The following is a 288,358-nucleotide window of genomic DNA, read 5'->3' as shown; positions in this document are numbered from 1 at the left end:
CTTTCTATTGAGATGGAAAATCCTTGACCTAGCAGCCTTAACGTTGTCTGCCATTGCCCCAGGCTATAGGTCCGCCTTTGTTATCTAGGATACAGGCAACCTGCTGAAGCGGCAACCTGCTGAAGCAGCTCCCCAGCTATGGTGCACTTTCTGAGCTAACCCAAAGGTAGCAACTGCCTGCCAGAAAACTGTAGGCTCGTGGCCTCTGTCAGCTTAAAGGCATTTGTGTCTGGCTCGGCCTTAGTCGCGGGCGTGTGTAACCTTTGCTCTGTTGGTGCCGCTCCGAGCTTTACATAACGTTACATACAGCCTCCAACGTAAACCTGCCCTTAGCCCATCCATTTGTGGCAGGCACCTTTTGGCATCGCCCCGCCTTGGCTGCCAGTTTCCTGGGACTCCTAGAGTTGCCAGCCGCAGTTGCGCAGCGTGCCAGAGTCCCGTGTATGGACCCTGTACGGTCTATCGGCCTCCGCGAAGGTGGATCACATTCTGCCTAGCATGTAGCTCATTAGCTGCGAGTAATACCCAGCTCCATCTACAGCTTGGGGCTCAAGGCTGCTGCGCTCTCTTATTTTGTCAAAACTCTCTCTTTTTTTGGCTCTTTTGCCTTTAGTTACTTAGAAACTTTTAATAGAATTGTTAGACACACCTTTGAATATTTTCTCAGCCCGAGGCCCGCAGTTACATGGCCATTGGCTATTGCTAGCATGCTTGCTTACGTTGGGTCCTGCAACTTTGGGAACGGATTCCAGCCGGGAGCTAGCTGAGCCCAGCCTGTACTCTATGGCAAAAATTAAAGTTCCCTGTATGTGAGAGTCAGGGACTGAGTTTTAAAATAGTCTAAACCGTCTCTTGTGCTGTGTCATCTTAATCCTGGCACCTAGTCTCTTTACGAAATTCTAGCAGCTGATTTGCCCACTGGCCTTCAGCTCTGGATCAGACCTTTCGGCACCCATACTTCTAAAAATCAAGCTATTTCCCCCCTTATCACACGTGCACAATTGCACATTACAACACTGGCCAGATTCCGGATCGTGGAGGGACCCCTACCTCTTTGGGGTTCTCGTGTGGATCCACAGACGGCAGAACGCGGTTCTTCAGACCTTATTCAAAGCCGACCGAGGGACGCCATCTGTAAGCTTCCGCACTTTTCTGTGGACACCCGAACCTCGAAACAGGCGCGCGCTTTTCCTGACTCGAGCCCACGAGAACGGACGACTGTCCTAGGGGTTTGAACACATGACACACACACACAAAGAGACAGGGCTCATCTGCCAAGGAGCAAGTGGCAAATGGCAGCTTTATTAAGCATAAGTCGGGTATATATACTGTGGGGCAGAAAGAAGCCAGGTGGGCGTGCTCAGGCTCAGAGAAAAGCTGACCCGGGAACCTTGCCTGCAGGCGAGAACCTTGCTTGCTGGTGGAATTACCATGACAGTAAAGGGAGAGTTCTCTCTAAGCTACACCCTTGGGCCGTAGGTGAAATTAACATAACAGGAGAGGGCAGTTCTATGCTACACCCTCAAGCTGATGCAGTGGAACCAGGAAGCAGAACAGCCCTGCATAGCGCCTCGGAAAAATGGGGAACCTGTGTACCTACATAGTGTAGCTCTCATTCTTCATCAAATGAAAGTGTCTCTTTGCTGCTGACAGATCCTATTACAGAGAGCCACAGCTGATCAAAATGCAGAGAGAATCTGCTCATAGTATTCCCAATCCCAACTGAAAGATCTATACTAGCCCCACGCCTAAAGCTCAGGGAATAAGGCAGAAGAATGGTGAAAAGATTATAGTCCGATGACCAAAAAGCTTGCTGTAAAATTGTGACTCCTGGAAATTACAAGGAATCGACACACAAGATACATCCACGATGTAGCTGCCTAAATAAGGCTTAAGCAACGATGACACCAATGGATGAGTTAGTGTGAGAAGAAGAAGTCTCAGAGCTGCACCCCTGGACACCGAACTATGAGCATTGAAGTCATATCTTCAAAGAAGACATGGTGACCCCAATCCCTTTCTCCCCCTTTACTCTGCATATGAGGTGAGTGACTTTGTTTCATAATCTGTTCCTACTGTAGTGTTGTCTTGCCTTGCCATAGACCCAAAATGGGGTTAATTGATTGTGGATTGAAACTTTTGAAACCATGAGATAAAATAAATCTCTTATCCTTATGAGATAATTTATATTGGGTATTTATGACAGTTAAGTTAGTTTATACTGAATATTTGTGACAATAAAGGGAAGTTAATGACATAGTTTGAAATGATGGCTACTGAACTGCAAGGCAGAAAGTTTTACAAGCAATCTTGCATCAGTGAGTACCATAGAGCCTTAAGTTCAAACCATGAGTTACCCTAGCAAGACTAGAGATGCTTCCCAGGCTGTGGGAAAGTGTTGTCTCACCCATAACTCATTATCAGCTAGACCAGCTGTTCCTCACCTGGTTGTCACTCTATTGAATTTTATTGTTCTGCCCTTCATGAAGTTATTCAAAAATGCTGATCAAATCTTTCCATAGGAACAGATGAGCTTCAATCCTTGTTAATTAAACTCTGAGTTCTTGTGATGACAGCTTCTGTTAGTCTACTCAGTCCCCAGGTGTAAACCTTGGTAATTCTTTGTGAAACAAAGTGTCCCCATCCCCTGGACTGTACTCATATGTGGTTAAACACTGAGTGGACCCTGTATTCATCTATCATAACCCTTTTACAGGAGGGAGTTTTCTTCCTCAGGGATGAATGAATCAGGCGGCCATTGGTTATTTCATTTCTAAATAGAGAATTATTAATGAATGTGTTATATGGCCAAAAACTGTGTCTTTAATGACTATTTCTGAGCCCATTTGAGAAGAGTATAAATTCTGAAGTGGTTCAATGGCATAGTCTATAAATGCTAAGTAGGTTTAGCTGATTGATGGATTGCATCAATTCAGCATGTATCTTCTCGGCCCTTTTTAATCTTTATGTAGTTTCATACCCATACATGGTTGTAGAAAGTCTTACAGTCAGTGGTTATTCGCCCTCTGGGGCATGGCCTCTTATACTATATAAGCCGATGTAGAGCATGCATCTACTCTCTTTCCAATTGCTGGATTCGGTTTCTTATTCTCCATTCTAGCAGAGGATTCCAATTTGTGAGTTTACCTCTAAATAAATAACCATCTATTTCTCAATTATGAACTAGTATCCTTCCACAATGATCCTTTTCCTTATTATGAAATATGCCTATTAAAATTATTTTTACATGGCCCAGAATGGTGTTAAACTTTCTAGGTAGCCAAAGATGTGGCCCCCAGTGTTCTTCCTGCCTCAACCTCTCAAGTGCTAGGATTGTGGGGGTTACCACCCACTGTATCCACCTTGCTTTGCAGTAAAATAACAGCCCAGGGAGTATTGGGAAGTATATAGGTTCTATAAATTGGATATCAAATGCTTCTCACATAGCCGAAAAGTAGCACTGTAAGGGAATATTGGAACCTTCAGAAAGTGGAACATGGATGGAGATCTTTATATTATTAATCGTGGTACCATAGCAGAAAATAGGTTTCTAGCCCTTTCCTTCTCTCTCTTTGACTTCCTAGGTATGAGGCATGTTTTGTTTTATCATACACTCCTATCATATTTTGCTACTTTGCCACAGGCCCAACATGATAACATCAATTGATCATAAACCAAAACCTCTAAAAGTATGACCTAAAACACATCTTTTCTCTTTATAAATTGATCACTACGCTATAGTGTAATTCACTATAGTGTCAGAAAAAATGCATAACACAGTGGGACAAGCCAATGGGAAGAAAGCTAGGGGTCATGAAACTTTAAGTTTTAAAGGGTCTTCTTTGACAATAGATTCAGTCTTTTAGCCCTCAGTAGAAGTGGCCTCTTGAGCTCATCTCAGGTGATTCTTGAGACAGGAGTCATGGAAGAAATCTTTGATTTTCCTCAGAATCCTCTCCCACTATCCTTCTCGCAGATGTTTAACTTTGACCAAGTCCCACGAGTTCCTAAAAGATGAAGGGATTCAAAAAAGTCAGGGTTTCTAACTATTCAAAGATCTAGGTAATGTGCTAAAGAATTGTTATTGAGGCTGACTTCTAGCAGAGGGCCAACGGAGGGGTGAGTTAGCTACGGGCCCGTGGCAGGGTCCCGGTGAGGAGGAGCTCGGGCTTTACCCGACCCCATAGACTCCCAGGTCACCCTGCAGTGCTGGCTCCCCCCTCCCGCCTGCCATCCCAGCTCCCATCCAGGTACAAATTCCTATATTTCTCCCTTCCCCCTGGGGCCATAAAATTTCCCCAGCTCAGCTGCCTTGCGAGCTGGGCCTGCATTGTAAGCGCATTCCGGAAAGAGGGAGTGCCTGTGCTTCAGTAGCCTGCCTGAGGAAAGGTGGGCATTCTGTCAGTGAAGTCCCTGCCCAAGAAGGGAACCTGACCCGGTACCAGAAGTTCCAATAGAGAGCATTTGAAGTAAGAGATGGGCAGACGCCAAGGCAAGACCTCATCCAACAATCTGAAAAACAACACGAAAACACCAGATCCCAAGGACCCTACAATAGAAGGATTTGAACACCTTAACCCAGAAGAAGTGGAAAAAAGTGCCATTATGAAAGCAATAGAGTCCCTTAAACAGGATATGAATAACTCCCTTAAAGAATTGGATGAGAAATATAACAAAAAGTTTGAAGAAATGAGTATAGAAATGGATGAGAAATATAACAAAAAGTTTGAAGAAATAAGTAAATCCGTGAATGATACCCTGAGAAACCAAGAAAAAGCAATCAAACAGGTAAAGGAAACAGTTCCAGAATTGAAAACTGAAATGGAGGCAATGAAGAAAACACAAACTGAGAACCGGCTGGATATGGAAAACCTAGGTAAACGAACGGAGACTACAAAATCAAGCATAACCAATAGAATACAAGAGATAGAAGAACGAATCTCAGATTCTGAAGATACCATAGAGAAAATGAATGCTCTGGTCAAAGAAAATGGAAAATCCAACAAATTCTCTTCACAAAACATTCAGGAAATCTGGGACACAATAAAAAAAACCAAATCTAAGAATAATAGGGATTGAAGAAGGAGAAGAACTGCAGATCAAAGGCCCAGAAAATATATTCAACAAAATTATAGAAGAAAACTTTCCCAATCTAAAGAACGATATTCCTATGAAGGTTCAAGAAGCATACAGAACACCGAATAGATTGGATCAAAAAAAAAAACATCCCCTCGCCATATAATAATCAAAACACAAAACATACAGATTAAAGAAAGAATATTAAGAGCTGCAAAGGAAAAAGGTCAAGTAACTTATAAAGGTAAACCTATCAGGCTTACACCGGACTTCTCTATGGAAACCATGAAAGCCAGAAGATCCTGGATAGAGGTACTGCAGAAACTAAGAGACCATGGATGCAAACCCAGACTACTATACCCAGCCAAGCTATCGTTCACTATCAACGGAGAAAACAAAATATTCCAGGATAAAAATAAATTTAAACAATTCGTAGCCACAAATCCAGTCTTACAGAAAGTATTAGAAGGAAAATCGCAACCCAAGGAATCCAACATTGCCATCACTGCCTACAATAACCCAGACATTTAGCGACCCTTCACAACCACAACTCAAAGAAGAGAAACACACAAACACTACTACACACACACACACACAAAATAACCGGAATCAACAACCACTGGTCATTAATATCACTTAATATTAATGGACTCAATTCACCTATAAAAAGGCACAGACTAAGAGATTGGATACGAAAACAGGATCCAACATTCTGCTGTTTACAAGAAACACACCTCAACCACAAAGATAGACATCTACTCAGAGTAAAGGGTTGGGAAAAGGTTTTCCAAGCAAACGGACCTAAGAAACAAGCGGGCATGGCCATTGTAATATCTAACAAAACTGACTTCAAACTAAAATCAATCAGAAGAGATGAAGACGGACATTTTATACTCATAACAGGAACAATTCATCAGGAGGAAGTCTCAATCCTGAATATCTATGCCCCTAATATAAAAGCACCCACTTATGTAAAAGAAAAACTTTTAGAACTCAAGGCAGTCATCAAACCACACACACTAATAGTAGGAGACTTCAACACACCTCTCTCACCAATGGACACGTCAATCAAACAGAAACTCAACAGAGAAATAAGAGAATTACTAGAGGTAATGAATCAAATGGACTTAACAGATATCTATAGAACATTCCACCCAAAAAGGAAAGACTATACCTTCTTCTCTGCAGCTCATGGAACCTTCTCGAAAATTGACCACATACTCGGTAACAAAGCAAACTTCCATAGATACAAAAAAATATTAGTAACCACCTGTGTCTTGTCGGATTACCACGGAATAAAGTTAGAATTCAATAACAATTCTAACACCAGAAAGCCTACAAACGTGTGGAAGTTGAACAGTCAACTACTGAATCATCCCTGGGTCAAGGAAGAAATAAAGAAAGAAGTTTAAGTCTTCCTTGAATTTAATGAAAATAAAGACACAACATACTCAAATCTATGGGACACAATGAAAGCAGTGCTAAGAGGAAAGTTCATAGCACTAAGTGCCCAATTAAAGAAAATGGAGAAAGCACATATTGGAGACTTAACAGCACACCTGAAAGCTCTGGAAAAGAAAGAAGCAGACTCTCCCAGGAGGAGTAGAAGATTGGAAATAATCAAACTGAGGGCTGAAATCAACAAAATAGAAACACAGAAAACAATCCAAAAAATCAACGAAACAAAAAGTTGGTTCTTGGAGAAAATCAACAAGATTGACAAACCCCTAGCCAAATTAATCAAACGGCAGAGAGAGAACACCCAAATTAATAAGATCAGAAATGGAAAGGGGGACATAACAACAGAAATAGAGGAAATTCAGAGAATCATTAGATCTTACTACGAAAGTTTATATGCCACAAAGTTGGAAAATGTACGAGAAATGGATTGGTTTTTAGATAAATACCATTTACCAAAGTTAAATCAAGGCCAGGTGAACAATCTAAATAGACCTGTTAGTCGCGAAGAATTAGAAGCGGTTGTCAAAAACCTCCCGACCAAAAAAAGCCCAGGGCCAGATGGTTTCAATGCAGAATTCTACCAGAACTTTCAAGAAGAGCTGATACCTATACTCCTTAAGGTATTTCACAATATAGAAACAGAAGAGTCATTGCCAAACTCTTTTTATGAAGCTACAGTTACCCTGATACCAAAACCACATAAAGACACAACCAAGAAAGAGAATTACAGGCCAATCTCACTCATGAACATTGACGCAAAAATTCTCAACAAAATCCTGGCAAACCGATTCCAAGAACACATTAGAAAAATTATCCATTATGATCAAGTAGGCTTCTTTCCAGAGATGCAGGGCTGGTTCAACATACGCAAATCCATCAATGTAATCCATCATATAAGTAAACTGAAAGAAAAAAACCATATGATCATCTCATTAGATGCTGAAAAAGCATTTGACAAAATCCAGTATCCCTTTATGATAAAGGTGTTGGAGAGATTGAGGATACAAGGATCATACCTAAATATAATAAAAACTATTTACAGCAAGCTGACAGCTAACATCAAACTGAACGGAGAGAAACTCAAAGCCATTCCATTGAAATCAGGAACAAGACAAGGCTGTCCACTCTCCCCATACCTCTTCAATATAGTGCTAGAAGTTCTAGCAATAGCAATACGACAACATAAGGGGATCAAGGGCATTCGAATTGGAAAGGAAGAAGTTAAACTCTCGTTATTAGCAGACGATATGATAGTATACATGAGCGACCCCAAAAACTCTACCAAAGAACTCCTACAGCTGATAAACACCTTTAGTAATGTGGCAGGATACAAGATCAACTCCAAAAAATCAGTTGCCCTCCTATACACAAAGGATAAAGAAGCAGGGAGGGAAATCAGAGAAACTTCACCTTTCATGATAGCCACAAATAGCATAAAATATCTTGGGATAACTCTGACCAAGGAAGTGAAAGACCTATTTGACAAGAACTTTAAGTCTTTGAAGAAAGAAATTGAGGAGGATACCAAAAAATGAAAAGATCTCTCTTGCTCTTGGATTGGGAGGATCAACATAGTAAGAATGGCAATTCTACCAAGAGCAATCTATAGATTCAATGCAATCCCCATCAAAATCCCATCAAACTTCTTCACAGACCTTGAGAGAATAATAATTAATTTTATATGGAAAAACAAAAAGCCCAGGATAGCCAAAACAATCTTATATAATAACAGAACGTCTGGAGGTATAACCATCCCTGACTTCAAACTCTATTACACAGCTACAGTATTGAAAACAGCTTGGTACTGGCATAAGAACAGAGAAGTCGACCTATGGAATCGAATAGAAGACCCAGATATTAACCCACAAACCTATGAACACTTGATTTTCGACAAGGGGGCTAAAGGTATGCAATGGAAGAAGGAAAGCATCTTGAACAAATGGTGCTGGCATAACTGGATGTCAACCTGTAGAAGAATGAAAGTAGATCCATATCTATCGCCGTGCACAAAAATCAAGTTCAAATAGATTAAAGACCTCAACATTACTCTGACCACTTTGAACCAGATAGAAGAGAAAGTGGGAAGTAGTCTACAAGACATAGGCACAGGAGACCACTTCCTAGGTAGAACCCCAGTAGCACAGACAATAAGAGAATCAATGAATAAATGGGACCTCCTGAAACTGAGAAGCTTCTGTAAAGCAAAGGACACCGTCAGTAAGACAAAAAGGCTACCTTCTGACTGGGAGAAGATCTTCACCAACCCCTCATCAGATAAAGGCCTGATCTCCAAAATATACAAAGAACTCAAGAAACTAGACACTAAAACTCCAATTAACCCAATTAAAAAATGGGGTGCTGATCTGAACAGAGAATTCTCAACAGAAGAACTTCGAATGGTCAAAAGACTCAACATCCTTAGCGATCAGGGAAATGCAAATCAAAACAACTATGAGATACCATTTTACACCGGTCAGATTAGCTAAAGTAAAAAACACCAATGATAGCCTATGCTGGAGAGGATGTGGAGAGAGGGGAACTCTCATCCATTGTTGGTGGGAATGCAAACTTGTGCAACCACTGTGGAAATCAGTGTGGCGGTTTCTCAGGAAACTGGGAGTCAACCTCCCTCAAGACCCAGCAATACCACTCTTGGGAATATACCCAAGAGATGCCCTATCATACCACAAAAGCATTTGTTCAACTATGTTCATAGTAGCGCTATTTGTAATAGCCAGAACCTGGAAACAACCTAGGTGCCCCTCAATAGAAGAATGGTTAAAGAAGGTGTGGAACATATATATACACTAGAGTTTTACTCAGCGGTAAAAAACAATGACATCTTTAATTTTGCATGCAAATGAACCCAAAAAGAGGAATATGGTATGTATTCACTCATAAGTGGATTCTAGCCATAATTAAAGGTCTTTGAGCCTATTATTCGAGATCCTAGAGAAGCTAAATAAGAAGGTGAACCTGAAGAAAATCATGTACTTATCCTCCTGGAGATTGGAAATAGACAAGAGTCCCAGGTAACCTCGGGTGCATGGGGGGGTGGGTGGGTGGGAGGGTTGTTGGAAGGGGAGAGGGTTAGAGAGAAGGGAGTAGGGGAGGAATGGGGAAAACACGCGGGACTGAGATGGGGGGAGGGAGGAAGGATGGATATGGGTTCAGGGAAGAATATATCTCAACTAAGGGTGTCATTTTAGGGTTTACAAGAGACTTGATTATAAATGGGATCCCAGGTCCAAGGAGAGATCCCCAGATTGTTCTCTGGACAGAGGAGAGGGTGCCTGAACCGGCTTTGGCCTATAACCATACTGATGAAGATTTTGCTTATCACCATAGATCCTTCATCCGACGATGGATGGCGATACAGACGGAGACCCACATTGGAGCACCGGACTGAGCCCCCCATGGTCCAAATGAGGAGCAGAAGGAGGAAGAACATGAAAAAAAACTCAGGACTGCGAGGGGTGCGATCACCCACTGATGTAAGGGGACTGATCTAATGAGAGTTCATCAAGGCCAGTTGGACTGGGACTGAACGAGCATGTGATCCAACCAGATTTTCTGAATGTGGCCGGATTCTCTGAATGTGGCTGGCCCGGAGCCTTTCTGAAAAGCCATTGACAATGACTCTGGGACTTGTTTCCTCTGCATATACTGGATTTTTGGGATCCAGTCTGTTTGGATACTCACCTTCCTGGACCTGGAGGGAGGGGGGAGGAACTTGAACTTCCCACAGGCCTGGAAGCCCTGACTGCTCTTAGGGATGGAGAGGGAGGAGAAGGGGGTGGGGGGAGTGGGAGGGTGTTGGGAGGAGGGGCGGAAATGGAAACTTTCATAATTTAATAAACTTTGAAAAAAAAAAGAATGTTATTGGGTGTAAACCAATGGGTAAAGTCATATAACATTCCATTATAGGCTAAAATATTAGCCTATCATGATTTAAATAAGCCAACTAACCAGACATTTTTATGTCTAATGTGATGGTGGGGTTAGAGAGAGCTCTAAAAGCCTGCTGGATTAGATGTAACAAAATGCAAAACCTGTGCTTTGGTTTAACATTGGTATCTGAAGGCTTAAGAAGACCAGGATTTTAATATAATTACATGTCTCCCTTTCTTCCCTCCAAAACCTCCAATATAAACCTTCCTATTCACCTTCAAATTCATGACCTCTTTTTTCACTAATTTATACAGCACGCATATGTATATATATGTATATATATGTTTACATACATTCCTAATAACAACCTGTCCAGTCCAGATATTATTACTTGGATGTATGTGGCCAGGGCTGATCATTTTACAGAAGAGGAGATGGAAAAATTGTAAAAGCCAGAGGATCAGAGAATTTGCTGTGGGTTTGTGCCTCCTAATAAAATCCGAAGCCACACACATACAGTCTCACTTACACAACTGCCCAAAGAGCTGAACCAGGATAATATCAGTGAACATTCCAAAGTGAATGGCGAATACCCCACAGGCCTCAACAGTACCCAAAGAATTATAGGCAACTGAGGAAAAGTGGGAATTGGAGGCATGGTCTTCCCAGGGAAGAGAACATGAATTGGTTGTTAAGAGATGGGAACAGTGGAATGAGTTAATTACATGCCCTCTGCTCACCCAGAAGACACTCCTTTCATTATGATTGCAAAACATTAACTTGCAAGGGGAGCTCCAGTCCCTTAGAAATGCTCTGCATTTGCACATTTTTAATTTTCAATGTGGTCTTAATTTAAATATAATTACACCACATTCCCTCTTCCCTTTCCTCTCTTCAATATCTCCCGTGTCCTCCACTCACTTTCAAGTTGGCAGCCTCGTTTTTCTTTGATTATTTGAGTGTGTGTGCGTGCGTGCATGTGCACGCACGCACACACACACAAAATCATACTTGTGTGTGCATGAGCACCCGCATGCATGTATGCGAATGCACACAAATACAACCTACTGAGTCCATTTTTGTTGGTGGTATGTGTACGGTTTCATGACTGACCACTTTTCATGGATCAAAACCATTAAGGTTATTCATCATGGGGGAGGCTAATTTTCCCTCTCCCAGAAGTCATTAGGTGCCTGCGGTTCCTTGTCTAGGAGTAAGATCCTGTGAAATTCTTACCCTTTCATATTAGCATGTCCGTTGATATTGTCATTGCTCTGGCCTTATTGATGCTTCCACTTCCAGGAGAGATTGCTTCACAGAAGTCTGCCTGGTATTCTGGCACTAACGATATTCCCAGATACTCTTTCACAATACTCCCTGGGTTATAGTATAGATGCAGAAGCTGAGATGTAGTTTTATCCACTGAAGATATACTCACCACAACCTGTGTATTGCTGCATGTGTTCCATATGATAAAGTCTCAAGGAATCACGATATTTTATACTTACCGAAAAGTATACCGAAAAGCATATACACCATATGCACACTTACTTACTATATATATAAAACATATATATAACTCTCTCTCTCTCTCTCTCTCTCTCTATATATATATATATATATATATATATAGTTATGCCATCTGACTTGACAATGCTTCTTACATGAACCAGAGACTAATAAAAACCCTATTATCAGTCACAGAAAGCCTTACTTACAATGGTTAATTAGGGCAGTCCAAGTGATTTCCCTAAACAATATGCATTATTAATATAATCCTGCATTGACTTTCAGGGGTTAAGGGTGGGCCTCTCTTATGAAGACAGTGCATACTTGGGCACAAAACTCAGAAGACTTGAGCTAGGCCTGCCTTGAAAGCCTCTTTCCTCTAGCTGAGTCCCCATTGTTCCAGAAACCACGGTGAAAGATGCTAAGTGGCCGTGCTGCCTCATTCTGCGCCAGCTTGACACAGCCTACAATTATCGGAATGGACTTCCTTCAGTGATGGATGATGATGTGGGAGTAACTGTGACAGCAGGGGAGGCAATTGAACAGTCCTACCCAGCTGCAAGACCTGTGATCTGAACCATCACCAGCATAGTAAAAACTGTATAAAGGCATAATAAGTGAGACGATTTGGTGAAATTCAATACTTGTCTAATTGGCCCACTCAACTAAAGAGAAATAGTACTGAAGCCCTAGCAAGTTTCCCAGGGTTAGAGAGGTCATGGGTCATAGGAAAGAATTTACTGCTGTCATTGCTCTAGGCTGGTGTGATTCCTTATTGCCTTCTAAACCTTATCTTCAGATCAAACGATAAGTGTAACTATCGCCCATCATTAAGGTTTCTCTTTACAGTGTTCCACTTTTCTATGAGCCAAGTTTGATGGAAATTGTAGTCACTGAATGCAATGCTAAGTGTGTCGGGAGCGGTGACATCCCATGCTGCAGGAGTCAAGTGGCACCCCTGAGCCCCTCAAAATAAGGTAAGCGTATAAGTATCATACTGGACGTTAGTAACAATAACAATAATAAGGCCAGTCGAACTCGAAGATCTGCACCAGTGGACCACAGGTGCTCAGTACCTTAGGTCAGGAAGCCTTCCAAAGTCTTACTTTGTCTGTACAAACAAAGGAATTCTAGATCTAGTGAATAAAATCTAACCTGCCTCAAAAAAACCCAACTCTTTGGTCACTCTAAGATTTAAGCAAGTGAATAATGAATCCCTTATAGGTGAAGCGAGGTCTCCTTTGTGAAAGACCTGAAGACAAGTCTAAAATTTTCCAGTTAATCTTTCTCCCATCCTTCACCAAACATGCCTATGGACTTTTACCAAGGTGAGTGTGCGTTGAAAAGGAAAGAAATGAGCATTTTAAGGGCTAACGGGCACTGGCTTTTAACACCATGACATAATAATTGTCCTGGAGTTCTGGGGGTCAGATGATGCATGGAAATTTTAGCTCAACTCCCAGTGGGTCATGGCAAACTGATAAGCCATCCTATGACTGTGTTCTGGACTAGAATGCATCGGTGTTGATGCTTGATCCTGTGGTCTGCGGAGGGAGGGCTCCTATTGTGAAAAGGACCAAGAAGATGTTGACATAATTGTGGTGGTTCCCCTGATGGCTTCACAGCAGGCAGGGAAAAACAATCAGGGTGAGGTAAGAACAACACTCAGGTCAGCCTGGTTTTATTGTAACCGATGCTGGACCAGGACTTTTAGAGTCTGGCCTAGATCGTTTCCTTGAGCCATATTTAACCATAGCACAATTTGGGGGGATGGATACTTAGGTAAAAATTAACTGAGGCCCAAGAGTACAGCAAAACTTAAGACATGTTTACATTGCAGTTCTTCAGCGGGGCGGTGGTGGCGCACGCCTTTAATCCCAGCACTTGGGAGGCAGAGGCAGGCGGGTCGCTGTGAGTTCGAAGCCAGCCTGGTCTACAAGAGCTAGTTCCAGGACAGGCCCCAAAGTTACAGAGAAACCCTGTCTCGGAAAAACAAAAACAAAAACAAAAAAAAAACAAAGCAAAAAACAAAATAAAACTTTGCAGTTCTTCAGAAAGTACATACAGTTTCAACTATAAGATAGTTTCACGTAGACTTTTAAACAGTGTTCAAGGTAAGGGTCTAGGGAGAAGGACTGAGTAAACATCATGGCTGTGGGAGTCAGGACTGACCTGGCCCTAAGATAACATAGAAGCCACTTAGACTGCTGTCAAGCACATGTGACATCACTTTTAAGAATGGGTTTTATGGCCTAAACGCAACACTCGAGATTTAGGAGAAAAGGGTCTGAGATAAGCAGATGCACAAATTCTGTAAGATATGGGCAGAACCTGTCTCATTAGACAGCACAGGACCACCAAGCTGTAATCTACATCACCGCGGCCATTCCAGGCAGAGCAGCTGAGCTTCTCATTCCACTGAAGAGGTGAGATGTGCGTTTAAATTTTCTGCCTTCTTCAGTGCTTATCTTTGTGCGCAAGGCCTTTTTGCCTTCTATACATAATTTTTTGTGGGCCCTAAACATAAAACTAAAGAAATAACTCATCTCTGGAGAGGCCACAGAGGTCTATGCCAACAAAGAACTTAAAAGTGCGAAAGTGGAGAAGACGAATACCCTCATTTAATTATGCTGTTCGGCCTGTGTAGAAGACTGAGCGATTTGGAGGGTAGAAGCCGATTATCATAAGCTTAATCAAGTGTTAATTGCAATTTTAGTTGCCTTGCCAGATGTGGTTTCATTGCTTAATCAAATTAATACAGTCCCTGTACTTGAAATGGAGCTAATAGCCTGGCAAATGATTTTCCCCTCTCCTCTGTTAGAAACACCCAAAGGAAGTTATTTTCTTACACTAATACAACAAGAATACCTACCTTCAGGGCGTGTTGACTCTCTGTCTCTGTCATAATTCAGTTCCAAAGAAAATGTCATGTTTCCTTCCACAAGCTATCACATTGGGCATTCATCGCTGACACTCTGCTGTTTACCTAAAGATTGAGTAAATGGCCAATACTCTAGATTCATTCTTAACATAATTAAGTGCTAGAGTGAAATCTAACTCTGATCAAAGTTTACGGTCTTCTACCTCAGTTAATATCTTGGAAGCAAGAGAGTCAGCACATTGAAATATTTCTTCTGAGACAAAGGAAACCTGCTTGCATCTGGGCTCTGTATAACCAGTTTCTGTTGGGCCTCATTGGAGTTTGGAAGCAAAACGTTCTTTATTTAGGTGTAAAACTCTGTCCTAGCTCCTGATGGACTGGTTTAATGGGACCCCAAGAGGAGAATATGTTGGGTCCAAGCTGTTCTGCAGGTTGTTCTGCTAGTGGGACTTCGGAGCCAGCAATTCAGTGATATTTGGGATGCTGGAGTCAGACAGGATGCAGTTTAGAGCCCTTGATGTCCACTACAGGTGAGCCTCGGGTGCTCCTTTAGCATTTTGAGCAAAATCCTCCAATCATCTCTAGATAAATATTTCCCTTTTGAGAACTACCTTTTAGAAAACCAGTGGACTCTTGCAAAAACTGAATATTTAACCGTGTGCACCAATGATCTACACAGCCGGAGCTAGACACCATGAGTGTCATGTTCTCCCATATTCTAAGGAGGGTTACATGCACACGGCAATACTCCATTCCTCAATGGAGATGGGAAATACAAGAGCAGACTCTGAAGGCACGGCTGAGGTCCACTAAGAAGTGGAGAAAGAACTCATTGTTCCTCTCCTACTGTGCTCTCTTCTTCCAACCCCCACCCCAGATAACGCTTCAGACACAAAGAGAGTTCTTACAATTGATCCAAGAAGAAGGGAAATCTCACACCTGGTTCAGAGTTGGTTCTGGGTAATGTGTTGACAGCACCCCTAAGGTGCAGAACTATAAGCCACTCTCTCAGAAAACCCAAGCTCAGTCATAAAGGGAAATCTTCACAGTTTGCAGAATTGCCAGCAGGACACTGACTTATGTGCTTAACCACATGTGGTTATATAAAAAAAGAATTGTGTGTTTTAGCCAACGACTGGGCTGAATGGAAAGGAAGAAGAAGAATTGAGGCTGCAATATCTGTAGCAAGGAGAAGGTGTGGTGACTAGACCTCTCTAAAGGGGAAAATGATGATGAGGGTGTTTGTGCCCCATGCCAGTATCCACCAAAACGTGACCTTGACAGAGGAACTCTTTAATAGTCTAGTAGATAGGATATTTATTTGGGGGATGCAATCAGTGTCCTGTGATTCCCAGAAGAGTTTGTTCTATGACAGAGATGGATACTACATAGGGACTCAGTAACAAGTATTTCTGGTCACCAACCTACCTGATTATGGTCTCCACTGAGTGCCAGTGGCTGAGACTGACCCTGAAGTCTCAAGACAACATCATTACTTGGAAAAATTGGTCTGCTGCCGGATGCAGGATAGCTACTTTATACCATTTCCCTCATGAGAGTGGCAGTGATCTGCTCTCACCGGTTGCCAGAGGTACTTACTCTGCATATGAATTTGCCTTTGCTGCCTGCAATGCTTCCGCCAAAATGCCAGTCCACGAACGTCCAGACACCACGGCTTATTTACTGCCACAGTGTCTCACACAACATTGTTTCTGAACAAGGAACCCATTTAATAGCAAGCTAAGTGCATTCACAGGCTTAGGCTGATAGAATTCACGGATCTTACCATGTTTCCTGCCATCACAAAGTTGCTGGTAGATAGAACAATGGAATGGATTTCTGAATAGTTACAATACGAATGATGCCAATGCCTAGCAGGGCAAGGACAAAGTTGTAAGCAGGGGTTACATACTCTCTGAGTCAGCTCTAGCACATAGCACTGTTTCTCCCATAACCAGGATTCACAGGCCCAGTAAAGGAGTAGAAATGGGAGTGGCACGGTTCACTTATAACACTAAGTGGCCCTTCTGTTCTCTTGGCCTGTGTTCTGTTTGCCTACTACCTTCATCCAGAAGGCTCTCCAGTCATACTTCAAAAACTACCACCTAGCCATCGGGAGCTCCTCATGTCTCTGACCCAACTAGCATGATAGTCACCATATTGCCTGATTCTGGATTCTAAGGAATATTAGATTTCTCCTCTGTAATGGAGATAGGACGGAGTGTGTCTGGAACAAATGAGATTCTTATCTTAGTTTCTTTTCCTGTTGCTGTTATGAAATACTCCAACAAAAGGAACTTAAAGCGTTGCTCTTGGTTACTTCATTTAATTCCTTTTCCTTGGGGCTGTCCGGGGATCTCTGTCCTGAAATAGGTGGAGCCTTTTCAGAAGCCACCCTTACTTGGATTTTACTTTGTGACAATTAGCTTCATTAAAAGCATGGGTATGTGAAAGGGCAATAATGCTTTGCATATGTTTGGGTGTTCAGGGAGCCAACCTGCTGGCACTGGCTTTGCCTCTCAGAGCTGCTGTGTGTCTCCTTACAGGTTGGCTTGACTAACTCCTACCTCACTGTTGCAAGCCCTCGTATTTACCTTGTTCTGGGTTCCCACCTTTGTTCCTTTGACCCTAAGCTTCCTTTTTGTCCCAGCGTCTGTTTTCATTGTAACATTTATGACTAAGATGTAGCTTCTACCATGTTTGCTTTTCTCCTATTATCCGTGGTAAACTGGCTATGGCCTCACTCATAAGGTACTCTGGATATTTATGAGCAGATGCTTGGGGGAAAGACAAAGATTTTAATTAATAAAGTAAAACACATCACCCTCCAGAATGTAGGCAGGCCTCATCAGTTGATATGAGTGTTTAAATTAAAGAAAAGGTTCAGCATTCTCTACAAGACTGTGTTTGGCTTTCTATCATCACCACCTCTTACTTCTCTTGGGTTTGTTTAGTGATCCATATTGAAGATAATAATTCAGAAGTCTTCATAACTACATGGACCAATTTTTTTTTAACACAAACACATATATGCATACATATATATGTATATATGATCATGTGATGTCAATATTGTCAAACTCGAGAGAATCTAGAGTCACCTAGGTGACAAACAAATCTCTGGGCATGCCTGTGAGGGATTATCTCGATGACAGTAACTGAGGTGAGATGATTCACCTTTACCACAGGCAGAACTATTCCATAGGCTGGGGTCCTGGACTGAATAAAAGGAGAAAGAACACACTTTCATCGCTCTCTGCTTCCTGACAGAAGGTGTCGTATGACAGCTGCTTCCTGCTGCTACCACCATGCCTTCCCCACCGTGATGGACTGTAACATCAACACTGTGATCCAAAAACAAACCCTTTCTTCCTTAGGTTGACTTTGTCAAGATATTTTAGCACAGTAACAAGAAAAGAATACAGGTAGACAGATAGATAGAAGATGATGGATAGATAAAAGAAGATAGATAGATGGGCTGGGGAGATGGCTCAGAGGTTAAGAGCACTGGCTGCTCTTCTGGAGGTCCTGAGTTCAAATCCCAGCAACCACATGGTGGCTCACAACCATCTGTAATGAGATCTTGTGCCCTCCTTTGCCCTGCAGGCATATATAGAGGCTGCACACTGCGGACATAATAAATAAATAAATAAATAAATCTTTAAAAAAAAGAAGATAGATAGATAGATAGATAGATAGATAGATAGATAGATAGGAGAGACAGACAGACAGACAGATAGATATAAATCAATGAAATGTAGACAGGCAGACAGATCTGTTCTAAGGAGAACCTCAATTTTCTCAATACAATGTTAATATCACAATACAATACTAAATTCAAAAAAGCAGTTCCCCTAGACTTCTGGTTATCATTCCTAGAAATTGAGTCCAAGTGTGTTCAAACATTAGGCACTTTAATGCTTGGTGCACAGTCTTTCTCTCCTTAAATTAGTTAGTTGTGATTAACTTATCAATAAACAAGCCTGCACTGACATGAAAAAGGGTTATTAAGAAGCTGAGATGGGTTCCTATTCTCCAGTATACAATAAGTGACACAAATAAAGGGATTATAAGGCATTTCACATGTAATAATAAAAAATGTAAGAAAATAAAACTAAAACCACATGCTGTGTGAATATGTATGTTGTGTGCACAAGATAAGTGTATGCATGCACACATGTTTCTAATTGTTCATTCTTTCCTTGTACTGTTTTATACATTATAATTATATATATATATTTAAATAGCTTTCATTGTTACTATTTTTTCTTCAAGAAGTCATATTCTAGAGAAATTACAAATGAGTGAGTCAATGATTTTAAGTTTCCTCTAGTCATTCCTGGTGTTCTTCATTTAAGAAGAATAAGAGTATGGTAATTTGATATGTCTAACAAAATGTATCAAGATTAGTCATTACACAGAGGCAGACACTGATCTGAGAAACAGTTGCAGAGTAAAATTTTATTTAAATGCACATTATAATCAAACACTAACAAAGTACATCAAGATTAGTCATTTTGCAGAGGCAGACACTGGTCTAGGAAACACTCATAGAGTAAAACTTTATTTAAGTGCATATTGTAATCAAACACATAAATGAGAATATTAAATAAGTAAAGATGCATTTCAATGAGAAAAAAATGAGATTCTATATGTGCAGTCAATAATCTTCTCCTCTTTAGCTCTTTAAGGGACCTAAGGACACATGCCTCCATGGTATAGCTTGCTAAAGGTACTCAAGTAGCCATGTAAAAAATATGGACTTTATTTTAAAAAAAATTCTGTTTGTAGATTTTTAGTTGTCTGGAAACTTCCTGAGAGACAGATGCCATAGAAACTAGCAACTGCCTTTTTCCTCTGCTTTAGTTACATTGATGTAACTAGAGAGAAGGAGGCAAGCCAAAGGCCAGAGGAGAAGATGGGTAAGGAAGAATACTCTTGAAGAAATAAGGCCTTTGAGAGGCTCCCAAATATGGAGTAGAAACAAGGATAATTCCAACCCAGGGATGAACCTATTCATAAAAAGGACTGAGAGGACTCCGCATGTACATCTCTGGCATTCTTTAGATATAGAGCTCGTTCCATGCAAGCGAAGGCTGAACTTTAAGGTAGGTTCTCCAGGAAATGATTGGTAATCCCTTTTAGTGATGACTTGAGAAGCAGCTTGAGAAAATGAATGAACAAAGACGTAAAAGATAAACAGAAATTAAATAGATAGATGGTTGGAGTGCTCTCAGCAGTAATCACTTTAAAGATAAATAGATTGAATGCATAAATTAACTGATAGAGACTGGCAGAATTGTTTGTTTTTTTTTTATAGCCCAGTGAGGCTCTGTTTATAAAACTCTCATGTTTGATACAGTGATCACTTTTGATATAAAATAGCAGAAACTGTTTACTCAATGCAGAGAGCTCTTTCAAAGAGTAACCAGGGAAGCCAGGGTGACACTGTGATCATCAGCAAAATAGCTTTTCAGTGAATATTTGTTATAGGAGCCAAAGTTTATGTCAAATACTGATAAGTGGGTCAAGAAAGCTAGGAGATATGATGATTACAAACACATATATAGCAGATGAGAGGATCTTAAAATACTAAAAAATTACAGAATTAAAGAAAGAAATCACTCTATAAAAGCAGGGTTTGACCTTGTTTTCTAGGACAGCAGAAACATCTTATCATGGTTCTGAACACTAGAAACCAAAAATCAAGATGACAACAGGACAGGCCCTACCCAGAGCTCTAGAGAACGTCTTCCATTGATTCTTTGCTGTAGTTAAACGGCCCAGCTCTGGTGGCGCTATTAGGGAGTGGTGAAGCATTCAAGAGGTACAGTCAAGCACGTGGTCTTTGGGGCTATTCCCTTCAAGAGGAAGACCGCAATGACAGTGATCTAAGTCCTGACTCTGATCCAGGCAGTTTTGCTCAGTCATACTTTCCTGATATGGTGCACTGTCTCAGAACAGGCTTCAAAGCAACAAGGTCAGGCAATCATGGGTTATAACATCCGAAATGTGAGTCAAAAAAAAAAAATAAGATTTTTTTCTATTTATAAGCTGAGAATCTCAGTATTTTTATGGTGATGAAAAGCTAAGCCACTATTCCAGCTTTTGAAGTTTTCCCAACAATTCTTCCCTTGCTTGGTTTGTGGCATCATGACTGCAACGCTACTCCCATTTTTGCATCCTTTTCTTTCTTGTGACATTGTGATCATCTTCAGTCCCTGGAGCACAGGCTTGTAGAGGGCACATCACTTTCTTTGTCTCCAGATACATAGACTGTGCTTAGTTATCAAAGCACACTGATGATCATATAAAAATTGTTTCAGGGAACATTCTCAGTGGATGCAGGTTTCTCAGATAGCCCAGTACCATATTAATAAAATGTTAAATCCCCAAATCGTCCACAGTCAATAAATAATGCAGGCCGACATCACTAAATATTAAGCCTCCGAGGGCTGTTTCGTTGAAATTCAACGATTCAACACTATCCCAAGGAAGTTCTGCCACATTCAGTATTCTCTCTGCAGAATTTGCCAGCCTGAATACCAAAGTCCTTAAAGGCCCTGGTGACTGTCACCTTTTTTTTCAGTTCACAAATGATGGGGATACAAGGCCGGTTCTTAGGGAACTGAAGTTGTGCACTGTCTCCACGCGCTGACTAATTTCCACTCTGCTTCCATGTCCCAGGAAGGAATTAGATAAACCCTTCACCTGAAGATCACTTTTGCCCTTATTCACCCCCACCACAAAGTTCAAAGGCAGCACCTGGAAAGCTTTGAACAGGCTGAGCCAAGCTGGTTTCTGCTGCTGACAGTCTCTGCAGAGTATTGTTGGGAAGACGCATTTTCAAAATTGAATCTGAAAGACCTGGATAAATCCAGACCCCCCCTAGCAGGAAAAAAATAGAGCCAAAAATTTAAGCAGGGAGAGAAGAATCAGAAATCTAGGATTAGCAGGTTCAGTGATTCAGTTTCAGGAACTAGCTGAAGATAAAGTTAGATTGTAATCTTGAGAATAATCCTGAGAAACAGGGAGTTTCCCCTTTGTGATTATCATTGATATTTTTGGAATACTCTGTTTCAGGAACTAGCTGATTATAATCTTGAGAATAATCTTAAGAAACAGGGAGTTGCCCCCTTGTGATCGTCACTGAATTTTCAGAATTTTCTATGATGCCCTTCCTACCCCTTTTGGATTATTGGCCTGTGGTTTCTTCCCTTAAAAATTCCTTCTCCCAGCTACTCGGGGTTGAACTCTTCCCCTGAGTGGGTTATGAGTCTCGGCCCCAGTGCACTGGTTCCCGTCTTGTCGATTAAACCTCGTGTGATTGCAGCAAGGATGGTCTCTCGTGAGTTACTGGGGGGGTCGTGTTATCCCGAGACTTGAGTGAGAGTCTCCACACACCAGGGGTCTTTCAAATCCAGTTCCCATTCTGGGATTCTGAAGGAGGAAGAGGAGGAGGAGGAGGAGGAGGAGGAGGAGGAGGAGGAGGAGGAGGAGGAGGAAGAGAAGAGGAAGAAGAAGAAGAAGAAGAAGAAGAAGAAGAAGAAGAAGAAGAAGAAGAAGAAGAAGAAGAAGAAGAAGAAGAAGAAGAAGAAGAGCAGCCCAAAGGATGTTTTAAGAAAAGCAGCCTGGACATGGAGAGGTCCCTTTGGCATCTTGACAACTTTCTACATCTTGGGAGTGAGGGAGGAGGGGTTCCATCATGGTTCATGAATTGCAGGCAGGTTTGGGTCTCTAAAAATTTGTATGATGATCGGTGTGCTAGCTTCTTGGCAGGCAGTCAACAGCAATTTATCAGAATTCTACTACATGCACTTGGGGGATGGGCTAAAGACTGGTAGCACTGGGTTTTACAAACAATTCTAAGTTAGAGCCTATGCTTTCCTGTTCAGAACTTTAGAATACTTTGGCTTCTAACTGGTTACTTGCCTAGCTGTAAAAGGAGGCCAGGGTACCCTCTGCACATGGCTATTGTTAAAGGAGGCAAACAAGAGACTGAGTGTTTGCACATAATTGTAAACATTAGGGAAAATCTATCTGTATCAGTGCTACTTTCTATGCCTTTATTATAGTAGGTACCCCATAATTCTGGTTATTCATGCTACTAGGGACATTGTCCCAGAGAAGCCAATTCAAAGACTCACTGTGGGTAGAAACATTATAGAAAATGATGATTAAAGGTGAATTAAAAAAAGAAAAATGAAAAGAAATATGACTAGTCCTAGGTATGGTAGAGAAGGATTATTGTAGATAAAACGGAGAAATAGTCAGAGGCTGGAACATCTGGGAGGAGTTCAATGTGCTACACACAGGACCCATTCCATGCTGGTGAGGAGGGCTTCCAGGACCTGCCCTGGGGGTTGCTTGCCTCAACTTCTGTCCATGGTTTGGTTCCATGGTTGCTAAGCTACAGCAGCCATGTTGTAATGCTGTAGGTTAATTCTGGTTAGAAAGTTTTGTTTGTCTTGTTAAAACGTTTTGTCTATGTCTTGAGAAAGTTGTGTACACTTGTTTTCTTGGAAAGTTTTGTCTGTGTTTTCTGTCTGGTGTGTTCATGAGTTTTGTTGTAAGCATGGAGCTGAAACAGAAATGGTTTGGATATTTTTGCTGTCTGCCACCCATCCCTGCTTTGATCACATATATGGGCATGACTCAGAATTTATCTCTGAGCTCTGGTCACTGGATTTGGGTTAGAAGTACTATTCCCTTAAACACCTGGGCAAACAGGACTCATGATTAGATTCTCTCATGGGTACTTGTGAAGGGGGGAATGTAGGGCCCAGTCATGACAAGTTCAGTAGAGGGCCAAGTCCCAGGAGTTTACCCTAAGGCAATACCAAGAAAGACCACAAATTGATACCACCCAGGAACAGATCATCCAAAGGAAATTCCACATTCCAACCATTGTAGACAGAATCATCTGCCAGCACATACCCATCCCTTCTCACCAGGACACCCCTAGACAAATGTCAGTCAATCAGGGGTCCTAAACCTTAGAAATCCCTCACCCCATCTTTGTTATTATAAAAATTTCACCCCTACTGAGCTTGGGGCTCTCCAATCACACCAATATGTTGAACACACAGAGAGTCCAAATTTGAACTTGAATAGGAATAAAGACTCTTTGCTTTTGTATACAGGACTCGGGTCTCCTAGTTGGTTTTGGGGGGGAATGCTGTGAATTGAGCATAACAGTAACCTAGATAGTTACGGAAAAGTAGAAGCTTTGTTTAGTACTGGGAACTCCTTGAGACTGTCAGGAGGGAGCAAAGTCAGTGTGATGTTTAAAAGAATTATTGGTCTATTTACTATTTCAGTAAATAAAATAGTATTTTTCCTAAAATAGAGGTTGAGCATTCATCACATAAAAAGTTCTTTTCAGTTATGGAGAAGAAAAAAAATTCCGTTAGAAGTGTTTGTGAAGTGACTGAGATTCTAATAATCTGCTCGAAAGAAAAGAAAAAAAATTAAGTTTCTTTGTTTCCTGAGGCTGGAAGAAGTCACACCTGCCCACCTGCTGTTCTTCACAGCAGGAAGAACTGGTTATAGCCAGTTGATGGTACCACCTGACAGGCTACAATCAAGGGAGGACCCCTGTGGTGTCAGGACCTCAGTGTGCTGATTTGTAAAATCACAAACAGGCTCCCAAGGCCCTAGACTGAGAGATGGTCAGCAGACTCAAAAGTCTTATCTACTTCCAGCTGCCACAAAAGGTTCCCTTGCCTTTCATAGGAGTGGTTCATGTTCTTTGAGGTTTGCATATTGTATCTTTTCTTCTGTTCTCTTAGAAATGTATTTTGAGAAATACATTTCAGTGATAGAAAAATAAATCTGAACATTCAATGATGTCTGTGTCTCCCCATTAACCGGGCTTTGCATTTGTCATTGTGGTGCATGCTTTATGCTATAATCCTAATTAGGCATCTAAAGGCTGTAATAGGTGATAGGGTGGGACCTAAGGGCCATATACACTATCCTGGAAGGGAACTCTATGCGAACTTACTAAAAGATCTTTGGACAGGGTGATGGGCAATAGGGAAGTCTCAGAAAAAAAAAATGCGGCTCACAATTTCCCATTTTCCCATCTGTGTCTAACACTAAGTGTTAGGGTTTTATTCAAACCACAGGTAAGGCCTACCTCACTCTAGGTTGCCTGGCAATTCTGAGAGTCCAACTTAACACTGGAATCATGAGCTACTTAGGTAAATTGCAGGTCTGGCTTACAGCAGCCCAATCTACATTGCTGCTGCGTGAAAACAGTTGTGTTTAGTGGCGCTGCGGAGTCTGCCGGAGTCTCTCTGGTCATAATGTGAGCTGAGTGTTAGGAATATTTTCTAACGCAAGCTCTCTGCCAATGCAAAATAATCCCAAACAAGCCAAATCAAAGTCGATTAAAAGATACCCAGGTTTAATTAGACACCTGTGTTCCCAGGTGGCCCCCAGGGGAACAGGAAGTCGTCAATGCAACCATGGAAGAGGAAAAGGGAAAAAACCACTTGTTTGTTTTCTGGGAAGCAGTTTAAACAGCCTGTGGGAGTGGTCTTGACTTCTCCTCCGGAGGGGACAAGGTTTGAGGGGTACAGGGAAGGGGCCTCCAAAGATAGAGGTTGAGGCTGGGATTTACATTCTGGACTGTTTGTATAAGGGGTGACGGGAAGCTGAGGTGATATTTATGACCAACATTTTAGGCTGGCTTAGGAAAAGGGGCGTCAACTCAAGTCTGGCTACTTCCTGTGGGCATGGTCAATGTGGGGGAGGGGAGAGCTGGGTATTGGGTGGGCTCATCTCAGCGAGAGGTGTAGCTAGAAAGGCATCTAGTTCACTGTCATCCTGGAGATGCCAGACATCTGTTTTTTGAGGAATGTAACAAGGCAGATGTCTAGGAGAAAAATATTGTTATTACCTGTCTTGCTTGTGTCACCAGAGATCAGTGTGCCAGGCTGTGGAGCAGGTAGGCCCTTTATTGTGGCATCTTGGAAAACCAGAGGGTGGAAGGTCCTAACTGCTGGACAGACCAAGTGTCCTGAGTAGGTGCCCGCTTGAGCCTGGAAAGATGGTACCAGCACGGGTGTCCCAGGAGCTTGGCAGCCAAGGGGGTGGTGAGGATTAAAGTGTGAGGTTCTGTCCATCGAGGTTTAAGAGATCTAGGAGTTAGCTGTTTGAGGAGCACTCTGTCCCCTGAGGGGAGTGGGGGCAGGTTCATGGGCATTAGGGTCCATTGGTGTGGCAGCAGGTAGACAACTGTCAGTGAGAGAAGGGACCTCAGAAGTGAGAGGTAGGGTAGGTACCCTGCCAGTGGAGGAGTTTGGACTGGGAGGTGATGGTTAAGGAGAAAAATCCTGCCATAAAGCAGCTCAAAAGGGCTCAGACCCATAAGGAAACGTGGGGCGGTCCTAAGGTGAGTAAGGGCAATGGGGAGAAGGCAGGGCCAAGATAACCTGAGTTCAATGGAGATCTTGGTTAGTTGTTGTTTGATGAGGCCATTGGCCCTCTCCACCTTTCCCAAGGATTGTGGATGGTAAGGAGTGTGGAATTTCCAGGAGATGTTAAGAGCTTCTGATACAAGCTCCATGACCCTGGAAGTGTAGGCTGGCCCATTGTCTGTCTGGATGGTTCGTGGGACACCAAACTGAGGAATGATGTGATCCAGGAATACCTGAGCCACCACATCTGCTGTTTCCCTGGAGGCTGGAAACGCTTCTATCCACCCTGTAAAAGTGTCCACAAGTGTTAAGAGATAATGGAGAGTTTTTTTTTTTTTAATGAGTAGGCATATGAGTGAAATCAACCTGCCAATCATTGCCCGGTTGGTGTCCACGAAGCTAGTATAGAGACTGACGTATGTGGTGAGCCCCCCTGTGGGTTGGCCTGGGCACACACCTGACAGGAGGAGTGAACCTGTGAAATACAATCTCAGAGGTGGGTGGGGTCAAGGAGGGGCTCCAAGAAGCTGAACAAAGCTTTGGGGCCTATGTGTAAGGTCTGGTTGATGTCTGAAATGATTGACAATACCTGGTCTTCAGGAAGGATGAGACAGTTATTTAAATAGAACCATACATCCTTTGTTTTTGTGGTCCCCCTTTTCAGAAGCTCATCCCTCTTATTTGGTTGGTAACAGGGGTGATAGGAGGGAGCTAACAACAAAATATGTTCTATGGTATCCGAGGAGCTGGAGGTCATTCCCCGGGCCACCGAGTCAGCCTTGGCATTACCTAATGGCTACTTCTGCAGGGAGCTGGAGGGCCTCCGAAAGATTGGTTATAATGGGTCCGTTACTATGGGCGTGCCGTTGGTAGTAAGGAAACCCTTTTCCTTCCAGAGTGCAGAATGAGTATAGGCTATTAAGAAGGCATGGTTAGAGTCAGTGTAGATGCTAGCACATTGACCCTTGGCTATTTGGAGTGCCCTAGTCAAGGCAATTAATTTGGCCTGTTGTGAAGAGGTTCCCATTGGCAGGTGGGTCGCTTCAACCATGTCAGTGGAAGTGACCATGGCATAGCCTGCCTGGTGGTTTCCTGACTTATCTATAGGGGAACTTCTATCAACAAACAGGGTGAGTTGGGGATCTGTAAGTGGCTGGTCCAGAAGACCCAGCTGGGGTGAAGTTAAAGCCTCTCGGCCAGAGTGAGAGGAGGTACCAGAAGGGGAGGGAACAGGAAGGAGAGTTGTGAGGTTTAGGCCAGGACTGGAAGCCAAACTAATTTGAGGATTTTCTAGAAACAATAAGTGAAAAGCCTGGACTCATGAAGGCTCAAGGAAGGAGAGAGAAGAGTGTCTCAGAAGGTCTGAGAGGCAGTGGGTGGAATATACTGTGATTGGCCTGGACAAGGTGATCTGGAGAGCCTCCCAAGTGAGTTCAGCTGTTGCTGCCAGGGCTCTCAGGCATGATTCCCATCCACAGACAGTGAGTCCAGCTGTTTGGATAAAAAGGCAACAGCTAGATTCGAAGGCCCAGCCTGTTGGGTTAGAACTCCCGTGGCCACTCCTGACCTCTCATCTGTATGGAGATGGTAAGGCTTTGTGGGGTCTGGAAGAGCAAGAGCAGGGACTGTTAGAAGGCATCGTGCGGTAGGGAGAAGTGGTGATGGATGATGGTCATGTGGGTGAGAGGTCCTGTGGGGGTCTCTCTGGCTGCCTGGTACAGAGGCTTGGCTGTAATGGAAAAGTTAGGGATCCAATGGTGAAAGAACCCTAGCAGACCCAAAAATGAGAGGGTCTGAACCCCTGTGGTTGGAGGCTGTAAATCTGGCAGTGCCTGGACCCTGTCAGAGGTAAGGGTTTTAGAACGCGGGCAAAGTTGGAAACCCAAATATACCACTGTAGGAGAGCATAGCTGAGCCTTAGTTGGTAAGACTAAGGGATCTGAGGAAGTTCAGTGCCACGGACCGGCTCAGGGGAGCCACTCAGACTGTGGGAGAACAAGGGTGAAGGCTGCAGGAGAAATCAGGAATCGGCGCAGGAGTGACAGTCAGACACACTCTGAGTGAATATGCTGCTGCGATTTTACTTCAGCCAGGCAAAAGCTTTTATACCATTACAATTCAGAAACTTGGCAAAGGCATACATCAACAAATAAAACAAAAGGAATCAACATTTCTATGTAACAAGAACAGCAAATTTATGTGTCCATAGTCTATTCTAAATGTCAGTTGCAGTTATTGCTCAAGGACATGTTGAAACTCGTCCCACACCACTGACCTCAACTCTCCTCCCTACCTGACTCTCCATGGTTTCTCCTGATAAGAGCAACTCCTTAATCACCAAGGAGTTGTCCTAACGATGACCCCCTATTCCCAGAACTGGCTACTTCCTTAAAGGCTATAATAAATGGTAGAGCTCAAAAATGTCCTCAGCAGTCTTGTTCATATCAGCAACTTTTTTTTGGAATAGTCTGATCTGTTGGCAAGATGCAAGAATCACACAGAACAGAAAGACAAAGAAAAGACAGCCATATCAGTGCCAAGGGCAGCGAGTTCGAGTCAGTGCAAATGGCGACTCAGGTGGCATCATGAGCACAACTGATTGCCAAGGGACAGCCTGGGGCGATGGCTCCGTGGAGCATAAACCCCAATCCTACGGCAACAGTCCGTCCGGTCAGCATTTCTGCTACACCGGCGTGACAGCCGTGGATGTAGCAGTTCAGGAGTGCAGAGGTGGCCTGTTGGGACAGAAACAATGTAGACCTGCAGAGAAGTAGGTCATCCACGTACTGGAGGAGTGTGCTAGAACCTGTGTCAAAGTTCGAGACATCTTGAGCCAGAGCTTGGCCAAAGAAATGAGGGCTATCCCAGAAACCCTGAGGGAGAACAGTCCATGTAAGCTGTCTGCAGGATTGGGTGAAATTACCTGACATGAGTGAGAAGAAAGAACGAGACACAAACAAACCCGCTTAGGAGTTTATTAGAGGGGGGGTGCATACAGGCCTGGGGATCAGTGTGCAGAGAGAGAGAGAGAGAGAGAGAGAGAGAGAGAGAGAGAGAGAGAGAGAGAGAGAGGAGACAGTCCAGCTTTTAAAAGCTGCCTAGCACATGCACAGGGGGTTGGCAGGAATACGTTATACATTGATGACGCAGATGGGTGACTCACACATGCATGCAAGGATTTTATTTTATTTTATTTTATTTTATTTTAATATTTTTATGGTTTATTTAACTTTATTTTATGTGCATTGGTGTGAAGGTGTCAGATCCCCTGGAACTGGGTTTTCAGACAGTTGTGAGCTGCCATGTGGGTGCTGGGAATTGAACCCGGGTCCTCTGGAAGAGCAGTCAGTGCTCTTAACCGCTGAGCCATCTCTCCAGCCCCACATGCAAGGATTTTAGTTGAGTCACATGGGGAGGTAACCACGCAAGCACACACATGGGCCACGCGGGGCCCTTTGTTCCCAAGGGATTGTCTGCACGTGCCTGCCTTTAGAACCTGGAAGTGCAGCCTTATCTGTGACTGAATAATTACATTCCACCCTTTTGTTGGGGGGTTGGGGGATCTTAATGGGTAGGAATGGGGCGTCGTAAGGTCTCTTGTGAGTGCTTCATGCTGACTTTGTGGGCGCTGAGGAGTTGAGATGTTTGATCACATCCTAGGATGGCTGATTATTGTTGTATTTTCCAGGTTCTGAGGAACTGGCCGGCTGGCAGCTTGGACCTCGCAAGATGCTGGAAAGGCAAAAAATTATGTCTGGAAAAAAATTTAGATCCTGGTGATTAATAGAGGAGAGTCCCAGGATGGAAGATAGAGGGGGGTTTTGGGGGAGGGGTGGAGGAGGGAATTTCCCAGGAGTTCCCGAGGCCAGGAATGATAAGGGAAGAATTAAACGATACTTATTCTGGGCGAGTCTGGTCCATTTAGGTAGGTCCAATTGACTCCCTGGAGTTTACAAAAAATGTTTGAAAAGAAATAAATTTTAAACATATTAAAAGTTTATGATTACAACGATAGAATGGAAGATGTGGGGGGGGGGAAGGAGGGAATTATTGAAAAGGATAATTATTAGACCCTTTAATGTTTTACCTGAAGTAAATCCTTGTGCATCATGGTATTACCTGAACATCCAGGAGACACTGCTGCAGGCAGTGATAAATCTGTTATGTTAAAGTCTGTTTTATGAGTTTTTGGAGTTTGGGGCTACAAACTCATTATTGTTTCTTACTGCCTGGGATTTTGACAGTCCTTGTACCTCTGGCTCTGTGTTTAATGACGGTCCCTGTAATAACAGCTGAGTGGTTAACTGGAAATTTAAGCATGGCATTGGAGATATATGGAGAAGTTGGTAAAGCAGACAGGAGAAAAAGGAAAAGGGAGAGTATGTGGAGTTTTTGGCACAGGAAAGTTGAGTGAGGGTGAGACTTTTATTTTTCTGGGACTGGAGAAAGAGTGGCTGATCTTAGTGCCCTCTGGAGCTTAAGGGAACAGGGCACTGTCTGAGTTACTGTATATGAGGGGGGTATCTTGAGCTGGAAGAATAGAAGATTTTAAGATGCAACAGGTGAATCCAATGAGGAAGTCCTTTGAGTTTGGCAGCTGTGGGAGTTACAAGAATTACTCTAAGGGGGCACAGCCATTTAGGGGAAAGGCGTGAGGGGTGTTGGTCTGGGGGAGAAAATAGTACTCTATTTTAATCAGTAGTGGGCATGAATTGGCACATGGTTGAGGTAATGAGTAGTCGGTAAAATCCCATAATAGGGAATGTAGATGGGATAACAGTGGAGTAAGCAGGTGATCAGGAAGGGGAGAGGTTTTAGGTGAGAGGCTGGGGGTTAAAAGTGGCCGCCCATACATGAGTTCAAAGGGTGAGATGAAAAGGGGGCTTTTGGGGAGAGCCCTAAGCCTTAGTAGGGCCAGAGGCAAAAGTTTTCCCCAGTCGAGGTGAAGCTCCTGTGACATTTTAACAAGAACATTTTTTAAGGGATGGTTAGTTCGTTCTACCTTCCCTGAAGACTGAGGGTGGTATGGCATATGAAAATGCCAAGCGATGTTAAGAGCCTTGAACAAATTTTGGGAAATCTGTGACGTGAACTCTGGGCCATTATCTGACTGAAGAGAGATTGGGATTCCAAACCGGGGATGATTTCTTGGAGAAGAACATCAGAAACTGTCTGGACCCTGTTATTAGTGATGGAAAATGCTTCTACCCACCCAGACATTGTATCCACCAAGACCAGGAGATATTTAACTCTTCTGACTGTGGGCATATGACTAAAATCCAGCTGCCAGTCAGTTCCTGGAAGGGAACCCCTGGCCTGGTGGGTGGGAAAACGGAAGCTACAGTATTTGGTCTTGGGGTCTGACTTTTGACAGATTTGACGAAAGGCAGTGATAGCTTTTAAGAACTTTAGGTCCTTAGGGGTGGGTTGGAGGTGAGCCTTGACAAAATAAAACAGAGCTTTGCTATTAGGATGAAAGAGCTGATGTAGGTAGGACAGGATTGCTGGGTGTCGGGGTGTGTGTGTGTGAGAATGTGGGCTGTACTGTATGGACCCCCTGAGGTGATTGAGGTAGGTTTGGGCTCTGGAAAGGTGCTGTTTTAGCTGCTTGGTCAGCCCGATTATTTCCCTTGGAAATAATGGAACTGTCAGTCTGATGAGACCGACAGTGAATAATTTCTATAGCTTTGGGAAGATGGGAGGTTTTCACAGATCCATCATGTAACCTGAGTTAGTTATGGATCCTCCTTTTGTTGTAAGAAGCCCATGCTCCTTCCAGATAGCTGTGTGGGACAGGAGGATATGAAAGGCATATTGGGAGTCTGTGTAAACATTTAAAGAGTGTCCCTTTTGCTAACTGGAAGGCACGGATAAGAACTATCAACTCAGCCTGTTGATTAGTGGTGTGGGCAGGGAGTGCCTGTGCCTCCACTACCCCAATATCTGATACTATGGCATGGCCTGCTCTACTGGTCCCATCACTTAAAAAGGGGCCGCCATTTGTGTACCAGGTATAAGTGGCCTGGGACAGTTTGCCCTCCTGCATATGTGAGGGGCGGGGCAGTAGATTCTCTAAGGTTTCTATGCAAGAGTGAGATGGGGAGTCATTAATGTTAGGTTGAGGTAGGAGATTTGAGATATTCAGGGGTGGGGAGCATTGGAAAGTGAGTGTGGTATCTTCTACTAGTGCCACATGGAGGGAAAGGACTCGGGAAGGGGGTAAGGTTTGTAAGCCTTTGTAAGTTAAGAGAAGGGACAGATTGTGTGGTGGGAGAAGACAGTGGTGGGCAACCCTGTAACATGAGCAGGCCTGCTTGTTTGTGTTTCTGTCCTGCCCGGCCCCCCAGTTGTTTAGCCCCAAAGAAAATAACACAGAGGACTCTGTAAGTTATAAAGCTGATTGGCCCATTAGGTCAGGCTACTTATTAGCTAACTCTTACATTTTGATTTAACCCATTTTTCTGATCTATTTTAGCCATTTGGCTCTGTACCTTTTCCAGCTGGTAGATCACATCCTGCTGCTTCTGTGATCTGGGCAGGAATCAGCTGCCCCCTCCCCAGAATTCTCCTGTTCTCCTTGCATCATTTCCACTTCCTGTCTGGTTTTCCCACCTACACCTCCTGCCTGGCCAATCAGCGTTTATTTAAAACATGATTGACAGAATACAGAAAATTCTCCTGCACCACAACCCAAAAGTTAGTTTTTTTGACTCACAAATAAGAAGCTCAGTGGCCACTAAAGCATGTCTGCAGGGTGCCCAGCCCTGAGTGGTGAGGTCCGTCTGTGAAGCTATTAAAGTGAGAAGAAAGTGTGACTCAGGAGAGTGTGTGTATGTGGGGGGCAAAGTGAGTGTGGCCCCGAAGCGGCTAGAAAATATCTTGACCCAGTGGAGGTGCAAGGCAAGCATGTTTGACTAGGAAAGACTGAGAGAAAAATTGTCCTGCAAGAATGCAGGGCAGACACTGATGAATATCTTGCATATCACCATAGAAACTTCATCTGTGGATGGATGGAGATAGAGACAGAGACCCACATTGGAGCCCTGGACTGAACTCCCAAGGTCCTAAGGAGGAACAGAAGGAGGGAGAACATGAGCAAGGAAGTCAGGATCGCAAGGGGTGCGTTCACCCACTGTGATGGTGGGACTGATCTAATGGGAGCTCACCAAGGCCAGCTGGACTGGGAGTGATGGAGCATGTGATCAAACCGAACACTCTGAATGTGGCTGGCAATGAAGGCTGACTGAGAAGCCAAGGACAATGGAACTGGGTTTTGATTCTACTGCATGGACTCGCTTGTGGGAGTCTGGTTTGTTTGGATGCTCACCTTAATAGACCTGGATGGAGGGGGGAGGACATAGGACTTCCCACAGGGCAGGGAACCCTGACTTCTCTTAGGACTGGAGAGGGAGGGGGAGAAGGGGAGGGAGGAGGGGAGGAGGTGGAAATTTTTAATAAATAAATAAATTAAAAAAAAAGAATGCAGGGCAGTGTCAAAGTTTTAAGTGGGGAGGAACGGGTCCCGTCTACCCCCATAACTGAAATTGGTGAGGGGAACGTAAGGCCCGAGTGAGATGTTAGAACAGAATAGGTAGTTCCCGTGTCCAAAAGAAAAGTAATGGACTTACCCGCTACCTGTAGCTTTACCCTAGGCTCAGACAGGGTTATGGGATATACCAAGTCCGGGCAGTGTCAATCCTCTGCAAGACTGAGAAGTTCAAAGGCTGACACAGTCTCACTTGCCGATGTTGGTGAGGCCAGACCTCCATGGTGTGGCATAGAGGACAAGCCCACATGGGGGCACTGTGATTTCCAGTGTCCAGGTTGCTGGCAGATAGGGCATGGCCTTGTAGGAGGCTCAGGGCAGTATCGTGCCAAATGGCCATTTAGACCACACTTGAAGCCTGCCGGTGAGGGTGACTTAGGCTGGGCTCCACCGGGATGGAGCCTCGTGGTTGACTTTCCTTGTCCCTCTTCCAGTGACCTTAGGGCAGCTGCTAAGGCTTGGGCCTGCAGCGCAAGCTTGAACCTTGTCTGTTGGGAAGACTCAGCTGCTGCTTCTCGGGCATTAAAAACCTTAAAGGCCATTTTCACCAATTCCTGTATAGGAGTTTGGGAACTTCCTCAGTCTTTCTTAACTTTTTTTCTTATATCTGGTGCTGACTGAGAAATAAAATGGATAGCCAGGACAGTGGCTCCCACTGTGGAGGCTAGATCTAGCCTGGTATATTGAACCATAGTCTCTTGTAACTGATTTTAAAAAATGGCTGGGTTTTCGTCAGCTAGCTGTGTGATCGCTTGAAATTTGTCAAAATTAACTACTTTTTCTGAGACCATTTCCATACCCTGAAGGAGACAACGACCCATGATGCCCCGCCTCTGTCAGCTGCTTTGGCCAGGCTGGTAGTCCCAGTGTGGTTCTGTGGCTGGCACAGACACTTCCCCCACGGGGACCGTACTGCCTACCAAGTGAGTCTGGTCTGTATATTGTCTAGCTGCTGACTGAATTCTACTTCACTCCTCAGGAGTGAGAGTAGAAGCTTGGATGATGTAATAGTCATGCCAGGTTAGATCATAGGTCTGGGACAGATAACAAAAACTCTTTAATAAGGCCGGGCGGTGGTGGCGCACGCCTTTAATCCCAGCACTCGGGAGGCAGAGGCGGGTGGATCTTTGTGAGTTCGAGGCCAGCCTGGTCTACAAGAGCTAGTTCCAGGACAGGCTCCAAAGCTACAGAGAAACCCTGTCTCGAAAAACCAAAAAAAAAAAAAAAAACAAATCAACAACAACAACAAAAAAAAACTCTTTAATATAAGCAGAAGGATTAGCAGAAAAGGAACCCAGCTGCTTTTCTATCTGAGAGATATCTGGAAGAGAAAAGGGAATATGGACTTCCGTTATACCACCGACTCCCCTCCTACTGCTTTCTGGAGAGGGCAGAGAAGGGCAGAGTTATGGTGGGACCTGGTATGGGAGGAGACAGGGGTGGGGAGGATTGGGAGGGGCTAGCCCAGTGCGCAGAGGGGGGTCCAAGGGTAGGAAGATACTGTAGGAGGGAGAGTGGGGAAGAGGGGGAGGAAGGTGGGTAAGGGGAAAGTTGACCTTGAATTTTCGTTTTGACTAGGGAGGGGGTTGGTGAGGGTGGGTAGGGAGAGGAATGTGGAGTATATCGCTCCACAGGAGGGAGTTGGATAGAGAGGGTTCAAGGGAGTTTGAGAGGGGCCAGTGCCTCTGGCTGCATGGTCAAGGCTGAACTATCTGGATCCCAATTCCCAGACGGCTGGGAATCTGGAGGCACCATGATCCTAGCAACGAAGACCAGTGCTGCAAGACACTGGCTACTGAGGGAGGGGTGAGAGTGCAGAGCTCAGAAACCATGGACATATGAGAGTTCTGTCCATTTGTAACCATGGCAACAAAAATTTTCTCGGTCTCAGAGGACAGCAAGCTCAAGGCTTCCCTCTGGTGGCCATTATGTCCCATTGTCAAGATCATACTGAGGCTAAATTTTAGTGCATAGACCGGAGAGTCCCATTTTATAAAGATTTTGTAAGAGGCATCCCAGAGGTGATAGCAGATCTGGCTTTGAATTTCAAGTGCTCATTTTAAAAGTCTATGCCCAATTGTATGGCTAAAGTCTATTACAGCATGTCCGCCAAAATAGCTCTTGGGCCAGAATGGGGCTGTGGAAATAGACCGTTAGGCATCCTTAAACAAACAAAGTCCACTTCAGTGAAAGTCTCAACTTTTCGCCGCTTGTGTCAGGCTTTTGACGTGGACTGCGTCTTCCACAAAAGCCTGATAATCAACAAGAGTAAACAAGAGTAAACGTGAGTGGGTCCCCTAAAACCCTAGTTGCATGGACAAGAAAAAGGGACTCACCAAGACACGGCCATTCTAGCCCGGGAGCCAGTTTTTAGTCTGGCATGGAGAGCTGGGGGTCAGGGATAAGGGTGCTTCCAACATGTGACTGTGGTCTCATGGGAAAGGCTGCCTCCCCACCCCATCCCCGGGAACTCCAAAATGTTAGGAATATTTTCTAACGCAAGCTCTCTGCCAATACAAAATAATCCCAATCAAGCCAAATAAGACCAGATTGAAAGATATCCAGGTTTAATTAGATACCTGCGCTCCCGGGTGTCCCTGAGGGGAACGAGAAGTCGCCAACGCGACCACCTGAGAGGAAAAGGAAAACCACATATTTATTTTCTGGGGAGCAGTTTCAATAGCCCGTGGGAGTGGTCTTGACCTTTCCAGGGGAGAGGTCAAGGTTTGGCGGGCCACCTTGACCATCCTCAGGGAGGGGTCAAGGTTCAAGGGGCACAGGGGAGGGGCCTCCAAAGATGGAGGCCGAGAGTGGGATTTACACTGGGTGTCCTGAGAGCATGTCATGTCCTGTGGCTGCTCTTCTAGAGAGCACACATGGCTACCACATCCCTCATCCCTTCAGCCTTGTGGTTACTCCACCAAGAATGTCAGAACGACACGAGAGGCCTATTCCCGTCAACGTTGGCATTTCTTCCCCAGAACCACAGCTGATAATTGAATAATGCCACTCCTGTGGGTCCTTGAAATCCCATCTTTCACTCAGCATTACATTCAGAGTTAAAGGCTTGCCAAATCACATCAGATGTAAGAACTGTCACATGGTCTGCCTTTTATGCGTCGTTTTCACTCTTAGGAGAGGAATGAAGGCACAGTTCTGAGGAATGAGTGCAAATGCTATTACAATTCATGTTCATTTGTCAACTTTAAAGGGACAGATGTGTAAACACTACTTTCTGGGTAAAAATAAGGCTCCTCTTTAGTTGTCGTAGATTTCGTGACAGTTACTAGTAACTACAAAGACATGCATACCTATCATGCATTCACCCGTGCCTTTTGACTTGAGTCTCACCTAGGTATATTTGAATTAGCAAAGGTTGTTTGGTAGAACAGGACACATCTGTCCTGGAACTGTCCCAGAGCGACTGAAGTTTCGTCAGCTGCTGACTTGTGGCTGTGTTGGGAGCCTGTCTGCAGTTGAAACTCCGGTGAGTTGATGGAAAGGCACTGGCTAAATATGCAGGGGTCTTGGTGAATACTGAAGGGCAAAGCTGGGGAATTTACTCGTCCACTCTGAAGTACCACACAATGTTTTCAGGAAGGCTTGAAGCATCCCGGGTATTAAAGTGCAGTGATTTAATAGTTTTTTTTTTCCACCTCCAGCATCAATAGTAATTATAGGAATTAGCTGAAATGCACTACTGCTTAACTTCAGAGCAGAACTACTTTGTCTTCTCGGAGGTCACCTCTCTCCCCACCTCACTCTACTCCTGTGATAATCAAAACCAAAGAAAAACAAAGCCAGGAGTGGTGGTACATACCTGCAATCCCAGCAATCAGGGACCCAGACAAAAGGGTTCCTAAGTTAATGCAAATCAGAGCTACATAGGGCTACTTTCCTAGGTGAAAAGGTGATTAAAAATGTGCTGTATCTAAGCCATCTTAAGTGGAAATACGTGAACACATATATACATAGATATTATGGATAGTTGTCTCAGATGTCTTTAACTGTCCATAGGTATTAGTGAATTCCAAATCTGTATAATACCAACTTCAGATTAAAACTATTAAAAAAGAAGTGAAAAGTCTCTTGGGTCTCTTCTAAAAGCATTAATAAGGACTCCCCCTCCCACCCCAACATTCTAGTCTGTTCTCTAAATTCCCATGTCCTCACACGATCACATTAGAGACTTAGATTCAATATAGGAAACCTAGTCCTTGGGTCCATACAGGAAATGACCACTCAGTAAGGCCCCAGAACTTTATTTGGCTAGGCTCAACATGACAGCTTTGGGCTGAACAGATTTACCAAATTAAAAACGTAGATCACTTAGATTTAAGTTTCAGTTGAACAGTGAATACATTGGAATATGGCTTATGACATGTGGAATTGATTTTGGTTTTGTTTGTTTGTTTTTGGTTTTGGTTTTGTTTTTTTTTTTGAGACAGGGTTTCTCTGTAGCTTTGAAGCCTGTCCTGGAACTAGCTCCTATAGACCAGGCTGGCCTCGAACTCACAGAGATTCGACTTCCCCTGCCTCCCAAATGCTGGTGCCACCACCGCCCAGATATGGAATTGATTTTTAAACAATGTATTCGAATCATACAAGGTTTGGGAGGAAATTATATTAATAAAGAAATCTTACACGTAAGAAAACCTGAAACTGTGCAATAAAACCCAAATTGGTTCCACTTGGATAATTGTTATAAAAACTGTAGGCAAATCAGGTTTTTCCCAGTGGAGTAACACTAGGTATTTCAGGGTTCATGCTCAGGAGTCGTTGACCAATGCAAAATGGACTCCATGTTTGTATGGGTTTATGTAAGCTTTCTGGTTTGGTGGGGTTTGTCTTTTGGTTTTGTTTCGTTTGACTTTGGGTTTTTGTTTGTTTGAGAGAGAGGGGAGTCGGGTTGGTATGGAGGTAGGGAGAATTTAGGAGGATTTGAGGGAAGTGATCAAAATACATTGTATAAAGTAGGTAAAAAATAATTTAAAAAAGTAATAAATATTCTGTAAATTTACCACCCCCAAATGATAGCACAGTTTGTAATGCCCTCTTCAAATATAGCCATGGAAGGAAACGGAAAGCAGATTAGAGGGAGTGGCCAGACAGTTCTGGCCACTTTTCAGACCACCTTGTAGGAAAGACTGGAACAGGGGCAATGACGTGACAGTGATGAACAGGACTACACTTGGACCAAGACTGCATAGTTAGGGTTACCTCTTACCATGTAATTTAAGCCCAAATCTTCAACTGGGGTGATGATTCAGCTGTGCAAACATGAAGACCAGAGCTGGGATTTCCAGCAGTGGATATCGAAGCCTGCCTCTAATTCGGAGTCTTGGAAGCAGAGACAGGGAATCCTCAGAGCAAATTGACTAATTAGATTAGCCATACTTGTGAGTTCTGAACTCAGCAAGAGATCATGCCTCAATGGACAGGATTGAGATCAATAGAGGAAGACTCCCAGTGTCAACCTTGGGCCCACAAACACATATACATGTGAACACATACATACACATACACATGTACTCTATAGACATAAAGATGCAAGACATTCTTGTTAAATTTCCTGGTAAAACCTTGAAGGTAGACATAGGGATCACCCAACAGCTACCTTGAGCAAGCCTTCTTTCTCTACTTTCCTCTCTCTTGTTTGACTCTTTAATTGGCCTATTGAGGATGAGTGACCTATCCTATCTTGTTTGTAAAGTCAAGGCATGAGCCTAACAATGTGGGTATCAAAAGAAGAGCCAAGGTCCACTAAAAAAAAAGTGAGTATAAAGGAAATTCTCCAGAGCTCAGCTCTGATAGATATACAATGTCCTGTCCAATTGAAGCAGCCAAACACTGTAAACGGAGGGCTTGCTGGGCTTTCTGGCCTAGCCTGCTGTTCAGCTCCTTCTCACTGGGCTCATTCTGCCATGGCATGGAGTTTAAGCTTGGGATTCAAGTTCAGCCAATGGGGAAGAAAGGATACCTTGTTATAATTTGAAATAGTGTACTAATGATGATAGGGCATTTGGAAATTAGCAGAAAGACCTGGGACTCTTACCCCTCCCCCTCAGTCTCATGCCTGGCCCTTTGGTATCACATAAATCACTGGTGACAGGAACATTCCTAAGAAATCATCATCTTTGTTTTGAGATTTGCAGAAAATCCCATCATGACTAGATGATAAGGAATAAATGCAACATCATCCAGTCTACCAGCTGTGGGAAGATGTGAGCCAGTCTAGGGAAAGCATCAGCTATCACATTAAGACACATATAAATAAAACCTAAATCAGAGGCTGGGGAAATGGATCAGCAGTAAAATGCTTGTCATGCAAGCATGATCCCCCCACATACACAAAAGCAGGCATAGCACCTCATACCTCTAATCCCAGCATTTAGGAGGCAGAGGCAGGAGGATGGATCACTGAGGTTTGCTGGCCAGCCAAACTAGCAGAATTGGTGAGTTCAAGGTTCGGTAAGGGACCCAGCATCGAAAAATGAGGTGGAAAGTGATTGAGGGAGACAAGTGGCATCTGCCTTTGGCTTCTACTTGTGCATGTACACATATGTGTATACCTATACAAACATATACACATATGCATGCATGCATGCGTATGAACACACACATGCACATATTTACACACTATACACACGTGCACACTCACAGACCCTTTGCTTATAAGTCATATGGGCTTTGCAATAAGAGTACTACTTATTTCCAGAAAATTACTGGAGTATTTTCTACTCCAGTGGGATTTTTTAAAGTCAAGTTCCTTGCCTTAATGCCTGTTCCTTAGTTGGAAATGGGGTAAGCAGCAGGACCTTGTTCCAGAACAATTTGGGCTTATCCTTTAAAAAACAGCTTGAATGAATGCCACATGCAAAGGAAATGCTACAGACGGGTTTTCATGTCCAGAAAGGCCAATTACGGCAACATTCCTGTTTAAAAACCATAGCTCCTTCAGAAAAAGGAGCTCCAGGCTACTCTATATTTGGTTCTTCCCACTGTGCTTTCTGAATGGTTGTTTGGGGTAAGCGTTTCTTAAATGTTCATGGTACACAAGATTACCATATGGTCAACTATTTCTCTGGAACTTGAAGGAAGAGGACACTGCATCAGTTTGTAAAGTAACAGTTTTGTCTCTTTCCAATATTTATACTTTTATTCTTTTATTGTTAACAAGATTTCCAGTGCTAGCAATCCATCCCAACCCAAGGAAATGTACCATCCATAAAATCTATCCCCACAAAAACCCAGATTCTGGACTTCATAGACAACTATAAATCAGTTAGGTTCATAAAACTGAAAGAAATAAGAAGGAGCTGTGAGAAGCCTGTCAAAACAAATCGATACTATTATTTTAAAATAACGAAATATTCTATGAAATAAAAATGGGATGGAAAATTCAATAAACGACAACAAATATCATGGGGCAGGAGACAGAATCCATTAACTGAAGAGAGGTAACCTGAATTATTCAGTCTGAGGTACAGAAAGATGAAACTTCAATAAAGATAAAACAGCCAGACAAAAAAGTACCAAGGAAACAGACGATGTGCAAAATCTACCACCCAAGCTGACCTCCCACTCACTTGCAGAATACTTCCAAGTGCACAGGAAGATGTGGGAACTTACGTGGACAGAAATATGGAGTGGCCACAAAATATGCCATAAAACAAGCCTAAATAAATTTTAAAGTGTTTACATTATAGGAAACATGTAAATATATCCTAGTATTACAAGAAAATGAAGCAGAAATTCGGTAACAGTAAAACTTGGAGGGACTCACAGCTACATACTATAAGTCAACATAGTCCCAAATAATGGCTGAAATACTTGGTTACAAGAAAATTAAGACACACTTTAAGGTTCTGAAGCACTCTCAGTGAAGCCTAAGTTTGAATCTGAAGAATGCATATGAAATCCGGACATGCAGCATGAATGTCAGGAATAGCAGTGGTCCTATGGAGATGAATGCTGGGGACAGCAGAATCACTGAAGCATGTGCTAGCTATGCTGGCTGGTGTACACAGAGGAGCATCAAAGAGAAACCCATCACAAACAAGGTAGGAACAAAGAAATGACACCCGAATTTGTTCTCTGACTTCATAAGCATGTTATGACAGGCATGAGCCTGCATCCACACATATAAATACAAACGATTTTTGAAGAAATATTTTGAAATTAGTGGTCACAGAGAAAAAGAAACATATTTTCTTCAGTGGTATGACTGTTGGTAAGGGACCTCTATGCTCCTTCAAATACCCCTACATCCAAGATACTAAAAGAAACACTGAAAAATACATGGGATCACTTATAAATAAATAAAGAAGAATCATAAAAATAGTAAGGAGATTGATCTAGGAAGAAGGGAGTAATGGGAGTAGGAAGGGAACAAAAGAGGGTCAATGGCAAGGATATGATTAAAAAACACATTGCACAGAAAATATCATAATGAAACGGTTATATAATTAACATATGCTAATAATGGAAGAGATAATTGAAAAATAAAAAATAGCAAAACAAAATTTAAGTGCCACAGCTGAAGAAGTGCTTATGAAGAAGCCTAGAATATAAATGAATATATTTTTTAAAAATTGACAGCAATCAATAATAAACTCGTAAGACATCTTTTCTTATTAACCCAAGAATTGGCTGTCCAGACACTGGTGTTTTCAAGTGTTCCAAAAAAAACATGTCACTTCAAATCAACATTGAATAAAAAAAAATTAGCATCATCACACTGTTATAAAAATATATATTTCCCGTTGCAATAAAATACTACTTTGCAAAGCTAGAAAATTAAAGATAAAGGGTATTGCTGACAAGCCCACCTTCACAAGGGTTGCGGAGACAATGAATGACTCCATCTTTGGGAATCTGTCACACAGGTGTATACCAGTGTAGCTACATATTCTGGGTTGTCTACTTTAGTGATTCACAAGTTGCTAGTATTTGTAGGGCTCAAGGCACTCCGAATTTTTCAAACCTAAAGTTAGTTGTAACATGAGGGCCGACTTGTTGGGGTATCTGTTTCTGCCCGGTACCCCACAGCTGGCAAGCCACAGAGAAAATCAATCACACAGAGATCTCTACAAGTTATAAAGTTGATTGGGCCATTAGGTCAGGCAACTTATTAGCTCTTATAACTTATGTTACCCCATTATCCTTATCTACGTTAGTACATGGCTCAGTACCTTTTCCAGCTGGGCAGGTTACATCTTTCCTCTCCGGTGGTCTGGGCAGAACTGACTGCCCTAGCCTTCTCCTATTCTCATTGCCCCGCCTCTACTTCCTGTCTGGTTGACCCACCTATACTTCCTGCCTGGCCAATCAGCGTTTTATTAAAATACATGATTGACAGAATACAGACAATTCTCTCACACCAGTTAGTGATTAGAAAAAAATCTATGATCGTCACCTATACGGAATATACCACTATGGTAGAACATTTGTCTAACAATGTACAAGGCCTTGTGTTAGTTTCTGGGCACTGAAAAAGAAAGAAAACTTAATATATGGTGTAGCCTCAGTTCCTTCTCCCTAGAAGCAGTTAATTAGCATACAGAAGGCCTCTTTCACAGGGAACAGAGGAAGACAGGAAAATTCCACTTTCCCTCACAGGTCTTGAGAAGACTCAGCTTTTCTCACAGAAGGCAAGGTGCTAGAGAAGAGTTTTGCACTGTTTGATGGCTTGGGTCAACATGTCATCCATAGCAAAGCTCGTAAGACCAGCACTGCCTCGCTGTGCAACAAGTGACATTCAGTGGTTTCTTTGGGTTTACTTAGTAATGGAAGGTGTTCTTTTCCTCTGAATGATTTTAGGATGGACAAATCTGACATTTCATCATGCTTTTGTTTTTCAGAATTCTATTGCCAAGTTCAGAAAGTTCAACTTCTAACTTTTAGTATTTTGGTTGTGCCTTTTTAAAAGTCATTGAATTTTTTATTTTTTTGTTTAATTTTCATTTATATTAAATAGAGACGTCATCCCTATGTTCTAGTCTCATTAATACTGAAGGGTACTCCACAGCCTATCAAAAGAAAAATGTAATACTAATCTAGCCACAAATCCTTTGGTCTACAATGATGTCCTGCCTGCAAAATATGCTAGGGCAATGGTGGTACAAAGCTGTGGGGGTCACTCCACGCCATGGGGTCAGCATCACCACCCACCTCCCACGAGTTCTATATTGTCCTAGGGGTTGAAACACAGATGCACACACACAGACAGAGTTTTCGAGTCATCCTCAAGAAGAGAATGTCCAATTTATTCAACTTAATCCAGGGTTAAATACTTTTGTCCCAGGAGTGACGAGCCCCCTTTCAGCCAGGTGTGAGATCAAAGTGTTGAGGGCCTGGCGCCAGTGGCAGGAGCTGCTGGGTAAGGGGTATTGAGCTGGGAACCCTGACAGACAGATAGGAGGAGATTCAGGGCACCTGTGAGGACCCTCCTTAGCAGGTGAAATTACTATATCAAGATGGAAACATGGTTCTGAACTAATCCCCTCCGGCTGGCAGAGCAGGGGAAGCTAAGCTGGTTAGCATAAACAATTCTTGCATCCTGTGCTTTGGCCTCGAGGAACAGGGAAGACAGGGCCTTACACAAAGCCTGTGGGAATAACCAACAAATGTCTGATTTGACTTAAGACCCTCTCCATGAGATAGAACCCATACCCTACACTGCATGGGTGACTAAGAACATGAGACTAGGCTAGCTCAGGGACCCAGGGACCTAGGATAAAGTCAAATACTATATGTATGCATGTATGTACGTATACATATATTGACTTCTAATGACATTCTGTTATATTACATAGATCAGATATGCTTCTTCCTGCAGCAGTTGGGAACAAACATAAAGACCCACAGACAGACTATATACATAAAGAACACTCAGCCCTAAATGGTATGCTTACAACAAATCCTTCCTCTCAGAGATCAGGGAACCCTGAAGAAGAGGAGGCAATATAGTGCAAGATCCAGGCGATATGAAGACACAGAGGAAACCATGCCCCCTAAATCAACAGGATCACAGCTCATAAGAACTAATAAAGACTGAAATAGCATGCACGGAGCCTGCACCATCTGCATCAGTTCCTCTGAATAGTTATTATGGTTCCCAGTTTAGAGTTTTTGAAATGGGACTCCTGAGTGTGTGAATGAGTGGGGCTTTGACTCTTGGGCCTTCTCTTGGGATCTTTCCCTTCCATTTCTTTGTCTTGTCCAACTTCAATGTGATAGCTTTGTTTGATCTTATTATTTTATATTTTATTTTTATCATTATCCCTTAGAAATCTGTTGGATTCCTAATGAGAGGCAGAAAGGCATGGACCTGGACAGGAGGGCAGGAAGCAATTGGGAGGAGAAATAATAATAAAAATAATATATTATGTCATTAAAAATCCATTTTTTATTAATTTATAAAAGTTTCCACTTCCGCCCCTTCTCCCAATACCTTCCCACTCCCCCCACTCCCTCTCCTCCTCCCTCTCCATCCCTAAGAGCAGTCAGGGTTTCCTGCCCTGTGGGAAGTTCAAGTTCCTCTCCCCTCCCTCCAGGTCTAGGAAGGTGAGCATCCAAACAGACTGGATCCCAAAGATTCAGTACATGCAGAGGAAACAAATCCCAGTGCCATTGTCAATGGCTTCTCAGTCAGTCCCCATGTCAGCCACATTCAGGGAATTCGACCACAATCAGAGAATCCGGTTTGATCACGTGCTCGTTCAGTCCCAGTCCAGCTGGCCTTGGTGAACTCTCATTAGATCAGTCCCCTTGTATCAGTGGGTGAACGCACTCCTCACGGTTCTGACGTTCTTGTTCATGTTCTCCCTCCTTCTGCTCTTCATTTAGACCTTGGGGGCTCAGTCCAGTGCTCCATTGTGGGTCTCTGTCTCAATCTCCATCCATCGTCGGATGAAGGTTCCCTCTGCTCCTGACTTCCTTGCTCATGTTCTCCCTCCTTCTGCTTCTCATTTGGACCTAGGGAGTTAAGTCCAGTGTTCCAATATGTGTCTCTGTCTCTATCTCCATCCATCGCCAGATGAAGGTTCTATGGTGATATGCAAAATATTCATCAGTATGGTTATGGGCCAAGGCCAGTTCAGGCACCCTCTTCTCTGCTGTCCAGGGAACAATCTGGGGATCTCTCCTTGGACCTGGGAACCCCTCTGGAATCAAGTCTCTTGTAAACCCTAAAATGGCTCCCTTAGTTGAGATATATACTTCCCTGCTCCCATAGGGGGAGGGAGGAAGGATGGATAAAAAAAAATCCATTTTTAATAAAAATGTTTTTAAAAAGACAAGGCTTTGCAGTACACATAAAGGCTAAGATCCATAGTTATAAAAAATTTTCTAGGGACAGAGATATGGTATTTAATTTTTGAGTCTCTACATATCAGAGAGATTGATCAGTGTCATTAGCTTCTTGTCAATCTTGCCAAGTTTGAGAGTTAGTTTTACTCTGATGGGACAAAGCAAGCTGTTTCCCAGCCACTTATACAAGGTATTATACAAGGGCAATCCTGTCTTCAAGGCCACCAAAATGGATTCAAGTAACTCTCGATCTGTTGTCATTCTTATGGACTTTTTTCTCCTTTTAATATCTTTTCAATTTTGAAAAACTCATAATTCAATGATTTGGACTCTATCTCATGTTGAAACTGTTAACATATTTTCCTTAATTTTTTTTTCTATTTTATCTATACTTCAAATATGTTGGTCTACTTTTAAATCACTTGTTATATTTTAAATATGCTCCAAAACAATTATACCAACCTTCTTTTTGAAACTATATTCATATTTATGCTATATAATAAAACTTTTATTTCATATATGCTTCTTTTAGTAGATAAACAGAAAATGAGCTCGCTAATCACTTTCTGTTAAAAATTTTATCTCATTTTTTTTCCTCCTTAGTCTCCTTTAATTTCTTTTAGTAAGTTTTTTAGTAAGGCAAAATTTTCAGTTGTTTATTCTTCTCCCTCATCTTTCTCTCCAGACTCCTATATGGTTGTTTTCTACCACCGTGTTAGTGTTATCATTCTTTATCCCCTCTTCCTATACCCTCTGCAACCTGTGTGACTTTCTCACTGCTTCTGTCTAATCTCTGTCACGGTCCCTGTAAGCTACTATAGCTGCCACCCCGGAAGTTCGCCAATCCCTTTCTTCCTTAGTTCGCTTTTCATATTACGGCGCTATACTTGCCTTTGACCGTCTCTCTCTGTTTGCGTCTGGGCTTTAGAGGTTCTGAATGTTCTTTCCCTTCTTTGTAAGCTATTCTTTGGTTTTCCTCCAACCCAATCTTGTTTGTTCTCCCTTTGCCTCACATCTTTTTACTCTGAGGCATTGTGCTTGTTTCCTGTGACGTCTAGGTTAATGTCAGCTTGACACACACTATAGTCATCATCCCTTGAGAGGCCGAAATCTTGATTGAGAAAATACGTCTATGAGATCAGATGGAGGCAAACCTGTAGCACGTTTTCTTGACTAGCGGTTGATGGGAAGAGGTCCAGCCCATTGTGGGTGGTGCCATCCCTGGTCCTGGGTCCTATAGGAAAGCAGGCCGAGCAAGTCATGGAGTAGCAGTTCTCCAGGGCCTTTGCACCGGCTCATGACTCCTGGTTTCTGCCCTGCTTGAGTTCCTGCCCTGATTTCTTTCAATGATAGACTATGAAGCATAAGTATGAGCCAAATAAATCCTTCCCTTCTCAAGTTGCTTTTGGCCGTGGTATTTCATCACAGCAATGATAACCCTAACTTAGGCATTTACTAATATGTTTGAAAAAAAAAAAAGTGTACTGATTCCGGCCCTCTGGAGAAATACCCAGCCTTAGTTTTTTTTTAAATATTTATTTATTTATTTATTATGTATACAACATTCTGTGTGTATGCCTGCAGGCCAGAAGAAGGCACCAGACCCCATTACAGATGGTTGTGAGCCATCATGTGGTTGCTGGGAATTGAACTCAAGACCTTTGGAAGAACAGGCAATGCTCTTAACCTCTGAGCCATCTCTCCAGCCCCCAGCCTTAGTTTTGACACATAGGTTAAAGTACATAAACTAAAATGTGTGATGGTTCAATCTAGAATATCAGCATTCGATGTGGAAACCAACCTCACTTACATCAGTGCCGACTCATTTCACCCACGATAATTTTTGGAAAGCTTTTTTTGCTTTTTACTGTGCATGTAATTGACAAACCTGCTGTCCATATTTTGTTATCCTTTTGAATGTATTTCTTGAAGACAATAGACCTTCTCTCTCTGATATCTTGGTCTTATTCCATGGGTTGGTTATTAATGAATGCTCTTATGTGAGTATGTTTCTGAATCACTTCGAAATTTAGTTGTGATTTCCTCTTTAGCTTAATAATTATTGCAAAGGCTGCACTTGTTAAAAGGATTAAAGCATTTTCCTTTTTGCCACTCTTTATTATGAATTGCTAATGCAATCATTTTATCAAAGTAAATACAGATAACATTGTATATGCCTTTTGGGATATATAAGAATTTTCTCTCTGCCAGACACGGAACTAATTTTGGGGAATATCTGGGTAAAAATAGTTTCAGAAACACATGAAATCAGGAAAATAAACAAAGGTTTTAAATGCTTTAAAAACAGGTTTATTCTGGATCCCTAGAGGCTCTGCTCCCTAGATCTAGAGAGTGATGTCTGTCCTAACCCAACGGACTTAAGTATCAGGACTTCCTTACAGGGACATCCTGGGCTGCCCCATTGGAACACAGGCCACTGTGAGACCTAGTGGAAGCTTGCCTCTTCCTCTCCTCTGTACATTCATTTCAAGGCTGTCTTGAAGTCTATTGCAGTGACACTGGTGGCCGAGCTCGTACCTGTTGGGCTGGATCACTGATGAGTCTGACTTTTATCAGGGTGGGGGGACCAAATGTGGGGCAGGAACAAGGAGGAAGTTGTGCTTTCAGGAAAGCAAGTCTAGGGAAAGAAAGTTTGTGTTTCTGGTAGAGCGAAGCAGTGATTCCACACCCAAGAGGTTCAGGGAGTACAAAGATGAGTAACTCAAGACTCCTGTTTCAAAATGAGTTATTTTTTATCACCTAAAGGATGGTGGACCTAGTCAGCTTCGGATCACCACATGAGATAATCCGTTTATGAAGAGGTCAGATTAGGGGGAGTCTCATACTTTTGAAGGGGTCTTTATAAGTCCTTAGTCTATTGCTTGCTTTCATGCCTGTGGCAGGACAATGTTTGATGGTCAGTTTTGTGGTAGAGCAAAACTGCTCACTTGAAGGCAAAATCATGGAACATAAGGAGCCAGGATACTGCTATCTTCTTCAAGAACATACCCTAGAAAGTGCAAATCTCCCCACTAGTCCTCATCTCTTAAGGGACATGCCACTCTTCAGTGGCGCCACTCTGGGCATGAAGTCTTTAGGGCTTGAGCCTTTGAGGGCACTTAAGCTCTGATAACATGAATGTGACACAATCCTAGGGCTGAGCAACCTCACATCCTTATGCCAAAGGAAATCTAATTTCTTCAGAGTCTCTAAATCTGTCCATAGCCCATCTGGTTTCTTAAACATCAAGACATGATTCACTATGCATTTTTGTGTATGCTTCTCCATACAACTTTTCTATTTCCTGTAATTAGCCAGAGGTGATCACTTCACCACAAAAGCAATGGGTCCCTGGCCTATCAGCCAGCACAGTGTGGCACTGTATGCTGGGAACACTCAAATACCAATTTACTCATTCTTGAGAGGGAATTGAGAATGAGGACCTACAGTGAGCAGGTAAGGCGGTGTCAGTCTGGGCACAAAACACATTTAGAGTTGTCCTGGATGATGCTTCCCAAGTTCTTTAAAATATATTTTTTAATTTTATTTATATTTTTAAATAATGTGTATATTTGAAATTAAAATATAATTATACCCTCAGCCCTTTCCTATTCTTCCCTCCAAACTCTCCCATTGCTTTCTTTCATTGCTCTCACCCTTGCTTTCTTTCAAATTCATGAAGGAAAAAATATAACCTTCCTGTTTAGTCCACATCGTGTTACTTGCATGACTTCAGGCCTGACCACTTGGGACTGGAAAGCCAGTTGACAGGCTCTACCCTACGGAAGACTATTTCTCCCACTCAACAACATGGCTGATGGGGAACCTCCTTCAGCCAATGACCTTTGAGGGGATGGGTCAGGTTGGGTATGGCCTTGGATACCTAAAAGTACATGGGTCCTCCCTCTCCCTCCCTCCCTCTTTCCCTCCTTTCCTCCTTTTCTTTCTCTCTCTCTCTCTCTCTCTCTCTCTCTCTCTCTCTCTCTCTCTCTCTCTCTTTCTCTGTCCCTTTTCACCACACCTGGATGTTGGATTCTGTTCCTGCTCCCCACTGTGATCTGTGAATTCCCCTTTAATAAAGAATCCCTTATTATATCATATTCAAAGTTAGTATGGAATTGCTTTATTCATGTTTTCTCCCCCCAAAGGCCATTCCCCTTCATCTGGCACCCAACATGAAAACATGTCCATGCTTACCAGGAACCCTGCCATACTCCCAGCTCCCCAGCCCAGGCATACTTCCTACTGCTGCCTCTCCATCTGAGACCCAGACCACCCCACACACAGTATACTGCTGCAACTCTCTCTGTGTACAGAATCACTTTAATTGTCCTTAATAATTGCTCTAAAATTGCCTAGCAAAGAATATTTGCCAGTATCTAAGAAGACAACAACGCACGAAAACAAAGTGGGACTGTTTGCAGCTGCTTGCAACTCTTCGTCACGCGGCTTCAACTGCAACCCCTGCTGACCAATAAAGATTATTACACATACAACAATTCATTGACATTTCCTAAGGAAGGTAAGAAAATTAGTAAGTTTAAAAGTTATATGATTATGGACAATATTACCATTCAAAAATTTAATAACCCTTTTGCTTACATTATGGGTGGTATTTTGCAGAGCTTATGTGGTTTTCCTTATACATCCATTTATTAGATTTTGGAAATTTGCTTTGTTTTTCATATTATATTCTTAAGAAAATGGTATGATAGCAGAACCAAGAGTGAGGCACTTTTGGAAGTGATACAGACTTTATAGACTAATAATAAACAGCTAGCTAAAAAATTTAATACCATTAAAAATGATAACATTAATTTGACAGACAAAATTCAATCCATGTCAAAGGGATCGAAGAAATATCTAAAAAAGTTAATATTGTTAAATTTAATAATAAAAATCTGTTTAAAAGTTACGATAGGTTAATGGATAGGGTATCTTTCTAGGAAGACAATATGCACACCATCCAAATATTGCCCAAGGATGAGGCCTTATCTTTACTGGACAAATTTCATACCTTAAAATACATGTGCAAAATTAAAAAAAAGCTAAATAAATCAATGAGGGCACTAAAACAGTATGCTGGACAGGAGATTAAGACTTTACAAAAGATAGTGGTAAAAAGATTTAAAAATATTTAAAAATTATTAAAACTGATGAGAAGGGAGAGAAGGTACAAAGACAGGATTTAGTCTTACCAGTATGTGACAGAGTCCAAGATGACTTACCCAGAATTTTAGCTGCTTATCTGGTAATCTCCTCTGAGAAGCTATCTGGTACTAAATACCCTAAAGTATTCAAAAAATGTAAATGACAACTTGTAGGTATAAGCAGTCTAAAAAAAATTAGCAAGCAATAGTATCTCATGGCTTGCATTCACCATTTGTTAGGGAAATATGGAAAACTTGGGCTTCAAGCAATTAGACTACTCCACACAATTGGCTTCAATTAGTCTCAATGCTCCTCAAAGATGGACCCCAGCTACTATAAAGTGCTATTGGCAAAAAGAGACAAAAATTTTAAAACAAAAGAAAAAAGCAAAAAGATTTGAGGCTTCTCAAGATCAAATTCTTGGTGAGGGCTATTACTCAGACTCACAGGATCAATCTCTATATGGTGCACACACCTTGTCCCTATGCCACATAGCAACCTTAAATGGTTGGGACAGGATTCAAAAACCAGGAAAAAGAATTAAATCATATACCAGGGTTAAAAAGGGCTAGAGAGAATCCTTTAGTAACTTTTTACAAAGATTACTAAGACTGTACATATAGGAGTAACAGACCCAGATGCTAGATGAGTACTTATTGAAAATGCCAACTTACAATGCAAAAAGACACTTGGATCTTTAATGGTCAGATACAAGAAAAAAGACTGCCAAACCTTGCCAAGACAGGGAAAGATAGTTTCGAAAATTTTCCTACCTCTAAAAATGGTCTGTCAGTTACTCTAGGCCTTAACCAAAGTTGGTTGCTGTAACATTGCCAATGAGACTTTGAGTGACTGCCCAGGTAGCCAGTTGTCTCTGTCATCTACTGCACATTTTGGAAGCTGCCTGATTGTACTTCCTGCCTATTCAAGAAAAATTAATCCCTTTAATCAGTGGGATTAAAGACTAGTCATAGTTACTTTTCTCTTATGACTTAGCCAAGCCATTTCTAATACAAGACTTAGACTAGAATAGAATAATTATTAAAACATTTAACATATGTTTTTGCTTAATATTGTTTATGCTGGTTGTAATTCTAATTTTTATACTTGATATCTGTTCTTATTGTATATAGTTTTATATTGGGTTTGAAACTCTCATTTAACAAAAGGGGGAGGTGATGGAGAACCTCCTTCAGCCAATGGCCTTTGAGGGGCTGGACCAGATTGGGTGAGACGTTGGGTACCAAAAAGCATGTGGGTCCCCCCTCTCTCTCTTTCTCTTTCTTAGTCTCTGCTCGCCACACATAAATGTTGGATTCCGTTCCTGTTCACTGTTGTGATCTGTGAGTTCCCCTTTAATAAAGAACCTCTTATTATACCATATTTGTAGCTAGTGTGGAGTTACTTTATTCGCATCCCTCCCAAAAAAGGCATGTTCCCTTTCATATGGCTGCTTCACAACTTTTAATTATACATTTTCTGTAAAAAAAAAAAAGACTCTTAATGTTCATTTTCAACTTTAAGTTGTGATTTGTCTTAGATCATTTTCTAAAATTGGGTAACCCACAGATTAATTTATTTTTGTCACTATGCCATTAGAAGGTTCAATTCATTTCTGTTTTCATTACCAACACACAGTGGCTTGTCCAAAATTACCTTCACCTAAATTCCACATGGACGAACTTACAGCATTTTAAATAAGATGATTATTTGCTTTAGGAAGAATTTATAATAGATGGAATAAATCTCCTTGCTTTTGAAGTAATACTCTACTATACAAGCAGGCATGTGCACACAGCCATGATGATAGTGAAGCCAGTTTAAAAGTGAAATGCCAGCATGTCCTTTTTGCATGGTCACAAAAAATCCACAATTCCTTCTCTAAAAGTTTAGTGCTAAAGTTATAATGTAGCATTTTATGAGAAGATAAAGTGTTCCCTTTCTTCATTTATCCCCCATAAACTGCTGAGTTATCAAAGTGCATCATAAATAATGCAAGTCACTTTCCCATCATTAATAAACACTACTGCTAAGTGAACAGAAAATTCAATGAACCCCTTTTACGGAGATCACAAGGCACACACTTAGCACAACTTGCTGACCCTGTCATCAAAAATTACTGTCTCTTGAAACCCTGGTTAGGTCCTTTAACTTTTGAAAATGAAGAGTTGGGTTTTTTAATGGGAAGCACTGAACACTTGGATAAAACCCTGACTTTACTTGAGAACTGATCTCTAGAGAAACATTGATTTCTTCCAATTAGAGCACAGTCTTCTAATAATGACACCCTGGGCAAGGATTCTGAGCTCTTTTATGAAATTTTCTTGTAATAATGTGAAATTAAACGCTAGGCCAGATCCAATAATGGTCATACTGTCAGTCATGATATGTTATGAATCATTGCTCACGCATCCTGTTTCTCCAGTGAGGAAGAGGACACTCAGGCATCTTACATTCATGTCACAGAGTTGGATTAGGGAATGCAGCCTAGGGTATGAAGCACCTTGGTGACTTTATAAATCTAATCAAGGCAGCTGCCTACAGAACAGGTATGGTGAAGCCCACCAGATGTTCAGGTATTGTGTCTGATGTTTCCTTCTGTGGCACAAACTAAGGTCAAATCTTTCATTCCTAATTTTCTAAGCAATAACAACCACATGTCTACACTAATATCTGTAGTGGATGATTGACTTTGAGTAATGCCCATGAATCCCCTTTTTAGGAAACTCTTCAGCAGTCAGGGAGTGCTATTTTCTGGAATGTGGGGTCCCTTGCATTAAGTTCTTCTGAATACCCAATTGTTCTTTCCAAATGGTGCACAAGTTGGACTTTGGCAACTCTAAATGTTCCACTCTTTCCACAATGATGTGTGATCTAACTTTGACTTGTTCTTTCATTCAGTCATAACTCAAACTGCTAAAATGTTCTGCATGACCAGTTTTCCAGAAGATGACAAAGCAATATGTGCCATTTTCTAATGATATGACCCACCATGATTAGCCTCCATAGGACTTAAATGTGCTCCTCTGAGAGAAAACTTAATGTACTTTCTAGGGAAATTTTATTATCACGTTCCTGATGCTCTTCTTTTCTGACCAACTATATCAGAATAAACTTTGGGGCCTGTTAAAAAGCTGACTGTTGAACCTCATTCCAAGATCTACCCAATTACAATTTTGGAGAATGAAACTTAGGGAGTTTTACTTTTGTAAGTCTCCAGATGCCCCTGTGCACAATCTAGTTGGAGAATTACTCAGAGTAGATTTTACCTAATGTTCCTTTCTGCCCAGATGTTCTGAGATGCCGGAAGCATCCAAAGACTATCACCAGTGCACTTCACAACAGAGTATCAGGAAGGCCACTTGCAGCTCCTGCCATCTCAGACCATGGCAAAATTGTGCTCAGAGAATCCTGGACACGATGGAAGTCCTGAGCGCTGGAAATAATAAATATGGATTCAAATTCAATATTAGTTCCACGTCTGCAGTCTTATATCAACCAGCTAATCACTAGAGTGTCTGTTTTATTTTCATCTTCAAGGTCTGAATAAAACAGTGACTTCCAAGATTGCAGAGAGATCAAGCAAATGAATGAGTCTGTAGGAGTTTGTGCCTAGTGACATCCCCCTAACATTTAAATAATTTAATCAAGGCCAACTGCTTTCCAATTTTTTTATTTGTAAAATGACGTGAAGGCTATTTTTGGATTGTGAGTTGTTGTGAGGATCATGCTGGATGTGGGAGAGAGACAGTGCAAAAGACACACTGTGAGGAGCATGGGCTCCATATCCCTGTGCCTGCCTTGGAAGAGGCACAGGCAAGGCCATTGATTCAATCTGAAAATAAGGTCTTAAGGCTTTTTGTAAATACTATTAAACTATTCACTTTAAGGCAAGAGAATTATCCTGGATTATGTTGAAGGACCCTTGTGTGACTGTATTGTTTCTTGAAAAAGTGTGAATAAATGTTTATGCACCTCATGTAGGACATTGACAATAGACCACTCAATGATTCCATTACAGGAGCATGAGTGAGGGGCTATATGAAATGTGAGTGACCCAAAGACAGCTACCGAAGAGCCTACTCTAACATGAGTGACAACTCATGAAATGTACCCCTGTAGCTTCTTGCCTGCCCAATGTGCATACAGCTTTACCAAACAGTCTCTGTTCTCCAGTAATTGTTTAACGCTTTAAGGGAAGAGGCCTTATAATTTTTTTGGTAACTTTTGAGCTTCCTGAGTCTTACAAGGGGCTCTCCCTTCTTGGAGGGAATGTGTTGTTTCAGAGGAAATAGTTACCTATCACTCTACCTCTTCCTCCAGCATTTAGCACCCCCTTCCCACTTCTGTGTTCTCTATACTTTGTAAGGGCTCATCTAGATGTCTGTCAACTTTCTTCTATTTATGGCTTAGCTTTGCAATAGCATGCAAAATAACAGTCTATTATCAGTAGATTGACCACTTATGAATGTCTATAATAATCACCACTCACTGCTGTTGTGATAGGCCGCTTGCTGGTTTCTGACTGCTCAGCCCCAAAATAATCACACAGATTAATTAAATCACTGCTTGGCCCATTAGCTCTATTGGCTAATTCCAATTAGCCCATTCTCATTGGCTAACTCTTACATATAAATTTAACTCATCTCCATTAATCTGTGTATCACCACATGGCAGTGGCTTACCGGTTAAAGTTCTGGCATCTGTCTCCAGTGGAGCTACATGGCTTCTCCTTGATGTCACCTTTTTTTTTAATTCCCAGTATTCAGTTTAGTTTTCTCCACCTACCTAAGTTCTGCCTTATCAACAGGCAAAGGCAGTTTTTCTATTCACCAATGGTATTCACAGCATACAAAGGGGAATCCCACATCACACTGCAAAAAAGAGATGTTTCTGTTCACAATCAAGGCTTACTGCCATAATAATGTATGTACACACATTGCATTCATTCAACAAAGCAACAGGAGTGCCCTCCCCATTTGAGTTCTATGATTTCCCCAGTCATGGCTTTTGCCATAATTTACATTACCAGTCATAAGTTCCCCCCTAAGGAGTGGCCTTAAATCTAATAGGAACGCAGTTGGTTGCACCTATAGCAGTCATGCCATTATGGTACAAGAAGACACATCTTAGTCAGCATGCTAGTAGTATAGTATACAAGATCCATAACAAACAGAACTGACAACCACAATTCTAACTCTAGTCTAGTACCCCTAGCATAGATGTTCTCAACTTGCAGGTCATGACCGGTTTGGGGTCACATATCAGATAGCCTGCATATCAGATATGTATGTTACAATTCATAACAGTAGCAAGATTACAGTTACGAAGTAGCAACAAATTAATTTTTATGGTTGGGGTCGTCACAACTTGAGGAACTTTATTAAAGGCACTAAGAAGGTTGAGAACCACTGTCCTCCCACTTTAAAAGCCAGACAGCAGGGAGAGGAGCTCCCAAGTCAGTCCCACCCTAATTTTTCATGTCCGTTAGCCAAAGTGTGCAGTGTCTTCAACAATGTATCTTCAACTGCTAGCAAACAGGCACTAGTGTTGGCAGCCTGCCAAAGGTTTGTAGGACCCATGGGCTTCTCTAGTCAAAACTCCACAAGGAAGTAACTCATCCCTCAGCACTGGGATTTTGATTCAATAACCTTATTGCTTCTCGGAATGCCCTTTTCTATCTAAGATATCTTTAAAACAAAACAACAAAACAAAATAAAAACTCTTCAGCGCTGCTCTCACTGTTCTTCCAGCTACTTTTCAAAACTAGCCAGATACCCAAGGGATGACATTATAAAATAAAACATATAATACATAGTAAATATATACATTGCATAACAAAACCATTTTTTCCAAAGTCAGGACCTCTGAATGCCTACTACCATTTTTTCCCAAGTAAGTGAAAATTTTGGGAGTTAGCAGCTATATCCATTTTTTTAAATAATAGGATACAATATAACATGAAAATAGTCTCTTCTATCAACGTTTTCTTCAAAATAACAAGGCTAGTGGAATGGTGGGGGTGAAAGGTATCACTGTTCTGGTGGGGGCTCCATCCAAAGCCCCTCCCCCACTTGCCTCATATTCCTTCTAATCTTCTTGCCTCTACTAACATTGGTAAACTCTAACTGACTGGGTAAACTATATGTCCAAATTTAAATTATGTCTAATTTAGATATACCTGACGGTAATAGTACCCTGATTCTTAAGTACCTTTACAGATTTGAGAGTATGGCATTTAATTTAAAAAAATTATAATGAGACAAGCCAGCTCCTGCAACATCCTATAGCCCCTCCAAGAAGATGCAAGCTGGCATGTCTCATTGGACATATAGTTTACCCAGTCAGTTGAGTTGTCTCAATTCAGACTCTGCCCCTGAGAAAGTCTGCCTTCTGTAGCTTTACCCCTGAGGGCATTAAAAGCCCCCACCTAGTGGGTTCCCCTCATGGTCTCCTCAACTTACTCTGGGGCCACCCAGGAATATTTTACTCAGAATAAACCTGGATTTGTTAATTCGGTTTGACTGACTTATTTTATCAGCCGTGGCTGATTCCCATTAGCCAGGAATTAAACTAAACAACCACTCTATTTAGCTCCTCCTACTCTAGAATAGTGTGCATGAAGCATCCTATATCTTTCCACTGGGATTCTGCAGTTGAACCACCATACAGCTCTTTGACTCCAAATGGCTTTGGGGTGTGCATTAAGGATGATAAGGGTGCGGTGTCATGCTCTTGCCTGCCATGCCTGCAGCTAGAACTCACTTCTGGGTCCTGCTGGACTCCAGGGCCATGTTACAATTTCCACCTCTCTGTTGGCCATGCGTAGCGGCTGAAGGATCTTGAGCTAAGTGCACAGTCTCCGACCACAGTATATTTTCATACAAGGTTTCTACACATAATCTGAGCAGAAGATCTGCCCAATCCTAGGACATGTTTTATGTCTTTTATAAATGGTTACTTGGTCTTTAAAGCCTTCTAAAAGCTCACTAGCACAGGATTTGACTTTCTGTCGATTTCGCCTTAGGAACTTCAGTGCCACACAAATCTTTTCATTTATTTTGGAGTGACCTGGATATAACTCTTTGACCAGGTTCCCCTTTCTTCTAATCCTTTCTTGAGTGCTTTAGCGGCTTACAGAACTGATTTATGTGTAAGTCTAAATTATCCAGACCTGCGGAAGCCTCGTCTATCCTCGTCTATGGGAATCAAACGCCATCTCTCATATGTCTGAATCATCTCACTAATGCCTTCCCTTTCTCTGTTGTCTTCCAGGCCCTGATAACCAAGAGAAACTCAATTAGCAATAACCACATATCCACACTGGATTATGTGAGTCAGCCAGTCATGGGCTGGTTTACCCCATGTTGATTTATATTATACAACCTTTGTCTCCAATAGGGATGAGTAGTTAGATTAGTCAGATTTTCTTTTCCATGGCTCTCACGTAGATCACATCTTCTCCCACAATCCCACAAGTTCACGGACCAGGTTGTCAAAAGCTTTCCTACTACATGTTTCTAAAAATATTTCCCAAGTCAAGCAATGATTTCCTTATTAAGGCTTGCATTCTGTATGGTGAAACATGAGTTTTCTCCCTCCCTCTATGTTAGAGGTGAGATCTATCATGTCTATTTTGCTGTATCCTTCTTAACTGTCCAATTCTTCCCATAAATTCCAACTTTTGTATGTAATTTGTATTTTCCCCTCTTTCACACTGCCATTTGTAAATAAAATGCAAGCCAACATCTCTACCTCTTCTTTTTATACATTCCTTTACAAATCAAAGACTGATGACGAGGGTAATTTTCTTCTTGGTCTAATTCCTCTCTTACAAGGGTAAGTTATTTGGGGACATAAAGCTCTCCCTAATTAACACATCTTTTCATCGACAGCTAAGGCCACACAACTGCCTGCAATCCTGTCTTGTATGCACTATTTTCAGAGATTGTAATATAGTCTCTAGTCCATTAGTCATTTTGAGGGATTGCCTATATACACAAGACAGATTTTATTCATCTGTGAGATGTACCACTTCATACCATATAAAGGAAAATGGCCACTCTAGAAATCTTCCCCAAATACCCTCCACCTTCAGACAGCTCAAACTTCATTGCATATCTATCAGTCATACTAGGGATTATGGAGCACAGTAAAGAGGCACACGACCCCTATCACATGGTGGCGGTGAGGAACTGCCCCACTGTTGCTCCACTCTGAGCCATATTAGCTTTGGTCACATTTCTCCTCAGTCATCACAATGGTTGCGCAACGGCTCCTCTTCAGAATATCTTTTGTTCCATTGGTCTCTGTCCCGGCACCAACTGGCACACATTTTCATTGGGAGATGTAAAGAAACATCTCTTCACTCCAGATAGAGCACCAAATGATAGCCCAAAGGAAAATTTCCACCCAAGTGTAGTTTGTCAAATGGTACTACTTAGAGAAGCAGAAGTGAAGGGTTACTCACAACAGCGGGGGTGGCTCGAAGGCAGGTACATCACCGCAAATCTTATCCCACAGGTGATTCATGAAAGTTGCATCTGTGGGATTTCCTCCCCAGTTTACAGAGAGCTTCACCAAACTGTTTCCTTTCCTTGATCCAATTATTTATGTCATTATACAAAGGGGACTCCTGAGTCTTGTAAGTTTCACAAACTTCGTGGGACTTTTAAATTTAATGAATTTTCTCAGGCTTAGGTTTCTCTTCCCCCTAGAGAGAGAATGTTTTAATTTGGAGGAAATAACTAGACAACACTGTACACAAAAGCATGATTGGATTTCTATGAGATGGAGAGAAACTATACACCAGTCTCCCCCATCCCCACTGACCTCAGATTTGCTTTCCAAGATTTTAGTTAACTGCAGTCAACTACCATCTGTAAGCGTTAAGTGGAAAGTTCCCTTACTCATATGTTTAAAATCATACAGCAGCTGGGTATCATGATGCAATCTAATGCCACCCTGCTCCATCACGCCTGGGTCTATGTGATTCCTCATCCAGCACATCTATGCTGTGTATGCTGTCTACTGGATAGTCCTTTATCAGATGTCATGCCATTATAGCATGTCTATGTAGGGTTACACACTACCTGCATTCACTGGCTATCTTGGAACATACCCCTGGCATTTAAGGTAGGAGCTACATCAGGAAAGAAAACAAGTTGGGGAGGATAAGGCAATGGTATGTCAGAACAGACCATGAACCAAGTAACAAAGATGATTTTTAAAAGATGAAAAGGGATCCAAAACAGATTCTCCCTTAGAGGTTCCAGAAGGAACCAGAACTTTCAACATAGTTTTTCTTCCGGTAAGGCTTGTTTCATATACCGACCACCATACTATCAGGGAACACATTTTTTTAAAAAAATATTTTTTATTGTTTTTATTGAGCTATATATTGCTTTGAGTTTTTCTCCATTTAGTCTGATATTGGCTGTTGGCTTGCTGTATATTGCCTTTATATGTTTAGGTATGTTCCTTGTATCCCTACTCTTTCCAAGACCTTTATCATGAAGAAATGTATTTTGTCTAAGGCTTCTTCAGCATCTAATGAGATAATCTTTTTTTTTCAGTTTTTTTATATGGTGGATTGCATTGATAAATCTTCATATATTGAACCATCCCTGCATCTCTGGAATGAAGCTGACTTGATTATGGTGGGTGATTTTTCTGATGTGTTCTTGGATTTGGTTTTCCAAATCCGAGTATCAGAGTATCAAAAAATTGAGTATTTTTGCATCAATGTTCATGAGTGAGATTGGTCTGTAATTCTCTTTCTTAGTAATTTCTTTGTGTGGTTTGGGTATCAGGGTAACTGTAGCCTCATAAAAAGAGTTTAGCAATGTTCCTTCTGTTTCTATTGTGTGGAACAATTTGAGGAGCATTGGTATTAGTTCTTTGAAACTTTTGTAGAATTCTATGCTGAAATCATCTGGTCCTGGTGGTTTTTTTGTTTGTTTGTTTGTTTTTTTGTTTTTGGTGGGGAGACTTTTGATGAGTATTTCTTTTTCTTTAGCAGTTATAGGTTTATTTAATTTGTTTATCTGGTCTTGATTTAATTTTGGTGATATTTTCCAGAAAGTTGTCCATTTCCTTTAAGTTTTCCAATTTTGTGGAGTACAGGTTTTCGAAATATGACCTGATGATTCTCTGGTTTTCCTCCATGTCTGTTCTTATGTCCCCCTTTTCATTTCTGATTTTGTTAATTTGGATATTCTCTCTCTGCCTTTTGGTTAGTTTGAATAAAGGTTTATCTATTTTGTTGATTTTCTCTAAGAACCAACTCTTTGTCTCATTGACTCTTTGTATTGTTTTCTTTGTTTCTATTTTGTTGATTTCTGCTCTCAATTTGATTATTTCCTGCTGTCTAGTCCTCCTGGGTGAGTTTGCTTCTTTTTGCTCTAGAGCTTTCAAATGTTCTGTTAATTCACTAGTGTGGGATTTTTCCAGCTTCTTTATGTAGACGTTTAGTGCTATGAACTTTCCTCTTAACACTGCTTTCATTGTATCCCATAAATTTGGGTGTGTTGTGTGGTCATTTTCATTGAACTTTAGGGAAGTCTTTAATTTCTTCCTTTATTTCTTCCTTGATCCATTGATGACTCAGGTGAGCACTGTTTAATTTCCATGTGTTTGCGGGCTTTCTGGGATTAGTGTTGCTGTTGAATTCTAATATTAAGCCATGGTAATGTGATAAGATACATAGGGTTGCTCCAATTTCTTTTTTGTATCTGTTGAGGTTTGCTTTTTTCCCTAGTATGTGGTCAATTTTTGAGAAGGTTCCATGAGGTGCTGAGAAGAAAGTACACTCTCTCATGTTTAGTTGGAATGTTCTTTAGATGTCTGTTAAGTTCATTTGAGTCATAACATCTGTTAGTTCCCGTATTTCTCTGTTAGTTTGTCTGACAGTCCTGTCCAGTGGTGATAGTAGGGTGTTGAAGTTTCCTATTAGTGTGTGGTGTTAATGTGTGATTTAAACTTGAGAAGTATTTCTTTTATATATGAGGGTGCCTTTGCATTTGGGGCACAGATGTTCAGAATTAAGATTTCTTCTTTATGGACTTTTCCTGTGACTACTATGAAATGTTCTTCTTTGTCTCTTTTGATTGATTTTAGTTTGAAGTGTATTTTGTTACATATTAGTATAGCTATACCAGTTTGTTTCTTAGATCCATTTGATTGAAAAAATTTTTCCCAACCTTTTACTCTGAGGCGATGTCTGTCTTTGAGATTGAGGTGTGTTTCTTGTATGCATCAGAAGAATGAATTCTGTTTTTGCATCCAATCTGTTAGTCTGTGTCTTTTTATAGGTGAGTTGAGTCCATTTATACTAAGGGATACTAATGACCAGTGATTGTTATGTCTTGTTATTTTAGTTTTAGTTGTTGATGATGTTATTGTGTGTGTTTTTCCCTTCTTTGGGATTTGCTGTTGTGAGATCATCTATTGTCTATGGTTTTGTGGATGTAGTCAACTTCCTCGGGTTGGAGTTTTCCTTCTAGTATTTTGTTTGTAGCTAAGTATTGGTTAAATCTGGCTCTGTCATGGAATATCTTGTTTTGTCCGTCTATGGTGATTGAAAGTTTTGCTGGGAATAGTAGCCTGGGGCTGGCATTCATGGTCTCTTAATTTTTGGGTAACACTTGACCAGGATATTCTGTCTTTCATTGTTTCCATTGAGATGTTAGGTGTAATTCTGATAGGTCTGCCTTTATATGTTACTTGGCCTTTGTGCTTTGCAGCTCTCAATAGTTTTTCTTTATTCTGTATGTTTAGTGTTTTGATTATTATGTGGTGAGGAAACTTTTTTTTTTGCCCAGTCTTTTTGGCGTTCTGTAAACTTCTTGTATTTTCATATGCATATCTTTCTTTAGGTTGGGAAATTTTTCTTCTATAATATTGTTAAATATATTTTCTGTGCTTTTGAGTTGGGCCTCTTCTCCATCTTCTATCTCTATTATTCTTAGCTTTGGTCTTTTCATGGTGTTCCATATTGGCCAGCCTCAATACCAGACTATACACCTGCAGTTGTAGGTAGAAGCAACTTGGTTCAAGCCTACAGTCATACAATTCCAGGCAATTGCCTGGAACTGCACTTAAGAAATTAGTAAGTTCTTTCTGGGTCTTGGTTACCTCACTCAATATGATCCATCCACTTGTCAGCAAATATGTACTCACTTGGAAGTGACTTTTAGATATAAAGCAAAGAAAAACAGCCTACAATTCATGATCCCAGAAAACCTAGACAATAATGAGGACCCTGAGAGAGACATACATGGATCTAATCTACAAGGGAAGTAGAAAAAGACAAGATCTCCTGAGTTAATTGGGAGCATGGAGCCCATGGTAGAGGGCAGAAGGGGAGGGGAGAGAAAGGGTGGGGAGCAGAGAAAAATGTATAGCTCAATAAAATCAATTTAAAAAGAAATTAGTAGTAAGTTCTTGTACTCTACCATATGGGAATTCTTGTCATATATGGTGTTCTTAGGTTCTCTTTTAGCTATCCCTAAAATTTCTATTTCACAAGCAGGATGCCTAACTTCTCCTACTTTCAGCCAATTTTATAGCAACCAGGAATGGCATGCAGAAAGGAAACTAAGCCTTCTTAAGTTTAGAACATCACTTCTACCTGCTTAGTTTTTAATTGTCCCCCCCCCCCGAGAATCATCCCACTATGAGTAAATGACACAAGGAACCGAAAGAATTGCAAATTTCACAAGCACAACCCTTTATGTTCTTCCTAGCACTAATATGCCATACTCAATATTTGTTCTATTTTATAGTCCAGGGCCCTATGGTTCCCTTCTACCGATACAGCAAAGCTAGAAAAAAACTGTATTCAGATGCATAAAGCCAGGAGAAGCGGTGACTGCTTTAGAGGATGAGCTCAGTTGTGAAATCCTGGAGCACAAGAGTGTCTGTGATACTGGACACGATCCCTTGGAAAGGACCACAGACTCAATCTAGTTATAAATAAAATATTCACTGATTACTGCTACCAGGACAATAATCTCTGAGCCACACTTGAGATTGCCATGAGAAGGCCAGGTGAGAAAAGGACTTTTAAAGGCAAAAACCACAAGAAGACCTTGGGTCTCTGCACAAGCAAGGCAGGAGCTGATTTGCTCTGCCAAGATTAGGTAGTCAAGGCTACTGAATGTCTGAACAAAGAGGCTACAGAAGTCAGAAAAAAAGAAGTTGTCATAACGTAACAAGTAGATCATGCTATGCATTTCTGGGTTGGGGTAACTGAGTCAGGGTTACTTGGAACCTATTCCCAGGGACTGAAGTCAAAGACAAATGGCTAATGAGTATCAAGATGAATGCCTAGCATAAAATGGAGTTTTGCTAGCTATCACCACACAAAGAACAAATGTTCCATGTTTGGCTGTGTCTCCTTTATGCTCACACTCAGGAAAGCAGATGAAGGTTATGCAGACCTGAGTATGTCTTCAGGAGCTTTCTTAACTCCATCATCATTGTAGATACAGTAGCACATAGACTATAGCTCACGGGCCCCAACAGATATCAAAAGGTCCCCTGATTTTGAATTCTTTCTTAGCATAATTTTAGTGCTTCAGTAACCAGAGACTTCAGTTTTATTTACTACTGTTTGTTCTTTATGTCAATATGTGCGTTGGCAAATTTTTTGAAATTCTATGAATAAATTGGTAGTAAACATTATATTTCTTTTGCTATCGCAAAAATGTCCTTTGAATGCAAGTAAGAATAATGGAAAGTCAGAGAGTACCTATCTGAGGAGTTAAGATAACTGGGTAGTTCTCACTTATCAGTGGTAGGATCGTCTGATGAATGAATAAAAGAAAGTGTATTAATTCTCATAAGGTTATTCCTTTGGCAACTGCTAGATGGACTCTGCAGAAAGATGCAAGGATTGTCTTAGTTTAGAAGTTAAAACCCCGAGTGCCCATGAATCCTAGGGTTCAAATACCAAGGTTCTGTCTTCAGGTTACGCAATCCGGAGAGTTGGTGGGTAGATGAAGATGGGCTATGCAGGCAATCTTACACAGTACTCAAGATCTCATGGATATTAGTCTATCTTAGCATGTGAACACACTGAGGATGCCCTCCAGCTAGACAAGCATGAAGATTCCTACAGTGAAACAAATTGGGACACAAAGAGACTTTATTCAATGTACACAGGGGAACCATGCACGTGATGTTTCAGTCAATATGGTAAAGTTCATAATGGTCTTTGGATGGTGCCTGGTGATCTGGGGAAGGTCGAATGGGGACAACATATTAAACACTGCTTCCTGAGAAGTAGAAGTAACCTGTCACACCTGGAATGCTCAAGCCAATGTCCAGAGCTACGAGTCTAGACACATATTTCCAGACTAATACATCAGGCTTCCTTCCTGACTGCAATTTCATGTAAATGGCTCATTCAGGTCTTTGATCATGAACATAAAGTGACCTATTAGGCTGTTCACATACCAGCATAATTTATCGGTATATCTTTAACCCCACCCCAACTATTCATTCATGCCTCAAGTGACCCAAGGACTGAGGACCACTCTCCTGGAACATGGTGCCTTCCCTGCCTAGGATCTGTTGTGATTGGGTGGATTTTCTCAGAACTCCAAGCAGGTAGGCCTCCCAATGCCAGAATAATGGTCAGGCAAAATTCCATAAAGGCTACCAAGTGCCTGGCAGGAAGAGGACCCCAGTGAGTCAGGCACTTAGGCATCGGAGTGTCCATTAGATAGATAAATCCCCATGAAAGATGGCTCCCTTGTGGCCTGTTACAGGGGTGTTTCTGCTCTGGTAGAGAAGCTCCAGTTCGGTTGTGAGCGCTCAGCACTGGAAGGCTCAGGGAAGCAAAGCTTTGCCCTAGGTTAGATACCTTCAGAAACAGAGAATCTGTGCTGAACGACTTCCAGGCCTCTCTTCCAGAAGGAAGGCAAAGCAGATAGAGACATCAGGATCTCAGTAATAAAGAAAGCAACACTCACATATGCGAGCAAGATGAGAAGAGGTGGGTCAGTTTGTGACTTGGATAATGTTCTCATCTGTCTGACTTTAGTTAAGCTGATGACACAGTTCTTGTTTTGATCCATCTTATGCATCCAATGGCCTTTCTGATGTTCATGTTCTGTGAAATTGTTTATGTCCATCAAGAAAGAAATGAATGAAGCCCAGCTGGGAGTAGGCACTGACTTCTGCATGTCAAAGCATGCTTTTTTTCTTCTCTTAACAAAGTTCAAGGCTCTGGTTATTATTTAACAAGGACACTGTTGGATCATGCTTTACCACAGTCTTTTCTTTAGAAGCACAGGGAAATAATTAATTTGGAAGACAATGTTTCAAATCGCAGACTACATTTAAAAAATATAATAAGCAGGGTCTGTACTAAAGGCATCCAATCTTGCGATACTCAAATGTGCACTGGAAGTGTTGACTCCATGATGCCAACTTCCAAGAGGCCAGAGGGATAATGCCTGCTAAACACCATCATTTGCATCTCTATGTTTCCTGGATACTAGGTGAGCAACCAGCTCACATTCCAATCAGCATCCTTTCACTAGCATGGTGAACTCTACCCCCTGTGGACTCAAGTAAGCGATTCATTCCTTAAGTGGATCAGAGTAAGGGGAACAGAAACTAATATAGCAACCCCACAATGATACCAGAGCCACCTAAAAATGGGTCTATCTAAAGCTCCACACATTCCTTCTTCAAGGGGAAGGACATTTCTGCTCACACCAAGAGCTCACACCACACTGACTAGGGTTCCTACATCTCTTATACAATCAGGGAAACCTCTTCGACAGGGTACCTGAACCCCCGAGCCCCAAGAAGAGACTTTCAGAGCCAGGCTAGGCTAGGAACACAATGGAAGAGACTATAGGATCAATCCTCTGGGACATAGGATAAATTGAACAGGAGAAAATGACCCAGCAGAGACTGGGATTCACACTGTTATTGGAACAGGATTATGAGTAGCATACCAAACCAAAGCTAAGCCATTGGCTGCTGCTAAAGTAAAAGACCTAACTGGGGCCCAGAGTCTCCCGACATGACAGATACAATGTCTAAACCATAACTGAAATTCCCTCATTGTGCCCGAAAACAGGAAAATGGCAACTTGAATGAGCTGTTGCCAACACAGAAGAATCAGATGTTGGAATGATCCTGAGAAGACTTTAAAGTAGCTTTCAACAACAACAAAAAGCTTCTCTGGTTAATTGCATTCTAGAGACTCAGGCTTTTGGGCTTTACTTTGCCTTACAAGGCCAGCAGCCCTCTCATACCTCTCTGTGCATGGCTGCCTTCTGCCTGTTCAAATGTTCCTTGTAGGAAAGTCTCAATGTTCACAATACTGGAGTATTCCTTATACCTGTCCACACACACTAAGGGTGGGTCAGGGTTCACATCTCTTTTGGAAGATGAAGGAAAGTTTATAATTGTTACCTGTAAAAATCACCTTGAGATTTTTCTTCAAGTGCCCTCCTGTCTGGAGCTTTGAATGGAAGCTGTTTATTTATCGCCCAAGTCTTCTTGGTTGCACTTCTCCGTCCCAAATCTGACCTCCAAACCTCATGCCCTATGTGACCTCAAAGCTTAAGGAGAACTGGGGCTGGACAGATGGTTCAGTGGGCAAGAATATTTGTTGTGCAAGCTTGAGGTCCTTAGTTCAAATCCCCAGCACCCATATAAAAGCTGGTAATATCTGTGTATACCTGTGAGCCCAAAATTTGGGGGATCCAAGACAGGCAGATCTCGGGAGATGGCTTGCCAGCCAGCCTAGCCCAAACAGTGAGTTTGTAGTGCAGTGAGACTCTGTTTCAAGAGAGTAAGATATAAAGAATAGAGGAAGATTCTAATGGATGGCATCCTTTGCCCTCTTCATTGCAGAGACAGGCACAGATACCTCTACGTTTAAGTGCATGCAACACACACACACACACACACACACACACACACACACACACACACACACAGAGAGAGAGAGAGAGAGAGAGAGAGAGAGAGAGAGAGAGAAATTAAGGAGGAGCTTTTCTGATCCCAATCATACTTGTTCAGCTTCACAGTATGGTGCTTAGCAAAATCCTTCTATGAAAAGAGTGAAAATAACTGAATTCTATTTTTTTTTTTGGTCAATACTCTAAAGATAAATTTAGTTACACTTCTGCCCAGCTTAGAACATCCAGAGGCTCCCTGCTGCTTTTAAGGAGGCAGCAGGGAAATTGCAATGACATTCCAGCTCTTCCCCCACAAGGTAGTCCCAGTCCTTCCCTCTGGGAAACTGTGTGGCAGCTTGTGGCCGCCTCCAGGGGACTTGTCTGACAGCACCACCTCTGCTCCTCCGTTCCAGGCCACCTACCGCCTTGTCACAGTCTCCTCACTTGTCGGCATGTCCTGCTGCTAGTTCGCTGAACTTTCCACCCAATTTCTAGCTACACCTGGTACTGCTCTCCCTCTTCTTATCTCTTCCCACAGGTATCCAAACATATTTCACTCTGTGAACTGTGTCCGCTGCTATGCATGTGTGATAGCGAATGACCCTGCCAGCTTCCCTGAAGTCATCGCCAAAACTCCTGTACTTTTCATGTATGCTTTCCAGTACTTGCATTCTGAAAAATATCACCAAGAAAAGGGCAACTGACAACATCTATCTAAACTTTCCCCTTTTCACTCAAGAATGTGTTGCTAGATGTCATGGTGATAGCAAGAGTTTGTTATACTGGATAAAGGAAGCCTGGGTTCTGTGAAGGCTTTAAAAACAAGACATTCATGTCTGCCTGTAGGAGTGCTAGGGTTGGATCATGTCCCAAACTAACCGCTTACCTATCTTGTGCACTTTGTTCTGTTCTAGGCTATCCTCTGGAACCTCACAGTTGCTTTCTAAAGGTGGGGAAACTGAGGTTCGGATAAGGTGATCAATTGCTGGTGGTCAGTTAGTGGGAACAGAATGGAGTGGGATGAAAGCAACTCCCCAGGTGGTCATTTGTACCCCTGCAATATAGATGTGCAAGGAACAAAGATTCAAGGCAGCGAAGTGTCTTCAATAAACACAGCCCTAACACATTCTCCAGGAGTTCTAACTGAGCCTTCATGCCATCCTTCCTCAGAAGATCCCTTTGTCTGTGCCTCCAATGAAAAGTTGTTTTAGAGACCAACAGTGGCCCCAAAACTATGGCATCACAAGAGCTACTAAGAGCAAAATGATTTCAATCATTTTTTAATTTCAGCTCCTCCAGATTATACCAATTAGTGACTACAGTGACAGAAAGAGCAAAGCTAAGCCAGACTGTCTCTACAGTTCCTTCCATTCCACAGAGCCAACGTTGAGATCCCTCTCGCTGTTCCCTGCTATTTCCCAAGAAACAAAGCAGACATTTGTGGAGTAAACAGAAGCAACACCAGGCCTCTTGTGGTCCAGCTCAAACACAACTGTTGTGTGAAACTCCAGTGGCACCAAGTACTGGTCTCAAAACTTGTCTGGTTTTGGAGGAGTCACTGATTAAAAAAGAAATTGTGATTGCCCAGTATTGTGTGGTTTCTGCCCAGAAAGAGCTCGGTCTAGCTGGTCTAGCTAAGGCACACTTTCTCATGACGGTGACTGATGGAGGGGGCAGCAGACGCTTGGGTTCCAGCTTCGTACGAATTTTATAAGGAAGTATACAAAGACTGGGGTGCTTCCAACTAGTGACTTAGCTTTCCACAGTTCTGACGACAGTCTAAGATCAACCTGCTAGCAGAGATGGCCTCTTCTGAGACCTTACTTCTTGCTGGACTGTGACCTCACATGCTCTTTGTTCTCTGAGGGTTTATGTCCTCCTTCCTTCTCTTAACGAGACCAGTCAGATGGGATTAGACCTACTGCTATGGCCCAATTTTAACTTGATTAAGTTCTTATCTTCAAATAAGGTTACCCGGAGCGGTAGGGAGTGGAATCTCAGCATATGGATTTGTGGGGAAATGATTCAGCGGATCACAGGGTCCAGCAGGCTTTAAGTGGGCGTTTGGAAGCTCAGTCTGTATTTTCACTAAGGTAGAACTGAATGGCCTCTACATCTGAGCTCTGGGTTGATCACAGTCCATGGTTTATGGCTCTCCCTGTTCAAGTTTCTAGACACAGAGAAAGCTTGAAGGAGTTCAGGAAGCATTCATTTTCCTGCTCCCACATCAGCAGTACCCCTAATGGTAACATATCCACGGGTTTCCCCCAAACAGATGAGGGAGAAAACCTCTGCCTCCACCCTCAAGGTCCATAGCCTCATGGGTACAAATATTTGTGGTAGATGCGTGAATATTTACAATTTTTTGAAGTGGTATCTTCACTAATTCTCTTTAAGGCCAAACCCTAAAAATCCAGGTCCCAGCTCTGTGGTAGATAATTTGAGTTTTTCTGTTCAGTAAAACTTAACTTTTCTTCTCTTCTCTTCTCTTCTCTTCTCTTCTCTTCTCTTCTCTTCTCTTCTCTTCTCTTCTCTTCTCTTCTCTTCTCCTCTCCTCTCCTCTCCTCTCCTCTCCTCTCCTCTCCTCTCCTCTCCTCTCCTCTCCTCTCCTCTCCTCTCCTCTCCTCTCTTCTCCTCTCCTTTCCTCCTCTCCCTCCTCCTTCTTCTTCTTTTGGATTTTTGAGACAGGGTTTCTCTGTAGTTTTTGATGCCTGTCCTGGAATGAGCTCTTGTAGACCAGGCTGGCCTCAAACTCACAGAGATCTGCCTGCCTCTGCCTCCCAAGTCCTGGGATTAAAGGCATGAGCCACCGCTGCCCGGAGTGAAGCTTTTCTTAAAGTCTGGAAACAGACACCATCAATGAGCTCTAATGGCTTCTGTACACTTTGCAAACTCAGAAACTACTTCAAAAGATTGAACTGCCTCTTTCTATGGAAGGGTAAGAAAAGAAGACAAAAAGAAAGAAAGAAAGAAAGAAAGAAAGAAAGAAAGAAAGAAAGAAAGGGAGAAAGTAGAGGTGCAAATCAGAAACTGCTTACTAGTGCTCTGTATTTTATTGAATACACAATCAAGGGCGTTATGAAGGTGTGAGTGGAGGAGAGGGTCATGGCAGTAATGTGTGAAGGGCACAATCAAAATGCTACAGCCAAGAAAGATAGGTGAATGATGTGGGCTGAATCTCAGTCTCTTTCTCAGTGTGACCATACCCCACCCGGCATATGCCTTCAAACCATATGCAGAAGAACCCAATTCCTAAAAAGTTTCTGATAGTACATGAGTAATTAATTACACATTTAGATAAAAACAAAAACAAAAAACCCACCACCACTAACAAAACAAACAAAGAATAAACAAACCTACTTTGAATTTATACTTTCGTTTGTAGTCCAGGCTGGTGAGTCACTCTGCAATGCATTCCCTTGGTGCTGGGTAGTAATGGGGCAAATTTTAGCCAGTCAGTGCTCTTCAGTGTACTGTGTTGCTTAACTGCTGTGTTGCTAGGTTAAGTATAGTAAACACTTTAGACACTTATGATAGTTTCAACTTACAGTTGGCAGATGGAGATGTCATGTCAAATCCTATACTCAAATCCTATTCCCTGATCTACACTGTCAGTTTGAAGTCAGGCTGATCAAAAAGTTGTGATTGGGGCAAAGATTCAAGAAAGCCAATGAGTTAGAAAGCATTAATGACTCCGGAGAACCCATCAGACAGCAGAAGGCTCCCAGAGGTCTTTCTCTCTTGGGCGTCACTTCTGAGCACAACCAACACACATATGAGTGACTTACCGCCACCAACTGCCAGTCCTAACAGTCAAATGAAATGGATATAGTATCCTTTGTGCCTTGACCAGGGATGAATTTAAGGATAAGGGTTGGAAAACACTTTGGGAAAGAAAGCATAACATGAGAGTGCTGAGACACCAACCAGATGAAAGACAGTGAGTGGAGTTCCATGCTGACATGGAGGAATGACCAGCAATACAGATCTCTTCACAGGGTGAAGTTGCTGATCCACAGACTGCTACAGCCGCTACACTGCTACAGCCTTGGGCAGGAAATCCCAGGACCTATGAACTGCAGGCTGACCTTCCCCTCCAAAGCTCACAAAGAGGCAAAAATAAGAGAGTGTGATCACAATCAAGAATAATTAAGAGAATTCAGAAGAATGACCAGAGATGCCTTTCCAAAAGAAATAGATAGACCTTGTAGAGCTGTTCAGGTCAAACAAAAGCAAGAAGAGATTAAGGAACAAGGCAGCCACGCCAAGGAACACTAGGAGACCTGAGGAAAAACAAGGAGCACCCCATGAGGAAAGAAGAGACTCCATCTGCAAATATGGCTGAGCAGACAAAAGGAAAATCTCCAACTTGGTACATGAGAGTCTAATGAGAAACTGATTTGAACAAAGATAAAATAAAAAACAGGGGTACAATGGAAGGGGAACTACAGAACTGGGAAAACAAATGAGGAGCCACAGCAACCACCATTTCAGAACAGACTTGATAAATAAAAGTATGAAAAACTGAAATGGGGAGGAATGGAGATGACAAAGCCAAGAATAAACATTAGCAGCAGGGAGGGAAAGGTTCAGATTTCCAAGGTGATAGACATGAATAAGACATAATTATACACAGGACCCAAAATGAGGAAGAAGACAGAAATACATTTGGCATATATTGACATAGTTTATGCAGTGAAAGGAAACGAACTTGCAGAAGGTAAATACAACTTGTGGGATTGTAGAAGCAGTGAAGATAATTACATTATCACAATTGGTAGAAAGAGAATACATGCAAAATGAATTAATTTCCACTTTCTCATCAACATCTCTCAACTTACCCCAAATGGCAGTCATGAGATTCTGTTGTAAATTGAGAATATCGAAGTATATAATGTAAAGTTATGCAAGAAAACCATAGAAGGATGAAAAGCAACGAAACAGCTAATAATATGCTTCGGTTTGAGATGAAAAGTAAAAAGTACCAGAGACTATAATCATGATACATTATGGATAGATTCAATTCTATGTAAAACTTTCAAGGCAACCTGTGACATAAAAAACAAACATTCTATTTCTACTGAAGGATGATACATGTGCCAAAAGAACAAAAACAGAGAAATCCCAAGACAGGATCCAAAAGATAATTATTTCAGAAACTTAAAAAGACATTAAAGACATATGTGTCATTTATATTAAAATAAAATAATTATTAAATCAAATATATATTAAAATATATTTGATATAGTCCAGATAAACATAAAAATAATGCCTTAGAGAAATAAAAGTAAAATTTGATGTGAAGGAGTTAGTTAACAGATACAATAGATACGTTCCCAGATCCTGGCACAGGGGCAACTGATGGAAAGGTCTTGGTTTTGTCATTACCTGGCAAACGAGTGAGGAGCAACATTTGTTCTACTTTGGTCATTAGTCAAGGTCTTGGCAGAGATCTTAATCCTGGGAGGCTCTAGGGGAGAGCTGAGAGCTAAGTGGTTCTTGACGGGCTCCTGGGGAAGGCCAGGTTGCCAGAGCGACCAAGCCTGATCTGATGCTGCAGACCTTTCAGCCCATCTGCCTGGGAAGAATAGGAGCCTGTGGCAGGGCCATCCCCGGGGGGCAGATCCTCAGAGTTCTGGGCTGCTGAGCACAGAGAAGTGGTAGGGAGACAGTGCTCTGAGCTGCCTGGGGAAATCCCCATCACTGTATCCCAGCAGGACACATCTTACCTGTGCATCTCTTCCATCTCGCTCTTCTGGACGTGGATGCCTTTAAATAACAGACAAAAGCCGCTAAAATATGTTCCCGAGTTCTCCTCGATAACGCTCAGACCTTAGAAAGGGCCTTTCAGAACCTCTATTTTGGAGTCAAATCTAACAAAGTTGTGAGTAGGTTGGGGCTACCACTTTTTTTTTTTTTAAGGGGTCAGATAGATCTGTGAGTCTGCCCTACATTGGGCAATTAGTGTCAGGAATAAGTTAAATTCGTAGGACACCCAGCAGATGTTGGAAAATCAGTATTTGTGGATAAAGCCCTGAGAAATATCATCAGACTACACAGAAGAAACAGTTTGTAAGGACTTGCCAGGCACCCACCAAGAAAAGGCAGCTATGGGCTTGGTTTTAAAAATAATCTCAGGTGAGTTTAAGATGGAGATTTTAAATAGACCCAAAATAAAAATACTACATATCAAAACATACAGCCAGTTGTTACAATTTTGATTATGATAAAGTTCAGGTCTTCATACAATAAACAAGAACATAGAGAGCCAAGAAACCTGGTAGTGTAAACCTGTGACACCAGCATTCAGGGGGCTGAAATGGGAGAATCCTGAATTCAAGGTCAGCATAGATCATGTAGCAAAGCTTACAAAACAATACAACATGTTGCAAGGTCTCAAAATAATAATTAAGAAAGGAAAACAAAAAGGAAACACCCACAGGCATCTGCTGACTGACTTAAAAACCCACCACACGGTGGCAAAGACGCTCTGACAGGAATGGGTCCCAAAGATACCATACAAATAAAAGCAGCTGCTCTCCAGGAGATGAACTCCAACTACAGTCCCACGAAGTTCATGAAATGGCCAGGATCATGTAGACAGAAGGCAGACTAGTGGGTCTCAGGAAATGAGGCAGATGAGACAGGACCTAGTATGGAGAGTGAGAAGTTCCAGCCTCGGGAGACGAAAAGTGATGGAAATAAAAAGTCACGATGGCTTCACATGGCGTGAATGAGCAAACACCACTGAACTGTGCATGTAGAATTGATGATGATGGCCATTTTTAAGTTATATGTCATTTTACCACAATGCAAATCTGCCTAAAGGTTTTTTTTTGAAAGAAAAGGAAGTCAAAATATTAAAAAACAAGAACAGCAGACAAAGCAGCCACGAACCTATGAGGAGCAATAAACTTAAATTTAGGAGGGTGAGGAAGATGGGTTGGTCAGTCAAAAGCTCGTCACACAAGCATGGCAACCTAACCTTAGGCTCCAGAGCTGGGTGGACCTGAAGTTCCTGAGCTAGGAGGTGGATGCAAGTCCCTGGGGGCTTGTCAGTAGGACAGTCTAGGCTAATTGGAAAACCTCAGCTTCAAAGACAGAATGATATCTCAAAAAATAAAGTTGAGAGTGATTGAGGAAGTTACCTATCATCAACCTTGGACTCCACATACTTGGTCATACACACAGACTCACACACACCAAAATAAATCTAAGAAAGATATATGATATTTTTTTTTGAGACAGGGTTTCTCTGTAGCTTTGGAGCCTATCCTGGAACTAGCACTTGTAGACCATGCTGGCCTCAAACTCACAGAGATCTGCCTGTCTCTGCCTCCTGAGTGCTGGGATTAAAGGCATGTACCATCACTACCCGGCTAAGATACATAAACTTAAATGATAAAGAGAGAGGCAAGACATGATTAAGACCCGTGCAGAGCTATAGATGGTTTCACAGTCTTGTGACTCCCATAGAGAACTATGCTGTCAATGTGGGATGGGCACAAAGTCTCAGAGACTGAACCTAAAGATAGCCACGACTTTGGGGCTTCTTTTCCAACTCATGAGGTACTCCCAGTGGGCTATGTGGGATACAGAAAGAGCTCCTGTATAAAAAGCATACACACAGAAAACACACACACACACACACACACACACACACACACACACACACACAAATACACACCACATACAGCTAAGATTGACATCGAATGTTCTATAAGAGCTAATCTGTTCAGTGGAGAAATTCAGAAACATGGACAGCTCTCAGGCAGTTCTTGCAAACTTGAGTAGAGTAGAAAACGACTCTAAAACCAAATAGACTCTCCCTCAGTGTCCTTAGGCTTTAGGACCTCACATGCACACAAAAGCATGAGAATGCTCAAGCCCTTCTATGAAGTGGTGTAGTATTTGGATATGATTCCCACACACCTCTCATTTATATTACACCATCTGTAGGCTATTTATAATGCAAATGATATGTACTTGTTATATTACATTAACAAAGGAATGACAAGAAGGCTACATATGTTCAGTAAAGAGGTGACTTTTAAACATTTTTCATCCACAGTTGATGGAATCCAACTGTACACAAAACCAAGCTATAAATTAATTTTAATTATGAACATCGACAGTCAAAATCATAAGACAATGTAGCCACCACCTCAGGAATATATTATAATATCACCTCAATTATTCTGTTAATGAAACCTTCTGCTGGGTAAATTGAAATTTCTGATCCTTTCTATCAATCCTGGGAAGGCTTTGACAGAAAGATACTAACCTGATTTTTCCCAGAGAGCAGTAATAGTTGAGAGGATACACAGATAACTTTTATTGTGATGAAGAAAATACATGTCTTCATACAAGAAAAACTGTGAGTCATTAAACTATCCATCAACGTTAAGAACAAGGCAAGTATGCAAACAAGCCAATTACTGGTCTCAAGTGCAGTTGGATAGAAAGGCAAACAAAGATACTGGGAAGGATGAGTTAAAAGAAAATCTTAGAAACAAAATGATCACAATTATGGTGGCTAATTAACATTAACAGACAGAATTCAACTACTTTCCTATACATTCGGCTAGAAAACAGAATCGATGCCATCCAACCGAAAATGGTAACCACCCGGTAAGACACCCAGAAATGAACAGCAAGAAATTTGTTCTTGCTTCTCGACTTTCCTGAACAGTCCTATTTACTACATAAAATCAGATTTGAATACAAGTTGAAATCGTGGAGTTCCCAGACAAGAAGTATGTCTAGTGTACTAGTGACCACCCTTGGAGAAAAACAACTAAATCCTTATCTATATTTCTTATGATGAATCTTAAAGAATCAAAAGTTATAAAGGTAAACAAATGAAAACACTGGTTTAGAAAGAAAATGGAGTAAATTTATTTGTAAACTCAACACAGCGAAGACCTTCTAGAGGGCAATCTTACATTCTACAATGGAAAACACGAATGAACTAGCAGCATAGAGTTTTAAACTTTCTATATGTCAATATATATGCACTCAATAAATAGTATCAAAAACCAATGCCAAACAAAGATTAAGAGAATAAACAACTAAAATTTGTATAAAAGATAGAATATAAAATTGAAATTATCAAAATATATATGAAAAATTCAACCTTGCTCATGGTTAAATGAACTAAAATCAGAATGTTGTTGCCTTATCATTTTTTACCAGTCAGATTGGGAATGGAAAAATTAAATATGAAAATATTTAACACCAGAGAGCTGAGCATCTGACCCTTTAATTGTACTCTGGGTGGGGGTACCCACTGACCACAGAGGACCATCTGGAAATATTTATCAGAAATCTAAATGCACATAGTCCTACCTGCATCCATTTCTAAACTGGAATTTATACCAAGATACACTCAGAAAAGAATATGGCAAAGAATGCACTAAAAAGCTAACTACAGACTTGTGTATAAAAATAAAACCTGGAAATACTGTAGCTACGTGCTCACCACTAAACCTGGAAATACTGTAGCTACGTGCTTACCCTAAACCTAGAAATACTGTAGCTACGTGCTCACCACTAAACCTGGAAATACTGTAGCTACGTGCTCACCACTAAACCTGGAAATACTGTAGCTACATGCTCACCACTAAACCTGGAAATACTGTAGCTATGTGCTCACCACTAAACCTGGAAATACTGTAGCTACATGCTCACCACTAAACCTGGGAATACTGTAGCTATGTGCTCACCACTAAACCTGGGAATACTGTAGCTATGTGCTCACCACTAAAAGGCTAATCCAACAAATTGTAAGCCACCAATGGAGTGGAACAGTAAGCAGCTCTCAAGAGGAATGAGGTAGACCTTAGATGTCCTTACAGAAAGCTCTCTAGGACAAAACACTAAATGCAAAGCACCTTTCAAGCAAGAGTTCTAGGAAAACAACAGCCAAGTCTCTCCACACTCTCCTCCCTCTCTGTCCCCACCTTTCCTTTCTTCCTCTAAAACTGTTCCTAGGAGGAAATGGGAGCAAGGGGGAGACAATTTTGAACCATACACGTCTTCTAACTTTGAGCACAGCTAATCTTTATCATTTTTAAAATGGCAATAATTACTCAGGTAGTCAAAGCAAAGGCTAGGGTTCAATTTTTAACTAACGAGAAGACACAAAGTCTGGTCTTTAGGTTACCAAAACACACCTATTTGTTTCCAGTTACTTTAATAAAAAAAAAAAAAAGCATGACACCAGCAAAAAAAAAAAAAAAGAAAAAAGAAAATTTGTGTATCATTTGTTGATAGTGGATGTAACAGATACATGCCGGGAAAGATCTTACTCCAGATGGTGAGTGAGTGCTGAAATCAACAAAGTCTCCAGATTTGCCACATCACTCTATCCTATCTCCTCTCTTTAGTCACTCACACACACACACACGCACACACACACACACACACAGTGCAGACACACACATGCCCACATACACACAGGGTACCACCAAGCCTTCATCTTCCTGCAGCAAAATTAACGGCTGAGAAAAAGTGCTATTGATTTATTTGTATTTATTTACTTATTTTGTCTTGAAAAATGCAATCTTCCCTCATGATTCCATCTCTGGAGTCAGAAGATTAAATTTTGGGGGGAGTTCGGGAGCTCTTGGTATAGTTTTTAAGCTTTGAGAAAATCGACAACATAATGGAACAGGAAAAAATTTTCTCGGTGAAAAATCCTGAGATCCTGCCAACATATAAGACGTGAAGTGCAAGCAGACCGGTATGAGCTACACAGTGAGACCCTAACTCAGAAGAGAAAAAAAAAACACAAACAACAACACCCCCTCATCTGTCTCCAGTGGATTCACGCACTGACCCTGAGGCAGTTTTGCACCTGGAGCTCTGGAAGGCAGCTCCGGAAAGCAAGATCCCGATACCATTAGCTTGGCATCTATATGAGTCATCAGCTACATCTCCTCTCCTCAGCTCCTGTCACACAGTAGCCCAGAAAGGTCTCGACTTCTCTCTGGCCCCAGCATGAGGGAAAAACACAGGATACATTCACCTGGTGGGGCGCAGTTGTACAGACGCACAGACTTCTACGACTAGCGAAGTCTGACATGCAGAGCCGCACTCTCATTAAAAACACACACCAAAAGGTTTATCTGAGAGTCAGTTACTCTCTCGTTAACACTCCAAACTCTATTTCCCCTTCGGCTTTTGCACAATAAAACAAACGCAATCCCTTGGGACACTGGCGCAGCATGAAGCCTGGAATATACAGGGCCACGGCTTTCAAACGCTTTTACCTGGGCTAGTCCTAATTTAGAAATGATACAGCCTGTGGGCTCACTTCATTGACCATGCAGATCTACAGGAACCAGCTTGCTCAAAACATCGTCTAGAAGGCCAACTTTCTCTCTGATGCAAAGTCGATCATTAGTAAAGACAAAAAGACAAAAGAAAAAAAAAAGTGAAGTTAAATCACAGAAAAGCCGGCGGAGAACCAAATCGGCGTTTGCCTTCCTTTTGCAAGGAAGTTGTGGAAATGGACCCAGTGAATGCTGCTCAGCCTTGGCTTCAGCCTGGGTCTGTGCATGACACAAGCAGACAGCAAATTCTGGTGTGTGAGCCCATGACAAGGGGCATGCAGGCACGGAACACCGACTGGACCGGCCTCTACTGGCCGACTAGAACCACTGAGAGCTACCCTGTAGGGCTGTGCAGAGGGGGCAAATGACCATGAATGCCCCTGCTGAGGACAAGGATATGACTATGGTAAGGATGAGAAGAAAAGACAGAAGGGCGTTGGAATCTCTTTCATTAAAGTAACCAGGAAACTAAGACTAAAGACTGAAAGCCACACAGATACTTTAGAGTTGTTCCATTTGGCATGACATGGGGTTAGGGATCCAAGTCTCGCCTCCCAGATACCTTTCCTATCTGTGCATGTCCTACGTGGTGATATTAAGCAAAGTCTTTGGAGACAGCCTCCACGAAGTTTGGGGCCGACATGAGGATGCCAATGGTGCAGATGATGGTGAAGACCGAAAAGGCCATGAGGCACAAGCGGTCCACCACGCAGGCTGCAAACTTCCACTCACTGCAGACCACCTCACTCTCATCCTGGCAGCGGAAGCGGTTGGCAATGTAGCGGACCTCCTCCAGGATCTTGGCCAGGTCAGAGTCCCCATCGGAGGGGTGGGCACCATGCAGGAGATGTTCATTGTGTGTCGGGGAGCAGGCCAGACGACCACACACAACCCCAGAGTCTGGAGTCGGGGCACAGTGCATGCCCTCCAGGCCTCGGAAGCCGATGTAGAGTAGGTTGCCATTGCTGGTGGGTGGCCCAGCACCTGCGCTCAGCTCCACGCTGGCCAGGCTGCAGCGGCGAGCCTTGTGCTGACAGGCTGGCCGCACCTTGTCCTCCCCGGGCCTCTTCATCCGCAGGAACCACGCACACCAGTTCAGAAGAATGATCCTGGTCTGCAAAGACAACGGGATGTCAGGAGCCGCCCAGAGTTCTCTCAGCTGAGCCCCCCAGCAACATGACCCACGAAAGAAGCCTGCTCTACAGATACTGGGGAGAACAGGCTCCCCTGTCTTCTCAGTGGATTTACACAGCAAATCAGTGAGGACACCAGGCGAAATTGGAGTCAAATGTGAGGTGAGACTATGACCTATGCCTGTTTATCAATGTGGGAGCAAACTGAAGTTCCCCTGGGGTGGACATATTACACTCTATATGAGAGAGAGAGAGAGAGAAAAACTATTAAGCTCAGTAAGAATGCCCGAGATGTGTATAACAGGGTGAGCAATTTTCTTTTCTGAACCTTCCTTTTGTATTCCCAAGGCTCCTCAAGTCTCAGGCTTTCATACCAACTGTGAGGTGTCCTTCAAGATCACTACAAGCTAAGTGAGGCTCTGTAACATGTCAGACACAGAGTGAATCCCCAGTTTGGAGCACCTTCAGGTTTCTGACATCGGACAACCACACCTTCTGTCAGAAAGTCCGTATCTTTGCCAAGCTGGTTTTAAGAATTGTGCCAGAATTACCAAGAGAATCAACGAGAAACAGAAAATGAGGGTGGTTATCTCTCATCTGTTCTTAGGAGTTCAGAGGATGTGTCTGGGCTCCATGGATGCCAGACTGTGAAGGCAAAGGTGCGTGATGATTTGCTTTAACCTATGGAAATGGACCACAGGGCCTCCGAGGCCTATGGAAAAAGAACAGCTAAGATATTAGTATGGAAGAAAGTTTAGGTGCTTCTAACCCAACTCATTAGGCTCTGATGATGAGCAAGTAAGACCGGGTTTGGGGCAGTATATGGAAAAGGCAGAAACGGGTATTAGTATACTTCCTATGAACAGTCCAGGTCATGGGGGCCCTCCGACAACAATGCCTCCTGCTGGTGTGCACGTAATGAGTGCATGAGTGGGTGGGTGTGAGTGATGCCTAAAAAAACCCCTTTTTATAAACTATTTTTAAAAGACTGAGGGCTTTTGGGTATTGGAGTTTATCAGCCTGACCCTTAAAAGTGTTATACACGGGTAGTGCCTGATGCAGAGGAACTAGGGAAAGGTTACCCTGAGAGGTTACAGGTTTCGTGTTTTGTGACAGCTGAAATCTCAATCTGGACAAAGAAGAAGATTTTTGAAGACAGTCACAGTGTGTGAACAGTGTGCCTTTTCCTAAAACACCTAGATTCTCACTTCAAATTCCTCTTGACTTAGGACCAGACTTCCGCCTGCAGGGGAAGATGCACGCTATGAAGCCCACCCACATCTGCCGTGCTTCTTTCGCGGCAGTCATTTTTATGACATCTTAATAAAAAAAATGCAAAAATCAGGTCTGTAGCTAGAGAGCGAGAAGCACAAGAAATGTCAAGTGGAGGTTCCCCACAACTGGGAAGCCTTTCACAGCCTTATACTTCCAGGGTGGGAGACTGCACTGGGGAAAGCCCATGGCTGCAAGAGCTTTTCCAAATTAGAAAACAGCTGAGGTCCACAGCTCCCTTCTCATGAGACTGAACATCCAGCGCAGTCATCTGGAGCCATGAAATGAGAATAGCTTCCCCATTTTACAGATCGACTAAAACTCAGAGGAGGACTACCTCAAGGTCAGTCTTTACTGTGTTTAGACCACAGCAAGCCTCATCTACCAAAGGTGCCCCAGGGTTCTCCTCAGAACTCCTACAACTTAGCCCAAGCCCTCTTTCAGAAGACACCAAGAAGGTCTGTGCTAGATCTTAAAGGAGGCTGTCAAACTACAAGAGAATCTGAATCCCAAGGCAGCTGTGCACACGAGAGCCGAGCAGGGTTGGTTACCTTTCCTGCCACACAGGGGTCCATGTGTTCTCTGGGAGGCATTTGCAACTAGTAGGATCCATTTCACCAAGTCTATTTTGAATTCCATGGCTTTCAAGGATAGCACATCTCCAAAGATGGAATTATTCTTCTGGTACTTATCAAACCGTGTCTATGACCTCTTCTGTCAGCCTACGGTTTTGTTGTTACTTGTGCAAATGTCACATAATACCACTGCGCCTAGCAGTCTCTTCTTCATGATAGCAACAGACCATAAGAGAACCTGGGAAACTATTTATGTTTCCAAGACACATGGATGAATAAAAAGTGCTGTATGCTTTATAAAATGAGAGAAATACACACTTAGGTTTTACTTGTAGCCAACTGGTTTTAATAACCTTTTATTCCAAGAGAGCTATAACAGACAAATGCTCTTAATTAAGATTCTGGGACAGTAAAGTGGTACCAGTTCATTAAAAATGGTTTTGTGTCTCTGTGTGTCAGTTCCTTTATCTTCATACCAGCCAAAATACTCAAAGAAGTAAGAATGACTGCATTTTATATTAGCATAAACACTAGAGAAAAATAGAGAATTCATTAAAATGATTGTTGCTAAAATGGTCGTTGTGAATAGTATTTTGACTGGGCAAAGATATATTAATTTGTTTATGCTGCAGAATATTTAACTATATAAAGGGGTGTTATATTTGTTTATGACACATTTGTTTAACAATGTAAGGATGGGTTACATTTGTATATCTTGCATTTGTTTCATTACCTAAAGATAAGTTGCATTTGTTTCACCTTGCCTGCCTAAGTTATCTGATTGGTTTAATAAAAAGCTTAACATCCAATAGTTAGGCAGGAGAGAGATAGGCCGGTCTGGCAGGCAGAGAGAATAAGTAGGAGAAATCTAGGCTCAAAAGGAAAAAGAGAAGAGAGGAGAGAACAAGGAAGAAAGAAGATGCCCGGGGTCTGCTGGCCAGGCAGCTGACAGACAGAGAAACATGCATTCTGGACTTGACTGGATTCCAGTGGTCTCTCAACTTGGGCACAACATTTGGTGCATTGGCCAGGAACCCTGGGGACCCCTGCCAGGTCTATAGGTTTGTTCTGATCTGATATCGGTAAGATTTATGTATGTGTGCTGTCAACCTGAAAACAACTGTGCTTTTAGTCTGATCTGTATATATATATTTTTTTTCTTTCTAAGGCCGGTCAGTAGCTCTCATGGAGATAGTGAGAATGGGTGGTCCAGGCTCTCACTAAGGACAGACGTGTCCGGGCGGTGATCCTGGAAGGAGAGAGAGACATCTCTCTCAGGAGGCAGCAGTTGTAGGGCTTCTAAGCAGACCACAGATGTGGAATCCTCTTGGTCTCAGCAGCCCCAACATTCTGAGCAGACAGCAGACATGGAACCCTGTTGGTCTCAATAGCTGCCCGCTTTTCTGGGATTCTCAAGAGGAAGAACCAAGTTCTGAGCAGATCACAAACATGGAATCCTGTTGGTCTCAGTGGCCTCCAGCTTTTCTGGGTTTCTCAAGAGGAGAAACCAGGTCGGGACATCCAGGTTTATCTTTATTTTTATTGGCGCCTATGTCTTTGTAAATGTCAAAGATGTATCATGTTTGGGAAAAGTTTATGCTTTTGTTTCCACAGGAAAAGAAAAATATATGAATTTTAATCATTATATACAATAGGTTACAAATACTTATCACCTTTGATTAAGATGTATACATTTCTGCTTTTGTTTAAATATTAAACAAATATGCAATGTTCTGCTGGACAAAAATCACAGAAAAAGACTTTGATGAAAAATTGTATATTGTCAGGAAAATGAGAGGAGAGACAAAAAAGTTTTTGATAAAAGTTTTTATGTAGTCTAAAAAGCAAAAAAAAAAATTCAGAAGGTATATGAAAAGTTGTAAAAGGCCAGAGGATGTGAACTATGTTTGCTATGGTTTCTCATAGTTTCTCGTATCTGTAAATACTAAATTTTAAAAGGAATATATAAACATAAGCTAAATGTTTGACATACTAGGTTAATTCTGGTTTTTAAAAAAAATCTTGTTTGTCTTGTTAAAGGGTCATGTCTCTTTTTTGAAAAAAAAATATGTATGTTTGTTTTGTTGAAAAGTTAGCCTATGGTAACTGAAAATTTTGTACTTGTTCCCTGAGTTCCTATCACTAGATTCAGGTTATCAGGAATTTGGATGTCTTTTTGATGTAGATAATGTTAAAACTGTTTATGCTGTTCTTTATTGGAAAGCTGCATCTCAATGTCTTTATACACAAGAATGTACCTTGTTCTGTCAATTAAACCTTGTAATTCAAGAGTCACCCAGATAAAAGACTAAAAGGGATCACAGAGAACAGCTGAGACTAGAGTGCCCAAAAAAGAATAGTTGCAAGGATGGACCTTAGCAATTTTAGAAACACCAATGCCAGGTGATAGTCACCAGAAGCGTCAGCTAAGTTAAATCTGATAACATATGTTATAAGTCATATAACATATGATATAAAGTCCTGGTCTTATTAAAGATGCAAACTTACTGTAGACCGTTAGAAATACAAGTTAATAATCAGTCATCCTTGAAGTACTGCTATAATTACATGGATAAGTCTTATTTAGTCCTCTGTATAGATTTTTAAAGTCAATTAACACCAGTAATTAATAATAAAGTTTGTCTAATCAGATATATCTGGGCAGTTCTAAATACTTGAGATCTGCAGAATATGGCATTTAAAATAATAATTAAAAAGTTTATATCAGACAGAGACTCCAGATCCTAGCAATGACCCAAGGGCTCCAAAGATTATGGGACACCACCATGTCTCCACCTGGATAATGATTGACACTGACCGCTGGGCAAGATGCCCCAAAGCACCAACTGCTGCCAGGACCCAGCCCAGACTGTGGACACTGGAGAACTGATTGTACCACTTTTGCCTAGACAACATAGGGTCAGTCTTTTCCATGTCCCTCTTCCAGAGGAACCTCCCACCTTATGGGCCTGGTAAAGCCCGCTTCTGATACTTCTGCCTCCAATGCTATGGAGACCTAGGTATGACTGTACAGGGGCTGGTCTCTGTTACTTCATAATAGTTTGGAAAGCTGTTTGGTCTGTACTTTAATATAATTTATTTATCCTTCTGAGATCTCTGACAGTGTTGATGGCTGGGCTAGCTATAGCCTTGCTAATTTGACAGCATCAAAATTTCAGACATAACTACTCACTGCTTGGGTCCCAAGCTCAGGATTTTAAATTTTTTTTAGTTGTCTACACACTTTTAACCCAAATCTGTTTTTGCTAGGATTCAAAGTATGAGTCTAGCTTTGCTGTTTTATATCTGTTATTTGTTTTTTTCTATATTATGGATTTTAATATGGGCCTAAAAGTTTCAAATGTGTTAAACTTCTGTTCCTAGTTTGAATTTGTCTCAACAGGTTCCCTCTTGGCTGGCAGATACAACCAAGCATTAGTTGCTGACTACAATCCGCTCCAAATGACCGTGGAACCTGGACTTGCTCAAAACTGATATGAACCAGTCTAGCCGATGTGAATGCTCCCTGGCTCTTCAACAGAGTTCACAAACCAGATGCTCCTGACAAATTCCCCATTGCTTAAATTTTCTCTTTGTTTCTGACTAGCATTTGACCTTTGTTAACTCTTGACAATGATGCCCCAAGTCAGCTGTAAGCAGTTAAAAGAATACATCATCCTGGAATCCCTGGTTGAGATGCTAAGTCAAAAGGGAACTCCCTTACATAGGAAGACTTTGTGCAGGTTTAGGAGAGAAATTCTGTTTTTTAAGGAACTATGTCCCCCTCGGTATACTAGAGGAAACATATGTTGCTCCCCTTGGCTTTAAGGGAACCAGGATTGGTTCCCCGAGGTACTTGAGAAGGGGGAAATGTTAGGACATGGAAACCTTTAAGAAACTTTGCTTGATCAGGAGCTGGTTAAGGCACTGGGTTCAAGAAACTTTGCAGCACCAAGAGTTAACTGGAAACAGGAACCTTTGTTAAAGTGCAGACCAACTGTCCCTAGCAGCTAGCCCCTTGTCGACACCCAGCTTTGTGGTCTAGACAGAAGCAGGAATAACTGCTCGGGGGAGGGCGGAGGGCATGCACAGAAGCAGAAGTAGCCGCTTAAAGGAGGAAGGGGGTATGCAGAAGTAGTCCATACCCTGTACTCAGCCAAACTAGCCCCCTTGACCCCGAGTAAACCTGACTTGCGGTTTTTGCCTTTATATGTCAACCCCTAGTGAAGAGTAGGAGCTCTCCCTACTGCACTGTGTCACATGGGGGACCTCTCCCAGGTAGCTGGGATAAGAAATAAACCCTGTTTTTGCATTCTGGACATGTCTGGATTCTGGGGGTCTCTCTGGGGGTCTCTAAATTGGGCAAAACAGTAGGACAAACAGAAAGAAAAGGCTCAAAGCTCCTAGGCAAAAGGTAGGTTAAGGAAAAACAGTTAATTTAAGAGAGCTAGCCAGAAATGAGCTTACAGTAGGCCAAACATTCAAAACTCATAATAAGTCTCCACATCATGTTTTGGGAGCTTGTTGGTGGCCTAAAAGAAAAAGTCTGGTACAAAAGGTGATCAGTATTGGTGGTTACAAAGGAATGGAGTAAAATGGAAGGCAAACTTTCTTATGTGTGATGCTGCTTTTACTCTTTTTTTCCCATGTACTTCATCTTTATTTTTATTTCTTTTTTCAGGTATTATTATTATTAAAAATTTTCACCTTCTCCCCTCCTCCTATTTCCCTCTCCCTCTCTCCATTCCCCCTCCCCCTCCCTCTCCAGTCCAAAGAGCAGTCAGGGTTCCCTACCTTGTGGGAAGTCCAAGGTTCCCCCCACCCCATCCAGTTCTAGGAAGGTGAGCATCCAAACAGACTAGGTTCTCCCAAAGCCACTACATGCAGTAGAATCAAAACCCAGTGCCATTGTCCTTGGCTTCTCAGTCAGCCCTCCTTGTCAGCCATGTTCAGAGAGTCTGGTTTGATCACATGCTCCATCAGTCCCAGTCCAGCTGGCCTTGTTGAGTTCCCATTAGATGAAAGTGGATATGGGAGCACGGAAGTACAGATCTTAATTAAGGGGGCCATTTTAGGGTTGGAAAGAGACTGGACTCTAGAGGGGTTCCCAGGTGTCCAAGGAGATGTCCCCAGCTTGTTCCTTGGGCAGCTGAGGAGAGGGCACCTGAACTGGCCCTATCCTATTGCCACACTGATCAATATCTTGCATATCACCATAGAACCCTCATCTGGTGATGGATGGAGATAGAGACAGAGACCCACATTGGAGCACTGGACTTAGCTCCCAAGGTCCAAATGAGGAGCAGAAGGAGGGAGAACATGAGCAAGGAAGTCAGGACTGCGAGGGGTGCGCCCACCCACTGTGATGGTGGGGCTTATTTTAATGCTTTTACTCTTGCTTTTGAAGCATATTTTGTTTGAAAATATGTTTCAAATGGATGGATAGACAGAAGGACATGTAAGTCAAACCTGGCTTAGTTTGCCCTATAGTGTACCATGATGCTAAGAAAGAAGGAAATAAAGGTGAGTGTGTCTCAGCTTTGTAACAGAACCGATGACTTCTAAAACACACTTCATGGTCTACAACAGTGACACCTGAGACATAACTACTGAGGCTGAGTCCATGCCACATCTGCGACTATGAACTTTATGAGAGGTTTTATTATGAGAGGTTTTATTATGTGTATGAGGCAAGTAGTTGAGAGGAACTAGTACTCTTACAAGGCCACTGGAAAATAAATAGCATCTTTTCCTAAGCTAGGGCACTGTAGGGTACTGCATCACGACTGTCTTCAGAAGGCTGGAAACCCTTTGTTCTGCTGGGAATCCACATGCATCTTTTGCCTTATGCTGCATTTCAGCATGTGGGTGCTTCCTAGATTTCCTTCTGGACACAAGCAGTACTGAATGGGTCTTCAGACAGGCTCCTTTTGAGATATAAAGGGCTGCTTTTAGTGTCCTCAGACAACAAGATCAGGAATATCTGCAAGGCTCACTAGTGGTGGTAGGTCAGGGTGGCTTTTCTCCACCTTGGGTTTTATTCTGGAAAGGCGTGGGAAAGTCTGGGGTCAGCCCAAGCCCTCATCAAGGTCTCTGTGCATCAGCGAAGAACAGACCTTCAGGGATTGGGTCCTGAAATGCTGTGGAAGGTCAGAATCAGCAGATAACAGTGCCTGCCTGATGCAGGCGTAGGGACGTGATAACACGACCTGGGATGAACCCTAATCCATTTCCTTCCACTCTCTGTTCATTATCCACTAGGAACTCATCATCTTATGCCATGGGTTTGGGGTTAGATTGTAAACCTCTATGTATTGATTGGATAGAAACTTGGCCCTCTGCAATGTTGGTTCTGCCCCTATTCAATCTAGTAAGCACAGACTGAGAAAGCTGGAGGAAAACAAAACCTGGATGTGTATTGAACATACACAGATATTTCTCTTGTATCATTCCCTAGCCAGCCCTACATAAGAACTACTGGTAGGACATTTACACGTCATTAAGTCTCTACGTCATCTGGAGACGGTCTGTAGTACACTGGCAGATGTGTAAAGGTTCTGGGCAAGTGCTACACCATTTCTACAAGGAGCTTGGGCACTTTCAGTCTTCTCTATTATCAAGGACATTGGAACCAATGCCCTGTAGATACCGAGAAAGACTCATGCTGCTTCTTATGCTTCTCACCCCCAGTCTGCTGGGAAGCTCCAGCCACATTGCTTCATGGCCACTCTCCCAGTTCTCCCAATGCTACACAGTCCTCCTCAGTGGATGTGTGGAAGGACGGCTTTTAAAGCACAATACTAGCAGGACACACGAGCAGACAATCTGGAGCCCTGCTGGGATGTCAGTCTAAGATACTGTCACCCCCAGGGCCCTGTCCTCAAAGCCATACAGAAGGGTGGAATCTCTTTAGGGCCACTAGACAATAGAAAACTGCAAGAGGAGCTTTCAGGGAGAGCTGGCACTCTCCGAGGACACAGGACGTACCCACTTGGGCATTTTGCCACCATCAGGGTCATGGTGATGATACCGCAGCACAATCACTGTCACCACCACAGACAGGCCCACGATGATCATGGTACTGGCGAAGTACTGTGCTGTGGAGAGACCAGAGGCAGTGTGAAACCCGGGGCCTCAGCAGCACCTACTGGGATAATGTTCTATCAGGGCCTCCTGTGTGGCCATACTAAAAAGCAGGCTGTAGCCTAATACTCTGGTGGAAAGGGACACCCTAGATCTTTTCAAAGACTTCACTTCCCACCATGAAACAGAGGCAATAACTCTCCCACTGAAGCCCAATGGTCTCTGAGGGCTACTGTTCCTATCCCCATGACACACTGGACCGCAAGTAAAACCCCGGCTGCAGCAGTGAGTCCTGAAAACTACCCTGGTCACAGCATCCTTCACATGATCTCATTTGCTTCCATCGAGGAAACTATAAATATGGAGTCTTCCTCTTTCTGTCAGTTATCCCTGGGCAGAAACACCTAACCCAGACAAAACATTTGCTCCACTTCCGTTTCTCTAAATGCATATTTAATAAGTGGATACTGAGTGATCTCAGGAGATAGGGACCAAGAATTAAAATATATGCTTTAGTCAAAACAAAAAACAAAAAACACCAATATCCAGGTAAAATAATGAATCTCAAATTGTGAAGTCTTTGACTCTAGAGCAGATAATATGAATGGGAGGAATACAGGAGGAAGGGACATTCTATCACACACATTCATGTGTACCACCCCCCTGGAAATGGCTCAAGCTATGTTCTTCTGGCTAGTCTTGAACTCTTGAATCCTGTAATCCTCCTGCCTCAGCATCACAAAGACTGAGACTACAGGAACATCATCACCCATGGCCTTTCTTCAGTTTAAAAGCAAGCCACAAATTTGGACATCTTTTCCTTCCTGCTTGGGCCTAGGTATGGGCCATGGTATCTTGTAATAGCTATGGCAAGTCACGTCTCCACAGCAGGGGACAGAGGGGCAGAATAAATCTCTAGGACCTTGAAGGACATGTTTCTCCTCCGTGCACCTGCAGGGAAATCCTGGGCACACTGGAGTCCTTGTCTTACCTATCAAGGGCACGGAATCCGATGTGGCGGGCATGATCTCAGCCACAAGCAGCATGAAGACCGTCAGAGAGAGCAAGACAGTTATTCCTGAAACAAAAATGTGAGGAATTCTTTAGTCATAACTGACAGCAAGGCTGAAATTACACCTCACAGAAGCTCACGACAGTTGCTTCAAAAGCATTATGTAGGTTGCTGGGGCTACACCATGAGTCCCATAGTTTCTGTACATATGGGTGTATGCATTTTTCGGGGTACACTTTCGGTCACCTGCCAGAACCCAAAGGACCCTTGAATGGAGACAAGTTTAGTAGCCACAACTTTGAGAGGATCAACCAGCATGGTTGACTCTCAAGGTCCTGACTGCATTAATACTAAGAGGCAGTTTTATACAGCAGGATCAGGAAACCATGTGGCCAGAAGACTCGTTTTCATTCAAGTCTTGACTTTACAACTTAATTGGCTGTGCGACCTTGAATAAGATGTTTAACATTCTAAGCCTTATGCTAAGAAAACAAAAGCCTCGAGAAAGCTTTCTTCAACACACTAACTATGTATTTATTTAGCAATTTTTTGATATAAGCAGCTCATTTTACCATTCAAACCCTCACTTTTTTTATATTCCCACAGGAGAAGCAATTCCAGAAATTGCATTCCTATTGTAATGTGTGTAATAATTTACCAATGCAAGCTGATATTAAGTTAATGTGTCTCCCATCCATAGAGGAGACTGGCCAGCTACCACTGAGAAACAAAGTGGGTGACAGAGAGGGAGAAACAGCCCATTAAGGTAGAACTCATCTGGTCCCTCACTATATCCTGGTTTTTTTTCCACAAAATTATGGAATCCCTAGACCCTGACAATTCTCAAGAAGACACTCTGCCTCTTGAGAAGGCAGAACCAGGAGTTTCTGGTGTCTGATCCTGGCACAGGGGCTGATGTACGGTAGTTGACAGTGTCCTGCAGAGCTTGCCTCCGAGAGGGACTTGGATACCTACCAAGGGAGATTTTCTCCCCGGAGTCTGCAGGGAGCAAGAACACCAGCAGAGCCAGGGCCGAGATGAGCACACAGGGGATGAGCAGGTTGAGACCGTAGTAGAGCGTCCTGCGGCGCATGGTCACTGTATAGGTAACATCAGGGTATGGCTCTTTGCAACATTCATAGAACTTCTCATTCCTCTTGCCGGGGATGCCTGAGTGGGGTGCCAGAGAAAGGAGGAAGATCATCAGAAGACACAGCTGCTTTTTGTTTCTCGCTAAGTGTGCACTATCCAGGAGCACAGTCCTAAAAGTGAGTGATGGGTGTTGGAACAAACCTTCACGGGTCTGCCACAGCTGTTTAAAGGTATTTCAGCGATAGTCAACCATACCGGTAGATATTCTTTCGATGCCTTAGAAGTACGTACACAGTGTCAATTTTATAGCGTTACACATCCAATTATCAACAGATGCCACATAATGGTGTGTCTGTCACAGGTGGAAGAAATGTACAATGGAGTTGATAACATTGTATCGCTTACGGATTCTGTAGCTGGCTTACTTTGTACAGTGTAAATGCAATCTATGCATTCTATGATCTTCACACAATAAAACTGCACGGCCCTTTTCCAAACATATACCTGATGGCAAGTGACTCCTAGTAATATTGTATTGAATTTAAAATGATGCAATATAGGTATAAAATAAAAGCCAAAATGTCTACAGAGAGAAAAAAATTCAAATTATTTTTCTAAGTCTTATTTGCTGACAGAGCGTACGTCGCTATGTAGGCATCATGTCAAGGAGTGTGTGTACGGAAAGGGACAGTTTCTCAGACTCTCACATTACCTTCCGAGGATTAGGAATGCTGGAGTGACCAGTTTGATCCCTGGCCTATACAGGCCAATGGTCTTAGGAAATGTACAACCACCCTGATCTAGACCGTTTTCAAATTGCCTGACCCATACACCGTGTATCCCCCTCACCTCATGCTAAACTGTCAGATGCACCTTTTGCTTAACAATCTAACGCCCATCCCCTCTCAGCAGAAGACTGACTTTGTGTCTGGTTGAACTGTGTCTCCCAAAGTGAAATGTTGCTCTCTGCCCTAATCCTGCTGTTTGTACTTCTGATTGAGCCCCCACGTGTGATGGTCTTCATCGGCACCATCAACGTCAAGGCGCAGCTCAACCATGCCAGAGGGCTAGAATGGACCCCCGCAAAGTCTGCTCCAGCACTGTAGGTTAACAGGCTCTGCCATGGCTGCTTGCTGCACTCGCTAACTGACTTCCGCTGCTCGTTCTGGAGCTCTCAGGACGTGATGGAGCAGCCTGTCAGGTGGAGCCAGTGAAAGGAAAAGTAGAAAAATCGCCAAGTCTTTCTGTTCACACAGGCGGAAGGCGTCTCTCTTCTGGGATATAAGGTCTTCGTTTTGTGCTAGCCTTACCCATGAGATCCCATTCTCCATTGGGGATATAGCTGCTGATGTCTGCCTCCTGCATCTGCAGGTCCAGGGACCACCCTCCATAGGACCAGGACCCAAACTTCAGTTTGCACTGCTGCACATCGAAAGGGAACCAGCGCACATCAATATAGCAGGAGCTCTTGAATATGCCTAGGTGAGCACGGGAAATGATCAGAAGATTGAAATGGAGGTGAGAGAAACAGGCTCAGAACACACCACCGTTCCTGCAGCCTGCCTCCCCCACTCCCGACACACACTGAACTCTTGCTAGAACCTATTCAGAGCAAGTCAAGGTGCTTTCTCCCCATTTTCCTTTTGGAAAAGCCCTAAGAGAAGCTCAGCCAAAATGTCACTGTTTTTTTTTTTTAAATTAAAACATAACAATAGCCTTTGTTATGGAAGGCTTTTCTCAGGAAACTTTGTGCAAATAATTAATTATAGACTTCATTTGCTAGGAGCACACTCCGAGTCTAAGCAATATGAGAAAAAGAAAGGGTGCAAGAAATCTCAGAGAAGCTGATAAAAAATGATGGAGGAGTTAGAAAGAGAAGTGGAAAGAGACAGGGAGTGTGTGTGTGTGTATTTTTTTTTTGTGTGTGTAATAAACAGTTATCTGAAAACATATGTAGAGTGTAACTCTAACCTGTTCAGTTTCCACAGCAATGGGATAAGGATCAAAATTAAAGAGAGAGAGTTTGGATGCACAAAAACATACTTCACATTTCTTTGCTTAACTAAAGACTGAACGAAGGAAGGAACTGAAGGGTTTTACACTTGTACACTCTACTGCACACCCATGCTGAGAATACATAACTGTCTCTTAGAGGTCCTTTAAATGTGCCTTACATTCCCAGATACTTGGGGAGACAAGACAGGGGGTGACAAGTTCAAGACTATCCCAGGCCACTTAGTGTTATCTCAAAATAAAGAGATAGAAAGGCAGCTAGGGACTCCCTTTCTCAGCGGTGGAGTGCCTACTTAGTATGTATGAGGCTCAAAATTCAACAGCAATACTGTAGTGCATATGGGTGGGTATGTATGTGTGTGTGTGTATGTATGATGTATGTGTATATATACATATACATATATACACACACATATAGCACATGCATATGACTTACAGAATTACTTCAGATGCCCATAGGATCCTGAAAGTCACCACTGACATTCCCTTATCATTTGTGGACTGAATTTCTCCTAATCCAAATACAGTTAGAAAACTGTATTTGATTCCATTTCTATGACAAGACCCAAGAAGGAGACAGAAAAGATTCAATGGTTGCCTGAGGCTGGCAGCAAGATCAGTTAACTGTCAACAGGTAAGGGATAATGGGGACATTCTAAAATTCAATTGTAGTGACCCTCTGAAAATTTACTAAAACTCATGGAGTTAAGATTCTTTAAATGTATAATATGCAAATTCTACCTCCATCTGCCTCTTAAAAATAAACACAGAAAGTGGGTGGAGAGAGCGGTTAAGAACACAGGCTGCTTTTCCAGAGATCCCAGGTTTAATTCCCAGCACTCACATGGTGGCTCACAACCACCCATTTCTTCACTGACAGTGTGCTGGAAGGCATCACATAGCCCTCTCTATAAGGTACCTGCAGCGTGGAGGAAGGGCTGGAGCAAGCAAGCGGATGACTTAAGACAGAAAGCCTGAAAAGAACACTTCTCTAATCAATATAAACATCAGTGAGAGGGATATGTCTCTGCTGGATTCAACCACTTATTCATTCATTTATTGACACAGCCACCTGCAGTTGAGAAGTGATGGATTGTAAGGTGAGCAAACAAAGATTCTGTCTACAGAATTCTTATCATCTGCTAAGCGGAGGAGCATTGTAAACAGTAGGCAAAGCCAGCTTCACCATGTGCTTGGAGATGGGGGGCTAGAGAAGTGTGCGTGCGTGTGTGTGTTTTATAAGAAGCTACATACTCAAGGGGCACATATGTTAGGAGTGTGTTAGTGTGTTCTGAGTGTAGTCACAACAGTGTAGGCAGTGGGTTTCAGATATGTTATAAGTAGTTTCAGTGAGGAATATTTAATTCTTGAAAATATGTTAATGAAGCTTCTAACTAATTAAATAAAAAGAATTGATATTCATATACTAGAACACACCTTGAATGTGCCTCAAAGGGCAGGGAAATAGATCAACCCCATGAAGCTATTTACCACCAGAAGGTTAAGAAGAAGAAAAGAAATGAGTTGAGGAACAAGTCACCAGAGGGTGCTCCCTGGAAGGCCCTGGGTCTTGCACCTAACTTGTGAGCAATCTTAACTTCATGAGCACAGAATGCCCACCATCTTCCCAGCACTGAAGGACCTGTCAACTTCCTGTGCCAACTGGGGAGAGATGAAGGAGAAAAGGCCTGCCTATCATGTTTATGGCCCGAAAGAAGAATGGGAAATTACTCAACAAAGGAGAGTAGACTGTGAATTACCATGAGTAGGAACAGAAGATAGACCTTGGCAAAGACCTTTGAAATGTGATCTTACCTTCAGAGATGATACCCAGAGTGAGGTAAGAGAAATGTAAGACCTCCGATGGGAAGGGATAGGTGGTTAACCAACATGGAGTCAGTCCTCCCCTCAGGAGGACAGTCTTCAGCACACCAGTCCTCCCCTCAGGAGGACAGTCCTCGGGACACCAATCCCCTCCTCAGGAGGACAGTCCTCGGGACACCAATTCTCCCCTCAGGAGGGAAGTCCCTGGGACACCAGTCTCCTCAGGAGGACAGTCCTCAGGACACCAGTTCTCTCCTCAGGAGGGCAGTTCTCGGCACACCAGTCTTCCCCTCAGGAGGGACGTCCTTGGGACTGATGCGCATACTTGCTTAAATTTTCTCACTGGATGGAGGCCAGGGGAGTAGATCTTACCTGGAGGAAGATATTGGCAATGCCCAGACGCATTCACCAAGACATTGGTGTGGAATGTGGCATCAAACCGCTCATCAGCACTAGAAATAGGAAAGGGATTCATGAGCCAGAATCTCTAGGCAGTGGGTTTCTTACTGTCATTAGATTGTCATGCTTATGGGTCAGAAAGCTTTTTGAAGGTTTCCTGTTTGTAGCTGGACAATGCCATACCTGCCTGGGAGAGTCAATGCGGCTTACCTGCAAGGTCCTCTCAGTGAGGTGCCAATGGCCACTCCCATTTCATATGACATGTGATGTCCTGATTTTCTTTCTGTTGCTATGATTAAAGCAACTTAAGAAATAAAGGTCTCTTTGGCTCACAACTCTAGGTTCCAGAAAAGTCAAGGTACCATGCTGCGAGAGCTCCTTCTGCTCCTTCAGCCAATAGCCGCTGAGATACCAGCCCATTGGGGCGTGGTCTCTCTTTCTTTAAAAAAGCAGCGGCTGTCCTCCATTCCCTCTCTGGCTTCCGGCTCCACTTCCGGCTGCTAGACTCCTTTCCTGATCATGCAGAGGGGCTGTTGTCTGGGACGGTGATCTGTAAGTTTTTCTCCTTTAAATAAATAACCATTCTATTAACCATAATTCCAAACTGGTGTGGGATTGTTTGTGACTTACGCCTTCAGCAGTAACAATGTATCCCATGCACAGTCCAGATCTGAGAGAATAAACACAAGGACCCCCACTTGCTTTCTCTCAGCCAGCCTTTTCCTTTCTCCCCCAATCAGGCCTCCCTGCCACGGTGACATTATCCCAGAGGAAACATAAATAAACATCTACTCATCCCTGATAAGGGACCAAGGACAGACTTAAGTAAGGATACCTCCAAAGTCCAACTTGATGAACCAGTTAAGTTTCTATGGGTGGCTAATCACAGCAATATTGGTTAGGGGTTGCTTATAGGGGCAGAAATGACTCCAAATATTTGCACCATCAAAGTCTACCCCAGAATGGGCGAGAGCTCAGAAAAGCTGGAAACACTGCCTAATCTACAGTTAGCTGAACAGTTTAAAGGGTGTCCAACAGCAACGTAGGCAGGAAAGGGTTGGTTTGTAGGTTACAGACTACCAACAATGGAAGCCAAAGCAGGAACCTAGAGGCAGGGACTGCAGTAGAGACCACAAAGTAATGCTGCTTCCTGGCTTACTCCAAATGGTTTGCTCAGCTTGCTTTCTTATACAAACACTTGCCTAAGGGTCGTGTCTTAAGGTTACTTTTGCTGTGATGAAACACCATAACAAAAAGCAACTTGGGGAAGGAAGTGTTTGTTTCACTCACAGTTCCATTTGACAGCTCTTCAACAAAGGTAGTGAGGGCAGGAACGCATTCACAGCAGGGACCTGGAGGGCGGAACTGATTTGGATGCCATAGAGGAGTGCTGCTTACTGGCTTGCTCTACTCGACTTGCTCAGACTGCTTTCAAATAAAACCTTTAACCGCCAGCCCACAGTGGGCTGGGCTCTCTCCCTCATCAGTCACTAACTAAGAAAATGCCTACAGCCTGATCTTAGGGAGGCATTTTCTCAGTTGAGGCTTCCTCCTCTCTGAAAGCCAGCTCCTTTTCAGTTGGCATAAAACTAGCCAATCCAGGTAGTAGAGTCCAGCGGGCTGGGCCCTCACATACCAATCAACAATCAGGAAAATGTCACATAGATAAAAAATGCCACATAGATAGGTTCATAGGCCGACCTGATGGGAGAAATTTCTCAGTGGAGGTTCCTTCTTCTTCCAGGTGGTTCTAGTTTGTGTCAACTTGACAAAAACTAGCCAGCACACCAAGATTCAAGAGTGTCCTTTAAATCTACGGGAACCAAACTGAAGCCACACTCCTACCCCCTACTCTACCTGCCTCTCACACTCAGGGCCCTCTCACCCCAGTGCTGGCAAGTGGAGACTGTCTATTACCACCAGCGCTGCGACATTACTTATGCTAGTCAATGCTAAAACCATTTGCTCTTCAGGATGATCAACTCAAGACAACCAAAGTAAACGCCACTGCTTACTGCTTTCTCTCTGTTCTGTACTTTCTACCTCACATCCGACCCAGAGATTTGTCATGGGCCCCTCCTAGGGTGCATTATATCTTGCTTTGGGAACTACTTGGAAAAACACAAAACAAAACAAATCTTGCTTAAGGATAGTTATGTTCTTATTCCTGCATCAGACCATTGCAGATTAAAGTCAATTCTATGTAGCCTTAAGACGCCAAACTTTATGTCAATAAACTGCCCCAAGAAAGCACCAGCAAGGATGAAGAGATAGCTCACTGGGGTCATGTGAACTGCCCTCCCTACCCCGACACTCCCACAAAAAAATCAGGCATGGCTGTTTATACCTGTAACTACAGCACTGGTGGACAGAGACAGATGGCTACACAAAGTTCTGGCAGCCAGCCTTTGTAAAACATAGAGTTTTCAGTTCAGTGAGAGACCCTGTCCCAGCCAATAAGGTGAAGGATAATAGGATAATAGAGGAAGATGCTGGGTGTCATATGTGGCCTTTGTGCACACACACACACACACACACACACACACACACACACACACACCTCTAAATAGAAAACCCAGGCATCCAGTAAACTAACTGGTCACACAAAGTAATGTTCCTCTCCCTTTGACAGCCAAGAGCCCCAGCTGGGGCTGCCCATGTGGACATCACCTCGAGCAGCCTGCTCTGTGTCCAGGGTACCTCAGATGAACACTCAAGAGTCACAAGGCACGAATGATCCATCTTCCCTGGGAACCACAGAATCATGGGGTCAAAATTTTAAAACATTTAAAAACAAAGGTAAAACTGTGGCTGATGAAATAATTTTCAACAAACAGTGGGAGGTTCCACTGGTAAGCGTTGGGGAGAATAAGAAGAACAAAGCTGACGTTTGCCACCAAGGACAAGGGCAGTAGAGCCCACATCACTGGCAGGAGCCCCACTGGGAGACAACAGACAGAGTGGGAGGGAGCAAGCTGCCAAAGAAAAAAGGACACAAAGGAATTCTCTAAGCAGAAGGAAACCATTCAGTTGTGAAAGAAGAGAGACGTATTTACAGGAACATGAAGGCCAGAGAGAGTTAGAGTCCCACACACCTGTCATTGGGCAACTTTAGAAAAATTAGGGTAAAAACCGAGATGGATGGATGGACGGACAGACAGACAGATGAGAGAAGAGTTTTATACTCAACTGGGATGGGAGAACCCTGAGATTCTGGGGAGGTTCTTCGCGACCTCAGAAAACATTTTCTTTTTTGTGGTTTATGGAAATGGATATAAAAATCATCCCACACTCAAATGACAGGATCTGAAGTTTTTGCACTTCAAAGACAACCAGTGTATTCGTGTGGCTCATTTTCCTTCTTTCTGAGTGAAAAATGTAGCAGGTTTTCCTTTTTTTCTTCCCCTGAATGCACACATGTTTGAATCTCTTATACAAGTCACCACGTAAGACTTCAGCCTGACATTGCCCTTTTAAGAAGTACATATATGCACTTACAATTTCTTACAGTGAATCTGTGTTCCTACCAAGGTTGGTGATCCATACCATCCACAGAAAGTGTGAGGTGCTCACTGAAGCAGAGTGTTTTCATATGACATTTGATTTTTATATTTATAATAAATACCACCATGAACATCTATAAGACCAATGATTCAATTATGAAAACACAAAAAGCAGTTCCTAAAAGCTTTCCTTTCAAGTATTTAGATAAATTTAATTGAAGAGTTCTCAAGACCACAAGAGAAATGAGCTACACACAAGATAAAACGCTGTTGCCATTAGCAACGGCAAACCTGGGTGATTCCATGACTTGTGACTATTGTTCATCCAAACAGAACATTGAAATGGACTGGGCTGTAACATTGCAGCTGCCATCCAAACAGACCCTTGCGTTCAGGGTGGCAGTTTCACACTTCTGTTTCTGGCAAAATAATTTCATCAATAAATAACACGAAAGTAAACTTGTGCAATGGATTTGTGCTGCTACCACTTACCTGTTCTGCACATTACGTCTAGATAAAAGGCAGGTTTGAAAAGAGAAGGGGCCTGTTGCAAAGCACTAAGCTTAAAATTAGCCGTCCTCAGAAACTCAGGTGTGCCAGGCCAGTCATGGACCTCAGTGTCTCTGAATCAGTACAGGTGACCACATGGCCCAGCCCTGTGCCAGTAGAGCTGCCCTACAGGTACCAGAGCACAGCAACCACTGTGCGGTAATCTCCAGGCTCAAAGCTATGAATGCTGAAAATACTGGAGGACAGTCTACAGGACGCCACTTCCTCTTTCCTTTGCTTCTGGGGGTATCTTAAGTTTTTCTGTCAGTGACTGGAAGATGCATAGTTCTTGGGGACATCAGATCTGTGGTTACAGTCCCATCAAGAGCTGCCTTTCCAGGCTGCCTCAACTCTCCACCAGGCAAGAAAGACAAGAACCTGTACGCGGTAGAAGGGGAGCTCTGAGCTCCATTCCCATCTCTACCCAACAAAGGACAATGGGGGAAATTAAATCAAATATTCAGATTAGGGTTCTCTATCTTTGAGATGGTCAGGTGGGTTGGGCAGAGCTCTGCAGGTAAAACTGAGGAATCCATGTCGCTGGGAGAGGACATAATTGCGTTACATTCCTGGGGTAAACTGGGACATGGAGGCTTTGGGAAACTCAACCATACAGTGTGTAAGTCTATCCCCCAAGAAGTTATTCAGGAAAAGGGTCTTGGGTGCAAACTGAGGGAGACAATACAATACCACATTCTGCTTTCAGAAATGTAAAAGCATAAGAAAGGAGAATCTGCAGAACTCAGACAACAGAGGACAGGACTTAAGGATGTCTCCCTGAGCTCTGACAGAGGACATGGTTCTGCACCCAGAGAAAAGCTTGTCTCAGTCACTTCAGCTCTCTCAATAGTGCTGACATCTACTATAGAGCATGAGGGACCAATCCTATGCCGAAAAGGTGAGAAGTGACCGTGCCACCCACAGAGGAGAAACCACTCACCTGAGACAAACAACGAAGGAGCTAATCTCTAGGAGGCTCAGTAAGACCATCACCAAGGAGGCAAGTGTGGAGGAACAAACGAAGAGTTTTAAAAGGCATCCAGGTGTACTGCCCTCTGTGTACAGGGTGTACAGATATATATGTGCAAAATCCACCATGTGAGTTAAGGATAACTCCTCATAAATGAGGTCTCAGCCCATTCTCTCTGAGTTCTGAGTACCAAAAAAGGAGATGAAAGTATGATTTATCTAAAAAAACAACAACCGCAACAAACACACCGCAAAAGAAGGCATTCAGAACACAGTGGATTTAAGGCACCATTTATTTCAAATGTCTTAAGAAAGACAAAAAATAGCTGCCATTAACAAGGTAAAGTATAAAGCTGAGCTTTCATGATGTAAAACAGGTCTAGAGGAAAACCAGATGATGTGTATTCAATGATTTTTACATAGCTGTGTCTATACCTAAATATCTTGCATAGATTTTTGCTTTAGTTCTACTTTTTTTTCATAAGTGTGAAGAGTCTTCAATCAGCTATCCATGAAGTCTATCACATCCCATGACCAAAATTATTTGAAAATTATATAAGGTGGTAACCTTATTTCATGGTCATTTCTACCTAAGGGAGTATGACTGAAACACAGATAGGGAATTTCCAGAATAGAGCACTCAAGAAAGAGAATAAAATAAAACCGTGGCTGCAAAGGGCAGGGGGGTTTCAGAGGAGAAGGAAATGGGAGGGTGATATAGGTCAGAGGCTACAAAGTAACAGCTAGGCAGGGAGAATAACTTGATATACAACATAAAGTTTAAAAACAATAAAAGTTGTACTGTTTGGGAATTCTGATTACATGAGTGGAGTTGGCTGCTCCCCCACCCCTACATACAACGTTAGAATGACGTAGCTATGGCAGATAATAGACACATCATTTATTTCATTCCAGTGATATTTTTACATTTATATCTCCCCTAATATTCTGTTTCATGCCTTAAGTAGAAAGAATGAAACTTATTTTTGGAGTATTCTGCTTTTCCAATTATATATTACATTCAATATGACACCATGCATGTTTCTGTAATAATTACAGTTGAATTTAACATTGAAGGTTCCAAAAATGCTCTAAGTAACACAGGATGATGCATGCTATCCAGAGACCACAACACTTCCACATTTCTAAATCCAGTTGAACACCATTAGCACAAGGAAAGTGTTGACACATAGCAGGACAAGCCCCTTAAATTGGTTCTTTCTCTTACCTATTTGAGCTTTGCTCCACATTACAAATTGCAGGATCTATCTGTCCAATCACATAAAGATCCTATTGGGACTTTAGTTGTAAAAACATTAAATTTTGTTTGAGAAAATTTGCTGGCATTGTGTTTTCCAGGCACACACTGACGGAATTAGACATTTAGGAGGGTCTTTTTCGGTGTACACTGATGCTGTTTAACACCTGCAGATGCTGGCAACGAAAACTGTCATGTTACATTTTCTAATTGTCTGTTGTAAGAGAATGTAAATATATTCTATATTTTCATTGCCCCCCTCCTTGTTGTGGAACATTAGTTTAAGATATGTTACATTCATTTATACTGTGGAATATTTGTTTAATGATGAAAAGATGTGTTGCATTCTTTTATGCTGCATTTTTTTTAACTCTGTAAAGCTATGTTACTTTGCCTGTCTAAACACATGACTGGCCCAATAACAAACTGAATGGCCAATAGCTAGCCAGGAGAGAAAAACAGACAGGGTTGGTGGGCAGAGAGAATAAACAGAACACAAAGAAAAAGAGCAAGAAAAGAAGGAGAGGAGGATTCCAGGGGCCAGATACCCAGTCTGTCACAGAATAGGAAGGAAACAAATACAGAATGAAGAAAGATAAAAACCCCGGAAGCAAACCATAAAGAGAAATGGGAAACTTTAAGTTAGAAAAGCTGGCCAGAAACAAGTCAAGTTAAGGTCAGTCATTCATAAGTAAGAATAAGTCTCTATGAATTTATTTGGGAGCTGGCTGGTGAGCCCCCAACGAGTAAAAACAAAACAAAACAAAACAAAACAACAACAACAACAACAACAAAACTATATCCCCTATCTAATATGTTTTGTGTAGACAGACTTCCTAGGAAAATACAGTCAATGAACCATGTACTTTTTTCTTTTCCAGCCTTCTATGCATTCTCATTTAAAATTATGTGGTTTCTAGGAATTTATTTACATGATGGCAAGTAACAGTTTAATTTTGTTTCAGATACCATGGGTACTGACTACTTAAGGAGTATTTTCATGGCTCTCCTGTGGATACCAGAAACAGCCAATGGCACCAGCTACGATGTGTGTTTTTTTATGTATATCCCTACCTTTATTGAAGTTTGATTTGTAAATTAGGCATAGTGAGATTACCAATAGCTAAGAGATTTAGGCATGGTACAAGCCTGTAATCCCAGGATTTGGACTTGAAGACGTATCATGAATTTGAAGAAAAGCTTGGACCGTTAGCAAGATCTTACCTCTAACAGATTTAGTAGGGAAACATTTTAATTAAAATGGAAGCGTTTATGTTTGTAAGTCTTATTTTATACTAGGGGGAACTTTCCTGTATTAGTTTTTAAGAAGCAGACTGATGAAAAGACAAGTCAGTCTGAAAGACAGTATCTGTGAAAGAGCCAACTGGATAGAACAAATTACCAAGCCTTACAGAGAACACTTAAATTCAACAATGTGGAAAGAAACCCACTGAAAAGATGGGCCAGACAGTTTAACAGACATGTCACCAGAGAGAAATATAACAAGGAGCATATGAAAAAATGTTCTTTACAGTAGAATCTGGGAAATACAAATTAAACCAGACACCATTTCATACCTATAATGGCCAAAATCCAGGATGACACCAGCAAATGTTGGTAAGGATGTGGACTAGAAAAGACACCCCCACCCGCTCCCCATTGCTGCTGGGAACACAGAATAGTAAGTTGTTTCAGAAGAGTTTGGCAGTTTCTTATCCAGCTAAACATACTTTTATCAACAAATCTAACAATTGACTTCTTGAGTTTCCCCAAAGGAGTGGAAAACTCGCACCTATAAAACTCTGCAACTGTTCAGATCAGCAACAAACTCGGACACTAGTAACCACACGCAACCACCTTCTTTACTTTCGAAATTATTCCCCAGGGCGTGTCTATCAGATCTTTTCAAAAATCAATATTGTAGATATGTATTCTATTCTTCTTAGTTAATGAACTTCTAGTCTTTATTATTCTTTTTCTCTTAAAACTATCGGTACTTTCTCGAGAATGGTATTTAAGTCATGAATTTTCGCTGTAAGTTATTTCTAATGTGAGTATTGGAAGATACATACTTCTACATAGTTGCATGGGAAGCGAACTTATTAACAATTTTTACAGTGTCTACTGGGGTATATACTTCTTTGGACACTTGCATTTTGTAGTTTCTGCTTTTGACTTCACCCTTACATGTATGTGGTTTAGTTCTTACTATTAATGGATTTTTCTTCTTTAGTCTTTGCTGAGAGATTGTTTTGTTTTGTTTTTGTTTGTAACCAGCTGACTAATCCATGTAGTTTTAACTGATTAGCTGTGATGGGCTGTTTCTACTATCCAATGTTCTGACAGCTTCCTACTCGCTCACTGTATTTCCTCCTTTTCCTAGCCTCCTTCATTTTCCTTGTCCCTTCCCCTTTTACTACCTGTATGGTGGATAAATATACAACTCTCACATCTCTGCTGGTAGTATTCCATCATTTCTAAATTGTATCTGTTACTAAAGTTGGCATCTCTACGGTCTTCCCGGGCACAGGATGAGCCCTTCACACCATACACTGTATAAACCCTGGCCCTCACGCTCCTCTTTCCCAATATTTTGATTCCACCTCTGTCTTTTCACTGGTCTTGAACCCACAGCCTTGTACATACTAAGCGAACATTCTATCTCTGATCTACTCTTCCACCCTTTGTTTTTAATATGAATTTACCTTTATTATCTCACAAATTCAATGCTGTTTATATTATGCTAATCCCTCACCCATTTACCTGAATTTTTAAACGACTGACTTTGTTCACTCTTCTCCCTCCTCACCCCTACACCCCTAGATCTCTCTTCTGGTCACTTCTTTCATGACACTGTGCATCCTGCATAGTAAATTTCTTTAGTCTTTATTTCCTTAGATTTTACCCTCAGTACAAAGCATGGACAGAATTCTAGGCTGGCAATGTTTAAAAGTATCATGATAGTGTTGGCGCATTTAAAAAGCTCTGGGTCTGCCTCATTGCCACCCTCCCTCCCCCACTTATCTTTTTCTCTGTCTCCTCCCAGAGCCTCCTTTGGCTTCCCCATTTGATTTGCTCAGCATCTCTTTGGCTCCTTTCTTATTACACATCTCTCCCCAGACTCCCATCTCCTGAACCCGAGGATTTCTGTTTTAGACTGCTATTATTAAATTCCCAGCAATTCTTGTGAGTCATGTCCTCTGCGCAGAAAGCGCGGTGTCAGTGGAGCGCCCCCTCCCCCACCGCACACGCTGGCATTGGCTGCTTCCACCCAGGCGCTGCCTGAGCTATTCTGCAGCTGTTTGTGAATGGCAGGCAGTTGGCATACATAGAAACTGGGCTTTCCGGCAATGGTCTGATTACAAGGGCTTGACTCCCTACCTGCCCATTATAGATAAACAGTTTCAGTGTTCATTTCCACATCTTTTTATGTCAGGTAAGTCTGGACTTGCTTGGCTTTTCCATTGAACTGTCCAAAGCATCTGCCTTGCCCCCATGTGACTTAATACATTAGGAAACAGGCTCCCTTTTCTGTCTGTACGAAAGCTGGACCCTCCCCAGTTTTCTACAGACACAGTGCTCGCCAGGCTACGTGGAAATACCTGCTGATTTGGCTAAGTCTAGGAACCCAGTGTCTTCTAATAATAGCTCAGCCTTCCAGAGACGATCCACAGTTTACCTAATCTACAATTAGCGGTGCCGTCTCTCAAGGGCTACCATGGGCAGCATCTGTGAGGACCTGGTGCAGAGATGCCAGGAGAGCTGATGTCACCTCAGTTCCATTGCTGCCTCCCATTCCTCCCACTTCCCTCTGACTCAGACAGGAAATTGCTTCTGCTCCATCAGTGGCCTCTCACCTGGCATCCCAGGCCAACAATGAGTTCTCCAATTTGATGACTACTTCTCATTTCAACTAATGTTACTTGATTCTTGCTTTCTAAAGGCGACATAGCTCTTTTCTGGTGCTTCCAGCTCTTAATTGTGTTTAATTATGTCCCTTTCAGTGTGTTTGTAAATGCTTACCCAAAGTGATCTGATTCTTTATTTTGTAATTATAACTTAAAGAGTTCATTTCCAGCAGTTTTTTAAAGTTGTCTTAATCCCCAGTGCCTTTCTGTGTAACTTTTTTTTTTTTGTAACATACACAGAAGGTATGGAGTCATCCAAGCTGGCTCAAAGGGTAAAGTTAACTTTTTACCAAATGTGAAAACCCGAGTTTGCTCTTGGACACCTACATGGCAGAAGGAGGGAACATCTAGTTGTCCTCAGATCTCCACATGTGTGCTGCGATGTATGTTTGCACACGAGTGTACACATGTGCACCCCCCTCCCCCACACTAAAAATGTCATAAGACTAAGGAGGTTACGTTACGAGACACAGACACAGTCCTGGTGGGGTAAGAAAGGAGGAGAGAAATGAGTGCAGCCTGTGACTCCCTCACAGCCTCTCAGAACAGGCACCCGAGGAGCACTGCACTCAGTATCCCAGCAGCCTGAGCCATTTGTTAGTCGGAAGAGCCCACAACGCCAATGCTGGCTCACTGCCCCCATGTTGGAGCAGGGCACATGCAGATTACTGGTAGCACACTGGGATAAATGCTGTATTTCTGTAATTCCAGCCCTTCTATGGGGCACCTCATCCCAGGTGATGAACCCAAAGGACTGCTCTCCAAGTTCCTCTGAGCCCGTCCGCTCCCACCACTTGTCAATGCTGATGTAAGTGGACTGAGGCCGGTCTGCGTGATGTCAATATCAATAGCATGCACCTCATTTCCTTTCCAGACTCATGGAAGACAACCCATTTCCAGCACAGCCTAAAACAACCAAGCTTTCTTCCCATCTTCCTTTGCTGTAGATTGGGATTCCCCCCTCCCCATTTCCTAGTGAGCAGGCTTTGTTTGATCTCAGCCCCTTAGGTTCCATCCGTTTCAGCAGGTGTGGGAGAGGACGCACAGGCTGTCCTCCTGCCTTGGTGGGTACTTAGCTTTGTGGCTGGCAACTGTTGATTGAATTAACCAGGATGGAGTATGGGAGGAAGAGCCGGGCTTAACCTCACCAGCCTGTTCATAGCTGTCACCTTCCTTGTAACACAGCAGTCTACTTATCCCACAGCCTTCGATGTGAGGGAGTTCATGAGATAAAAATAAATTTCAAATCCTCAGTCACATGATCCAGGGTGCTCTACCAGCTTTAAGCCCAAGGGGAAAGAGGAGAAAAGAAAATTTGGCGAGTTAGAAAGACAATACTATGATAAATATTATTATGCATGTTAAGACTCATTGCTGTAATTGCTGTAAAATTTGCCTGCATGCATTGCTGTTGCCTTAGGCCAGCCTGCCCCCCACCAATACATGCAAACTAAGATCTTCCTGAACCATTTGAAGCACAAAGTTCATGCTGAGGTTTGCCAGTGACTAACTGGAAAGTAACTGGTCTATGGTGTTGTTGTTTTGAGACATGGTCTTTTTAAATAGCCTACACATAGCCTACATTGGCCTATCACTGATCTACGTTCAGGTGTATGGATCAGAGCTGTGAGACACCGTACCTGGCCAAATATATAACAATACATATATATGCAATATATATTTAAGTATTCTTTTTAGTAAAGAAACTGACCAATGTTAATCTGAATAAATTCCAAATAAACTAAGTGGATGCTTTTAGAAAAACAGCAGCACTATGACAAGATAAAAGAAAAAAAAATCTAAGGGAGCTGTAAGATTAAAATGGTAATGAACTCTTCAGGTTAGATGAAACCATCTCATTGGCAGGAATGGCAGTCAAAAATAAAAACAGGGAGAGAACAAAGCTGGCTCCAACCCAAGTCTCTACCTGCCCTTTTGTGGATGCACGGGCATGTGCAAGCATTCCCACCTCTCCTTTCCTCTCTCCACTCCTCTTTGGTGGATACAGCGAGGAAGGGGCTGCCTGTATAGCAGGGAACACACTCGCTGTTGTTGAAAGACGCAAAGGCTCTGGTGTCTCCCTGTGGCAGCCCGGATGGCCTACGCAGCATTGGTCCTTCTAAGCTGGACAGATAACTGCACATAACACACAAAAGTGAGACGACTGTGGAAGGTGCAGAGAATCCAGAAGAGCGACAGACAGCGTTCTGTTCCAGGAAGAATCACACCAGGCTGGCGTCCCAGACTTTCCTCTTTGTCTCACATATTCTCAGGTAGGATCTGAAGAGGGCAGTACCACAGTGACAGAAGCCAAAGCAACTCTAAGAATTCTCATTCTCACTAGGAAAATGATATATAGACAGTAGCCTGCCCTCTCTCCCCAGTGCAGAAACCAAGTCGTCCCTTCGCCACAGGGAAGGTCTTCTGCTCTTTGATTTTATCAGATGAGAAGGAAACAGACTTCCTATATATGGTTAAAACGATGCTAGAGAAGGCCAAGTCAGGGTACGGGGCTTTCCAATCTGTAGCATCAGCGGAGGACACTCAAGGAACTGAGACTTCCTTCTTGCTCCTGCTGCAGTAACAAGAGCCCTTGTCTTTCTGGTATTGGGGGAGCTGCCTATGAAGCCTGGGCATAATCTCTACCAGATGGGATGAGCTGATACCTCCTTCCTCCGCTTTTGATCTCATTAAGTAATGCCCAAAGTGTCCACGATATAACACCCTTTTGTCTATTGGATAAAGCCTTTGGAACAAATTAAATTCTACAAATGCCCACCACTTCAAAATTTAAGAATGTCATCACACAGGATCTGGAACCTTCATCATGGAATTCCCTACCTCACTGTAACCCTGATGTCACTACTAATGTGTAAACGCCTTGACTTACGACTTTCATTTTTCTGACTATAAAAAGCTCATGTAGCTACTTCTACAGTGGAGCATGTCATTCAGGGAAACACCTATCCAAGATTCTCCGGAGCCATAGTAGCTCATGTTTGAATAAACTTTCTCTTATTCCATTAAAAAAATCATCAGCCATACCAAAAATCTAAGAAATTCTTAACTCTAAGAAGAAAAGAAAAGTGGTATATGCTGAGACTAGATGGTACATCCTCGAATTCTGGAATTCTCTGACTTGACTTTTAAAAATCACCCCCATAATAATGTGACAGACAGGAATGAGGTGTGTTCCTGAAATAAAGCAGAAAGGACAAGTTCTCAGCAAGAAAGAGCAGATAAAAGAGAAGCTAAGCGGGAAATTGGAATTAAAAAATAGAATAACTGGGGTTAGAAACACACAGGCAGGGCTCAGTGGCAGAGCAGAGAGAGCCATGGAACAAATGGTGTCTTGAAGGTGGATGGACATTTTCCAATGCAGACCATTGGTCACAAAGAAAAGTATCTTAGAAGACGAGAACCAAGTTCTGGGTGCATGAAAGATCTAGGAGCATTTGTGTCCAGGGAGTCTGTCTCAGAAACAAAAAGACATGAAAGAAAATGAGAGCAAAATTATTTGAAGAAGCAATGGCTAAAAACTTTCTCAAAGTAAGCAAAAGACATAAATCTATAGAGTTAAGAGGCTAAGACTCAAGTTGAACCCAAAGAAAACCAGGCCAAGGCTCATCAGGATCAAACACCTGAAACCCGAGAGGAAGAGGGAACCTTAGAGCAGCAGCAGGTAAAGCATAGGGGAACCCAAAACAAAATGCCAGGTTTGATCAGAGACCAAAGGAGGTGCATAAATGTGCCCGAGTGTTGAGAGCCTGCGGCTGACAGCACAGGACACTGGCCATGGAGACACTGCCCAGGAAAAATGAAAAGATGCCGAGACCAAGCGAGCTGATAACCAGGGAAATCACTTTGGGGGAAAGTGCCCCAAGGAAAACAGAAAAGAAAGAAGATGATAAAGTTTTTATGTTTGAACCAGTAAAAGAGTATAAATACTATTATACCACAAAACTTGATCTATATGTAACAAATAACACCCAAAACCACCCTAGGACAGGTAATCAGATACTTTCAAAACGTTATATAAACACATTCTCATTTTTTCTAAAAAAAAAAAAATAGGCTAACCCATAGGAAGGCAGGGAAGATGAAACAGTGGGAAAAAATACATACAAAATACATATAAAGCAAAGATGACTACAGGCCACCGGACAAAATAGACCTTAGAGCAAAGGAAAGTGTGAGAGGCAGGTATAAATCTATCCAGTGATCAAAGCTCAATCCATCAAGAAGACACAGCAATCAAAACTGTGTTTCCAAATAAGGAAGCTGTAAAATCTACACTATGTTTGCAGGCGTCAACACTTCTCTTAGTAAGAGATGTCAGAACAACTAAGCAGTGGGGATGCACAGGGACACTGACAACTACTCACCCACGGGATTTAATTTGAATTTACAAAACTGGCTACCAAAAACAAGGAAAGTGGTTTTTTTTTTGTTTTTTGTTTTTTTTGTCAGCACCTTTAAGCACTGAACAAGACCGACATATCCTGAGCCACAAGAAGACAGACCTCAGTAAATTTAAAAGAAGTGTAATATCAAAGGGTGGTATCTGTTCACAATGGACTCGAGCAAAATGTGAGTTATAGGAAGATAACTGAAAAGTTTTCACACCTGTGGAAATGAAATTTGTAATCCATAACCCAAAGAGATATCAGCTGAAAAACTCAAAAAAAAACTACAAAAAATTGAACAAAACTAAAATACCATCACAACAGGAACTAGGGAGAGAGTTCAGTTGAAGACTCAATTTTGATAAACAGGACTTGTGCTGAAAAAGAAAGTTAGACACGGTGTCATAGAGTTCTAGTACTGGGAATCTAGCCAGCAAGAATCCTGGAATGTGTTGGTCAGGAACACCTCAATAATGACACCTACCTTTGTTCTCTAGCTTCCGCATGCATGAACACACACACACACACACACACACACGCACACGCACACGCACACACACAATCAATGTATGTAATTTTCTAGGAAAGTGGTGAGAAGAATGTTATTAAAGTCAGTGTTCCCATTAGGAAGAGATAGTCTGAAAGCCACACTCTCTGCTCCCACATCAAAACTCCACTAGAAAAGAAAGAAGCCAGGTAGCAAGAAGGAGGAAGAGACGAGCACCAATCCATACAGCTGGGGAGAGTAGGAATAACAGCGAGAACCGACCAGACAGAAATCAGCTTCCTGGAAAGATCTGTGAAGCTGACAATCCAGGAAACGATTCTGTGTGAACCTATAAACCTACAGACTAGATATCAAAAAGATGGCACTGGGGAGGGAGACGCAAACCTCCCCACACATTAACAACAGACACGGAGCACATTTGCTTATTCCTTCAAATCCACAGCTCTCCCAAACTCAGCCAATGGATATGAGTAAACTGAACAGTTCTAAGGCAATCAAAGAAAACCTTAGTAGGTTTTTTAAAAAAAATTTACAAAACCAAATATCTAGATTCTGGTGGTTGCCCAGGAGAATTCTTTCAACTATTTAAAGAAAAGCGAGTAGAAATTCTACTCTCATCCAGAAAACCAAAGAGGAAGGAACAATTACCAACTCAATGCATTTCAAGAGGCCAGCATTATTCTGGCATCCAAACTACATAAAGACTGTACAGAAATAAAAAAATGAAGCAAAACCCCAAACTAAAGCATCTATCTGAGCCTTCCCTCAGATAGAAATCCTAGCAGATCAGCACACACAGATCAGTGGCAGCCATAAGGAAGCACACAGGACAGGTATAGTTTGTTCAATGAGTTAAAAAAAAAAGTGGCTCAATGATTGTAATTTTATCAACAAAATCTGCTATACTAACAGGCTAACAATGGGAAAGAATATGATCACAATAACTCATACAAAAATATACAAATGACAGTTTTCAATATCCACTTGTAATAAAAATGTTTGGCAAACTAGCGAGAGTTGTCAGCTTAATGAAGAACAAAATGCTCCAGTTAGCATTTTTTTTAAAAAAAATGTAGAGACACTTTTTAAAGCTTTATTATATTATTGCTTTCAGAGTACTGTTTGAAACATTAGCTTTTATTTTTTCCGTTTTTTTAAATTTTTTTTTTTTTTTTACATTTTACGTACCAACCCCAGTTCCCCCTCCCTTCCCTTTTCTCACCCTCACCTCTCCCCCTTTCTATCCCATACCCACTACTCAGAGGGAGTAAGACCATTCTTGGAGAGTCAACAAGCTCTGGCATACCAACTTGAGGTAGGACCAATACCCCCTCACACACAAATACAGCATCAAGGCCGAGCAAGGTACCCCACCAGAGGGAATGGACTCAAAAGTCAGTTCATGTACATGGAATAGGTGGGTCCTGGTACCACTGCCAGCGCTCCCCCAGGCCCCCAGTCAACAGATCAAGTCACATGACTGTCACCCACATTCAGAGGGTCTAGTTTGGCCCCATGCATGCTCCCCAGTACAGCTAGCATTCTACTCAAGGGTAAAAAACTGAACATATGCTTCTATGATCTGGAACAAGAGGATGTTGATGCCTTTTGGACATTATATTCCAAGTACCAGCCAGGGAAGTAAAGAAAATAAAAGGCATGGTTATGAGAAAGAAATAAAACTGTTCCTATTACTGGAATCCCCATTCAAAAGTAAAAACAAAACCCTCGTAGAACTGGTGAAAGCAATAAGAGCAGAAGATATGGCGCACGCATACGAAAATGTGTGCCCCTGTGCCCATGTGCCCATGTGCAAGCAATAAACATATGAAACAGAAGACACAGAGCCTGTGTGGCTGTACCCAGAGATGATTTAATAAACAAACCTATCACAATGGAGGAAGCCTGGGCACAAGGTACTGGTGAAAGAAATCATGTGAGACTTAAATAACTACACTGATCACAGATGGGGAGACAACACATTGAAAATGTGACTGTCCCTCAAAATGATATGTAAATTATTTTTACAGGTTTTCTATCAAAGTCCCAGCAGGATTTGTTTCTAGACATTTTGGCAAATTATATAGAGAGATTAGGGAGTTAAAATGCCAGAAAAAAATTCCAGAATGAAATGAGAAATTCTGCTGGTATGTATTAATAAGGGCTCTCAAGGAACAGAACAAAAGACTGTCTCTCTGTTTATATACATACATACATACACACACACATATGTGTGTGTATATGTATATACACACAGATACATAATAGTTTATTAGAATGACTTACTGGTTGTGGTCCAGCTGGTCCAACAATGACTGCCTATAAATGGAAGGTCCAAGAGTCTAGTAGTTGTTTAGTCCATGAGGCTGGTCTTCTGTATATGCTGGAACACCTAAGAAGTAGGTTCTAATGCCAATGAAGGAATGGACTTAAGAGCAGGAGTGAAGGCAAGCAAGAGAAGAGAGACAACTTCCTTCTTCCATGTCTTTTTATACAGGCTGCCAGCAGAAGGTTTTTTTTTTTTTCCAGATTAAAGGTTTATCTTCCCTCCTCAAAGATCCAGATTAGAAGTGGGTTTTCTCACTGCAAATGATTTTATTAAAAACATATCCCTCACAGATGTGCCCAGTCATTTGCGTTTTAGTCATTCCAGACACAGTCAAGTTGACAACCAAGACTAACTATCACATGGTACTAAGTTTTATTGAGGAACTAAAGCAAACACAAAACTGTAGTCTTAGTGGAAGGAAAGACACAGGCATTGCCAGGAAGAGCTGAACTGAAAACCCAAGAACAGAGCCAATAGCCATGCTTAGTTGGTTTCTGCAAAAGTGTGAAGCACATTAGAGAAGGGCAGATTTTCGTCTTATGGAGCTAGTGTAAACCCACCGGTAAAAAGATAAACACTGCTCGAAACTGCGCTCATTCTGTAACAACATTATGGACAACAGACTTAAATGTCAAACCACTAACAATAAAGGGTTTCTTTTTTGGCGGGGGATAAACTTAGGTGTGAATCTTTGGGGCTTAAAGTTAGGTGAAGATTTTTAAAGCATGATACCAAAACCACAGTCCAGCAAAGCTTAATATATTAGACTTCACTAACATCAAACAAAACACAACACTTTTATTCCATGAAAGAGCCTGCTAAGAATGAAAATATGAACCACCAGAGGATAACATCTCACACACACAACAAAAGACTTACACCTGGAATATGCAAAAATTAACTTTAAAACAAAGTTCCCAGTAATTCAATTAGAAAATAAACCATAGACAAGACAGAGATCAGGCTAATCTATGAACAACACAAACACCATCATTAGCCACTAGAGGAAAGCAAAACGAAACACAGTGAGACATACAATTCCTCCACACCCTTCACAATGGCTAATATGGAAAACGGAGAGAACAAGTCCCAGTCGGGAGGCAGAGAACCCTCACCCCCACCCTCACTCATGTTCTCCATGGAAAGGCACATGGGACAGCGGCTTTAGAGAGAAAGGGGGCATCTAGCTACTACATAGCCTACCAAGTGCTTATGTGTCCAGAGACATGGAACTTTATGTACACACACACGTACACACACACACACACACACACACACACACACACACACACAGAGTCTGTGGAAGAGTCTTCCTAACAGCTACACCTGTAATAGATACTGTAAATCCCCCCCCCAAAGAATGTTTATACAAATTGTAATCCACCAACACTATGGACCTCTACTCAGTCTATCTCAGAAGATGTTGAACTGCCTGAGTCCCAGTGTACAAGATCCCTGAAATGTCACAGTCACAGGGGGAGAGCCGATTGGTGCCTAACAGGGTTAGGGCAGGGTCTTGTGGCTGTAATGATAAGAAAAGAATGACAGGTCTTTGCAGGGTTGGGAGAAGTCTTAATTGCAATGACAGTGACATGGACCCACATATGCGATGGCAATGCCTAGAATTATACACAGACAAATGTATGTATGCCAGACAAGGTGGCACACACATACAATTCCAGAACAGAGGCAGGAGGATTGATGCACGTTTGGGGACAGATGAGTACATGCAGTAAGTTCCAAGTTCATTGGGATTATATATCAAGACCCTGTCTCAAACCAACAAAAAGAAAATGAAAGAAATCCCTGAATATAAATCCAGGAAATCTGAATAGCCCTGTGAGTTGTAACAGTATCCATTTCTTGGGTTTGATATAGTATTTAGGTTAAATAAATGTTATTGAGGGGCTAGAAAGATGGCTCTGAGATTGAGTGCATACTGTCCTTGCAGGGGATCCACATTTGATTACCAGCATCATTTCTGGGTGACTCACAACCACCTATAACTCCAGTTCCAGGGTATCCAACAACCTCTTCTGGCCTCCAAGAGCATATGCATAAACCCACATAAACACATACATACACACAATTAAAAAGAAAACAAATAGAAATCTTTAAAATCACATTATTATTGAGAAAAATTAATAGATGTGATTCTTTGTACCTTTCCCCCAATTTCTTATGATCTATAATTACTTCAAGATTTTTGAAGTTTTAAGACGGAGACCCACATTGGAGCACTGGACTGAGCCCCCAAGGTCCAAATAAGGAACAGAAGGAGGGAGGACATGAAAAAGGAAATCAGGACCGCGAGGGGTGCGTTCACCCTCTGATATGAGGGGACTGATCTAATGAGAGCTCACCAAGGCCAGCTGGACTGGGACTGAACGAGCATGTGATCAAACCGGAGTCTCTGAATGTGGCTGACATGGGGGCTGACTGAGAAGCCATTGACAATGGCACTGAGTCTTGTTTTGTCTGCATGTACTGGCTTTTGGGGATCCTCGTCTGTTTGGATGCTCACCTTCCTAGATCTGGAGGGAGAGGGGAGGAACTTGAACTTCCCACAGGGCAGGAAACCCCGACTGCTCTTAGGACTGGAGAGGGAGGAGGAGAGGGAGTGGGGGGGGGAGGAGAGGGAGTGGGTAGAATGGGAGGATATGGGGAGGAGGGGAGGAAGTAGGAATTTTTATAAACAAATAAATAAATAAATTTTAAAAAAAGAAAGCAAAAAATATATATATATAAAAAGATTTTTAAAGTTTTATACTTACCAAGCACCCAACAATGGTGACTCAGTATACAACTCAATGGAATATTGATGTTTATGTTTAATGATACCATCAAAACGATAGTGTATGAAAATTTGAAAAGAATTTTTGAGGACTGAGGAATGCTTTTTATCATAACCACATAGAATGGACTAAGTAGATGGACTGAAGGAAGATATGTAAAATGAAATTTTGCTTCTGATAGAAAAAGGCTCGGGAATTAAACAATTCATATTTCCCATGACCCTACTTATGTTCTGAAATCTGACATTCTCTTGGTTTTACCCTAAATCAGAAGATCACTGACAACTGAGGCTAACAAAGTCACCACACAACACCTAATGACAGGACAGGAAGCACCATCGTCAAAGCCAGATGGCACAGGTGTACAGTAGGCCAAAAGGCAGTGGGTAGAAAGCACAGGATTGGTTAACAGTGTAAGAAGTGTCAGCCGCAAGTAGAGTCCACAGCTTGTTCTGCTTCCTAAGAACATTAAAAGAACTGTCAGAGGCACAACACACCTCTCCTGTTAACTGAAGGTGTGCATGGAATTCTGCGATGACTCATTAGAGTCGAGTATCGCTGAATCCATGGGAGAAATGAGCGGCACAGTCAGTGCAAGACAGAAGCATTAAGACGGCTACATTCAAGGTCCTGCTCCTTCCCCACAAGCCCCGTGGGGAGAGCACTATTCATCACGCATTTGGTTTTCTGGGGACAGCCAGAGGGAGACAAGACTGTAATTGAGGTTAGTGCATGGGCTGAAACTCACAGCTTTCAGCCACCCAATTCTTCCTGGCTTCCATCTAATTAAAGGGATGCAAGCTGATATTCATGCTCAGCGGGGCAGAGTCTCGCAGTTGGATCCAGGGAAACCACTCTCGGGTGGGAGACGACCAAACTTCACATTCCATACCTGCCATATTAGGCCCGGTAAGACACAGACCAAACTCCAGTTGTTAAACATTCAGGAGCTTCTCAGCGATAAGAGAAAAAGAGGCAGAAGTCACAAAGAGTTGTAGGCTCCTTAAAACAGGATGAGATGAAGTACAAAGGACCAGACAAAACTGAGAAGTTTCTGTATGGCAAAGGACACGGTGAGCAAGACAAAGCGGCAATGGACAGAACGGGAGAAGATCTTCACCAGCCCCACATCAAACAGAGGATTGATCTGCAAATATACAAAGAACTCAAGAAACTAGACATCAAAATGCCAAATAATCCAATAAAAATGGGGTACAGACCTAAACAGAGAACTCTCAACAGATGAATCGTAAGTGGCTGAAAGACATTCAAGGAAATGTCCAACATCCTTAACCATCAAAGAAATGCAAATCAAAACAACTCTGAGATTCCTTACACTTGTCAGAATGGCCATGAGCAAAAATACTGATGACAACTTATGCTGGAGAGGATGTGGGGTAAGGGGAACAGTCCTGCATTGATGGTGGGAGTGCAAACTTGTACAACATCTTTGGAAATCGTATGGCGATTTCTCAGAAAATTAGGAAACAATCTACCTTAAGACCCAGCAATATCACTTTTGGGTATATACCCAAAGGATTCTCAATCGTACCACAAGGACATGTGTTCATTTATGTTCATAGCAGCATTATTCATAATAACCAGAATCTGGAAACAAGCTAGATGCCCTTCAAATTGAAAAATGGATAAAGAAAATGTGCTACATTTACACAATGGAGTATTTACTATTCAGTGGTAAGTGGTAAAAAAAATAATAGCATCTGACATTTGCAGGCAAATGGATGAATCTAGAGAAAAACCATATTGAGTGAGGTAACTCAGACCCAGAAAGACAAATCTAATATGCACTCACTCATAAGTGGGTTTTGGGCATAAAACAAATAAAAACCAACCTACAGTCCACAACCCAAGAGAACCTAGACAACAAAGAGGACCCTAAGAGAGACATATATGGATCTACATAGGAAGGAGAAAAGACAAGATCTCCTAAATTTGGAGCATGGGAGTCACAGGAGAGGGTAGATGGGGTGAGGGGAGGAAGGGAGGGGAGTGAAGAAAAATGTATAGCTCAATAAAACAATTTAAAAAAAAGAATTCTGGAGCACACCAAGATTGAGAAAGCCAATCTGGGCTCTCCTCTTAACTGACTTGGTATACAATGACTGCGGATGGGCCTTGGTGAGTATGTTCTACCTGGTACCACAATAATATAGTAGCTCTAGAACCTTGATCCTCAGATCCCCATGCAGCAATCCTGCTGCAGCATCTAGCTGTTTCCCAGCACGTGCTGGAGGCAGGAGTGGGGTCTGGAGAAGGGTACAATCTGCTCCGGAGCTGTTTCCCTCTGTTGAGTCACCAGTTTGTAGCCTCCCAAAATAATTTGCATAAAGTACACCAGATTCTCCCCCTCCACATTTTACGGTTATCAGCCCTAATGTAAGCAAGGCATATTCCATCTCAATTCACTGAGCATTCTTCAACAGCTAACTCAGCTGTTAACTCATCCATGCTTGAATCTCATATCAGTCCAAGTTCACCAGTTGAGTAATCACCTAGAAGTAATAACATCATTGGGTCATACCCATAATATTGAAATCTCTTCTTTTTAACTCTCTTGGTGCTCTGGTTTGGGACTCCATCACAGAGGTAAACATGGAAATGTAGCTATTACCTATGCTATTCGGAGACCTCCAGCAGACACAACCAAAAGAATATATCATGAATACGGGACTTAAAAAGTCGGTAAACCCTGACTGCTCTTAGAATTGGAGAGGGAAGAGGAGAGGGAGTGGGGGGGAGGAGGAGAGGGAGTGGGGGGAATGGGAGGTATGGGGAGGAGGGGAGGAAGTGGGAATTTTGATAAACAAATAAATAAATAAAGTTGAAAAAAAAAGAATAAAAAAAAGTCGGTTTACATGATCAGAGGGCAGATAGTTCTGTGAGTTGGGGGAAACCAACAGATACTCAATCAAAACTGAGGCGTCAGAACAGCAGGTACTAATGATGCTTCTTCAGTCTGAAGCTGAGGCCTGGAAGCTCTTTTGAGGGTCTCTGGTGAGTCAACATTCAAAGGCTGGTGGATCTGCAGTCCAACTGATGCTCCAGAGAATGGCAGTGACATCACTCCTCCTAGGCAACTGTGGAGTTTCTGTTCTTCTATTCTTCATTCCATCCAGCCACAGCCTATCAAGTGCCATTCACATGCCGAGCAATCCTTCCCCCTTCAACCCCCATCTGCTTCCCCACCATCTCTGGAAACAAGCAGACCTAGGCATCTCTCAGCCCAGTCAAATACACAGGTAAAACTGACCATTACGTGACTGAAGTTGCTTTGGAGCAGCTATGCAGAAAACCAAACTCTAGATGGCTCAGATCACAGCCTCCAAAACATTTTCCACTTGTGACTCTTTTCCAACAGTTTGACACAACTTGGGTAAAGAAGCATATAAAATATGTGTATAAATAAAACATTTACTGACTCAAAAATCATAAAAAATTTTATTGTATGCTCATATAGCCCAAGCCATCTTTGAACTCACTATCTACCTGAGTGTGGCCTTGAACTCCTGAAACCCCTACTTCCCCAGCCCAGGGGCTGGGATTACAGGTATGTCCACCACTAAAAATGTATTGCAAAATAGTTATTTTACAATAACTATTAATAATTAATTATATTAATATATAATTATATATTAATATATAATTATAAATAATTATATTATTTATAATAATTATAAAATAATTAATAAAATATTAATTATTAAACCTTGGCAGAACATTCAGTACTACATGTCAAAGAAAATTTTCAGTTGATTGATATTTTGATTTTACAATCATATATGTTGAGAATGCCACCTCACAAAAATGGTACAACACTAGCAGAAGAATGTTTAGAGTCACCTCAGAAATTCTTGGAAATTCCATCCTCATTCTTGGCCAAAATTCACCTAATATTTTATTTTCTGAGCCCAGGTCAGCAACTCAAACAGTAATTTAAAAAAAAAAATCACCCATCCTAACACAATATAATTTAAAAAAATACTATTTTGATACATACTAAGAAAAGACAATAGGACAATACTAAGTCTGTTAAAGGTGCTATTTCTATAAGAGTAGAAAACTTGAGTGGTTTTAAAAATCCACAGGTGACAAACACAATGGTCTTGAATCTAAGCTGAGATGTTTTAGGCATGACCCCATCAACACCAGCTGACATGACAGTATATGCAGTGTCTGTGTGCTGCTCTATTCTGAGCCAGGTTGCAGTGAAGCTGTACAGCGTGAGCTGTGTTTTGAGACAGGTTGCAGTGAAGCTGTATGGTTTGTGCTGAGTTCTGAACCTGGCTGCACTGAAATTGTACAGTGTATGATGTGTTCCTAGCCAGGCTACAGTGAAGAAGTGACGGACAACACAGGCCGGCACTGAGACATATCATAGATTCGCGGTGCATTTGAAGTTTCAATTAATTTTTAGTTGTTCAGAAACCCTTAACTGCTGCCAAGTTTTCATAACGTCTATCTGCATTCAGCTAGGTAACTGGATCAGGCTCATGGCATCCGTTTTAAAGAGCTGAAACTTACAAACAAAGGTTTACCGCCGGCAGGTCTGAAAGCTGAGAATAAAACATGAAGGACTAGCGGGCCCAGTACTAGAAGTACCCACTCTCTGGTTTGCAGAGACATATCTCCTTACTACATCTGCCAGAGAGCCGAGGAAGCACACTCCCACATATCTCTTCTCAGAGAGGTCCTGCTGTCGTTTATGAGGGCCCCGCCCAATGACCTCATTGCCTCCCAAACTTCGCACCCTGATACCAGTCACTTGGGGGTTGAGATTTCAATATATGACTGAGTCAGGAATACAAAGATATATTTAAGACATGTCATCCCTGTCTAAGATGTGGCTCCATCTGTTATTTCAAGTGTAGGCTGTGTTTGCCATGCATGCTCCTGTGTTCAGCACTTAGCTAATGGTGAGTGCTGTCATCTCATCTTAGTGTGATTTGAAAGTAAATACTGCTTTTTGCTTTTAAGTGTTTCAAGCCTGCTTAAAATAACTTTTATCCTTTGGGTGCAGATCCCTCTTTATATATTTTAATTGTCTTATCTAACAACTCACCTTTCCTGAGACTGGTTTTCACCAGTTTCACCTTGGTGATGAATTAGTATTGACTGCTTGGCCTTCGAAGCCACATGACTGTGTTACTGGGTTTTCTCAACGGAATTTACTTTAAGCAGCGTGAAATATCTTCCGTGCACTTCTCATGCACTTTGTCTTTAATCCATAAGTGTCAAGTAAGAATATTAAATCCAGTTTTCTTTTATAACATTTTACAGACAAGGCTTTCAAATGCCTCTATTTTCAATCATAGGATAACCTTGATGAAAATCTACGTTTGGTTTATTTCTATCTGGTAGTTTGACTTTGATTGGCTTTATGGCCAGTTCTGTCTAAGGGAAAATTATTTAAGTTTCTTTATGGTTAGTGACTTTTAACTAATTGCTGCTTTCCTATTATTTGTCCTTTTGACATATTCCCTTTAAAGTTGGGAGAAAGAAAACTTTTCCCGTTGCCCCTTGAGGTTCAGGTTTGGAGGCCTGTGGGCTGAAGTAACAAAGACAGATTAGCAGTAGCAAAGGGATTTTTAGTCATGAATGCATGAGCACACAGGAAAATGTCTTTCCAAATAACCCAAGATGTGGGGTGGTTCAGCAAGTTGCAAGGAGAAGAAAAGGCCCCCATGGAAGAACAAGGGAGTTTACAGATGGGAGAAGGAAACTGAGTTGGAATGTTTGTTTATGCAGCTCCAAGGGACCTACCTTGGCTTCTTTGCAGGCACTAAAATTTCACTGGAAAGGGATCTGGTGGATCTGCTCCCAAAGGCTTGTGCCTTCAGCCACAGAGGAGATTGGAAAAGCTTTCTGTACCAGTTGACTGTCAGATGGTCTTAGTTTAAAATCACCCTCAGAGCCAGGGCAAAGCTCAGGGGTGGAGCAGGTGCCCAGACTGAGGAAGGCCCTGGATCCATCACCAGCACCACCCGAAACAAAAACAACAGTAACAACAAAATCAATCGCCTTTGCTTACTGCTGTGGTCGCCCCACTTTCTTCTTCCTGCATTGTTGCTGCTCTTTAACATCTGACAGTCTGGAGGGCACAGCACTGCCTCTGCTCCTCTCATAGCAACGCCAGCCTCAACTCACCTCGTAAGCTGCACATTTCTCACTTGCACATCTGACTAGGATCTGCCTATCATACACGAACCAGAAAAGCTCGTCTGTAAACTTCCACTCTGACTTCTGTTATTCCTAATCTCTTGCTGACCTGAAGCTCTAAGTTAATATTTGCACTTAAAAACATGTCAGGCATTCAGATTTAACTATGACTCAGTGGTCTCTTTGCTAACATCTGCTGATAGTCTATGTGCTATGCTTTTGTGAATGGAAGTTACTCAAAAGACCACCACCTTTCATTGACTCTTTAGCAATGCTAGTTAAACACTTAGAATTTCCAGGACTCTACAGAGTTTGGAATGCCCCAAATTCAGAGCCAAATTCTACTGGGCTACCTTTAGTCCTTTTAATGGCCATTTATGGCCCTCCTCTATAACTGGGCTAACATCTTTTATCTAACATTTAAACTAACATTATTTATCTAACATTAAATTAATTGGAATGTAGGAACAGACTCTTAGCTTCCAGTCAACCAAGAGGCGAAGAATGCTGTCAGATAAAGTCAGAGGCCTATGACAGAGTCTCCCTGTTCTATGTTAACCCACCCATCTAATATTCCCATTAACGTATTTTAAAAATGCCTTGATTTATAACTTTGCTTTGTTCTATGACTATAAAAACCTTGTCAAATTGTTTCTACACTGGAACATAAACTTTGGGGTAATCTAAACCTGTGTTCCCAGGCTATGGTCACTCATATTTGGCTCAAATGGTCTTATGATCTTTGAAGTGATGTTTAGATATTTGTCTTTTTCAAAACTCACATTGAAATTTAGTTTAGTTGACATTGTAAAAATGTGATAATAATATTAGCAATAGGAAAAGGAGGGACTTTTGCATGCTCATGTGTGCGTGTGTTTGTGTATGTGTGTGTATGTGTGTGTGTGTGTGCATGTATGTCCATATACATGTAGAGACCAGAGAACAACTCAAGTGTTGTTCCTTTGGTACCACCCACCATTTTTGAAAGTCTCTCATTGACATAAAACTTGGCAAGTAAATGAGGCTGACTTGCTAGAGCAGTCAGGGATCTGCCTGTCTCTGCTCTCTGATGCTGAGATTACAAGTACATGCTACTACACACAGACTGTCTCACATAGGTCCTCATGTTTGTAAAGCAACAACTATATCTACTGAGTTATTCCCTTACCCTCCAGACTGGACTTTTAAGAGTCTATGCTAGGAGAACTCAGTCCCCATTAGGTACAAGTGCCATCTTGCAGAAGAGTGGGCTCAGCGCTGCAGTGGTTTCACTGCCCCTCGAAAGCTTACTCTCCTTTTCCTCTTCCTCCTTTTCCTCTTCCTCCTCCCTCCCCTTTTTCTCCTCATCCTCATTCCCTCTTCTTTATGACCCCCCCAGCCTCATATTCAGGAGTATAGCTCTGTGTCCTCTTTAAGTTCTTTGAGGTGTCTGTTCACGTAGTCTTTAAATTCCTTGAATTACTTGATCATTTTTATGATTATTCTTTTAAATCCTATGACCTGAGAGTCCTCCAAGTCATTCTCACTGGAGCACATTTCTATGGGACTGGTAGGTTTGGGAGCCCATATTGTCTTGGCCTGTCACAATGTGTGTGTCTTTTGCAATGGAATGTAGGCATGTGGCCTTATTTTTTTTTACTTAAGTGTTTGATGGCAGATTCTATTCCGCCTCTGTTGAGTGAAAGTTTGGTCTTATTTGTGTTGCTGCTCAAATTTGGTTGATTTTAGAAAGAGCAGGCATAAAGAGTTGGTAGAACAGTATTTCAACTACTCAAGGTTGATTTGTGACTGGAGGGATGAAGTAACATGACTCCAATTCAATGGTAACCAGGACAGCTATGTCTGAGAACGTGAGGCTAGTGAGAGATGGCAGCATCTATGACACTCATAAGGCTGCGCAACTATCAAACTGTTAACTAGAGCTAGGTCCAGAGATTGAGGAGAGCACAGAAGTCCAGGACCCAGGAATTCCAGAAGGTTGGACCAGTAAACAGGAAGGGCAACTCAGCTCGGACTACTAAGTAACTTATGGAAATTTCTCCGAAGCAGACCACATCCTTCCACACAAAACAAACCTCAACAAAGTCAAAAGGAAAAGAAGTAACCTTGTGCACCCTGTCTCACAACAGTGCAGAAGGCTGTTAAAGCCAGCAGCAGGAGACTCTCCAGGAACAGCATGAACTCATGAAGATCAATACACTACTAAATGATGACTTAGTCAAAAAAAATCAGAAAGAAATAAAAAAAAAAAACTTGCCGCTAAATGAAAAAGAAAACACAACAAAACCTTTGGGAATAGGAGAGCCCCATTAGCAGGTGATAGATTTAAGCTCCCACATTAAGAACCAGAGAGAGAGAACACATACTAACTTAATGATATGACACAAGAATGTGGAGAAACAAAACCAAAACAATCCCAACCCAGGTAGACAGGAAGAAGTAAAAATAGTAGCAGAAATTAATGAAGGAAAAACAAAGAAAACAATACAAAGAATCAACAAATCGAAGAGCCGCCTTCTTGAGAAGATAAACAAGATCAATAGACCTTTAGCACAGTTAACAAAAACAAAATTATTCAAACTAACAGAATCATGGCTCAAATGAACAGAAATAGAAACTCCATGAAAAAAGATACAGCCTCTCCCATTCCAAGTACCGAGTGGGACCCTGACCCATATTCACCCACCAGACAGAATCCACCGCCTTTCCCATGGGCTACACGCATGTGCTTTGCTAACAGTGTCCCTCATTCCATCCCTAATTCTCTCTGCAGTTGCTGATTTTATCTTACCACCCAATTCTTCTGACCACATAGGTCCTTCTATTTTTAGAATGGATTCAGGGACATATTCTTGTCTCAGGGCCATAAAAATAGATAAAAAATGCAAATGATGGTACTTGTACAGATATAAATGGGACATTTATCAAAGATAACATTTAAGTCATTCATTGACAAGGGAACATCAGGGCATTAAAAGCAACTCTGAAGTGTACCCCGAAAGGAGACACATGCACAGCCACTCAGAGAGGTTCATTGGACCTCTGAAGAGAAGAATTTGCCACGAGACAGAGTCTATCCATCCGCTTGTCCAGGGACTAGACTGACTTTGTTATTAGTTTTCCACAACTTCCAGAGTTAAAGTATTCAGAGAGCGACAGGTATAGTTTCCTACAGATCAGACAGTAACCTGGTGCAGGGGACACACCAAGTCGAGCTGAGTGGACCCGGGGTGTCCCAGCCTCCTTAGTGTGCCTCATCTCTCACAAGCACTCTGCACAGGCCTTTGTCCTACTGCTCTGCCTCCCCCCTCCCTGACACCACAGAACCCACTACTCCATGAAACTCTCTGCCTTGCCTCAGACTTCAGCCCCACTGTCTCCTGGGGCTGCCATTTTTCTGGGCGCACCTACAATCTGTCCACCATTCTCCGTGGGACAGGGACTTGATCTGGTCTGATAAGGCTGCATCTCGGTTCATCACACAATGTATAGTGGTAGTCTGTGGGGGTCTTTATTCAGTTTTGAGGAAATGCATCAACAAATGCAAAAACAAAACACTCTCAGCAGCCAGGGGAAGCTAGGATGGGACTTCTGGATGATGCTATCATAGACTGGCTAGCTCCCCTCCCTTCTGTAAAACAGGCCACTGCTTCCCACCCACAGTTTAGAAAAACACATGCCCTATTAGATGGGAATATTTGAAAATATTGAAAATGCTAACTCCCCCTTCTCAAAAGTCACAGTGGCAAAACTATTTTTCCAGAGATTTCAGCTGCATCCTAGAACTGTCCGGTTAACTTCTGAGACACACCCTAAAGCCTACCAGAGGCCACCCCTGACTATAGGGCTTTGTACACTAACTGGTCAACCTCAGTTCTATTTTTAAATACCATGATTTGAGAAGTGCTAATTCTCATAACATTAAGTGGACACTCCTTGAAATCACATTTCACTTACAAACCTGTGTGGGACCTCTGTGAACACACTCCAGTCCATGGTGGAACAAAAACCACCTTCTAAGATACAGACCTAGGCTTTCGGTTCTCTCTGTGACCATCCTTCTACTTTGCATAGCTGAGAACACCCAATCTATTGCACACCCTAAGAAGCCTCCTTACCATATACAACACTTCACTCTGCTGCTGTGATCTGTACTAGGAACCGAATTTGGGTCTATAGCCATAGTGGGGGATGAGGGGCTGGACCTTGAGGGCAGAGTCTGGAAAACAACATTGACAAGGTCCTGACAGTGGCCTCTGCAGAGGCCTTCTACTCCATGCACAGAGCAAGCTAGCCAGAGGTCCCAGGGAGCATGCACAGAGCAAGATAGCCAGAGCTCTCAGCTTTGTAGAAACCTCAGCCCCAGCTTCCCCAGAACAATGTGAGATGGCCACACAGCTCTTCCTAGTGGGCATGGCCCAGTTGCCACAGTGCTGTTTGCTTTTCCTCATCCTTTTCCATTAGCCCACCCCCTCCTACCCAGCACCTCTTGGTATCACTCCCCAAAGAAACTACATGCACTGACATTCTAATCTTGAGCTCATTTAAGAAGAACCTCAGACTCTCTACAGGGGAGACCTTCTGTTTCAACAGTGTGCCAACTGTTAGCTCCATCAGGAACCCTGACAGGCAGGAGCACACAGTCATCTCCATAGGTTTGCCATCAACCAAGGGGTCACAGGAACACGGAAAGAAAGATGCTTGCCTACGGACGAGCAAACATAGCTATGCACAGTCTATGAAAGAGATTCCTGACCACCAGCGCTGCTCCCCAAATCAGAGCTGGACAAACACATCTTTAAATACATTCATTAAATGTTTCCACTCTCACTGAAATGCTCTCTTACCGGGCAATTAAAAAAATAAAGAAGGATTCTCAGAGAGGCTGGGCAGTTGTTTGCAGCTGCACGGGGCAGGTGCCACCTCTACGCCACAATACAGATTTCCCCTTTGTAAGATGACTTACTGACACCAGAAAGGCATTTAAGTCTATCCAAAAAGGGAAAACTGTGATGAGCCATCTATAATCGCTACTCATTTTGTGCTAGGTTGTGTTCAGAAAAATCCTTGAACTGACGGCTCCAAACAATGCAGCACAAAGTGATGGAGAAACGAATCAGCATCAGGCAGAACTCTTATCAATGCCCATCCTCTCCTCAAAACCGTCCAGTTGGCTGGCAGCACATCACTGGTTCCCTTCCATCAAGAAAATGCATCAGTCCATCCTAGAAATGGCGCAGAGGGAGAGTTAGCTGCTCCGCAGGGCCCAGTCTCCTAAAGCATGGAAACACGATCTCAAAACCATAGTGTTACACACATGGACTCCAACGCCAAACAAGAATCAAACTTAGCCATGGCTGTGAGGCATCTTCAGATGCTACAACATAAGCTCTAAGAATGATGGCATTTAACCTGTTTCTTTGGGAACAGCCCCTACAACTTCAGTCTATGGGAATACCATAATACCCCTAGTGCCGGGAACAGACAGGAAGTATTAAACTTACCTCTCTCAAAAAAGTCCCCCATTATAAAACACCAAAAGGTCAATGTTTTACTGAAGACAAGCCTGTGTTTGCTATCTCTGGTGTTGATTTTTCGGCTCTGTCATGATTTTTTGGGGGGAGGAGGTTACTCATGTGGTTTCTTTCCTTTATTTCTCTTTCTCTTCTTCTTCTTCTTCTTCTTCTTCTTCTTCTTCTTCTTCTTCTTCTTCTTCTTCTTCTTCTTCTTCTTCTTCTTCTTCTTCTTCTTTTTTTATAGTGTCTGTATCTATGTATGTATCGAGAGTGGCACACATGCCACACTACACTTGTGAAGTTAGAGGGACAATTTGTGGAGAACAACTAAGGAAGATAAAATTAGTCCACCTCTCCCGACCATGCAGGGAGAGAAGGCCAAAGGTGAACCTGGAGAATAGTTATCACACACCAAGAAAAGGAAAAGGGCAAAGCTGCAAGTTTGACTGAAGATCTGGTGGCAAAAGGGCAAGAGGCTGAGCCTGCTTGCTGTGAGCAGTGGGATGGGATGAGTGACTCATCGGGAACTTCTCTGTTCAGCCTTAGATGCATGGCGGTCCCCACTTATCCCGAGAGTACTCCCAGCCATCAAGGCAGGCCACCTCGATCCATGAGAAAGGACAAGGAATAGCGCCAAAGTGGCATGGTCTTCAGCCCAGGCATGGTCCGGAGCCATGGCTGCCATCCTTGCTGGCTATCCAAGCTATGCCCCTCAGCCGCAGTTGCCAATGTTACATGGGACAGACATTTAAGCAAATGGGACTAGTCAGGTCAAAGCATCACAAAGACTAATAGACGAAGATTCTGCGTTTTTCAAGATGCTCACTTTGAGTAGTTTGTTTTGTAGCAATAAATGGCACAAGTCTACAGCTGGTTTAAACAGAATTCTTTGTAATCTCTGCCTTTGACATTCTGCTTGTGTGGGGGAAAAAAAAATCAGAGAGCTAGCAGCTGATTCATCACGGAACTTGTATGTCCCACTATGTGAGTTATTTTTGTGTTGGAGTGACCAAAAGACCTGACAGAAACAACTTAAGAAGAGAGCTGTTTGTTGTTGTTGTTGCTGTTTTGGCTCATCGTCTCAGAAGGTTCAGTTCGTTGCTGTTTAGGCCCATGAGACTGAACAGAACATTATGGCTTTGGGAGTTTCTGGTAGATGGCAGTTGTTCATGTTACAGAGGACCAGTAAGCAAAGGCAGTAGACAGGAAGTGACAAAAGACACTATACCCTGAAGGAGTCCCTCCCAGTGACATACTTCTTCCAGCTAGGTTCACTTCTCAAAGTTTCCAGAATTTCCCACAACAGCACCACCAACTGTAGAGCAAGTTTTCAAAATAAGAGCCTGTGCTAGATATTTCAGATTCAAACAAGAATATTAACTGCTTAGAAAAACTAAAGAAATCGAGGTGGCCCCTGAGTTCCACGAGGGACACTGAAGCTATGACCAATAGGCACATGGAGAAAAGAACAGCGAGCTGCTAAAGTGTGTTATACAAACAGAACGCTAGACGATGGTTTGTGTTCCGTGGGGACTTACTCCTAGAGCCTGGCGCCCTATGTCAGGTAGAAGCCGCTCTCTCTGTGCTCCTTGAAATTAATTCCGCAGGCTAATTAGTAACTCTCCATTAGCCAGAAGATTGGGGTCACCAAACACCTCATGTTTTAGAATTCACAGTCTTACGCACAGCCATAAAACCATCTCTCATTGCCTCATTATTGAAATTCTACTACATTGAAAAAAATTCTCCTAGTTTCAGAAAGAACTCATCAGGAACCATGAAACAGTTTTGATTGACAGATAACATCATCATTCTCCCCCCTATAAACACACATCTGTCATTGAATGTTGGCATTGATATCCTCCTTTTACAGAGGGCCCCACTAGGCATGCTGCATGCATTATAGAATTTTTGCTTTTACAAAGCCTAAATTGTTTTTCCACACATTTTTACTTTGAAATTCTAAACCCTAGCACCTGGGAATGTGACTTATTTAGAGACAGGCCCAGAAAAGAGTCAACTAAAGGGTTAGATGTGGTGTTGCATGCTTGTAAGCCCAGCATTTAAAAAGTGAAAGCAGGAAGTCACAGGTTCTAGGCTAGCTTTCACTATATAGCAAGAGCCCTACCCCCACCCCCATACACACACAGTCCTAATAGGAAGATCCAGAAGGAGCCTGGTTACACCTCTAGGTCGGTCACCTGTTCTCTAGAAGGTAAGCACACAAATGTCTGCTGATTAAGCAAGGCCTTAAAAGATGGTGGTGCTCCACAACAGGCCTGGAGTCTGAGTGTAGTCTCCAGGAAATGGATGACCCAAACCTCAGCTGCTTCACCCACTCAGAGAGGGACCACTCATTCTGACATTGGACATCCCACAAACTCAGTTATCTGAACTTCCTTTGAGAAGCAGACAGTGGCAGCAAATGAGGAGGTGGTTTTCTTCCGGCAGCACATTACAGTCATCCAAGGGAAGGGCAGGAAGCAATGAACTTTAGGAATACAAGAAACTGAACTGTCCAGGCTCCTGGAAGTAGCACATACAAGCGGAACAACACACCAGCTGCCCAGGCAATTCTCTGAGGGACCACTGGGCAGTGGCGGATGGTCAGTGTCTTGAGTTAGGGATGCCTGGATTCCTCTCTTTACCATGGCAGAAGCAAAGGAGCAAGGATCTTTAGTATCCCTCTTTAGTATATATTGCACGATATCACACTGCCATTCTGTTTAGAATAGAGCTGTTCAAAGTTCCCTATTGAGCCACACAGCTCGGACAAGGAACTTTACTGCTTCTAGAACTTAGACCTGCCTAGAAACTTGCTTTTTGGTCATCTGGTTTGCAAACCACATTGCCTTAAATTACAAATGAATCCTTTATTTTTTCGCCCTCGAGATAAAAACATGACTGCCATCCATATTACCCAACCCTTAGAGATCTTCCTCAGCCTATGCACATGTTTCTGTGAGAAGCACACTCTGCAGGAACTCAGTCAAAATGCAACACACATCTATCACACAATGGGGAACAAGTCAGATGAGAACCTAGGTCTAAACAGTTGTCTCCAGTGCACATGCTGTCTGGCACCTTCTGCTGTGGATTGTAATGGCTCCCATTCAGATAGCAAAGGTACTGTTTTAAGACAGTTTTACATTCCTGTAAATGGAGGACAATCTTATGCAGCCGTAGTACAGTCCTTTGGATGAGGCACCTCTGGCAGCAGGTAGGACAACCTGAATTTACATGCAAATGCAGCAAATGCAGTGGAGAGACAGAGCAGCCTCCCAGAGAACTTGGAAAGCCTCACAATGAACAAAGGCTCCAAATTAACGATAAGACAGCCAGCTTTTCTGTAAAATACTCAGATATGCTTTATGGCTCCATGTTTGTATGGGGAGATCATTTTCCACCTGTAAGATGTGCTTACCTGTTATAGAGGAGAATGTCTGGTTTCCAAATCTGGCCATCTGGGAAGCGAACATTCTTCACTCCAGGGTACTCGGACATGTTCCACTGCAAATAGTGATCTGTCCAAGACTGACAAAGATGGAGCATTAGCAGTATGTTGTCCCCTGGCTTACTTCTATTTCTCATAAGAAGTTGCTAGGGAAGCTCAAAGCCCAAAAGAGTTCAGACATTATTCTATAAGTGAGCTGGCATCTATAAAGTGTAAGGAAACTGAGAATTAAATAATCCCTTCTAAAATTATCTAGAATGGCATAAAAATCACATTTGGGAACCTGCTGTCACCGTGATCACATTCAGATGGAGGCATTAAAGCTAATTCCAACTCACTGCATACCCCTTGGCTTAGGTTTTGCCTTCCTCGATAGACAGGTTACTTCTAACCAAATTAATAATGGTTCTGCTTTCAAAGTTTTCCCTAAAATGGCATTTTGAAAAACAAAATAAATTCACTTATTGAAACTGGAAATAAAACCAAACTATAGAGATGTCAGCCATTTGTTTCCATAAAGCAGAACCTCTTAGGACTTCTGAGGGCACACTTAAATATGAGTGATTTTTGTCTTATGGACAATGCTTTATTTTATTAATTTATATTTATTTTACATCCCAACCACAGCCTCCCCTCCCTTTCTCTCCTCCCACACCTTCCCTATTTCTCCCTGCTCCAATCTACCCCTTCTCTGTAACCACTCAGAAAGGGGCCAGCCTCCCATCTGCCTCAGCAAAGCTTGGCATATCAATCTGTCGTAAGACTAAGCACCTCCCCCTGTATTCAAGCTGGGATAGGCAATCCAGCATGAGGAATAGGTTTCCAAGAGCTAGTCAGAGCACCAGGGATACCTCCTGCTCCCATTGCCAGGAGTCTCACATATAAAGCAAGCTACACAACTGTCATATATATGCAGAGGGCCTAGCTCGGTCCCATGCAGGCTCCCTGGTGTTGGTTCAGACTCAGTGAGCTCCCATGAGCCAGGCTACTTGTTCTGTGGGTTTTCCTGCAATGTTCCTGACTCCTCTTCCATTTCCCACAATCCCTCTTCCCTCTCCTCAGCAGGACTGCCAGAGTGCAGCCCAGTGTTTGACTGTGGGTCTTGAATCTGCCTCAGGCACTGGATGAAGGTTTTCTGATAACAACTTGAATAGCCATCAATCCACTCACAAGGGACGGTCAGTTCAGGCTGCCAGGAATCTTAGCTGCAGCCATCCTTGTGGACGTGTGGAAGTTTCCCTCGCATCGGGCTTCTGCCCAACTCTATAAAGTCTCCCTTTACAGTCATCTCTCTTAGCATGGACAGTGCTTTTGACAGTACGAGCTGATACCTCAAACTGGGCCTCAGCAGCGGAACACAGACGCAGGGATGAGGACTCAGGAGCATCCACAAGTAAAGTAACTCAGCATCAGGCCCTCCAGAATCATCTCTACCTCTGGAACACTTAGAGTCTTTGCTCCAATAACCAGGTAACTCCAGCCACTCCCAGGGCCAAGCCTGAAGAGCTATCACAGGTCGAGTCTCCTACTACTGGCAGGCAACCATCCTTGCTCCATTAGGTCTCAGGGCTGGCAGCAAAGGACCCATCAACAAGATCCAGACTTTCCAGGACTCATGCGTGTGCTTTACCTCCATCTAAACCCAGAGTGCCCCCCATAATCAGACACATTCTCATTTGTTTCCTGAAATATATCCAAATTATTTATGCTAAGATACATATAAATGCTTCAGTTGTATAGCAATCTCCATTTGATTTCTGACCACATGTTTGGTGTGATGTTATAAAACAATATTTAATCCCGAGGAACCAAGTTGTCAGAGCTATTAGATTTGGAATACACAGATGAGTGTTGTGGATCTACAGTTAAGTATTCTGGCAATGAAAATCCAAGGATAGGTCTCAAAGGTCTAGGCTTCCTTTGGAAGACAGATAGTGTTCTATAGTCTATTATAGAACTGGAATAATTTGAAGTCAGAGAATAAGGGCTATTCACAACCATGAACCTCAGCAAACAAGGATGCGACATTTAACTCAGCATGCAGCAGCATCACTGGGCCATCATCACCTGTTCTGCTGGGGTCCACAATTAATGAGATTTATAGGACTTAGAACACCGAGGAAGTTCTGGCCTCATTCAAGTGGTCTGCTGGGAGAGCCTGGATACCAGCCAAACCATGTTTGTAACCACCTGCTCCATATGGATGTGCTTGGTTCTATGTTCCCCTTCATTTTTCTCCCCTGCTTTGGTTTCAGTGCACTTCTGTCTTACACTTCACCCTGAGATGCTGCTCTGAGTTAATCATGGTGACCATTTTTGTGACCATGGGAGCTACGGTTCCAAGAACTACCCTTGAGGGCATGCTGGCACGACAGACAAGATCCCAGCCCCTAAGCCTGATGACATGATTACCAGAGGAGTTGGGACGTGAAGGAAGGAAACCACCTAGTTGTTCAAACTTAGGAGTACTTAGTGGGGCCAGGTCAAAGCTGACTCACACCTCCCATCTTTCCCATCTTGCCCTGTATTCCCTGGTTTCTGAGTACACTCAGCCGTGGGTATGCCACAGCTTTGTTGTGACATCACTGTTATGTTGCTTGTTCAGCACTGTTTGTGTGCCTCTTTGCTCACCCCAATCCAAACTTGTCAATAGGATGAAAGAAAAAAAGCTATGACAGCTCCGTATTTAAGTTAACCACTAAATCAAGACTCAATTGTATCATCAGACCTCAAGGAAAGAACCTTCAGGCTATCTCCGGTCTGGTTCTGCCAAAGTTTTCTCTGTACTCCAAGTGTTCCTCCATAGCAACGCAGGCCAGATGCAGTCTCTGAAAGGGATCTGTACATTCTAATCTCCCTGATATCAAAGCCAATGTGACTTATGGGGCGGTGAGGAGGAATGGCTGCAAGCACAGATCTGGGCTGAGAGAAATTTGCTTGGAGAATGTGTGAGCTGAATTACCTTCCAGAGTAAAATATGCCACCCCTGCAAGCAGCAGGGTAAAATCATGGGATCTTTACAGGAAAACAAAAAAAATGATGGATTTAGAAAATGATGCTTTCATTTTACAGAATACTACAGGGTACAGCGCTACAGTATCCCCAATATCTGAGATGTAAGCAATGGTGTAAAAAGCATGGGCAATGTGTTTGGGGGGTGCGAACACACCATGGGGGTTGAATATGAACTGTAAGCTGCTTTTTGGGGGGCTTTCTAGCAAAAAAATGTAGAATGAGGTCGTTGCAGTCTGGTCGAATGTGTGAACGAATGTGTGTACTCAAAGCATTTTCTGCCACTTAGATCTTGGATCTGTGGGGATAGGAATCCAAGATATACTCTTCCATGGATAGCACCTGACAACCTTTCAACATGGCAGCTCCTGAGAATCCACAAGAATGAAGCAAAGACACCAAGCCCCATAATGAAAAGAGTGTGTGGGTTATAAGGTAACAGAGGGAAGGGGAGGTGATAATGTAGAATTCACCTCTATGCCAAGAACTCCTTACACAACTCTGACACCTTGGTGTAGATGGATATTTCTCATCCTGACTACCAGTCCCCAGATACCTGGCACCCATTTCCCAAATTACCACATAGAAACTTATTTTAATAATATATGCTTAGCCAATAGCTCAGGCTTATTACTAGGTAACTCTTAGACTTAAATTAACCCATAATTCTTATCTATGTTTAGCCATGTGGCTTGGTACCTTTTCTTAGCACAGCATTCTCATCTTGCTTCTTTGCATTTGCCCTTCTCCTTCCCATTATCCTTAGTACAGTCGTCCTGCCTATACTCCCTGCCTGGCTACTGGCCAATCAGCATTTCATTAAACCAATTTTAGTGACAAATCTTTACAGTGTACAAGAGGATTATTCCATAGCACCTTGGCCTTCTATGAACTTGTCTTGAATTTGCACAGAACTATCTATACATGGCATGAAAACAGGGCTAGACAGAGCCAGGCAGGTAAAATACTCTCTCTTTCAGTTCTTGGTCAAGGGAGCCCAAGAAATGCCCAAACCAATATATGGGCATCATTGATGATGCTCGTGATTGCCTCCTAGAACTTGAAGGTAAAATGTAATTCTGAAGATACTATACACTTTGGTTGGATATAGGACTTAGAGCAATCACATTAGAGCAAACCTAGAAGCCTCTTCTTTGAAGACTAGCTCTCACAGTATATGAAGTATAAGTAGTCACGGAAAAAAAGCAAGCAGTAGTCCTACCCAGCTGTAAAACCTGGGAACCACAATAATAACCAGCAAGGCAAGATAGCTCCAATGGTAAAATAGTGGCGCTTATCTCTTAGGAATAACCAAGAGCTCTGTAATTAGACTAAAGGCCTATTCAATAGGAAGAAAGAAATTCATGTCTGGTATTACAAACCCAGTCAGCAATCCATGGCCAGTGAGGTCATGGTCCCTAGAGAAGAACCTATTATTACCACTTGTCTAAACTGATATACTTTCTAATTGCATTCTAAATACTTAGGTTCATACTTACAGGTAAGTGTAGATCTCATCTCTTAACAAAGAAGCCTCTGTATGAAGCACACCGAGACCATCACAGAAGCCAACAATTAGCCAAGATGCAGAAAACAGGTATTGGTGGTTTTCTAACCCCAACTGATAGTACCCCAGTGCTCAGGGAACACCACAGAAGATGGGGCAGAAATAACTACACCAGTTACTGACACACCAACACAGACAGGGGAAATCCCACTGAAGCATTTATCTAATTATCCTTTATCAATGAAACCTTGGGAGTCGGATACCAGTGTAAGAACCTGAATGTTCAGGGAAGTGGCAGCCCATCCTGCTGATAAAGAGACAGTCTTCTCCAGGAACCAGTCCCAACAAGTCCTCTACTCGCCAATGGTCAGTACTAAACACACACAGACACATGCGCCACAATAAATAGACCCAGTAAGTTTCACTCCCCCTCCCTCTCTCAACCTTGCTCTGTGTGTGTGTGTTTGCAATAATTAAAGTATAAAAGGTCAATCATTTTAAGAGCAGTGGAAAAGGACACAGAAGATGTTAGAGGAGGATGGGTTGGAAATGATATAAATAGACAATATACTAATGCATTACATTCTCAAAAAATACAATTAAAAAATAGTTTTGTTTCCTTTAAAAACACTTTGCATTGTAATGAGAAATACATTTGGTTTTCTATGCATAGAGCTCCCCAAACTCTTATCTGAGTCTGAGTGAGAGGAATATCTTTGGCTAAAGTGGTCCATTGGAGTTTATGCTACTGTAGCAGCTTTGAGGTCAGGACTCCTCACAGTTTCAGGAAGAAGACTGGATTCCATGAAGGCAAACTGCCTGATGAGAGCGGAAATGCTCAACCCCATCTCATCCTCCAGTCTGGAATCAGGAGGTGGGAGTGGGGATCAAGGGAGAGAAACCCCTGCACAAAGAGGAGGAGGGTCTTAAAAAGCAAGTTCACGAATCTGGAACGTTCCAGTGTTTCTATAGAAGCTGAAATGCCCTATGTCATATCTTTCCACGCTTTAGATCAAAGGTGTCTGGCAGCCTCCCTAGCGATAAACCTCTGCAAAAGGCTCTACCAAGCAGCTTTCTCCCGGGCTAGGAAGAGTAACTGGGACCTATGCTGGGAATCAACAACTCTGTATTCTTCAGGCTGCTGGGATAATCTCAATCATGCGAAATGAAAGACACCTGGGGAAAGGGCTGACGAAATCTGCAAGAGATAGGTCAAGGAGAATTCAATTTTTCAAAAACTTTTGTGACTGTGGCATTTTTGACTGCATTGAAAAATCTATAATTTGCAGAAAATTGACTTCAGAGTGGAAACACCCTGGAGAAAAGATTATGTGGATCAGATTTCAGAACAGAACTTAGTGAAATGAAGCTGCAGGAACTAAAGGCCAATGCTGAAAACCATTCCCTGAATATTCATCTAACTCCTGCCTCACTCAGGCAACCCTCACTCCTGCCCTCCCAGCTCCCCCGGGAACTCTGGCCCTCCTTCCTTCAGTATTGAGCTTCATTCTTGAACATGTCCAAGACCAAGGCTGGGTCAGGCCAGGCAGGGGAGTGGCCAGGGAACACGGAAATTAGAATCAAGGAGTGGTTGTTTATCAATTGTCCCAAGGAAGCTCCCATGCCTGCTCTTGGTGTAGGCAAGGCCTCAGTGTCTGTCCTGCAACCAGGACTTAATCAAAGCAACACCAGGTTGAGGCAAGGGTACAGAGACATAGATTTTGATTTCTTAACGATTTATATTTGTTTTTAACCCAAGATTCTGAAGGAGCCTTGAAAATGCTGTAGAGAGTCACTTTCCAGATCAGTGCCATCACCCAATCTCCTAAGGGCACTAGTTGCCTAGGAAAAAGCTTACCCTTCACTGATGCAGGGACAAACAATAGGGAAAGCATTGTCCATCTTCCCTTTAGAAGAGCTGGGTCTCTGCTTTTCATTTTGAAAAAGCAGGATTGTTCCCATCTGTGACCTACAGTATACCTACCCATTCTTACAGTATTCTGGTGAAACATCTGCACACAACTGTACATATGTATGAGCACAGTGTGTCAACACAGAACAGTATATAATGTATATTGATCCAATCGGGGTAATTAGCATCCCATCTCCTCAAACATTTATCAAGTCTCAGTGCCTGACCTTTCTTTAAATGAGTTAATTACACAGCCTGGTTGTAAAGGGCTGAAAGAGGAAATGTGGCTAAGACATTTCTAAGTGCTCTCCCATGGCTGTGGTCAATGCCTTCCACAGAGTAGGCTCTCCCAGTGATGAGTTCAATAGGCAAATGGAATTTTAAAAGTGAAGCTAGACATTTCTGCAAATGCAACTATTAATTTGAACTAAGCTCGGCTTCAAAGAAATCTGAAGGTCTCTAGTGATACCCTTCAGAGCACAGGTGTTTATTAGTGGAATATCTGAACTCAGTATGGTAATGGTTCCATTATAATTTTCCTAGAAACCAGTTATGTTTAAAATTACTTGCCACATCTGCGACATTACTGGAGAGCAATGAAGTTCTGAGGGCCAGGAAAGTGGGCTTAGGGATATATAGCTGTCCATCTGTCCATGGTATATGTGATTCTGTAGACTGGAATGGTGAGGTCTAATTCCAGCACCTGGGGGCCTAAAACAGGAGAATCACTTCAAGTTCAGTGTCACCCTTAGTGATCCAACAAGCACCTAGCCAACCAGGGTGACAAAGATAGATGTGCTTAAAAAGAGAGGAGGGAAGGTAGGGAGGGAGAGAACGAGGGAGGGAAGGGAAGAGAAGGATAAAGGGGAGGAGGGAGGGAAGGACGGAGGGAAGGACGGAGGGAAGGAGGGAGGGAAGGGAAAGGAAGGAAAGGGAAGTGAAGGGAAGGGAAGAAGGGAAGAAGGGAAGGGAAGGGAAGGGAAAGGAAAAGAAGAGAAGGAAAGGGAAGTCAATAGCTGCTTTGTTCCTCACAGGTCCCAGGGAAACAGCCATCATCTCTGCCAGAGTTCCCAGAACTTAACTAACACACAGCATCCCATTGTGATGTGATGACTTTAGTTTGGATCAACTTAGTCCCCACGCCCTGGGTTAATGAAGAGTTTTGGGTTTGTTCATTCCTTCCACAAAGGATATTTGCCTACTGCAATTGAGGCATTGAGCTAGGATCTGGAGGTACAGTGGGGCTCAACCCCAGCACATGAGAGTTGCTAATCGGGCGCGGGGAAAGACCTGAAGGCAAGGAGCATGTGGACAAGTGGGCACTAAGGATGTCAGAAGGAGAGAAGTTTATTGGAGGAAGAGAGCAGCAAAGAGAATAAAATGGGGACTGGAACATAGCTCAGTGTACTGGCTACCATGCTCTTCTCTTCCCAACAGTGAAAAGAGTTGGGGGAAGGGCAATAAACATCACAGACTGAACATAGCATGGGAAGGTTTGGGAAGAAGCAAGTCAAGAGGTGGTGTTTGGGAAGACAACAGAAGAAAGCAAGGGAACCCATCAAGTGATTCTCTGAGTAGAGAGAACAGTGCATGCAAAATCCCAGAAGATCATTTGTAAGCAACAGGGATGGATAGCATCAAGGCAGTGGGGAGGAGATCAAGGAAGAAAGGTACAGAGGGAATGTAAGAGAGGAGATAAAAAGCAGGGCAGGTAACCTCGTTGGCTTCAGCTCTCAGCTTACCCAGAGAGACTAGAGCCACAGAAGGGGAGGGATCTGAGCCCGGAGGCATTCGTCTTCACTTAGGTCACTCTGGCTGCTGTGCCGAGAACAGATACAACTGGGAGAGAAGAGGAGGTGAATAGGGTTGGCTGGCTGGAAGACTATAGTGATGAACGTGAGAGAGCCAAGCGTAAAACAGGGGAAGCCATGGGCTAGTGAACCACGGTTAGATGTAGGATCTGTTTTGAAAGTCGAGCTACCAGAATCTTTGAAAAGTTCTACATGAAAGGCAGGAGTTCAGGGGGATACTGGGCTCTCTGGTCTGAAAAGATGTGCTGGCAGTTAGCCAGATTAAGGTGACCGTGGAAGAGGCAAGAATAGGAGGTGAGGGATGAGTGCCCTGGAGGATGCAGCTGCCATTCCCAGACATCACATCCTGGCATAAGCAAAAGAGGGGCACCCATGAGTAGGCAGACTGTGGTGGTTCTAACTCCTGCAGGAAACAGTCTCCAAAGCTCCACACTATTATTAGAGAGTGAGAACCCTCGGTGGGAGGGCTCTTCTGTAGCTAAGTGCACCTCCCGCACCTGCTTTAATTTCTCAACTACACATGGATTCTGTAGAAACCTCATCTGCCAAGGGCCACCTCTGCCTCCACTATTACTTCTCTTGCCACGACACTGCAAGAAATACAGGTTCCCCTCAACTTACCCAACTCCTACTTTTATACAACTGACTCAAGAACCAAGCATGGGGCCAAGCCACAGCATTGGTGTGTGTTAACTATCAGTCTAATATTTTCAAAATTCAGATGGGTTTAATTTCTTTAACTTGACCTTCTTAACAAAATAGTGAAGTAAAAACTGATCAAGCTGTCAGTGGACATACATTTAAAGAAAACATTATTCTTGGCAGATAACCTGGAAATTTCAAGGAACCGAGTATTATGGCTGCACAAATATTGCTCATTACCAGTTCTACAGGTTCCTACATCTGCAATAAGGCAGTGATAGAACCAAGGGCCACAGTTGCATTGGTTGCTCAGTTCTAGAAATAAAAAGCTACCTGTGGATGCATAGGTCAACTTAAAACAAAGTGTCATATTTGACAGACAAGAATTTCCAACTAGACCTTTGTGATCCATATCACTTCTGTGAGTTATATACCAATAGTAGCATCCTTAAATCAGTTCAGAAGACTTTTTTTAAAAATATACTATGGCCTAAAGAAATTATGTTACTTAAATACTTACATTTGAAAGAAATCTAAGTAGAGCAATTAATGAAGGAGTTTCAAAACTAAAGTTTTGCAATATGACAAAATCCTAATGAAAATGCACTAGAAATGCAAGTGTAAAAATATGCATGATGATGCTTGGCAGTATTCAGAGAGCCTGGGAATGGTGAAGCAGGAGGACTGGGAGTTCAAAGTCAGTCTGAACCACATAGCAGAGCCCTGTCTTAGAAAGGAAAGGTAGAGCTGAAGAGATGGCTCAGAGGTTAAGAGCACTGGCTTTTCTTCCAGAGTTCCTATTCCCAGCCACCACATGGTGGCTCACAACCATCTATAATAGGATATGGTAGCCTCTTCTTCTGGCCTACAGGCATACATGTGGGCAAAATACTATCTACACAATTTATAAATAAATCTTTTAAAAAGAAGTAAAAGGAAAGAAGCTCAAAGAAGAGGAGGAAGACAGGAAAAGAAAGAGGGAGGAAGAGGAAAGGAAACCAAGTAAAATAAACAAGAGACAAGGGAGCTGTGTTTATAAGAATTATTTGTGCCCAGAATTACAGTGGTATAAAGATTCCACCTAAAATAGAGGCTGACAGTTTTAAGCCCAGATTCTAATATTTCAAATTTGATAGAACCTATATATTTACAGTTAAATAACTTAGATTAGAAATATATGTGTCAAATTAAAAATTCAAGCATAAAATACATATTAAATATTCTTCTCCCAAATTGCTAACAGTCAAAGTGTTTGGGGGCTTGGGGACTTGGTGATTTTGGAATAGTTTGCATAGAGTTTGCTACATGAGCATCCCCGGTCTGAAAATTCCAAAGACCTCCAAATGGGAAGCATTCTGAGTGTCACTTTGGCAATCAGAATGCTTTGTGCTTCAGAGTAGTTTCTGGTGGAGGACTTTCCAATCACTGTATTTGATTCTCTGTATCCTTTCAAGACTCTCTTGGGACGCTAGAGCATGGATCGTGAACACCCTGGCTAAGGATCCCTCGGTCTCCTTCAAACGTGCTGCTCTGGAGAATTCAGACAATGGGAGTACTTATGAGCTAGGGAGCAGCTACCACACAGGTCCTCGACCTCTAGATGCAGCCCTGTATCTGATTATTTCTCTGGCAGGGAATATTTTGGAATGGCCTGAAACCATCCAGCAGTAAAAGACAAGCAAGCGCAGAGTCCTGCTGTTGACAGTCTTACATCCTTGGTTCCAACCCATCAGACATGATGGTCTGCATGCAGCCCTCCAGCATTCTCAGCTGGCTGGGGCTGGGGCTGGGGCTGGGGCTGGGGCTGGGGCTGGGGCTGGGGCTGGGGCTGGGGCTGGGGTGGGGTCAGGGCACCAGCCTTAGGTCTCTCAGAAACTTCTTCCCATGCAATTGCAGTTTGAGCACATGCACATGGGGGCAAAACTAGGCAGGCCCACAGCAAGGGCTGCCTCTGCCTGAACTTACCATTTGCAGCCAAATGTTAGTGGTTAAAACTTGGTTCTTCTCATCCTTAAAAAGAACAAAAAGAGAAGGGTGACATAAACATGGCTTAAGAGCTTCACAAAAGGAGCTATGATACAATGATTTATGCACAAATCTGACTTCGGGGATCAGTGTTACACGTGGATATTAGAATGCGCCATGCACTTCCAAATCTATGCCAGCAGCATTTTCCCAGAGTCAAGCTTTTCTCTTCATCTGAAGAGATCCACATTTATTACAGAGCACTTACAAAGGACAGCCAAATATAAAGAAGAAAATTAAAATCGGGCTAGCCCGCCATCAAAAATGATGCCAGCTAAAGTCCTCGGCCATTTATCTTTACACTCCCCCGGAAGAAGCGTGGTCACCGGGAGCTCTTGGCCCATACTTAGGGTCTAAATGGGCCATGCACCTGCTTTATCTCTGCCCTGGGCTGGGTTCTTTCCTCTTTCTCTGCCCAGCAGGCCACATGTCAGACCCCTGACACCTGAATAAATACCAGCAAGCGAGTAAACACAGGACCAGGAAGGTAGGAACCTTACAAATACTTGCTCAACACACTTCTGTCTTTCTGAATTCAGAATCCATTTCTCGATTTCCAAAAATAGGATCCAGCTGCGGATCAAGTCCACAGACCATCCAGGTGTTTGGGAGAGTACAACTACCATGGTTTGGCTCAGACACTGAACACATCATAGGTTTGGGACTTGGGTGTTAAGTCTCCCCTGGATTGCTAAAGGCGCCATCTTCACCTTGGCATTACTGGGAGGTGGTAGAGACTTTACAAGATGGGTCAAATGGGTGAAGTAGAACATGCACTTTCCATATGCATCAAAATGCCAGCCCTTCTTCCTCTTAGCTTTCCCTTTCTGGCCAGGAGTGAGTAGGTTCCTTCTGCCACAGGCTTCCACCATGATGTGCTTCCTCACTATAAGCCAAAAGCAAGGGAACCAACTTCATAATGACTGGGACCTCAAAAACTGTGAGCCACGCCTTTCCTGTTTCTAAGTTCCTTCTTTCAGGTGTTTACTCTAGCACCAGAAAGCCAAGCAGCACACCATCTAAAGTCTAAAAGAGTCTCATCAAATGAGGTCCTTCCAATTGGCTTGGCACCAGCTCTTTTTCACATAGCTGGCTACACCCAATTGTGTCAGCAAAATACAAGTGCAAAGGGATCCTGGAAAGATCACTCATTGGTTAAGATAACTGGCAGCTCTCCCAAATGACTTAGGTTCCATTGCCAGCAGTCACAAGGCAGCTTACAACCACCTGTAACTCCAGTTCCATAGGGTCCAATGCCCTCTTCCGCCCTCCCTGGCCACCTAGCACACAACTGATGCATATACACACATGCAAACAAAACACCCTCAACACATAAGGAAAAATTTCAATTAAATATGTGCAAGGTGATAGTTATACTGAAAATGCTGAAGGTCAGTTTGGGATCCTCAATTCTAACTAAAGGACTAAGAACATTAGCAACCAATGCCCTCCGGGAAAAGTATTAACGAAGTCCTGCCAAGAAGTGGCCCCTTTAGTTGTTGTATCAGGAACTGCCTGGCTTGGTTCACTGACAAAGGCACACCAAAAACTGACCCCTGGCAAAAAAAGTACAGGGCATCTACCAAGGAGGGGTGCAGTCAGTGGCGAGAAATGCACATGAGAATTGAATGCTGCAACTTGTGGAAATTAAAATGTAGCCCACATATAAAAAATGATCAGCAAGACTGACACATGATGTCCCTGTGCTTGGGTGTTCATCTACTGGGTACTCATGAAGGTGTGATGAGCAACTATAAGAGAAAAAGACCAAGCTGTCTGTGGGAGGGGCCTGGGACAAAGCACGGTCCCAAGCCAGGATGAGTCCCAAAGAAACTGCAGTTTGATCAAAGCAAGAAACAAATCTACTTTACTAAAAACTAAAATGTGCCACAGTGCTTAGGAGTAAACATTTGCAGGTTAACATGTCCCATGCTCTATGATGAGCAAATGTTCCCCGATAGTTATATACAGTTTTATATATATATATATATATATATATATATATATATATATATATATATATATATAGTGTGTGTGTGTGTGTATACATATAGAGTTATATTTCAGGATGTATATCTATCTGTTGCCTCAAGTTATTAGGCAGCCGTTGTTACTAATGGAGTTAGAGTTAGCAAGAGTCCCATTCAGGTGCCTTTTCTTCTTTTAATTGCATTTGTGCCTGCCTCTCCGGAGAGAGGCTTCTGCGGTTTGGGAGCTCAATTACTACCAATCTAATTAAAAGCCTTTCTTCTTTCCAAAGTCTGGACAGAAACCTCATTAGAGTGACACTGAATTTCCTTGCTGTGTAGCAGCATGGGACCGAAGCACAGAGCTCCACACTGTAATCAACAAGCAGCAGCCAGCCACCACCTGGCTGCACAGCAATGCCAGGCAGAGAGGTCCGCACCAGGCTGCGGAGGAAGTCCGGCACCAGGCAGGATGCTCCCACTCTCCTTCTGCATCTCCTCTCCTCCTGTTACCCTTGGTCAGGTGGCAAGGTCTCCCTTTCCTTCCCACCACAGTATGAAGCCTCCTGCCCAATCAGGCCCATGTGTGCCCACTCCCACATATACAACCCACCAGTTTGCTGCCACAGGGGGATGCTGACTACACCTCACTCCACAGAGGGTCAAAACACAAGTCCATTGGGCATCACCCAAGGTTTTTCTACAAGTTAGGGTTCAGCCAAGTTTGTATTCTTTCGGCAATTATTGCTGGTACTCCCACCACAGCCATCACACTGAAGTGGGGTACAGCAGTCAGTTATATGGTTAGTGCTGGTATTCCCACGACAGTCATCACACAGAGCGGGGGGCACAGCAGTCAGTGATACGGTTAGTGCTGGTATTCCCACGACAGCCATCACACAGAGCGGGGGACACAGCAGTCAGTTACAATTGCTCCTGACTTCCTGGGACATACAATGAGGAGGGATCGGGGTCTCATGTGTAAAAACAACACAACTGTGCAAATGGTTAGGACTCACTGCTTTTGCTTTTATATGCTAGGATCTCTCAACAATACAGTATGTGGGTCCCCGCGTGCCTACCCTGTATACTTCAGCCATGACCCATTGTCCTTTGACCGATGCTGACAGCCCTGCCTGCCAAGGCACCATACAGACGAGTCTGTGTCCAATCCTTCCTCACTTAACAGTACATGATGTACAAGGTCAGCAAACCTCAGGCTCCTGTGAAGTGGAGTTCTGAGCTAACCTAACCCCAAACTCACAGAGGTCTTGTGGGAAGATGGCATAAGTGAGCCTTTAGAAATAACTCTTCGGCAAGACCATGAGTTGCTTAAAGGCAAACCCATCTCCTCTCCCTGAAAAGCTGCTTGAAAATTAGCCCTGAAGTAGTGTCTTCATCTCTCTGCCCAGGCCACTGTTCCCCACTTCCACTCAAGGCTAGTCTGCCTACCCTGCTTCCTAACACAGTGTTGGGCACGGCAGGCCCCAGGTATGCCACCAGTCCTGACACAGCATTGTGCACGGCAGGTCCCAGGTATGCCATCAGTCCTGAATTCCCTTCCTTGCCTCCAGGCTGCACATTTCCATGTTTGCCAGAGGGAAGAGGAAGAGACTAAGATCCTGTGTTTTCAGACTCTGCAGATGGTGCTCCATGTCCCTCTGGTCTCCAGAAGGAGGATGTTCAGGCAGGACAATGCCCACATAGATGCCACTCACGGTGCCAAGATCTACAGAGGATTGAGAGCCTGTTCCTCATACTTTCTCTCCCCCATAAGTATCATCCACAGACACCAACTCACCAGACTATCGTCCTGCATATGAACTCACTTAAACACCCATGCACCAGGGGACACAGCAACCAATTTACTTCCCTCACAGTCTGGACACCACCTTGATCATGCACTGGAATTCTTTCAGAGAAGGATGCTATATCTCTGGTTATGGGTGAGTGTAGTTCTCTGAGTTCAAGGCCAGCCTGGTCTACAGAGCAAGTTCCAGGACAGCCAGGCTCCACATGAAACCCTGTCTCAAAACACCAAAAATTAAAAAATAAGCCATGAGGCTGAAAACCAGAAAATATTGTTTCTCAATTTGGAGGTTGGATGCCCAAGGTCTCTATACCAGGGTGTGGCTCTGGTATAGCTAGTGAGGGCTTCGGATCCATGGAGAGACTTCTTCAAGCTACCATCTGGCTCTTACTGCCACGAGAGGCTGGGCAACACAGAGGGGCACAGACTATCTCGGCTCCTACCAGTGCGTACTACCGAGGATTTCTCTCCTGGGAAATAACAGTAACAGCTACCACAAAAGCTTCCTGAAACGAGCGAGGAGCAGTGCCATCTAGTCGACAAGATGTCACTCAGTGCTAGCGGTGCTAGCAATTGTGGCTGCAGAGCTGTCACCTGATGGAGCCCTCGTGCAAGACAGAGCCTGCAGCCCAGCACGAGTGCCCCACTGCCAGCTGACTTGCCCTCCATCATTCTGTTTTAACCAGAGCACATCAGTGAGGAGCACCCTTCAATTTGTGTGACAGATTTTTAAGGAATCAACAATAAGTTATGGTGCATCTAATGCAGCCTGCAGAGTGTTCTGATGTCTGCCACGCAGTCTCACATTTCTCCAGCCGTCACTCCTTTGGGAGTTACGAGGAGATGACACTCAACAGTATTTTACAAAACTCTGAGAAAAGCCATCTATCTATCAACCCCGTCTAAAGCCTAGTTTCAGAAAAGATATCAATCCCCATTTGCTTAACACTCTTATAGTTTATAACAAACACGAGTTATTTTATCTATTTTCAGCCATGTTTTTCACTGTGACAATCCAACAAAGCTAGTTACTATTTTAAGTCACTGAAAATGTGCAGGTGGGCCCCCAAATTTCATATTCTATGCCTGTTTGTTTATGAATGCTTTTATATGAACACATACTGCCTTATGATTCATGTGTCAGCTGTGGGACTGTGAGCAAACCTCTGGCCTTCCTTGGCTCACACAGTTAAGGCAGGAGGTAAGCTGCACACTCGGATAATCCCATCACTGTGAAGGCTGACACAAAAGGATCAAGAATTTAAGAGTAGCATGGCCTAGAGATTTAAGACCCTGTCTAAAGAAACATAAGATGAGATCCAAATCATCTATCTCTTTGACCAGATATTATGTATTCTGAACTAAAATATCTCCTTGGGCCCATGTTGCCACAGTGAACACTTGAATAATGTTTGATTTTATATCAACAACAACAATAACAAAATATTGACACTTGATATCTGTTCCAGTCAGAAGATCTCAGAGAGCAATCTGGGATGCCTTTAGGGCAATAGTTCTCAACCTGCGGGTCGTGACCCCTTTTGCAAACTTCTATGGACAAAAAAATATTTACATTAAGATTCATAACTGTAGCAAACTGCAGTTATAAAGTAGCAATAAAAATAATTTCATAGTTGGAGTTACCACAACACGAGGAATTGTATTAAAAGGTCGTAGCAATAGGAAGGTTGAGAACCATTGCTCTAGAGGCTCAGCGAGGTTAAAACTTCTTCATAATCGTGACACATTACTTCCCTCTTTTCTCTTCCTTTGCTTGTGAGAAAAGAACAGAGTTCTACTGAGGTTACCTGCTGTGGTAGGTGGTCAGTCTGAGGCTGAATACAGACACACATAAGAATCACCTACTAAACAAATTACTAAAGAAAGATTTGCAAAACTATAAAACAATAACCCTTTTCACACAGAATGTTATGTGTTAGAAAAGCAATAGTTATTCTGAAAGTAATATTTAACCTAATAGGGCTATTATTATAAATGAATAGACGTTACATAATTTTTGCACATATATATATATATATATATATATATATATATATATTAAAAACTTTCAGCTTGGTAAAATGCTGAAAACTGTAACACATACACATGAAACCTGAGGATCGGGGCTGGAGAGATGGCTCAGAGGTTAAAAGCACTGGCTGTTCTTCCAGAGGCCTAAGTTCAATTCCCAGCAACAACAAGGTGTACAGGCAGGTGTGCAGGCAGGTAGAACACTATATACATGATAAATAAATAAAATCTTAGAGAAAATTAAGGATCCTCAAAACCTTTAATAGAATAAAGGAGTCCTTAAGCATCAAAGATTGAAGCCCACTGCAAGAGGCTTGGCATTCCCAATACCCCTGGTTCTCATCTGCGGGATACAGAGAGAGCTCTCTCCTCACTCTCAGTCTAGACTGTTCAAGGTCTTGCCTAGGAATGATGTGAAAAGCCTGGATATCACAGGCAGATCTGGGCTTTTCCACTCTGCCTGCACAGACTCCAGTGGCTGCCGAACTTTGTCACGACTGCTTCCTTATTTGCAAACCCAGAAGTGACAACAGCAAGAAAAATCACCCACAGTATTTAGAACACAGAGCCAAAAAATTCTCCACACTTCAGTGACCAGAGGGGTGACTGCGAGCACAATGGAGCTCAAACACTTACAGAGTGGCCAACTTGCTAGCATTTCCTCTACATGTAGCGAGGTGTAGGAGCGACATGTGTTGGGGTAGTTGTTTTACTCTTGCTAAAGACAAGGCTTAGAAACTAAGTGCTTAGCGGCCCCATTTCATTCTCAGAACTGGTAGACAGGTAGATGGTTACTCTGTGACAGATGAATCCACAGATGTCCTCTCTCTCTCTCTCTCTCTCTGCAATGAGTGCAGTAGACTGTCTGATCCTTGGATCCTTGGCTACTGGATCTTTATACACAAGCACCTAGCACAGGGGAGAGCTTCACCAAGGATTTTCTCCAGTGGAAACAGTGTGGCTACATCCTGAGAATCTGAACATAAGACACGGAAGCTGGAAAACCAGTCCCCTTGAGGCAGACTGCAGCCCTTAAGAAACTACTGCAACAACAGCTTCTTGGGTGATTCTGAATTCTTTGATTCTATTTTTAACTATCAGAGCCAATCATGCATTCCTTGAGAGCACTGTTTTTAGGAGTGATGCAGAAGAAAGGGATTAAGGGGTTTTTAAAAATCAAAGCAGAATATAACAGATTTTTTTTTAACATTTCCTACTTAGTGGTGGGTGTTCAATTCCTTGCTGACATCATTCACCTTAGAAAAACCCAGGAAAGCAAACTAGAAACCTAGCCAATCAGGCTGACTCCTTCAAGACGGATAATTGCAAATATGCAGAGGCAGGTGTCTCCTGGAAAATAATGAACTGTCATTTCCCCTCTTTGAATCTCACTCAAGATACTGAAAGGCAACAAGACACACAGCCAAGAAAGTGCTCCCACCCCACTGTCTGCACCCTCAAAGGTGCCAGAGTCAGATAAATCCACAGGTGCATTTTCAGCTGCATGCGCAGGCTCCCTTCACTGAAGGGATTTCATGTCTCCCACAAGGAACGAAGCCTGGCAGGCAGACAGCAGGAGCAGAACCTAACAAAGAGAAGAACAGCCTTGGAGTGAGCAAGGCAGGGACGGTGGGGATAGAAAACTGGAGGGAGAAAGGTAGAAAAGACAGGCAGCTCAGATATCCTGAAGAGGGAGCAAGGGTTTGCATATCTCTATGCTGAAAACAGCCTTCTTCCTCAGCCAACACTGGGCATCCCGACACTGTTCACAACAAACTTGTGCAACAAGTGAAAAGCAACCATCTTCAAGGGAGTCCAACAACCCGAGGCCTGAGATACTAAGATTAAGACAGCATCAGTGAGGCCTGGGGCTTTTCCAAAGAGCTCTCTCCCATGTAATCCATCAAAGATCTGACATCCCAGGGGAAGGAATCCCAACAGGCAAAAAGATAAATGGGAAAAGGATGAAGTGTGTGAACAGAAGTTAGGAACAGAATTTCTTTATCCGTTTGCTTGGTATCTTTCAAACTTTATCCTTATTTACCAAGCGGTGCTGGGGCTCCCTCATGTTAACAGATGTTCTGATGTCGTGTCAGCCTTCTTGTTTAAATTTTCATTTGAGCTCATGTTGTCCTAAGCCGCTGGTTGGGCACTCACTCCCTAGCTTAGGCAGATCTTGAACTTATGAACCTGCTGCCTCTGTTTCCCGAGTAGTTGAAATCACAGCGGGCACTTGGACACAAAGCTTAAATTTATTTTTAATTAATACATTAAAAAAAATCATAAATCACACATAATGTATGGCGTACCTGTGATGTTTCTCTACATGATATATGTATACATCATGTACTGTTTAAGACTCATTAAACATACCTATTGCCTGAAACTTTGCAGTGAAATTATACAAATGCTTTACTTGTGGCTTTCTGCAATGCACAGTGTTCTAAATGTACAAAAAGTCCAATGCACAATGCCATATCGGATCTTCTTACTCCACCTCACTATCCACTGCCTAGCCTTTTCCCACACCAGTTTCTCTAGAAACAAGATTGAAAAGCAGCAAATTCTCCTGCTTCTTATCATTGATGTCTAAAATTTCTATAAATAATATATATTCATTGATTTAATAAACCAAGTAAACATGAACCAGGGTGCAATTTAAAAAAAAAGAATGACAAGAGAAAGAATTCATGGCTATTATAGCATTAAAAATACAACTATGAACAGGCATGACATAGTAAGATGAAAATTAAAATAAGCAACAAACTATGTTCACATCCATAGTATGATTGAAGATGTGAAGAAGTAAATGACCCTTAGAAAGTGGTAACCTCAATAAGAAAAGAATGGCAAACAGTCAGCTAAGGCTAATAAACACAGTCAGGAAAATAAACAGTCTAGAAAAGGCCAAAGCAAGAGGCCCAATCATGCTTCTCAGTTCTTGTTATAAAACTCAATAAAGTCTTGGATTAAATTAAAATGATTTAAAAAATCAAGATAACAAGATAATGGAAAGAAATGAGAGGGAAATCTGCAGGCCTAAATAAATAATCTGAGAGCCCAAATAACAATATTACATAGTTAATAAGTTAGAAACAGAAAGGGACAAAACAGACAGCTAAAAATTGAGTTACTGGCATGAGGTAATCACAGTTTGTGTAGATGGAATATGGAGATTAAGTCAATTAGGCAAGAAGCCTGAGACAGAAGTGAAATCAAGAGGGCACTCGGGGTTGGCTCAGAGCGCACAGCACCTGCAGGGGAGTGGAATGTTCCCAGATATAAATGGAGCATCTGCTCAGAGTTCAGGGAAACAGCAGGCTCCGTTAGCTGAATACCAACAGGCCGCTACATAGTATCTAAACACTACAGGCCACTACATAGTATCTAAACACTACAGGCCGCTACATAGTATCTAAACACTACAGGCCGCTACATAGTATCTAAACACTACAGGCCACTACATAGTATCTAAACACCACAGGCCGCTACATAATATCTAAACACTACAGGCTGCTACACAGTATCTAAACACTACAGGCTGCTACATAGTATCTAAACACTACAGGCCGCTACACAGTATCAAAAGGGAGATAAAGCAAATGACAATTTAAAAGTAACTCTTAGCTTACCAGAAATAAAAAAGAAATCTCAACAACAAACTGAAAGAGAATATTTTTCCAACATCATATTTTTATTGATTATTTGGAAATTTCATACAATACACCTCGATGACTCTTGCTTCTCATTCTTCCCAGGTCCACCACTCACCCTTATGCCCGTTCCATAAAAGAAAAAAAAATACATCAAGTTCAATTTGTGTTGCCCATATCCTCATCGGAGTACCATCAAACTCCCAGAGGCCAGCCCCTTAGAGATAACTGAGTCCTTCGCCAGCGGGGACACCAGAAGCCACCAACTGTGAAGAGCTGCACTTGACCATCTTTATCATAATGTTTAAGGACTCTCTTCAGTGGCTTCCTGTCTGAATGGTTTCTTTGACTTTTACAAGTGTGTGACCCTGACACTACAGTGGATGGCAAAGTCAGGAGACTCGTGCAAAGCCAGGGTGAACTGGGAGGTGCCGATGTGAAGGAAAGGACAAGACCCTTCTACCAAACCTCCGCTCCACACATCTTTCTCACGGCACCCACCATAAGCTAGAAGAACCCACTGGGAGAACAAAAATGAAGTTTGTCATTTTGGTCTGGACACAAAACAAGAAATAGGATAGACTATTAACCTCCTAAGAATATTGTCTTCTGTCAGAGAATTCAAACTTAAACAGCCTTTAGTACCTGAGAACTCTACACACCATGGAAGGAGCATGCAAGTAGCCCTAGACTACTAAAGCTATGAAGTTACCAACCAACTGAATAAACAAATGACCAAACAGAAGAATAAACAAAAATTAACTATGTTTAGAAACATTAATATAATATCCTTAAGGTCTAAAATTAAAAAACATATTAGGCAAAAAGTATTTTTGACCAATGGATTAAAAAAATATAATTTGGAAGAAATAATTTGAAAAAATCCGATAAGCATATCAGGATGATAGGAAATGTTTTTCACAAGTAAGGGAGAGAGATGTCAAATCACTGGAACACATCTCCACAAATTCAGACTAAACAAGTAGGAAAAGGTACCACTGAGTAAGTACAATCAATACAATTAAATGCTTTAAGATATAAAAATATAAAAGAATAAGATATGCAAAGGAAAAATGCATACTTGGAAAAATGTTTTACAACATGAGAAATTTAGAAACTGAAATAAAATCTCAATGGATGTGTTGGTCAGTTTTCTAGCGACTTGGACCAATCTAGACTCATTCAGGTAAGAGAAATCTCCATAAGATATGACTCTAGGCAAGTCTGTACTACATTCACTCGATTAATTATTGATGTGGGAGTGCTCAGGTCACATGACACCCCTGGGCAGTTGGTTCTGGGTGCTATAAGAAAGCAGGCTAAGCAATCCAGTAAGCAGTATTGCTCCATGGCCTCTGCTTCAGTTCCTGCCTCTAGCTCTGTCCCTCATTTGCATCAGTGATGAAGTACGACCTAACAACTATAAACTGAAGTAAGCCCTCTCCTCCCCAAGTCGCTTTTGGTCATGGCGTTTTATCGCAGAAATAAAAACCCAAATATGCTGTGGGTTTCTTCTCTGTATGCTGTGAATATGCTTTACTACCTACCATTGGTTAATAAAGAAGCTGCTTTAGCCTATGGCAAGGCATAATGGAGCTAGGCAGGATAACTAAACAGAGAGAAAGAAGGCAATGCTAGGAGATGCCATATAGCTGTCAAAGGAGAAAGATGTCAGACTTTACCAGTGAGTCATAGCCTCATGGTGATACATAGATTAATAGAAATGGATTAATTAAAGATGTAAGAGCTAGTTAGTAATATGTCTGAGCCATTGGCTAAACAGTGTTGTAATTAATATAGTTTTTTATCTGGTCTAGGAAGCTGGGAAACAAAAGTACAGTCTCTGTTTACACTAACAGATAAATAAGACAACAGATTAGGAAAAATAGAAATGATAATCAGAAAGTGGAAGACAATGTGATATAATGGTATAATGACATGGAAAACACGCTTTAACAAAGAGACTGAAAAGATCCAATACACATCCACAAAAAAAAAAAGAGCAGAAGAAATGTCAAGGAAGGAAAGATTTCCAAAACTAGACAATGAATCCTCAGATTAAGAAAGTACAATATCTTCAAAAGGAAATGAAGAAATTAAAACCTAATAAAGTACATTTCGTTTCTCTTCCAGCATGCAACGACTTTAACACCAATCACTCCTATACTTAAAAGAAAAACACCAAGCAGACTGGAAACCAATGGCTTCTCTCAAGACACAAGAGGCACTAAGGTTGCAGGGTAAAGCGTGACACAAAAATCTGGGTGTCAGCAAATGCTAAAGCATGGCCTAGAATCCTGACCTTACAGCAGTGCTTAAATGGGGATTTGATAACCACTGTAACCTGAGTGTGAACTTGGAAAAAAAAAAAGTAAGGATGACCATAGACACCGGATGCCATACAGTGTCGCAGTTTTTATCTCTAGGAACTGGTAAATGTGCTCTCTTGGTAAACGTGCAAGGTTCCTCTGCGGCTACTAAAAGCAAATGAAAAGTAACGTTGGGAACAGATGCTGAGTCTTCACATAAGAAAGGCCTATGCTCCCGACAGAGCCTTGTCAGTCACTCCTCCCCTCCAGAACACTGCAGCAGTTCTCTGGATGGCAAGAGGGCTACAGACCAATGGAGACACTTGTGAAGATCACAACTCAGAGGGAGCCCAGGAAAAGAATGACATTAAGCCTAGGACATTTGCCCTAGCCCCCACAATGTCACCATACCCTAGCACCAGCGTAAACAGTAACCATCCACGATAGGTTCCAGCAAGAAGTTTCAGTTTTCTCAGGAAGGGAAAGAGAGAGAGAGATAGGTAGGTAGGGAGAGAGAGAGAGAGAGTGAGTGAGAGAGAGAGAGAGTATAGAGGAGCTAGGAATGTAGCTAGGTTGGTAGAGAACCTTCCTGGCATACGCCACATCCAGAAGTGGAAGTTCCAGCATGGCAGAGTCCAGGAGGGGCAGCACACGCCTGTGATCCTGGAGCAGTTAGAAAGTAAAGACTAGAAAATGAGATACGAATCATCATCTACTACATGGTAGAGTGTAAGCTCAAGTCACCCTGGGCTACCTGAGACTCTGCAAAATAAATAAATAAAAACTACAACAACAAATGGGAGAAGACAGTGACAAGAGACAGGAACCCTCATTTATTTCCCGGGAAAATTCCTACAGCCATCTGGAAAGGCAGTTGGGCACCTTGTTAGGTGGGACCTAATGGCCCACCACTTGAACTTTTAGGTATTTTCTCAAAAACATTTACTTCCACAAAAATCTGCATATGGTGGATGGAGGGTGCGGTTGGGGAAGAGACTCGGAGGAGAGGAAGGAAGAGAAACTGTGAGCAGTATATAAAAACAAAAAATAAAATACAAATACAAAGACACCTGCAGATGAATGTCTGTGAGTTTTATAACTACAAAAATTGGTGTGTAACCAAGGAGTTCTGTAGCAGATGAATAGATAGATGTAGGCACACTGTGTCATACAATGGGTTATTTAGGGTTAAAATGAATGAGTCATTAAGCCATGAAAAGTAGAAAAGAAACAACTCCAACTTGCTAAGGGAAAGAAGCCAGCTGAGAAAGTTACAGTGCATGGGTACAATTACAGAACAGTCTGGAAAAGGCAAAAGGTGTAGTTTGTAAACAGCCGGGTGGCTATGAGGTGTGGGGGTTGGGATGAACAGGCAGAGCACGGGGGACCCCGTATGAAACAGGAATGGGGAGTGCAACACAAACATTTGTCAAAATTCTCAGACCTTTATAGTACAAAAGAAGGCCAGATGTGCACAGAACATGTAGAAGGCCCTGAGAAGTAGGCAGGTCCAGTACCAAGTGCAAAATATGACCAAAGGCTCCAAATACATGACAAAAAAAGATGAGAGATTTTGATGCTTAAACTTCAAAGGGTCTGAAAAAGTTCCAAAAGCACCGTGTTTTGGCCGATGTTTGTTTGGCTGATGACTGTTCCCAGAAAGAGGAGATGGCCTGAACATTATTTCTGAACCCACCGCATACTGTTATGGGAGACACGATGGGAGTCTGATATCTTAATGCTGGAGTGGGAAATCAAGAGAATGTATGTTGTGATGGATTAGAAGGGAAGCAAGAATATACGTTTAGTGTAATAAAGACAGATTTTACCTACAGAATGGTTATATGCTTATATAAATATATGTGCACTATATACAGTTACTTACACATGCGCACAAATAATGTGAGTTATACATATTGGTGTCTTTTCTCTGTCAGCTTAGAAAGTCTAGAAATGAAATCTCGGTAGCACTCTGAATTTAATTTCGTTTTTCAATCATTCTCCAATAGAAAGATCCAGGGGTCCCTGAGAGATAGTTATTTGAGTGACTGACAAGCATTTCCTATTAAAAAAAATACAAAAACTAACAAACAAAAAAAACCCCAAAACCTCCCTGGAGCATTGTGTAAAGCCAGAAAATCTAAGTGATACCCAGTAATTATAGTGTGTGGAAGGAGCACAGAAACACCTTCAACCAATGGCATAAGCTACTATTTGAACAAAATAAACATGGGTTGCGATCAAGCCTACAAAAGTAATATCATTAAGTCTACATTGAATGATTTAATAAATGAATACACGAGATTCAACAGACAAATCTCCTGTGCAGACCAAGTCCAGATAGTTATGTAACTCCTCTGCCTCCGAAGTGATGGGATACATTATTCAACAATCGGCCATTTTCCCAGGCTTTTTCTTTAGAGCCGCCCACCAACTCCCAAATCATGACATGGAGACTTATTAGTTTTGAATGCTTGACCTAGCTTAACTCTTTTCCAGCTAGCCCGTCTAACTTAAATTAGCCTGTTTCTCTTTATCTACCTTTTCACTCGAGGCGCTTTACCTTTTCTTACTTTCTTGCTGTCTCTCTGTCTAGCTGACTGACGGTTTCTTGCCCTAAGCCTGTCTCTCGTTCTCTCTCCCTTCTCTCCCTTTTTTGAGCCTAGGTTTCTCCTATTTATTTATTCTCTTTGCCTGGCAGCCCCACCTATCCTTTCTCCTGACTAACTATTGGATGTTCAGATTTTTATTAGACCAATCAAGTGCAGAGAAGGTGAGACAGATGCAACTCATCTCTACCTAATTAAACCAATGCAGCGCAAAGAAACATAACACACCTTTACACAGTCAAAGAAATAGTCTGCAACATAAACAAATGGAACACGTCTTTGCTGAGTTAAAATAATATGCCACAGCAGAGAGTGGTTTCACACAGTGACTTTATTCCAAAGAGTATAACATGGAAAGTAGGGGAGAGAGTAAGTTTAGAGTGGAGAAACCTGAAAATGCAACGCTTGCCACAAGATGACAGGATAGATCAGTAGGTTCTATGAATAGCATGTGTCCTTTTTTCTTATTTTTAAGTTATTTCTCTATTTTTATATCATAGCATAAATACATCGTTTCCTTATTCCCTTTCCTCCTTCCAAACCCTCCCATATGCACTTCCCTGATTTATTTCAAATTCATTGTTTTTTCATTACATTTTGTTAAATATATAGCATATACATATATATCCTCTTAAATAGATAAACAGAATCTACTTAGTGTATATAATGCTACTTGTATATATTCTTAGGGCTGATCATTTGGTATTGGATAATGAATTAATGCGTGCTTCCCCAAGGAAAACTATTACTCCTGCTCCCAGGATTCCTAGTTGTCTTAGTTTTGTTTAGGGTTGAGGCCTCCTGGGCTCCCCTCCATTCCCCCCATCCACATTAGCATGTCTGCTTGTCTTTGTTTAGAGCACATATGTGTCCTTTAAGGATATGACATTAACACTTTTCCTTTATGGCTTGCTCAGTCACAGAATTCCAGGCTCACCTTGATCAAAATGCCCAACAATTCCCAATGGGGAAACACTTCAATTTGTCTTCCCAGCACTCCTTGAACATGTCAAGTTCACCGAAAATAAAACCCGAGAGAGTGTAAAAAAAAAAAAAAAGGAGCCTATGAAGCTCTGATGACTGTGAGGAAGGGGGTGCTGGGAAGGAAAGTGCATTCAATTTATTAAATGCAAAGAAAAACCTAGGAAAACAAAAACAAAGTGTGGAAATTAATTTAAAATAAGCTACCAAAAATAAATAAAATAGCCTATCTACTCATATTCATTGATTATAATAAAATGTATTATACTAATGTAAGATGATAAGAGGAAATAATGAGGGCTATAAGGGGCATCTTTGAAAGTTTTACATAAATAAAATCCGGTCCATATTTAACAACAACAACAACATACACACACACAGACACACAGACACACAGACACACAGACACACAGACACACACACACACACACACACACACAGAGTGACATGCCCTCTCAGGACTGACAAAGTGGAGACAGGTCGATAACTAGAGCCCAATGATTGGACAGACTATCATAGTTGGAGAGTCCCAGACCACTGAGAGATTCTGTCTCAAAATAAAGGGGGCAGTATGGAAGGCAATCCGGAGAATCAAACAAAGGTCAAGGCAAGAGCCAAGGCCATGCTCTGCCCTTCACATGCGCCTGTTCTCTCTCTCTCTCTCTCTCTCTCTCTCTCTCTCTCTCTCTCTCTCTCTCTCTTTCTCTCTCCCTCCCTCCCTCCCATTCACTCTCTTGACCACTGAGGTGGTTTAAATGAGAAATGTCCCCCTTAGGCTCATGTATTTGAACACTGGATTCCCAGCACACGGCACCATTTAGGAGATGGAGCCTTGTTCAAGGAAGCAGCACGTCATTGGGGCAGGCTGTAGATTTACAGCCTCACCTACTTCCTGTTCTGTCTCTCTGCTTCCTGTCTGTGGATTAAGAGTGTGATCATCCAGCTTCCTGTTTCTATTGTTAGCCCTTCTCCATCATAACGGACCTTATCTCTCTGGAACCAGAAACCAAAAGAAAACCTTTCTTCAAAAGAAGAAAGAAAGAATCAACAATAGCAAAAATAAATCACACTAAAAGCACAAAGTCATGGTTTATCCCCAAGGGAGTGCAGTCTGATAACTGACCAGAAAGCAGATGGGAAATCCACAGCATCCCTGATCAAGAAAAGGACAAATTCAAACTATGGAAAGTACCATAGAACTCAACTGTGAAATCTATGCCCAGCTAAATGGTTAACCAAGAGTCAAGTCAAAACAAAGGCCATTTCAGATAAACAAGGACTCTTTTTTTTCCTTCTTTTTAATAGACATCACCTCACCAAAGAGCTGTATTTCTGGAAGAAGGCAAGTTTTAAAATAATGACTTACAAAATCCTCGTTCTTTATAATAGAAACTCTGAACAGGACTGAAAGAAGAACTCTCTTCTGTTGATTTTTATGTATGTTTATGGGTAATCCCAATCATATCGATTACCCTCTAAATAAACATCCTATCAAAATTAAGACATTTGGGCAGTCATGTTGGTGAGACTTTGTGTCCAGGGAAGAATATCAATACGAAAAGGTCATCCCTGGGGGCAATACTTGTGTGTGTATGTGGGATGGGAATAGATAGATAGATTAGATAGATAGATAGATATGATATCGATATAATGTTTCTTGTTATATATATGTAACAAGGAAAATATATGAAGATAATGAATATATTCAAGAATATATATATATAAAGAACATATGTAACATTTAAATGCTACATATATGTAACAAGAATACATATATATGTAACAAGAAGCACTAAACAGACTAAGCAGATTGTATTTATATGTTTAGGAATATAGATACGTGCATATATGCATAAAACAACAATTAATAAAAAAAGCCACAAATTTGAAAGAGAGTAAAGCAGAGAATACAGGAGGGAGGAAAGGGAAGAGAAAAATGATATAATATCAAAAAACTTGAAAAAATTAAAATGCCATTCAACTTCAAAATATATATGATTAGTTTTCAAGTAAAATGTAAAAAAACATTTATTTTTGAATGGATGGAATTTGGTGAATAAACCTCTTTGCATAGCAATGAAACATAAAGGAAATACATGAAATCTCAGGACCCCTGATAATCCATCTCAGAGTGACTATGGAGTCTGAAGAACATTACACAGGATAAAGAGCATAAATGGGGGCTTTCTACTAGAACCAACAGTGATATTTCTACAAATAAACTTAAAGGTAGAAAATGTCTAAGTTTTCAGATACCTCTAACACCTACACAGAGATAGCACTAACATTTAGGAACCTATTAACGACTAGAGGGAAAGACCAGGTTCATCTTGGTAATATAAGGGTCTACCACCTGCCAATGGCATGGCTCTCTGTTATTCTGGACTTATCAATCAATATGAAGAGCAAAATAAAAAATACTACGCTCTCCTAAATATTCCAGAAAAAAAAAGAAGGAGAAATACAAATATTGAAAATAATTAAAACCATAGGGGATGGGTTACATGGCAGCTCAGTGCTAAAGTGCTTGCTTACATATTCCTGGATCTCAATTTGATCCCCACCACCACCAAAATACAGCAAGGAAGGGCTGTATAACAGGACTACTGCAGAGGGACAAGAACAAATTGTCACTATAGGCTGCTGAGAGAAGAGAAAGGCCTCGCTACCGGCCTGGGAGTTGGCATGAGAGTGCATCAGGTAACTGTTGCCATCAATGACACTGAACTCAACGTAGCCTATGGAGTTCCCCAGAACAGTTGACTCAACACATCTCTATTCCAGGCTGCTATGAAACAGAGTGCTCACACCGTTGACCCATGTCTCTTGCTCTGTAAATTAAGATACCTAACAGAAAGGCAGGAGTCTAGACCAACCTTGGAGCCACAGAGAGACTGATCTAGTCCTTATCTAGCTGGGTTCTGTCCTTGGCCTCAAGGGCATGCTTCAAAGGGTTATGTTCTCATGCATTTGAAATTCAGGGAGCCCCCAGTCCTGATCTCCAAAGCAGCAGAGCAGAAGAGACATCCTGCCCTTGTAAAGACAGGCCAGGGTCACTGTGACAGGGGCACAACCCCTGTGACAGGCACTGATATCTCTGAGAAAGCAATAGAAGAATTTTTCAAAACCCTTCATTCACACTGTGAACATGAGGAGTAGTCACCCAAATCCCAGGAAATCTAATTAAATTTGCAGCTTCTTTATGTATTTATAATTCCTTTTCCCCATGAAAACCTATAAATAATGCCTTCTCTGCAGACATTGGGCTCCAGTCTTTCTTATAGACTTGCAGAAAGCTAATAAATTACTGTGCCCAGAAATATCCTAGTGATTCATTTTAACTAATCACTGCAGAGTTTTGTCTCTAGGAGAAAGCATATGCCTCTCTGCCTGCAGACCCAAATTTTACTTCCCTTCCAAACTGGAGCATACCCAGGTGCCCTCTGTACATGAAACAAGCAGGCACCAAGAAGACCAAATTTAACTATTCACAGCCTCCTTTCTTCGGAGTCTTTCTTACAATGAAGTGTCAAACGAGGAAGTACATGAGCCAATTGATAGGAAAAATATTCCCATCACACAATCAGGGACACAATGACTCCGGCACTTCCTCCTAACTTAGGCGATTAAGCAATTTGCATACATTTCCAAAAGGAAAAAAAAAACTTTTTAAATGACCTTTGGGGATGTATCAGCTTCCTGATATGTCAGGAAACTATCTTCTAGTCAGTCTAAATCATGAAGTAGTTGGGAGAAGGCGCCGAGCAGAGAGGAGGCCAAATTTAAATCTATACAATAGTCCCTGCTCAGTTAGTTGCTAGCCCACATCTCTGCATAAGCATCCCATCCTGCCAAAATAAATTTGCATCTATTTCTATATTCACTGTAACCTAGAAAAATTACCTGTTTCTTTTCAGTCTGTCTAAACAATGTATCTTCCCTAATAGATTCTATATTCAGATTGCAGATGATCAAGTTAGGAAATTAAAGATTCTCAGAGAAGGGAGAGTCCCTGGAATTTAATGATCTAGCCTGGGAACTTTCATTCAACTACCGTTACCATATTATTCTTCAATCTTTCATGACCTACCAAGGACGGTTCTGACCACCCTGCCTTCCATTCTGTACAACAGCACTCACTGGTCTCTGGAGGCTTGCCCTAAGTCACTAAGTCCATTCTGCCTCAAGCTTCTGTCACTGTGCACCCCCAAGAACCCCAACACCGAAGCTCCATCAGAAAGGCAGATGAGACAGGAAAGGAAGATAGACACCATGAAACCAACTGTCTCCTATGTGCTTCCAAATCAAACACAAGAGGAGTAGAATAGGAAAAAATTAACCTGCAACCAAGGGAGTCACCAATGAAAAGAATCAGTGATTCCAAGTCCATGGGAGCCGGAGGCTGCTTCAAGGGAAGAGGGTACAGTAAGACATCCTGAAACATGCCAATGAAGCCAAAGTAACTGTTACTCGGTGCCTTTACCCTCTCTCCTTTCACTGGGTCAATCCTAGTATCAACTTTATAAATCATGGTCACAAATTTCAAGTATGTTTCCACAATCTGGGTTTCCTCCCCCTGTTGGGTACCAGCTCATGGTTGTCCCTACTGCTGCTGTTGTTCCTATGCATAATAGGAATTAATATAGAAGAAATAGAAATAGAATGTTGGCTTGCCTAATTGTGGGTCAATTCTTTACATCTGTAGTTATACAAAGATGAGACTATGCAAATAATCAACTCACCATTCAAAGCAGTATTTATAATAAGACTCAGGACTGATGAGGATAAAACTGAATTTCCCACACCGAGTCGGTGTATAAAAACCGGCACATTATTTCCCCCAGTGCTATCTAAGATTAGATATCTTCATGTTTAAAAAAGAGTTTACAAACAAACCACAACAACAAACCCATTAACTCTGAGGCCAGTAATTCTACATACTGAAAAAAAAAATCACACTAAGTTTAAAGTCACTAAGACGTAGAAACCCAAAATCCTAACTATGGTGACCACAAGACAGAAGGTTATATAACTGTTAACTTATTTTTTCAGAGGAGCTTATAACATGAAAAATAAAATGAAGAATGGCGTTAAACATCACATAAAATCACGTCTGCAGTGCCTTAGTGCTTAAACTTGCTGGCATCTGTTCTGCACTTTCTGTGCCCCTTCCCCATCCTCTGCAATAACGGAGACTATGATCCGAGTTCTCAAATGATGAATCTTCTCTTACCGTCTTCCCTCACATCTCATCTAAATTTCTAAACATTTCAAAAGTGGCCTTTTTGTGTGGTGTTTATGTTGTTGTTGTTGTTGTTGTTTTAGCAATAAGCAACCTAAATAGATGGGCCTATCAGAAAAATAGAAAGGGAGGGCTAAACATGTGTGAATTTGCACACCAAAGAAATGGAAGGGATGAAATATACTGAAAAAGACAAAACAAAATAAGCCTCAAGGGACACACGATACCTTAGCAACAAGAAGATAGTGGAACTGAAAAGCCCCCAATAGCCTCAGCACAAGAAGTATAGCATCAGTTGTTAGAGGCAGTGAGTCCCCCCACCCAAACCTTTTCAGGAGCAGGGACTAGCAGGCACTTCCAATGGCTGATGCTCTCAGAAGCTAGAAGCTGAGGATTACCTAGTGTTGGGGCTGTTGCTAGTTAACATCTGGGGTCATATGCCTCCAACATGACCACAGACTCTGGCTTCCAAAGCATTGAGCAATCAGACTCTTACACTCTGGGCATGGGGCTAGCTGTAAGTCACCAGAGGTCTGCCGGCGCTGTCCCAAGGTCTTAAATAATTCAATGACCTGGGACTGGTGGTCAGTTTTTGGGTGGAGCAAAACAGCTCAGGCTAGCTGTTCTGTAGCATGGTCACGAATGACAGCAGTATAATAAAATACAAACAATCCCAAGGAAGATTATGTAGTCGTGGTTCTCATTTACTTAGCTATCTCAATTAAAGTACTTATCATTTCAATGTGGGTTAATAGTTGCCTATTTAAACTAATTACTTTAAAAAAACAGCTTTGGTAAACTGTAATTTATAAAGCAGAAAGGTTTGAACATATGAGCTAAGTCTGGTGTACACTCATGAAACTGTTACCATGAACATGTTAACAGTTCATGCTAACATGGTAACATGTTAGCATGTTACCATGCTCCAGAATGAAAGATTTTCATCAAGGTAAATATTTCCTTCGGGCGGCACCAGACCACAACTGTCATGATCTAGCACAGACTGTGATGACACAGAGACCACCCACACAGCATGGGGACCGTTATTATTACCTCCTGGAGGAAGAAAAGGGTCATATGACACTTGAGAGTCTTCCAGAGTTCCTTAGGGTGCCCTTACCTCTCACAGATTATGTAACGTGAACAACTGATTTGTATGCCATCTAATGTACCTCTTCTGAGTCATTCGTGTTTCTGAAAAGAACCCCAACAAACTCAGGATTTAAGAGGGATCCTTTCATGCGTCTGTCTGTATCATAAGAGCACAAACATTTCCTTATTATCACCCAAGAAAAGGCAAGAGTCATCCTCAGTAGATGTTCTTTGATTTGATTCATTCCTATTGATACATTTGCTCATTTATTGACTGGATTTTCAGTGTTGATTTTTTTTAGAGTTCTCCATATATTCTAGACATGAGTCATTTGTCAGGTAAGTTAATTGCAAATGTGTTTTCCTTATATGTGGGATTGCTTTTATGCCTTTTTCCCACTTACATAAGTCTTTTTAAGATCTAGCTTATCAAGTTTTTTCTTGTCTGGGGACTTTTAACCAATGAAAAGCCCTGAAGATTGACCACATTTTCTTCAAAGGATTTATAGTTCATTTTACATTAAAGTTATAATCCAGTTTGAGTTAATATTTGTCTAAAATATGAGGCTTATGATAAAACTAACTTTTTGATTCTAATCCTGCTATCCAATCTCAGAAGTCTCTCTGATATATGATCCCTTCTTCATGAGCCCTGCTTTGTATCTCTGTCAAATGAGCTGGCTCTCCTTTCGCTGGTCTTCTGGATCCTCAGTGCTCCTTGTTAACCCACGTGCTTATTCAATCTCAAGGACCACACATCTCCAAAGCGGTTGAAATCAGCCCTCATTCTCTTTCAAAATTGTCTTAGTTCTTCTTTCTTCTTTTCAATATAGATTTAGAATACTCACATCTATAAATATCTTGCAAGGATTTTGATATAAATTATATTAATTGAAGGGAGTATCAACATATCTAGTAGATGTAAGGAGAATATATTCTAGCAGATATTTGGCAAACTTTGGGACAATTCTTATACAAATAATCATGTCTTCTGAAAGTAGCCATGGTTTTATTTCCTCCTTTTCTCTTTATGTGTTCTATCTCTTCTCCTCCAGCCCCCTTTGCAGCCCAGAACTGAACATCCAGTATAAGACTGAACAACATTTGTGAAAAAGATAACGAGGAAGAAATGATCTAACTACTAAATGTAACACTCCATTAAGCTGTTCTTTATTAACCAAGGAAATATATTCTGTTTGCATTTTTGAAGTTTTTTTAAAGGAAAGTAAACTTTGCTAATTTTTAGCATCAATTATAACTGTGTGATTAGTACATATTGATTAGTTTTCAAACGTTAAAGTACCTTAAATCTCTAGGCTAAATCCTGTGTTGGCCATGGCAGGTAATTCTTTTAATATATTACTAAATTCTGTTTGCTATTATTTTTTAAGGATATTGTGGTTGACATTCATGGGAAATATTCATATCTCCTTCCTTAGATCACCACAGAATGAACTTGTTACAGATTCCCACCTTTCACTCTCTATTTGTAAATAGTTTACTCCACCATGATGTGCCACACTTCTCGCAGGCAAATGGGGCCACCCACTCCTGGTCTTGAGTCTCCCAGAACCATGAGCCAAAATGCACCTCTGCTTAGCTCATAAATAGATTGTGTTAGGTACTCTGTTACAGTAGCACTAAGCTGCCTAATTACACATTCTTTTCCTTGTAACTGAGTTTTAGTTTGAGACCATGACTGGAGAAGAAACTTTGTAAGATTGCAGTTATTATAAATGTGCTGAGTTTATAGTTCAAGTCATGGAATACCTTGGTACATTTTCCATCTCTCTTGAATATATATTCTGTTGTTCTTGAGGGAAGCATTATGTAAGTTTTGATTACATCCTGTTGATTGACAGTGGTTATTTTGTATCCTTGCTGGCTTTCTATGGCACTTGAATATCAATAGGTATCAATATGGATGTTTTTCATTTTGTCCATCTTCTTCTATGTGCCTTAAATTCTATTGTTTGGTGTTCTCAGTGGTCTGACACATTTACAATTTCACACCAGTTCCCTTTGACTCTGGCAATGCAATCTTCTTTGGAGGATACTTTATATCTATAAACCCATATCTGATCTGTTTTGATTAAGGTTTGCATGCCGTGTAAATGGAGTATTATGTAGACGAAGGCTGCTCACTCATTTCCTGGGCAATCACACAGAAACTATATTCATTCCAACACTGTTTGGCCTATTAGTTTAGACTTCTTATTAATTAACTCTTACATTTTAAATTAACCCATTTCTATTAATCTGTATATCTCCATGAGGGTATTGCCTACCAGCAAGGTTCCAGCGTCTGTCTCCTTCAGTAGCTACAAGGCATCTCCGTGACTCTGCCTACTCTTTCTCTATATCTCTGTTCGGATTTCCCACCTGGCTTTATTCTGCCCTGTCATAGGCCAAAGAAGCTTCTTTATTAACCAATGGGAATAAAAATATTCATAGTACACAGAGGGGAATCCTACATCAATGCTGTACTTTTTCTATCATTTCAATTTTATCTTACCTATATTGCTACATTTTATATAAGTATTCAATGGGTTTACAACTCTGTCATTGTTTCATTTTTAGTAGACTTCATTTTGAGAGTACCTTTAGTTTCAGAGCAAACTTAAGTGAAAGGTACAGAAAATTCCTATACACCCTTTGTCTTTACATGTAGATAGTCCCATGTAATACTAACACTATCCAGAGTACTATATTTTTCACAGTAGTGAAATGTACCTAGACATGGAATTGTTACCCAGAATCTGCAGCTGGCATTAGCATTCTCTCCTTGTCATCTATGTAATTTGGGCAAATGTGTGACAACACGTATCCACTCTCAGTGTTTCAAGAGTTGTTTTATTGTCCTGAAAGTTCTCTAGAATCCCTTGGCTCATCTTTGCTTCCCCCACAGCTGGCCACCATGGATCTATAAGATTGATACACCTCTTCTGAAGAGGTCCAGGGCAGGGGTTGATTTGTTTTTTAATGGACTAAATGATTAGAGGGCTGGAATCTCTCTTCAGCTCTCGGAAGAAGATAGACACTAGAAATTGTGTTCAATCAATTTAATTAACCACGACTGCAAAAATGAAACTCCAATAAAGTTTCTAGATGAAGCTTTGTAAGCCCCTTGGGTGGGAAGCCCAGAGGTCCAGGCTTCAGAGATAAAAGCTTCTGAACAGGATTTACTAGGCTTTCTCTAGTTCTTTGTCATCTGAATGTTCACTGGCTTCCTTTATAGTAAAATAAGGATCACGCTAATGAAGACACTTCCAAATCTCAGGAGTTTTAAGCGAATTATCAAAACTGAGGGGTCATGGGAAGTCCCAAATTCAATATGATGCCAGCTGGGCAAAGGTATGAGCGATGAGACCCCACTGCGGCTCATGTCTAAATTCAGGGCAGTCCAGGTATAGAGTCTGTCCCTTGGATCTGACACTAACTCTAGGTGGTGACAGAACTGAACTGACTGAAGCACACCCACTTGGTGTCAGAACTGCAGACAGAGCAAGAGTAAATCTTGGGGTGGTAGCTGTGGGACAGGTTCAGACATCAATCCAACTGGATTTCAAGCAGAGGACCAAAAGCATCACAGGATGGTTCTAACAACACTGAAGATAGAACTCCACATGCATCGAGATTAGATATAAGGGGAGAAAATCACACTTCCACTGGAGTTAGGGCAGGAAATAGTGATTGCATGAAAAATTCATACCCAAGGAAAAAAACAACAGTGTAACGCTAAGGAAAATAAATATAATCACTGTCTACTCCGTGGGTCAGAGGTGAATAGGGCCTTCATAGATTCCAATATATATGTTATAGACTATCCAAAACATTTCTTTGAGGAACTGTGAGAAGAAACAAACAAGTATAATCATTATGTGTCCCAAAAAGAGGAGCGTATGGAGAATTGAGTCCTTGCATCTCTTCGGTGCCTTGTGGCTAAGATCTAGTGCCGAATTAAATCTTCACCCTCGTCACTGGGAAGGCCTCAGATGCTGAACACAACTCTGAAGCAAACATTGGTGACGCAAGCACTTTATTTTCAGTTGTGGATGTAAATCTCAGAGAAACCACAAAATGAGTTGGAGCCAGGTATCTATGAGTAATGAAAGTGGAGCCAGAGATGCAGAAAACATGATCTATCTTTCAGTTTTTAAAATATGAACAAGGATAATTTAATAAAAATAAGCCTCCCCAAATAAGTGTCACCAATCATGCTGCGTTATTGTCATAGTTGTTATCATTTTATAAAATAGGATACAGGGCTTTATTGGCATTTCAGAGCCCATGGAATCATAAATGTCTCAGTCAATTTTTAATTAAAAATAAATATGAGGTAAGATCTCACCACATATCCCAAACTGGCCTAGATCACCTTACATAGACTAAGTTAGCCTCAAATTCACAAAGATCTTTCTCCCTCGGACTCCCAGTTGCTGAGACTAAAGGAGTGTGTCACTATGCCTGGCTTACTCTCACCTCATTTTTAAATGTTATTCTTAGTATTTCAGATTTGTATCTCTCTGAATCATCCCTGTAGATGCTTGTAAATTGATGCTTTAATATCACAGTGGATTCTGACAAGAAAGCATCTTTTGAACAAGACCTTGAGTAATGTCAACCCTGACTTCTTCCCTCCCGCTTTCTGGCTGCCACTGCTGGCTTCCTCCCAGGTCCTGGATAGACGTAGGGAGTCACAGCTGAGTGTACTGTTGGAAGCTGTCTTTCATTCTCTTTGTATGGTGACTCCACTACGATGAGCACATGCATGTGGGTTTTAGTATCCAATCAGCAATCATAAGGAGACACAGAATTGATATGGGAGTTCCTCTATATGCTATGAATATGCTTTATTACCATTGGTTATTAAAGAAGCGATGGCCCAGATGTTCCAACATCCATGGCAGTTTCAGGACTGCTGGCTGGGATGGACCTACCACACAGGGTACCCCATGAAAGACCTGATTGACAGTGCCCCCAAATCAGCAGGAAGTATTCTAGAGAACAATGCCCAAATTCCCAAAATGATTGTTTACATTTAAAGAGGGATATGCTATAGAGATGAATATTTTGCATTGGTATGGACCTTGGTTTATTGATACAAATTTAAGGTCAATTTTGTTATATGCATATTTATACTCAGGATTAAGGTATTGCATTTCTGCAGCTCATTTAAAAATGTAATGTATAATTAAGAAATACAGGTTAATAAATAGTCATCTATAACAGTCAAGATTATAGTCATGTTAGTTAGGTTTTTTTTTAGATGAATAGAGATATATTTCAGATGGATAGTTATTTTTCAAATCTTTCAAAGGCTAACAGAAGATGGCATTTAAAATGTTTTAGGAACTTAGGACTTTAAATGACAATGAGTCTCATCTGCTCCTGACAGCACCAATCTACTTCTAAAGGATGATGGACATCGAAGAGGCTTCTTAAGGAGTTTGTTAGGCATTTGGGCAAGAAACTTTTCTTGCCTGGACTGCTTGATGGTATACTATATGAACTGGACATGCAGGACCCACAGAAAAATAACTGTTGAACTTGCCTCAAGGTGAGTCGGTCCTTCAGGGTACCTGCTTCATGAAAAAAAAAACCTGCCAGACATTTTTCAGGACACAGAAAAAGCATCTGATGAACTTTCCCATTACAAGGCAAAACAGATCTTCAAATTTCCTGCTTCATGAAAAATTCTGTTAGATATTATGGGCCTGTAGGCTGAAGACTTGGTGCCCCAATGTTACAGAAGAACTCTGGGTGACTGTCCAGGCAGCAAGATGTCTCTGTCAATCCTAGAGTTTTGGAAGTTGCTTACAATACATTTCCTGCTTACTTAGATAATATATCCTTCTGGAGTCTTTGATGGAGTTGAAGACAATAGTTATAGTTTTCCTTAGTTATGATAAAGGATAAAGTACATATAAATATTGTAACTATAATTCTTGTTTGATACCTGTTTTGTTATATGTAATTTTACTATGTTAAAGTTGAAACCTTCCTTTTTATTTAGACAGAAAAGGGGAGATGAAGTGGGATTCCCCTCTGTATGCTATGCATATATTTCATTAGCATTGACTATTAAAGAAGCTGTTTTGGCCAAAGGCTTAGTAGAGTAAAGCCAAGTGGGAAATCTGAACAGATCTAGAGAGAAAGTAGGCAGAGTCAAGGAGACTCCATGTAGTTGCCTAAGAAGACAGATGGCAGATGAAACCTTACTAGTAAGCCACAGCCATATGGCAATACACAGATTAATAGAAACGGGTTAATTTAAGACGTAAGAGTTAGCTAGAAATATGCATAAGCTATTGGCCAAACAGTGTTGCACTCTGTTTAGTTTTTGTGTTATTATTTGGGTCTGGGCAGCCAGGAAACAACGCCTCCTATACACAGGATTGCTCATCAAACTGATAGACTGAAGCACTCAATAAGAGAGCATGTTTCAGTGAGATCCAGCCTTGTGTTCCCGGTGATAGTGCACAGTTCTCATAGCGCATGATGCTCCAGTCCTTGCTGTGTACGTCCACCCTATTGCTACCTCTTCTGTCCTCATAGCAGACTGAAGTAAGACTGCCTTGGCTTACTGAGGCAGCCACTGAAGCTTTTGCCCTTCTAGACCAGCAGTAGAGGGTCCTTGTAGGCCTCGCATTATGACAAAGTACAGGACTGCCTGGAATAGCTTTTCCCATCTACCCGATTACTTATCTATATATTTATTTTTGTCTGAACATGTGTGAGCTAAGCCTAGCTTTATAAAGTGACTTGACGCTAGAACTGCAACTACCTAAGTGAGTCTGGGAACGTAAGGCAGAACTTGTTCCTGTTGGTAGAAAGCGCAACTATCTGCTACGGTCTTCTACTGTGTTCCTAAAGCCATTCTTGAGGTTTAATGGATTGCTCAGTTTTCTTTATTCTATTATTGCACTTCAAGTCTTGAGAATTTTATCCTATCTTTAGTCTTATAAAGGTTATTGACAATTTTAGAAAACATATAATTTACTTATATTCTCTATTAATGTCTACGAAGACAGTATATATTATATAAACAAATAAAAATAAATTCATTGCCTCATCTGAAATGTGTGTGTGAAAGAGGGAGGGAGGGAGGGAAGGAGGGAGGGAGGGAGGAGGGAGAGAGAGAGAAAGAGAGAAAGAGAGAAAGAGAGAGAGAGAGAGAGAGAGAGAGAGAGAGAGAGAAAAGAAGGAGGAGGAGGAGGAGCACACCTTTAATCCCCATACATGGGAGGCAGAGGCAGGCAGGTCTCTGAATTTGAGGACAGCCTGGTCTATAATAGCAGATTCCAGGATAGCCAGGATTACACAGAGAAACCCTGCTTCAAAAAAAATAACGCATATAGAAACATAAGAGAGATCTCTAGAATACATTTCTTCCCAATTTCTACTAGCCCACATATACCCTAACACCACTCCTCAGAAACTGCTGGGGTTTTGGGCTTTTTGGTTGTTGTTATTGTTTTGGGAGGTAGGCATTAGTTTGATTGGTTGCTTGTTTTTTTTTTTTTTTCTACAGTGAGAACTTGTGAAATGTGTACAGTAAGTTGCAGCTGAGATTTTAGGGATTCCTGATTGATCAACGGGAAAACTGGAAAACTGTCTGGACTCTGACAACTTGTTTTCCCATATCACGATTACTTTTTATTTTTCCAAGACAGGGTTTCACTGTTTATCTCTGGCTGTTCTAGAAGTCGCTTTGTAGACCAGGTTGGTCTCAAACTCATGGAGATCCACCTGTCTCTGCCTCCCAAGTGCTGGGATTACAGGCGTGCCCCATCACTGCCTGGCTCTACACTTACTTTTTTAGGGTTTACATTTTAAAGTATTTATGACTTTTCATCTGTTTGTGCAGAGATTTTCCAGAGTAAAAATTGGAGCTTTGGCCTTCTGGACCCATTTCCCTGCTCCTGTGCTTCCTGGATGAGATGGGTTCCATTCTGCCCGTGTCCTTCTGGAGAAAGGTCTTCCTCTGCTCTCCCCCATGAGTCTGAGGTGTTTTTTCTATTGCCTGGTATCTGGAAGCAAAGGAGTTATGGGATGTTTTACCTCTAAGTATCCAGGTCTTCAACTCCAGAAAAAAAAAAAAAGGAAAACGAAAAACCCTTCATATTCATACTTTCAACCAATAGAATTTCCAGATGTACCCAATCACTGTTCCCCAATATAGCTCCCCATCCATGTGCTCCTCCAGCAAGGTAAGCCCCAGTACATGGACATAAGGGTAAACAGTAAGCCTGGAGATATTAATACACTGAGTATTTTATGTCTTAAACAGAGATGCTGGCAGGGGTCATGGTGACTCCACGGCAGTGTGAGCACCAGAAAGAACAGATGCAGTGGAATCAACATGACAAACAAACAGGGAAAAAAAATCCCTAGGAACAAAAGAAAGACAATAAAAATAGGATTCAAGTCCCCAAATGTCCTATGTAAAGCAGGGCAGCCAAACTAGTGTAATGCCATATCGCATGATCATCAAAGGAATAAAAACAAGTTAACGTACTTTGCAAATTTCAGGTTAGAGTCATAGATGATGCCATTGTAAGGCCCCTTTCAAATGTGGACGGCAAAATATATAACCAAAGTCACACCGCCAAAGCTACCCATACATCAGACACAGGCCTGAATCAAAGCCCACCTTGCTTCACTTGCAGATCTTTCCACATTTCCCAGCAGAAAAACCAAAGGCATTTCTCATTGCTTCCCAGAGTGACATTTCTGAAAAGCATGTAGGTTTCTAAGACCAGGAAAAGCTACACAATGTTTCCCATCTTGATCTTCATTCCGTCTCTGGGTATAAGTTCCAGGCACTTTAAGGGACTTTGCTCCCAATTTTATATTTTTTAATGATATCTGTAAAACCCCCAAGAAGCCAGCAGAGCCTTTGTGCTGGTATCTCAATGGCCAGCTGCTTCTCGCCGATGCAAAGAACACTTCCCATAATGAATATTCCTTTCCACTTTATGCCTTATCCCTCTGCCCATAACTCTCCCTGTCAGAAACAATGAAGGTGCCATCTGCACACTGCTGTTTTAATGTCTGCCTGATGGTGACTGTCAACGGGCTGTCCTGGGTCACTGTCACTGCATTAATTGTTTCATGTACAATACAAGTCGGAGAGTCCAAATCATCCTGTCCTGCTCAGGGGGAGAGGAGGAAAAGAGAAATTCCCCACAGCCGGTGTCATCTTCAGCTGGGAAATGTTCAGTCTATGAAGGAAGAGCCTGGGACAGGCTCCACACTGCTGGAGTTCTGAACACCCAGCCCAGAATAATACCATACCTTTTACCAAGTGATTTCCAAAGTCCCTAAAAGGTTTCAGCAGATTAACTATGACTATCAAGTCAAAGTTTTTCAAGTTAACCATACCAAAACTTTATTTCCTAACAAAACTTTAAAACATTTGAAATTACAGATTAAAAGTTTTGATGGCCAAGATACTATAGAAATTTGTTTAATTTCCTTCTGAATCAGTTTATAAACATAAACAACACACACATAACACACAGAAAAAAAAACAAGAAAATCCATTTCTATCTTATTCATGAGTCACCAACCTTCATTATGGGTTATGGGTACTACTTATAGGTCACTTTACTGCTCTAAACAGCACACGCACACACACACACACACACACACACACACGCACACACACAAAATAAATAAATAAATGCAGTTTATATATGAGCTAAGCAGTGAAACAGATATAAAAATGGGAACTAGATGATATTTTCCAGTAGCTGTCTGTTGGGAATGGACAGCAACTGAACCTCTTAGGACAGGAGCCAAGCTCTCTCATAAGTCCCTCTTTCCTGTTAGCTCTCAAAATAATGGGTGCCATTTCAACGCCTTTGAATATTAAAAGGTGCCAGAGCCAAAGCTTTTTTTCTCCATATTATACACACTCTTCAATAATTGAAATGGCCATCTGAGTACAGTCATCATGAAATATGGTGCCCAAGTACGACCTCAAATAATCACCCTATACATTACCTTTAATTACTCTTGAAAATACAAACTATTCATGAGTCAAGATTTCAATAAAACTATTTAAAAGTGATATAAACTATACAGAAGACCACCTTAAGATGGACTACAAAGATCAGAGAAAAGTTTTAAAATCATCTTCTAATGGAAAACATCAAACTGGTTATCTGTGAAGAACCGCTGTTTTACAACATGAGTCCCTGGCTCAAATCCCCTGTGACAAAAGAAAATATCTCCATGAACTTGAGGAGGAGAATGGCTGAAAACAAGACGGCGATGTGCTAGGGCAGGCTAGAAGGACTTATGAACCATACCATATTTAGGAATTTCTGTTTATCAAGAGATATTGCTGTTCAAAGTTTACAGAAAGAATATTTTGGAAAGTAAAACCACATCCAGCATTTGAAGTGATACTAAAGCATAACTAATGGCTACTGTGTGCATGTCCTCTCCAAACATCGTGTTGAAATCGCCTTTGGAAGCTGGAGGGATAGCTTAGTCAGTAAAGTGTTGCAGAACTCAAACAAAAGAAGAGGGGGGAGGGGAGGGAGGAGGGAGGGAGGGGAGGGAGGAGGGAGGGAGGGAAGGAGAAAGGGAAGGAGGGAGGAGAAAAGGAGAGAGGGGAGGAAGGAGGGAGGAAGGGAGAGAGGGGAGGAGGGAGGGAGGAAGGGAGAGAGGGGAGGAGGGAGGGAGGAAGAGAGAGAGGGGAGGAGGGAGGGAGGAAGGGAGGGAGGGGAGGAGGGAGGGAGGAAGGGAGAGAGAGGAGGAGGGAGGGAGGAAGGGAGGAAGGGGAGAAGGGAGGGAGGGAGGGAGGGAGGGAGAAAGGGAGGGAGGGAGGGAAGAAGGGAGGGAGAGAAAGAGGAAGGGAGAAAGAGCGGGTAGTCGTGTATGGAAATAATCCACAGCTGAGGAGAGGAAGGGGCAGACAGTCTTGTCAATTTGGTAAGTTCCAGGCTAATGAAATATTCTGCCTTCAGGAAACAAAAAAAAAAGTGGTCAGGTTTCAAGGAAGACACCTGAAGTTATCATTTGGCCTCCACAAGCACAAGTGTGTGCATGCGTGCACACGCGGACACATGAACACACATACATGAGGGCTCCACCTCATTACTAGACTAACTGCAGTCTTAACTGCAGGAGTGAGCTCATCTTCAGTTCCCTCTCTTACTCTTTCTGCCCCTGTTCTGGGCCACGGGAGACCCTTCCGTGCCGCAGACATAAAACAGGCTACTGTCCAGCCGCGAGAAAGGCGAGGAGTCAATTTCTACTCTAATGAACCTGCTGCATTCGCGTATACTGTTCTGGCAGCACAAAATACAGACAGTAAAGTTGCACATTTGTAGTATAAAGACTCATGAGTGTTAAACAAAGCAACAGAAGGAAATACCAAAATATTAATAGATGCATTGCAAAAGAATAGATCTGAACAAAAAAATTAAAAATTAAATGGTTTCATGTTATTAATAGTCAAGGTATTGCTAATTAAAACCCCAGGAAATATCATTTCACACTCACCAGTATGACAAATTCATTTATGTTTAGTATTGAGGAGTGGATTCAGTGCTTTAAGCATGCCAGGATGGGGCTTTACCATCGGCCTTCATTACAAGTCCCAGAATGATACACTGAAAAGACTGAAAACACCAAAGTGATCCCAGCACTCGGGAGGCAGAGACAAGAGGATCTCTGTGAGTTCAAGGCCAGCCTGGTCTCAAACACACACACACACACACACACACACACACACACACACACACACACAGAGAGAGAGAGAGAGAGAGAGAGAGAGAGAGAAAGACACACACACACACAAAAGAAAAAACAAAAAACAACCAACCAACCAACCAACCAACCAACCAATCAACCAACCAACCAGCCAACCACAAAACCACCAAGTGTATGAGCATGTATAGCCACAATAACTCTCCTAAAACATCAGGCAACATTGAAATAGTTAGAGACTTGCCGCTCTCTAGCAGAGCAAGCCTTCTTCCATGATCGGACCACACAGAAATGCAAGTCATGCTGAGATCAGACCTTCTAGGCTGTGGGATCTGATACTAGCCTAGCCGTAGTTGGTGTCAAAGCTGAACTGGCTGTCACACATTCATCTGGCGACAGAGGCAAGATTGAAGATTCCCAGTGAGACAGCTGCAGGACAGGCCCAGGAAACAATTTGCTTTCAAGCAAGAGGACAGAAATCATCAACAGACGGCTCTAAGAACACAAAAGACCTCCACGTGCATCTAAGCATAAGGGGAAAAATTATACTTCTCCTGGAGAGACGGGGATGAAATAGCAATTTCAACACAGAAAGGACAACAGTGCTAACTCTTGAGGAAAATAAATACAACCACTGCCTACTCCATGAATCAGAAGTAGACAGGACTCCATAGATTTTAAAATAAACACAGCATATTAATTTAAGCAAAATTGATTATGTAATTTCTTGAGGACACGGGGGAGGGGAAAGAGAGGGTGGTAGCTGTCTGGCCGAGAGTTGGGGAGAAAATTGAGAATTAAATATTCAGTACTGGGAAACCTTTAAATATTGAGCATCCCTCTTACCAAACAGTGACAATAAAAGCATTGTGCAGATGATGCAGATGTGAATCTCAAAGGAACAGCTGAAAGACTATTCATAGCAGGTTTCTTTATAGAAGAAAACCTACGGACATGCTAGGTATCTATCAATGTTGTAAGACATCTTGTTACGGCTGAACAACAAAAATGAGCCAAGTGACATTACAGGCAACATCTTTGGTGACTCACAAAAGCAAATTGAACAAAAGCAGTCATATATGAGGGAACAGATACCGTTAAAGCCCCACGGGGAGGGATTAGGTGATAGACAGGAGCACACTGGCTTGAAGCCCTGGCGCTGAAGAGGATCAAAGCGAAAGGGAGGCCCAGAGGCAAGAAAGATTAAAACCTGGTATTTGAAATAAGGCTGGGGCTTTGCCTGTCCTGGAGGATGGGATGGCTGGTTTGGGGCCAGGACCTTAGGTGAGTCTCTCCGTGGCAATTCCCTGGCTGGACTCTGAAATTGCCACACACTTGTGCATGCCAACTGCAATACAATGCAAAACATTCAAATAGGATTAAGGGCTAACCTCTAAAAATGAAATCTATGCCTCCGTGAGCTAGCTGTTTGGTGAAGTTACTCCAAATAGCAACAAAATTCCCTTATGGAATAGCAAACCGTGTTTTCTGACCAGGGATTGAAACTGCAAATTTTATCAGGCCAAAGTTAACCAAATGTACTCTGACAATCAGCGAGCACTTGGCTTAATCTGTTGAATCATAATCACCGAACATCATGTATTTAATGTGATATTAGAATAGATAAACTATACTAGAAACTCCTTATATAATCTAAAACCTGAAACCACCTGGAAAGCTACCCTGTGCTTACCTTCTTTCTAAAAACAAAGTGAGTTCTCCCTTCACATGCCCTCCCTGTGGAGTAGACACCATCGTTTTTGTTCAAGGAAGAATCTTCATGGACAATTTGCTCTCAGTGATTCAAAAGTCAATGCCCCAAGCCTAGCATCTCTCACGGGTGGTTTTCTTAACTGCAATTCCCTCTTGCCTGCCCCCTGCAGCTGAGACAGATTAGCAGCCCTACCTACAGACTGACGGAACCTGTGGTCAGCTCCACTCAAAGTCCTGCCCCTGCCCAATGGTCCTGGATTTACATAACTTTGTACTTAACTTCTGTTCGTTTTAATTAACTATTTTTCCTGCCAGGTGCTATGATCCCAGGTTTCTGTTTTAACTTCGATGCATGCCAAGGGAAAAAGTACAGAAAATATGTCACACACACATATATGCCACATATACACACGTTATTTTACAATACTGTGAGCGTCATATTTGCTAAAACAGCTGATGTTTGCTGTGACGAAGGAAAGCACTGATATAAGCAGCATGAAAATATCTGTTGAAAAACACCGAAGCAGGAGCTGGCATGTCTCTCAGTGAGGCCTTGGATTTAATCCTCAACACCAACTGCAGAGATACAAAATGACTTTTGTCTGGTCTGTAAGCACTACCTAATCCTGATTTTTTTAAGCTAAATAAATAGACAGTAGAGAAGAGATTTTATCACTGTTTGGACATGACAGGATCATTTCTCTTTCTCTACCAGCATGTCAGGGATGAAACAGGAGCTCCCAGAGAGCCATAGCTGTGGGGAATATACTCAGAGTGGCCTTGAAAGTCACCGGTTATAAGACAGACTCCTGCAGCATAATTGCCCATAATCCTCAGCGATAATGATGAAAGAACTTAGGAAGTTTATATTTCTAGACCCATAAACAGGTTTGAGAGGGGAAAGAAAACTCTCCGATAATAAATATGGGCTGATTATAAAGGAGCATTGTAAATAGGGCTTAACAATGAGCAACAGTCAGCTAGACGAACGCCGTATACTGAGTGAAAACAACTGGAAAACCTGGAAGAAGTGCAGTCATACGTTTGAAGGCACCACAGAACCATCAGGGCAGTGAGGGGTCACAGGCACACTGAAATGGGGTAGGGGAACACCAGAGAGCAGCAGGCTACTTTTCTAGGCTCACATGGTGTGTCCCTCGAAGAATGCCTGTGACACTAACTATGTGAGGGCACACTGAAAGAACACCTGGAAAAAACAGAAGTTCAAGCTCAGGGAAGAGAAGAAATATCCTGGTAATTTTTTTTTTTTTTTGAGTTCTAGCCCAGAATGTATGTGCAAGGTGCACTTCCAGGGCGTTAAAGATGAGCTTTTTCTTTCCACAGCCTCTAAATGAATGGAGATAATGTTGGCTGCTGGTACTCAGGTGCTGGCAGCTAATCAGAGGGAAGTGCAGAACCGAGACCATATTCACAGGCTTTCGGATAACACCTACACTCTTTACATGCATTTTCTAGAACAAACAAGAAAACCATATGACCGAGAAGACTGCACATCATGTTACTGTTACCCAGAGAAACCAGGCAGTAGAAACAGAGCTGCAGTGTGCCGCAAACACCAGAGCCTTCGCCTGGAGGCTGAGAACAATTCTCTAGTTTCATTTTTTTTAATGTGTATTGAGTGTGTTCGTATGTATGTTTGTCTGTGCATCACATGTGTGCCTGATGCCCATAGAAGCCAAAAGAGGGTAATGGACCCCCTGAAGCTGGAATTATAGATGATTTTGAAGCACTATTTAGATGTTGGGACTTGAACTCTGGTCCTCCAAGAAGACCCTTAACTACTGAGCCCCTTAACCACTGTAGTCCCTGTAAATGATTCTTACTAACATTTGAGTTTTCAGAGAAACATGCAATGGACAACATGTAAGGAAAGCCAAAAGAAATTCTTGAAAGTGAAATCAACAGATGAGAAAAACAACTAGACAGAAAGAGGACCTGGGGCTGAACATGAGTCACCAGCAGGCAGTTGTAAGGAAGCCTGGAGAGCCAAAGTAAAGCAAAACGCAGGAAAAATACAGAGTTGGGAGTGCAGCACAGCCGCTCAACCTCAGGATTTCTGACACCATGATCCAGGTACATCCTTGCTGCACCAGCTAATTTTCCACATGGGGATATTTATTAGCTACCTTGGTCCTGTCCCAGTAATGTCAGTAGCACTCGATGACAATCAAAAGTGCTTCAAGACCCGACTGGCACTCCCTGGTGACAGAACTGTTCCTAGAAAGGGTTCACTAGTTTACATATGGTTACTGTGTTTCAAACACACAACTGCAACCCCAGAAGGAGTAAAGGGGATAACAGTAGAAATCACACTTGGTAAAGACAGCCCAAAATTTATGAACGAAACCAAATAACAAATGCATAGCACTATTTTGAGCTCAGGGTTGTAAAGGAGACTCTCAAAACCTACAGGCTATTGTTATTGCCCTTGGATGTCTCCCAGAATGGAAGGTTTTGCTATTGCTGAAGACACTAGGGCCCAGAGACACCCTGAAGTGGAATGAATCTGAATACTTCATTCCTGAGGACTAGCTTTCATGGCACTAGAAGGCACCAGGCAAGCTTCCAAAGGAAGGAAGCAACCAATTGTCCTACCCAGCAATGGCACCAATGAACCACAACAACAACAACAAAAAACCAATATGGCATATAACCCTAAAGGTACAGTAGTGGCACATACATCTTGGAAGTGACCACAGTCTTTAATTGGACTTAAGACTGGTGTGGAAAGTCCTTCTGTATATGTGTTGCTTTTGTTGGTTAATGAATAAAGAAGCTCCATTAGCCTGTGATAGGGCAGAATAGAGCTAGACAGGAAAACTAAATTGAATGTTGGAAGAAAGTAGGCAAAGTCAATGAGACACAATGTAGCTGCCAGAGGAGAAAGACATGAGCCGCCAGCCGGAACCTTGCCAGTAGGCCATGAGCCTTGTGGTAAAATATAAAATAATAGGAATGGGTTAATTTAAGATGTAAGAACTTGCTAGGAATACGCTAGAGTCATTGGCCATGAAGTGTTGTGATTAATACAGTTTCCGTGTGGTTATTTCAAGTCTGGGTGGCCAGGAACTTATGAGCAGCCTCTGTCAACATAAGACCCAGTCAGCAAGAGGGGAATGATGCCTGGAACTGGAAGCTTGGTCAGTTACCCAGGACTAGTGAAGTCATGGAACTTGGAGAAGAACCTACAATCATTACTTTACTAAACCAGCCTCATCACCAGCTAACTGCACTCTTCACATTGGCCCTCACACCCACAGGTAAATGTAGTCCTCACCCCTCATCAAGGAAGCTACTCTCTGCAACAGATGGGAACCACTACAGAAAACCACAATCAATGAAAATGTAGAGCGTGGATCCCAGTGCCAGAGGCTACATCATGAAACAGCTCCGGCCCCCAAGGCTAAGGGTATATGGTAGAAGAGAGGGAGAAAAAAACCGTAAGAGCTAGGGGGCCAGGGAGTCTGCTATGAGGCTGTGACTCCTATGGAAGCTACACCCATAAAGTCTCACCCACTTCACTGCCCAAAGTAAGTTGAACAAAGACAACACCAACAGGCATGCCAAGGTGCATGGAGGAAGCCCAGGAGACCTCAGCCTACACAAAGAACTACAGGGAACTGAGAAATACTGAGGGTGGGAGAAATAGTCTTGCCCAGGGAAGAGTACAGCAATTGGTTACCCACCACCAAATGGTCAGTCCTGAAAACATACATACAAGTAGCATTATATAGACTGAACAGTTTATATTTAGAAGTGTGTGTGTGTGTGTGTGTGTGTATGCGTGTGTGTGTTCATGAAAAAGAAAACAAAACAAGCACAAATCTATAAACAGCATCAACTTACTTACAGCAAACAACAACAAGAAGTTTTGCCTGGCAATCTTGTCTACTTCCAACATCCAGGAGGAGAACTATATGATTTTCTTTAGGTTCACCTTATTTAGCTTCTCTAGGATCAAGAATTGTGGCTGGCAATGAAGACTGACTGAGAAGCCAAGGGCAAAGGCACTGGGTTTTGATTCTACTGCATGGACTGACTTTGTGGGAGCCTGGTTTGTTTGGATGCTCACCTTTATAGACCTGGATGGAGCGGGGAGGACCTTGGACTTCCCACGGGGCAGGGAACCCTGACTGTTCCTAGGACTAGAGAGGGAGGGAAAGATGGGGAGGGGAAGGGAAAAGGGAGGCGGGGAGGAGATGGAAATTTTTAATAAAGAAATAGATTAATTAGAACAACAATAACAACAGAACCTTTGAGAGTTCCAAGAGGGAAATAAGAACAAAGTACCATAAAGGGTGAATATGGCACTCACCTGACCTTAAGGAAAGCAGTGGAAAGCAGAAACAATGGGGAAACAGCTTCAAAATGGGGAACGGGCTGGTAAGTCGGTTCAGTGGATAAAGGCACTTGCCACCAAGCCTGACAACCTGAGCTAAATCCGCGGGAGCTGACTGGTGGAAGGCGAGACCCAACGCTTGCAACTTGTCCTCTGACTTCACCATGTGCGCAGTCACATGCACACACACAAGAAATAATTGTAACAAAAATTTTCAAACAAAAAAAAATTGGTAAATAAATTACCAGTCCAGATTTTGAACCATTATTTGAAAATGAAATCATTATGTATATACGTGGAGGAAGAGAAATCTTAGGAGATTTTTGTCACTTCTAGCACCACACCGCAGAATACTGAAGAGAAGAGGGCAATGGGAAGTCAAGGGTGAGGGAAGGAACAAAAGCAGCAATGTAAATGTATGCGTAAATTCATTAGTCTATGGAAGAGGAGACTGGACACAATCAGAGTGGTAACAGGGAAGGGATCAAGGGGGAGGAACTGGGAGAGGCTGCAGGCGCGAGGGGAAATCATGTAACTCTATTTCGACTGAAAACATTTTAAAAGGATCTATCAGTGTAGAAAATTACAGTCTTAAGTTTAACAATCTAGTGAGGGACAAAAGGCATGGCAATGAGAGCACATAAACTGAGACTGCGCGAAGTATGCTAACATCTGCACATTGTGCAGAAAGAGCCGTGACCTTCATTAGGCTTCCATTAGTCAAAGGATTCCTGCTGCAGTCTGGAGGTCCCGGGAAGAAAGAGATGGATGACTAACAAACTGGGGGGAAAAATGAGAAGGAAAGAGAAACAAACGGAGGAGCAGGTCAAACGCTGACAAACTGACATCGACCCAGAGGCTGCACCCAGTAAAGAACCCAAGACAAGGGTTGTCACCTGAACACCGCATAACCCCACTATGCATTTCATAACAGGGACACCATGATCATTTAAATAAAATCATTTTAAAGTATTTCTGAACTTACAAAAAGGAAGGGGGTTAAGTATGGCGTGATTCAAGAGTTACATAATAGTGGCCAACCAGCGGTCCTTATCTTACTGTTTGGCCTACTTGCATCCCTTTAAAATTAATGCTATTTAATATTGATCAAGGCACCATAAATGGTGTCTTACTACCTTAACTTTTAAGTATTCCTCTCCACACCTACAGAAATGAGGAAAAGGCAAAATAAACCACAACAGAATGTCTTAAGCAATGGTGATTTGAATGATTTTTTCCCCCTTAACTCAATCTTTTCCAAATTTGATTTGCCTTACTGTACAAAGGCATATCTTTCTTTTGCAATCTTAAGAAGTGTTACTTACAGAAATATTATTAGGTCAGCTTTCCAATTGTGCATGTAATGAGCTTGAAATTCACCACTGTGTTCTAATAAGAAGTAGAAAGCCGAAGAGGCTAAAATGACCCGCTTCTTTCTTACTTTGTAGGAGACGGGAGAACCTAGGACACAGAGCTGCCCTCAAGGTCAGGAAGACAAGGAGTCACAGCTAACCAGAGCAGACTCAGAGCAAAGGACAATGGAACAGAAGAACCTGCTGTCATTGAATTGCTGATGACTCAATGCACATAATTCTGACAGTTAAAAATCCCAGAGGAACCTAGTCATAGGAACCCCATACCACTGGGGTGGTTCCTTCCAGAAGCCTGATCACAATCCCTAGGAAAAATAGAGACTCTTTCAGAGGCAAGTGTACTTTGCAACACACCAGAACGCCTTCTGCTTAACAGTGTCTGTCCTACAGCAGAATGATACCAATTCCAGCCAGCCTCAGCCAGTCTGTTCCACCGAATGAGAAAGAAAATGACCGAATTTGGTCCACAGTCCAAGGCTCGGGCTCAGCAAAGCCTGCCACTTGATCTCAGTACAAAGAAGCTCTTCCTCTCTTCCCACACCAATCCAGATCAGCAATGGCTAATTTACTGGAACTCCTCCATGCAGCCCATCATATCTGGCTGTAAGAAAATGTCAGAAAACACTCTGAAAGGCAAAAAAAAAAAAAAAAAAGAAAGAAAGAAAATGCAACGTGAAGAGTCAGAAAGGGCAAGCATGACAGGGATGCTGGAACTGAAGTCTTCAAAACCAGAAACTGTCAACTGAACATGAAAGCTCTGGTAGACGAAGCAGACTCCATGCGAGAACAGATGGTGACAAAAAGAAAGGAGGATTCTAAGGACGAGCCCAAAGAAATGTAAGAAAAATGAAAAGTGCTTTCTTTCCACATAGGTGCCACAGAAGAGCCTCTGAACGTCAGACTCTACCCATACAAACTCTGAAAACAAAAACATTGAAAGGATAAGGAAGGACAAAGTAAACATAAGAAAGTAAGTATAAGAAAGGACAAAGTAAGTAGGAAAACCAGAAGGAGTATAACATGTGACTAACAGAAATCAAATTGTACATGCTAATCCAAATATGTCAATAACCACTTTGGTTTGATGGTCTAAATGTACCGACTAAAAGAAGCCAAGTAGATGAAAACGCAAAGTCCGATTCTGTATTGTCTTCAAGAAACTTTCTTAAATATGAAAACAGAGATTAAAAGTAGAAAGAGAAAAATACACTGCGCTAATGGTAAATATAAAAAAAGTACATTAACACAAGAACTCGAAACTAGCAATGGTTTTATGGATGAATTTTTGAGCTGCACAATGAAAATGGGGTCATTTCTCCAGGACATACAACACTTCAAATTGCCTAACAATGGAGCATCAGATTAGAGTAGACATAAGGTTATAAAACTGCAAGCAGTTTAATCCGCCCTCACAGCTAAAAGCCTTTGTTAGAAACACTGATATGCCTGCTGCTTACAGTGCCATACACTTGTCATGTCAGTAGCTGGGATGCCGAAGCCAGACTAGGCTACATAGCAAGGCCCTGTCTGTCTCTCCGTTTCTCTCTCTCTCATCTACCCACCGACCTACCCACCCACCCACCTACCTACCTATAACCAAAAGGAATAAATGTGCCTGTGCTTCAGGCAGAAAATCATTTAAGGACACAGGTGGATTTGAGATCTCCAATCAGTTGGATACAATCAATCTCTTTAGAAGAATGCTTCACCAGATAAACACATATTCTTAAAATGCCATGGAACATTTAGTGTAATCAAGGGTATTCTAACTGCAATACATTGTAGCACCCTGTTACAGAGTTAAAAGAAAAACAATCTCACCAGGCAGTGCTAGCATATACCTTTAATTCAGCACTCAGGAGGCAGAGGCAGAGGCCAGCAGATCTCTGTGAGTGCAAGGCCAGCCTGGTCTACAAGAGCTATTTCCAGACAGGTTCCAAAGCTACAGAAAAACCTGTCTAGAAAAAACATAAAAAAAAAGAACATCAATCTCACAGCCTGTGCTGAGTCTATAGCCGAATTTAACTAGAACCCAGAAACAGAAAGATACTTAGAAACACCCCTCCCTAGACACACAGAGATTTAAAGACCATGCTTCTAGACATGTGACTGAAAAATAAAACTCAAAAAATATTTTAATTGAATAAAAATAAACATGACTCTTCAAAACTTGTAAGACTAAGCCAAATCAGTGCTTGGAAGAAAATGTATAGCACTGAGCAGCATTTAAAAAGAAGAAATGCCTAAAATCAATAATGTCTCTAACTTATGGGAAAAAAACAAATTAATAAATCCAAATACTAATTATAATAGAAATAAATTAATTTGACAATAAGAAATCAATAGGCAAAATGGACATTAAAATCTGTTTTTCTGAAAAGATCAATAGAATTGACAAGTCTCTATTTAGAGTAGGAAAACAAAGACAACACAAATTACTAATATCAGAAATGAAAAAACAGGCCACTATCCCAACCCTGTGACTTTAAAATGATATAAATATACTAATATATGAATAAGCATGTGCACACAAATTAATAGCCTAAATGAAATAGACCATTTCTTTTAAATAAATAATTTGTCAAATTATGTGCATACATACATGTGGGGCTGAATAGGCTGATATTTATTAAAGAAATTGAATCAATCACTAAGCTTTTGAAGAAGAAAAAAAGAAGAGCGGGTTCAGAAATTAAGAAAATGCATCAGTTTTCAACGCTGTCTTTGAGAGAGCAAAGAAATATTTCCTGCATACTTCTATGAAGTCAGATAACTCTAGAACACAAATGTAAAAATCATCAACAATGGAATCTTTCAGAAGGCTCAAAGAGTGAGGTGTTTGATGGCCCACCTGATGACCCATGTTATATCCCAGGACCCAGACAGTGGAAGGAGATTATTAATTCCTATAAGCTGTCTTCTGATCACCATATGAGCACTGTGGTGCATGCATATACAGAGAAATATACACAGACATATACATATGTGCACACAAGACAATAAATAACAAAATAAATATAAAATCAAGAAAGTATGAACAGACTGAATCCAAACAATGTACAACTAGAATCACTCCCTATTACCAAATGGGATTTATCCCAAATATGTGAGGATGGTTCAACATTGAGGTATCAACTAGGATAACCCATAACATCAACCAGCTGAAGAATAGCAATTCCACTGCCATATCAGCAGACACAAGTAAGCCTTTGAAAAACATTCTATATTCATTCATGATATAAAAACTTAATAAATCAGAAATATGGGAGAGCTTCCTCAATTAGATGAAGAAGGCTGAACAATTACAGCTAAATTCATAATGAATGGTGACAAACTCAAAGCCTCGCTGTCAAGGAAACGTGCAGAATGTTCCTCTCATTACTCATTTTCAATAGCATAAAGCACAAAATGGGAATAAAGATATACACACTGGCAAAGGAACTATGATAGCCTTGTCTGCAGACGACATGAGGGTCCATCCATAAACTCAAAAAGAATCACTAAATCAAGTCACAAGAAAAGTCTTTGTGGATATTGGAAATTTAATTCTGAAGTACATACATAAAAGATCTAGAATATCAAAAAACAAGGTTGGGGAGTGGCGCTGCCCAACTGTAAGACTGTTAACCTTGTGAACAAGGGAATGTGGTATGGGGAAAGGACACATCAGAACAGGAGAGTGAGCCCCCAAAATAAATCTGTACAGATAATGTCAACGATATTCAAAAAAATGATTATCTGTGTACCAAAAAGTATACAGACCTATACCCTTCACAAAAATAACTCGAAATGGATCAGAGCTAAACCAATGTGAATCGGTCTAGTCTAACAAAGGAAAAAAAAAAACCCACAAAAGGCAAAATTCCTTAAAGACACAATTTATACAACAAATTTCACCAAAATTAAAATTTTCTGACATGTAAAAAACATTGTTGAAACCAAAAGCCAAACCAACCATGATACACACCCCAAATGATCCATCTGACAAACAGCTGCTTTCAAATATACGCAATAATAAGAAAAAAGATCTCAGTACAAAAGCAGCGCCTCAATTCTGTATGTGCCCCAAAGGTGGGCACAAGTATATGGAGGTACATTTGTCCAAGCCCACAGCACTGCCAGGAAAGATCTAGGCCTGCTCACACATATACCATTGTACAGGAAATGCTGATCAGAGGAGGCTGGGGGGGAACTCTCTGCACTTGCTGTGAACTTAGAACTTCTCTTCAAAAACAAAAAAAGTGTTAAACTATGGGAACTACCTGATTTTTCACCTTGGCCGTTTCTGCTTAGACATCCCCTAGAAGCATGATTTTCATTCAGAGGTACACACTTTAAATGCAGCCAGCAAATAAAATCACAAAATCTGCTGAATGTTAGCAGGAGGACACTAAAGGGACTTCAAATAACTCCAAGTTCGTAGGAAACTGGGTTCCCCACCATGCCTGCCCTCCACAGCAGCAAACTCAAAATAAACCACCAGTTCCACTGACTTGTGTAACGCTTCCAGAAAGCTCTGCAATCCAAAACTTTTAAAATCCTAAAATCCATTCCAGCATAATCATGTGTTTTGTTTTTGTTCATAACTACATAATGATTCCTATTATTCATTTAAAATATATTATCCTTCTCGGGATATGTTTATAACTGCATGTTTATTTTATGCAAATGAACATTAAGATCTAATCTTTTAGATGCATGGGTCCAGGTAAATGACCAAATAGCAGCAGAGGAGAAATATTATAAAAGCCAGTGGCAACTCAGAACCCTCCATCTGCAAGTCTTAGAAATGATTTCCCATGATTGCATAGGAATGGGGTAATGACCTCATCCTCAGCCCAGGGAAAGGCCCATGAAGTAAGTTAAGAATCACTATAAACCTGAGTATGCATAGGAAAAAGGGAACACTTTCACTTAACTGATCTGTCATATACATGATGCTTAGGTACAATTATGTATCGTGGATGGTATATACAAAAAATATCTCTTGAATCTTTCTCCTTCTCCACATTGCCACAGAGATCATGCTGTGCTCAACTCTGTTATGGTTTAAATCTGTCCCCCGAAGTCCAGGTATTGGAATTTAATTCCTTAATACAGTAATATCAGGGTGAGTCTTAGTGACTGGTGTATGGGTCCTGGGGACAGAGCCCTCATAAATGCCTTTCTCAGAGAACTTGGTTACTTTCTCAAGAGACTGGATCAACTACCTCAAGAAGCAGTTACAAGCCAAGACTGCCCCTGTGTCTAGCCTCTTCTGCATGGTCACACTTTCTCCTTTGCTTTCCGCTGTGAGTTCAAGCCACACGAAAGCCCTCACTAGACTCCGAGAGGATGTTATGGCCGTGATCCCAGATTTTGCAGTTTCTACACCCAGGAACCAAAACAAACAAACCTCTTCTTTATAAATTGCAGTCTCAGCTATTTTGTTAGAGCAACAGAAAATAAACTAAGAAAGATCTCTGTGTCCTTGTCCAAACTCTCCTCTCTAGCCTGGCCCACATCCGAGGCTTCTGTATCTTCTAAATATAGACCCTGATACTTTCCGCTGTTGCTCAGAAACTCACCAGTGCCTTCTCACTCTCTCCTGAGTGCCGCACCAAGGGGACAGCCAAATAACTGGAACAGACAACAGTGGGTACAGAAAACCCTCAAAAGACCCATGTTCTATCTTTAAAACATATGCACATTTTTTTCATTCTAATCCATAATTCATACTTACTGGATTTAACAAAAACCTTATGGTTGGAATGCTTCCATTTCTAGGACAATAGGATCTGGCAAGATAGTCTTGTAGTTTTACACAACTCTGGCTCATTACTTCCTCATGCACAGTCTGTGACACTCAGAAAGAGCACAGGCCAACATGTGAACTCTATACCCTATTCAAGATACTTTACACACTAGCACTTTCTACCAGAGAAAATCACACGTTTTTTTTTTTTCTTTAAAGAATATAAACTTGAAAAGGGGTTGATAAAACTATCTATGGTTTGACCAATATTTTTGAACTTTTAATGAGCATAAACTTTCTGAGAAGTCTTGCAAACAAAGCTAAGCAAATACCAATGGAGACAGAATTTCACGGAAACACCTACTTGGAGGCAGCGAGCCAGGATCTTATGGAAGCACCCAGCCGAAGGCGTGTCTCCCTCCTCACAATTACAATCCCCCTCGCCATTACCTGGAAACTCTTCCTGCCTTCTCCATCTGGGAAATTCCTGTTGGAAAGCCACCCTCTTGCTTTTAAAACCACTCTAGCCACGGCCACTATCACTGCAAATAAATGTTTCCCCATGCACATGTGCAGATTTTGCCTGTAAACTATGTTAAATTCCATCACATAAGAAAATCTTAGATTTTTCTTGCTTCTTAGCCTAAGATCCAGCCAGATTGTGTAGCCTCTACATGTAGAAGTCCTCTTTTATTCATGTGTAAATTCTCAGAACCTAACAAGGCCTATACATACTGGGAGTCCTGTAAACACACATAGAATATATGGTGCAAACAACCTCGCATGATGTGTGTGTGTGAGAGAGAGAGAGAGAGAGAGGGGCGGGGGTGCCATCTCCACATCCCTGAAAGCAGGACACCTATGCTTTAGAAAGGTGTGGAACAATAATAAATTGAGTAGAATTAACACTGGTCTATGGAACAGCAGATTGAAACGAGCAAAATGACCCCTAGGAGTACTAACCAAGACAGCAAGGCATAACCTTCACGAGCGCTGGTGTCTCTGTCCAGAGTGCTGAGATTTCAGCAAGAAAGACCTGGCTCTGTTTCAAAACCAGACAGAGCCAAACAGGGTTGGAATACAAACGTTTATATATTTCCTTCAGCCTGATGTAGAAACCTTCTCTTAAAATGCTTAAGATGGTCACATTCAATAAGCTACAGGCTATCCAGGTGACTCCGTTCTGCAAAAATTAGTTACCAAGTCAAAAAGCAGCAGCTTAGGATGGGTAAAGGGCATGTAAACTCAATCCGTGTGAGTTTTCCTTAGCCGATCGCCTGTCATCTCTGAGCATCCTTGGGCAAATGATCACACCTCTCTAGGAATGGACTTCCTGACCTCTGAGAGGAATGGCTGCATAATTAAGATGGAGCAAGCTTTCAGCAAATTGTCAGCATGTGGCAAGAATCTCTCTTTGTTAATCCTCTCAAAACCCATGAAGTGGATAATGATTGTTCTCATTTTACACATGAGGGAGCAGGGCTGAGAAAAGTTAAGCAGCTCTCTCAAGGCCACTCCACAAACGGGCCGCATTGCTTAGTGGGAAGTTCAATGTGTGCACAGCTAGATCCGAGGCTCCGGTAAGGCCACAACTTCCCCAAACCTCATCCTTCCCTAGACCTCTGCTCACGACCCTCTTTACACGTGTGTTTCTAACAATGGATATGGCAATACATAAAGATATATGATACGTCGTTTTAATTTTTTTCCAATTTTCTAACATAACTAATTCTTCCCACATCACTGACCCTAGAGTTAAGAGTCAACAAGCCTTATTAACATGTTAACCAGATTTCCTAAGAGTCTTCTCAATAGCCTTAGAAAGTCTACCACACTTCTTCACACAACACTTCTTCCTCAACTGAGTGACCCTACCATAAAGCTCACTACCCCATCAGAAGCTGCTATGGAGCACACGATAAGGCTGACTGGTCAACGCAAACCCTGGCAGAGAAAGTAGAGGCAGAGAGAGGCATCTTACAGTGCGATTCTCGTGAAACACATTAGCCTAGTTACCTGACCCCTTCCTTCTGTAGTTTTTGCATGAAAATAACTACAACTGTGTACCTGGCTTTGGGGAATCTTTAAGTTATTCATATTGTCTTGAGTGCCTCACAATGGCTGGCGAAGTGTCCATTCGGTTAACAGAGCAAAGCTCTAGTGTTTATGAAACGTCCAGTCAACCACCCAGAGACGAGCGAAGCCAGAAGCAACAGAAACAACAACTCCACTACTTACTTACCTGAACTGTTCTGCAGTTCTCCCAGACCCTAACTCCCCAGGAGTCTTTGCACCTCCTCCACACCTCAGCTCGCTACCTCTACTTCTCTCTCCTCTGCGCTCAGCCCCATGACTCCGCCTGCCCTCCTCAGTGTCTGTCACTCTAACTCAGTTTCTTTTTCTTCCTTTCCTTAAGTCAATGCTCTGCAAACTTAGAAAACAGTTGTCCATGGGACACCAGCTGTCTTTACCTCTCTCATGCTAAAGTCCCCAAATTACACACAAATACTTAGTAAGCAGGATCCTGCCATATTAGGAAAAGCAGATTTAATGGGTATAGTATGAAGACAGAACATTCATCATGACAACTAGATTAAGAGGAGCAGCTTGGGAGGGAGAAGTATCACCTGCCACACCACTTTACCTAAGTCAGCCTTTCGTGGTTTTCCGCACTTCCTACCTGGAGCTGTGATTATTCTGGTTCCTCTTTCCTCCCACAGTAGTTCCTCCTGATGAACACAACTACTCCTTTGTTGCACTTGACCCACTCACTACAAGCCTTGTATAGAACCGATACTGGAAACTTTCTAAGTATTGGCCCTGTTTGAAAATTCCACCTATGAAAAATCGTACAAGTAGCCTTGCTAGAAGAAGGAGAAAAAACAAACAAACAAACAAAAAGCGGACACAGATACCGCAGGGGCGTGTCGCCTAAATCTGGTAGCTTGCTGCAAGGGGGTCGAAGGGACTGCTTTTAGTTGCTAGAAATCCTCCATAAAGGATTGTCGGCACCCGTCCTGATCACAAAATAAAAACAGTGTCTATCACCTGAATGGGAGCGGGGTTCTAAACACCTACAGCTAGCCTTTTACCCAGACATACCGGCAGCAGAAAGGCCAGGCCCCCGCCAAGGCACTACGCAGTCACTAAGGAGAGAGAGAAACCTTTAAGTGACTAAACTACACCGGGCACAGGACTACACTAGTTTTCTCTCTAAGGAAGACGGAAAGTGACCAACGCAGCCTGTTCCTGCTACTGACTCCCAACTCGGGACACTTTAGTCCGGAGTTTCCAGCTGAGAGAAAGGAGCGACCCAAGTGCCCACGCACAGGTGGCTGGGGGTGGGGGTGTCCTGCCCGGCACGTCACCCCGTCTGGGACCGAAGGGTGTGCGACCCGAGCGCCGCGCCACACTCACCACATCCATGATCTGCAGGAGGCTCAGCGAGAAGTACACGGTGAGCGGCTGCGAGTCGTTGGCCACCGGCCTCTCCAGCGGGTTGTAGTTCTTTACCAGCTCCTTGTACAGCCTCCTCTGGAACTCGCCTTGCAGGGACACTTGGGAAGCAGAGAGCCCAGCGGGCCTCAGCGCGCGGTCGCCACCCCACCCCGCCCCGGCTGGAGCCCGGGACCACCCTCCCGCTTGCCCGTTCGCCCATCCGCCCGCGCCTGCTCCCGGAAGCCCGCGCCGGGTGAGTGCGGCCGGAGCCGCGCCGCGGTTACCGTGCAGCAGCGCCGCGGCCAGAACCGGCCAAATGCATCCCCGTCCGCCGTACATATCGCCGGAGACGCCGCCGCCGCCGCGGCCGCCGTCCGCCCCGGGCCGAGCAGCCGCTCCAGCCGCCTCTGCGCCTTTAAAGCGCTGCGCGCTCCCGCCGCCGCGCGCCCCCACACGTGACAGCGCGCCCCCGCCTCGCGGGCGCTCACAGAACCGAGCGGCTCCGAGGCCTCCAGGGGAACTGCATCCCTGCTCAGCTGGTCAGTGGCCTCTGACCCCGTGCAGCTTGCTCCTGCTATCAACTGCGTGCAGTACTCACCCCCTGAACAGTTCCCCCTGCCCCAACCCCTCGCCCACCAGGACCCAGTCTTCCAGGACTCTCTCTGGTGCCAACATCTGCCTCACAGGCTTCGGAAGTTTCTCCAGCCAGACCAGGTAGACAAGGGAGGGATAACCCTGTACAGTCCCTGCAGGACCTGGTGTTTCCAGGGGCCAGCTGGATGTGGGCAAGGCTTTCTCTGGAAAGAGGAGCATGGCAAATATATGGTGTGATATTCCCGGCAGGGAGCCTGGCTTAGTCTCTCTCTCTCTCTCTCTCTCTCTCTCTCTCTCTCTCTCTCTCTCTCTCTCTCTCTCCTTTTAAAACTGGTTTGGAAAATTAAAACCTTAGCTCTAATCCCTTGTTTGATCGACAAGCCAGATTTTGGTTGTGTAGGCCTTTGGGACTCAAAGGACAGTAAAAGATCAAGGAGAGGTTGAGGGGGACCAGCCACAGAGGCCTTAGCCTTCATTGTGATTCTGAGAAGGGAGGAAGATACTGAGGAGAGCCGTCATCAGAGGTGAGGAAGGCTGGACCCCCTGTATCCCCAGAAGCACAGTAAGAAAACCCACTCTGGAGATTCCCTTAGGGGCCTCTGTTCCCTGTCTTGCCACAGATATCAGAGCATCTGAGTCTATGGATTAGACAGCATGACACTAAAAATGAGGGGCAGGCTTATCAAGAAATGACTAAGCTGGAAGGTACCCCTAAGCATGGGAATGGGGTAGTGAGTCCAGCCACGTGGTTTGCAGAAGCAATGACATGTTGTACCCTTGAAATGAGTATGTTGACATACACCCATGCTGTTTGCTCATAGGAGTATAAAGAGTCAGTGCAAAATTTGACAGCTTCAGAGTCAAGAGCAAAGAAAGAAAACTGACTAGTTTTGAAGAGGGTTAAAAAAAAAAAGAAAGAAACAACAATTAAAAAAAAAAACCAAGACAACTGACCAGGGCTCCCCTCAAAGAAGAACCAGTATTCCACCTGGGAAGGGGACAGTAGGCAGAGACATCTGGCAAACAGATGGGTGTACATCTGTTCCTGGGTATGCCCCATCCCATCTCCAGGAGCGGGGACAACATAAAATAGACACTTGGTGAAGGAATGAGCTGCAAAGGATTGGCTGCTAGCAAAAAAGGAAAAAAAAAAAAAAAGGAGAGAAGGAAAATAAAACACCAGAGAGGGGGAGGGACACATCAGCTGGAAGTTCCTCCCTGTCAAATCCTCTGCATTGGTGGTGCAATCGCTGGACTCGCTCCCCTACTCCCACTCTGCAAGTGCCTAAGAACCCTGGCTAGCAAGCACCACAGAGAGATGAGCCGCTTCCCCTGAGTGTGGTGACTGGGGACACATTGTAGGAAGCATAACTACATCCTTACTGGGTTGGGAGGTCACATTTAAGAGCCCAAAACATAGCAGTAATGTTGTACCCTGTAAGATCAGAAACCTAGAAAATAACCACCTTTGGATGGGACAAGGGGTCAATACCTGTTTATGCCCTGTGCTTGCTCAGACACCTGGAGGATCTGCAAACACAGTCAGTCCCTTAACTGGGTTGCTCCTCGATCTGAGGTGTTAGTATCACTAAAGCCAATAAGTAGGGCAGTAAGTCCAGTTCTACCTCGTGTTTTCAATACCCAGTTATTTTCATTTGTGTGGTATAAAACGATCTGAGCGTAAAGCCTGCTGGGATATGTAGGCTCACCTCTTAATCCCTTTCTCCGAATAAAGAAATGGTAAACACACGAAACAGAAATAGGCTGTATCAGACTAGAATCCTACAGACTAGAATTGGAAACAAACCCCCACGCGCCCTACAAGCTGATATTGCTGCCGGAACCTAGGGAGAGGCAGAACAAGGTCAGATTCAAGGATGGAAGCCTAGACTTTTAACACAGTCCCTCAAAGAAGCTGGATCATGTCCCTATGAGAGGTAGGGAGCTGGAATGAAGAGTTCTTCATAAATCCACAGACTAAACCAAAGTACCCTTCCGTGTAAGAGACTAGAAAACGTCTATTGTATCCCAGGGAAAAGAGAGGAAGCATGTTTTCTGCTTGGACTCTGTAGAGGGTAATCCTGCAACTAATCATGGTGTTTCAGGCTTAGGGCAGATCCAGATGCCAGGGCCTGTGATGTTTATATTCAAGGCTTCCTCCTCTAGTGTGTGCTGGGGGTGCAAGGAAATGGGGGAGGGGACTTTACAGCTTCCCACACAGGACTCCAAAAGAAAATCGGTGAGTTCAAGTTATAAAATGAAAAGCAAGGCTGGAGAGATGGCTCAGCAGTTGAGAGTTTTTAGTGGCTGCTCTTCTAGAGAACCCACGGTCAGTTCCCAGCACTCACATGGTAGTTCACAACTGTCAGTAACTCCAGCTCCAGGGGATCTGGTGCCCTCATTTGGCCTCTTCAGGTACCAGGCTCACACGTAGTGCATAGATACACAGACAAAACCATCACACACATTAAATAATAAAAATAATACTTAAAAGTATCCACATGAATAGACAGCACGTAAGAGTCAACATTAAAACCAAGACCACAACAAAGTAATTATAAAAGATGCTGTGCTGGTTTCAAAGAAAATGGCCCTGGAGGCTCATAAGGAGTGACACTATGAGGAGATATGGCCTTGTTGGAGTCAATGTGGCCTTGACACACTTGAAGAAGTGTGTCACTGGGGGTGGAAACTCAAACCAGGCCCAGGATATCTCTCTTGCTCCTGCCTGCCGGTTTAGATGTAAAACTCTTGGTTACCTCTCCAGCACCATGTCTGTCTGCATGCTTTCATGATGACAATGAGCTAAACCCTGAACTACAAGTCAGCCCAAATGAAATGGTTTCCTTTGTAAGAGCTGCCATGGTCATGGTGTCTCTTCACAGCAATAGAAACCCTAAGAGCGAAATCCAACCGTTTAAGATTATAGCATGCTTTCTGTGAAGACTGTAGAATTAGGATGTGTAATATGCTGATATCTTCGTCGTGGTGGACAATGTCAGCATTCCCTTTGGCCTAAAACTGCTGGGATGTGTTCCTCACCCACACTGGGGTGGGAGAATTGGAGCGGCCTTCCTGGATGGGACAGTCTTCTTTGGGTCTTCTAGGGATGCAGGCTGCTTTCATTGAGCAGAGAGAAAACATACGACAAAAGCAATATCCAGGATCAAATGCTGGGAGATTTCTAATGTTGACAAGTACATCAAACCACAGGTTTCCTTGATCATAAATTTGACTCTTGCTGACTTTCTTACTGAATTTTAAAAGATTTTTCCATCTATTTCTACCTGTAAGAAAGAACGTTTTATAATTTTTACTTAAAATTTTGTTATCTAATTCTGGTCAAGAATAATGGTAGCCTCATGAAACAAATTGGGAAATATTCCCAACTCCTCCATATTCTGAAATTGATTGTAGATTGATTGAAATAGATTGGGATTTCTTCTTTTAATCTTGATAAGATTGGCCAATAGAGTTATGCACCTTGAGTTTTCTTTATGGAATTTTTGAAATTATGATTAGTGGCATGTGCTGTATTTCTATCACATATGCAATGCCACATACACAGGCCATGCCGCATGTACACTGGTCATTCACAACTTTGTGGAGTTTGTTCTCTCCTTCCACCTTTATCAGGCTGCCATCCCTAAAATGGGCTTTTACTGCCCGTACATTTTTTGTTTGTTTTATTTTGTGTTGACAATAGAGTTTAATAGCTATAGAAGGTTTTACTACATGTAATATTTTGAGAATTTCAACTGTTTCATTTACATAATCCGATATTTGCGGTCTAACATTATGATGGCCCTTCGTTGCCTCCATTCTGTCTGCAAGCCTTGAAGTGATACTGCTTTTTCATTCTTGATTCTAGTAATTTCTTTCCTCATTTTTGTTCTTAATTACACTTGCCAGGGTCTACCAGCCTACCGATCTTCCCAGATAACAGCATTTGTCCTTTGTTAATTTTCTCACCTTTTTCTTTTGTGTATTTCCTTCTTGTGCTTATCATCACCTTCATACTTACTATGGGTTTAATTTCCTTTTTTTTTTTACACAGTTCCTAATGAATACACCGAAATCACTGAGCCTAAATTTCCTTTGAAATGTGATGAGAGATGCAAATTCCTGTCTGAGCACTGCCATTTTGATGTTCTATATCCATTATCTGTAAATCAGAGCATTTTCTAATTTCCCTGTGTGTCCAAATAAGCAATTCTTTTCCATATGTATGATGCTTGTATATTTCTAACTGCAGTCTTTGAGGTCATAACACATTCTCTTTGATATTTTAACCTTTCAACTGTACTGGTTTTTTTTTAATTTGATATGTGGTAGCTGTTCTATCTTAGAAAACATCCCATATACACTTGAAAAGCATATGTATTCTGAAGTTGTTGGATTCAGCTGTCCTATAAATGTCAGACAGGCCCATAGGGTTTACTACATATTCTGTTCTTCACTGGACTTTCAATTTTAAGGAATTATCTTTAATGATGATTTTAACTCTCCATTAGTTCTGCCATTTTCCCCATAGATCTTTAATTCATTATGTGCACACGAATGATTGTGGTATTCGTAAAGTGGCCCATTTTATTTTGTGAAAGAGTTCTTTTTAATTCTGATATTACTCCCAGGCGTGTATTCTCTTTGATGTTGGTAAATCCTCATCACCTGTCTCATGTCTGCATTTGCAAATCACTTCTTATTTAAATTTACGTCTATTTGCAACTCATCTGTTACAAGAGGTGGAGCGGGCTGCGTCCTGCTGCCTGGCTAGATTAACCACCAAAATAACCACCCGGAAATTGTATTAATTAAAACACTGCCTGGCATTAGCTCTAGCTTCTTATTGGTTAACTCTCACATCTTGATCTAACCCATTTTTAAAAATCTGTGTAGCACCATGAGGTCGTGGCTTACCGGGAAAGATTCTAACCTATGTCCCTCTCGGGCCGGAGCTTCATGGTGTCTGCCATACTTCCCTTCCTCCCAGCATTCTGTTCTGTCTACTTCACCCACCTAAGGGCTGCCCTATCAAAAGACCAAGACAGTCTCTTTATTCAAACAATGAAAGCAACACACAAACAGAAGAACCTCCTACACCACTCATGACTTCATATTTAAAGAATTCCTGGGAGATCATATACAGAATCTTTCTTCTGTTGTAATATTTCAATATTATTTACCTCCCAGTCTGCTTACATTCCGCGTATCATTGGTTTCCCTACATTTATAATTTTGATATCTAGTCTCTATGTGTCCCATCGATTTTTGTACCTCCATTCCTTCCGTACTGTCTTTTGTCATTATTGCTGGTAATCAAAATTTTATTTACTTGGGCCAGTGAGATAGCTCAGCTGGCAGGAGCACTTGCCATCATGTCTGAAGACCCAAGTGAAATCCCCAGGATCCATATGTTGGAAGGAGAGAGCTAATCTAATTCCCACAAGTTTGCTTTGATCTTTTCCCAGTGCTATGAGATAGAAACACACACACACACACACACACACACACACACACACACACGAGTGTAGTACAAATTAATGTAAAATTCAAAATTATAGACTATTTCATTTAGTTTTCAGTTTTTCATTTTTTATAGTGTTTGCTAAGTGGTTGCTCCTTGGATTGCAACATACATTATTGCTTTTGTCTTGTTTACAGCTTAACTACTTCCTGGAAACTTACTATCTAATTATCATCATGTGTCTTTTAACTACTTTGTGGTAAACTGTATAATCGAATATTGTCAGTTTTTATTTAAGCAATAAATGTGGCTGTTAAAATAAAGCTAATTAAAAAGAAATAATTTATGCTTATTAATATTAACTGAATGTGGCATTCTTTATATTTTCTGAGAGTCCCACTTCTGTCTTATGTTCCTGACCCTGCAGACTTCTCTTTGGAATTCATGCTTAATGGTATCTTCGGAGAAACAGTTATTCTTCGTGCAGACTGATTTATCAGCACTTGACAACACATCTGCACTTTTCTCTCTGGTTTATGCTCTTTGACTACTCCAGTAACAAAGAGATCATCCTCTGTTTCCTTCTGGGAACTTCATGGTTTTACATTTCATCCTGAGATTTCTTGCATATCTGAAGTCAATTTTTATGCATTTTGTAAACTGTAATTATGAATAGAGATTTATTATTCTCTGAGGATATTCCATTGAGCCAGTTCAATTAATGAAAGATAATCTTTTTCTCCTTCATTGCCACTACTGTGTATATCAGATGACAGTATAGGTTGGGTCTATATCACTCATTATAATAGAATTATGATAGAAGCTCATACCTGGTGGTGTGAGTTTTCCATCTTTTTTATATCTTCAGCATTTCCATAGACATTCTTTTAGATAACTATTAGTATCATATAACTCCTTTCTCAATACTTTTACTGGGATTCTATTGAATTTTTGGACTAACTGAGCGAGATTGATACCTCTGAAACTGTGAGACCACTAATTCATAAACATAATGCTTACTTCCATTCATATAGCGCTTCTCTATTTTTTCTCAAGAATTTGCTCTAGTTCTTGGTGTAGGTATTTCAGAATTATTCATCATTAGTTATCTGTCTTACAATGTCATCATGATGACATATTTAATTTTTCATTTTAAATACTGCTTTACAGACATATAGTTGATATTACACATTAGTTGTATATCCTCCGAAGTTTTAAATTTATCCAGTTAATTTTGATAGATTATCTCAGTAGATTATTCTGCTTCTTGTCCTTTTTTTTTGTTGACTCTGACTCCACCTAGAAAAGGGAAGCTCAGTGTGTTGTTTCCTTCCCACACAAGGCCTTCGTTCTTTAGGTCTTCTCAATAAAGTAACAAAAATCTGGTCATTTAAAACATGCAAGTTTAGTTTTTCAGAGTTGTGAGTTCTTGTGAAATCAAAACACAGCCTCATCCACCTCCATGTGAGACGTTGGATGGCAGCCCTCCTGTTCCTAGTGACTGTCAATGGCTAGCTGTCCTTGGTGTCTATTGACTTAAACACAGCCTTGTCCAACTCCATGTGAGACTGTGGGTGGCAGCCCTCCTGTTCCTAGTGACTGTCAATGGCTGGCTGTCCTTGGTGTCTATTGACTTAAACACAGCCTCATCCAGCTCCATATGAGACTGTGGGTGGCAGCCCTCCTGTTCCTAGTGACTGTCAATGGCTAGCTGTCCTTGGTGTCTATTGGCTTTTAGGTGTAGCATCCAGGTCAGCGCTTCTCATCGAAGGTTCTGCCACAGCTCTGTGCATCTGTGCTCCTCTTCCTACAAGCCATGTTGCATTAGGGCCCACAAAAGTGGTTTTCTCTTAACTTGATTACATCTTCAAAGATTCTGCTTCCAGATAAGATGATAGTCAGAAGTCACAGAACGTAGACCTTCAACATATGTTGAAGAGTCATAGTTCAACTCAGTAACAAAACAGGAAAGTATTAATATATAGTTTTCTGTTGCTCTGCTTTGGTTTCCTTTTTCTCTTTCAAATAATCATTTTACAACAAGCTGATCTTGTTAGATGGCTCAGTCAGGAAAGGGTCTGTCTCTATTATGTATTCATGAAGATCTGAGTTTGACATCCCAGCATCCATGTAAAATTCAGGCACAGTGGCAGACATTTGGCACTTCGGTGCTGGGGTGGGAGATGCTCTGACAGGTAGATCCCTGGAGTGCATTGATCTGACAGCCTAGCCAAATTAATGAGCTCCTGGTAGCCCTTTATCAAAAAAAAAATAAAGTTGAGAGTAATCAAGTAATCAAGAAAATTACCTGACATTAACTTCACCTCTGGCTTACACACACACACACACACACACACACACGCACACGCACACGCACTCGCACACGCACATGCACATATCCTCTGGCACATGTACAGAGACCACACAATTGTTTTCAATTAGAAAATAAACTTTCTCCTATTTTAAAAAATTATAAGTGATGGTCTTGAGCGATAGCTCAGGGGTTAAAGATCGCTGGCTGCTCTCCCAGAGATCCTGAGTTCTATTCCCCGCAACCATATGGCAGCTCACAAGCATCTATAATAGGATCTGATGCCCTCCTCTGGCAGATTCAGACTTATACGTAAAAAGTATATAAATAGATAAAGATGTGTGCCACCACACTCATCTTTTAAAAAAATCATCAGTGAAAATAAAATATTGATAAGCATGTATTAGGTAATACTTGCTGTCTCTTTGAAAAAATATTTATTTTTGTATTTATATGTTTTGCCTGTACATGCACCACACACATATCTGGTGTCCTTGGAGGCCAGAAATATAAACAGAGGCTGCTAGTTCCTTCCCAGCCATTCAGACCCAAAATGGTCACACATAAACTATATTATTTGCAATACTGTTTAGCCAATAGCTTAAGCATATTACTATCTAGCTCTTGTATCCCAAACTAAACCATCTCCATTAATCTGTGCATCACCATGAGGTTGTGGCCTACCAGCAAAGTTTTGGTAGGTTCCGGTGAAGGCATCTGTTTCCTGCTGTGGCTCCATGGCTTCTCCCTGACTCCACCTACTCTCTCTCTCTTCATCTCTGTTTTGATTTCCTGCCTGGCTTTACTCTGTTAAGCCATTGTCTGAAAGCAACTTTATTCATTAATCAATAAAAGCAACACATATACAGAAGGACTTCCCACACCATTTACCCTTTTTTGTTTAAATAAAAGGGAAGGTTTTAACTTTAATATAACAAGATTACATACAACAAAACAGTTATCAAGCAAAAATAATAGTTAACAATATTTATTTCTATTTTATCTTTTATCATAACTGAGGAAAACTATAACTATCTATTCTTCGACTTCATCAAAGACTCCAGAAGGATATAATATTACCTAAGTAAGCAGGAAGTGCATTTTGTTGGGCAAAATATTTTCTTGGGGGGTTCATGGAGACCTTTCAGGGGGTCTTGTTCCATCAAACCACATTAGTCTGGAAGGAATCCACAGGTTCTCATCCTCTGTGGAAACAAAAGCAGAATCTCTTTTCTTTTCCAATGCACCATATCCTTAGACCCATATTTTGAAGTCAAGATACCTTTAAAGTATATATGTTGGTTAAGCTTAACAGCCCATACAATGAAATGTCTCTCTTTACTTAGCTCCCTCATAGTCAAAAATTTTAAAGAAAACACAATAATATACATAATCCAGACTTTCTGTGTATATTCCAACTTTACATGGCTTATTTGTTTTTACTCTATTAATTTTTAGTAATTATTTTATCTTTACTTCTTTAGTCCATGACTATCTGTACACTATCTCTTTAAAGACTTTGTTTTATTCTTTAAAACCATTTACTTCCTTATATAACTGTCTACATTCTTTTTATTCTCTCTTCCAAGCCTACATACATTTATTCAACACTGTGACCCCATTTAAGGTCTTTATTATCTGAATCTGTCTTTATTGCACATCTGTAATTATTTTCTGAACAGGAGCAATTTTAAAATGGTAAGCAGCTTGATTGCAGTGGCTCTGAATGCTGGCTCCGCCTCTCTCCGCCTTTCAATATGGCGAAGGTAACATTACCACCTGCTCTGGGACTGCCAGGTAGGAGCCGTATTGCTAGCTAGCTCTTATAATCTAAACTAACCCATCTCCATTATTCTGTGCATCACCACAAGATCATGGCCTACCAGCAAAGTCTTGGCGGACTCCGATGAATGCATCTATCTCCTCCTGCGGCTGCATGGCTTTTCTCTGACTCTACCTACTCTCGCTTTACATCTGTGTTTTGATCTCCCACCTGGCTTTACTCTGTTAAATCATTGACCAAAAACAGCTTTATTCATTAATCAATAAAAGCAACACATATTCGGAAGGACTTCCCACACCAAGAAGGGGTATCAGATTTCCTGGAACTGGAGTTACAGATATGGGTGCATGAACCTGGCTCCTCTGCAAGATAACCAAGTGCTCTTAAATCCCAAGACATCTCTCTAGCATCAATTTTTCTCCTTTTCACCTGTCGATAGGAAGTTATAAAGGCTGCAAGGGAAGCAAAGCCTATGCCACACCAGCTTCCAGGAGCCCCTATCAGTCCAGGCTCAGCTCCGAAGTCCAGGCCCCCTTTTCCTCTTCAGAGTGAATTCTACTTTCAAAGTGATGAGTGATAACTGTAGAGGGGCAAGCTGGCACAAGAAAGCAGCTGAGTTTGATTGTCACTCAGCCAGATCACACATGGCTACCTTTGTCACTAGCTTCTCTTCAACTACACAGACCTGCAACACATAAACTTCAGATCAGTTCCGGGAAGCATTATGACTAAATCAGGCATAGACCCTGGGTCAGCAGCCAGGGCTGAGCAGCACCTGGGATTCCTAGTCATCACATACCTGGTACAGTCATCAGCCAATTCTGATAAAGTATCTTTAGAAGATTTATCCATTTTTAATTGTGTGTGTGTGTGTGCAAGTATATGCACATGACCATAGGTGCACACAGAGGCCAGAAGATGTTGAATTTCTCTGAGCTAAAATTATACTCTCCTTTTTTTTCTTGCTTACTGTTCTTACAAACAATTATTAGTGTCTTTCTAAGGTAAATTCCCCTTGTTATAGGTCTCTAGATGTCTATTTTCCATTTATAACACACATTTTTATCATGAAGGTCACATGAATATACAAAATTATTCATATCGAATGCCCCACTTAAAGAGGTATGATAACGTAAATGTCCTTTTAAACTTAAACCCAAGTTTTATAGGGCATAGTGGCAGCCCCCAGAGGTGCAAGCTGCTCTCGTAAAAGTGACGTCTACTCTAGATTTTTATGGGGCTTCTCTTACAAGTTTCATTAGTATTTGGTTACTTAGTTTAAAGCCCCTAAACACTACAGAGTAGTTTAGTGTGATTTGTGCATGCTTCTCCTGCCTCTTTATATCTTTTTAACCGCAATATTTTCTATTGATGTCTGTGGAGTGAAAATTCTGCTGACTGTGTTCCTTTGGTACAGTTTGCTATTTCCATCTGGCCTCTGCATTTGCTTCATATCAGGAGTTGAATCTATAAACTGAATCAGATTCAGATTTTCCTCAGAGAGAAAGATTGCTTCATGGAGCTTGTTGTCAAGGGGCACAGGGCAACTTACCTCTCTTCTTGTGACCAGCAGCCATAGCTCCCAGTTGACAATGCTGAGATATTTAATTTGCAGACACAAAAAAAGATGATGTTTCAATGCCATAATTACTCCTTTTAAATATATCACCATATCTACAATTTGGATGTTAATCGGTGGTTTGCATAGAAAAGCAAGGCAGATGTCCCCTTTATTCACAGGACTTCCAAATAATTAATGTATTCATTAGTATCTTATAAGGCTAACTGGTGTGTGTGTGTGTGTGTGTCTGTGTGTGTGTCTGTGTGTGTACATGTGTTCACATGTACACTCACAAATGCCCAGGAAGATTTCAAGTTTCAGCAAACAACTGAACAAGAATTTCAGATATCAACTGATGAAACTATCTCCCTGTTTGAATTGAGGCAGCAACTCTGACTTCTTGTTTCATGTTTATGTGGGATGTTGAATCTCCTGACAACCAGTTTTGGCTCAAGGGCTCTCTGGCCCCTGAACCTTTCTGGATGGCAGGCTTTCCTCCCAACCTTCTTGACAGGCAGGCATACGCTGTAGTCTGGGAGCTCTCCCAGACCTTTGTGGCTTGCTCCCTGTTTTCTCAGATGTGGTCATTTTCTCCACCCTGTGCACATTTAATTCTGTCTTGGCAGATCTGCAGTAGCATAAACATAAACCAGCTCATGTATTTGTGCCTACGTGGTCTGTTTGATTACAGTCATTATCTTTACTGTTCTCTAGAGTGCCTGTTCTCTGGGGAGTCAGTGACCCTTCAGGTGGGCTTCAAGGTTCTTTAAGGGGCCCTTTGGTCCATGCCCTTACTCTCTGCCACAAGATGGTATTCAAGATCATCTATTCATCTTCCGCGCGTCTGGCCCTCAATCAGGAATCAGCTATTTCAGTCACTGCTCTTAAATGCTAGTTTCCCTTAGCTGCCTCTAAATCCTATTTTTAGATCTCTTCTGTGAATAGGTTGAAGATTACCTATCTCCCTGTCTATCATCTCAACTATCTGTGCATCCATCTTACTGTGCTGAAATACCTCAAGGGATCAAATCCAGGGCCAAGGACTTTCTACTTAAACTTTTCAATCTTAAATCTGCAGCTGCTGCAATCTCTTGTTCTTAAAGGCCATGGAAAAATCAAATAGCAGCGATGCACACTGCTCATTGACTTTATACCCTACTCCAAGCAGAGCACAGTCAGAGTAACAAGAAAAATGGCACCCACTGCCAGAACAACAGGGGGTACATGCTTTAAGAAATATTTGTTTTAATTTTTCAGATTATAATATAATTATATTTCCCCCTTCTCTTTTCTCCCTCCACAACCACCGTATATCTTTTGAATTCATGGCCTTTGTTATTATTATTCATATATGTATATACATATACATTCCTGAATACATCCATGCCACCTGCTCAGTCTATATAATGTTATTGGCATGTGTGTTTTCAGGCAGGGCTGACAATTTGATATTGGATAACCAGTAGGAGTGCTCTTTACTGACGAAGACTATTGTCTCATGCTTCCAGCATTCCTTGGTTGCCTGTATGTCTTTGTGAAGGGTTAAGACCTCCTGGGCTTCCCCCCAGCCACGTTAGCATGTCTGTTGTTGTCCTTGTGCAGCTTATGTTGGGGCAGTCGTGTTAGTGAGCCTCTATGGGTGAGCTTCATCAAATGCCCTGGCCCTCTAGATCTTACAGTGCTTCCACCCCTTTCTGTTGTGACCCCTGAACCATTGGGATTTGCTTTGTGTATGGATCAGTTGTGACAGGGCTCCACATCTCTGCCTTTTGATGGTCTGTAACTTTCTGTAGTGGTCTCCAGCTATTACCAAGAGAAGTTTCCTTGATAAGGGGTGAGGACTGCACTTATCTTAGGGTATCAGAACAAATACACAAGATTCCCTACTTCGCTAGCCCTGGGTAGTTGGCTAGGTTTCTAGTTCCAGGCATGGATTTCCTCTTTGAGTGAGTCTTAACTCCAATGAGAGAGCTGTTGGTTGACGCCAAGGTATGTGTGCCACTGCTGTGCCCACTGTACTGTACTGTACTGTACTGTACTGTGCTATGCCACCTCTGTGTCACTGCTGCCATTTGTTGTGGCTCACAAGCATCACAGCTGGGTAGGACAGCTGGTTGCTTCCCTCTTTTGGAAGATTGCATGATGCCTTCTGGTTCCATGAAAGCTGGTCCTCAGAAGGAAGGTTTTCAGATTAGTTCCAGCTCAGGGGCTTCTTGGCCCTGTGTCTGAAGGGCATCTGTCTTCAGCAATGGGGACTTACCTTTCACCTCTGGGGGCAACCAAGGACAATAACAATAGTTTATAATGTTTTGGGAGTTTCTTGTACAACCCTGATTGACAACCCAAAAGATGGTTAGATGGTCTTTGTTTGTCTTTTGAAGGAAGCATTGTCAGCCCAGACGGGAAATTTTCATTTAAATATATGTATGTATGTAGTTATATAGTTATATACAGATTTACATGTATTTCAGAGTGTTTTTTAGGGGCATCGCTGATAGAATCATTCCTTGTGACTTTTCAGACATCTTTACTGGAACTTTGACTTCCTTTCTCCTTACTCTGTACTTATCTCACCCTTCCTAATTAAAGACCCCCATTTCTCCATTTTCCTCTTCAGATCACTTGTACTTTGCTATATCCCTTTCTATTGGTCCCTTAACTCTATAGACCAGTAATGGCCTGTTGTATTTTCTTGGTTTCTGCAGCTACTGCGGGTTATGTACTCACAGTCGGAATATTTAAAGCATAACGCCTCTCACAAGAGAGAACATATACTGTCTGTCTGTCTGGGTCTGGGTTACCTCACTCAATATTGCTTTTTCTTGTTTCATCCATTTTCCCAAAAGGTTAATAATTTCACTTTTCTTTACAGTTGAATAGTATTTCACAGTTTCTAAGTACCACCTTAAATTTGCCTTTTAATATCACTTTCCATTTTCTCTCTTTTTTTTTGTTTTAAAACATTTAATTGATGGATAATGTACAGAGAATGAGAAACTTTGGAGCACTTAGCCCTAAATGGGATGTCTTTATTTACCCCTCCCCTTAAGGGTCTGAGATCTAGGTGGAAGACAAGGTACAAAGATTGCAAGAATCAGAGGAAGCAGTGCCTTCCAGACGCAGCAGGACTGACGGAAGCATGCCCAAACCAGCACAAGTTTAAACAAGACAATATCCCAGTAAGGTGAAGGGAGGTAGGAACAAAGTCCCACCTGTAGCCAAGGCTCTATTTGCAATTGATACCTGTTGGGAAAGGGAAAATGTTTTCTTCAGTGGAGTGTTACTGGATATATCAATCACACTCCAAGGCAGGCTCCATGTCCAGAAGTAGTTGACCAGTACAAAATGAACTTTCTGTTGGTGCGTGTGTGCGTGCATGTTGGTGCGTGTGTGCGTGCATGTTGGTGCGTGTGTGCGTGCATGTTGGTGCGTGTGTGCGTGCATGTTGGTGCGTGTGTGCATGCATGTGTGTGTTTTATTTTTGTTTTAGTTTTGAAAGAAAGAACATGAAGTTTGGTGGGTATGGAAGTGGGGAGGAGCTGGGGAGGGAAGGAATATGGTCAAAATACGATCTATAAAAATTGACAAAAAATCAAAAAAAGGAGACACTGGATCAGTTAAGATAGCTCAGAAGGCAGCACATGCTGCCAAGCATGGCAACCTAAGTTTCCATCCATAGGATTCACAGGTAAAAGGAGAGAATAACTCCAGAAAGTTGTGTGATCCTCAATTATAAGTTGTGTACTCATAGCATGCATAAGCACCCAGGTAGGCACACATTACACACACACACACACAGAGAGAGAGAGAGAGAGAGAGAGAGAGAGAGAGAGAGAGAGAGAGAGAGAAGGAGGGGGAAACAGAGGGAGGAGAAGGAGGGAGGACACTAGAACAATATTTTAAGAGAGAGAGAGAGAAAAAGAGTAAACATTTTACCCATCAATAGAACAGTTTAGGTCATGATCCCTTTGGAAGTTGAATAACTCTTTTACAGGAGTCACCTCAGACCATGGGAAAATACAAATATTAATAAAACACAGCTATTCATGACAGAAGCAAAATTACAGATACAAAGTAGCAACAAAAATAACCTATGGTTGGAGGTCACCATCCATGAGGAACTGTATTAAAGGGTCGCAGCATTAGGAAGGTTGAGAATCACTGCAGTAGGAGGTCTTAATGTCAAACCCTAACACCAGCAAGATCTTAGCAATGGAAGAAAAATATATTTGAGTTCAATTTAAAATCTGGTTGGGAGAGCGACCTGGGCCTGAGCAGGCCTGGGACAGCAAACTCCACAGAAGCAGGACTGAGCCAGTAACCTGGACAGGAGCAGGCCTGAGGCAGTGAACTCTATAGGAGCAGGATTGAGCCACCAACCTGGGCTGGAGCGGGCCTGGGACAGTGAACTCCACAGGAACAGAAGCGGATCCATACCAGGGACATTTGTGGAAGCAGGACTGGGCCAGTAACCTAGGCTGGAGCAGGTCCTAGGCAGCAGGCTTCATGGGAGCAGGTACAGGGGAGCAACCGCTGGGGGAGCAGGCCGGAACCAGAGACCTCTGCGGGTTCAGGCATGAGTCTGGGACCTAAAAGGGTGCAGACAGGAACCAGAAACCTCTGTGGGTCTGGGCATGAGTCTGGGACCTTCGAGGAAGTAGACTTGAGCCAAGACCCCTGTAGGCTGAGGCATGAGTATGAGACCTTCGAGGGAGTGGGCAGGAATCAGAGACCTCTGCAGGTCCGGATGTGAGTTGGGACTTCTGAGGGAGTAGGCCTGAGCCAGGACCTCTGCGAGATCAACCTCACGCCAGGGACCTCTGCAGGAGCAGATCCAGACCAGGGATATTTTGGGAAACGGTTCTGACCCAGCAAACTAGGCCAGAGCAGGCCTTTGACAGTGAACTCTATGGGTGCAGAGCAAATCCTGGGAGTGCTGAGCAACCTCCAGGAACACAGAGTGACCAAAAGGGAGACTGGATCTGTGGCATTGACTGCATCACAAGGAGCAACCACCTGAGCCTTGGATCTACTGGCACCTGGAAGATTGATGACCAGAGTCACAGACAGCCCCAACTATACCAAGGGAAAGATGGGTAGACAAGGTAAGAACATATGCAAGACCACAAAGAGCAACACAACACCAGTAAACTCTAGTGATCCTGCAATAGCAAGTCTTGAACAACCAAATATAGATGAAGCAGAAGAAAATGACCTAAAACATAACTTCAGGAGAATCTTTGAAGCCTTTAAAGAGGAAATGAGAAATTTCTTCAAAGAAATGGAGGGAAAAAAAAACAAACAAAAATTTGGAGGATGTTGACAAATCCCTTAAAATCAAGAAAAAGCAATGAAACATATGAAAGAAACTATTCAAGACTTCAAAACTGAAATAGAAACCATAAAGAAAGCACAAGCTGGGGTATTATAGAAACAGAAATCATGAGAAAATGATCAGGAACCACAAATGCAATCATAAACAGCAAAATATAAGAAATGGAAGAAAGAATCTCAAGCGCCGAAGATACAATAGAGGAAATAGACTCTTGTCAGTCAAAGAAAACATTAAATCTAACAAAAGCGGGGCTGGAGAGATGGCTCAGAGGTTAAGAGCACTGCCTGCTCTTCCAAAGGTCCTGAGTTCAGTTCCCAGCAACCACATGGTGGCTCACAGCCATCTGAAATGGGGTCTGGTGCCCTCTTCTGGCCTGCAGGCATACACACAGACAGAATATTGTATACATAATAAATAAATAAATAAATATGAAAAATAATCTAATAAAAGCTTAACAAAATATTCAGGCAATATGGGACACCATGAAAAGACCAAACCTAAGAATAATAGGTATAGGAGAAGGAGAAGAAATTTAACTCAAAGGCACAGAAAATATATTTAACAAAATCATAGAATAAAACTTTTCAACCTAAAGAAAGATATGCCTATGAAAACACAAGAAGCTTACAAAACACCAAATAGACTGCATCAATAAAACAGTTCCCTCACCACATAATAATCAAAACATTGAACATACAGAATAAAGAAATAATATTAAGAGCTGCAAAGGAAAAAGGCCAAGTAACATATAAAGCCAGACCTATCAGAATTATACCTGACTTCTCAATGGAAACAATGAAAACCAGAAGTTCCTGGTCAAGCATTATGCAGAAATTAAGAAACCACAGACGCCAGCCCAGACTACTATATCCAGAAAAACTTTCAATCACCAAAGAAGGATATTCTTTGACAGAACCAGATTTAACCAATACCTAGCCACAAACCCAGTTGACTACATCAACAAAAACACAGAAAATTAATGATCTCACAGCAGCAAACCCCAAAGAAGGGAAAAACATACAAATTAACATCACCAATAACAAAACTAAAATAACAGGAGATAACAATCACTGGTCATTAATATCCCTTAATATAAATGGACTCAACTCACCTATAAAAAAAACAAAAGCTAACAGATTGGATTCAAAAATAGAATCCATCCTTCTGCTGCATACAAGAAACACACCTCAACTTCAGTCGCCTCCGATTAAAGGGTTGGGGGAAGAATGTCCAATTAAATGGGCCTACAAAACAAGCTGGTGTAACTATCTTAATATCTAACAAAATACACTTCAAACTAAAATCAATCAAAAGAGACAAAGAAGGACATTTCATAGCAATCACAGGAAAAATCCATCAGATTGACTACATCAACAAAATCCATCAAGATTAACTCAAAAAAAATAGTAGCCCTCCTTTACACAGATGATAAATAGGCCTAGAAAGAAATCAGAAAAACATCACCCTTCACAATAGCCACAAATAGCATAAAATATCTCTAGTGAAACAAGTGGAAGATCTGAATGACAAGTACTTTAAATCTTTGAAGAAAGAAATTGAAGAAGACACCAGAAAGTGGAAAGAACTCTCATGTTCTTGGGTAGGTAGAATTAACATAGTAAAAATGGCAATCTTACTTACCAAAAGCAATTACAGATTCAATGCAATGACCATCAAAATTACAGCAAAATTTTCACAGACCTCGAAAGAATGGTACTCAACTTCATATGGAAAAGCAAAAAAACTCAGGATAGCCAAACAATCCTGTACAATAAAAGAACTTCTGAAGGCACCACAATCCCTGACTTCAAACTCTACTACAGAGCTACAGTACTGAAAACAGTCTGGTATCGGCATAAAAACAGACAGGAGGACTGTTGGAACCAAATTAAAAACCCGGATATTAATCCACGGCCCTTCGAACACCTGATTTTTGACAAAGAAGCAAAAAATATCAAATGGAATAAAGAAAACATATTAATAAATGGTGCTGGCAGAACTGGATATCAGCATGTAGAAGAATGAATATAGATCCATATCTATCACCATGCACAAAACTCAAGTCCAAATGGATCAAAAACCTCACCATAAAACCAGCCACACTGAATCTTATAGAAGAGAAAGTGGGAAGTACACTTGAATGCATTGGTACAGGAGACCACTTCCTTAATATAAACCCAGTAGCACAGACACTGAGAGAAACAATTAATAAATGAGACCTCCTGAAACTGAAAAGCTTCTGTAAAGCAAAAAACATGGTCAACAAGACAAAACAACAGCCTCCAGAATGGGAAAAGATCTTTACCAACCCACATTAGACAGAAGTCTGATCTCCAAAATATAAAAAGTACTCAAGAAATTGGTCATCAAAAGAACAAATAATCCAATAACAAAGTGGAATACAGACCTAAACGGAGAACTCTCAACAGAGGAATCTAAAATGACTAAAAGACACTTAAGGAAATGTTCAACATCCTTAGTCATCAGAGAAATGCAAATCAAACAACTCTGAGATTCCATCTTATACCTGTAAGAATGGCCAAGATCAAAAACACTGATGACAATGTATGCTGGAGAGGTTGCGGGATAAAGGGAAGACTCCTGAATTGCTGGTGGGAGTGAAACCTGGTACAACCCATTTGGATATCAGTATAGCTATTTCTCAAAAATTAGGAACCAATCTTCCTAAAGATGCAACAATATCACTTTTGGGTATATATTCAAAGGATGCTCAATTGTGCCACAAGAACATGTGCTCAGATATGTTCATAGCAGCTTTGTTTGTCATAACCAGAAGCTGGAAACAACCTAAACGCCCCTCAACCAAAGAATGAATAATGAAAAATGTGGTACATTTACAAAATGGAGTACTACACAGCAGGAAAAAAAATCTTGAAATTTGCAGGCAAATGGATGGAGCTAGAGAACATCATATTGAGTGAGGTAACCCAGACCCATAAAGACAATTATCATATGTACCCACTTATAAGTGGTTTTTAAACATAAAGCATAGAAAACCAGCCTACAAATCACAATCCCAGAGAACCTAGACAACAATGAGGACCCTAAGAGAGACATACATGGATCTAATCTACATGGGAGGTAGAAAAACACAAGATCTGAGTAAATTGGAAGCAAAGGGACCTTGGGAGAGGGCTGAAGGGGAGAGGAGAGGCAGGGTGTGGAGCAGAGAAAAATGTATAGCTCAATAAAATAAAATGAAATCAAATCTGGTTGGGAGAGAAAGGGCGCATTGCACATTTTACTGCAGCTCGTTTCTACTTCGTGGTAGAATTGATGGTCTGGCAAGCCTGTAGCGTACTTTTCCCAGAAAATCTAATTAATTCTTGTCTTTGATATTATTGTAAATACACAAACAAAGAAACCCTTTAACTGCCCTCACTGCCTCCTATCTGTCCCCCAAACCGCTGAAGGAGGGAGGAAACATTGAATGCTCCCCTGCTGTATTCCTACCGGTGTTTCTCTGGTAAGATTATCGGAGGCTGTTCTCCTGCCACTCACGTGATACTATTCCTAAAATATGTTCCCTAAGTTTCTGCACATTGCTGACAGTTTACATCCTCTCTGCTGGAAAGTCGTGTCTCTCAGACATAAAATCTTGGCTTCATTTACTTAAAAGTCCAGTGTATTAAAACATATGTCTTTTCTTCTGGTGTGAAGTACAGTTTTTGAAAGGTCTAATGGTAGTCTAAGTCCCTTCCTTCTTTTCTTCCTTTTTTCCTTCCTTTCTTTTTTCCTTTCTCCCTCCCTCCTTCCTTCCTTCCGATTTTATATTCTTTTCTATCTGGATACCCAAAGAGCATTTGTCTTTACTTTAAAGTCAAACATTTCAGCCTTATATTCTAAAGCTGCTCTGGGTTGAATTTTTGACCCATCCTTCCTGGGTTTCAAGTCCTTAGGGCTTATTACGGGTATGTCCGTGATATTTCTTTGATTCCCTCGTTTTAGGTTTCTCTTTCGATCTGTACGCTTTTGTTTTTGTCTTTCTTGTTCTTAGCTAGAGGACGAAGAGGGTTTTCACATTATCAACCGTCTCATAACTTCTTCTTACAACTGCTTTTAGAATACCTTTCTCTTCTACCGTTTTCGTAGGAGAGTAGATTGTGATTATTTGTATTTGCCCCATGGCTATTTATAAAATGTTCTTTTTAGATGACTTTTTAGGACTCTCGCCCTGAGTCCTAGCCTATGTCATTATCTTATCTTTTGCATTTATTTCTTTAACAAACAATTTTTTTTACTTTATTCATTTTATTTACTTATTTGGTTTCTTGAGACAAGGTTTTTCTGTCTATCCCTGGCTGTTCTGGAACTCACTCTGTAGACCAGGATGGCCTAAAACTCACAGAGTTTCTCCTCCCAAGTGCTGGGGTGAAAGGCAGGCACCACCACCAGATACTGGTCTCATCAGTTGCTATATTTTAGTTCTTTCTTTAAAATGCAAGACTTTCATTTTCTTTACTTTTTTTCTTATCCTTATTATCATATTTTCTCTACAAGAAAACATTTTTGTATGGTTTCAGTTCCTATCACTGACTTTACCTTGGATTAGTTCCTTCAAGCCTTCATAGTGGGAGTGAGGTTATGTTCTGGAGTGCAGTAGCAGGTTTCATGGAGTCTAACTGACATCACCAAACTTTGCTTCTCAGACCTTTCATTGTAGCTTTTTGATTGGAGAAGGATGTGGGGGTGGACACTCATGGAAGGGGTGAGTGAAACAGCAGCCTGAGGCTTACAGGTCTTGGTGTGAAGCAGGAGCCATGATAAATTTTCCCCAACACTCTGTCAGCATTCGCATATATTTAACTCTGCATAACACAGATACCACAAAGGTCAAAATCCAACAGAGATCTCCATTGAAGTACACACTACTAAATTCCAGGTGGTTCTAGCTCATTCTCTCTAACTACACAGTTTACTCTCCTAAGAGCCTTCCATAACCATCCAATGCAGAGGCCACACCCTGGCAAAAGCTACCAACCAGATCCAGGGACGAACACACACACACACACACACACACACACACACACGCCAAATGTTCTTCCCTTGATTGGAATCCTGACAGCTGTTGTTTTTGAGACAAGATAGAAATTTTGACATTTGGATTTTGGAAAGATTCTGACACTCTTCCTGTCCCGTCTTAATGTCCACTCTTTGTTAATAATAAAACCAAGTTACAGACTTGGGAATTTATAAAAAGAGGTTGACTGTGACTTACAGATCTGGAGGTCCAATATCACTTTTGTACAGCCGAGCACTGCAAGTTTGCTGGCAGAGTTCCGAGGTGGAGCTAGAGACTATGTGCATATTTGCACACACATGTGACTTCCACTCTCCCTCTTTTTACAAAACCTCTAGCACTCAGCTGTGGGCTCTTCCCTGCTGACTCCATCTAGTTCTGTTCACTCCAGAGTCTCCATCTTCAGCAGAACCACCAGATTAATTTTTCTTTATAACTCTTTCCTGCTTCTCCTCCTCTGTCTCTCTCTCTCTCTGTAGATATGCGTATCTCTGCCTCTCTTTCTTTAATTCTCTGTCTCTCTATGTATTTGTCTCTGTTTGTCTGTCTGTCTGTCTGTCTCTCTCTGTGTGTGTGTGTGTGTGTGTGTGTGTGTGTGTGCGCATGTGCTTGTGTGTTGGGCCAGGTACCACCCATATATATGGCCAGAGTAGGATGTGAGGCATCATGCTATGTCACCTCTTCTTTACTCCTTTGGGGTCGAATTAGCAGCTAGCAAGCCCGAGAGATGCTCCTGTCTCTTCTCTGCCCTCCCCCACAAAGCACTGGAGTTGTAGGGGACCACAACCACATTCTCCACCACAAGATGGCGCTAGCACCCGGTTTCACCGCCAGGTGAACAAAGCACAGGTGCGCGGTAACTTTCCACTGAGTCCCCGCCTACTCCCGAGGCATCATCTGGGATAATGGACATTTGACCTATCCAAGAGTGACACGTCCGAAGCAAGGACTGTTTCCTATATAAGGGATGGGTTCCTTCATATCTGGGTCTCCGCCATGTTGGCTGATGCTCTCTCTCCCAAGGGGCATTAAAGCTATTTCTGCAGAAGAATCCTAGTGTCCCGCGTGGTTCTTGCTGGCGAGACGGTAGCGTGGGGCATGGAGTCACAGTCAATTTTTACAAGGGTACTGGAGATTTCAACTCGGTTCTTCATACAGAAGCAGCAAGCAATCACTCTTACCTACTGAGCCTTCTCTCCAACCTTCTATCCATTTGATAATGCACATAGGGCATTGAACTCCATGAGTTCTGGAGGAGGTCAACACTTTTCATACCATAAGACTGCCTTAGACCGACATCTGGTCTCCCTCCCAGTCTCTACTGTCTGTGTTCCCCTCAATTTGAATGTTGCTCACACCTCAGCATGCCCTTTGTCCTGGAAAGGAGGTTGATTATTGTTACTAGACTTGAAAGGATCTCCTGAGTTCTGTTTCAGCACAACCTAACTGAGACCTTGCTGTCCTCACTTCATTTTTTTCTCAAATTATGCTTTATTACAGTATTCTTTTAGTACTAACTTTTTCATCCTGACATCAATACTTGTGTATCACGCATTGATCATATTTACTACCACCCACTCTTGGCCTGCTGAAATTTTTATCACATGACCAGCATCAAGCTTGCCATGCAGTCTGCAGGGCCAAACACAAAATGAAAGCACAGGATTCTTGTTCGGGGGGGGGGGGGGGGGAGAATTAAACAAGAACTTTTCCTTCTCTTCTGTGGTCTCTCTCCCAACATGCCTTGGTGGATTTTCTGCCATGCAATGTAACACTTTTTCAGCGAGGAATACTTGGTAGACCCCACAGGCTTTAAAGTTCAATCCAGGTTCCGTCCACTTGCATGTGTATATCCCACCCCAGGCCAGGTCCTTCTGCCTGGGTGACTGTGGTTGTTGGACACAGAAAGTGGGGAGGGTGGTGCTGAGCATCCATCCTGGCAAAGAAATGAGACAGAGGAGTGGACCACCAAGTCACATGGCAAATTCAAAGATAAATCATTGTGAGTGCCTTTCAGCCTGCAGAAGTACCACAGTATAAAGTGTTTGCCTGCATTTAACCTCTAGCATTGAAGTAAGAGAAGGAAATGAAAAAGAAATCTAGACAGCAAGTGAAGCACATGAGCCTCTGAGTGGCAGTCACCTGTTGTGGTGGGAGAACTTTTCTGGGGAGGGGTGGAGAGACTCCTACTGCTCCATATCGGGAACCAATAGGAGACTAAAGGAATAACTCCACATCAAAGCCCAGCTTGAGGTTACATACAGAAAGTTGAATGAGTGTTCCCTACAGATGAATGGAGGACCCAAAGACAGCTGCATCATTGGAAAGCCCATCCTATCCTAACTCACAAAATGTGTATTCCTGGAGCACTCTGCAAAATTTGTAATCAGCACCAGCGTAAGAGTGGCTTCTCCCAGATGTTATTTATGGCTTCCACAACCCAGGAAGGCTTCCTTGTAAGCCTTGTAAGTTTCTGTGACCAGAACTTGGAAGGTTTGTTTACTTCTTGAGTTTCATGACCTTCTACTTCCCACCCACAGTGTTGTACCTGAATTCCTTTCATTTTTTTTTCCTTTCAAGTACAAGAAGTCCTACCTAGGGTCTCACACATGCTCTAACACCAAAGCACACCTCCATTCTGCACTGTACACCTTCAGTGAAGGTCTTGAGACACTCTTCCCTCCCTGCTCCTGCATGCGACCTGTTTGTTCTCACCACACAGGCTGGGGAAGCTCATCTGTGTCTTCTGCTGCCAGGTCCCCGATTTGTGTTGCCCACAGCATCAAAACCCGCAATGTGAACACCCTGGCAAAATATGAGCCCACAAAGCCACAGCAAGACCCCATCCTCTTGGGAAGCACAACATTGAGGCCAGGTGGACCTCTGTCCCAGAGTATTAAGGGACCTGGGGAAAGACAGGAGGCCCAGGGGACTGCTACTTGGTACCAGAGTGGTGTAGGAGGTCCTTGTAATATCAGAGGATGATAAAACTACAAACAGCAGGAAGATAACAATAGCATGTCCAAGGGAGGATAGATAGAACCAATGAGGAAGAAAGGGAGGAAGTGAAGAACTGGGAGGGCCCCAGGAGCCTATAAAACATCCAGCCTCAAATTCACTCAGTAGACTGCTTGCTCTGGATCTCCTCTTATTCAAATGGGAGCTCTTCTCTTGCCTTAACAAAGCTTTTTATTTTTATTTTCTCTGAATTTGCAGCTCTTGCCTCCTCCCCGTCTGTATTTTTTGCTTCCTTTGCCTCTAAGGCTCCCACCTTCTCCATGTCTGTGATTGATGGTTTCTCGGCATCAGTCATTAACCTTTTCTGTACATAGAATTCTTTAAGCCTGTGGATCAAACTCAACCGTGTGCTAGGTGATAACCCTTCACCCAAAGACCTCCCACCATAGATAGCTATGGGCGCTTGTCTGGGATTTGAAGATTCCCACTCGAGGTCAGTATAACTGACTGAAAATCACAGAGGAAACCCTGGGAGTGACCATGATCATTCAGGACCTAAGTACTCGCATGGAGTAAGTGTCTCCATCCATAACTAGCATGACCAAATCCTCCTGTTAGCTACTTTTTACTTTCTTCGGGGATATTAAGGGCCTAAGTGACTACACTCTGTAGGGAGTGGAGTAGTCAGATCTCATACAGTCAAACAGATTGTCAGCCTATAATGCGAGGGGTGGGTCTGTGGTTTATACTCCCACTTAGGAGCTGAGAGAGCAACTCCTGGCCACCAGGAGTCAGTCACTTTTCCCACCTAGGAACGCATTCATCCTAGTGTGAAATGTCTGAGCAAACTCTTTGCTAATGTGGTGCTTAGGCAACTTTATGGAAGTTGGGCAAGATCCATGAAAATTTCATACCCTTCTGATCAGCCCTTCTAAAACTGTACAGATTTTACTAAATTCCCTTTTTCTCTGAGATAGATATTCTTTCCCCCTCAACATCCCATTGTTCTACACTTGTTGCCTACTCTTTTTATGTCCCCAAAAGCCTAGGTATCTGTGTTGCTTAGTTTTTGTCAATTTGACATAAACTTCAGTGACTTGAGGAGAGGAAACCTCAACTGAGAAAATACCTCCGCCAGACTGGCCTGTAGACAAGTCTGTGGGGCATGTTATTGCTTAATGATTGGTGTGGAAGGACCTAGCCCATGGGGGCAGTACCACTTTGTACAAGTGGTCCTGGGTTGTATTTTAAAAAAAAAGGCAAGCTGAGCAAACCATGGAGATCAAACCAGTAAGCATCAGTCTTCGATAGTCCCTGCCTTTGTTCCTGCCTCCAGGTTCCAGCTTTGAGTTCCTACCTTGACCTCCATCAGCGATGAAGTGCTACCTCCTGATGTAAGGTGATATAAAGCCCCTACACCCCAATGTGGCTTTGATCATGGTATTTATTGCAGCAGCAGAAAGCAGTCAAGGACGGTATCTTCTTGCGTTATCTCTGTTCCTTTCTGATATGGTCACACAGACAGACTGATGCCTTCACTTTCCGAGACATTTTAGAATTTTGCTTCTTTTGTTATTTTCTGTGCTTAGTATTTCCTAGATTACAAGGACTTAGATCCAATTTACATGTGATAAATTACTGCTGCCGTGAGGACTGGCCCTCAGCAACTCAGGGATTGAGGGGGATCCATGGAGTCGATGAACTAATCACTCAACTTGACTTTGCTATCTGAGGGAGTAAAACTTAATTCTCTGGGGCCAGTGAGAAAAGGAAACACACACACACACACATTCACACATGCATCTCCAACATATCATGACTTTCTCCTAGGATGCTGACAAATGGCAAACCTTCAGAGGTCAGAGAAACTGAAGGGATGCAGAGCAGGCAAACTACGGGGCACACAAACAGACACACAGAATTTTTCTGAGGGTCAAAGATTAGTTCTTCATTTTGCTCTTCTTTCTGTTGCTTCTATTCTTTCTATGTTCTGTTCTTCTACCCTAATATTTCCCTTCTGTCTCTTTTGATATCTTTCTTCTAGCTACTTCCAAATGTCTTCCTTCTATACCTTTCCTGGTGTTTTTCTTCTCTCTTGTCTTTATTTTTCCCCTACAGCTTATATACCCCAACAAAATCTTTCAAACAATATAAAAAATTACAATGTGGTTGCATTTTGTTTTTTAAGTGAATGATTACATTGAGTATAAGTAAAAATCAACGTTTCCCATATCTCTTACATGATTAAACATTATATGTATTACAAATGAAAAGCAGTTGTCCCAAGAATTCACATATATTCACACCCAAGCATCTTGTTACAGACTAACAAAGTATAAGCAAGTAAGGTATTTTTCTCAGCCATTACTTTTGCTGTCAGGCTGCATTTTGCAGGTACAAAAAAAAAAGGATCAATCACTTTGTTATTTATCTCAAAAAGTAATCTTATAAGAAATACTAGAAGAATCACAAATCTAAACTTTTATATATGAAAAACAATCAGTCAGCTCTACTTTAAATCTTCAAGGTGCATATATACTCATCAACCATTTTTTTTATATCAGCACACTGAGGGCAAAAATGGGTACCAGAAATTGGCCGTTTGATCACCAATCCAACCTAGCAGAAAAGGTACATCAGCCAGCAATAGCCAAGCTGTCATTTGTCCCCTGACCTCAGTGAGTCCCTCACTCAACTACTAAAAGTGTGACTTTTTAAACTTTCAACTGTTACCCAAGAATTTCTACCTCAAAACCATTAACAAAAACACCTTAACCTAACCTTACTAACAATTCTACATTCTAGATTCTTTCTAAGGGTGGTGGTTGAATCATTAATCTGCTCCAGTAGCAATGCCTACAAAGGCAACAATCAGAGCTATGCTCAATAACAGCATGAGGTCCTCAGGACACATAGTCTTCCTGGCTTTGTCTCTCCAAGGCTCAACCAGCCATTGCTTTGCCAACTGCCCAGCCATGTTCTATGAGCTACAGTGCTGCCTGTTGGTCCCTTCGCATGGTCTCTGACAGTAAATGTTTTAGAAAAATTCCCAATCTACATAGCCTTCTTTAAATGCAAATCAGTCACTATAAGTGCTTCCTAATTGGACAAAAATGTAAAATGAATTTATGGATTAAGATAATGGACATACAATCATGGCTACCCCATGGGAGAGGGATTTTGTTCTTTCTATGTCTTCTGGAGCTACTTATACGTTCCCTATGCCCCTTGCCCTGCCCTCATGTCAACCCAAGAGTCAAATACTCTCTCATTAGTTATCACAGTTCAGACTATCATTTGTGGTGCTCTGGTACCCTACTCAGCTCTGCATTAAATGAGGGATCACTTTTCATTTGCATCATCTGAAATAAAAGAATCTTAAGCCAGCATACAGCTTCCAGGAAAAGAGAAAAGATTCTGTCTCCAAAACTTCAGAGACTTCTCAGTTTTGATCTGCCTATTCTCAAATAAGATTGGAGAAGAATTAGGGTACTTTCTAGAATGGGGGCATCAGAAATATCAGGGAAATGAATGAAATTGTCAGAAACCAGGCCCATAGGTATAGATAAGCACAAACCAATTTCACAAAGGGGGCCAATCCAGGGTTGTTTTGTTAGACACACTGATCTTCCCCTCCAAGGGCTAGGAGCTGCTTCTCCAGATTCTGAGATGAGAGATTCTTGGAGAATTAGGCAACCTTCCATCAGTCTCTTCCAGTCTTGCTTTACTTACAGATGGGGCTGGAAGCTTCCAAGATTCCCTTGAGGTCCCTGTTGGCTTGCCTTCTTGATGACTGGAACAAGCTAAACTCCAAAAGTGCATAAGAAGAATGCTTTAATTTTTCCCCAATTCATGCATAGTCTATATAGATAGAGATATGATAAGATAAAAAGGTAGGTTATTGGATCTACTTTTTAAAAGCAACTATTAGTTTTAAGTGTTTTACATTGGTTTTACTTTTACAAAAGTAAAAACTTTACAAAACTTTACAAAAGTAAAAATCAATGTAAATCATTTAAAATTAATTGTTGCTTTTAAAAAGTAGATTCAATAATCAGTGCAGAGTGGACAAGTCAGTTCCAAAATTCTTCTGAAGTCCCTATTCACATACTGAAAAAAAATTAGCCCCTCAGATACCCATCAATCACTTTCCTGGAGAAACTCAACCACCTATAGAACTTGAGCTCTTGTATGAGGGAGAGTCCATATCAATGTTTTTGTTTTCATATTACCTGTCTCCATCTGTAGGGACAGGCAAACTGGCTATGGGTAGAAAGCATTCAAGCAGTTGGTCACTCAAGCCTGACAGTGGGAGGTATCAATTTTGACATTAGCAAAGACAGATACTTCAATAGACTTTATCTTATTTGATAACGGATGCTCATGGTCACCCCAGGCATTATAAAGTTAAGGCAGAGTGTTTTAAAACAGTGTTCTATCTCGTTTATTTCAGAAGGGATGAAAATTCTTCCTATCTTCTGTCAGTCCCTATCAGACCCAGTGGATATGAACAATATGGACAACAATATACAGGCTAAAAGGAGGACAAGTGCTTTGGGTCCAGCCAGTTGCCTTCAGACTCAACAGCAAGTTTGAGATCCAGTGTTCACAGTTTGGTTCAGCCTTATAGAGGGGAAGAAATGCCTTTAAGGTCTAGAGATCATTGGTAAATTACCATGTATTGTTTAAGTCCACTAGGATGCTGGCTCTGAAGATGGGATTTGACCCTTACACTTCAGACCCCAAAGTATTTACTGAAAGACACTGTCCTGGGTCAGGCTAAGTAGCTTCCATTTTCATTAGTTCAGCTATTCTTGCTCTCAAAAGATCATCCCAACTGGGTGTGCTGACTGTTAATATTAATTCACAGAAATGAAGGGCATATAGGATTATTACCCAAGTATCCACTCACTCCTCTTATCTGGCTATATCCAATTCCTCCCTAACTGTATAAGGCCTCTGGCCTTGGATAGGTGTCAAAATCTGTCTGGGGAAGACAGAAGACTGGAATGCTAACTTGTTTTATGCCACCTTGCCACAAACTAGAGTCGTTTGGGAAGAAAAAGAAACAACTGAGAAAATGCCCCCACTAGATAGGCTCATGCTCCTACGAGAAAGACCCACAGGAAAGCAGGTGGAACATTTTCTTAATTGATGGCTGATGTGGGCAGATCTAACCTGCCTGTACGCTTGTAAGTTTATGTTTATCTTATGCTGTTTTTCTTTGTGTTTAGACTACAGGACTTTGAAATTAATCCTTCAATAATGCCTTGGGTCGTAGTTGATATTTGTGTTAGAGGACCATCTGTTACAATTGTAGAAGAGGTAAGATAATTAGCTAGGAGTAGACCTGTTTTAGCCAGCTTTAGAGGCCTCTGTCCACGGCCGCCTGGTCTGCTTGCCTTGAGCCCACAGCTACCAATCACGACAGCTACCAATCACGACAGCTACCAATCACGACAGCTACCAATCACGACAGCTACCAATCACGACAGCTACCAATCACGACAGCTACCAATCACGACAGCTACCAATCACGACAGCTACCAATCACGACAGGAGGCACGTCTCCATTTGTCGCTTTCCCACTCTTTGCTAATTGGTTGGTTAGTCTTGCTTGTTTGTCTCTGAGACAGGGTTTCTCTGTGGCTGACCTCCAACACACTGTGTAGCCCAGGCTGGCCTTGAACTCACAGAGATCTGCCTGCCTCTGCTTCCTTGGTGCTAGGATTAAAGATGTGTACTACCACACCTGATTGTGTATAGTTTTGGCAACATACCCTTAATTGTATGTATATTTTTTTAAAAAGTTGACTTTACTGTTTATGGGAATACGAAATGTTGTTATTACCCTGGGAGTATTCTGAAGCTTCTTATAGAGACGAGCATCACTTACTAGTAAAATGCTTGCCCACCATGCCCTATGCCCTGGCTTTGATCTCTGTCATCCCAAGGAAACGCATGGAATTACCAGCAATTACACCATAGACATCTTTCTAAATTAAATTCTCTGTTGCTGTGCTGAAACACCATCAGCCAAAGCAACATGGAGAGCAGAGGGTTTATTTCCTCTTTCAACTCTCGGGTCACACTCTGTCATATAAGGAAGTTAGTGCACAAACTCAAGTAAAAATCCATGGAGGAATACTGCTTATTGTGTTTGTTTGTCTGGCTTTTTAGATTGCTCCGGCTGCTTTTGGATACTACCCAGGACCACCTTCCCTGCAGTGACTGCTCCTTCCACATCACTCATCAATTCTTTTTAAAAATGCCCACAGGCTCGCTTCCCTATGAGCCAGACTTACAGAGGCATTTTCCTGGGAAGCGAAATTCTCTCTTCTCAGACGAGTCTAGGTCTCTGTCAAGTTGACAAAAACCAACCAGCACACATTCATTTCTAGTAAATGAAATCTCATGCTCCCATAATACCTGAACGTGGGTGTTGAAGGAAACTATTTCTAAAACACTATACTGGAAACAAACCGAATGTCCTTCAGTGGGAAAACTGTGGAATGAAGTGTGGCACATCTGTGCTACAAATTCAAGGGATAAAAGTTACCTTTTAAATCAACGTTCTGATCAATACCCAACAATTTGGACAGATCTCAAGGGAATTATGCTGAGTGCACAAAAGCCCAGTTCCCGAAGATAAAATCCTAAGTGATTTCCCTTATATCTTATCCTTTAAATGACAATCGTAAAGAGGCAGACAGACCAGTGGGTGCCAATGGTCAGGGATGCCAGAGTTGTGCAGAGGGGAGACCAAATGTCAGCTGGAGGACAATGTGGGTGTGTTCTGTGCCTTTGTTGCTGAAGCGGAGACTTAAGCTTACAGATATGACCAGATTGCAGAAGAGAAACACAGGTCCACACAAGCACACAGATGTGTGAATATATGTAGACATAAAACAGTAAGATCAAATCCAATAAGTGGACTCCATTAGTGTCTGCCTCCTGGGTGTACAGGAACAGTTAGGGGAGCTGTTAAAGGATGTGCAGAATATTCCTTACAGTTTTGTGGGGAGCTATGAGTTCTTCAAGTAAATGAATTTAAGAAGTGGGACCTTTACTAGAGAGACTTTTTCTATAGGCAGCTCTCACAAACGATGGTTGCTAGATCTTCCTAAATATTTGCAAACTTAATTTCTACTATAAACCAAATCTTGATATTATATTTTCTTAGTGGTTATTATTGTTTTGGAGGAATGGAGTTTACTCTTATGATCTCTCTACTTATCTGGCAATTTTGCTAGATTATCTAATTTGTTCCATAGATTATTTTCATGAGCTTTAAGTTTATGTAACACTGAACTTTCAATGTAATTTTATGAACATCCTGAGAAAAGCAAAAGCAAGTGCATTTTTTTTTTTTTTTGTCTATTCGGTTGGACACCACACTGGGACATTTCCTGATATGGAAAGAATCTGATGGGGACTCTTCTCAGATGTATTTTTGCTTCCTGGTATAAACCCTGTATAATCATTCAGTTTCATTAATTTTAAACTACACTATTGGGTTTAATTAGCCAACACTATATCTCTGGTTTCTGAGTGAATGTTCACCGTGAAATCAGTTTGTCATTTTCTTTGCTTGTAATTTGTTTGTTCCGTTTTGACACCAAGGTTATTACCTCATAAGATGAGTTTGGAAGCTTATTTTCAAGTTCCATTCTCTGGAAAAGATTGTGCTAACTCAGAGCTACAAATTCCTTGCAAGTGCAGTAGGATATTTTCACGCGGCATTGTGGGTCTGAGGCATATTTGGTGGAAGGAGAGTTTGAACATTGTCTTAATATTTTTACTGTTGGCCTTTTTTTTTTCTTTCTTGTCTCAGATTTGATATTTTAAGTTTTCTCATCCACCTTCCCACATTATCTAGCATTTTAGATTTAAGTTCTCTATGGTTGTTTCTGAGTTTCAATTATCAATGAATGTTAAATTAAACTCCTTCATACATTTACCAGATAAATACTGCGTTTTTGTCTTCACAAAATGACAACAACTAAGCTTACCCAATCCACACGGAAAGGAAGAGAGGCCTGTTGATAGCTTAGTGTCAACGGGTTCTGTTGTGGTCACTCCGCCCTGTTGCTTTGGGACTTTGGCAGCTCAGCACAGCGGAGAGCACATGTTGGAAGAGGCCTATTCACATCACAGGGGCTGTGATGCAATGGGAGAGAAAAAGCACACGTGTCCAATAGAAAAAACAAGAGCAAAAACAAGTCTTAAAAAATAATGACAAGCTGGAGATCAAGCCTTCCACGTGGGGCCTTTGGGAGACACCCAGATTCAAGGTGTCGCCTCTCTTTCAGAGGGAAAGGTAAGCTGGAATGTTTCCAAGCCATTAGCAGCCCCTCCAGGCTCTTACCCTGTAAGGTGACTACGATCAGCTCCTGACTCGATGTCTAACCACCATCCTCCAATTTACTCTGACCTAGAAATTCTTGCTTCTTATACTAATGTGTTAGGTCTCACAAAACTTCTGTGGAGCTCTGCTTATTATTATTGCTCTCACATTCTAGTAGAGAGAATAAATCTTAGGAAGGTTGTACCACGCTGCAGGGGGCAAACAGATATTTTGAAACTTTAATATCTAAATATATTTTCGATTGAGTGGGTAAGTTGTATAGAAGTCCAGATTGGAAACATTTTTTTCTTTAATAAAGTGAAGGAATTATTTCTTGCTTGGGGACATTTTAATGACTCAGCTTTTGAAATGTCATTTTTTTTGGCTACTTATTATGGCCTTTTCCTGCAGTATTATAAAATAACACAGTGGTTAATTTTAGATAATTCCCTTTCTTATATTGTGTGAGGTATAAAATAGGACCTTTTAATCTGAAGACACATGCTAAAAATAGCTAACAACCATTATAGTACTACTTAATGTCTGATTGTGGGTATTGTGTGTGTGTGTGTGTGCGTGTGTGTGTGTGCGTGTATGCGTGTGTGTGTGTATGCATGTGTGTGTGTGTAAACATTGAATCCAAGGCTGATGTGGAATTCCCCTCTGTATGCTTTGAATATGTTTCATTACCATTGGTTAATAAAGAAGCTGCTTTAGCCTATGGAAGGGCAGAATATAGCCAGGTTAGAAGAGATATATAGAATAAGTGGAGTGAGAGAGACGCTATGTAGCTGCCAAAGGAGAAAGATGCCCAGAACTTTACCTGGTAAGCCACAGCCTGGTGGCAATACACAGATGAATAGAAATGGGCTAATTTAAGATATAAGAGCTAGCTAGAAATATGCTTAAGTCATTGGCCAGTGTTGTAATTAATATAGTTTCTGTGTGATTATTAGGGTCTAGGCAGGCAAGAAACGAATAAGAAGATGCTGTTTATACAAGGCCTTGGTAAGCAAGTGTTCTAACGCAGATATATTTCTAGCACATTAATTATTACTATTATTCCTAGTTTTTCTTCTGTTTTCATATGTTAGAACGCTGGTTATTTGGGTATCGGCCCTCCCTGATGGTAAATCGATTGTCTCCCCACTGTAGTTCATCTGTTGGTATTTTTGACACTTTCTGTGAAAATAACAACTCCTTATCTTTTGCACTATTATCAAGCATTTGTTTTCTCACTGCATTTTTACTTCTAAGACTGTTTTTTCAGTGAGTTTTAAAGGCATCTTGCATTTGTTCTGCAGCTGCGGTAGTCTCTGCTTTATTATTTGACTTTACTGCCCAGGGCTGCTCAACACTCTGGGGACTGCTGACTGTGGCATCCTCACTCTCCTACTTCTCAAATGTTTAAATATATCTCAGTGAGCACTGTCAGCTTGACTTCACCCTTTTGCATGGGCAGTTAGTTTTCTGTCTTTTTTTTCCCTCTGATTTCAGAGGAATTGAACTTAAAAATTCAACTTACCTTGTTTAAAAGATATTTTGTCTTACTTGTGATTTTTTATTTTTAGTTGTCTTGCTGCCTCTTATTATATATATTTAGTTTCTTTCTAATAATGACCAGAAGTTGCTTCTGCAATCATCTTAATTAGAAAAAATTAAGAAATGCATTAGTGGAGTTCATAATTTACTAAACAAGAGATCATTACAGAATATGAGGGTGAGTGATCATAAGAGTCAAAGATTGGGAAGAACCCCAAAGCATCTTCTGTGTCTAGCAGGGCTGCTACATCCAGGAACTCACAGCATCTGTGACTCCCGGTACAAGATCAAGCCAATCTATATTCCGTTGTGGAGTGGGTGTGGCTCATGATCTTCCACCCCTAGCCAAGATGTTATTAGTACATGCAAATTAGTATTGATTGAAAGTGACTGTTCATCGGGGCTTTTAATTTTTATTTTTAATTTTTTTTCATTTCTTTTACAAATAGACCACAGTTTCTCCTCCCTCCTCTCCTCCTGTTGCCTCCCTCCACCTCCCTTTACCCTCCCATCCACTCCTCCTCCATCTGCATTTAGAAAGGGGCAGGCCTCCCATGGGAGTCAGCAAAGCATGACACATCAAGATCCCCATACATCAAGGTTGGACAAGGCAACTCAAATTGGGGATTGGGTTCCCAAAAGTCAGTTCAAGTGCCAAGGACAGATCCTGAGCCCCACCAACAGACCAAGTTACACAACTGTCACACACGTGCAAAGGACCTAAGTCAGATCTAAGTCGGAGCCTTCCCTAACTGTTGGTCTAGAGTTGGTGAGCTCCCATATAATATCATTTTCGGCTTTTAAAACATAAAAGATATCAAATATTTGAAGCTCACAGTCTAGCTGGAGAGCTGTGTAGGATAACTACTAAAGGTAAAGAGTCAATATTTCTTTAAAGGTGTAGCCCATGTAAAGTCAACCACACTCCAGTGGACAAACCCATAGACTTGGGTATATAGTCAGTACAAATAGGAATGAAGAGACTATTAAAATAAAGTTGGAAAGAAGTAGAAAAAGGAGGACCCGGGAGCAGTTAGAGGGAAGAGTAGGGAATGAATACAATCAAAATGCATGGTATGCTATAGAGAGCCAGAGCAATCTAAGACCTTCTCAGAGGCTCTGATGAAAGAACAAAGGGAACTTTAGTTCTGGGTGCTTCTCCAGGAATGAATTTGGCAAGGCCCAACTAACACTTAAGCTAGTGCCTTCGCAGGGGTCAAGGTTACACCATCAGGTGACCCAACTCTGGTGTAGGAGGTCCTTTTGTTTGTGTGTTGCTTCTATTGGTTAATTAATAAAGAAACTGCTTGGCCTGATAGGGCAGAACTTAGGTAGGTGGAGAAGACAGAACTGAATGCTGGGAAGAAGGGCAGAGTAGCAGATGCCATGGTTCTCCTGCCTGAGATGGATGCTGGTTAGAATCTTGCTGGTAAGCCACAGTCATGTGGTGATACACGTGAATGGAGATGGGTTAAATTAAGATGTAAGAGTTGGCCAGTGAGAAGTTAGAGCTAATGGGCCAGGCAGTGTTTAAATGAATACAGTTTCTGTGTGATTATTTCAGGTGTAAGCTAGCCATGTGCTGGGATGAAACAAAGGGACCCGCTCGTACAACACAACTCTTACCACTGGGCTGTGGTTATCAGTTCGTAGGCAGCAGTGTCTGAGGTATCCCTTGTTCTCTTTGTCAACATTGTCTGGCTTAGTTCTCTGCTACGCTTAGCAATTTCCCCCCTGAAAATGGTCTATATGATGATGCTATAGTTCTTAATAAAATAACTTGGCATAAAGCTTATGCAAAACCTTCTGGTCTCAATTATGGCTTTGTCTTCTTTCTTTCTCATTCCTGAGTCCCAGTCAACATCTCCCTGTTCAGGACCCTTAGTCCTGCTGGTTCAGGTGAGCAGGCGTGCATGAACTTCTCAAGAGCCTAATTCAAATATTACATTAAAAAGAAATTGATTTTAGACATTCAACATTTGTTAAACAAGCTGAGGAAACACAGCATAAGATGGGGTGGTTTAAGTGCTTTAAATTAACATGTAAGTCCAGGCATGGTAGTGTAGGCCTACCATCTCATCACTCAGGGTTGAAGTCTGAGAATCATGAGTTTAAGGTCAACCTGAGCTATACAGTAAGTTCCAGGCCAGCCTGGGATATATAAATGATATCCTATCTCAAAATAGGTTCATAACTTTTCAAATTAAATAAGATCTATGAATTAGTTTAGATAACCCGCAAAGAGCCACATGCATGCTCAGAACATAGGATATAATAATGGTTATACTATACTGTAGAGGATGTCCTTGGTAGAGAGCATTAGACAAATGAAACGAATAAACATAGAGACAAATGAAGCTGGTTCCTACCTTACACATGCAAAACAGAATGTATCATAAAGTTTAAAGTTTTATAAGGAATATAAACCTTAGCCAATAGGAAAAGAGGCAGAATGTTCTTGTGAAGTCAAGCATAGAAATTTTTCTTAACTAAGAACCAAAATACATATACTCAAAGACAGTTTTGACTCATTCAGAGTTGACAGTTTCTGCATTTCAAAGATAAATATGGGCTGCCACCACTACCCTATACCATACCAAGACTTCCCACATACTCTCCTATGGTCTGGCCCAGTGAATACACTTCAACACTCCATACCAGTTTTTCTACAAGCTATCACATACAGCCAGGGGCCCATAGACATTGCCCTAGCCTAGTTTGGAACATAGGTCTGCACCATTCCCAACCTCCAGGTTTCTGCCAGGAAACTTGCATTCACCCACAGGTTCCTTTGCACCATTTCTGGCACCCCACTACATACCCAGCCTTCCCATGTTCTCCTCCAAGGAATTAGACTGGTAAATACTCAATTACTATTATTTATTTGTTTGCTTGCTTGCTTGCTTGCTTGTGTGCTTGTTACAGACTGCCAAATCTAGTCTAGTTCTCACATTCAGTGCCCTAGACTAGTCTGGCCTTTCTCACCATGTACTGCAAAAGAGGTCTAGGCTTGGGCCAGGTTCCTATGTACCTAAACCACAGGATTCTCCCAAATTATATCCAACCTTACAACTCAGGACTATCTGTTGTGGGAGTAACTTCCGCCGCCTCAACCAATGGTCGCTGAAATACGAGCCCACAGTGCAGCGGGGAGCGACTTCCGCTCCATCAGCCAATAGCTGCTGAAATACCAGCCCACTGGGGCGTGGTATATTTCTCTTTTAAAATGAGAAGCAGATCCGGATCAGGCTCTCTTGGTTCCGGCTCTTGGTTCCGGTGCTTGCTCCCGGCTCCTGCTCCAGGCTCCTGCTCCTGGCTCCTGCTCCAGCGACTAGGCTCCCTTCCTGACGGTTTATGGTGTATGTAAGTTTTACCCCCCAAAATAAATAACCCCTTAAAACATAACTGGTGTGGGATTGATTCGCCGATAACTATCTATCCCCACACTCCCAGCATGGAACAGGAAGCGCGTCCTGTACACCAGCCCAGTCCCTTCTGTCTACCTGACTTCATCACCCAAGCCTTTTCTAACCTCTTCACCCAGCCCACCCCTACATCTTCTCTTCTTCACCATCCTGCTTTATCCATACTAAACTTAGAATGAACAAAGGCAGCCCACACGTACAGGGACCACCACAGGAATAGCAACAATATGAAATACTAAGCCAGAATCCTCTCTCTAAAACTCACCAGCTCTATAGAAATGCTCACCAATGACAGCTGCCTGGATGAACTGCAGGAAACAGAGTTTAAAAGAACAGTCATAAACATCATCCAAGAATTAAAGGAATATAAAGGAAACACAGAGAAACAGCTCAATAAAATCAAGGAACGAGAGCTTAAGAAAGAATAAACACCTGAGAGATGTTCAAGAGCACATAAACGTAAGACTGGTGGAAATGACAAAGACAAGCCCAGACTTGAGAACAGAATTTAATCAGAAAATAGAAACTCCGAGGAAGACTCAAGTGGAAATAAATGTCCCAACTAGAGAACTAAAAAGAAAGCCTTAAGAGTAGAATGAGCCAAGCAGAATAAAGAATATCAGCTTCCAAGATAAAATAGGGGGATCTAGATCAAATAAACAGGGGAACATGAAAATTTAAAAAAAAAGAAGCAGAGGAACATGGAGGAATGTTAGGACACCATAAAAAAAATAAACAAACTTGAATTATAGGCAGAGATAAATCTGAAATTAATGACATAAACTCAATCTTTAACATGGTTGTTGTAGAAAGGTCTCCTGAATTAAGACATGGTCATATAAGAAGCACACAGAACATTAAATAGACAAAACCAGAAAAGAAAATCTTCATGGCAGATAGCAATTAATATGCTAAGTTTATATAAAAAAGAAAGTATATTGAAACCTGCAAGAGAGAAAAAAAGTCATGTTGTAGTGGTTTGAAGGAAAATGGACCCCAAACAAGTGGCACAATTAGGAGGTGTGGACTTGTTGGAGGAAGTGTGTTACTATGGGGGCAGAGTCTGAAATCTCTTTTGCTCAAGTTTCCCTCAGTATGACAGTTAGTTGACTTCCTGTTACCTGAAAGATGTAACACCATCAGCTATAGCACCACATTTGCCTGCATGCTACCATGCTCCCAGTCATGATGATAATGAACTAAACCTCTGAACTGTAAATGTTGTCATTTATAGGAGTTGGAATGGTCATGAAAACCTAACTAATAGAGACATATAAAGGAAAATCATCAGAATAATTGTTAATTTCAAAGAAACTTTGAAAGCTAGAGGGGTCTGCAGCAATGTGTTCCAAGTCCTAAAAGATTGTGACAGTAAACCTAAAATGATATACCCAGCAAAACTATATGCTGTATTTGAAGAGAAAGAAAAATTTTCCATGACAAAACTATCCTAAAACCAATAATATCCAACAAAATAATCCTAAAGAAAAAAAAACACGAAATGATATTTCAGGCCAAAGTGAGGAATGAGCATAGTAGACAAACTGTAGAAAGAAATACAAGACCAAACTATTAAAAGACAAAATACCACTGAGTACACAAAAAGCAAAAGTCAACAATATAATGACCACAATTAACATGCACATTTCAATAACATCTTGAAATATCAATGACCTCAATTCTCCGATCAAAAGACAGACTCAATGAATGGATCAAGAAAAAAGTCTGTTTGTAGCCTACCTGAAAGACATCCAAGCTTTAAAGATAGGCACTACACTAGAGAAAATAATGGGCAAAACTCCAAACAAATGGGACCAGGAAACAAACTCCAAATAAATGGAACCAGGAAATAGAAAGGTGTGCCTATCCTAATATCTGAAAAAATAAACTTCAAATGAAAACTAATCAAAGAGAAAGAAACTAAAGACAGAAACTTCATTTTAAGCAAGTAACAGTTAACCAAGAAGATATTACTATTGATATTACTATTTTAAACAAATATAGCAAAACTGGGGTTGCCCAATTTCATAAAAGTCTACTACTGGATTTAAATACACAGATGAAAATCAAGCCATTAATAGTAGGTGATTTTCATATCCTACTTTCTACTAAAAACAGGTCATCTAGACAAAAAAATATAACCACAGAAACAATAGAATTAATTGACATCCTACATCAAACGAACTTAGCAGATATCTACAGAATATTTTATCCCAAACTAAAGAATACACACTCTACTCAGCAACAAATAGAATATTTTCTAAAATAGAACACATCCTGAGACACAAAGCAAAACTTTACAAATTCAAAATGATTGAAATAACTCCTTATATTTTATCTGACCGCAATGCAAAAAGAAAAATTAAAATTAACACTAAAATCAAAACATCTAGAAATATGCAAACTTGTGGAGGTTAAGTAACTTGTTGCTGAAAGAGAAATTGATCAAAGAAGAAATCAAGAAAAAATAAATAAAAAACTTCCTGGAAGTAAATTAAAATGAAAATAAAAATACAATACAACAAGACCTCTGGGGACTTAGAAAGCAGTCCTATGAGGATAATGCATAGTTCTGAATACATACATTAAAAAACCAAAAAGACCACAAATAAGTAGCTTAGTGATACAACCAAAAGAAAGATTGTAAAAACACAAACAAGTCAAGCATAAACTAGTCAGTGGCAAGAAATAATAAAAATTAGGGCAGAAAACAGTTAAATAGAAACAAAGAAATAATACAAAGACTCAACCAACTTAGGAGCTAGTTATTTGAGAAGACAAAACAAAATTGCAAAACTTTTGTCACAAATAACAAAAAGAAAGCAGGAGAAGACCCAAAGAAACAAAATCAGAAATGAACAGGGAACTAGACACCAAAGAAATTCAAAATATCATACAGGAATATTTTTAAAATATGCACTTTGTTAAGCTGGAAAACCTAAAATAGATAGATGAATCTCATGATCCAGACAAACCACCAAAATTAAACCAAGAAGAAGTAAATAACATAAACATATCCATAACAAATGAGAAGACTGAAATAGTAATAAAAATTTTCCAGCTAAAAATGTTCATGACCAGATGAATTCACCAGATATTCTACCAGATATTCAAAGAAGCTCCATAACCATCTCTTCTTAAAATAATTTTGGAAGAAGAAAGAGAAAGAACAACACAGGGTGCACATGCAAGCTCCGTCTATGGAGCCGGTATCACTTTAACATGCAAACCAGATAAAGACACAGCTACATAAAAGAAAACCACGGGCCAGTATCCCTAATGAACTGAGACCAAAAAATTCAATATGAACAGAATACATACACATCAAAAAGATTATCCACCATAACCAAGTTGGCTCTCTCACTGAAATACAAAATGATTCAATGTATTCAATTCAATAAATTTAATAAGCAACAGAAAAGGACTTACTGGCAAAAATCACATGACCATCTCAATAGATGCGGAAAAAAAGGCCTTTGAAAATAAATCCAACATGCCTTCATGATAAAAGTACTACAAAATATAGGGCTAGAGGGAACACAGCACAATAAAAACTATGTACAAGAAACCCATGGCCAACATTATGCTAAAGGGAGAAAAGTTTGAAGCAATCCCATGGAATTCCACGCTTTTTAATTTCATGCTACTAGTACTATATGGAGCAAGAAGGCAAGAGAAAGAAATCAAAGGGATACTAACAGAGAAGGAAGTCAAACTCTCTGTATTTGTAGATGATATTGTACTATACATTAGAGATCCACAAAATTTCTACCAGAAAACTCCTAGAAACAATAAGCTTCAACAATGTGGTAGGATGCGGAATCAGACTGCACAAATCAACAGCTTTTCTACGCACCAACAACACACTTACGGAGGAGGATACCATGGACACATTCCCATTCACAATAGTCTTAAAGTAAGTAAAATATCTAGGAATGAATCTAACCAATTAAGTGAAGGACCTCTACAATGAAATATTTAAACCTATGAAGAAAGAAATGGAGAAAGACACCAGAAAAAGAGATAAAGATGTTTCATGCTTATGGACTGGTCGAATGAATACTGTGAAAATTATCATTTAACCAAAAGCTGTTCACAGATGAAGAGAAATCCCGATTAAAATTCACATCTCATTCTTCACAGAAATAGGAGAAAAATGCCCTAAAATTCAAATAGAACCACAAAGGGTTGAAAAAATCCTTAGTGGGCACAACACAATGCTGGAGGAATCACCATTCCAAGATTTTAAAATATATTACAGAGCCATGGTAGTAAAAACAGTACTGTACAGACATAAAAACAGACATGTAGACCAACAGAACAAAATTGAAGACCCAAACATGAGTACACATAAGTTTAGCCACTTTATGTTTGACACAGATGCCAAAAAATCCCAAGTTGGAGAAAAGAAAACATCTTCAACAAATGGTGCTAGGGCACTGGATGTCCACATGAAGATGAATGAAATTAGATCTGTATCTGTATATATCCCATGAACTAAGTCACAGACAGACAGACTTATGATAGCAAAGATCTGGAGTTAACCTGGGTGATCTTTCTGTCTGAAACAAACAATGATATAGAGATGTTATACAGTGGAGATATCAGGCTTCAAAGTACAGAATTTTATTTACATATATCAATATACATGCAACTAATTAAATAAAACACTTTATATGTCAAATATACACACACAACTCTATCTCATGTATATACTAACACATGTAGAAAAATAGCTTGGAAAGCTTCCTCTGAATGTAACTTGTTCAACTTTTAAATGTCAGGGTGGAGGGTAGACTGGAAAATGAGATGAAGGATAGAGGACAAAATTGTTAATTAACATAAAGGATGGATAACTCTGTTAACTGAAAGTGACTTTCCCACAAGCTGAATGCTGCGTGCTTTTGTTCATCCGTGGTTCTAAAGGATAGAAGCCAACAAACATTTGGAGCTTACAGCCCAGCTGAAGAGCTGGGTATCACAGCTACAGTAATGCCTATTATTCTCAGAAGGACAGTAATCTCTCCTCCCAGCAGAACATTAGTATTTAATATGACAGAAAATCTATCGGGGAAAACAAGACTGTGACCTTTTCATGATCTTCCAGGAGAAAACGCTTTTTTTCTATATCCCATTAGTGGTGAGATTGATGATTCAGCTTTAAGGTAGGAGATTTCTGATCATGTGTTTGTATTACATAAGAGACTTGAAATTGATGAAAGGCTACAGGGGACTCGAATCCAAGCAGCTTGTACTCTATCCAAAGCAGAATTGATCGTTGACTGAAAAGTCCATTTCATGCTGTATCATGGTGTGTTGTGACAGCTGAGGACAAAGAGACAGGAGAATGAACTGGCTAAGTCCAAGGTGGAAACCAGAGGTTATGAAGACCCTATTGTGTTCCAGGCACGTTTGACAGCTCTAGAGATTATTCTTCATGGCAACCTCAAAGTCAAGTTCTCTCACATTACATTTTACAGGAAAGATGGATGGTGCAAATTTCACAAGGTCGGCAAGTAAAAGCAATCCCAACTTCAAACCCAACTTCTTCTGAGTTTGTCAATATATAGCATATTACCTGCATTTCTAAACTGCTAGATTTGCAGCTTATTATACATATGAATCCATACAGTTCTGAGATTTGATCATTTTATTAGCTGTTCTAGTCTTGAGGTGTGTGGACTCTGCTTTTTTGCTTTGTGCTTTTTGTCACCACTGAGCTAACAGTCTGTGGCTGCACAGACTCGTCCCAGGCTGCAGGACAAGTATCTATGTCATGATCCTTCCTATCCTACAGCTGATGGACTAAGAGCTAGCAATGGCCTCAAGGTGACCACTCCAATACTTAGGAGCCTAATGACTGCTCTGGAATGGCAAGAATTTCCCTAGCAGGAAATGTAGTGACGTAGGTTCTATCTCTGGAATTTAAAATGAGAGCTTTGGCCAAGGAGCAAAGGCAAATCGCAGCCTAGCAGAAAGGATCCTGTTTGTCAAAACAGATCTAGGTAAGTGATTCCAGCAGAACCTGGATAAGAAGTCCAAAGATTCCTGGTCCTTAGGAAGTCCCATATTCAACATTCACATCCAGGACAGGTGGGATTAAGATTCCTCTGAAGAGCAGAGTGGTGGTGGCATACACCTTTAATCCCAGCACTAATCCTTTACTAATACACCTTTAATCCCAGGAAGATCTCTGGGTTCAAGGCCAGCCTAGTCTATACAGCAAGTTTCAGAATAGCCAGGGATAAACAGAAAAAAAATATTTAGAAAAAAGTAAAAGGCTGTAGGCAGAGACTGCTTGCTCATTTCCGGGCCACCCACCCAGACCTGAATAATAACATAGAAAAGATACGAATTAAAACATTGTTTGGCCTATAAGCTCAGGCTTCTTATTAACTAGCTCTTACATCTTAAATTAACCAATTTCCCATTATTCTGTTTCTTGCCACGAGGCTCGTGGCTTACCGGTAAGCTTCCTGGGATGTTTGTCTTCTTTGGTAGCTACATGGCATCTCCTTGACTCTATCTATTCTCTCTATATATATCTCTGTTTGGATTTTCTGCCTGGCTTTACTCTGTTAAGTCATTGGCCAAAAGCAGCTTCTTTATTAACCAATGGCAATAAGACATATTCACAGCATACAGAGGAATCCCACATCAAAAGGCTCCTCTGCAGCAGCAGCCTTCTCTGAGGACCATGAGAGAATCTGTTATGTAGAGAAAGAGCCCAAGAGGATCTTTGGTTTATTTACCTTACTCCTTATAAGGTAGTCTTTGGCTTACAGTAAGAAGATCAACTCAAGAGTAACAACAGGAAGATGGAGTTGTTTAACATTTCGGTTATCTATAGCATAGAGTCGTGTAGTTTGTGAGAAGCCATGTGCTCTTAACCTGACTTCTAAAGACGAAGCTGGTGGTGCCATTTTCATATGAGGTAACAAAGTTATGATGATGAGGTGTGTTAGGCAAGGAAGACAAGTGTAACAGAGAGACATGTGGTGAGGATGGAGGCTAATGGCGACCAGGTTGGCATCCCAGAATACTCGTGGGGCATGTCCTCAGAACCTCATGTGACTTGGCACATCATGGTGTGTGGTTCATTTAAGGGCCTGGTGTGAGAACATGAAGAGACATTCCAGAAAATTCAAAGAGGAAGCAAACTAACCAAAATTCTTCCACTGTAAATACAGTGATCTTAGTCTGCCCATAGCATTCTTCCCTGCGATATATGCCTGTCACAGCTAAATGTGGGAGAATCTCGAACAAATGGGGTGGTTGGTCAATCGTAGAACTTGCAAAAGATAAATGTTAAATCATCACTGGTTAAGCACAGGCAGGAGTTCATTGGCTCACAAGACCAAACCATGGTGAGAAAAGACCTAAGACTCAAGTCACAACATCCCAGGAAAGCAATGTATAGCTATAAGGGGGCTCCTGCCTTGAACTTCCAGGGTCTTCTCTTCTTTCTCTTAGTATGAAATGATTTGGGAAACATGCAAGCCAGCTTCTTCCCAGATATTCTCATATCACTGTTCATATTTGAATTTGGAAACTTTCTAAACACCTCCTTTATTTGAGTCTTATGTAAAAACCATTGCTTCCGCTGGGCAATGGTGGCGCATGCCTTTAATCCCAGCACTCTGTGAGTTCGAGGCCAGCCTGGTCTACAAGAGCTAGTTTCAGAAAGGCTCCAAAGCTACAGAGAAACCCTGTCTCAAAAAAGAAAGAAAGAAGGAAAGGAAGGAAGGAAGAAAGGAATGAAGGAAGGAAAAAAGAAAAAAAGAAAACATGAAAAAGCAGAAAAAAACGTATAACTCTCTTCGCTTTCTTCACACGGCAGTGATCAGCTCACAAAATGGACATGCTGTTGTTCCAACCCTCAGGGCTTATGGTCTAAATCAGTCATTCTCAACTTTGCTAATTCTGTGACCCTTTAATACAATTTCTCATATTCTGATAACCCCCGACCATAAAATTATTTTGTTGCTACCTTATGAACTGTTATTTTCTTCTGTTGTGAATCATAATTTAAATATCTCATTTGCAGGGATATCTGATATGTGATGCCCCAGGGATAAAGAACCACAGGTTGAGAACCACTTGTCTAAATGTTCCAAGAGAAGCAGATGACTCTAATATTCACTGCCATAAATCTGTTTCTATACATTCTCCCTGAATGGCCCAGAAATTTGGAGAGGGAAGTGTAATATTATATGAATATTTTCATCCTAAATAAGTCAACAGAATACTATTTTCAAACTTTGTTGTTTGATGAAGCCTGCTTGTATAGTCCTGTCTAGACTGTAGCAGTTCTAGTGATTAGACTGAGAAAGTCACTGAGATGGGACTCGGAAAAGATAAAAGAGAACTCCACAACCTCGCTACTGCCCCAACTGACATCATTATGTATCAAGACTTCCCATAAGGGATTGTGCAAGCAGAGAATAGAACAATAATGACCAGAACTTTGGAAGGATACAGGTGAATAATGGGAAAAGGATGGATAGCTAGCAGGTACAGGGTACAGCTGGATAGAAGGAATAACTTTAATTTCCGAAGTATTGAAAGATAATTAGGATTAACAACAATTACAAGAATATCTCAAAGGGCTAAGAAGTTTTTGAATGTTCCCAACACAAAAGTATAAAGTTAAAGATATGCTAATTACTCTGATCTGTTCATTGCACGTTGTATATATCTATTGGAATATCACACTCTACCCTATTAATGTATATAATTACTCTGAGTCAATTAAACATATAATAAAATATTTTTAAATCTCAGAGCTTTAGTATCCAAACACATGCATACATACACATGTACAAACATGCATATGAACACACAGATAGGCAGTTAGGCTGGCTATGAAATCTACCAGTGAAATTTTGACAGAAAATTACTCTCAGTCCTAATAACTAGGATGGGACTGATACCGCACGCTGTCAATGACATATAAAAAGCAAATGATGTGTTATTTGGATAACACCAAATACACTTGATACTGCCCTTTTTCTCAGTCCCTTGAATGCCTTAGTCCAGAAGAAACTTTCTAAAACATTGGGATATTCCAACCCTAGCCATACACAAACTTGGTCTTCTCAGTTTGCACAAGAAGAGTGCTCCAACATCTCCAGTCACATCTTTAAGACATTGTGACTGAATCTGGTATTTCGTGGAACTTAATAATTTGTAGTCACAAAAAGTTTGGATCAAAGCCAATATTTCCAGAGAGAATATCTTTAATATTCTGCAGATGCAAAGCCAGGCTTATGTGCAAGCACAGTGTTTAACTATCAGGACTCTGTAGCTATCCATTTCCATGACTGATAGCCATTCAAATCCCATGGCTTGACAATTTTCTGATAGCATTATAATAATGTTGCATTTTGATGACACAGAAAGCATGAATCTGAACATATTCCCATATACAATTGATATCCATTATCAAATCTATACCAAGAAGCAGCGGTGATGTGTTTGACCATGAGCAGTCAAGGCTGTATCTAACAAGCAAGACTCACACACAAGAGGTTCTTTCCAAGGCTTTACTTGTCAAATACCATCTCACTAAGACTGGGATTATTTATTCTTTTTAAACAGACTGGATTCTGTTAGGTAATAATTTGTACAGTCAAGCATTTGGTCAGGAACGTTGACTAAGACAGCGTTTTCAGATTTACCCAGGGACCCTTAAATTTAACAAAAAGAATGCTTTGATATCAAACAACTTGGCATTTTAAAATACACAAACAGTAGTGTTATAAACCCCAGAAATTCATTGAACAATATGAAGAGAATGCCAGGCTATTGTAAGTCAAGAAGTCAAGAAACACTAACAAAAAGGAGATCCCACCTTCTCTCTGGAACACACAGGAATGGGAGAAGGTGAACCCAGCCAGACTCCACTCTGTTTAGCTTCTGCACACCTAACCTGGAGAGGAACGCTTTGCTGGCTCACCTGCACCACTCAGATTCCTCCGTCATCTTTCCAGAAGTGACATTTGTGATAAATGTTGTTGCTGAGCAGAGAAGCCAAAGACTGGGAAACTCACTGCGAGGTGCTACACTTGCTTATGGCCGGGAGAGAACAAAAGAGAGCCCCAGTTTCCACACTTCACGTACTTTCTGCCCTCCAGGTTCTGGACATATTCGCCACTCCAAATTGCTTGAGTTTCTGTGTGCATTGATTGATTTGTTTTTCTAAATGAAACGGAAAACCCGGTCAGAACAAATGTTCAGATAAGTTTACTATGATTGCAAGTCAAATGCAGTTGTCACAGCAGTCATCTGGGAAACAATACTTTGAAACAACTCCTTAAAGCTTCTCCCAAAGCACAGGCAGCCCCTTTCCTCTAAAGGAATGCTAATTTTTTTCTAAAGCATGTTGATTTTTGTAATAGGTGTTCTTTTGCATTTCTTTCCAGCTTTGCCATCCAAGTACATACACTCAAGACTACACTATAAGTCTATTTAGTTTTCCAAGCTGTTGTTAGCTTTTACTCTTAGAATAGCTCCTCCATCTCTTTCTCTGAACTGATCTATTAAAGAATCCGAGCTCCTCTGCTTGCAGAGTTTCCTCCTGTTTATGTCACAAAGGCATTGTACATCTCAATACAATCCCCTGCCTTGTCTACATTCTGCAAAAAAGCAGTTGGATCTAGAGACTCAATTCAATCTATCTGACAACAAGTTGTGCTTTGGCCTCTCATGATGATTGTAGCTAGATTATTTTCTTTTTCTGAATTCACTAATGATACCCAGTGCCTGGATCCATTACTCGACTGAATGTTACAAAAAACCAATATAGACACATTACAATTTTAGTTTTATTATTTTAAATGCATTAAATATGTTTTATGGCTCCAGAATATGATCTGTTTTTGTGAAGGCAAGTATGTAGAATTGGAAGATTGTTCATTCCTGCTGTTGCTGAATGAATTATTCTATAAATGTCAATTAGATACTGTTGATTGATGGTGATGTTCAATTCATTTCAGTCCTCACTGATTTTCTCACCGCTGGATCAGTCCATTACTAAGAGACTATAGTCTCCAGCTGGAACAGTAAACTCATCTTTTTCTCTTTGAGGTTCAGTCAGCTCTTGTTTCATGGGTTTTGGCAATGTTGCAAGCAATGTGTAGTTAAAAATTGGGATGCTCTCAGTAAATTAGACCCTTTATGATGATATATCATTTTTTATGCTTGATCATTTCTGTTCTAAGTTTATCAGTCTGAAATTAATATAGCTACTCCATTTTGTTTGTTTTTAAAATATTTTAATAATGTATTTATTCATTATTGAATCTCATATAATATATTTTGATCATATTCATCTCCTCTTCCAACTCTTCCAAGATCCACCCCAACTCCTACCCAACCAACTTTATTTTCTCTCCCTTCCTCCTTTGATCCCTCCCTTTCCCTCCCCTTCCTCCCCCTCCCTTCCCTCTCCACCTGTTTGTGTTGGCCACCTACTTTTAGACATTGTGCCTGTCCTGGAATATGGTTACTACACCATGTGTTAACTATTAAAGAAAACTAACTTTGTACTTCCAATACTAATCAAATGTCAACAACTTCTTAGCTGGGGTGGGACTTCATACCCACTTTCTTTACTTCATACTACAGTTTTGTATGTCTTACATCGGCCTTGTGCATATTACCATAATCTCTATGAAATCATAAGCCATCTGCCATGCTGTATTTAGAAAACACCGTTTTCTTGAAGCCTTTCTGCCTCTGTTTCTGAAAATCTTGCTGTCTATTCCTCCTCAAAGATCCTAACACTTGAAGGGAAAAGTGAGATAGAGTCTTCCCATTTAGGGCTGAGCATTTGAAGCCTCTTAGTCTCTATGCTGATGAGGTGTACCTGTGTTCATTAGCAGCTACAGAAAGAAGAGTTTGGAACAATGCACTGCTCTACATGCATAGAAATAAGTCATTAGGAGTTGTTTTGATGTTATTTCCTTGAGGTAGGTTTATGACTCAAATATGCATTGTCTTATTGGGTCTTATATAAAGTCCTGAATTACCAACAACATTGTAAATAATACCTGGAACTCATTGGCCAACAACTCCTCCAAAAGAGATAACCAATTCTTGGTAATGATATTATTATTTGGTAGTGAATGGTGTCTAGTTGAGGTGTATAATTAATATATGTACACATGTGTGTATTAATATATATTATATGTATTGTTCTATTATATATAAAACTCACACATATATATACACACATATATTTATACATAATTTAGGAAGCTTCAATAGAAGTAGGTTTCCACCTAGTTTAACAAACACCTTTAGTATTATTTATCCCTCCCCATGTTCCCCCCTCTACCCCATCCTCTCATCCTCCACCTCCTGTTCCATTTTCCCCTTCCCCTTTTATAACACTATATTTTATTTACCCATCCTTGAAAGATCCCATCTTACAGTATTGTTCCTTAATAGCTATGTAACCCTTGTGGATATTCCAAATGATACATATGTATCTAAAGCTTAAAATCTATCATCTAACATGCTGTATTTGTCTTTCTTATTCGATTATCTCGAATAAGACTGACTGTTTTCAGTTTCATTCATTTACCGACTTTTAACTACTGAATAACATTTCATTGTATAAGTGCACCACATTTTCATTACCCATTCACCTGTTGATTGGCATCTAGGCTGTGCCCACTTCTGGCTATTGTGAGTAGAGCCACTCTGAACATGGAGAAGCAGATAGTTTCTGTAAAGAGATATACAGAGTCCTCTGAGTACATGTCCCAGAGTGGCATAACTGCTTTGTGTTGTTGATCTAGTTTCAGCTTTCTGAGGAACCTCCCCACTGATTTCCTAAGTTGCTGCACTAGTTTTCATGTCTACAAGCAATGAATAAATGTTCCCATTTCCCTGTATCATTGTCATCTGATATATATTTTTTTCTTTGATTTTTTTCATTTTATCTTAATCCTTCTGACTGGGATATGATGACATCTCAAAGAAGTTTTAATTTGAATTTCCCTGAGGAGAAAGATTCTGAACACCTTTAAAAGTATTTCTCCACTACTTATGTTTTATCTCTATTATTTCTATGACCATTTTAGTTGGGCTATTTGTTTTCTTGATGCACTTATCCTTTTTTATAAAAAGTTCTTCATATTCTTAGATAATAACCCTCTGTCATATGGATAGCTAGCAAAGATTTTTTCCCGTTCTGTGTTTTGCCTCTTTACTCAACTAAAAGGAAATGAAAAGAGTTATTGGGTTTTGCCTGATGGTTCTTTCTTTCTGGCAAGCTCATCTGTCCTATTGCTGAGGCATACTTCACTAGTGTTAGAACCCAATTCTTCTTCTAGATTTGAATATAGACTGAAGACTGGAAACTCTCTAAGACTTTCCTAGGACTCCAGCATCAGATTGGTACTGATGAGATATTTAGTCTTGTGCATGGAACAACTACCAGACCCTTGGCTTTATATCAGGAGACAGCCATTGTTGAAATATTCAGACCAAAAATAATTTTCCTTTTAACATATATATTATTATAGATCCATAATATATGATTGATTATCTTTATATCCTTTAGAGATCCATGACTAATACAGAGCGTAGTGCCAGGTGTGGCTCTTGAGAAGCAGAGTTGAAGAAATAATCTTTAAAAGTATTTATAACATATTTTGCAACTGTCTTACAACTATAGCTACTGAAGAGTCCCCTAGCGGCATGGAGAGCACGGAGAGTCCATGGTTAGAAATATTTGAAGGGCTTGCTGTAGGTAAGAAGCAGTTTACTAACTGTATGTATAAGACTGACAATTTGTGAATAGATAATAAAATCTACAATGCTGGTCGGGTGCTGCTAGAAACTCTAAACAAACTGACAATGGAAAAGCATAAACTCAGCAACAGAAAAGAGAACTGGCTCCTGATTTATATAAACAATCTAAGGTTTTCTAAGTGTGCTCCAAAAGAGAATCTTCTCTTTAGCTGACATGGAGCTCAAGTTGCAGGAAATTAAAATCAATATGTCATGTTGGATGGATTACAGTGAAGATTTAAGTCCCAGCCTTGAAGTGTGTCAGTGGCTAAAGTAAGGACAGCGACAGCTAAGGATAGAATCCTCTAACATGGAAAGGAGATATGCGGGAGGACACTGTTGAGACTGAGAACTTTGAACCCTCAGGTACTGAAGGTTTTATCTCACCTGACGAAGTAGTCTCTCCATCCTTAGTAGAGAACACAGCTCTGTTCCCTGCAGTATTGTCCTCTCCGCCTTTGACCGAGGAAATTAATCCTTCATTGCCTCCCAATCTCACACCTTGCAGTAACTTTCCTTGAAGGAGATGACCAACAAGACAATTCTGCTGTACCTCAGTATACACACACACACACACACACACACCACACACACACCCCAATACTTGCTTCTAGATCTATATCAGAATCAAGTCTAAGAAGGATACTAAAGGAGAGATAGAAAGTAAAGTCCATGAGCATTACACCCCTAAGGAGATTAATGGTTTTGATAATTCATTCAAGGAGAAGTCTGGGGAATACATGGGGGAATGAACTTTAAGGATGCTGGATAGTGGGAGAAGAATCATAAACTAGGTCAGACTGAGTTTACCTGTATGGTCTCACTAAGTGGAGATTCTGGGTTTAATATAGATCTAGTACTAATATATTCTTCTTAAATATATATATATTCTCTATTTTCATTATGTAAACTAAAATTCTTATATTGCTCTCTCACTTAATATAGTGAATATTTTGACATTATTCATAAATAAAAATATGTTTGTATGTTAAAAGAGGAAGCTCACACCGTGTAGAGTGTCAAATGCTTGATTGACTGGTTGAATGAAGTGTTTATCAAAAGCTGACCTACTGAAAAGAGTTGGATATGCCAGATATCCCTTGGCTTAGGGTTGACGAAGAGATTTTAAGACTCAGGGCAATTGCAGCGCTAGAGTGGGCGCACTGTGTAAATCCTGGTCATCCACAGTGGGAAGACTCAGCACACACACCCTTCACTAATGCTCTGAGATATGAAATGGTGACAAGGGCACCAGTACATTTGAGGAGCTCTGTCGTTGCTCTTCTTCTTGTGCCAGACCTTAGGGTTGGAGATACTGCTGTTCAACTGAATGAATTAAATGCAATTGATTTAAGTGGGACCCAGAGAGTCAGGAGCCAGGTGTCAGTATTGAATCATCGGGGCCAGGGTGAACATAGTTACTGTAATGGGGAGCACGGGCAATGCAATTTCTATAATGGCTGGCTTGTAATGAGCAACACAGGCAAAGCGATCTTTATGGTGGCATGACTTGAACGGACCTTTGGCACTGGCTAATCAATCATGTTGTTTCCAGAAATGAAATAGACAAGGAGCCTACTATGTTTTTGTTTCATCTGTATAAGCAAAAAAAAAAAATCTTGAACAAGTGAAAAGAAACTCTACATTGGCTCATAGCAATAGAGAAGCTTAGTTCATAAGCCAATTTCCAGACTTGAGTCAGTTTGGAGACCCAGAACCCCTTAAGTGATGGGAGGCCAACTCTCCTTGAGAAGGGACCTTGCTAAAATAACTAAGTGTTTAACTGTTAGCCTCTTTCCCATCCCTTCCAAGAGAGAGCTATGACTTTTTACTAGGGTAACTGCACACTGGGGGAAATAAAAGAATCAGAGCTCCCAAGGTTTATCAGATACTATCTCTGAATTGACGCTGATTCTGGAGAACCCCAAAGCACTGTGACCTCCAATTAAAGTGATGACTTATGAAAGTCAGGTGGTTAATGGCATTTGGGCTGAAGTCTGACTTACAGTAGGTCTAGGATCCCTCAGCTCATTCTATGGTTATTTCCCCACTTTCGGAACAGATACTCTTAGAGGTTGGCAGAATTTCCACACTGGCTCTGTGACTTATGAAATGAGAACCTTACTGTTGAAAAGGCCAAATGAAAGCCGTTGGAGTCGTCTCTATCAGGGAAAAGAGGGGACCAAAACCAATACCAAATCCCTGGAGGAATTATAGAAATTAGGTGATCAGCAAGGATTTGAAAGACACAGGGGTGGTGGATCCCGCCACATCTCCTTTTAGTTCTTCTTCTATTTGGCCCATGCAGAAGACAGACTGGACATAGAGGGTGACAGTGCAGGCAGCATTATCTTTAGGGTGGCATGCTGCATGTGGAGCTTTGGCACTGCAAAGTCAATGCTGTTTTCAGGAATGAAATGGATAAGAAGCCTACTATGCTTTGTTCCTTATGTGTGACCAGAAATGTTCTTGAACAAATGAAAGAAATGCTGCATTGGATAGTGTCAATAGGGAATCTTGGCCCATGGATCCTTCTTCCTTTTCCTGCAAACACGAGTTCTTCTGGTTCAGAAGTTTTGGCTCCTGAGAGCGGAGTGCTCCTGCTAAAAGACACGGCAAACATTCTGTTGAATTGGAAGCTCAGACTCTCCCCTTGCCACATTGAACTTTGATGCCTTAAGCCAGCAGACCAGGAAAGGAACTTCAGTGTTAGGGATAGGAATTGATGCAGATTCCAAGGTCATGGAGATTAGAGTTCTTCACCACAGTGAAGATGGGGAGGAATGTATATTATGTTTGTAATACATGTGATATTCAGCTTGCCTTTTGGTGTTATCATATCCTGTGATTAAGGCCAACAGAAAACTACAACCATCCAGACAGGGTGACTAGGGTCCAGATATTTCAGGAATGAGAGTATGCATCACCCCCCCTGTGGTGGTTTGGTAGGAAATGGCTTCCTTGGGCTCATAGGGAGTGGCATTGTTAGGAGGTGTGGCCTTGTTGTAGGAGATGTATCAGTGGGGTGGCTTTGAGGTCTCAGAAGCTCAAGCCAGAATTAGTGTCTCAGGGTATCTTTCTGCTGCCTACAAATTAAGATATTAGAACTTTCAGTTACTTAGGTAACACCGTATTGGACTGTATGCCACCATGCTTCCCAGACGATGATAGTGGACAAACCTCTGAACTGTAAGCAAGCCCAATTAAATGTTTTCCTTTATAAGAATTGCCATGGTCATGGTGTCAATTCACAGCAATAGAAACCCCAAGACATGCTCATAGGCTCATATATTTAAATGTGTGGTTCCCTGTTGGTAGACTGATTAGAGATGATTTGAAGTTGTGGCCAAGTGGGAGGAAGTATGTCACTAGGTATAAAGTCTGCACTAGACCCAGTCTGCTCTCTCTCTCTCTCTCTCTCTCTCTCTCTCTCTCTCTCTCTCTCTCTCTCTCTGTGTGTGTGTGTGTGTTTTGTGTGTGTGTGTGTCTGTCTGTCTGTCTGTCTGTATGTATGTATGTCTTTGTCTCTTGCCTGTGGATCAGGATGTAAACTCTATCAAAGAAGAAAGGTAAACACCAACTCTACTACAAATTCTTCACTGTACAATGGTAACCTGCCTGTGAGATGCATTAGTGCAGTAGTGACTTATGAGACCAACTAACCAGTATCTGATTAGATTTAAGACCATGAGATGAAGTCTATATCTGATACTGTTCAGACACCTGAGATTAGATAGGTCAGGGACCTAGGGGGAAACCAAATACTACTTTTCTGATGAAGTAACATAACAATAAAGTGGTTCCTAATGGCATTCTGCTATGCTCACAGATATGCACCTTGCTCTGCTATGCTCATAGATCTGTGCCTTGCTTTGCCATCATCAGAGAAGCGTCCTCCAGCAGCTAATGGGAACAAATACAGAGACCTGTGGCTGAAAAATATACAGAGGGTGAAAGACCTTGGAATACTCAGTATCTCCACCAAACCCCACCCCACTGGGTTCAGGGAACCCTATAGAAGAAAAGCAGAAAGATTGCAAGAGCCACTGGGGATGGAAGACCCGAAGGATAAAAGACCTTCTCAGCATAGCAGGATGAATGCATGTATGAACTCAGAGACTTTGGCAGTATGCACAGAGGCTGCACAGGTCTGGGACAGATGGGGTCCCACATCGAGAGTGGAAATGGACACCCTAACCCAGATGCTATTTCCAATTGATAACAACTCACAAATGAAAAATTAGGGTCTTTTTTTGATGGCATCTTACTGTGTATACAAATCACTTTTAAGGCCAGACAGAATACCTAGCTAGCCAACACTAAATGAACTCAATGGCATTCTTGAAAGTTTTTTTGTTTCATAATGCTTTGTCAGAGACTTTTATTTTTCTTAACATTACAGATCCTTTGCATACATATCATGGTTCCTAGTTTTGTGTTTTTATGGAATTTCTGTGTGTTGCAAATATGTGTCATTGCCACCATATCTGTTTCTTGTTGCCTTTCTTTGGTTCCTTTCCTTCTGCATGTGTATTATGTCCTATTCTGTCTTGTGTGTCTTTATTTTATCTATTTTTATTTTAGCATTATTACTTGAAATTGTTTTCTATTAAGAGAGAAAAAGGAAGTATGTAAATTTGTGTGGGTGGGGAAAGGAGAGGATCTGGGAAGAGTTGGTAGGAAAAACTATCAGAATATATTGTATGAAAAATCTATTTTAATTAAAAGGATCTGTTGATGAATCTATGCACATACATTAAACAAAATTCAATAACAATTAATAAATTAAATGTCTATTAATAATATAATTAGCAACACACACATTTGACAAAATATTTCAGTGCCAGGTGTTGGTATACCTCCCTTGAGTTGTCCTAGAGACCTCCAAAACCTTATAGGTTATTGCATTGCTCTTGTATTTCTACCAGAACCTGATGGTAAGACCCTATTATTGAAGGCACCACACACTCTAGCTATAGATCATAGATACATGAAATTGATACTAACCAGAAAGCTTCTTCCCTGCTGGCTATGTCATTTCTTAGTACTGGGAAGGTACCATGGAGGTGGCTGGACTGATGGGAGGGTGTGTAATCATCAACTGCATTACTGTAATAATGACCTGAATAGCAAAATATGTCCGTGGGTATAGTAGTGTCATAAATGTTATGAGGATAACCAACTACTTTCTGATTGGATTTAGGGCCAGCTTCACCTGAGAAAGCACCTCCCTGAAACTTTAAATTTGGATAGGAACCTGTGGTCGGATCCCTTATAGCCCCTAGGGTGAAGTTAATGCCATTAGCTTGCCAAATTGGCAAAGTATCAAATTATACTCTAAATTTGTGTCTCTGTACCCATAGATGAGTACAGCTCTCAGACCTCATTTGAGAACTTCCCTTGTGCAGTATGTGACATTAATGCAGACACTTAATATAATTGGTCACCCAGCAAAGAATAGAATCTGTAGAGTACTCAGACACAGATGGAAAGTCGGCATCCAACAATACCATCTAATTATGACAGTATCTCTACACTCTTGAGCTCAGAGCTGTAATATTCTCACAGAATCAAGGCAGTCAAAATTCTATCATGGAGGAGAGAGGGTCTCAGGAGCCCCCCCCCCACACTCCTAATTGACAAGCTAATGATCATTGATGGCTTCTGGAGAGAAGAATTGGTTTTCTTTAAGAGTATAGCCCCTGGAAGATAAACCATGCTCCTTGGGTGACCCCATGGGCAGCACAAACTGTAATTAACCAGCTATTTAAAAAAGAGAACACAGAGCTGGCAAACAGTGGAGGTGGAAGATAAATTTGGGAGGAGTTAGGAAAGGAATGAGAGTTAAGTATCAAAGCATGTTGACATATTGTATTCATGTATGAAATTTTATAATATATATTAATGTATATTAAGAAACTAAAGCAGAAAAGCTCACCAAAGAAATAGAAGCAACTAAAAAAAATCGCCAAGTCATTGCAGAATTGAAAAATAAGGAAAATGCCAGAGAACAGAACCAGTGAAAACACATCAATAAAAGTTGCCCCGTCTGCACAAGAGAGAACACTTATTGCAAAAAAACAAGCCAAGCCTCAGAAGACTGTAGGTAATAACAGGAGTTCCAAAAACATTACCACTGAAGTCCCAGGAGAAGAGAGAGATGCCATTGGGAAAATGGAACTTAAAAAAATAACAGCTGAACAATTCTAAAACTTACAAACACCTACACCACCAATCTACAGAACCTCCAGGATTAAAAATAAAAATAAACTCAAATAGTATCACAATCCATAACAATAGGAGCTGGGAGTGCCATCCAGTAAGTAGAATGTTTGCCATCATGGGCAAGGTTCCAGCTCAGCACCGCATAACCTAGGCAAGTTGTCACCCCCAGCATGTGGGAGATGGAGACAGGAAGACCAGGATCTCAGTCATCCTTGTAGTGGCATTTCAATTGTATTTTAATAAATAAAACTTGATTGAGAGAGTAAAATAGCCACACTGGTCAGTCTTACAGCCATGCAGTGGTAACACACACCTTTAATCCCAGTAGCCAAACTAGTTTCTGGGTGATGGATGCCTTTAATCCCATTGGTGCATGCCTTTAATCCCAGAACTAGAGAGGACTATAAAACAGGAGGAGACAGCTCTCAGACACCGTCTCATTCTGAGATTCCTGGAGGCAGGATCACCATTTCAAACTGAGGCCGAGGAAAAAGCCAGTGCCTGGCTGTTTTGCTCTCCTGACCCCCAGGCAAGTTTTATTCATTAAAATACAGTTGAAATGCCATGACTCATCCTCCTGTTCGGGAATACATGAACCATGTCTCAAATACAAAAAAAATGCATATTAACGATATTAAATTAGCTGAGTTGAGTGGTGCTCACCTTTCATCTCAGTACTTGGGACACAGAGACAGGTGGATCTCTATGAGTTCAAGGCCAACCTGGTCTATTTAATGAGTTACAGGGCAGCCAGGGTTATACAGAGAAACTTTGCCTCAAAAAGATATAAAATAAAAACCAAAAACAGAAAAGGGTTTTGAGAACTACAGATGAAGAATATACTTGAGGGGCTGAAGAGATGGCTCAGAGGTTGCTGGTTGCTCTTCCAGAGAACCCAGGTTCAATTTCTAGTACCCACATGGCAGCTACAATTGTTTGTAACTCTAGTTCCAGGAGATCTGGCACCCTCACACAGACACACAAGTAGGTAAAAATAAATAAATAAATAAATAAAACAAACAAACAAATAAAAAAACTCATTTAAAAAAGACCATATTTGAAAGTAGTCAAAAAGAAGTAAAACAGTAACAATAAGGAAACAGATTTAAATATCAATCATATTCTTGTCAGATACCAGCTCATGGAGGCCAAAAAGGCAGAGCAGGTATTTCTGAAACCCAGAAAGGAAAGAAGTTTCAGGTGAGAATTAGATCTGGTGTGTTTGTTCTTCAGGGAGAAAGAAAAATAGAGATATAGTTAGAGAAAAGAGAACTAAGAATTTTGGTGCCATTAAGCCTATTCTAAAGACTGTCTAGGGAAGTTAGTCAAACAGAACACAAATGACAACTATTATGGGAAGTTTGGAGTAATGGAAAAGACAATGAAACATTGGGAAAAGCAAAAGTATAAGCAAATGAATTGGCCCTTCCATTCTTCTCAAGAATTTCATAAATCAATTTAGTGATTGATCAAAGTAAGAATGAAAAAAGTCCAGACAACGGTATGTGGAAGTGAAAAAGGTAGTGAGGCCTGGAATGACTTGTTCTCATGCTTAAAGCAGAGTAGGGCATGGCGATAGTAAGACACACAGTACCATGACCCATGCATACACCACAAAGCCCAGAGCAATGATGCTGAAAAACATACCAAGGGATACTCATCAGCTCTGCAAACAAGCTTAAAGCATTTCCATAGGACACATAAAGTTAAGGAAAGAGAAAGAATGGGCCGAAACCAGAGGAGAGAAATGAAGGATGGAAGATGAAGCAACAGACTCCAAATGTCAGTAATTACCTTCTGAGGAAGAAAGCCATGCACACTGATTTATGTGAGATTCCCCACTGTATGCTATGAATATGTTTTATTGCCATTTGTTAATAAAGAAGCTACTTTCGGCCAATAGCTTAACAGAATAAAGCCAGGCAGAAAATCCAAACAGAGATGTAGAGAGAGAGTAGGTGGAATCGGGGAGATGCCATGTAGCTGCTGAAGGAGACAGATACCCTGGAAACTTACCAGTAAACCATGAGCCTCGTGGCAAAATGTAAAATAATAGGAATGGGTTAACTTAAGATGTAAGAGTTAGTTAATAAGAAGCCAAAGCTAATAGGCCAAATAGTGTTGTAATTAATATAGTTTCTGTGTAATTATTTTGGGTCTAGGAGGCCAGGAACAAACAAGCAGCCTCTGCTTACAACTGATAAAAGGACCAAGGTTCACAGAGTGGATTTTACAGCAAGCTCCAACTCTAAACACCGTAAGAGAGACTCAGATCAAAATCAGAAGTATTACAAATGTAAAGGAATACAAAAAAATATATACAGTGTACATATCAATGTTCTTATTAAAGTGAGAAGTGCTGTTACACATCTAATAGAGTTGAATGGAAATAAAATGCACAAAGAGAGAAAGGAACTTACTACAACAATGAAAGATCTGTGCCCAGGCAGATGCAATGCTCCTGAATATCACCCATGGTGACTGCTGGGAATCTCAGCACCACTTCCATGTTACTGAGAAAGTTTCTGCACAGAAAAGAAGAAAGGGCATAGGTGGCCCGACCATCACAATTAACGAGCAAGGTAATTGACATGTGCAAAACATGACACCAAACAGAGAAAACTTGGAGATTCAACCGAGGAAGACCCCCATCTTGAGGCAAAACACAAACACCCACAATTTTGCAGTCACTTGAACTGACAAGTTGAGTAAGATTTCAAATTTCAAAACATGATGGTTAATATTGCCTATCAACTTGATTGGGCCTGAGGTCAATTAAGAGACATCTCTCTGGAATGGGGAAGCCTGTGAGGTTTTGAAAATTACCAAGAAAAATCTTTTTTAAAAAAATTACATTTGAAAGATTTATTTTATTTTATTTTATATTTATTTATTTATTATGTATACAATATTCTGTCTGTGTGTATGTCTACAGGCCAGAAGGGGGCACCAGACCTCATTACAGACAGTTGTGAGCCACCATGCGGTTGCTGGGAATTGAACTCAGGACCTTTGGAAGAGCAGGCAATGCTCTTAACCGCTGATCCATCTCTCCAGCCCAAGAAAAATCTTGAAAGTAGATAAAGATTAATAATACATCAAATGTAGATTAAATATCAAAAAATTCTCATCAGAAACAAAATCATAGAGTCCAGGATCTCTTTAAGACAAGAATAGCCAAGTGACAACTTCCTGGGAGGATTACCATGGGTAGATGCAGTGTACATCACCTTCTGGCAGAAGCCCAGATAGAAAGACGTCTGAGAAGAAAGCCATGCAGGGTTTTACCGAGCACTTTTTATTATTGCTAATACGTGCATCTCATTACTGTCTCTGCTGTTGCCATCCTTCACTGACACTGGAACCCAGTTTCTTTGGCCTTCTGACATAGACTAAAGACCAGTAATTCTCTAAGAATCTCCTGACCTTCAGAGAATCGTGTGTCATCCAGCCTTAAGGACGAAGTGCATACCAGGTTCTCAGTCTCTCTAACATTCAGATAGCTGCTATTGGACTATCTGGCCTATATTTTGTGAGCAAGACTAATAAATCTTATTCCAAAATGTATTTACATTATTAGTTCTGTTTCTCTAGAAAATCCTGTCTACTACAGATTGTGATGCTAGAAGTGTTTCTAGAGAAACACAATTGTAAGACTGGATTTCTAAAGTGGGTGTAGTGGTATCCAAAGCAGATTCTCCAACTCCATTAAACCTAGAATTGCTAAGAACTCCCAAGGAACCATGGAGAACATGAATAACCTATGATGTGAGCTACATAAAGAATGGCACAAGATGAATGCATTTAAGACTGATTTACCCCTTGTGAAGAACAATGAATTCCGTGACTTCCTCTTTACAACTTTGACCATTTGTGGTACAGAAGGAGCTATAACATTGTCAGCTATGTTTATATGTTATTCTATGTTTATAAAGTATCAGGAAACATAAACTTAGATCAAGCTGAGCTTATGACTATGCACCCATTGAACAGAGATTTGGGGTTTTGCAAACATTAGTTGCAATTCAATTTGTCAAAAAAAAAGTGCCAATGGTTTGTTTGTTTGATTCAAGTGTGGGTGAAAAGAAGGTTGGCTGCAAATGGCCTGGAGAGTCATCATTTCCTGTGACTTGCTGTGGGTGAAAGGATTCAAGGGCTTAGGGAACTGGAATGCTGAAGTGGTTTTGTGCCCCGCGCTACTGTCTCGCCTGCAAGAACCACGCGGGACACAGGATTCTTCTGCAGAAAGGCTTTAATCCTCTTGGGAGCTAGAGCATAAGCCACATGGCGGAGACCCAGATATGAAGGAAGCCATCCCTTATATATGAAACAGTCCTAGCTTCGGACATGTCACTCTTGGATTGGTCAACTGCTCCCAGTCCCAGGTGATACCTTGGGAGTAGTGGAAAGTTACCAACACGTGTGAGCTTTCTAGCTCACCTGGCGGTGCAGCGCCATCTATGGTGGAGAGTGTGGTTGCGGCCTTCTACATCTCCCCCTAATTTTACTTCTTTGCAGAAAGGCAACTCCCTCAAAAGGTAAAGATAGAGGTCGCACTTCCCAAAATGAAAACATTAAAATGGGCTTACAGGGAATCTGCCCCTAGGCTCATGACACCTGGAACTTATCCGGCCTGCCCTCTGCCATTTTTCTGGGAAAGGGGAATATACGGCAGGAAACCCTTATGCAGGGCGACTTATCTCTCAGAGAGGGCCATTCTCTGTGCGATGCTTTTCAGCTCCACAACCTTCAGGGCTAGCTAAGCCAAGCACTCCACCCTGTGCCATGGACCACTGTCCTAGAGGTGCAGGAGCTGGTTGGCTTAAACCTTACTGCTTTAACATAGATAACCACACATCGGTAGAGGCCCCTGTTCCAGGGCAGCCAGCGCTTGTGCAATAACCACTTTGTCCCTACGATTTTGGGATTTGAGTCAGCAGACCATCCAGAGGAGAAACACTAATCCATAGCATAGGACTGTTCCAAAACATTTCCACCCCCACCCATTCTTTGAAGTAGGGGAATGAGAGACACGGCCCAGGACTGGAATCCTTCGGCCAGGCTTATGTCCACTCGCGTGGAGTTGATTGTCACGATGGACCGTCTCAAGGAGGACAGCAAATCATCAAAATTCTCCTGCAAGATACAAAGACAATTCTCGGGACAAGTTAGCCACTTTTATAAAGTTCTCATATGGTACATTGGTCACACATAAGGCTGGAGTTTTTCATTCACAGTCCAATTGGGCAAGCTGTCATAAGATATCCATCTGTTTTTTATTTTACCTCTAATAGATGTATCTATGGTAGCCTGCTGATCCAGGGCTGTAGCCACTGTGGTAGATAACTGATTGAGGGTCTTTGTTTTTCATGATATAGGCCGTGCTGTCCCAGTGGCACCTAGGAAAAACCCAGGCCCTGTTTGTTGATATTAGATTTAAGATTTATTGGCTCCCGTATTTCTTGCTGGTACGGTGGCCTCGGGCTCCAGAGCCTGCCCGCCATCCAAGGGCTGTGTGCGGCCCTGGGCCTGCTCGCTGCGCGGATCCCCGTGTCCCAGGCCAGGAAGTGGCGGCTCCACCCCCAGGCGCCCCCGCCTTCCCTGCGGGGCCAGCCCAGTCCTCCGCGGCTGTGTTGGTGGGGGAGTGTGGCAGGAGCCGACACCCAGACCGAGGCGGCACAGGCGGCAACATCTCAAGGTCCGCGCCAGAGCCGCTGCAGCTCAAGGGGCCGATGGGAGAGGCGGCGACCAGGGCCGCTTTCCTACTAGCCAACTCTCAACACCTGTGCCACAGCAAAAGCGGCTGTAAACTCTCACAGATCCAGCCAACGACCCAATCACCCCAAAATCCAAGGGCCCTTCGCATCCATCTCCCTGTGGAACCCGAAACACCAGACAAGCCAAGCGTATATACAGCAATCTTTCAGGAGGATTTGAGTTCTTAAAATGTTAAGCAGTTCTTAAAAACTTAAGTCGTACTATGTAGATGTAATACGGTACTGCCTGTTTACTGCGTCTAAACCTTAATTGCGCTTTTATTATGATAATTACGACCAGCCCTGCCTGAAGTCAGCATCGTTTAGCATAGCCAAATGGAACCAGAGCCATTTTAGCCTCAGAGACCCTCATAGTTCCAGGTACATTGTAAGCCCTCTGGCCCGGCTGCCTGTGGCACCGCTCTCACTCCCGGCACCGCCGTGACACCCTCCAGGCCAGGCACCAACCGAGCCGGCGCAACGTGTCTCCCACCATAGCCACAGAGCAAAGCTCCGCTCCAGCTGCCCTCCAGCCCCAGCTGCACCCACTCCGAGCCCAAACCGGTGTACGGAGCAAAGCGGAACTCAGAGAAGCAGGCTTGCTGCTCTGCAATCACTGAAAGGATCTCATTTAATCTTTTAGGGAATTTGGGCACCGTTAGTCTCTTTGGCTGCTTCCTGCTGAATTGGGCCGCTGTATTTTAGGGGTAAACACTATAACATTTCAGGAGGTCTCGGTGATTCAAACCACGTGGATCTCAAGCACATACTTAGGCTCCCATCCTCCGTGGAGGCGAAAACAGAACCTCTCCTCCAAAACATCATATTCTTAAGCCCATGTTTTAAATTTAAACTACCTTTTTTAGCAGTTCCTAAATTCAAATATCTTTCTCCTGTCCAGTACATAAAAAGCAACATGAACAACATAACATAAAGCTTTTGACCTTGTAAATCAGCCTTCTCCCCCATTTTTACTTTCTTAGAATCACTGGGGGGTCCTTTTTAACTTATCTGAGTGAGCGCGCACAACCTCCCACTGCTGCTCAGTTTCTGATATGCTCTCTGGACTTCAGAGCGTACCTCTCTGAGCATGCATGCCTGCAGTTCTGAATCCTTCCTGGTCTCCGGCGGTGCAAAGTTCTTCTTCTTCCCAGGTATGGCACCAGATGTCCCGCGCTACTGTCTCGCCTGCAAGAACCACGCGGGACACAGGATTCTTCTGCAGAAAGGCTTTAATCCTCTTGGGAGCTAGAGCATAAACCACATGGCGGAGACCCAGATATGAAGGAAGCCATCCCTTATATATGAAACAGTCCTAGCTTCGGACGTGTCACTCTTGGATTGGTCAACTGCTCCCAGTCCCAGGTGATACCTTGGGAGTAGTGGAAAGTTACCAACACATGTGAGCTTTCTAGCTCACCTGGCGGTGCAGCGCCATCTATGGTGGAGAGTGTGGTTGCGGCCTTCTACAGTTTTGCATCTAAAATGTACTCCTCTTCCAAAGAGAAAGTATCTGGAAGATATGTTTTTCACTAATATTTCAAGAGCCAATTTGTAACTAAGGTACCAGAATGCTTAAATAATATCACAGTGGTGGTCTTGGCTGAAATGAGTTTACTGGATCCCAGCATAGCAAAGGCCATACAGCAGCCCTGAATCCCTGAAAGCAGGTTCAGAATTCTTCCCATGATGGCAGCATAGGCAATTTGATGCTCATAACTGCCTTCTATTGGCACTGGCTAGCTAATCAATATGTCCCCAAAAGTCAAAGAGACAGGGAGCCTGCTAAGGTCTTCCTTGTTCTATATAATCAAAGTAATTCCAGGAAAAATTAATGAAGGGCTACCTTGAATCATAGAAGTAGAAAAACATGTCCCTTCAACCAATTTCAAGACTTGAATCATTGTTTGAACACAGAACCACTCAAATGAAGGGATAGCTATTCCCTCAAGAAGAATTTTGATACAGCATCAAAAAAGGTTCACTATAATCTTTTCCCCATAGTTCCCCAAAGAATCTGTAACCTTTTAAAATACAGTTGTACACTGGATAAAAGGAAAGAATCAGAGATTTCAAAAACTACTAAAAATGCTTTAAATTGTTGTTGATTTCAGGAGACCCAAAAGACACCACGGACTTCCAGTTAAACTAGACAGCTAGAGGCTTATAGAGGCCAAACGTTCAAAGGAAGTTTAGCTAAGCTCCAATTCAAATGGATTCACTGGGTTTCTGAACACAACCTTTGCCTATTTCCATCAACTCATGATGACTAATTTGGACACATACATGAAGCACTTGGCAGAATCTCCACACACTGGCTCCCTGACCTGTGTGTGATAACTCTTGGCTCCTTAGCGGGCCTTAGCAGAAACACCATTGTAAATGGAGACTGATTTTTTTTTCATTTCCCAGCTGCCCAGACTCAAATAATCACACACAAAGTATATCAATTACAACATTGTTTGGTCAATGATTCAGGCCTATACTCTTACATCTTAAATTAACCCATTTCTATTAATCTGTGTATTGGCATGAGGCTGTGGCTTACTGGTAAGATTCTGGCATCTTTCTCTTTGGCAGCTACATGCCATCTCCCTGACTCTGCCTTCTTTCCTCCTCTAGATCTGCTTGGATTTCCAGTCTTATTATATTCTGTCCCACAATAGGTCAAAGCATCTTCTTTATTAAACAATGGTAATAAAACCTATTCACAGAATACAGAGGGGAATCCCACACCGCACTATGAAACCATAGCTGCCCACCATGAGATGTGTATCATCTGGCTCACCAGGACATAAAGTCGACATGTACACAAATGATCTATTACCAAACAAAACATGCAGATGAATTATCAAGCCTCAGAAGGTCCTCAAGGCACAAGTAAGTTAAATAAAATTCTCAAATTATCTACAAATCCTACTCCTGCTACTATACTTTCTGGCCCTGAGCATGCACCTATGGCCTCATAGGGTGCACTCTATGATTGTTTGACTTAGGTAGGAAGACTAGAGCCTAGTTTATAGATAGCTCCACATACTATACAGGCATCACTCAGAACAGATGAAGCATCACAAACCTTTTCTGGAACAACTCCGAAAGAGTAGCACAGAGAAAGCTTCAGAGTGGACAAAACTTGGAGCAGTGCACATGTTGTGCACTTTGCTTAGAAGGATGCATTGCCATCTGTGCAGTTATATACTGAGTCACGGACGGTATCCAATGGTTTGGCTAGATGGTTGTGGACTTGAAAGGAACATGATTGGAAAGTTGATAAGAAAGATATTCAGACAAAGGACCATGTAACTGTTCCTCAAATAAGGACCAGCAAAGGAAAAGCTTAACAATTAAGCTTTTCCTGGACTGGAATGACCAGTCCAGGGGAGAGAAACCCTCTTTTCCTGGCCATCTCTATCATTGCCATATAGATTCATGAAAAAAGTTACCATGATAGATGAAATGGAACTAATGCGTGGACTCAACAACAGGGACTTCTAATCACTGAGATGGATCTGGCTATGGCGGCTACTGACAACCAAATTTGTCATCATCAGAGACCAACACTGAACCCCCAGTATGATGCTGTGCCTTGGGATGATCAGTCAATGACCTGGTAGCTGGTTGGCTACCATGGACCACTTTCCTTGTGTAAGTGGCGACACTTTGTCCTCACTGGAATAGATACTTATTCAGGTTATGCATGTGCTTTTCCTGTCCCTAATTCGTCTTCCAAAACTACCATCTGTGGACTTATGGAATTCCTGTTCTACCATCATAGCATTTCTTGTAGCATTGCTTCTGACCAGGGAGAGCACTTTACGACAAAGACGTACAATGGTGGCCCTATGTAATCCACTGGTCTTAAGATAGTCTCCATGCTCCTAGCAGCTGGTTTAATGGAACAGTTGAGTAGAGTGGCTGTTTAGACACAGTTAATCCCAAACTAGGTAGCATGCCTTGGAGTGCTAGGGCATGGTTCTAAGAAAGGTTGTATATACTTTTGATCAGTGTCCAATTTATGGTATTGTTATATGTATAGCTAAAATTCATAGGTTCAGGGATCAAAGGGCGGTGCCTACCACTCACCATATTTCTAGTGACCCACTAGCAACTTTTTGGTTTATATTCCTACATATTTATGCTCTGCTACACTAGAAGTCTTTCTTCTAGATGGGAAAATGGCTCTTCCAAGAGATAGACCAAACAAATGTTTGATCTGGAAGCTAAGACATCCTCCTGGTCACTTTGGGTTCCCAATGCCCTTGAGACACCATGCTAAGAAAGGCATAACAGGATTGATTTTTCTAGACTACCAGAGACAAGTTGGCTACTTCCTCCAAGTATTTCATCCTTAATGAAATTTTAGAGGTGAATTTAAAACTAACCAATCAACAACAACAAAAAACAAAACAAAAAACCACAAACACACACACACACACCATAGGGGGGAAAAAAAGAAATTAAAACCCATGGGAGATTTACAAGATGAAAATTGTATAACATTGATGATGGTTTCCAAGAAGAACCAAATTAATAGAATAATTTATGTTGAAAACTGAAAACGTTTTCCACAGTGGAAGGCAAGGAGCATATCTAGAGTGTGGTGATTCCATGTGATTAACGACAATGGAAACTACAACAACCCATGCAGACAGGATGATTAATGGCCTAGACCCTTCAGGAATGAAGGTTGGGGGGGGTCACACCTCCAGATAAAGATCCAAGACAGTGGCAATCTGAATGTAACTGGTCCCCATAGACTCATAGGGAATGGCAAATTAGGAATCTAGCCTTAGTAGAGTAGATATGGCTTTATTGGAGGCAGTGTGTCATTGTAGGTGTGGACTCTGAGGTCTTCTTTGATCAGGCTCAGTGTCACATGCAGTTCACGTCTTGTTGCCTGCAGAATAAGATGTAGGATTCTTTGCTCCTTCTGTATCACCATGTCTGCCTGCACACCACTATGACCTACGATGATGATAACGGACTGAAACTATAAGACAGCCCATTAAATATTTTCCTTTATAAGATTTGACCTAGTCAAGGTGTCTTTTCACAGCAATAGAAAGCCAAAGCTAAGATAAAGACCTACTGAGGTATTTGTTAAGGGTAGAGGAAACATGAAACCTATAGTAGAAAAATGATAGTTATAAATACCAGCTAAAATCATGTAACAAGTAACAAGAGACAAACTGTAACTGTCATGGGTGCTTCTGCTGTATTTTGTTAAGAATGTGCTAATGCACGTGTAACACATACATTGATCAATATTCATGTTTTCATTCCTGCATTTCTTTCTTCTTACATTTCAATGTCAATTGAGATAATACTAGTAGTGAAGAGTCATAAAACTACATTGTCATATATAAGTTATGGTATAATAAAAGCCCAAGCATTCCCCAAAGGACATTGCCATCTATCTTGAGGGAAAAATCCTGCATGGGGTAAGTATATCATGCTAGGTAGAGCTGTGACCTTGCTGTTGTCTTCATTTGGAAATTAAGGAAAACACAAGGGTGTATGATTGGGTTCCAAATTGACAAGGGCTAGGCTTGGCTGACAACTAGATTGCATCTAGGATTACCTAAGAGATACACCCCCGAGTGAGTATGTGAGGGTATTTACTAGAAAGACTAAATGGGAAGAAAAGTACCTCATCTAGAATTGCCAGCACCTTCTGACAGTAGCCTGATATAAAAACATCAGAGAGAAAAGTAGAGCTTGCTTTGACCTGCCCATCTTTGCTACTTACTGATGTATACGTCTCCTTGGTTGTTGTCTTTGCTGCTGTTGTCCTTCACTAACATCAGAGCCCTGTCTCTTTGGCCTTCAAACACGGACTGAAGACAATTCGCTCTCCAGGAACCTTCTAGGTGATTCATGATAGTACCAAATTACAGTGATGAAGTAGCAACAAAATAATTTTATGTTTCCAGGCTGGCCTTGAACTGTGGTCCTCCTATACTAGCTTCCTAATGCTAGGATCATAAGTCTGCACACCTATGCCTGTCTCTACAATAACATTTGTAAAGCACATCCTTTCCCAATGAAATCTTAGAGAAGAATTTGAAGCCAATGTAGAAGAAAAAAAGAAACAAGAAAGTAAAAACTATGTGAGATAAATGTGCTAAAAGTTACAAAATACTGATGATAGTGTGAAAGAAGACACAAATAAATAGAAAAATTTATTTTATAAATTGAGTGGGAAATTGAGAGACTGATCCATAGTTTTTAAATAAGTTCTTTTCAAATTCCCCAAAAGAATACCTTAATTAGTATTGTACTTAATATTTACACATGCATGTAATGTGTTTGGACCCAATTGATCCCACACTCCTTCCCCTCATGCCCCTCCTCTACTTCCCCATCATCACTTCTCCTTCTCAGCTACGTGTCTCATCTTTTTTTGTAAACATGAGACGAGCTTATTTTAAAATGTGCGCACGAAACTACACACTCTAAATTGCATTTTTAAAACTTCTGAAAGTGAAAGAAAACTGTCTACTGCATATCTAGGCTTACTCGATACCTATATTAATTAAGACGCCGTGATGTGGCACCATAGAAGAAACAAGGCATCTACCCACACAGTCTGCCCAAATTGTTCCCATCTCAGCGTGAGAATGGTGATCTCAGGTAGTGCTCTTGCAGCAGCTGAGCATCCACCATGAAAGAAAGCATGAATTTCCACCTAAGTCCTGTAGTCTGTACAAGAAATAATGCAATGCCTCAGAGCTTTAAATGTAGCACGTCAACTATAGAAGAATTGGAAAATGGAATAAAATTCAGATCCTAGGATAAACAAGGCTTTCTTGGACAAAGAAAAGTGAAAAATATTTGGAGCACATCAAACTCAAACCCTCCTCCTTCAGTGCAAAGATTCTATGAAGAAGATGAAGATGCTGCAGGCTGTGATACAATAATTTCAAGTCAAATATGTAACCAAAGAATGGAAGCTGCAATAGATACATCTGTCTAGAACTCAATAATAAAGAAAGCCCACTAGAAAATGGGCCAAGGGTGTGGGCAGGCAGTATTTCTTGTTGAGTTGCAGGAGCTCTTAGTACAGTAGACAGAATGATTCTTTATTAGGTAAATTGCTTGTAAATATTACTCTCTTCTATTCGTGGGTTATATTCTTACTCTGATACATAAAAGCTTTCAATTTTGACAAAGTTCATAATTATCTAATTTACCTTCTTTGTTTATCATAGATCCAATTCGGAATTACTAGCCACAATGTGTGAAGAAAGCTACTGGTTACCACAAGATGACACCGTACAGTGACATGGAACACGTATGTCTGTTCAGGGAATGTGGAGGGCCCTGTGGGCAGGGTTTTCATAGCTCGGGTGTCCATCCTTTGTTGGTTTTGGTTTGTGAATTTTCTTCCTTTCTCCTCATTGAAAATATGTGCAATCTTTGCCTAACAGAACAGAAAATAAAGCACATGTATAGAATTCAGAAGTTAAAGAAAGACTTGAATACAGCAAGAGCTTAAGAAATAGTGAGAGATCCCATAATAACACAAAAGCAGGAGCTACAATGCATACTTAAAGGGCCTGAAAAAATGTTTAAAAAGAAATGCTCTCACACAATATGAGACAAAAGAACCTTCAAAGACGCTGTGGAGTCTGTTTTGTGGTGGCCACCTACTGCTGCTCATGGACCTATGTCTCTGCATCTGTATGTTTCTTGTGGGGGAGGGGTTGGTTTTTCTTTTGTTTGTTTGTTTTGTTCTATTCCAATTTTTATTTTATCTTATTTTATTTTTATTTCTGAGATACAGAAAGGGTATGGTTCCAGATGGGAGGGGAAGGGGAGGGAGGAACTGGGAGGAGTTGAGGGAGTTAGAAACAGAATACATTTTATGGAAAAAAAATCTATTTTTTACAAAAGAAAAAAAAGAAACAGTGGTGAAAACACTGTCCGAAATCTCTGTGAAAAGTGGCAGGCACCAAGTAAAGATAAAAGATCCAGAGACGGCTGTGGCAAGGAGAATTGGCAGAGATTTGTCACGTGCGATTTGTAGATGAAACAGAGCAAGCATAAAACTCCAGATGGACGGGCGGCGCAGAAATGTGCATGCTGCAGAAGAAAGATGAGTGGGAAAATACTAGGGAAATATCAGAAAAGCATGTGTAAACAGCCAGGTAGGGAGGTTCAGGCTTGCTCCTCAGAGAGAAAATTTAGCTGTGTGGCAGCTCCGAGTGTCGGCGGGCTGAACCTGGGATGTTCCAAGGGCCTTGGGAGGAAGCAAAGTCAGCAAAAGAAGCTGTGGCCATGAAACAAGGTTCACTGATTGAATCTAAGAAAACAGTCCATTTTCATACGCATAAAAAAATGCAGTCAACAAGGTTCCAGCATTGAGTCAAAACATGAGATATATATATATATATATATATATATATATATATATATATATATATATATTAACAAGTCTCACTTTCTGATTTTGTCAGCTCAGCCCACCCGCACTCTCAAGTAAATGTACTTCTTTTCTTTCTTTTTCTTTCCTACAAAGCATATCCAAGTATAAACACTATTTCCACTTTCTTTTCTCATGGTCACATTTTCAACCATATATTCAACAAATATTTTTTCTAGTAACATATGAGGAGCGTCTGGGTTGTTTCTCTTCTGCTGTTTTTACCGGTTTGCAGTATTCTGTTCTGCTTTACCGCAGCCTATTAATCTGACTTTCTCTTGGTGGGGTTTAGAGTTTTTTTCAATGCCACTGAGAGTAAGTTTACACATAGATCATTTTGAGTGTGTGCAAATGCACGCAGAAGACAAACTCCTGGAAGGCACTGCGGAGTCAAGGGGCAGGTGCGTTTTCCATTTTGATGGATGTCCCCACTTGCCCTGAATCATGTTGTGTACCATTTTGCACTCCCACCAGCAACGAACGAAGTGCCAGTTGCCTGAAGGAAAGACTTGACATCTTTTGACTTCAAATGGCAACAGCCTGCCTACCCAGTGCAGATGCAGGTAGGAGGTGGGGAAGATCACGGAGGCTTTTGCAGACAGGAGAGACTGTCAGTGGGTACATGTGAAGCAGGGAGAAGCAAATCATGTTTGATAAAACTGTCAAAACTTGTTGATGACTGGTTTGGGGGTATAAGAAGGAGAAAGAATCGTTCCATCGGGTAGGGGCGAAGGCAGCAAGGAAGAAGACAGTTGCAGCTGTCAATCTGCTAGGCTGGTTCCCAGGGGGATGCTCTCCCAAGGAAGGGAGATTCCAACTTCAACTGCAGATTGGGGATGGAACTCATCACAATAAAAGCTAAGTGAGTCACCAAAGTGTGGGTGACAGGAGCTCTCCCAGCTCAAAGCAAAAGGCTAACTCACGTGAAGCAGAATAGAAAAGGAGCAATCGGAAAAGAAGTATACACAGTATTTTTTATTATATTTTAATAAATATAGCTTGCGTGGGGATCAGGAGTGTAAAACATACACCTAGTCAGTCTTACAGCTAGGTAGTGGTAACACACATCTTTAATCCTAGTAGTCACACCAGGCGGTGCATGCCTTTAATCCCAGTGGTACACGCCTTTAATCCCAGACCTAGAGAAGAGTATAAGATGGGAGGAGACAGCTGTCAGACACGGTCTTATTCAGGGATTCCTGGAGGCAGGCTTGCCATTTCAGACTGAGGTTGAGGTAAGAGTCAGTAGTTAGCTGTTTTGTTTCTTGGATCTTCAATTTGAAAACCAGTTTCTCTCTCTGAGTTTTTATTAATTATGTCTATTTGATGCACAATGTGGGGCATGATCAAGAAAGACCCCCCTGGAAAATCTCTGATAGGAGCAGATGAGCTGGTTGATCCAATGTTTCAGAGCACCTCCGCTGCAGTTTCCTCTGAGTTCTACAACCAGAACAGCTTCAAGGCTGCTGACTGAGATGATCCGGACTCACAGAGTACTTCAGTCAGGACTTGACCATAATCCTAAATTTTCATTAGGTCCCCATAAGATTATCAGCACCCCTAATCAGCAGGAAGTATCCAAGAAAACTATGCCCACATTCCCAAGAAATGGGGTTGGTGGTTTTTGGTTGTTCTATGGGTTATGGTTATTATACATATGATAGGATAAAAGGATTATTGAATCTACTCTGAAAAGAAAGAGGAAGGATATAGAAATAAGATTAAAAGGTAGATTATTGAATCACTTTTTAAAAGCTACTGATAGTTTTAAATGTTTTACATTGGATTGAACTTTTGTATATTATATACAAATTTTGTATATTGACACAAATTTGAGATTAATTTTGTTATAAACATACTGAATATATATTTCTAATCTTGTTCAAGGCATTGTATCTCTACAGCTCATTTAATAATGTAGTACAAATTTCTAGTCCTTGAGAATTATCATTATCAACTGTTTAGATAATAAGGAAATATAGGTTAGTAGTTAATAACCTAGTATAATCAAACTAGCAGTCACATTAGGTGTGTTTTCAAGGTCAAGCAAAGATATATTTTAGATAGACAAGACATCTTCAAACACTCCAGAGGTCTACAGAATATGGCATTTAAGATGTTTTAATAACCTAGATTCTTTCTTTTTATGAAATATGTCTGTTCCTGGCAGCACCAATTTACTTCAGAGAAGATAATGGGTATTGAAGAAACTCCACATGAACTTTACTTTCTTTGTGGCAAAAGTTAGCCACTGGGCAAGAAAATGTCCCTGCCCTGACTGTTAACAGTATGCTTCCTAATTAGACAAGCAGGACACACAATATCCTACTTCACAGAAAAGTCTGTCAGATATACTAGGCCTGTAGGTTAAATTTGGATGTCCCAATGTTACAGGGGAACTTTAGGTGACTGTCCAGACAGTCAGTTGTTTCTGTCATTACTCACACTTTTTGCACGTTGCTTGTTTGCACTTCTACTTACTCAATATTATTTCCTTCTCCGGTCTCTGAAGTAAGAGTTACAGTTATCCTTTGTTTATGAGACTCAGAAAAGAAATTCACTAAAGAAATGTAAAGTATACAAAGTTGAGAGATATCAAAAGATAGTTTTAGATGGCAATGCAAGTTATGATAGAAAGTAAATTAGATACAAGACTTTGAAGTCACCTAGATAGGATAGATATGGAGTATTTCCTCTGAATTTGTCATATGCAAATGGGCCATGCATTGTAGATGTATTTCCTGCCTGTGTATATTATATATAGTTATTGTACTTATTGAATATAGTTTTTCTTACATTAGTTATAACCTTCATTTTATTTTAGACAAAAAGGGGGAATGTAGTGGCATTTCAATTGTATTTTAATACATAAAGCTTGCCAGATCAGGAGAGTAAAACAGTCACGCTGGTCAGCGTTACAGTCGGGCAGTGGTAACACACACCTTTAATACCAGTAGCCACGCTAGTTGTCCTAGATACAGGGAAGTGCACTTTTCATCCCAGCCCTAGAGAAGATTATAAAACGGGAGGAGACAGCTCTCAGATACACTCTCATTCTGAGATCCCCAGAGGCAGAATCATCATTTCCAACTGAAGTTGAGGTAAGAGTCAATAGCTGGCTGTTTCACTTTCTGGATCTTCAGGTTGAGCCCCAGTTTCTCCCTCTCTGAGTTTTTATTAATTATACTTCAAATATGACTGTAGTCTTGTACATAGTACAAGTTGGGAAAGAAAGGGTTGGTCCACCATCTCCAAAGCTGCAATGAGACAGAGACTACGGAAGCGAGAGTCCAGGGGAATGGGAACCTGCGGGTGATGTCATTAACTCAAAGGCTAATTGTAACCTGATAGGCTGGCTTGTTGGGGTTTTCTGTCCTGCCTGATTTCTACAGCTGTTTAGTCCCGAAGAAAATTGTACAGAGATCTCTATAAGTTATAAAGCTGATTGTCCCATTAGGTCAGGCTATTTATTAGCTCTTGTGACTTATCTTAACCCATCATTCTGATCTATGTTAGCCATGTGGCTCAGTACCTCTTTTAGTGGGGCAGATCACATCCTGCTGCTTCGGTGATCTGGGCAGGAGTGGGAGGAATCAATTTTCTCCTTTCCAGAATTCTCCTGTTCTCATTGCATCATTTCCACTTCCTGTCTGGTTTTCCAACCTATACTTTCTTCCTGGCCAATCAGCGTTTATTTAAAACATGATTGACAGAATACAGACAATTCTCCCGCACCAGTTAATTGACAGTATTAAAAGAGCACGGAACTTAAGCCACAAGGGAAAATAAAGCTTCAGATATTATTATATATATTCAGATATTATTATAAAAACACAGGAAACAGTTGGGGGGCAAAACCAGAGCACACCACAGATTATAACGGTCATTAAGAGAAGGTCTTGGGGGGTTATGTTTAAAATAGAAAAAGAAAGATGGGCCCAGGCAGGCTTGAGTTGGGGGTTACTTATGCTGACTTTGTTACAAATGATTCCTGTTATGGTTTGAGCATAGTCTCTCTTTTCAGAAATGTATCCTGTAATTACACCCCCAGTATGTAGCTGTATTTAAGAGACTGAACCTTTATGTCCCTAGCTAAGACTCCTAGAAATGGTGAACACATAGCCTGAACTGACCATTTCCTGTGATCAGATTGGTGACCACCCCAACTGTCCTCAGAGAGCCTTCATCCAGTCACTGACCCACAGCCAAACATTAGGCCAAGCTCAGGGAGTCCTGCTGAAGAGAGGGCAGAAGGATTGTAGGAGCCAGGGGAGTCAAGAACCTCATAGAAAACCCACAGAAACAACTGACCTGTCCCATAGGAACTCACAGGATCTGAACCAACAACCAGGACGCCTGCATGGGATGGACATAAGCCCTCTACATATATGTGACAGTTGTGTTATTTGATCTACTTGTGGGACTTTTAAGAATGGATAAGGGCTGTCTCTAATGCTTTAGTTGACTCTTGGAAACATGTTCCTTAGACTGGATGCCCAGTCTTAATACAAGGGGAGGAGCTTAGTCTTACTGCAACTTGATATACCATGCTTTATTGACGCCCATGGGAGGCCTGCCCCTTTATGAACAGAAGCAGAGAAGGAGTGTAATGAGTGAGGCTCAAGGAGGGGGAATGGTAGGAGAGGATGGAGGGGAAACTGAGGTTGGGATGTAAAGTAAATACTAAACAAAAGAGAAGGGACCTTTAAATGGTATAAGGGACTTTGTCCTCGTGAATGAAGAGACGTCTAAATTTATCCATGCAGTGAAAGGGTTAATGAATTATCTAAAGAATAGATCTTCTATAGAAGCCTGATAGGAGTCTCCTGCAGGGTCTCTGTGTGACACTGGGGTTCTGCCATCACCAGACATGGGGCATTCAGCCTTGAGCAAAAACCATGAGCCTAAAGCAGCCTTTTTCTTTTTGTAAGCCATCAAGTCTGTATTATTTACATTATTAGTAGCATAAAATGAGCAAAGACAATAACAATTAAAATGGCATTGAAGGAGATCAAGAATAATATCAGTCCAGAAAAGACAGACAAGACGAAGCACAGAGCGCTGGTGAGAAGTTAGGCAAGGGTTTCTTTCTGGATGCTGTGAGCCTGCACTGCAGCTGTGTTTGCTAACACTTCAACTCAGAAAGCTCAGCACTGAGCACCTTGGAGGGCTGATGTGAATAAATCCTGAGTTTATATGACACATCAATGTTCTTCCCTTAGCTTTGATCATTGTTCTGTAGCCATTTACGATGCCAGCACCTAGGAAAGTGAGGTCAAGTTTCTAGGACTTTCCAGTTCTCCTTTGCTATGTTTTCCAGAAGTTTAACTAATCCCAAAATGCAAAGCTTTCTTTTAAACAGATGTATTGGTTTTGCTCCCCGGACCTTGTCTCTGCCTTCCATTTCTGTGAGAGGTGCTGCTGGGCTCGGTCCAAGTTTCTGGCACGATCCTCTCCTCTCACTTTCCTCCCGCCAGGTCATCCCAGCACGTTCGCTCTCGTTCCTCCTCTTCAGCACGGCAGGCTCAGTCTAACCCTGTCTGCAAAACTGCTGAGCCCTGCGCAATGACAGCAGCCTGCACCCTCCCACCTCCCACTATTACCTGGGACAATGGAAAACACAAAGCACATCCTTCGCTTTCCCATCTTCCATCTGTCTGCAGTGGACTGCACTCCTGGAGACCCCTACCTGTCCTCCTTCATGTCTGGTCACTGGTTTGACCTCAAGCTTTGGTCAAATGAAAGTTCTACAACATTCCTGGAAACTTCTACAGCATTCCTTAAAACCATGCCCCTTCTCAAAGTACTGATTGCCCTCTGTTCAGTGTTCCCACAGTACCAGGTGTCTTGCTTATTGTAATAACGCAGAAAATGAGTAGCATCCTGCTGTTGCTGCTTCCTGTGACTTTCTATCTTGTGAACACAGCCCAGTTCCTGGGGTAAAATACATTCACATAGGGGTGTTGTTGCATTGAACATGTGCCAGTGGCTCATCGACGTCTTGCTTAATCATATTACGAAAGCCATGGAACTTCAGATGGGCCGGAAACAAGCCATTTTCCATGCTATCAAGCGACTCAAACTACTCAGTACCTCCAGTCCTTCCACCACCCCACAGCAAATGGCCAAGAATATCAAACCTTAATCTACTTAAGCGTTCTTCACTTCTGAAAAGGACTCAATTCAATAGAACTCCAAATTATCTCCAGTTTCCTTAACAGAATTGGAATCCGTTCAGCTCACATTGGCAGGCTTGGAGGAATGTGCATATCAGTGCAACCCCAATCACACCGCGCTCAGCAGCCCATGCAGAATTCATATAGGCAGAGCGCAGCAGAAGAAACGCAGCCTCAGCAAAGAGGGGGAGGCTGGCGTGGACGCAGTATGCCTGCAACTCAGCAGCAATTCAGAACGGAAGGACTCAGGAGACTGAGACGGAGCCCTAATCACTCTGAGGTCATGATTTCTGGGCTCTGCTAGACTTGTAGACATCCTCTGGCTTCCTGGGTAAAGTCAGCATCGTGAACTTGAGGACCCTCCTCTGATCCTCTCTAATGTGAACCTAATTCCATTCTTTTTGATGGATGCTGAATAGGCTACAGAATTCCTGGGTAAATGACAATCTACTGTTAATTTCTGAGTGTGCCTGGGAGGGTGTCTCCAAAAGAGATGAGCATCTGATGGTGTACTAAATAAAGCAGGGTATCGTACCTAGGACATGTGGCCATAACTCAGTCCATTGAGGGCCTCAGTGAATTGAACGTTAAAGGGGAGAACTAGCTCTCCCCTCGAGATGAACAGACACTGTCCTCTGCTTTGGTGTGCGGCTGCTCCCAGTGCCCAAACCTTTGGCCTGGCTTTCTTGGTTTTTCAGCTGAAGTGAGGCTTCTTGATCTTCCCAGGCTTGTGATCCAATTCCTACAAGAAATCTCTTGTGCACATTCTAGAGGTTCTGTCATCTAACTCACTGTTAGTCAAAAACCAGAGAAACAAAGGCCCTTTTGCCTCAGTCTTCCTTCTTCCTTTCAGTCTGATTGAAGCAGGCAGACAACACATGCCCCTTCACATACGACCATGCACATAGTCACACATGCACGCACCTGTGTACATATGTGTGATCCCAAAGTCCCTTCCTAAAGAGCGGGGTACAGTTCCTTAGCTATTAAATTTAGCCTAGAGTGTCTTATATCACTCTCCCATGTTTTTGTTCAAGAGCTTTCTTCACTAGTCCTTAGAGGACACCGGAGAACCCCGTCTCAGGTGTGCCTACCGGGGAATAGCATCGAGGGATTTCTAGCAGCTAGCGAGCGAAGGGCATGCTTGGAGGATAACTAAGGGGAAATGAAGAGAGGGGCGCCTATAGGGCTCATTGCATCTTCCCTACATTGTACCACCCGTGTCATCTTCTGAAAGGTATGTTGATTGTCCTGTAATCCCAGCAATGAGGGAGCAGGAGCATCAGGAGTTCAAGTAGTTTAAATTTGACTGCATAGTACATTCAGGACCATTTTGAAATACACAAGACCATGTCTTTAGAAAGGATCAGAGAGATCTCAAATAATTTAATGATATATTAATAGCATAGTGTTAGAAATAATAGAACAACCTAAGCCTAAAAGCCGAAGATAGAAATAAATAATAATTATCAGGGCACAAATGAATGAAACAGAGGCAAGATAAACACAATACAAAGAACCAATGAAACAAAAATGTTGTTCTTTGAACAAGTAAACAAAATTGATAAATCCTTAGCCAAAGTAACCAAAAGAAAGAAAAAAGAGCCATGTGAATAAAAGCACAGGAGGTGAAGAGGACATCACACCATATGATGTGATGTCAATGGAACCTAGAAGATCATTGGAGAATACTTTGAGAACTTACAGTAAAAACTGGGGAAACTAGGAAAAATAGAAAATAATGTAGACACACATGATCCACCAAAATTAAATCACAAGGATGAAATTACTCCTTTGTAAAGATACCTTCCCCCAAAGACTTATTTGCTAAAGTGATTGACAGGTCCAACATTCCCAAACCTCCCCCAAATGCCTCAAGAAGAGGACCAATATGGGATAGGAGCTCTTGGTACCTTCTCCAACACAGGCCTTCAAAAACTGTCTGAGATGTCACGCATCCCTGGAAACTGAATGGGTACCTGCTTTACTAAAGCAGGCAGCATGGGGCTGGAGGTTTCACACATCTACAGACACAAGTGACCGTGGTAAACGGAAAGAGGCCGGTCCATGGACATAGAGGACAGAGTACTGAACATGCAGAACAGCACATGGCGGTCAAGGATGCTCAGACCCCAGGAGTCGGAGCTTTTGCTGCTGCACAAAGATATTAATGAAGCCCTGGAAAGCAGGTGCCATCTACCTCACTTCGGATATTTCCCCAGGTCCCTTGAAACATATTTGTCACTGCCAGGAGTGGCAAAAGTGACTCTAGATGCCTGGACGAGGAAGGCCAAATAAGGCCAGGCATATGCTCTGTGACAAGCAGCAAGTGCCTCACGCTGCTGGGGCGGTGTTGCACCCTGTCATGGACTCCACCATCAGGTAAAGTGGAGTTGGGAGCCTGACAGTCCATTTCAAACACTAGGATAAGGCATTAGACACCACCAGCACTTCCATGATGACATTTCTGGGAGACAGGCACACCTGGGCCTGCAATTGCCTAAGTAATCTCATGAATCACTTTTGCCTACTGCAGATTTGCTAGCTCCATGTCCCTGGACTCTGAGCCAGTCACAAGCAGGAAATAGAGGTGAAGCTGGAAAGGGGCCATATCTAGAAGGTTCCCTCCTCCTCAGTGGCTTGCCTGGGATGCACATCAGGTTCCTTTTTATCTAATATGCACTCGTTGGCTATGTTTCAAAGGCCTATCCGAGAAGACAACTTGAAAAATGCCTCCCGGTGACCTTACACTGACTTCATTCAATTTCCTGCCTTTTCTCAGCTAATCCTCAGCCTGTAATTTCCTAATGACTCTGTCTGCACCACTCGGTGGTTCACTAAAAAGCACAGCTGGCTGAGATACCCTGCGTGAATTTGCAGTTGGGATGCTGTCAGCATTTTTCCTCTGGTTATGAAATACTGTCAAGGTTCCTCTGGGTGTTCAGTGTTTCTCCAAGATAAGCATTCTACTATCAAGAACAGGGTTTGAGAAGGACTCTATGGAACCAGCCTAGAGAAAGCCTGGAACCCACTCTTTCCTGGGGCAGGATGACACCAGTCTTCCTCCTGGAAGACACTAGTAAATAAAGAATAGTTCAGCAACCAGTACTTCCCCAGCACTGGTCTGTGCTTTCGGTACTCACTAGCCCTGAGTGATCTGACCTGGTTATACTGCTAAGTAAATGTTTGTCAAATGCATCTATTAATGTCATACTATAAAACTGTGTACTTGACTACATCTAGCCCTCTGCCCATACCTAGTATTTTCAAGTTAATGAGATTATGAGCCTCAGACCGGCATGCAGTATCCTAAGGACAGACTGAGAGAAGCTATTAAAAATTATTACTATCATTACTGTTATTTAGGTATGAAAAGGTACTCTTGCCCTTCTCCTAGGCACAAAAGACTTCTCAGGCAAGAAGGCCTGTGATCAAATGTATGATTCCAAGTCCAACAATAAGTTGAAGGGGCAGATGAACCCCTGAGCTTCAACCTGTCCTACTGAGCTTTCATTCTGCTTCCTGCCTCTTCTTGGGAATCCCCCCTTTCCTCAAGATTGAATCACCTACTATCTATTCCTTATCCCTGCTTCACCCCCACCCTCCCAATTCTTTAACCAGGACCAGTGCAGTGAATCCAGGTGTCCCATTGTAAGTGTGGATCTGTCAGTGCCCGAGACCTCTGTTTCTTTGGCAGTTACCCCTACCTACTTACTCCAAAAGAATACAGAAATATGCATAACATTTTAAAAGTTATTTATGTTCCCCATGTGCTATGATCCTTCTAGGATCTGAATTCTAAGAAGCTCTTTAAGACCTGACTCCAGTACCCAACCACACCATTCCCCCAAATTAATTAAAATAAAAATTCAAGTCAGTCTCTGAACGCAACAGCTGCTTGCAACTCTCCAGTACATGTTTCTGTTGTTGCCATGACTGTACAGTCACCCTGTCTATCTGCCAGTCCCTAAGTCACTACCAGAATACCCAGAAGAACCACCACACTCTTCTTCCTGCTCACACTTGTTTGATTGTGAAATGCTCTGCCACACCCTTAAATAGACTACCTGCTACCATGGGGGGATTTGGATGCAGTTTGCAGAGCAACATCCCAAAGAAAGTGAAGATGTGATTCACAAAAGAATTAGTGTGTGCCAAGGGCAAAGGACTAAGGCAAAGGTTGTACTCAAAAAACTTCCTGTGGTAGTTTGAATAAGAATGGCTCACCATAGGCTCATATGTTTGAATGCTTAGTCACCAGGGAGTAGCACTATTTGAAAGGATTAAAAGATTAGGGGGTATGGTCTTCTTGGAGGAAGTATGTCTCTGAGGGTGGGCTTTGAGGCTTCAGAAGTCCATGACAAACCCAGAACCTCTCTCTTGGCCTATGGACCAGGATGCAGTTCTTAGCTACTTCTCCAGACTACACTTGCCCATGCTCCCATGACTATAACCTCTGAAACTGAAAGAAAGCTCCCAGCTAAATGCCTTCTTTTTTAAGAGTTGCCTTGGTCTCTTCACAGCAATAAACCAGTGACTAAGATATCCCATCACGGAAAGTTCACTAAATTATGAGCCAATTTATAGGAAAAGCAAATGAGATTTAGAGGCAATCCTTGGCTGATGGCCTGGGTGGGAAAGGCAATGAATTAGTCCTGTGTACAAACAGATCACCAAAGGTCTATATAAAAGCTCACCCCATTCCCATGCCAGCACTATGTCAAAGAGATTACACATTCACATACTTGCCCTGCCCTCACAAGGACACCTTCAGTACAGACTACACAGAGAGTGCCCTCTGAATGTCTGCAGAACAGGTATGGATGGCCCCAAGGCTGTACATGTGTAGGCTCAGCATAGGTAAACAATGAGAGAGCCTTCAGGATTCACAGGGGCAGACTCTGTCTGTCCTCACAGTGGCAGGGACAGGATTCCTGAGGCTGTGCTCTTGTCTCTGTCCTGACTATCATTCTTTTTTTTTTTTTACTTTATTTAACTTTATTTCATGCGCACTGGAGTTAAGACAGCTGCGAGCTGCCATGTGGGTGCTGAAAATTGAACCTGGGTCCTCTGGAGGAGCAGTCAGTGCTCTTAACCACTGAGCCATCTCACCAGCCCTGACTATCATTCTTTATTCATCACCATTATCCACTTCACGCCTTCCTACATTCCTCTTCTTGAATCTACAGGCATAAATACCAGCCCGTGTGTTCTCTCATCCCCCCCCCCCCCCGTCTTCTAAATGCTAACATGGAGCTGCATATTTAACTCGATAGCCCACCCGGGGGCATGTGAATTGATCCCCGTGAGCCTAGGGAATATGGCCCCGTGCCCATCCAATATCTTGTTTTCAGCAAAATCAGAAAATGTAAACGTGAAAATGCTGATCCGCAAAGCAATGCTGTCTTGAATTTGACAAGCTTGCCCATCCTTAGCCTGTGGTTTAAGTCAGTCGAAAAAGAAAACACACTCAAAAACACAATAGAAAAACAGTGTAATGTTACAGAAATAATAACAAATAATAACAATGATGATGATGATCCCTTCAAACTGCAGAGGAGATCCAAGATGGGACAACAGCCCAGACAGTGGGGTTAAGCAAAGAGCTCACAGAGAACAGAGATGGTTACCATGCTTTCTAAACTGAAATCCCATTAAGACCCATTGCAAGTGCAAGAGGAACCATTCTTCCCTCCACACAGAACCCCAGACCCCAGGTCACAGCTGGCCATGCTCCTCCACTCCTTCCCTTCACCCCAATAACCAGGGCAAAGCAGAGGTAGGAGGGTAAGGGGTCCCAGATTGACATAGGGAAAACACAGCGGACCTGGGACATTACAAATTAAAACACTCAGCGATCGGAAGTTGAATGTTTCGTTCCCTGAAGGTCCCAACCTACAGGAAACAAGAGCTTTTAGAGCCACTTTTTAAATCACTGGCTTGTACTTTTAAATTCTGCTTTTCACGAAGCTCACCCCGTTCTCTTGGTTACACCCCACATCCTTATAGAAGAGATCTGGGAGTGCTCTCCTGCCAGCGTGCTTTCCATTCCAGCCAGCTATGAGGACCCGTGTTCCAAGACAGAGGGCAGCTCTGCCACCTCGTGGTTCTGTCTTGTACTGCAACAATCCCGGCCTTAAAGTTGATCAGAGGGCTAATAGGAAGCCCAGAGGCTGCCTGAACCCCATCACTACCCAAGTCCATCAGGAGGTAGGAGGGGAATTCCCCAGCACACCCTCGCCTTCCTGGAATGGGAATTGCCCTGGCTTCTCTGTCAACAGACTGACATATAACTTGGTACACAGAATGGGGGCTTGACATTATACCATCTTTATTTTTCTAATTTCCCTTTTCAATTAGCTTATAATTACGCATATTTCCAACACATTGTGACATTTCATGAATAAGCTCTGAATTGATTATGCCAGGTTAGCGTTTCCTCTGACACCTTCGAGCTCCGTGTTCTTCGGAGCCTGAACTTGGGCTCCTGTGATTTGTAACCCACCCTACCTAGCTGCAGAGCACTGGTGAATCACTGAATATTTGTTGTCCAACCTCCTCTGCTGTGCTCCATCCCTTCTAGACCACCCCAGTCTCTTCTACTTTGAGAGCACAGACCCCAAACACTAGACCACCATGGAAAGGCTTGAGACATTTTTAAAAATCTCCCTCTTATGATAAAGAATGTGAGGTATTTGAACTCTCCCTCTCTCTCTTTCTCTCTCTCTCTGTTCTCTCTCTCTCTCTCTCTCTCTCTCTCTCTCTCTCTCTCTCACACACACACACACACAATTTCACTTCTCATAATGCCTTCCAGATCTATTTTATATAAATGCCAGACTTTTTGCCAGAACAAATGTCCATTGCTTTTCAGGATTTTCCTGAGCCTATGTACAAGTGCGACCCAGTCAGAGAAGGATAGAGACTGGGGATGAGATAGGACAGAAGGTTGAATGGAAGTGGAATTTATCCCCCAGGTCCTGACAGGACCAACTGGAGGAAGGGCAATTTCATAGGGTAATGTGTCAGCTGGAAGAAAAAAGGTCAGTCTCATTAGGGGAGAGAAAGAAGGAGGGAAGCCTGTTCTGCTTACACCAGCCTCAAAGGTCCCAGAGACAATACTTGTGCTGGCCGCATGGTCAGACTCTCAGGGTGGGCTGTGAAGACAGACTTCCCAAGTTAATGGTGTGGGAGGAGTGGGAGCTGCTTGTTGCAGAGAGATTGAACATGAGAAATCGAGACCAGACACATATTCCCAGGTATCTGAGCTCACTGGAGGAAGAAAGAAGGTAGAGGGATGGTCAGAGGTCAGGTGTGACCCTGAACACTGCCCAAGAGGAAAGGAAAGTCCTCAACACCAGCACACAGTTGGAGACTAAACTTCCAGGAAAATAGCCTGCATGCATTGCAAGACTTATATGTTAGGGCACAGGACACACCCACAGGGCACACCCTGGGCGCTCACACTGGGCAAGTGGGATTGAGTTGTATAAGAAAGATAGCTGAACAAGACAGGGGGAGCAAGCCTGTAAGCGTCCCTCTTTGGTCTCTGTTTCACTTGCTGTATTCAGGCTCCTGCCTTGAATTCCTACCTTGACTTCTCTTGATAAAGTACTAAGCTGTACGATGGAAGAAACCCTTTCCTCTCCAAGTTGTTTTTTTTTTTGACAATGATGCTTATCCCAGCAGCAACAGAGTGCAAACTATAACAGTTATCAAGCACACAGCAATGTTCATCAAGCCTAGGCAGCCAGTGCCACACACACACACACACACACACACACACACACACACACCATGAACTCTAGGCATGCAGATCCAAGTATATCTACAACACACACAGGCAATGGGGACACTATCAGAAACAATACCTGCATACACATTTGGCAGGTGTCCATGGTAACTGGCCCCTGGAGGACAATGCACAGAAAACAATCGGGAACTTACTGATGGCCTTCCAGTGCGGACACCACACAGTGCAGGCACATGGGAGGGGCGCATGCTGGACACAAATGCTGGCTAAAGGAGACTGAACCAACAATACCAAGCATACAACGTGGGGCACAAGGCAAGTACACAAATCCATATGGCACTCAGAGGCACACACCAGATACTACAGCACAAAGGTGGTTTTAAACAATCGAGTAAGAGTAGAAAAAAAACCCAACAATGCCCTTGTCTCTTGTGCCGGAGTCAGCCATGATACCATGGTAGGCAGAGCAGAGGTGTGGCCAGCCCTCTGGGGCTCAAAGTCATTGGTTTCTACTGCAGAACTAAACCACAGAGTGGGACTGTGTCATCCGTTGAGAGAATCTTTGCATTATTTGCTAGACTTTTGACTACCATACATCTTCAATGTAGGGTTGAAGCTCACACATCTCCAGCCGTAGCTTTGTTACAGCTTCCTGGATTAGTAGGGCAAAGGGCAAAAGCAAGTGAGACTGGCTAGCTGTTGCCAATTGTTACTACAAGGCTGTGACAGTTCGATATTTGCTGGCAAAGTCTGTGGGTGCCTGGTAAAGTAGCTGTAGGTAAACCCGGAGAAGAATTCTTAGGCTCATGGGGTTCTCTAGAGTCCAGAAATCCGAAAACAGACGACCTTGCACTTGACGTCTTCAGCCGTTAGGTGACGCCAAAGAGTAAGCTATCTAATTGACGGTAGGCCCACAGCAGGTTAAATTTCTAGGATTTAGTCCAAACGGAAACCATAGTTGCAGCATCAGACAGTGTTTTCGGCAGCTCTCAATGACTTTCATACATCTCTCCCCTTCCCCAGTAGAAAACTAAAGAACGTACCAGTTCCCGCGCAGGTGCGCTGATTGGCTCTGTAGGCCCAAACCGCGTTCAAGGCATCTGCACTCTTGTGTGGCTAGGTGCAGGGAGCAAAGAGGGAGGCTGTGGAGCAGCCCCTGCTCTGTATGCACCAGAGGGGTCTGTAGCTCTCCATTTGCAGCGTCAGTTGCACGAGAGTCCCTGGCTTGCCAGGTTCTCTGGTGGCGATCCAGGGTGGTGAACAGGGTGTGACCTGGCTGCATAGGGAATCCCGACACTGGCATCATCTCTGTTGATACTGCTGCGGTTTACTGCTTGTGTTCATCCAAAAGTCCGGTGAAGTTTTAGTTTCCAGTGCACCAGTATGAACAAGCAGGGTCTTTGCGGGTGATTAGGACCTCTGAGATTCGATTAGTGCCTGACAAAAGGGCACGAGAGATCGAGACAGGCCCTTCTTTCCCCCTGTGCCTTCCGCCTGTGAGGACCCAGTTTTGCCGTGTGAGCCGCGCAGTGAGAGGAGAGCAGCAAGAAATCCCTCGCTGACCGTGAACTACAGAGCCATGACCTTGAACATTCCCGCTTCAAAACAGGGAATAGAAACCCTTGCTGTTTGTAAATTAGTGTCTGAGGGACTTTGTTGTGGTATGGCAGCACAAAGAAGACGGGAGCCTACTGGGTACTTTTACACATCCGGGATGAAGTTTTCCTCCTGGGTTTGATCACTGATTTTGAATAAAACTGTGGACATTTGAGATATTACATCACCAGACAGAGGCTTATTTATCTTTTTTTTTTTTAATCTTAGTCTTTTGTAGCACTCCACCTAGGGATGGAGGGGACTCAGCCTCAGTACTGTGAGCTGGGAGAAGTCAGATCCCTACTGTTCTCCACTGACACCCACTGAGATGAGCTAGTCTCCCGCCATGTTTTCTAATTCCTTCTTATACCTATCGAATTTCGTGAGGGAAAGCAAACCAAGATTCTACCATACAGATCCTCATGTGGTCTGCGCAGGCTGGCAGAAGACAGATTCTTGTGAGTGCTGACCCTGAGTCAAGATTATTTCCATGCGGCCGTGTTGCCATGTTCCAGTTTGTGAAGCTGGAAGTCTCCTAACCAGCTGTCTTTGCGCGCGCAGGTGGAGTTGGGGGTGGAGGTATTTACGCACTTTGCCTGAAAATTGTACTCTCTTGCACAGACCGCTCTTCTGATTGTGGAAAACTGACCTGCCGTGTGCTGTCTTGTTGACATTCTGGGGTTGCTGGCTTCCTAGTACTCAATGTAGGATGCAGAATAAAACGAAATCCTTCCTTAGCACATAGTTTCCTCTAGCCAGCCCTCCTCCTCCAAGCTTCCGAAGTTGTCGTATGTTCTGTGCAATGTTCAAGGCGTTTAGCTGCACCAGCTCGGGGGTTACTGGGGAAAGAACCCTGCATCGTTATGGAGGCAGGAATCTCCATCACGATAATTTTGATATGTTTCCTTTTATTCAGTTCAGTGTGAGATCATCATTTTGCTGTTTTAAAACTGTGACTTAAGTTTATTTGTTATTGAACACAAAATTAGCTTTGGAAGTAAAGTGTATTTGTGCTGTTTTGTTGATTTGCTTGGGATTTTTAATTTTTTTAAAAAATTAATTGCATATTCTCTTTCAGGCCAGGTGTTATGGTGCAGGCCTTTCATCTCAGCACTCAAAAGACAGAGGCATTAACATCTGTGATTTCCAGGCCAGGCTGGTCTATATAATGAATTTTAGATCAGAAGGGGCTACGCAGTGAGCTTCAGGATAGCCAGGGCCATACAATAATCCCTGTCTCCAAAAACCATGAACCTATTCCACTTTCATACATGTATAAAATGCACGTGTTACTCTGTCCTCCTGTCCTGTCAACCCACTCCCTTCCCTACACGTCCCTTTCCTTTCCTTCCTGATTCATAGCTTCTTGTTTTGTTTTGTGATCCATTGAATTTAAGCAAGGCCATTTGTGTAACCATGGCTTTGAATCTGTCCGTTGCGATTTGGTGAACTCATTCATGGCCACACATCTGAAATAAAAGGTATCCCCTCTCCCAGAATCTTTCACAAGCAGGGAGAGATATGGCCCCATTATTCCCTCCCCTGTCCACAAGAGAGTGTTGACAGTCCTGGTCTTACGTATCTCAGGGCAAGCCAACATTGCTGCTATGAGCTGAGTGAGCATTGCAGCAGCTGTGCAAAACCCCAAAGATGGCAGTTGGCAGCCCTTCTCCTTATCTTCCAACTCCTTTCTTCCCACCTTTTCTACCTCAGTGTTCCTGAACCTCAGAAGAGGGAGCATAAATACTTTGTTTAGGGCGAAGCAGCCAACTCTCACTTATTCCCAGCACCATGAGAAACCATGAGTCTGCGTTCACTGCCATTCCATTCACAGAAAGGAGAGACTTCACTCCTAAAACCAACAATAGCATTTATGTAAAAGCATGTATAAGCATAGGTATTTGGATGGCAGTATAAATAAACAACAGTAGCAGCTTCCCCACAGGCCTACAACTTCTCTAGCCCCATGTTTTTGACTGAGTTGATAGCATCATGAAAAGGTTCTTCCCTGTGGATCAGACCTCAAATCTAATCAGAGAGCAATTATTTACACCCATAGCAGTAGTGCCACTGCTACAAAAGTGAGCACATCTTGCCTGGCAAGTTGGCATTAAAACTCTTAGGGTTCACAGGTAAATCATTGATGCATTCTCTTCTCCAGTGGCCTACACAGCATCCTCTAGCCATACGAAAGCTAACCAACAGGGAGGACATTTCTAGCTCAGTTCCAGCTTGTTTTGCTTAATTGTTTCAATCAAGGGGTGTGAGCGTGCGTGCGTGTGTGTGTGTATGTGTGTGTGTGTGTGTGTGTGTGTGTGCGTGTGTCTGATCTTAAGCAATGAGATCTTATCATCTGGTTTTGTTGAGCATCTAAGAGGAATGACAAGTGCCTATATTATTTAGGGGACTTCTGAGAGCTCACTGGCCAATAACTCATACAGAGATATCCCATACCTGGTACTTGGGTTTTTTTTATGTACTTCTAATTGGTATATTTAGACAATTTCCAACCAATGGAATCACTGATTTGTGAAGACTGAAGTCTGCCTTTCTACTTTCTAGTTGTTCTTGCTATTTTATCAATGACTGTTTTCTTCTTTCAGCTTTCCTAAAGGTTGCTTGCGTTTATTTTCACTCCCACATAGATTTATCTATACTGCTTTGAGTATATTTTTTTCTATAGAAAAATTCTTAGCCCTAAGTAGCACATTCCAAGGTATGTGTTGGAGCAGTGAATGAAAAGAGTTGCCAGTGTATATATACTTCTCAGACATTATTGTGAAGATATAAGTATCCCTTTGTTTGTTTGCTTATTCAATCTCTTTCCTATTTCTTTATCTTCTTAAAAGAGTCTTTCTGTATAGTCAAGGATGGCCTCTAACCCGCAATTCTTCTATCTCAATCTTCTGAGTGTTCATATCACACGTGTTCCATCATGCCTGTCATGTAACAGGAGGAATTGTCACTGACAGATGACTCTTTCTCTGCTTACTGATGACCATACTGCTCAAATGAGATTCCATTTTTATGGTGCCAGTATACTAAAGTGAACATTACCCTGTCAACCTCTGTTGAGAAGTTTGGTTTGCTTGTCTCGCTGGGCATTCTATTTCCAGTTTGAACACCGGGGGCTTCCTTGTGACATCCTTCAGTTAAACTCTTACACCAGAAACATCTGAAGTTAGATAGTGATTTTAGAAACCACAATAATGAAAATCGAATGATTTTAGTACTAACTTGTCCCCATCAGTTCAGATGGAGCTGTAATGTCTCAGCAGCAGTGGGTGAGTTCTGATGCACCAGCTGCAGCTTGTGTAAGACAGCAGCAGGCGAGTTCTGATGCACCAACTGCAGCTTGTGTAGTGTTGGAGGGAGAGGAAAAACTGTATTATTTAAATCACTGCTTGGCCCATTAACTCTAGCTCCTTATTGACGAACTCTTATATTAATTTAACCCATCTCCATTAATCTGTGCATCATGAGGTCATGGCCTACTAGCAAAGTTTCAGCACGTCTATTTCCCGTGACAGTGGCTCCATGCTTCTCCTCCCTCCACCTTCCTCCTCCCATTCTATAGGCCAAGCCAGTTTTCCTTATTCATTAATCAATAAAATCAACATATAGACAGAAAGACCTCCCACATCATTTCCCCTTTTCTGTTTAAACAAAAAGGAAGGCTTTAACAAAACAGTTATCAAGCAAGAATTACAGTTACAATATTTATATCTACCTTATCTTTTATCATAACTAAGGAAAACTATAACTATAAATTCTTCAACTCCACCAAAGACTCCAGAAGGATATGATATTGCATAAGTAAACAGAAAGTACATTGTAAGCAACTTCCAAAACTCTAGAATTGACAGAGACATCTCATTACCTGGACAGTCACTCAAAGTTCTTCTGTACCATTGGGGCATTCATCTTCAGCCTACAGGCCCATAGTATCCAGATGACTTTTCCATGAAGCAGGAAATTTCAAAGACAGGTCTGCCTATATTGGCAATTTGTCAGTGACTTTCTTTTGTATCCTGCAGGATGTGTAGTAGAGTCTTTTATGAAGTAGGAACCCTGAGGGATTGCCTCACCTTTAGGCAAGTTCAGCAGTCGTTTCTCTGTGGGTCATGCATGTCCAGTTCATGCAACAGTCCAGAAAAGAGCAGTTTCTTGCCCAAATGACTAGTAAAATTTATAGGGAGCCTCTTCAATCCCCATCTTTCTCTTGAAGTAGTTTGTGTTGCCAGGAGCAGATGTGTTTTATTTCATTGTCATGAAAAGTCTTAAGTTATTAAAACATGACAAATGCCATATTCTGAAGGTCTTTGAAAGATCCGAAGACTACCTATCCATCTGAAATACATCTCTGTACATCTAGAAAATCTAACTAACATGACTACAACCTTGATTATTATAGATGACTCTCTATTAAGCATATTTCTTGATTATACATAACATTTTTAAATGAGCTGTACAAACACAATACCTTAATCAAGAGCACAATTATACATATAACAAATTGACATAAAACTTGTATAAATAAACCAAGATCCACACCAATGCAAAGTATCCATCTCTATAGTATATCCCCCTTTAAATGTAAAGAAACATTTACAAATAATATTTAGGAATAAGGGTGTAGTTCTCTCTAAACAGCTTCCTACCATTTATTGGGTGAAGTATTTTCTTTGTGAGGGTGTTCACAGCAACCTTTCAGGGGGTCTTGTTCCATCAAACCATATTGGTCTTGAAGCAATTCGCAGGTTCTCATCTCTATGAAAACAAAATAATCACTTTTCCAAAGCAACATATCCTTAGACCCAAATTTGGAAGTCATGATACCTTTATAATATACATGTTGGTTTATCTTAGCAGCCCATACAATGAAATGTCTCTCTGTACTTAGCTCCTTCACAGTCAAAAGATTCAAAGAAAACAAAATAATATACATAATCCAGACTCTCTGTGAATTCTCCATCTTTACATGGCTTATTTTTCTTTACTCCTTTTATCTCTGTACTCTGTCTCTTTAAAGACTTTACCCCCCCTCTTTACTTTAAAGCATTAACTTTATTTTATGACTCTCTATACTCTTTTTCTTCTCTCTCCCAAGCCTACATATATTTATCCAACACTGTGACCCATTTATAGGTCTTTTATCTGAATTTGTCTTTATTGCATATCTGTAATTATTTTCTGACCAGAAGCACTTCTTAAAATGCTAAGCACTTAAGAATCTAAGCCCACTCCAACATGGAAGAGCTGCTCACTGCTTCCGAGAGCCACACATACTGCCCTACTTCTAGTCACATGGCCGTTCCACATTGCCATCAAACAAGCCACAACACGCTGCTCACAAACCCCATCCAAAATTTTGATCTCCCCAAAAAAACCAGAGTTCATGTTAACAGCACAGCCCATGGCCAGGAAGCTGCCATTTTGAAACCATGAGGCTGCTACCCTGAATCAGTAAGCCCTCTCTTAAAGGAACTGTGGTATGCCGCCAGCAAACAGCAAGAAGTTGTGTTAAACTCTGCATTTTTTTTGTCTAGAATTCATTTTCAAGCCCTCTCAGGTTTTATGTGGATTTAGTTGGCCACGTGGGCATCAGTGTAAGACCTGGAGTTCCTGCATAGCGCCTTCAGCCTGCTCTATGAAGTCAATGGAGCAGTTGTAAGAACTTGACAAAACACCATTTTTCTCTGAGGGAGGTAGAAAGGAACCATTATTGTAGTTTCTCCGTACAGGTACTTACTGAAGAAATAAAATGAGATCCAGTGTGCTGTGGCATTGGATAATTTTTCATGACTCTATGCTTCTGGGCACTCATCTGATGTATAACCAGTCTTTCAATCTAGTGAATTAAAACAATATTCATAGTTTAGTTTGCTCAAAAATTTATAATGTGCTCTCTTCATGGGAACATTCTACAAAGTCCTGTTCTTTTTCAACATTAGCTGTTCCCTCTGCCAGTGATATCAAATTTTAGTAGTTTCTTGGTTAAGGGTGGAACCCTGTGTGTGTACTGCCTCCTTTCAATGTTGGGACCCCATGAAGCTTGTGTCTGTGCACTCTTCCACAGTCTCTGTGAGTTCAGGCATTAGTCCTATTGTGTCTTGAAGACACTGTTTCCTTGGAACCAGCCATCATCTGGCTCCCTGAACACATCTGCCACCTCTCCTAGTAGGTCCTATAGTTCTGGGAACAGTGGTTTCTGTGGAGGGGCAATGATGATAAAGGTGAGGGAAAGATAATTCAACATACACGTCAAACAATTCTTTTACTTAAAATGTAAGAATACATCACATTTTAATTAAGTTACACTTCCAGTATAACTCACATGCAGAAGTGTATACACACACACACACACACACACACACACACACACACACATTTATTAAGCTTAAAACTTACTCATGTAATCACCAGGTCCCATCTCCTTGTGCTAAATATATCCTGTGTAGGTATCCATTGTCTAACAACCTATCAACATAGACATTTAATCCATTTTTGAACTTTATGTAAATGCAATCACAGTGTACATTCTGTGCCTGCCTTCTTTCAGTAACATTAAATATGTGAGGTTTGTCTATTATTGTATTGTAGAGAAGTCATTTTTCCATAGCTTTGGAATATTTATTATATAGATTTGAATTCATTAAAGGCTTAATGGATTGTATCCACTGTTGAACAGTATTTGGAATGCTTCCCGTTTTGTTTATTATGCATAATGTAACTATGAGTTATGCTTCCAAACATTTTAGTGGGTTTCTAAAAATTTATTTTATTATTTTATTATTTATTTGAAGGTATGTATCTGTGTGTGTGTGTGTATGTGTCTGTGTGTCTGTGTGTGTGTCTGTGTGTGTGTGTCTGTGTGTGTGTCTGTGTGTGTGTGTGTCTGTGTGTGTGTGTGTCTGTGTGTGTGTGTCTGTGTGTGTGTGTCTGTGTGTGTGTCTGTGTGTGTGTGTGTGTGTCTGTGTGTGTGTCTGTGTGTGTGTGTCTGTGTGTGTGTGTCTGTGTGTGTGTGTCTGTGTGTGTGTGTCTGTGTGTGTGTGTGTCTGTGTGTGTGTGTGTCTGTGTGTGTGTGTCTGTGTGTGTGTGTCTGTGTGTGTGTCTTTGTGTCTGTGTGTGTGTGTCTGTGTGTGTGTGTCTGTGTGTGTGTGTCTGTGTGTGTGTGTCTGTGTGTGTGTCTGTGTGTGTGTGTCTGTGTGTCTGTGTGTGTGTGTGTCTGTGTGTCTGTGTGTGTGTGTGTGTGTCTGTGTGTGTGTGTGTGTGTGTCTGTGTGTCTGTGTGTCTGCACTGACCCCAGTGGAAGCCACCAGAGGGCATCAAATTCCCTGGAGCTCGAGTCACTAGTAGTTTTGAGCCATGCTACCCGGGCACTGAAACCTGAGCTCCGGTCCTGTGAAAACAGCAAATGTCCTTAACTGCTGAGCCATTTCTGCAGCCGCTGTGTTAGTGTGCTGTGTGGAGCTTTATACCCAGACTTGTAACTATCCTCTTAGGTCTGCTGGAAATGGCCCTTAGTGAGACTGCCCAATGCATACCTAAGCCTCTGTGATTGCATGACCTCATTAACACATTGCCATGAGGGCAGGAAGTTAGTGTCTGGAGAGTGTAAATTCTCTTGTCAACTGTCAAACTGATTACCTTCGCATATGGTTTGAAGGTATTTGGATGAACCATTTTATAAGGGTCCTGTTCAATTGCAAATTAAGTCAATTCTTCAATTTTTGACTTGAGTTTCTGGGGGTTTTTTTCTATTAATCTTTGAGGTTTTTTTGAAATTGTAGTGTTTTGCCACATGTGCATTATGAACTTTTGTAAGCCATATTCAAACAGAGTGACAATTCCTTTGATTTTGTGTGCCCTCTTGTGGGGACTTTGCTCAGTCCGTGACTGTAACTAACCCCTGGTGTGGCCACCTTTGGCAGCCTCTTTGCCTTGCCTTTCGCATCTATCAAAATTCCACCTGGGACTGGCTTCTTGCACTATGTGTGGTAGAGAGGTAAAAGATACT

General features: G+C 41.9%; 1 protein-coding gene across 2 annotated transcripts; it reads right to left on the bottom strand.

The window, feature by feature from the left end:
- Nucleotides 1–76,489: 76,489 nt before the first annotated feature.
- Chrna7 (cholinergic receptor nicotinic alpha 7 subunit) lies at nucleotides 76,490–192,630 on the bottom strand. Of its 2 annotated transcripts, XR_015736295.1 has the most exons (11): nucleotides 192,525–192,630; nucleotides 192,220–192,359; nucleotides 142,142–142,186; nucleotides 131,263–131,372; nucleotides 95,894–95,973; nucleotides 92,995–93,162; nucleotides 91,568–91,762; nucleotides 90,572–90,658; nucleotides 89,485–89,594; nucleotides 77,671–80,631; nucleotides 76,490–77,635 (listed from the first exon to the last, which is right to left on the bottom strand). XR_015736295.1 is itself a non-coding variant. In XM_085682682.2 (10 exons), the coding sequence occupies exons 1-10, from the start codon at nucleotides 192,577–192,579 to the stop codon at nucleotides 80,113–80,115; spliced, it is 1,509 nt and encodes a 502-aa protein (XP_085538808.2). In that variant the 5' UTR covers nucleotides 192,580–192,630; the 3' UTR covers nucleotides 76,490–80,112. The 2 variants fall into 2 exon arrangements, 1 of the variants encoding a protein (XP_085538808.2); XM_085682682.2 differs by having other exon boundaries at nucleotides 76,490–80,631.
- Between the last annotated feature and the right edge of the window lie 95,728 nt (nucleotides 192,631–288,358).

This window comes from Myodes glareolus, chromosome 24 (genome assembly GCF_982192425.1).
Source record: "Myodes glareolus chromosome 24, mMyoGla1.1, whole genome shotgun sequence".
Lineage (NCBI taxonomy): Eukaryota > Metazoa > Chordata > Mammalia > Rodentia > Cricetidae > Myodes > Myodes glareolus.
This window is presented reverse-complemented; position numbering and strand designations above follow the sequence as displayed.

What these genes read in the sequence shown, in the direction of transcription:
- Chrna7 (XM_085682682.2), bottom strand. Translation starts at nt 192,579, where the DNA reads ATGTACGGCGGACGGGGATGCATTTGGCCGGTTCTGGCCGCGGCGCTG. An exon ending in GGCCGCGGCGCTGCTGCACG is followed by an intron (nt 192,360 to 192,524) that starts GTAACCGCGGCG and finishes CTGCTTCCCAAG; the next exon opens with TGTCCCTGCAAGGCGAGTTC. An exon ending in TCCTGCAGATCATGGATGTG is followed by an intron (nt 142,187 to 192,219) that starts GTGAGTGTGGCG and finishes GTTCTTTTTAAG; the next exon opens with GATGAGAAGAACCAAGTTTT.